At 37.3% G+C, this 288,358-nt stretch overlaps 1 protein-coding gene across 4 annotated transcripts; it reads right to left on the reverse strand.

Annotated features, from left to right (window-relative positions):
- Window positions 1–8,162: 8,162 nt before the first annotated feature.
- Window positions 8,163–205,568, reverse strand: unc5a (unc-5 netrin receptor A). 4 transcript variants are annotated; one of them, XM_089135013.1, is made up of 17 exons: window positions 169,944–170,024; window positions 169,638–169,828; window positions 99,942–100,163; window positions 72,859–73,002; window positions 68,513–68,616; window positions 67,023–67,203; window positions 62,225–62,392; window positions 51,004–51,168; window positions 38,128–38,349; window positions 37,118–37,417; window positions 35,157–35,244; window positions 34,478–34,646; window positions 30,402–30,635; window positions 18,853–19,002; window positions 15,413–15,577; window positions 14,418–14,596; window positions 8,163–12,216 (listed from the first exon to the last, which is right to left on the reverse strand). In XM_089135013.1, exons 2-17 carry the CDS (start codon window positions 169,768–169,770, stop codon window positions 12,051–12,053), a joined length of 2,790 nt encoding a protein of 929 aa, XP_088991139.1. In that variant the 5' UTR covers window positions 169,771–169,828; window positions 169,944–170,024; the 3' UTR covers window positions 8,163–12,050. The 4 variants fall into 4 exon arrangements, with proteins under 4 accessions (XP_088991139.1, XP_039504852.1, XP_088991140.1 ...); XM_039648918.2 differs by lacking the exons at window positions 169,638–169,828; window positions 169,944–170,024 and adding an exon at window positions 205,040–205,568; XM_089135014.1 differs by lacking the exon at window positions 169,638–169,828 and having other exon boundaries at window positions 169,944–170,038.
- Between the last annotated feature and the right edge of the window lie 82,790 nt (window positions 205,569–288,358).

The following is a 288,358-nucleotide window of genomic DNA, read 5'->3' on the forward strand; positions in this document are numbered from 1 at the left end:
TTTTTTTTCATTTTTGGGCGAAAAATTAAGTTTCTCCAATCTTCTCAAAACTCTGGATTATGATAGAGGGCTGTGAGACTTTGACCTGAGTGCAAAAATGGAGGCTCTAGACCCTTCCAGAGCTGAGATATCGAAATTCAAAATTTCGACCCGAAAAAAAAAACGACAGTGTTACCCCTTTCGTTTTTTTTCATTTTTGGGCGAAAAATTAAGTTTCTCCAATCTTCTCAAAACTCTGGATTATGATAGAGGGCTGTGAGACTTTGACCTGAGTGCAAAAATGGAGGCTCTAGACCCTTCCAGAGCTGAGATATCGAAATTCAAAATTTCGACCCGAAAAAAAAACGACAGTGTTACCCCTTCCGTTTTTTTTCATTTTTTGGGCGAAAAATTAAGTTTCTCCAATCTTCTCAAAACTCTGGATTATGATAGAGGGCTGTGAGACTTTGACCTGAGTGCAAAAATGGAGGCTCTAGACCCTTCCAGAGCTGAGATATCGAAATTCAAAATTTCGACCCGAAAAAAAAAACGACATTGTTACCCCTTTCGTTTTTTTTTTCATTTTTGGGCGAAAAATTAAGTTTCTCCAATCTTCTCAAAACTCTGGATTATGATAAAGGGCTGTGAGACTTTGACCTGAGTGCAAAAATGGAGGCTCTAGACCCTTCCAGAGCTGAGATATCGAAATTCAAAATTTCGACCCAAAAAAAAAACGACAGTGTTACCCCTTTCGTTTTTTTTTTCATTTTTGGGCGAAAAATTAAGTTTCTCCAATCTTCTCAAAACTCTGGATTATGATAGAGGGCTGTGAGACTTTGACCTGAGTGCAAAAATGGAGGCTCTAGACCCTTCCAGAGCTGAGATATCGAAATTAAAAATTTCGACCCCAAAAAAAAAAAACGACAGTGTTACCCCTTTCGTTTTTTTTTTCATTTTTGGGCGAAAAATTAAGTTTCTCCAATCTTCTCAAAACTGTGGATTATGATAGAGGGCTGTGAGACTTTGACCTGAGTGCAAAAATTGAGGCTCTAGACCCTTCCAGAGCTGAGATATCGAAATTCAAAATTTCGACCCGAAAAAAAAACGACAGTGTTACTACCCCTTTCTTTTTTTTAATTTTTGGGCGAAAAATTAAGTTTCTCCAATCTTCTCAAAACTCTGGATTATGATAGAGGGCTGTGAGACTTTGACCTGAGTGCAAAAATGGAGGCTCTAGACCCTTCTAGAGCTGAGATATCGAAATTCAAAATTTCGACCCGAAAAAAAACGACAGTGTTACCCCTTTCGTTTTTTTTTCATTTTTGGGTGAAAAATTAAGTTTCTCCAATCTTCTCAAAACTCTGGATTATGATAGAGGGCTGTGAGACTTTGACCTGAGTGCAAAAATGGAGGCTCTAGACCCTTCCAGAGCTGAGATATCGAAATTCAAAATTTCGAACCGAGAAAAAAACGACAGTGTTACCCCTTTCGTTTTTTTTCATTTTTGGGCGAAAAATTAAGTTTCTCCAATCTTCTCAAAACTCTGGATTATGATAGAGGGCTGTGAGACTTTGACCTGAGTGCAAAAATGGAGGCTCTAGACCCTTCCAGAGCTGAGATATCGAAATTAAAAATTTCGACCCGAAAAAAAAAAACGACAGTGTTACCCCTTTCGTTTTTTTTTTCATTTTTTGGCGAAAAATTTAGTTTCTTCAATCTTCTCAAAACTCTGGATTATGATAGAGGGCTGTGAGACTTTGACCTGAGTGCAAAAATGGAGGCTCTAGACCCTTCCAGAGCTGAGATATCGAAATTAAAAATTTCGACCCGAAAAAAAAACGACAGTGTTACCCCTTTCGTTTTTTTTTTTCATTTTTGGGCGAAAAATTAAGTTTCTCCAATCTTCTCAAAACTCTGGATTATGATAGAGGGCTGTGAGACTTTGACCTGAGTGCAAAAATGGAGGCTCTTGACCCTTCCAGAGCTGAGATATCGAAATTCAAAATTTCGACCCGAAAAAAAAAACGACAGTGTTACCCCTTTCGTTTTTTTTTTTTTCATTTTTGGGCGAAAAATTAAGATTCTCCAATCTTCTCAAAACTCTGGATTATGATAGAGGGCTGTGAGACTTTGACCTGAGTGCAAAAATGGAGGCTCTAGACCCTTCCAGAGCTGAGATATCGAAATTCTAAATTTCGACCCGAAAAAAAAACGACAGTGTTACCCCTTTCGTTTTTTTTTTCATTTTTGGGCGAAAAATTTAGTTTCTCCAATCTTCTCAAAACTCTGGATTATGATAGAGGGCTGTGAGACTTTGACCTGAGTGCAAAAATGGAGGCTCTAGACCCTTCCAGAGCTGAGATATCGAAATTCAAAATTTCGACCCGAGAAAAAAGCGACAGTGTTACCCCTTTCGTTTTTTTTCATTTTTGGGCGAAAAATTTAGTTTCTCAAATCTTCTCAAAACTCTGGATTATGATAGAGGGCTGTGAGACTTTGACCTGAGTGCAAAAATGGAGGCTCTAGACCCTTCCAGAGCTGAGATATCGAAATTCAAAATTTCGACCCGAAAAAAAAACGACAGTGTTACCGCTTTCGTTTTTTTTCATTTTTGGGCGAAAAATTAAGTTTCTCCAATCTTCTCAAAACTCTGGATTATGATAGAGGGCTGTGAGACTTTGACCCGAGTGCAAAAATGGAGGCTCCAGACCCTTCCAGAGCTGAGATATCGAAATTCAAAATTTCGACCCGAAAAAAAAACGACAGTGTTACCCCTTTCGTTTTTTTTTTTTCATTTTTGGGCGAAAAATTAAGTTTCTCCAATCTTCTCAAAACTCTGGATTATGATAGAGGGCTGTGAGACTTTGACCCGAGTGCAAAAATGGAGGCTCTAGACCCTTCCAGAGCTGAGATATCGAAATTCAAAATTTCGACCCGAAAAAAAAAACGACAGTGTTACCCCTTTCGTTTTTTTTTTTCATTTTTGGGCGAAAAATGAAGTTTCTCCAATCTTCTCAAAACTCTGGATTATGATAGAGGGCTGTGAGACTTTGACCCGAGTGCAAAAATGGAGGCTCTAGACCCTTCCAGAGCTGAGATATCGAAATTCAAAATTTCGACCCGAAAAAAAAACGACAGTGTTACCCCTTTCGTTTTTTTTCATTTTTGGGCAAAAAATAAGTTTGTCCAATCTTCTCAAAACTCTGGATTATGATAGAGGGCTGTGAGACTTCGACCTGAGTGCAAAAATGGAGGCTCTAGACCCTTCCAGAGCTGAGATATCGAAATTCAAAATTTCGACCCGAAAAAAAAGACAGTGTTACCCCTTTCGTTTTTTTTTCATTTTTGGGCGAAAAATTTAGTTTCTCCAATCTTCTCAAAACTCTGGATTATGATAGAGGGCTGTGGGACTTTGACCTGAGTGCAAAAATGGAGGCTCTAGACCCTTCCAGAGCTGAGATATCGAAATTCAAAATTTCGACCCGAAAAAAAAACGACAGTGTTACCCCTTTCGGTTTTTTTTTTCATTTTTGGGCGAAAAATTAAGTTTCTCCAATCTTCTCAAAACTCTGGATTATGATAGAGGGCTGTGAGACTTTGACCCGAGTGCAAAAATGGAGGCTCTAGACCCTTCCAGAGCTGAGATATCGAAATTCAAAATTTCGGCCCGAAAAAAAAAACGACAGTGTTACCCCTTTCGTTTTTTTTCATTTTTGGGCGAAAAATTAAGTTTCTCCAATCTTCTCAAAACTCTGGATTATGATAGAGGGCTGTGAGACTTTGACCCGAGTGCAAAAATGGAGGCTCTAGACCCTTCCAGAGCTGAGATATCGAAATTAAAAATTTCGACCCGAAAAAAAAAACGACAGTGTTACCCCTTTCGTTTTTTTTTTTTTCATTTTTGGGCGAAAAATTAAGTTTCTCCAATCTTCTCAAAACTCTGGATTATGATAGAGGGCTGTGAGACTTTGACCTGAGTGCAAAAATGGATGATCTAGACCCTTCCAGAGCTGAGATATCGAAATTCAAAATTTCGACCCGAAAAAAAAACGACAGTGTTACCCCTTTCGTTTTTTTTTTCATTTTTGGGCGAAAAATTAAGTTTCTCCAATCTTCTCAAAACTCTGGATTATGATAGAGGGCTGTGAGACTTTGACCTGAGTGAAAAAATGGAGGCTCTAGACCCTTCCAGAGCTGAGATATCGAAATTCAAAATTTCGACCCGAAAAAAAAACGACAGTGTTACCCCTTTCGTTTTTTTTCGTTTTCGGGCGAGAAATTAAGTTTCTCCAATTTTCTCAAAACTCTGGATTCTGATAGAGGGCCATGAGACTTACACCTGAGTGCAAAAATGGAGGCTGTAGACCCTTCCAGAGCTGAGATATCGGAACTCAAAAATTTGACCCGAAAAAAAAAAAACGACAGTGGTACCCCTTTCGTTTTTTTTTTTTCCGGGTGAAAAATTAAGTTTCTCCACTCTTCTCAAAACTCTGGATTCTGATAGAAGGCAGTGAGACTTAGACCTGAGTGCAAAAATTGAGGCTCTAGTCCCTTCCAGAGCTAAGATATCGAAACTCAAAATTTCGACTCGAAAAAAACCCCACAATGGTACAGTTTTCGTTTGTTTTTTTTTCGGCGAAAAATTAAGTTTCTCCAATCTTCTCAAAACTCTGGATTCTGATAGAGGGCCATGAGACTTAGACCTGAGTGCACCCATGTAGCATTTATGCCAATCTCTGCTCTCTGCCTTTTCCACTAAAGTTCATGCTGCGAAATCTTCATACTTCCACAACAAGATCAACAGCCCCTCTAACACACATTCACTGTTCAAGACATTCAACACTCTCCTCTGTCCACCTCCACCACCACCCACCTCCTCGCTAACTGCTGATGACTTTGCTAACTTCTTCTAACTTCTAGCAGTCAGTTCTCAGCGTTACACACACAGGAACCCAGACTACCCTCTCCCCCAGCAAACAACCCTCTCTTCTCCTTCTCCTTCACACCACTAACCGAGGAACAAGAATCTAAGCTCCTCCTCTCCAGTCTTCCTACCACCTGCCCTCTTGATCCCATCCCATCCCATCTGCTCCAGGCACATCAACTGACCACAGGAGTTCCCCAGGGTTCAGTGCTTGGTCCACACCTCTTCTCCGTTAACACCACATCACTGGGACCCATCATACAGGCACATGGTTTCTCTTACCATTGCTATGCCGATGACACCCAACTCTACTTCTCATTTAAGAGCTCTAGAACTATTAATGGATTTAAGAAAATATATAAGTTAAATATTATAGAAAAATATAGAACACTTGAATGAAGAACATGAGAAAAGTAAGCGAAAGTGGATGTATGATATAATTTTGATTGTTGAGGATTAACTTTTCGTGCCTACATGTTATTATTTTTGGGGTATTTTTTGGTATAAGAGAAACTGTATAATTGTGTCATCTTTGGACAGTGTTTTTGTTGTAAAAGGGGTTAGGCAAAATAAGTGTTGATTTCAGCCTTAACCCCTTCGTTCTTTAAAAAAAAAATAAAAAAAAATCCTCATGTTTTTATTTTTCTGATGTATTTCAATCATCTTTTCCTTTTCTATTTTGTTTAATTGTTTTTTATGTGTTTGTTTTTTTATGCATTGTATTGTGCAGGATTTTTTTTGCATCACATATGATCTATGACATATGATCTCTAAATGACTGACTGAAGAAATAAATGGTAAATGGTAAATGGACTGCATTTATATAGCGCCTTTATAGACCTAATGGCCACCAAAGCGCTTTACATTTGCCTCACATTCACCCATTCATACACTCATTCACACACCGACGGCGGTGTCAGCCATGCAAGGCGCCATCCAGCTCGTCGGGCATAAATACAAATACAAAATAAATACAAAAAAGTTGTGAAAACTGTAAATGTTAATTTACGGAACTTTAAACAGATTCGTACATCATTAAGAGATTCAACAGCGATCACGTTCTTGCACTCTATGATTTTGGCTCATATTGAGTACTGTATCACAAGTTGGTCTTATACGAGTTATGCTGCTATAGGACCAATTGAAGTATGCTACAAAAGAGCATTGAAAATATTAGATAAGAAACCTTCATCATATCATCATTGTAATATTCTAGATAAATATAGGTTTTTAAATTTAGCGAATTTCAAATTTTTAAAATCAGCCTGTCTAATCTATAAGGTTATACATAGTCTGGCGCCTCCACCATTAAGTGATTTTATCAAACAAAAGTCTATCAGTGCTGTCGGGTCTCGAGTAACTAGAGCCACTATGAGAGCGGACTGTGACTTGCCGTTTAGGCGAACCGCCCTTTTCACAGAACGCTCTATCATACCAGGGGATGAGCTCCTGGAATAGTATTCCTCAGTCATTGAGGGAAAGCACAAGTTTTCCTATTTTTAGGAGTTGTTTAAAAGTATGGTTGAGGGACACACAAATATGTGAGCATGTTTAGTAATCTGTAGTCTACATATCTGATGTAAAATAGAGTTAGTGTTTTACAAAACTAAAGAGGATAGAATTATTAGTGTGAAATGGGTTGTGTAATAGGAGTTAGGATAGCATGGGTGGTGTAAAAGGGGTCAGTGCAATATGGCCTGTCCTAATATGTTGTGATCACTGTTATTGTCCTTGCTTCTATAGCCTGTGCATAGTGTGTCTGTATGTATTTGTGTAACATCTACCTGCTTGAGGGTCTGCAGATGGAATTTAGCCTATGGCTATAATCTGGCATATTTACATTTGTGAAAAATGTTCATTAATATGTATTGTCCCTTTTGTCTTTTTCTACAAATAAATAAATAAATAAATAAATACAATACAATACAAATTAATACAATTTCAACCAGATGATCCCACAGTACCTGCACGAATCTCAAACTGTCTAGCTGATATCTCGGCATGGATGAAGGAACATCACCTGCAGCTCAACCTGGCTAAAACGGAGCTTCTCGTCCTCCCTGCCAATCCGTCTCTACAGCACAACTTCACTATCCAGCTAGATTCTTCCTCAATCACCTCATCAAGGTCAGTCAGAAATCTTGGAGTAATCTTTGATGATCGGCTGACCTTCACAGACAGATCGAGCTGTTCCAAAGACAGCTCGATCATGCAGGTTTGCTATGCACAACATCAGGCCTTTTCCTAACTTCCATCATGCACTATTACACCTCTACAAATGATCCAGAATGCTGCAGCTCATCTGGTCTTCAACGAGCCCAAAAAGAACCCACGTCACTCCTCTGTTCATCTCTCTGCACTGGCTACCACTTGCTGCTCGCATCAAGTTCAAAGCATTGACACTTGTGTACAGATCAGCCACAGGATCAGCTCCCTCCTACTTCCACTCACTACTACAAGTCTACATCCCTTGCAGAAGACCACGATCAGTCAATGAGCGACGGCTCGTTGGATAAAAGCGTCTGCTAAATGACTAAATGTAAATGTTGAGATGTGCCGACTTACTCGTATAAATGGTAGTGACATTGGGTTTTATGCATGTATTTAAATTTTCTAAAGGGGTAGCCCTCAAACCATATTTACTTTATACCTTAATCCTGTAATTGTGGACAAATGTGGGCACAAAGGACGCAGGTGTGATCCTAATTTTTATTTATTATAAATGTTATTTCACTGTCTTCGATAAAGTTTTGTCTATCCATTTATGGTGTTTTTTTTTTATTTTGGGGGTATTTTTGAATTCATTTACTTCAAAAATACCATATTTTTTATGTAAATTATGCTTATTCTTATGTTATATTTAAAAAAATAAATAAAAAAAAACTACATTAAAATATCATTCCAATAAGGTCTTAGAGCTAAAACCTAAAGATGAAGTGACTTTGCTGTCTTATTTTAGCTTATTTTAGAATGCTCTAAATTACAGTTTTCCCCATTCATTTCTATGGGTGACCATTTTTGACCAAAATACAAGATTAAGGAGGTTTTTTTTTCACCCAATTAAGATTGTAGAATTGAGTCAAAAAAATTGTGTGTTCAGGTGGCAAACTTAGGAAAAGTAGCCAAGTCTTGTACCGCTCAGATCAAGGGAAGTATTTTTTTTTTTAAATAAATCAAAACTATTTTGCCCACATTTGTCCCGAATACGGTTTTAGGGTTAAACTGAAGAGGGTGCCTAGCAGAAATCACTCGACTCAACTTTAACAATATATAATTTATTTACATCCATTTTAGATTCAATTACTATACATACCTTTTCTGAAATTTCATAGAGAGAGATATATACATAAGGCCAAGTAAATACTTGAAAGCACTTAGAAACGAATTTCCGAAATTCTACCCACAAATCCATATGTCCAAAAAGTACAGGAAACCTTCTGTAGACGAGGGTTTCCCATTACCACAAAATCATCGACGACAATTTACATCGACAAGAAAAAATGAAACGGAACTTTACCAAAAAAAAAAAAAAAAGAAAAATAATAATAGAAAAGAATTGTACAATTGCATAAGCGCTGTGGCATGTAATAAATACAGCATTCTGACTTGCAGAAAGGCAAGGAACATTGAATTAAGAAATCGAATTGAAGAACATTCACAGGTACACAATTCTACGTTTCTCAGTTCAAAAAGAAACTCAGTGGAAAGAAATAGCACACACACATTCATTTACACAGAAAAAGCTATGAATGAGGCTGACAAAATGTACAGTCATGAAAAGAGATCGGTGGTTCTTTTAGTGAATATCACGGCATCGGCTTTATTCAGTGTTAGTAGAGGACTTCTGCTTTGTGAATGCTGGAATGATTTTTGTCATTGAGAAGTATCGACATCAATGAGAAACTCATTTTGTTGCGCACTCTGTAAAGGATGCTTAGAAATGCTCAACATGCCCGTTCAACTGAACTTTTTGTAAACCTGAGCGTTAGGAATCTGACCATTTTTACACCAAATCCTTGTCTAAATAATCTGACAGAAGTATAATTTTCCGTATTTTCTCATGACGTAGAGTTCGTAGGAATCTAAGAATCGATTACCCATAAACCAACAGCCTCAGGATGAAACAAAACAGCGGTGAACAAACTCATGGCGAAAACAGTCTAAACCTCAAACACTGCAGAAAGAATGAACTCAGTGCTATATAACCAATGAACAGTAGGCAAACACTTCACAGGTTATACTTTGACAAATGTTACGTCAGTTGTCTTGTCTTTTTTGGCATGTTATTAAAATATCATTTACAATTACTTTACAAAGTGCTGTATTAAATATTTAAATTGTTTTACCAGTGAAATGCTCAAAAATGAAAAGTTAGCATGAGATATCGAAAGAAAAATAGGTAAGTGTGTTGAAAATAGGAATGTATGGAAGCTTGTTTCCGCCACTGAATAAAACAATTTTTTTTTTAAATAATTGCGACTTTTTATCTCACAATTGCGAGATATGAAGTCAGAATTGTGAGAAATAAAGTCAGAATTGCGAGATATAGTCGCAATTGCGTGTTATAAAGTCAGAATTGCGAGATATAAAGTCAGAATTGCGTGATATAAAGTCGCAATTCTGAGAAAAAGACAGAAGTGTGACTTTTTCTCTCACAATTCTGACTTTTTTTCTCACAAATGGAAGTTTACATCTCGCAAATCTGACTTTATAAAACATAATTGTGAGTTTATATGTCGAAATTCTGACATCTTTTCTCAGAATTGTGAGATATAAACTTGGAATTAATTGCGACTTATCAGGCCAATTCTAAGGGGGAAAAAAGACTAACTTTTTCCCTCTCAGAATAGTTTAAATCTCACAATTCTGACACGCAATTGCAACGTTATATCTACAGTAGCAATTCTTACTTTATATCTCACAATTCTGACTTTATAATTGCGACTTTATATCTCGCAATTCTGACTATATCACGCAATTCTGACTTTATATCTCGTAATTCTGACTTTATAACACAATTGCCACTTTATATCATGCAATTGCGACTTTACTGTATATCTCACAATTGTGACTTTATCATGCAATTCTGACTTTATATCTCACAATTGTGACTTTATATCACGCAATTCTGACTTTATATCTCGTAATTCTAACTTTATAACACGCAATTGTGACGTTATATAACGCAATTGTGACTTTATAACACGCAATTCTGACTTTATACCTCGCAATTCTGACTTTATATCTCGCAATTCTGACTTTACATCTCGTAATTGTGAGAAATAAAGACAGAATTGCGAGATGTAAACACGCAATTGTGAGAAAAAAAGTCAGAATTGTGAGATAAAAAGTCACAATTACTTTTTTTTTATTTTCCATTCTGTGGCGGAAACAAGCTTCCATAGGAATGTTACTTGTACTCAGAGAAAAAAAAAAAAAAACACAGTCGGCATAGATATGAAAGAAATGCCCAGATGGCTCTTACACTTTGGTTGCGCAGAGATGCGTCATATGAAAAGTACTTATATACAAGACTTTCATAGATTTTAAAAAAGGGAAAGAGAGAGAAATAGCTGACTGGTTAATTGATTTACGAAAAACCGCCAAGGGAAAACATGAAACAAAAACCCATAATTTGCACAATATGGCATTTAACTTGAGTTCTGTTAGCTGAGTGAAACAGGCCTTGTTGTGGAGAGAATGTGCCGGGCTCCTCCAATCATCTCTTCAGACGTGGCCGTTATTACTGCTCAAAAAGAAAGCCGACAATTTGTGATCCAGAGTTTCTCACAAATCCTCCATTTGGAATGAAATACTCACATTCAAAAAAATAATAATAATCGGACAATCTTCAAACTGTGTAATGCACATTCATGGCGCCAAACGCGGGGCTGAGACGTGTTGCCGTTCGACAGGAATTTAGAAAAGAGTGTTCTTGGATGGAACACTTGCTTTTTAGGGGTTGATGAAAATATTCTTTCTCCTACGAATAAGAATTTTCCCGGAAGCCAACATGGCTTTCAGAGAAACATAGACTCATTAAATATGAAGGAGAATAGCAAATGAAACATTTGGTTAGTATTGCATTTTTCTGTTTATAAAAGAAGAAAACCTTTTCAACTGGGAACTTTTGTTCTTCCTCCTTTATAAACGGCGAATATAAATTCAAAAGATTCCATCATTCTAGACTTGAAGGGCTTTCATTGACATGAAAAAATGCTTTGCAGACGATCTGATCTCAAAAGTCTGTTGAAAACGACAACAAACGTGAACTTTTTCAAAACCGTTGTGAACGTTTGAGGTCCCTGATCACCCATCCCGGATGTCTTTTCTTCAGCAGCTAAACATCCACAGCATCCTGTGCTTATGTACGGATTATCCACCCGGATCAGAACATACATATCGTTTCATTGAGGTGAATTTTGGACTTTATGGCTTCATGAAGTCGAACAGACATGTTAAGTGCACATGGGCAGAGGAACAAGTGATGGCTCTTACCAAAAACGTTTCGCTTTGTTGATGTTTTTAACCTGAAATTTAGCAAACGCTCAATTTTTAAATGCTTTGTGAGGTAAGAAACGAGTCGGCCAAAGGAAATTGTCTTCGATATGTGTGCTTGCATATTGCTAAATGGTACACATTTACAAAATGCATGTCACAAATCTGAACAAGTCCGCAAAATATTCACCTTGCCTATATTTTCCACTTGATATCTTTCAAAACGATTCGTTTTAGTTCCCAGTCTGATATCAATATATCAATCTGCCTAACACAAATGTGGTTAGAAAGTACATATTGGTCAGTGATTGAGGGCAGGACCAGAATCATAGTATCTGGGAGTTTCTATACACCATTATTTTCAAAACAAATGGATTTTTGTTCTGAGAAAGGGGCATTTGTCTCAGTCACAGTACATCTAAAAAGCCCTGCCAGGTTCCTCCAGAGCCTGGTCTTATTTTGTTTTGTTTTATGTTATGTTATTTTTTTTTATTATTTGATTCCCTATTCACTGGGGAAGTGGCCTCATATAGTTGGGTAAACCCTGTTCTTTGATTTGTTTCTCATCTCGGGTGGGGCGGGCAGAGGGTCGCGTCCTTCCCCCCACCCCATCACTCAGAGACGGCTGCTCGGCTCCAGTTTTAATGTGTCAGCACTCCCCGTCTGACACCAGGAATATCATGGCCTCCTGCTTGCCAATCTCAGCCATCACAGCAGCAAGCTGATTGAGATTTCCGCTGTGGAAGTGTTGGGTCTCCCATAAGTCCAGAATCACTGAGGTGGGGCTCACTTTAGATGCAAGGAAACTCATGTGCCTGGGGGAGGAAAACAGAGCAAAGGAAATGTCAGAATCTTACTGCAGTGATAGGTGTTGTATAAAACGTGTTGCAGTTCATTTTCGACTTCCATGTTTTAATGACTCGTAAATGTAAGTACACATTGATGGCCTAAGACAAGAAACGAGCAGTTTGTGTGAGAAAACGAACAGTATTTATATCGTTTTTACCTCTTGTAACCACAGCCACGAAGATCACTTGGCCGTGGCTGTGGTTACAAGAGATAAAAACGTTATAAATACTGTTCATTTTCTCACACAAACTCCTCGTTTTGTGTCTTAGGCCATCAATGTGTACTTACATTTACATTTAAATCATGTTTAATTTGGACTTCTCTGTGCACGCTCTTTGAGGTGGTGACCATAGACCTGCATTATATGACTGACAGATAAGAACGGTTTGACCTAAAAAAATCAAAATTGAAAATACTGTGGAAACAAAGACACCTACATCTTGGATGCCCTTGAGGTAAGCTAAAACATATCAAAAATTAATTTCAAAGTGAACTATCCCTATAAGCATTTAGCATACTTATACCAACCAATAATTGGGGGAAAAGGTAACACTTCACAATAAGGTTCCATTAGTTAACATTAGTTAATTGCATTAGTTAACATGACCTAACAATGAAAATTCTTCTAAAGCAGTAATTAATATTGCTTAGTGTTAATTTTAACATTTAATAATACATTATTCAATTCAAATGTATATGGTAATATTATTCTATAGACATGTTGAACAATTGTATTTATATTCACTAATTTTAACAGATTAATAAACACTATAACAAATGTATTGCTCATTGTTAATTCATGTTAGTTCATGCATTAAAAAAACTCATTGCAATGGAGCAAAATAAATCAATAAATATTAATATTATTTAAACTGTAAAGTACAACTGTAAGCAGGATAGCATTTGTTGTACTAAACTGAATATCCAAATTAAACGCACACAATGAAAAACATTGTTATTAATAGGCTGTGTATTCTAAACTGTAACTCTATGTTCTATCCCCATCACTACAGAAAACTTTCCACACTTTCGAAAAAACATCACTTAATATGATTTATGAAGAGTTTTCCCTTATAGGGACCTTTTGTCAAAACCCGAAACACACCCACAATAATTAATTATGTGACCTGGACATTTCTTTGTGGGATTCACTCAGCTAGCCCTCTATTTTGCCTTTATAACGAGATATAATAGAAACTAAATTAGAAATGCAGTGCAGATCAGGATTTCAGGGGAGTCATTAGTTATTATTCCCTGAAATAACACAAAAAGCTTCTCTTGCTTTGTAAACTAATATATCAGCCTCATTGTCACTCCAAGCGAGAGTAGAACGTCTATGTGCACTGGTCCAGGAAGACACATGAGCAGGACATAGCAATTCCACAGAGGAATATAAAACAATATTTTCCTCCCCTCTCCATTCAGATATACTAAACCAATGAGCAAATGCTCGGTTCATCAGAACACATGCTTTGTTAACTCCTGAACTGAAGCAGGCCAGCATTTTCATTTGATGAATTATCCTCTGTGAGTCTCAGTCCTCTAAAAGGGTAAAACCCAGGTTGCATGTGACCTTTTCCATTGACCAGGCTGAACCTTTCGGATCAAAGCTAATCAATAAGAACAAAGCAACCCCTTTTTGCAGCGTATTAGATGTTGCGAGATGCATCTCCCGAAGGAAGCTGGAGTGGGTTGTTCGATCTAACGGCCTTTTTCTGGACCTCAAATGCCTGGGGCTTTAAGTGTTGTTTTCTGTATGCGGTCTGTTCTCAGCGAGAAAAGGTTTACAGTCGGGGGGTTGCATTCACTAGTAGTGATGCTTTCAAGTCCTGAAACATTTTCTGAGGACAGGGTCTTGAGTAAAACAACAACATTACGAACATTTCAGCCTGCGTGGATTCTGCGCTTTTCCTTAACTAAGTAAATGAAAATTGATCGTTTTTAGCTAGTGTGCTAATTAAACACACCACAACACTTCAAATTGTAATTAATTGGAGCAAGTAAACATTATTGGACAAATGAAGTCTGCCCATTATGTTCCATTACCTGGAGGAAGTTCAATTGGACACTAATTAAATCACAGCCTTGCAATTTCCTGTGAATCCTAAGATTTTGTTAAACAGCATCCGTTCCCGATCTTAGAGATGCTAAGAGGTCCTACATGTACCTGTCAAGCTTCAGTCTCTGGGCCAGTAGTCTCCAGTCTGCTCCGTTGGGACAGGGGGTGTCCAGACTGCTGCAGATCTTCTGTCGGATAAGGTAAGGGATCTGGAATGCGCTCGGACCAGCCAGGGCAGGGGTGGAGTTGTCCATTAACAGGAAATCAGAGTCCAGTGGTCTGATGTCCTGGAGTCAAGAACAGTTTAACCTCACGTGTTACTCTTTCTAACTGTACAGGGATTTTTATCTGAAGATATATGGTCTTTTACAGGAGAATCGTTTAATAAAATCAGATGTTTAAAAAGGGGTTTGAGACATGGTTAAAATATGCATGTGTGTAGACTACAGCTCAAGATTACACTTTATTTGAATGTTCGTCTTTAGACATTTGAATTATATTATATTATTCTATATTTATTTATCCAAAGCGACTTACAATTGATATATATGTCAGAGGTCGCACGCCTCTGGAGCAACTAGGGGTTAAGTGTCTTGCTCAGGGACACATTGGTGTCTCACAGTGGATTCGAACGCGGGTCTCTCACACCAAAGGCATGTGTCTTATCCACTGTGCCATCACCACCCCATACATTCATTTATACATTCTGTTGACTAAAGGATAGGTTGCACCTACATGTCAACTAACTACTTGGCTCCTCAGTTCCCTGGTTTGAAATGAAAGTTGATTTCATTTCTAATCAATTCAATTCTAAATGCACTACAGTAGTGGCCAAAAGTTTGAATTAACCATCAAAACTTTATGAAAAAAAAAAAAGTATTCTTTTTTTTAAATATGAGGGAACAACAAAACATTAAGGTATTTATCTGACAAAATGTTTTTGCAAAAAAAAAAAAAAAAAAAAAAAAAAATATCGCCAGAATTCACTTTTGGCCACTATGGTAGTTGGTGTCCACATAATACAGTGCCAATTAATTTATAATCTCATATAGCAGCTTTATAGTGTGGTAATAGTGCAGTCTGTACTGCTATATCAGTGTTACCTTTGAGATGTTGAAGTCCAGTGTAAAGCTCTGCCCCTCTCCTTCGACCTGCCACACACACAGCGTGCAGGTGAGATCACAGGTGTTCAGGCTCTGTCTCTCCAGTGTGAAGGTGCAGTGCAGGGTCCGCTGAGACCCGCTCCAGATGTGGTAGAATGGGATCTCCTAAAGGGAAAAAAAGCATATTGCCCATAATAACTTATCCTTTCTGAAATCTACTCCCAGTATCGTCAAAACTGTCAAAATAATTTAAAAAAAGCATTCAAATCTAACAATAATGGTATCATCAATTTTTATTATTTAGCTCAAATTATTTAAAAAAAAAATGTGTTTTAGTGTACTCCTCTCTCTCTCTTTTTTCTGTCTGTCTGTCTGTCTTTCTGTCTGTCAGTTTGCTACAGGGGTGTAAACATGTAGCCACTGGTGGTCTTTGGATACATGAGAGGTACATATCAGATGAAACAACAACAATTCCAAAGCACTCACATGGTTAGGCATAAAAAGCCTTTAATAAACTGGCCAAATCATTCAAATTTGCATGTGCATCATTGCTGACGATATATATGTATATATATATATATATATATAATAGCTAAAAAAAGTATTTATTTATATAACACATATAAAATATTTATATATAAAAAGCCTTTAATAAACTGGCCAAATCATTCAAATTTGCATGTGCATCATTGCTGACGATATATATGTATATATATATATATAATAGCTAAAAAAAGTATTTATTTATATAACACATATAAAATATTTATATATATATTTTTTTTTAATTATTTTTTTTTCCCCAAAAAATAAACAGACGATATAAAACCAGCAGTTATAGAGTTTCAAATGATGAAATTAAAATGAATAGCTTATTATGCACTGCTTCATTTCAGTTCCGTAGTAAGATGCCATTCGATTTTCGCAACACAAGTAGTATGGAAAAGTTCCCTGATTTTGGCAACCTTTGGCAAACTTTGCATCAGACATTATTAAACTTACAAGAACAATTCTGTCACTCGGTAGATAATACACAGCATCCGCTTCATTAAAAGTTCTGTACTCGCAAACAATAGATCCAGCTGAATTTGACGGTCAGTAAAAGACAGACAAAAGAAAAAAGCACCTGGTGATTTACGATGCAGTGGCTGCCGGTGTGAGTCTATGAAAGCTTTTCTAAATCTATTGTAGTCAACATTTTCAAACAGAGCAGAAAACATTGTTTTTTTTTGTCTCTGACAACGTCCTTAAAAGTGAATTGTTCACAACAGGGGATTTGGATTTAATTTAGGAACGAGCACAATTTAGTAGATAGAGCAGATATCCACAGTCAAATAAAATAAGATTATGTATTATAACAATACATTGCCTGTCAAATAAAGCACATTCAGAGTGTCTGATTTAACTAAATATTTAGCTTTATAATACGCTCTTTGTCTCACATTGTCTTATTAGTAGTGCAGAGCGACACAAAAACAAAGATAAGCACATGCTATTTAAGACTGCACATCAATCATGAACCAATCAAACAGCAAATCAATAAAAACCAGTGTTATCAGAGAATATGCAGTACCTCAGTTTATTCTAATGGGGGAGCTGTTACACAGACTGAAACGTGTGTGGAGAAACCAAGCCGAGCAAAGCACTCGTTTAAAAAAAAAATAGGGGATGTTCAGGTGAGAAAATGTTTCCTCTATGCACATTTGTGCTGTAACACTGTTAGCTGGCATCTTTAAATCCTCGGAGGAGCTTTTTACGCCAAGATTCCTCCAGAATGCAGAGACGCTCCTCCGAGGCCCATGCATACATGGATCCAGGAAGGGAAACACAAGACAAATCAGGTGCTGCAGCCTTGAGCATTTACATATTGGTCTATATTTAATTTCCTCCACTGGGAAAGAGTCCTGAGATGGGCAGAGTGTTGAGGAAGACATATGAGAAAACTGCACCGCTCTCGATCCTTCTTTACCCAGGAAGCCGTTAACTCGTAGCCAAGGCCGTGCATGTTATTAAGAGCAGACGTTCTAAGGTCCCTGCTCGCCAATTCACCCTTTAATGGGCTTCTTTAGCATCCCCGCACGTTCAGAAATACTCTAATGAGGCGAAACCAAAGAAATTTCCAATTACAGCAATCCAGAGGACATACCAGATCACACACACTGTTAGAAAGCTCAGAGCGGCCACAGAGCACACAAGCCCTTACAATTTGCCCCCAAGAAAAATAACTTGGCTAACTAACTCTGATTCTAAGTTTGAAAAGACAGCAGAGAAAAAAACAAACAAACAATAACAGTTGCAGTACATGTTAAAGATGCAAACAGATACAAATAGAGGGAAAACTCTGCTCATAATGCCAGAACAATTGGGGTGGTTGCTACGTGGTTTCTTAAATGTTCTGCATGGATGTAGGTTGCTGGGACTAGGACTGATTGATTCTTAAATATGTATGCAATTTATTTGCCTGTTTATCATGTTCAAGGCATTTTCTTTTATATTTAATATTTAATTTATAGGGTTTTGATAAAACCCTAACCCCAACTAGGAGCAATAACAATAAATACACTCACGCCATCAAAAATTCTCTCATCATTTACTCACCCTCATGTTGTTCAAAATCCATAAGTCCTTCGAAACACAAATTCAAATATTTTTAATGAAACCTGAAAGGTTTCTGTCCCTCCACTAAAAGTCCAGGTACACCTGGTCTTAAGATGTGTTTTGGTCGATAAGATCACAAGTAGACGAGGGAAACACATTCCTGTTTACAACTGGTGCTTTACTCTCTTTTTTTGCCCACTTTCGACCCACTTTCGATTTCTCGCGTAAATGTAAGGGCTTTTTTTTATCTAATGGACGAAATAAGCTTGTGCAATTTACATATGAACGTGACTGGAGATGAAGGAAAAACATACAGAGCAGCAGCTCATGCCCAAACGGCATGAGTGTATGTTACAAATCAGGAATGGCTAGAGAACATTGTGCTTGGTACGTTTTTCGTCTTCAAATTTGGGTCTACAGCCGACAAAGTTTAAATCCCGTCTGGCTAGAGCGCTTCCAATAATATTACATTAGGTCAGTAGGCAGAGAGTAGACGTCTCTTATGGCTGTTTGAACACATTTGACCACATGAGCGTCTACACTTTGAAAGCAATACAGTCAAATGTTTTCGACTCTGGAAGTGGTCGAAAGTGGACAAGCTCAAAACGTTTTAGACCCTATTTACACCTGTATTTAGCGTTCGCCCACTTGTGATCCGATCAATCACAACGCATCCAATACCAGGTGTATACAAAACCCTTTTTAGTTCTATGTTTTGATTGTACCTGGACTTCCGAATAGACAGACAGGAACCTATCAGGTTTCATTAAATATATCTTTATTTGCATTTTGAAATTTGACCAAAGTCTTTGAGTAACCGATAACAGATTTTAGAAACCCACCTGATAGCCGGCGAGTAGTTTGCTCCTCCAGTGCGCCTGTGGCATGTCGTGAATCGAGAGGCGGAGGTTGTGGTAGCTGTCTTTGAAGAGCAGGACGTGAGGCTCGTCAATCAGCCGACCTCCCAGCTGTCTTTCCATCTGCATCACCTCCTGTGGAGCAACACGGCACAGTCGGTCAGGCTACGGCCCTCATAACCCCGTTACTTTCCCACTACGCTCCTTTAATGTCATGCCAAGGTCAAGGCAACTCTGGCAAATGCACTACAAATCCAAGGGTGCTGCAGTAATGAAGGTCTGGGCTGAGCAATTCGTCAAGCGCTCATTGTTCGTGCATCAAAGATTCGCTTAATTTCATTTCTGCGGCTGTGCCAAGAGAAATTTGTACTCGCACGTCTAATGTTTTCGTCTCAGTGGGGTTGGTACGGCAAGGCCATTTGTTGCCATCAGAATAGCCATCTGGAATTAGGTAATAATATCCGCGCACATCCTGGCTGATCTATCAATTCTTTTTCAGGGCACATCTCTCATGCTAAAACAGTGCGCAGAGCAGAAGAGGTCTCTGAAAGCCGAAAGACTCCCATCAAAGACCTCTGCTTGCACAGAGGAAACGCAGCGCGAACAATATGATGAATTGGGCGCCGAGGTTAGAGGACTGGCAGACCTTCCCAATCAGGATAGTGATCTTTCATAACACTCATACTTGCTAACAAAACAGCACAAATGGAAGGACTAAAGGAAAACGAAACAGGTGAAGTGTTCCTGAGACGCGAGCTGCGGTGTCAATAAAAGAAAGGTACTTGAACGAACAGACAACAAATGAAGGAGAGAGATGGGGGGTGAGGTAATTACCATATGTTTGATTCTTTTCTGTGTGAATGTGGATGCACATGAATTGTGTTTGAGAGCGCTTCTAATTAAGATGGAGAATCTCAGTGATTTTTATCTGCACATGAACGATTCAATTTTCTGCACTCTTTACCAAGTATCGGCAGGCCCAGTTTCAATTAAAATTGAATAGAACCTGTTAATTATTCATTTGCAAGACTTGCTGTACAAGTAGCATATTATCTGCTTACTATCTATCTATCAAATTTCACTCACCTTGTTGAGTTTGTCACAATTCAGCTTTAGAATTTGTCCAGAACAAAAGTATCTTTCTGATTTTAGTTAGCTAAAACTAAAAATTCTAGACACAAGCTTTATCCCCTGTCCCAGTGCAAACCACCATTTTATCTTTTACAGAACACAAGTGGGAGATGTGAAAGTAGTTTAAACCATTTATTAGAGCCAGAAAGTTAAGCTACAGTCTCTTTCGATAAGCAAAGTAAAGATAGAGACGTTGTCATCTTTCATGTGAATTTTAACCGAAAAGGTTAGAGGTCAATGTTTATCTCATTCCATTAGGTCGGTCAATGGCCCTAAGTGCACTAGAATCTGAAGAGGAATCTCCTTCACGACAAAAGACACTTTATTTAGACTACAAGCATCTAATTTTATGTTCTATCTTTAAAAACACAAAAATTAGCATTGCAAATTACCACTTGCAGACATTGATCCTGATTCTGACCTATCAGCACATCTACTGTCGCTGCCTCGTACTGGGAGACATAGAAGAGCTTGCCAATTATCCCATTATGAAGAACTAAGAGCATGCATACCAATGCAGACACAGTCCAGCCTGTCCACCCTACGTATATTAACAAGGCCAGCTCAAAATGATGAGCAGAAACATGTCAGTCTTGGCCCGCCGCTGCCGCATCCCAGCCAAGAACTGAGCTTGCCATTTGTGTGTTTGCTTTCAACATATGTCTCAGGCTGAGGGAATACTGGCCTTGTTTACGCCCCATTGTCTTGATAATAAATTGTCACAGAATTTAATTAAAACAATAAAAAAAAATCTTTGTCATTGCAAAAACCACACAGAAGGTAAGCAGACCCTTATAAAAACATACTCAGAGACAAGAATACACCATAGATCCTGTATTTGTACGGAAGTACTGTAAAAAAGTGGTGACAAAAAGTCATTCAGATAAGAGATGATAATAATAATAATACTATATTTATACACACACTCACCTAAAGGATTATTAGGAACACCATACTAATACTGTGTTTGATCCCCTTTCGCCTTCAGAACTGCCTTAAATCTACGTGGCATTGAGTCAACAAGGTGCTGAAAGCATTCTTTAGAAATGTTGGTCCATATTGATAGGATAGCATCTTGCAGTTGATGGAGATTTGTGGGGTGCACATCCAGGGAATGAAGCTCCAGTTCCACCACATCCCAAAGATGCTCTATTGGGTTGAGATCTGGTGACTGTGTACAGTGAACTTATTGTCATGTTCAAGAAACCAATTTGAAATGATACAATGCCCAATTGGCACTAAGGGGCCTAAAGTGTGCCAAGTAAACATCCCCCACACCATTACACCACCACCACCAGCCTGCACAGTGGTAACAAGACATGATGGATCCATGTTCTCATTCAGTTAACGCCAAATTCTGATTCTACCATCTGAATGTCTCAACAGAAATCGAGACTCATCAGACCAGGCAACATTTTTCCAGTCTTCAACTGTCCAATTTTGGTGAGCTCTTGCAAATTGTAGCCTCTTTTTCCTATTTGTAGTGGAGATGAGTGGTGGGTAGGGTCTTCTGCTGTTGTAGCCTATCCGCCTCAAGGTTGTGTGTATTGTGGCTTCACAAATGCTTTACTACATAGCTCGGTTGTAACGAGTAGTTATTTCAGTCAAAGTTGCTCTTCTATCAGCTTGAATCAGTCGGCCCATTCTCCTCTGACCTCTAGCATCAGCAAGGCATTTTGGCCCACAGGAGGACTGCAGCATACTGGATGTTTTTCCCTTTTCACACCATTCTTTGTAAACCCTAGAATTGGTTGTACGTGAAAATCCCAGTAACTGAGCAGATTGTGAAATACTCAGACCGGCCCGTCTGGCACCAAAAACCATGCCACGCTCAAAATTACTTAAATCCCCTTTCTTTCCCATTCTGACATTCAGCTTGGAGTTCAGGAGATTGTCTTGACCAGGACCAAACCCCTAAATGCACTGAAGCAACTGCCATGTGATTGGTTGATTTGAAGTGCATTAATGAGAAATTGAAAAAGTGTTCCTAATAATCCTTTAGGTGAGTGATTGAGATATATATATATATATATATATATATATATATATATATATATATATATATATATAAAAACACAAAAATAATTACAAAATTGTTTTTTGATACTAAACTGAATAAATGGATTTATTTTCCACCAATATAGCCAGAAAAGCCACATGTTCTCCTTCAAAAAATAAATAAATAAATACAAACAAACAAATACATAAGTTTAGGACATTCCTTTTTGGTCACCATAGTAGTTTTTAGTAAAGAGACTTTTAAAGTGAAGTTCTCATGGATGAAGAAAAGATGGTGATGACTTAGCCATATAAAAAAAATACTTCACTAACATTTTTTTGACAGTGACTTTAGGTGAAAAAAAAAAGTAGGACGAAGACCACTCTCTGACTTTTTCTTGCTTCCTAGAAAACTAAGAGCCGGAACAAGAGAGGGTGAAAAAGAGTGCGAGGGAGCCATATAATACAAAAAAAGGAATGGAGAGGAGACAGAGGCAGCTTAACACTGGTGTCTTCGGGTCAGAAGAGTGGTAAGCTTTAGAGAGACAGATAACAGGATTACGGGAAGCATGGTCACAGTCCTCACGAGCCCACAAACCCTTCATCCTCGTAGGCCTGGACAGCTCCTGTGGTGTGCTGAGCCGGGCTCTGACGGACTAGTGCTGCACTCCATTTGGGAATACAAGAGACTCTTATATAGTTTATCTCCCCTCGCCGTCTTTGACAGAAGGAGGTTAGATGCTCAGCCACAACTCACATTTTACAAACGCTCCTCCGCCAAACGCACAAACAGAACATTTAAAAGCAATTCGGGGAAAAGGGCAATGTGTTTACAAAGTTAACGGTAACCCAAACTTCCATTAAGATAAATCACTTAATGCAGCTCTCAGAAGACTGAACCATAGTGGTCAAAAGTTCAATTTGTATATTTTTTTGGAGAGTTGCTAAGACGTTGCTCTATGGTTGCTAGGATGAGTTGCTGTTGCTATACTGTTCTGGGTTTTTGCTAGAATGTTGCAATGGTGAAAGTTTTTTCTATGGTGATTTGTGTGGCTGAAAAGGTGAATGTGCGGTTAAAAAATATGTTACTGTACATATGCGAGTTTACCATTTACAGGTTTGTACGGGTCGTTGCTGATAGGGGTCGTTATGAGCATAGTAATAATGATGCTAGAAGTAAATCTGTCACAGAGCTATTAAAATAAAAAGATATTAAACATGAATGCCGAGTGTGAGTGTGGTCTATCCATTTTGTCCCCATTGGCTTGCCAGTAATAGGGTACAAGAAATAACCATCATACCATATAAAATTAAAATGAGCATGCCATAAATTAACAACCACTGAGACAGTTTGTTTCGCAACATCTTAAATCAGTGAACTAAATAAAAAGGTTTTGATATTAATGACAGTATAGATCCGTTGTAAATGTAATTGAAGATTTCTTTCATCCTTTAACAACTTAATCTCAACCGTCTCACGGAGCATAAAAATATAATAGCTTAACAAAGTGACTGTCATTGACTAATTTCAGCCTGGTGTCTTCCACGTCTTCTCAGCCGTGAGAAAACAGACCTTGCACTTTTTGAGCTGATGAGCAAGTCAGAAAACTCAGAACAGAGATCTGAGTGATGGAGGGAAACATTTCACAGATGTAAATCATCCAGACATATGTCTGAGTTTTCTCCAGCTGGTGATGAGGTTATTTTTCTCTCTTTCTCTCTCCAACCCAACACCTCAAACATTTCCTCCCTTGCCTCCTCTCTGATTAAAAACTAAAAATGCGAGCGATGTGCGAGCTGCTTTCCAAACTAGCATGAGAATCGAATCAGAGCAACAGTAACACAGAGGCTTTCTTTTGTCGTCTCCTCTCGCATTGTCAAGTAATGAAGCCAACCGTCTTGTTAAATGTTACGCCGGTGATCAAAGCCGTGCACCATTTTTGGTTTCTCCCCTGTAGCATGAACGCAAGCACATTATGTCCAGACGTTAGACGAAAGGTCAAAGATGAGAACGGTTGCCCTCCCTCTCTCTCTATTTGTTTCTAGCCCAGTCAGCAGATAGAAAACCCCAGACGTGGCTCCTCAGACATTTGGCTACTTGTCTGGAAGGTCTGGGGGGAGAAGAGAATATCACACTGGTCTTGATTAAATGTGAACAACATTTGGAAAGAGGCATCAAAGGTCATTGCTCATCCATCTCTGAAACGAGAGGATATTTTACAATCCACTGCCCGGTGACAAGTCAGATAAACCAATGAACCCCAAATGTTCATCTTCTGGTGCTTCAAACTTGCTTCGGAACATGTTGATGCTATAATCTGGATCTTTATGCTCTTTCTGCAGTGGTTGCATACACTGCCAATGGTGATTTGTTGAAAGGTCAAGTCCTATGGTGGCATAATAAGGTCAGGTTTACAGTTGGAGGTCAATAACTAACCACATTAAAGGAGTAGTTCACTTTAAAAAAAATAAAATAAAAAAAATAAAAAACTTTTGCTGATAATTTACCCACCCCCATGCCATCCAAGATGTCCATGTATTTCTTTCTTCAGTCGAAAAGAAATTAAGGTTTTTGATGAAAACGTTCCAGGATTTTTCTCCATATAATGCACTTTACTGGGCACCAAACGGTCCAAAAGACAGTTTAACTGTTCAAAGGGCTTTAAACGATTCCAGACGATGAATACGGGTCTTATCAAGTGAAACGATCGCTCATTTAAAAAATAAAAAACAAAGTTTAAGTTTTATAAGCACAAATGCTCACCTTGTTCTGTTCTGTGATGCGCGTTCGTGACTCTCCTGTCAAAATGAACAAATCTCGAGTCAATTCGTTCATTTCGTTCGTTGAATGAACCAAATGACTCGAAAAAAGATTTCTTCAGGAGTTCGAACAGGAGAGTCACGAACGCGCATCACAGAACAGAGCAAGGCGAGCATTTGAGCTTATAAAACTTAAACTTAGTTATTTATTTTTTAAATGAGCGATCATTTTGCTTGATACTCCTTTAAAGGAAGTGTCTCTAACAGGTCCTCTAGCAGAGCTTTAGGAAGGTTATGACATGTCCAGCTACAGTAAATCCAGCAGTGGAGGCACTTCTGTAACCGACCGTTGTACATTAAATATTTATCTAATTGGCCCCATAAGACTCACAAACACATTGAACGCATCTCTGCTGAAATGTCACTGACTCCCAAATGTCATACTTGTGATTAAAGACAATGACATTATTTTAATGTGGTTTAATTGGGAGATTAAAGATTGATGTTGATTTAGGCACAAGCAAAACTCATGACTGAGAAAGAAAGAACAGAAAAGTGTTAGAGAAAGGAAAAAGTATTTGTTGCTCAATGGAAGCGTGACAACCATCGAAAATAGCGGTATCTTATTCATTGGTGGCTGTTACGGCTGGTGCCGTTTTGTGTTGTCTTTTGCTTGGATTTAGTGAGTATAGTTTATTTTAGGGTCTCTTTGGATACTGAAGATTTTCTTCTTTTTCTTTTTAGTACTGGTTTATGAGTTATAGGGTTATGTTTTGATATTTTATTTTATTTGATTGCCGCCCAATTCGCTTCTTCTTTTCCCCTGCCTGGGTATCTTTTTGTTCTTTGCAAGTTGTTTTAGTTTATGTATTTTACCACTATTTCATTGTAAATAAACACTTGTCGATTTGATTTAGAGCTTCCATCCCATTGTCTTGCATTGACATCGGTTCGAAGTCAAACTCCGACAGTTAATGTTATTCCCTATTCCCCTTAATAACTGCAGGGTACGTAACAGTGGGGCATTACTGTGTTTCAAAAGTAATGTAGTAGATCAGCGTCAATCAAAATGCAATTAATATTCACCCAAGATGACGGTGGAAAAAGAGACACACACACACACACACACACAACAACAATTCATCTTTGTCATGAACAACTCTTCTAATACTATGCTAATTCCGAAATCCTCTTCTGTTTATCAGCAACGATTAGCATAATAATTCCATCACAATAAATCAGTCTCACATCTTTGAAGGAAAGTCAATCATGGACTCAGATGTAGTTCTCAGGGGGTGAAGCACCTGTTAGACCACAAACACACTCTACACATGACTTCACAAATGCTTGGCCAATGCATTGCAAGATTGCAAACACATTCATTTACATGCATTCTTTCAGCAACGTGGTGAACGAAAACAGTAATAAAAGCAGTTGATGTGAAAGAGAAAACTGGCCGTAGACTTTTTATGCTAAATTTTATGCTTGTTTAAAACATTTTACAATAAAATGACATTAAACTGCTGACCTAGAAAGACTTTCTGCACATTTGTTCCCAAACGTTTTGACCCTCAATTTTTTCTTGTACCCTGTTAGTGATTCCTGTATGAGGAGGTTAAGAAATAAGTTTGTTGTGATTTGCCTATAACTATATGCAAGAAACATATCTAGCCAATTAAACATTTAAAAGCAAAGTAAAACAAGAAAAATGGTTTGACATTAATTCATTTAGCAAAGCAAAGAAATTTGGTTCAAGAGTGCTGCAATTACAGTACACACTGCAGGCATTTTAACTAAATGTAAAAATCGATATGTCAAGGTTTAGCATGAAGCGTTTCCATTCACATACTTTCATAGTTTGCATGGCCTTAGGAACAAAAATCATCTCTCTTTTCATACTGACAAAGATCAGCAAACAATCCAATCATCTCTCTGCTAAACCACCCTGCAAAAAAAAAAAAAAAAAACCTCCCTGTCCTACCAGGATACTGTGGCTTACCACAACGGTCTGTGCATTTGAGGGGAGTGAAAATGCAAATGGGGGGGCGCTTCATGGAAAGCAGCTCTACACGAGAGCACTGCATGACTGAGTCTGTCCACGCATGAAGGTTCCCCTGGAGCAGGCCCACTCCTGATCAAAGGCAAGGTTAGTATGAAAGGAGGTCATCATGGGTTGAAAAAGCATCTATATTAGCAGCTCAACACCCTGGCTATGGATAAAAGCATATCACACAACCACACCTGCAATCATTAAAGAACAGCAACTGGTGTGAAATAAAAAAAACAAAACAAATTGTTTGTGTGAGTGTGTTTGGGTGGGGGACAACAAATCACCACTTCAACACTTCACAACAGTCAGCGTTCTCACGAACCCTTCGGAGAGAATCGGAGAGGAGGTGCTCACATCCATCATAGGCTGGAGCACTTCTCGTCTCTGCATGGCTAAGAGCTCATTTTAAACAAACTGGGCAAATTCCTGGCATCTCTTTCCCCTGTCAGCCCACCCTACCGGGGCCCAGCGGGCAGCTTTGGGTAAGGCAGGTCATTCTTTCTGGCAGGCTCTCAGAGACTGGAGTGGGCAGAGCAGGGAACGGGCCCTCTTACTTTGACAGTGAGAGCCGAGCGGAGCTCAGGGGCCACGGCCAGAGTGTCTCTCCTTTTCATTTGCTAATTAAGCATGCAAATGAAATCTTAACAGTCTGCTCAGACGTGCTCCTCGAGGGAGGCTGCTTTGGCATTAGCTCTTGATTATTCCTGATCTGTTAGGAGGGGAGCAAGAAGGAAAGAAAAAAGAGTGAGAAGGAACTGAAAAACAGTTGAATGCGCTGATGGAAAGAAAAATAAATATGGATATTTTTTATACTACTGAATAGGGGTGGCACGGTACATGAAAAAACACCCGAACCGTTCGGTTCGCTTGTCTCGGTTCGGAGCGCGTGTGCGTCTCACGGTTCGACGCATGCGCAATGTAACCTCGTGCCCGTATGTGACGTGTGTTTTCTTTTCGCGCGACATAAACTTGTTCGACTTGGACCGGCGCTGCACAGAGCGATCGGTGAATAACATCAATCTAGCGCGAGTCGGCTCCGTATGCATTTATCACTTTCGCGGTATTTGATGTCATTACCGATCGCTCTGTGCAGCGCCGGTTCAAGTTAATAAACAAGCCAGTAAAAGTGGAGTATGGAGCGCTGCAGGTCACGGCACGCGGAGAAATGGCAAGTGGGAGAGATGAGGGAGTTGGAGGATGCGCCAGCGTCGTATAAGTCTATGGTATAAGTCCGGTGTGTGGGAACATTTTGGATTTCATGTTATGATATTTTAATTTAACTACAGTGGCACTTTATGTATAGATAAGAGCTTCAGTCATACGTTTCCAAACCCTGCACTTTAATTTTAAGTGGAAAAAAGTACCCTCACATTTTGGGAATAGAAGCATTGTTGATACTGTTTTTGTGTTGAGGTTGAATTTCAATTTCACTTTATGTTTATGGACTTTGCTATTGCTATAGCTTAATTATCTATAGGCAATGAGGTTTCATGTATATTGACATTTAAAAGACAGTGTTTTAAGAGTTCCTCTCTTTTTCTTTTAAAAGATAGAATTTTGGTAAGAGCTACAAAAGTTAGCAGTTGATACATGAAAGTTAATTTCTTTGTGTAAATAAGATTTATGTGATAAAAATGCACAAGTTCTTGTATGATAGTGATACACATTCTCCTTTTTTTGCCAAATAAACAAAAAGCATGTCAATTTCTTCTCTCTTGCTGTATCTAAATCTCACCTAGCTTTCCTCTGAGATAGTGCCAAAATGTGCTTAAAGTCAAAGAGTCAAATTCAGTTTGTGCATGATTGCATGAATATAATATATATATTTTTAATACTGTATCCTAAAGTGTGTATAATTAAGCTATATATCACATGCTGAAGTACATTTCTGGAGTGTTAAAGATTAAAAGAAAAAATAACAAGAACCGTACAGAACCGAAAACCGTGACCCTAAAACCGTGATACAAACCGAACCGTGGGTTTTGTGAACCGTGCCACCCCTACTACTGAATATATATGGTCAAAAGTGTACATACACTTTGGAGAATCTGCAAAATGTTAATGATCATGAGCAGTTAAACTGCCTAACGTTCTTCAGAAAAATCCTCCAGGTCACGCAAATTCATTGGTTTTCCAGCATCTTTTGCATAATTGAACCTTTTCCGGCAGTGACTGTGATTTGGAGATCCATCCTTTCACTCTGAGGACAACTGAGGGACTCATTACAAAAGGTTCAAACATTCACTGGTGCTCCAGAAGAAAACACGATGCATTTAGAGCATTTAGGGTTTAAACCTCTTGAATTTTGAAGATCGTACTTGATTTGTACTTGATTGTACTTGATTTGTCTTCTAGTATCTTCTGAAACTTCCGAAGGGCAGTACTACTAAATGGAAAAAATCTGATCTTTTGTACACATGCACATGATCCTTAAATCGGCATTGAATCATTGATTCATTGAATCATCCCAATCATTGATGGCATTGATTCAATGCCAATTCTTAAATTGGCATTGAATCATCCTCTAATTTTATTTTTTCCACGTTCCACAAAACAACAATGAGGGTGGGTAAATTAGGTACTAATTAAGTATTCCTACAACACAGTTGGTCCTTTCGGCAGGGTAAAAGGGGACTGCGATTAAGAGACAGAAGACAAATTTGGGCAAACTATTGAAGTGGAAAATCTGGAATTCCTTGTCTCTTCAGCATATCTCTATATCCTTCAGTGATTTGATGAGTGATTTACATAAATGGTTGACAATCAAGATGTTAATGAATGATCAATATTTTTTCCTTCTAAATATCAAACGAGTTGAATGACATCTCTAAGCTCATGAGATTTTGCTTCGTTATACAAGTTACCAGTGTGATTACTGAAATGTTCTTTATGTATTCTCAAATAAAATATTTTATATCAAATGTATTAAATAAACCCAGCTTCCAGAAATGAATTATGGACTTCTTTACCATGTCAGTACATCCATCTGCTTTTCTAGGGTACTCTGACAGCTATGGTCACAGGGGTCATGGAAGTTTAAGGGACCCTTTCTTTGTTAAAGCCTTACTTTCCAATTAGACTAAAGTGAGAGAAGTCTGAGAGAAAGAACATATTTTGATGTTTTGAGAATACTCTCCTGTTTATAGTTAAAGCATGGCCAAATCCAACCCCGAAGACACCCAGCAACCCAAATTTGCGACCTGGAAGGTCACGACGTGCCTAACTTCAGGGTCAGAGTGTCAACTGCCTAATCGATGGAGATATGCTTTAGTCTATTTGTATATGTGGGGAAAATTACTATGTTTATCTATTTCTTAGCCAATCAGAAACTGCAACCTGAAGCAAGGGCGTAGCTTAGACCTTGGTGTCGGGTAAAATTGCTGTGATCTTTGTAACTGTAAGTGGGGTGGCCTACGAATTCCTTGTGAGTATTGAAGGTGACTTCTGCTGATGAAAATGCAAACTATTTTCAATAAAAAAAATTCTTCCATGTTTTATAATTCTGACTCCGGGACATCATTCATCGTATCTAGTTCTTGGTAACTGTTAATCCCCTTACACTATTGGCACAATTACAAGTACATTTAGAATTCACCTTTAGTAGGTCCTGTGTGTCATCCATGCAGTAGACACGGATGTTGTACTCCAGCGTGGAGCAGTAGGCGGGACCAAACAGCAGCAGTTTTAGGCGTTTAGCGGCAGCCATGCTGAGGGACTCCCCGACCAGAGCAAAGCGGCCCAGCTGCTCAGTGAACACCCGGCACGTCTCCGCCTCCAGTTGGCAGTAGTACGGATCTGACACCACTTCCTCACCCAGCTGAAGTACATCCTGAGGAGCCAATGAGAAAATGACAGGGATCAGAGGGGAGGGCAGAGAGCCACTGTGTCAGCGAACTTATTGGAGAGATGGCCAACTCCTGCCCTGAGGATGTTCGGTGTCAGATTGTAGATCCAATGAAGTGACTTGGGGTGAGAGGAAACTGAAAGCTCTGCATAATGAACTGTGTTCTGTCCTCTAATGAGACACTAATAGCAGGAGTTCATCCTGAAACTTCACACATGGTAGTGCCTACTAAGAGATCAGAGCTTCCCTTTCTATTCCTTACAAGCAGGGGGAAGAAAAAATGTACAGCTCAGATTCTCATGTGAGGGAAAAAAGTTAAAGGAGCAATTAAATATATATATAAAAACAACAAAAAGGATGCATTCATCACATTCATCAATCAAATCAATCATCATCAAATGTTATATTACTTTACCAAAGCCAAAACCAATCCTACTTAAATAGTGATAGTTCACTTTGAAATTAATTTTTGATATGTTTTAGCTTTCCTCAGGGGCATCCAAGATGTAGGTGTCTTTGTTTCCACAGTATTTTCAATTTTGATATTTTTAGGTCAAACTGTTCTTGTCTGGAGGTTTATGGTCACCACCTCAAAGAGCATGCACAGAAAAGTCCAAGTTAAACATGATTTAATGACTCGTAAATGTAAGTACACATTGATGGCCTAAGACACGAAACGAGCGGTTTGTGTGAGAAAACGAACGTTTTTACCTCTGGTAACCACAGCCATGTCCAAGTGATCTGAGGGCACGGGCGCTTCGGTCTGCGCAAGCGCCAAAAAGCACCGGAAATTATCTCTTGCGCGGTTGCGAAAAAAAATCTAAGTTGTCTGTTGATATATCGAAATCATCTTCCATTGCAATTTCCTGTACATCTAAATATATTTAGATCTTCACAGTGAAGGATAACACTTCTGAAATCGCTCGTCTCGTGTCTTAGGCCATCAATGTGTACTTACATTTACGATTGATTAAATCATGTTTAATTTGGACTTCTCTGTGCATGCTCTTAGAAGTGGTGACCATAGACCTCCATTATATGACTGACAGACAAGAACGGTTTGACCTAAAAATATCAAAATTGAAACTACTGCGGAAACAAAGACACCTACATCTTGGATGCCCTTGAGGTAAGCTAAAACATATCAACAATTAATTTCAAAGTGAACTATCCCTTTAATTTTGCACCCCATTGTTGTGTGTTAATCAGCTAGCGACTGACAGTCTGAGGTGCTTCTCTACTAATAACCAGCAGAATCAACAAATTAACAGGTTGCCATGTGCAATATGGAGCTTGTCAAGGCATGGCAAGATAATTCCTTTAATTGGATGTTCGAATCCCGACTGACATTAGAGATGTTTTTAAGTGTGCCTTCAGTGTATTAAAATCACAAGAAAAGGCTTTCTTGTCAGAAAACGTGACTCTAGCAAAGGCCAACACTATTGTGGAGGTAACATTCTGCTTTCCTCACAGTCTCCGGTCAGATACAATCACATAATGGCTCCCCAGAGTGTCTTTAATTAGGAAAAAGGCAAGTGGGATATGTGGCGACAGAACCTTCTGCAGGAAGCTCATCAGAAAGATTCCTCACACACCGTCTCTCTCTTTTTCTCTCACTCACACCATTATCTAATCAAATACAGAGAGGCGGCCCTACTGTCCTGCACTTCGGGATCCGGGCCAGGAAATTACATCAGGCAATCAATAAAATAAACCACTATCTTCATCAGTGAAATTAGTATTGGCACAAGCCGTTTTCTATTTGACCACAATGAAGTCAATTTTTTTTCCCCTATTATAATTATAATTTTTTTTTTCAGATGACTCAAAAAAATCATCTTGCGGTTCGATAACGACACAGACTATATTTCATTCTCCTCTGCTCGCGTTTTGCTGATCTGTGTCCTCTGGAGAAATTAATTGCTACGAGTCTGTCTGCCAAGGCTCCTTCCAGGACAAAGTTCCCTGTGTTTTTTTCCTCTTTTGTCTGCTGTACCTGGCCAAGAACGGCGACCTGCCGCCGATGGGCTATATTTGGGGCAGGGGATGATTAAAAGTGCTGCTCTACCCTCTGTCTAAGACAGGCCTATTCATTCTACTGCCGCCCCATTGCTGCCACACCAAGGAGCCTGAATAATTTATGCACAGTATCAAACATGAAAGAAGACCTTCACTCTCTTCCTCCGCCCTTCCTTCCTGGGTTCCTCCTCTTCCATGTCTCCGTGCCTGATGTAACTCGCAACGACCCGGCGCGGTTCAGTGCAGATTTGGAAAAGCCATCAGCCATAATGAAGGACTCACCCGGCTTAGTTTAAAGGTGGGTGCTGATGACCATGGGATGGGATGAGGTGGAGATCCATACAATTAAATGGAGATTAAATGTGAAGGTATGAGAGATAGGTGAAATGAGGAGTACGCTGATGGAGACACTTCAGGGCTTTATTGTCTGAGAGGCTATTTGAAATGATTATGACGATACAGCCCATTTGCCTCCATAAGATATTCAATTCAGTAGCGGGATGATGAGAGAGAAAGAGATGGGAAAGGGCAAGAAAGGTGAACGTAAAGCACAAGTTCCTCCTACATACAGTTCAACACTATCGTATTTATCTATCTCCTGGAGCTGACGGAATTTGTTCCTGTAACTTCACATGGTGTCACCATGTAGGGTTGGTTTCACGGGGTGTGTATAAGACTGACATGACACCTTCATAACCATGACATGACATATGTCTTGAATTTGAAGTAGGGTTTATGCATGTTTCTTGTGTCATTTGCTCAATAATGATGTTTTGAATACAAATATGACATTGTTTAAGATGTCTTTGTTATGACATCTTGACATAAACCATAACATCATAACCTGTCAGTGTCTTTGTCATGAGAACTTGACATTAAATTAAGTTACACTGTCATGTGGTTGGCTTTGACATTGGCTGCCATGAGACATTATAACTGTCATGAATATTTTTCGTGACCTCAACTACAGTGGTACACATTAAATTTGTCATTAAAAGGTTATAATGGCTTCATGACAGCCAATGTCAAAGCCAATCACATGACAGTTTAATGTAATGTTAACCATTAAAGCTTAAGTGGTTTCTTAAGTTTGATACTAAACCTGCTATGCCTGTTAGTAATGTCAAGTTCTCATGACAAAGACACTGACATCTCAAACAATGTCATATTTGCATTAAAAATGTCTTAACAGAGTGAATGACACTTAATGACAGTTGTCATAAAACATACATAAAACCTCCTTCATATTCATTACATGCCATGTCATGATTATGAAGGTGTCATGTATGCACACCCCTTCAACTGTTACCAAAATTTGACGAAAGCGGGTAAATCTGCACAAATATAGTTATCAGCACCCACTGCATGTTAAAATAAATGAAACTATATTTTGCATAAAGTTGCTTTATTCCCAAGTACATTTTCTTTCCCAAACTACACATCTCAATAGTCTACTGTATAGAAAAGTCATTAATGCAATGCAAAATAAATATTTGTGAATATTTATACATTAAGAGATCGATTAATTGCATTGATTATTAAATATTTGAATATAAATTGAATCATTTAATGAATTAATTAAATTATAAAAGGATATATTACATACAAATTATGAGTTTTTTCTCACATTATAGAAATAGCAATTGAGATGGGGAATTCGATTTTTCCTATGATAAAACCTGCAGGGTTCAAAAACCTGCATCCTTTCAGTTAATATTGCATTATTAACTGATTGACTATTAATATTGACTATTAATATTGCATATATTTACCACTAAAGCTAAACATAAATGCAAACAAACACTGACCTCCCACGTTCCCTCGTATGACTGCTTCTTGAGACGGATGGCCCAGTTCTCCAGGCACGCATCAGAGCAATGGTCCATACTGAGGATGACCGGCCGGGTGAGCACCACACCGGGTGGTCCGCAGCTCACCACAGGGCTCAGCAATGTCTGACACCCAGCCAGGGGCAATCTGGAGGGAGGCAGAAGAGAACATGGTCAGGGATTCAACTGAAAGGGACAGGATGGATGGCCAACGTCAAGCAAAGAGCAGACCCTTTAACAAGACGAGCTTCCACTATTAATCAGGGCTCTGGTGCTCTGATCTGACTTTTCACACTCTGCATTCAAGCACAGTAGGGAGCTGGTCTTGAACACCGCATGAATGCATGAGCAAAAAATAGCCAGACCGTTACCTGGTGCTTCACTCCGACAGGAAAATCTAAAACAGGAGAACATTTCCCTCGCTGCGGCCATTTGCATATAACAGACGAGGCACACAACACATACACACAAGCTTTTGATATCTCAAGCTAGCATTAGTCATAAATCTGAGCAAACGGCTCAATCACACACACACACACACACAAGGAGATTAACTTCAATTATATTTGACGCTCTGTGCCGGGGCTTTTAAAATCTGATTCAAACTGTGCATTCTTTCTTTGTGAGGCAGATCCTCAGACGGGTTCCAGGGACCTACCTCATGTCTTCCTTCGTCTGAATGGTGAGATAAATCTCATAAATCTTCCCTCTGGGAATGGCCTCTGGCGGGATGAGCAGGCTGATTCCTAATGTAAATAGGAACAAAAGAGACTAAGTAGGATCATTTGTTCAATCTGAAAGTCGCTTTTGTCACAGCTCACAGTGGGCCTTTATGTGACAAAAGAAAATGTGGTTAACACTTGTCCACGGTCAAGGTCAAAGATGTCGTCTACCAGGTGTACCTTGAAAAACTCCTAGAGATCAGAACAGAGACAGGAAGTGCCCACAGTCTTGTCCTGACATAATAACTTCTGTATATGAAATGAAATGCATTACATGTGCTTTTAGAAAAGGTCTCGTACATTTCACATTGGCAGCAAAATGACTTTAGTAAGAAATAGTAAACCCTAAATAGTCAAACGTCTGTATTTTTCTAGTAAAAAAAATCTCAAATAATGAATTTAGCCCTCAAACGGGTCATGGGATCTATACGACCCCAATCGACTTTTACTTAAAAAAAAAAAAAAAAAAAAAAAAAAGTTTACTCTTCTGGTCTTCGGGGTCAATATGACCCCACATTGAAATGAATGGAAATGTGAAAAAAACTAAATATATTTTCTTCATGTGTCAAAAAAAAAAAAAAAAAAAAAATCGGCATAAATCTGAAAATTTTTAGACAAAAAATGAAGGCGAAGGCCTAGAACTAGAGCATAAATGCAATGTATCATAAAAAATAATATTTCATACGCAAGCTAATGGTGTAGTTGAGGAATTGTGTGGTATATGGATACAAAAGTACTTTATATCTCCAAAAACACACCATTAATGAATAGATGAGAAGTAAACAAAAAATGATGTATTATTTGTATGATTAAAAATGTATATTGTTTGTACAATTACTCAATCAAGTGTTGGGGTCGTATAGACCCAGAAGCCCAGAAGTGTAAACGTGTAGGAAACGAAGACCATTTGAAGGTTAAATGTAATTTGGATGGATGAATGGATGGATGGTCCACTCTGGAAATTTGTATAAAACAATTTTAGACTATATTATTATATATTTTATTATAAATCCCCCTGCATCCAAACTAGATGATTATCTAAAAAAATATTACCGTTTCTCATAATTTAGGTTAGTGATTTGAACAAACCCTAAACACTAAAAAGTAAACTATAGTGTGTACCCCATATAAAATAAAATAAAAATGTATGAAAAAAAACCTAAACCCCCCCCCCCCTAAAAAGTTGCTTACTGCTGCTATACTTATTATTACTTCAGTTAAGAAGAGAAACTGTTTGGTGACGAATACAGGTCTCTAAATTTGGGCATTATATTTTGAAGGACAATGTTCTTAGCCGAGGGAGCCCTGGTTATTTCATTTCCACTGCCTCGTGAGCTGTCCCTTTGACCGAGAGTGATTCATAATGTGACAGCCTGATGAACCCTCTGTCTGTGATTAAGGAGACTAATTGGTTTGAATATACTCTAGTGGTGTCCTTGGAGTGGATAGAGTTGCAGGCACTATGAACGTGCAAGCTGCCTATCGGCTTACAGTGGCACGGCTGATAACTAAGCCACTGGTTCGGCAGAAGATGCAGTGAGGTGTACTTCGAAAAAAGAAAGGGAAAATAAAAAAGACGCTCCCCCAATTACAGCTATTTCCGTCGAAAAAAGAAAACGGTTGTCATCGTCATAACACAATCATTAGTGTATAAATGGAAGCACTTCTTTGCCCCCTCTGCCTCGTTCCTCAAAAAAAACGCCTTTAGAAGATGTTCGCATTCGCTCGTTCCCCAATTTACATAAAACTGCTTGGATTACCATGTAATTGGATCACTTCACCCTTCCATTTTGGGCCATGTCAGTATAATAACATTGCAGTTAACAAAGCTCAGGAGTTCTTTCACAGCGGTCCTGACTAAACACACAAAACATTTCGCACAGTCGTATAATCTTACCAGTGTTGGGGAGGGTTAGGCGGCCACCCAGGAAATTGAAAGTGCCGTAGGAGGTGTTGACGTTGTCTCTCGGTAGCGTTTTGAAATACGTCTGAGAGGAAAGGCGGTTCATGAATTCGTTGGGGTCGCTCGGCAGTTTGCCGTTGTGCAGCGTGTGGGAGCCGTTGGGAAGGGGCTCCAGGAGGGGGCCGTTACTCATGGAGAACTTCCCGGTGACTTCGTGCCGAGAACGGAGAGTTCCCTGGTAGCTAGTGGTGGTGGTGGTCAAATCAGGCTGGATGGTGAGCAAATGAGAGTTTTCTGTAGAAACAAAGAGAGTGAAAAACCCTTCGAAAGGTCACGCTGGCTGAAAGTACACAGCACAAATTGAAATTCAGTGCAAACGCACAAATCCATGGATGTAGCCAGGCCTTCGCGCTGAGAGAGACTCACTCGTAAATAAATCAATGCCTCCTCCTCCTCCTCCTCCTCTTTAGCAGCCACAATCAATTCCATACAGCGTTTAAAGAAAGCCTGGCAGCCACGCTTTAAATTTCTTACACTTTAAATAAAGCTTACAGTGTGGCTTGCTTCATTCAGGTTCAAATCCCCAAAATCCAACTCCATATTTCACGATATCACAGCCGCTCTCATGTTTTTCCACATTAAACACTTTACATGTGTAAACATAAAAGTGCACAGCAGTAGGCAGATTTGTTTCGTGGGAGGATCAATGGAAATCAGCTTAATGCTACTATTACCAAATCACTTCCCACGGTAGCAGGCGAACGAGTGAAGGTCTCCTCTCGCACGCAGCTTTCAAAGAGGATTCAAGTAAAACCAAAAATCACAATCATTTGCAACTGTGAAGATGACACACAAAACTATGACTACCGCGGTTTAACGCACACACACGAGGACTGTGGGCCGCTACGGCCACAGGTGGCAAGGGAACACGGGCACTGATGAAAGGATGAGCGTGAAACAACACCGTGACGAGGAGTGGATAGTGTAGAGAAACAATAGCCTACTGCTGCGGGCTGCCCTGCGCGGTGCCCACACACCTGGCTTGGTGGGCTTGATGCCCATGGGCTGGAAGCCAGTGGTGAGAATGGAGGAGTCCGCCACATCTGCATCGAGACCTTCTTTCTTCCTGCGGTACACCAGCACCAGTATGATCAACAGAAGAGTCAGACACAGAGCCACCACCACGATCCCCACGTACAGAGCCACGTCTTCAGCACCCGACGCCGCTGCAGAGACAGAAACACACATTACGATGCATCACAAAATGTTGTCTATGTTCACATGTATTCAAATGTCACAATCATTTGTTAACAAACAAGTATTCATTACTGCCTTAAATGATTACATTGTTTAAATGAATACATTTTTAGCTTACTGTGATTTTGTATATGTACAATTCAGAAATGCTCAACTTCTGATAACAGATCACTCTAAATTGTAATGCGGACTCTGTAAAGTTGGTTTGAAACGATGCATATTGTGAAAAGCACTATGCAAATAAATTTGAATTTATTTATTAGTCAACAATGAGTGGATTAGGCTGATATTAGCTGTTACTAAAATGTTTTGATGCCTCATTTTACTTGAAAAATGTCAGCTGCATACAAAAGACCATAGTTTCAGCAAGTATACTAGTTAAAGCAGAAATGTAAAAAAGCTAGATTTCCTCTGTAACACTTTAAAATATATATTTTTAAATTAATAACATTAACATGATTGTGTTAGACAACACTAAATAAATTATTACATATTCATTCAAACATTAAAAAAAAAAAACACAGACCACAAAGAGCTGAAAACTACACTACCATTCAAGTTTGGAGTCAGTTACCCTGTCATGAATGACACAGAACACGTCATGAATGTGAAGGAAGTTTTATGCATGTTTATGACAGCTGTCATTAAGTGTCATTCGCTCAATTCTGAAAATTTTAATACAAATATGACATTGTTTGAGACGTCTTTGTGGACATAAACCAATACACCATAACCAGCCAGTAACTTTGTCATGACAACTTGACATTACTAAGACAACACAACCTGTTATAAATATGTCAAACTTGACATAGCAGATTAATTATGAAACTTAAAAAAACCCACTAAGCTTTATGGGTTAACATTACATAAAAATGTCATGTGGTTGGTTTTGACATTGGCTATCATGAAGCCATTATAACCATTATAACATTATAATTATAAGCCATTATAACATTGAGTTCAAGAAAACTATTCATGACAGTTATAATGGCCTCATGACAATGTCAAAGCCAACCACATGACAGTTTAATGTAATGCTAACCCAAAAAGCTAACGTTTCTTACGTTTAATAATTAATCTGTTATGTCTGGTTTATGTCATGATATAATTTATGTTGTCATGGTAATGTCATGTTGTCATTACCAAGATGACGTATTGGTTTATGTCAAGTTGTCATAGCAAACTTGTCAAACAATGTCATATTTGCATTAAAAATGAATGATAAAATGAAATCATAATTTAGCAATGACACAGTTGTCATAAACATACATAAAACCTCCTTTATATTTATGACATGTGTCGTGTCATATGCACACCCATTCAAGTACAGTGTTACCCAGTAACATTATTACAATTTTAAAATAACTTTTATTCAGCTATTAACTTTTGTTCAGCATCATTACTCCAGTCTTCAGTGTCACATGATCCATCAGAAATCATTTTAATATGCTGATTTGGATTTCAAGAAACATTTGAGTTTCTTTTTCAACAGTTGTGCTGCCCGAAAACAAAAGTTTTATTTGGAATATATATATATATATATATATAAAATTAAAAAAAAACTCTTTTAAATTTGAAAAAAATCTTATGTAAATGTCACATTTGATCAACGTAATCTTGCAGAATAGAAGTTGTGTATAATGCAAAAATTCTATATGCATGTATGAAACCACTGAATGACCTATTGCAATTGTGTGTAGTAAACAAGAGAACTTGGCATAGAGCAAAACACAATGCATGCAGTGCGTATCCCATTCCAAACATAGCTGGTTAAAAACTAGTTAAAATGACAATCAATGTCAATTTTTAAAATGAAATACCTGTTCTTCACACGTATTACTTTGTAATCTGACGTTAACCAAATTTTGCCAGATTGCAGTTTTTTTAAGCATAAAATTATTAGCCAGCAGAATTACCTAAAACTGACTTGGCTTTCATTGCGCGTAAGGGAATTAAACGCTGGGAAAACATTCCAGTAGTTGTGCAGCTTCCCCACTGCCGCCTCCTTAAAAAGGTAATCATATCTGTGCTTCAGTGGGCTGTTCTGCAGTTGGAGAGATGGGAGTGTTTGCTGGCAGCTTGCTACATCAGCATTCTTCCAGCTGCTGGATTTATGGGCATGATTTTGAAAGACACTTCCTTCCAGAGAGAGAGAGAGAGAGAGAGAGAGAGAGAGAGAGAGAGGCAGTGTGTGTGTTTGTATGCGTCTGTGCGCGTTTCCGACACAAAGCAGATTTTCTTATGAATCCACATAATTTCATGTGCCCTCTCTTGTTGTGGCCTGCAGCTTTATGGCTGCGTACCCAGAGACAATCACATCCAAAATTATTCTAATCAATTGTGTCGGTGGGTAATGGGATTCGAGAAGGTTGTCTCTGTGGCGTGCTGATTTTTGGGTGGTAGAGGTGTCTGCGCTCACTGCTGGGAGAGACCCAGTGGCTCTACATTGTGAAGAGAGACTGCAGAGGCGTATTCAGGACTACTTAGACGCTACGTGGACTGACAGCTAAAAGCTATGCTATGAGGAATGGCTCAGCCAAAGCTACTCAAAGCAGTGCATATGGGCCATATCATTGAGCATAACACACTGACCTGCATCACAATCCACTCATGTACACACAAAGTGGGGTCAACAGAAGGGCAATTAAAAAATAAAGGTGCATGTTTTTAACAAACTCAAGTGAAGAAATTGCTGATATATTTATGATCATCCAGAAATCATTTTAATATGCTAATTTGCATCTTAAGAAACATTTATTATCATCAATTATGAAAACTGTTTTTTTTTTTCTTTTTTTTTTTGATGAATAGAAAATTAAAAAGGAACAGCATTGGTCCGAAATAGAAAGCTTTTGTAACATTATAGACCGTTCAAAAGTTTGGGGTCAGTTTATGTTCACTGTAAAAAAAAATATTTTCATGATTTGTAATCACAACATTTTTTCTTTTGTCAAATCAACTTAAATAATTTAGTTCAGATAACATAATATTTTGAGTTTCTGATGATTAAATCAATCTCCTTCGTTGTATTAACTACATTTTTCCATTTCAATGAATTTAAAATTAAGGCAACTACGTTACGTTAAACCAACAATATTTTTTACAGTGTGTATATATATATATATTTATATATATTTAAACAAAATAAAGAATTTAAAACTTTTAGTCTCCAAGCTTGCATTAAATTGATCAAATGTGACAGTAAAGACATTTAAAATGTTAGAAAAGATTAATATTAAAAAAATACTGTTTTTTTTTACTTTCTATTCAACAAAGAATCCTGAAAAAAATGTACAGAACTGTGTTTAACATTGATGATAATAATAATAATAATAATTTCATGTGACACTAACACTTCAGCTTTGCCATCATTGGAATAAATTGAAATCATATTTTTTTTTTCTAAATTGTAATGATATTACATACTATTACTGTTTGTGTTTATATTTATGTCAACGCATTGAAAAAAGATGGAACTTAGGTAAAGAACATAGGCAAGTTAATAACAAATTTATGTTAAGGTTTGAGGAGTATAGTTCACTTTTTTTAACTGAAGAAAGAAAGACATGGACATCTTGGATGACGTGGGGGTGAGTAAAGAACTACTCTAGTTCATAATATGATTATTGTGTGAATTGTTGCATTTAAATTTTGTCAATTTACTTCTGAAGCATTTTTTTCTTTGCCTTTGTTTCACAGTTCATGGTTGTTGCTGTTGTTATTATATTATTATTATTAGTCCAGGAGATTTGACTCTCCTCGACTCAATCATGATCACACTCAAATCCTCACACTCTCTGCTTGGTTTTATTTGGTCTAAACAAGAGTGAGATTGCCAAAGGAAATTATTCAATTAGAATCATCCCCAAGCCTAAAATCACACAGACAATTAAAACAGGGCTGTCTATTATCATTATGTCAGCCTGCGTCAGTCTAATTAAGCTGTCTTCCAATTGTTCATCACACTCTTAATCACCAAAGTTGCAATAAACACCCTTATTGCTATCAGCGGAGATGTTAATGAAGACAATCTACACTTCTCAGGCCTACAGGTGCGTGGACCAGTTAATTTCATCCAAATATATCTCCATTATTCGGATGTGACTTTAGAGTACTGCTAATGTCGCTCAGGAGTCATCGGCAACATGTCTTGACATGTTTTGTGTGAACGCTCCTGACTGATGACTCTGTCAATATGACATGATACGGCGCAAACAGGAGGGTGGCCGAGATGCAGGAAGCCGCATTTCATCAGGGTTTGTTTTATGACAGCTGGTCAATCGTGAATGACCGAGAGCATGCAAACAGGAATCGCTCCTGCGTCTTGGTATCGATGATGCATTAAGTATGTCTACGGGAAGTGACTTTGTCATGGTTAAAAGGGACTTATGATATCATAAACTGAAAGTCGTCGCACAGACAGATGATGGGGGCTGGGTTTGTGCCTGTAGTATGTGAAAACAGCACAAAAAAATAATAATAAAATAAATAAATAAATAAATAAAAGACAGAATTGTCTGTAAATCTGTAAAACTCCAGAGTTTACTCTACTGAATTATGAAACAGTTTCTATGAGGAAAAAAAGTAAAAAAAAAAAAGTAACATAAATGTTTTTATAATTTTTTTATTATATTATTTATAATTATTATAAAATAAAATAATAATTAATATAATCAATTAATAATAACTTAATTTAACCATGCATGGCATGTAACAAAAGGGAAAATTATAACAGTAATATTAATAATAATAGCTGAAAATAAATAAAAATAAAATATAAATAATTAAAAAAAAATAAATAAAATTAAGCTATTAAGTAAAAATGGATCAATTGATGTTTCATATCAATTAATATAACCAAAGATACATATGCTTTTCATTGTTTTCAGTTAGAGTAATACAAAAAAACTTCTTTAAATTAAAATTATTGCCCAGAATGCATTGTTTTAATGAAAAACAGCATGTTACTGTCAGAATTAGTCTTTTTTACAGTGATAAGATACTGTTATATTTAAAGCAATATGCTTACAAAGTATATTATTATTTTATAGCCTACTGTATTATATGTGCCAACCACGGTCCACGGCTCCAACAAAATGCAGGATGTTTCTCTCCCCTGCTCATCCACCCACAGAGGCTATCAGAGCAACTTTTTATCATGTCTAACAGATGTATTGAAGAGCCAATCACTGAAGTTGCCTATATACTGAGCTAGCGTTCCCTCTGCCTTGCTCAGTAAATGAACAGACATCCATCACACTTTAATTGACACAGTTAATCAGCTTCTTATAATTGAATGGATTCTGCCTGATTCCACGCAGCAGTTTTCTCGTCTCTTCCTCCCTTCGAGCGCTCTCTCTCGCCTTGACACGGAGGCGGCGGGGAGAGAGGCAGTCGATCTGCTTTCGGCATCAGATTCCCACACCCATGCTCCTGATTTGCTGTAATCAACACAAAACAGAGCGAGCGATGTTCCTGCTGTTCCTGAGGCTGATGTAAGGTGTGTCGAAACACAGGTTTCTGGAGGTGTAACAGAGTGGGCACTGAACATCTTGTGCTGTCTAACAGTGGGGTGTCAGGCCTGGCCTGAAGGGACCAGACTCCGCCTGTGGGTAAATCTCAGAGAGTGCCTTCCCCTCCTCTCATGATGTGATACAACCTACAACCTGCAATTCTCCTATCATGGCTGACAGGTTGACATTCACGGAGACAGTAGCGATTCTGTCAGGAAGATTGAGAGTTTAAGTTTATGCTAGGTCTGTGGCATTGTTTACACCTGATATTAATGCCTTGTTCACAGAATGCATCGGAAATCACCGGCGAGATGGATCGCAAACGATTAAACATGTCAATTTAGCGTCAGATGATTCCACCACGCACTTTATTTACTCTTATAATAACACTATAGTCGTTTAAATTAAGAAATGGTATAATAAATAGCTTTCCGATCAGAAAAGACATATTTCGAGGAAGGGATGTTATAATCATCATGTTTATTCAAAGTTAAGAGCAGCTGTGCTGATTGTCAGTTGTTGTCATGGAGAAATCGGCAGAGCCATTGCCGACGACTGATGACGTATCGGGTTCATGAAGGGTTCCATTTCGTAGGGGAAATTTTCAACCCCTTGGCCCTTGTAACTCTGTTTTAAGGGCCAAGGGGTACACTCGAAAACAAGGGGTAGGGCCAAGGGGTGAATTGGGATTCAGCCTTATTATATACCTGAGGATTCAGTATAGTGCAATATAGCAAACAGAAGGTGATGGACATTTTGGGGGGAAAGAAGTGCTGCATTTTATCATTTAATACTTCATACTTTATCATTAATAATTCAACATTAATCCATGATTGCTGCCACCATATGACGTCATAATATGCAAATTAGATGGGAAAATATAATCCTTACATAAACTTTGGATCATCCTTAATATTTCTCTAATTCACAGAAAGTCTCTATCCTTTATCACTTTTTAAGATATAGTCTTTTGAAATGAAGATGTCAAAATCGAACCTTTAAAGAAAAAACCTCTGGCGCCTAAAGGTTTAATCGGTCACTTTCAATCGTTTCTGTCCTGATTTCTTTGGGGAGAAGGCCTATAGGCGGGTCAATATATGTTTTTTTTTTTTTTTGCTTTCGATCTAATAGACAATATAGAGTAAGCTCAAGCAATTTACATATGAACGTGACTGGAGACGGAAAAAACATGAAGAGCATCAGCTGTCGTTTCTGTTCTGACAGCCGCAAGACCACGCCGAACGAGTGTGTGTTCGAATCAGGAATGGTGAGAGAACATTGTGCTTTTTTATCTCCAAACCAAACTTGGGTCTTCAGCCGACAAAGTTTAAATCCCGTCAGGCTAGAGCGTTTCCAGTGATGTTTACGCATTAGGTCAGTAGGCGAAGAGGCGGTCACCTGTGGCTGTTCGAACACATTATATGTATTTTGCGTAATCCACTTGCGATCCGATCGAACAAAACGCATCATAATACCAGGTGTAAACAAGGCCTGTGTTGAACATGTATTGATAAAACATTAGCATGTTATCGGGAAGCATTTATAACCCAAAGGTGAACATTTGTAACGGCAGTAATTTGTTGTTATTTATGAGAATATAAGTAATGTGGAGGTCTTAAATGGTTACTTTACCTAAAGAGTCTGTAATAATATTACTTATTATATGTGAATATAAGCCTAAATTAAATGAATTTAAAGCGATCATGTCTCTTCAGAAGTCTTGGATTTTACATAAATTCATATGGGTTTATTTTACAATCTTTTGGTGTATGTTTTGAAGTATCAGAGACTTGATTTAATAGACTTTCAATGGAGGGACAGAAATCTCTGATTTCATTAAAATATCTTCATTTGTGTAAGATGAACAAAAGTCTTATAGTTAGTGGCAGCATAAGGGTGAGTAACTGATGACAGAATTTAAATTTTTGGGTGTACCGTCCCTTTAAGGTCATCAACAAGTCTACTATTGAATCGTCTGCATCTTGCAACACTTAAAAAACAAAACAAAATGGGAATACTTCATCATTCTTGCTGTAGGTATTACTAACTGAGTCCCTCAGCATGAAAGACTTTGCTTTTAAAGGTTACAATGTTATTTTCATTATTGCTAAATGGCTAAAAAAACATGGTGCTTGATTTACTCTATCCACAAATTAACCTGATTATCAGTGCAGGCTGCATTAATTCAGCAACATGACTTTTCCTTCCCATCATCACTTTTTACCCAGCAACACCTGGGTGTAATTTCACCAGGTGGTGATGCGCCAAAGTGTTAATTATCGTGACTAGATGAATGAAGGTTACGAGGCGTTATGCAGCCACACTATAGTTTTCCACTGATTTGTGAAAATCAAACAATAGACACCTGCAATAAAATACTGTTTGGTGACTATAATTTTGGATCAACAGACTTGTCCATCCTGGAACAATATCCCTATCAACCAATCAGCTGTAAGCTCAATGATATGCTTTAGATACATAAAATAGATGAATAATGCATCCGACTTTATTTATTTTAACTGAAAACACTTGCTATAGATAGTTGTATTGATAAAGCATGGTTTAAAAATGACTTAATGCAACCTTGCAGCCTTGCAATTGTATTTTTTCAATTGTGACATAGTACATTGTAGTAAAATCTAACATTGTTCTTACTAATTTTTTTTTTTAACTTTACTTAATGTCCAATAATTTGTTGAACTTACTTAAAATTTCTTAGTAATCTGTACTGTTTGCATGCTATGCCTTCGTTACTCAGAAAAAACTTTTAAACATTACTTGACTGGTTTGAGTACCATCACCACCATTTAATTAATTGACCGGTACATTTTTTTTTTTTTTTGTGGTCTCTTGTAAGTATAACCCCTATAACGATAGGAAATAAAATTGTAATGGTAAAATAAAGCCAAAATAGGAAAACAAAGCAATTAATTTATTCTTGCAGAAATGCACTCTGGGAGTACACGTCCTCAGATCACAGACAAAATTAAGTTGACAAAACTTAAATGGATTAAGTAAGATGCAATTAAGTTATGCTTAGCCTACTTAATGAAATTAAGCCAACGAGTTTGCATAGTGAAATTAAGTAAACTGAACAAATTGGTTTTTACAGTGTATGAATAACTCGTTATATTTTGTATTTTAAATATGATTACATAAACATATAATAAAGTCAGTACTGCTATAACTGTGCAAACATTCAAAATGTATCAAAAATCTAAATATAAAAAATATATAAAATTATATAGGCTATATGATATAAAAATATAACAATATTTTTTTTTTACAATTTAACATATATATTTTTTAAATATAGCAAACCAAAAAGATAGTTACATAATGAATATTCTTATAAAGTCATTATAATATGCCTATATATACTGTAGGCTAATATAATATAATATGAAAAAAGTCAGGATCAGCAGGATTTGGTGTAATGGTCAGAAGTTAATTATATGTATGGAAAGATGTATAATTAAAAACTGAATTTTGCAAATTCCATCCAAATCAGTACATGAAATCACAGATAATTATTACATTCATAAGGAGAACTCAAGCATTTTTTGGAAAGCTAATCCCATCTAGCAGTGCTTTGGATGTAAATGTCAATTTAGGACCAACTTTACAAAAAAAAAAAAAAAAGCTTATTTGACATGCACGATGGAACCTTAACAGCGCTTCAACCTGTCTTTCTCGACCACATCCACTGTGCAGAGTGAACAGTCATTCTGATGCTCTTCATTTCACACAGCTGCTTTGGATTTACGTGAATTTCAACTTGCATAACCCATAGCAGGTGCTCTAAGGCTAATCTTCCCTTGAATTACGAGGACACTAAATGCAACTTATTTCAATGAGTTTCCTCTAACAACTAATTAAACCCCCTGAAGAAAAAAAACATTTCCTGTGCAGCAGAGTAGCCAAAGCAGGCAGGATTTTCTGCTCATTACGGTTTAAAACAGGTCTATTGTCTGGTGAGAGACATCTGCTGAGAACAGATTGGGACAAGAATGTTTCTGTGGCCTGCGTTCCAATTTTCAGGGATTTTTGCCTATTCACTGTGCCTGTATATGCGGGCTTAAGAGTTTGAGCTAGTACGTGAGTAAATGACGTGTGGGAGGGCTCAGATTAAAATCTGAAATGTGCAAAAGCTTAAAGAAAGAGGGCAAGGACTCCCAGACGCAAAAGTGTCCTGGAGGGGGACTAAGTTAACAGGACACTCACAACAAGATGCCAATCCCAACACTTTGATCCGAGAGAATGCGAATACTTGCCCATCTGCTTGGCCGGACCCCAGACTGAGCTAATTTTTTCCCGTGGCTGCCATCGTACCAGCTTCTGTGCTTTTAATTTGAGCAATACGGGCCAATTAATAACATCCCGACTGGAGCGCAACCTCCCATAACAGAGAAACGTAAACATCTAATGATGATAACCAGGCCTTGGGCTTGGCTGCAAGGTTGCATTATTCAGTATTTTCCTTCTTTCGTTGTTGCCGATTGGCGGTTTTTTGCACGTAAAATCTCAACGCTGCAATATATGCTGGAGTGGTTTGAGATGATGCTATGATTGGACATGTGTCCCTTAGTTGAAAAGCTATAAGGATTCTAGAACTGCTTCGACTCTCAGCATGAGGAATGCAAACTCTTTACTCTCGCCCTCTACTTCGGCACATACTAATGGGAGTGTTTGCTCACATTCTGCCTCCCTTTATCTCTGCTGAAGATTCGTATCAGCAACAGCCGTGGCCGTAGCGAGATCAAAGGGGATCGCATGTAAAGACGAGTCCCAGATTTCTTCTGCAAGTGAAACAGCCCCAACTTAACTGTTAATAAACAACAAATGTTCGGCTCACCACACTTCATGTTAACCATTGGGTAAATTACAGGGCGAGACATTAAAAGAGCAGCTTGTTTCTGTTGTTCTGCTGTCTCTGTGGGGTTCTTCACAGCCGATGTCACACAAAGAGCTTTGAAAGACAGACGGGGTGAAACTGACATGAACAAAACAAGCTAATAATTCAGTGCAAGCACTTCAAGTCACTTAAAGGGGTGGTTCAGGATTTTGGACATCGGGCCTCATTTCCAAGTTAGCCTAAGTGTTATTTATCAGTGGAGACAGTTTGCAAACATTTTCATCCGGTCGTTCCAGTTGCATAGTTCGCCAGTGCTAGGCTAGCACAAGTCAACGGTAACTGCTAGCCTGCCATTAAAAACAGTTCTACCAACTCCACAGTACACCAAAAGCAAATACAGTACATTATAATGCCAGACTATCAATGTAAATGTCTATTAAGAGAATGATGTTAAAAAAAATTATAATGGGAAAGTTAATAATAATGATAGTCTGGTGGATTTTGTTGGCATGTTAAGACTGGATTTAGATTTTTTTAAATGTACCAATCATTTATGTTTAATAAAAATATAAAGTATAAAAATAGCAAATGCATGAATATTTACATCTTTTACATTTCGCATGTGGTTTAATGTCCAATAAATATTCATATTTTTATGTTTTAAGAGCTATTACAAAAAATAGCTTTTAAAACATAAAAATATGAAAAAATGTACGGAAAAAAATCATAAAAAAATTAAAATATGAAATGTTCATATATATTAAAATATTAAAATATAAGAAAAAAATTGTGAGTTTATAATGTTATACATTTTTCATAATGTAAAAATTGTTATTACATTATGAGCTCAAGATTATATTATGTTTTGAGAAAATTATTACGTTATGAAAATTTTTTTACAATAATAATGTAAACGTATTACATTATGTGCTCAGTTTTTACATTATGAGTTTCTTTCTTAGCATAAAAACAAGCCATATATAATTCTTTAAATATCTTAGAAAATAAGAACTTTATCTCCCAACAGTATGTCACTTATTTACATTTATTTATTTACATTTGAAAAATTGGTTTCAGTAAGAAAAAAAATACTGAAAAAAAATTATATATATATATATATATATATATATATAGCTAGAAATTTTCATTAAAAAAACAAATATCTTTTTTCAACATTAATAATAAGAAGAAATATTTCTTGAGCAACAAATCAGCATATTATAATGGTTTCTGAAAGATCATGCGACACTGAAGACTGGAGTGATGATGCTAAAAATTTAGTTTTACCATCACAGAAAAAAACCAAAAAACATTACAAAATATATTCAATTTGAAAATATATGTAATATTTCACATTATTATATTTTTCACTGAATTGTTGATAATGCGGTGAGCACAAAAGACTTACAAAAACAAAAATCTTACCAACCCTAAACTTTTGATTGGTGGTGTATTACAATTATAGTAAATTAATAAATCAATTCATTCCAATTTTAGCATTTAAATCACCAAAAAGAACAATTCATCATTTAAAAGTCATATTTCAAGCAGGATTTTTCTAGTCGCAAGCAACACTTCACTTTCTAGTATTCATTTAGCACAAAGATTTAAAGCACACAAATCCCTTTGCTCAAGAAGCTCTTCAACCCACATAACCACCCTGAAATCACACAAAGCATTAACTTCCCTCGGGCATTAGTTTCAACCAACCGTTTCTCACTGAAAGAGTTGATAACGGCCACCAGATGCTCTATTATCAAAACCAATCATCGGAATAACAGCTATATCGTTGCTGCTCCCGAGGACGCCAATGTCGATGCTGCTGTGGCGCTATGGCAACAGCGGCTGCAGGACTAAGAGGTTTAACGTCATTAAAACGACAGAAGAACAACAGGAACGGGAAAGGTTGTGTATGGGAAGAAGAGCTGGAAAAGAAAAACAGAGAACGGAAACCCAAGAGACCATCAAGACCGTGGACAACTCGAGATTCGCTGATCTGGAAAAGTGACCTTCCTGCAAAAAAAACACAACCCAACGATACACAAACCCTGCCTGCGCTACACTAAACACATGTGATAATGCAGCAGACCTCCAAGGTGCCCTTTCTTCTTCTTCTTCTTCTTCCCACAATGCGTAGCGCTAAACGGTCTCTCACTGATGCGCCCCAGGCTTCACATCACATTTAGTGTGATCAATAAAGGAAGTCTGTCATATAATCGATGGATTAATCAAGGGACTGAGGTGGTGGTACTCACTCTGGGGGCATTGCTCACTGGTACAGTTGAGGGACTGAAGATCCAGGCCCTGGCATTCCTTCCCACCGGTGCCAGGCGTAGGTTGGGTACATTCTCTACTCCTCCACATGCTGCAGTCGGCTCCGCATGGCGACCACTTGCTCCATTCACTCCAACCGCCATCCACTGAACACACACATGCGCACAGAACACCGAATTAGCAATCCATCACACAATATGGCAAAATGAATGTTTCTGAACTAAACTCAAACACTTATTAGTCAAAGTGGTGCATCAGCACAAAGTCCTGTTGTACATACAAAATGTGCAGTAACTAACTCACTACTCAAGAGGGTGATAGAGTTGACATTTAGGGTATAGTTAGCTATAAATATCTCTAAATTAGCTTACTCGCTCATCTCAGCAACACCCATTTGCTCTATCATGCATGCACAAACTCCATATTTCTGCCCTATGCTCATGTCAATCACACACACACAGCTTTTGACATTGAGGAGTATTAAATAATGCGGCTTATGCAATATGCAACGCCTTTCTCTGTGATACACAACAACTTACAGATGTCTCTGAAGCTGTGAGAGCTATATGCACGCACATCAACCACCACATTTGAAAACACTATTCTTAGCTTTTTTAGCTATGCATTTTAACACGTTTGTAGCATTTAATTTTTTCCCCTGAAGTCATAATTCTGTTTTACATGACCATTCTCTACTCGCTCTCTAATTATAGATGTCTTAAAGGTACAGTCGCAAGCAAGCAAGCCTGCAAAATTAACTCCCGTTCACAAATTTGGGGTCAGTGAGATTTATTAATGTTGTTTTAAAATACAGTATGTTTTAAATACAGTTACAGAATTATTTTTAATTTAAAATAACTTTTTTTATTTGCTATATTTTAAAATGCAATTTATTTCTGTGATGGCAAAGCTGAATTATCAGCATCTCTCATGATCATCAATGTAGAACATAGTTGTGCTGCTTAAAGGGATAGTTCACCCAAAAATGAAAATTCTGTCAGTATTTACTCACCCTCATGTTGTTCCAACCCCATAAGACCTTCGTTCATCTTCGGAACATGAATTAAGATATTTTTGATGAAATCTGAGAGCTGGATCACTCCTCCATACTAGTCCATAGGCTTCTTGAGGGATTGAAACTTGCCGGCCTCGAAAAGTTATTAAAGACATTGTTAAAATAGTCCAAGTGACGAAAGTGGCTCAATCTTAACTTTATCAAATGACGAGAACACTTTTTGTGCGCAAAAAACAAACAAAAATAACAACATTATTTCAACTATTCAAGTCCTTCTCTCTGGGCCTCGAGTTCGGTTACTAGTTTAACAACGTATGATCGCATCGTACGACCAGTTTTGGCCAATAGTGAGCCTACGTGTGACGTAGCTCTACGCAATTACAATAAAGTTGTTATTTATGTTTGTTTTTGCGCACAAAAAGTATTCTCGTCGCTTGATAAAGTTAAAATTGAGCCACTGTCGTCACTTGGACTATTTTAACGATGTCTTTAATAACTTTTCGAGGCCGGCAAGTTTCAATCCCTCAAGAAGCCTATGGACTAGTATGGAGGAGTGATCCAGCTCTCAGATTTCATCAAAAATATCTTAATTCATGTTCCGAAGATGAACGCATGTCTTACGGGGTTGGAACAACATGAGGGTGAGTAAATACTGAGAAGAATTTTTATTTTTGGGTGAACTATCCCTTTAATATTCTATTATATTAACATTATAAAATGCCTTTACTGCCACTTTATCAATTTAATGCATCCTTCCTAAATCAAAAAGGTATTAATTTCTTTAAAAATAAATCTTAATCTGGGTTGGCTAAGTTACTGAATACTGAACGGTTGTATATCAATGTGGGCAGCAATGTAAACATTTTCTCATGCTTTGACTTCAAAACACATAACACCTATATGCATAACACATTTGTGCAATTCAACTTCCCTAAATGGCCTGGGTGGAATGAAAAATGAGCTTGCTATACACACTGTTGTATGTCTACAATAACCCGATTATAATTTCGAGTGTGAAAAGCCCATTCAAGGAAAAAAGGCAGGTGGAAAATTCAGTATGTGTTTGTGCCTAGTGAAACAACACTCAAATGGAAGCCATGGAAGACGTATTTTATTTCCATTTCTCATTCTCACAGGGCCGTGTTATTCGTCAGCTGGACCGGAGGCCATTTTGGAAGTCTTATTCGGGCTGAGGTTGTGCCAGGTTTGGGAAGGTTACTACAGGGCTAATGTGAGCAGCTCTGGTAATGAGCTCTCTAGGGACGCTGAGCTGTGCCCTCACAGGACCAAGAGCGGGGGGTGAATTATGGCACTTGGATACAGTTGGATACAGATACAGAGTTACTGATGACTCCATTTGACAGACCCAAGATCAGACACGCAGGGCTGTTCATTCACCCCTGGCTTTATAGCATATTCACGGTGCAGTTTTGTTCTGCTAACCTGACCCTGGGTCACCGCTTGGCCTAAGAACCAGCTAAACCTAATGTAAACTAATACCTTGGTGATAAGAAAGATGAAAAGTCAGCCATCATAAATGGCTGTGAATAAAGACGACAGTTAGTCGTAGCCTGCCAGACGAGAGTGGGTTTTGCATATGTACTGTAAATATGCAGAGAGATTAGTAAGCAATGGCAAATGATATTCATACCAACAAAGAACATGTGGAATGCATCTAAAAGAGATGCTGACAGCTTTTGATCAAACATTTGTCAAGGAGAGTGGCGAAGAAATAAAATAATTGTCCTTGTTTGCCATTGAGTGGACTCATTTGTTAGCGAGACAGGCTTATATCATCACACCAGCCTGGCTGAACAGGGAATTAATGCTAATGAATACATTACAATAAGAATCGTGTTCCTGTCTCTGATTCTGTGCATGAATTTTAAAAGACAGGTGATGAGAGATCAACAGCTAAGCGATGGAGCAAAGACTCTTTCCTCTCTCTGAAAAACTGCTCAAAGCGACAGAGGAACTCTCTTGACTTATTTGAGAAGAAATGAATTGCAGATAAAATACTAGCAGCAATATAGACAGAGTCAACATAAAACACCATTCTCAACCCATTTGACTTTGATAACGTTACATTTTGAAATAAAAAGGATTCGTAAAAGATAAGTGGGACCTCATTTAATCCCTTGGGAATTGATTGGATCATGAAAATTGGACATTCTGTACCATTTAATTCTGTATTCAATTGTGAAGGAATACTTCCACTTTTATGTTTGTGGCATAATTTCCTGTTTCACGATACTATCAAAGTGAATTTTGTCCAGTTTTATCCTGGCAAAGTTTTATGTTGTCTGCTTAACATTTGCTCACCTGTTTAATAAAGTACACGCAACACTCGCGTCTCTGTCAAGGCAAAGTTAGTCGCGGACGTGGAGCCCTCGGCATTTCGAAAGATGTTGATCTCTTGTCTCAAAGTCTGCTTGTCATGGTCCATAAAGTTTGAACAAAAGAACAGCTTGAGCGTCCTGCTAGGCATAACCGGCATAACCCAGTTGTCAACGTCTGTCGCCATGGTTACTATCGCAGTACGAGGTCAAACCTGGAGGAAACCGGAGGTAATGCGGATATGACGCCATTGACTGGCGACTCCTCGTCCCTGCTCACACGCCCCATTTCCTTGATTAAAATCACAATTTTCTCACGATTTACAAATAGTTGGAAACATTAAGTAAGTAATCAACTAAACAAAATATAACATTGTCCTAGTGGTTTTTGGATATTTTACTGCAAAAATCCTGCATATTATACCTTTAAATAAAACAAATTGTTTGAACAGCCATTCATATGGAGCTGCTCATGTGATACAAAAGTCAAAATGGATACATTTTGAGGTCATAACTAATTGCCCAAGGAACCATGCAGGAATAAAAGTTTGTTTGTAAAAGTTGTTTTACTGTCTCTAGTGTTCATTTTAGCTGGAAACTTAAGTCAATTCCATGTATATGTATGTTTGCAAAAACGTAGCTAGAGGCACACTTTTCCAACGAGCCTGTTTTTTTTAGGGTACTTCTGATCAAACATTTGGGGCAGAGAGAGTGGCGTTGAAGCTAAAGGTCAAAGTTCGCCTTTGAATATCTCAATCAAATATCTCATAATTTGCTATTGTTGCAGTGAACTTTATTGCATTGAACTGTAATAAATGGTCTTTCATTTTTGGGTAAACTAACCCTTTAAATTGTCGTGTAAACCTACAACAGTAGTCTTAAACAATGCTTAAACAGCTTTTTGGAAAGTAGTAAACGTTAACTTGCCTGCCATAAGGCACTCACATAAGGCACTGCAAGTTACTGATGACAAACATTTTTGGTAACACTTTATTTTGATGGTCCCTTTTGAACATTGTTGAATATAAGTAACTTTGCAACTACATGTCAACTACCTCTCATTTGTTCTAGTACTAGTAGACTGTCTACTTAATATCTGCCAACTCTTTATTGTAATGCTCTTCCAACAGACATTCTACTGACTAGAAGTAACTTTGCAACTACATGTCAACATATTCTATCCCTAACCCTACCAGTCTACTAATACTCTACTAACACTCCAGTGAGAGTTAGTAGAGATGTAGGTGCAATGTTACTTATAGTCAACTGAATATGTTAAATGGACCATCCAAATAAGTGAAACCCATTTTCCTTTCTTTGTAATAATATGCACTATTTGTGCAAAATAAGACAAGGAATGTGTATTAAGAAAGTAAATAGGGTCCATTTTTATTTCATGTTGATTTTAAACAAGTAATGAAGTGAGAGAACCAGAAAAATAGACAGTGATGGCCAATTTCCCCTTCAAAATATGCAAAAAACATATCTTCAACCTGCTTAACAGGTGAAGTATGCACTAATAAGGAACTGAGGCCAGACAAATAATTGTCTATTCCAGACTCCCTGCCATTAAGATATCATCTTTGATTTCCAATCATCTTGCTGTAGGGGTGAAGAAGTGTGTGTGTGTGTGTGTGTGTGTTGTGGCAGGGTGCCTGTAACACAATAACGCAGTGGCAGGTCTATTTGGACATCTTGTCAAGGGCACATCTATAAGGCATCAAAGTGCTCTTTAAAAGGCCTGCAGGAAGCCCCATTTCAACTCGCCGTTGCTCAAAATCACAATGGCCAATGCTGGACACCTCTAGCTGCCTCGTCCTTGAGCGGGGAGGAGGAACCGAGCGGGAGAGTCACACAATTACCTTTCAGATCAGCAGGGATGAGACCGAGTCAACAACACTCACATCTGTAATCTCACCTGGACCTAAACATTCCATGTTCAATAAAACGGAGACAACAAGATTACAGGTGATTCATGGGCTCTGAGGCAGAGTGGGCAGGGTCAGAGTGATGTCGTCATAATCTTAGATTTAAGTGCATCATGCAATACACACAAAACAAATTTAGGTCTTTGAATACCAGGTTCTTAAAGGGTTTTGGAATTCAGGAAAGCATGTTATTGAGAAGCTTACTTCTCAATAAAAAAAATTTAAAAAAAAAGGCTTAGGGTATTTTCACACAAAAAACAAGTTAAGTGAAACATCTTCAGAAAAAAATTAGCAGTCTTGAAGCTTTGTAAGAGCCTGGCTCAATATTTAAATGTCCTGGGTTTACAGCTTCACAACAAAAAAAAAATGCTAGGCAAACATCATGTTTTAGGACTGGGCAAAATATCAAAATTACTATATTTGATGCAACATGTAATCACAAAGAGTTCAGTGCACCTCATAAATACAGTATGGCCATTATGCTTCATAAAGACCTTCTAGGCTCACAGCTTACAACTTTGAGGGTGACTATTATAACCTTCTTGTTACTTCAATAACTTCCCAAATAAAGCCCAAGCCATCAATGGCATTGGAAGCTTAAAGTTCTACAAAAGTGCCTTGAAACACACAGCATTACTCAATGTGTTGACAATATCCAATAAAACATGAAGACAGGGCGGGACATATTGAACAGCTTAAAAAAAAAAAAGCCAATAGTGTTTAGTTTATCACAGCATGACAAGAGCGTTTGGGCTCGATAAAACTGCAGTTTCCTCCTAATCTCTAACTGTTACTCCTAATGTCTTCCATATCGCTTTAAAATATAGAATTCTGTGCAGAATTCAAATGGGCCCGATATGCTTTGTGGTCTGCACCGATTGGCTATCGTGTCTCTGGACCGGAGCAGACTGTGTGTGCGTGCCTCAATGGAAAGCATATTTACACTTTCTGAATCTTTCACCATCCTCTATATATATCTGCTATTCACCATGAACAAAATAGTAAATGTGTGAACAAGTGACTGGTTTTAGCTGCACCTTTAGCCTTTATTTATAATGCAGGGGCAGGACGCTTTAGATTTTAGAGAGCATTTTGATTGGACAGAAAATCTGTTGAGAAGATCTCATCAAAATCATTGACACATTTTGGTTGAAGTAAGAGACTAAGTTTTGAATGCTTATATCTTCTAAATACAAATTGTATCATTGTTTTGGAGCACACTAGCTTTTAGGTAACAATAAGCAAGGCTAACATATTCATACTTAAAGCCTTCACATTTTGATTTCATGGGGATATTCATTCTACAAAATGTTAACATATATAATGTTAAATATTTGTAACTTGATTTTTGGCCAAATTGAGAGTAAAGAAAAAGCTGCTTCTCCGCAAAACATGCATAAAATGCAAAAAATAAATAAATAAATAACTATAATGTATATTTTAAATGTAATCACAAAGCAGAAAAAAAAGATTATTTTTTACAAGATTTTAGTAAAACTTCTAGTTTTAAGCAGATTCAAGGCTAACATAAAAAGAGTGAAAAAGCAGAAAACGGACCAACAGGAGCAAAGACTAGCACATGAACGGGTGGGGGGAACGAGATTTTTATTTCCTGGCACTGAGCCTTCATCCAAACCCAATTCATATTTATATAGGCCAACATTTTATCTGTTAAAAAACTTCAAGAGGGAAGGAAATGCAAAGAGATAAAGTTCAGCAGAATATGCTAGGATCCAGGGAAGAGGAAAACATTTGCTCCGAGTACTGAAAACATACTGCAGTGTAAGCTGGAAGATCTGTTTGTTCTCCATCAGTTAAGACACTGCCATGGTTCCACGCTGAATGCATCAGACTAATGATAACGCATCAGTGAAAGATTGAAAAATGTTTTTTTTGTGATGTTAATTTTGTTTTGTTTCCCCTTTGTAATTCTTCAATTTCACATTAAAATCCAAATTAATCAGCACTTGCTCTGATCTTTAAAAGAACTTGAAAAGTTACTGAAAAGTGAAGATGTCTGAGGGACTGCATTCAATAAGGTAAAGCTCTCCTCAGAGACCATTCAGTACACGAGGCTCTCCAGTAATAGGTGAGGGTTGTCTTTGTGTGTGTGGTGATGTCGTATGACGTCTCTGACGTGTCGGGATTAGATGAAGCAGCCTCTTCACCGTGCTAAAGGTCTAACCAGCCAATGATTCAACAAGAGCCAGTACAAGAGGCTCATTAGGGTCAATTAGCCCTTTAAAGCCCACTTATTACATTAGACTCTTCACAGCTGAACTCATCCAGTTGATTGACCAATTGTGTTAAGTTACTGATTTGTTCCTTTTGAAAAGATTTGAAGGAAGAAAAAAAAACCCCAAGTACTATTGATTCTTGAGGCTATGGTAATAATTTTCCATGAGAGAAAGGAAGGGGAGAGAAAGGAAGAAATGGTAAGCCATCACATCATGCAGATTAGTCCTCAGGTTCAGAACTGGACTCTGGCTTGTACCATTTGGTTTTAGTGTGGAAATCTGAGTATATGTACAGATTTAAGCTGGAATAAATATTATAAATGAATAACATTTTCTATTTTTGCTGCTAAAATGTTAAAATCACAATCAAACATGCTGAATATGGTATGCGATATGAATATGGTATGTCCAATTCAGTCATGTTTTGCCCATGCTCTACTGCCAGTCTTTTTGATCTACATTAGTTTTGATAGAGCTCAGTCCACTTATTATTAAAAAAAAAAAAAAAAAAATTATAATTGTAATTCCGAACAACAACAGAATATATATATCTATATATATATACAGTATATACTGTATATATATACATATATGTATATGCACACAAATTTATATACATATATGTCAGGGGGGTAATAATCAGATTATTTTATTGGTTCGGCAGCCTTGTGACTCAGGATAGCATTTTGAGTGCCTTGGAAATATTATTCAACCTATTTGTATTACACAAAGAATTCAGCTTCATCAGCATTCACATGGCATGGCATGCTCGCCGCATTACACAAAGAATCTCGTCACGTCCTTTAAAGTCGCCCTGTCCTGAGGATCAGTAGAACAGCGGCGATGGACTGTGTTCACATACAGAGTCGTTTATCAAAGCTCTGCTGTTTCTCTTTCTGTCTCCTGCTGTCTGACTGTGCTCTGGGAACACCGTGCCTCTACCTGCAGCTAGTCAGTAAATGATGATTTATACCTCCTGCAGTCAGAAGTCACGTTTTGATAAATCGGGATGAAGTCTCAGATGTAATTTTTAGGGCCTGCAGTTGTCCGTGCGTGTCTTTGTATGGTGATAAATGGAACGGGATAGCCATTCTCTCTCCCTATTTTCTCTCGCTGACAGGATTTGGGGTCCTCTGGTGAGCATGCTAAAGCAGGCAAGTGCCCGTTTTTTGATTGGGAACATAACTAAGTCATTCTTGGCTAGGACACCATGGCTCCCTCGCCGCGACCTGTGTCAGGATTAAACGGTCGGAGTGCGAGAAACACGAGGGGAATAATGCCACCACAGGAACAACGTCCAACTCGCTCACTCTGCATGACCCTTTATCTAAAAAAACCTTGCAACAGCCACCACTGTGAGCCTCCTTTCTTGCTATTTTTTGTATTTATTTTCCCCTGATCTTTTCTTCCTCACTCTCCGCGACAAGTTTACAGCGACAAAAGTTTACAGCGACACACAAACACAAAATGTGACGCAACACAATCAGAGCCAATCCGAACATATTTGATGTATAATAATATACACCAATGGGAAGCAAACCAGGCTTCAATAACAGATACTTATTGTAATCAACCATATGTTCATTACTATTTACCATAAGTTCTCAAGTGTAATTTTAAAATGGCTTCAAATGTGGCTCATCCAATCAGAATATAGGTTCTGAACTACCCATATATAAGCCTCTATCTATATGAAGAGTTCAGATGCAAAAGCCTCTAAGTGCCATTTGAAATTTTCTTCTAGAATGATAATTTTTTATCAAGCTTGTATATTTAAGTTCAGTGATTTCACTTAAATGGCAATGATAATTACCTATTAATTGTTATTTAAGTGAAATTACTGAACTTAAATATACAAGTGTGATAAAAATCATTATTAAAGAAGAAAATTTCAAATGGCATTTAGAGGCTTTTGCATCTGAACTCTTCATATATTGTTTGTATGAAAATGTGAAATATCTGAATAATGAAAAAAATAATTGAGAGATGAATCCATTTTCCGAATAGCTGTCATACTCTCTACTTCTCAGCACTGTTTTCCCATAAAAAAACCCAATAATTCTACTTTCAGTGTTTCTCTTCAACGGCGCATGGTTTTATTTCCTTCTCTGTCTCTTGTCTTCCCCACAGAAATGTTATTTGGGTCGTAATCATGTGAAATCCATCCCTACAGAGCTCCGTCAGAAGCATTCCCACATGCTTTGTGTTTCTGCTCATCAAAACGCCATATTTTGAGAGCACGTTACTTACAGAGCAGCGTAAAGGTGGCGACTTATTAAATTTCACTGGTTGCTTTGTAATGAAACAGGAGATTGGTTTAAGTAGATAAACCCTCTCACAGGAGAAGTGGAGGAAGAGAGGGGCGAGCGAGGGAGACGAGCTGCAGCTGACAAAAGCTTCGATTTCCTCTCCTGTTTACCAGCCGTGGATATTTTCCGCTAGTCTGCAGCGCCTGCATAATGCCATTTCTGTCCCTGCTGAAATCCACTCACGGGCCTATCGCAGTAATCAAGAGAATCCCTGCCCCCATCTACCTGAGTCTAATGTCAGCCTGTAAATGAAGCGGCCTGACTTTCATTTCAAGCTGCAAGCGATCGATAAACACTGAGGAAAAGCAGCCGTGCTTCCTCTTCCTTTCAATCTGTTCACTCTCAACCCTCTAAAGTTGTACTAGCAATAGTGGAGGTCAGGGAAACTTCTCGAGCACTAAAGTAGCTCACTAGCATCAAATAATTCGCCGCAAATCCTTGTTTTTTTTTAGATGCGCAGAAGAGTAAATATCACACTCTGTGTAAAAGATGAGCCTTTTTAGTTTTCTTTCGTCTCTCCGAGCTTAGAACCAGGGTCTAAAATTAACACTCACAAATTAAAATGATTGAATTAGCAACCTCCCACTGGAAATTTGTTCGTAATATGTTAAAAAAAAAAATCAAAAAAGTCAATTTATTAAATATGATTAAATATATCATTATCTGTTACAATCCTCAGCATTTGTTTTTTTTAAATTGTATGATTATTTTTTTTTTTTGGAAGCAATTAATACTTTTATTCAGTGAGGATGCATACATTTACATAACATTGCTATGAACTCTCTACTCGAATGATTTCTGAAGGATCACGTGACACTGGAGACTGGATTAACGATCCTGAAAATTCTGGAATACATTTCATTTTAAATTGTATTAAAAACAAAGTTAAAATTCTGCATCCTTTTTTCTGCCTTCATTCAAATGTAGGAATTTAATTGGAATTTAAAAGGCTCACATTAAACTACCACATGTACATCACAATGTAAATATACAATACAAAGAGGAAAAAAGGCTAGGGACAAAATATATATTTTGAGTTATTTGTGGACCCTATTTAAACTCGAACAATAAAAAAGACCTCATGCAGCAAAAGCGAAAGCAGCACAGAGCACGAAAAAAAATCTGAAAGAAACATAATGGCCAGAATGGAGACACAAGCAATGCTTTAGCTATGAATAATTCAATGGATTTCAAAAGCGAAAAATAAAACATGAGAATGTTTTGCTTAAGCACAAAAAAGCTAATGCCAATCAAGCTATAGCCGTCCTACAGAGAGGGAGCTATTGGTGCCATTAGAGCAAGGGGACCGTGCAAGGGTCTGTGTGCTAATGCTAAACTAGCTCTACTCTGCAGTGAGCGACGCCCGGTGGACGTTACCTGGACAGGTGGCAGTGCAGGCACTTTTCTGGACGCTCTGGCCCTCGCAGGACGTCCCGCCGTTCAGGGGAGTGGGGTTGGTGCAACTCCGGCTCCTCTTCTGCCACCCCCGACCACAGACAGCACTGCAGGCCGACCATGTGGCCCACGTGGACCAGCCACCGTTCACTGCTCGTGCGCCCAGTGCAAAGGAGAGGGGGAAACGAACACAGCGAGTCAGGATTGCCCGACAAGCACGAGGATAAAAAACAGCCACAAACATGAGCTCTGAGCTTAAAGGCAGGCCACAGGGACAACGGCAACTAACGAAAGCTATATTAACGTCAACAGTTGTCAATGCTGCAATATACTGTTGATCTGAGGCAGTTGCCATCTCTGATTTTTTTTTTTATCCAATCTAAATTCGTGGTAATTTGATGTTTACACAGTTTGTGTTCATTGAACAGCACTATCAACAAGCAACTGATTCTGTAATATTGTTGACATTGAAGGTACGCCTAAATTCCCGAATTTGAATTGAAGCAGCAGACATGATGCAGAAATGGATCTATTGTTAATCTACTGTAATTGTAATTTCAACCACAGATGGCACCAGAGAGCCCAGAATACCATAGTGTAGTTTTAACATTTAACGTTTCCAAGTTGGTGGGTCATTTTTTCAATAAATAACATATATCTACTGCAGTTTGACTCGTTTAGGCTGATTTGATGACCAATAGAGTGCTGTAGGGATGACGTATTAGGATTTTAGCACTTCACTTCAGTTTGCCTACTAACAATGGGACTACAGTGGATATCAGGGACATGGAACAGGTAAACTCTTCTACTCACTAATATGCTTTCACAGGCTCGTTGTGTTTATAAATCGAACTCTTGAAAACTCCTCTAACTCAAACTTTCAGGGAAAATGTTTTTATATAAAATACGGAGAGAGCTGTTGAAAGCTTAATGCTAGTGGCGTTACTGCCGATAGTATATAGGCTTCCAAATTCAAAGTTCAGTTCATTTGTGAAGATTAAAGGAGTAGTTCACTTTTAAAAAAAACATTTACTGATAATTTACTCACCCCCATGTCATCCAAGATGTCCATGTCTTTCAGTCGAAAAGAAATTAAGGTTTTTGATGAAAACATTCCAGGATTTTCTCCATATAATGGACTTTAATGGGAACCAAATGGTTCAAGGTCTAAATGAGAGTTTCAGTGCAGCTTCAAAGGGCTTTAAACGACACCAGATGACGAATAAGGGTCTTATCTAGCGAAACAATTGGTCCTTTCAAAAATAAATGAAAAAGTTTAAGTTTCATAAGCACAAATGCTCACCTTGCTCTGTTCTGTGATGAGCGTTCGTGACTCTCAAACTCGTTCATCAAAATGAACAAATCTTTTTCCGAGTCATGACTCGAAGGGTCCTAGATAAGGCCCTTATGTCGTTTAAAGCCCTTTGAAGCTGCACTGAAACTCTCTATTGGACCTTGAACCGTTTGGTTCCCAATGAAGTCCATTATATGGAGAAAATCCTGGAATATTTTCATCAAAAACCTTAATTTCTTTTCGACTGAAGAAAGAAAGACGTGGACATCTTGTATGACATGGGGGTGAGTAAATTATCAGCAAAAGTTTTTTTTAAAAGTCAACTATTCCTTTAACATGATGGAACAAAGGTGTAAGAATAAATTTTTGTTAGCCACAGAGCTTATTTTCAGCAGTAATCCAAAAGCCAATGGAAAAAAATCGATTGGGTTTTTGGTCGAAGGAACCAGGGTGATGATAACTTACAAAAATACATCATCATCATCATCATCATCACACACGGTCGGCAGGCATTATCAAATTAAAAGTGACATAATAATCAGCCAATCACTGTGGAGTGACATTTTTGCCACCAAATGACAAAATTTTGACCATTTGGTCATTTCCCCGGCACGCTTTGGAGCTTAATGAAAGCCTGAAGAGGCACTTCATCTGCATTCCTGAAACGTCATGGGGTTACAGTACTGTATGTCACCTCCTGTTTTGAAGTATTTCTTTAAATTTTATACTGTCAAATATTTTCTCATCCAAATTTCTCTTCTTCTGAAAAAAATAAATAAATAAAATGTTTGCAAGTCTGAAAAGATGGCCACACCTGGATGAACCTTGTCAAGTCACAAAGCTATCACTCAATCTCTCTTAGAAGCTATATATTAACCGCTGTCAATTTTAAAGCTACGGAGCAAAACGCGGGATACATGGTGGGTGGGATGTTTTCTAGATTTCATCTCATGTGGGGTGTATATTGGTTTTCTGCTTTACACCGACACACAGCATGGTTTTTATGGCACCAATATCCAGGGCCGACGAAATGCATAATCCTGCAAGGATTCCGGGATGATTCCGAGTCCGAAGATCACGCGGGGTTTTTAATCAAGTTCCCAGCCTCCTCTCTCTTGGTGGGAGAATTCAGAGCAAATCAGATTTCTTCTTCCCCCCGGTAACTCGAGCGGTTTGTTGTCCAGAAGCCTCGATCACAGGTCAGACTCTATATTGTGCCTGGAGCCGCACCTAATTCTCCACGAAATGTTGCTCTGGTCCGACCGAATCAATTCTTTAGCCTCTCTGATTGCTCACCACGAAGAAGGAAATTGCGCAGCAACTCGGGTCCTGATTACCTCTTAGCACACCGTTGTGTCAAGTCCAGCCTTGTTAAAATTCATCTCGCTCTCTGTCCAAAAGCACTAATAACAGCTCTCACACCACCTATGGTTCAGCCAATAAGCAAGCCTGCAAGACTTCAAATTAGTAAACTGACATTTTAATGTGAAGCCATGGGGAAAGAAAAAAGAATGGCATAAAGGACCTTGCCTAATAGTTCTTTTGATCAAAAGGTATTCACAGGGAATTTTTCTTTAATTAATTTCTACAATGGTAGCAAATTGCTTGGGGAACATTGCACAATTTGAAACCGCTAAATTGTAAGGCACTGCGCACCTAGCATTCATGTGCCATTTCTCTTTTTTCCCTGTGTGAGGGCTTCATTGATTGACAGCATCAAAAGCAAACAATAGAGCGAAAATATTCTCTGCTCACAGAGCCTTCCATCAAAATGTCCCCAAATCACGCAATTCAAACAAAATTCAACAATTTATCTAATCTCCATTCATCTGAGAAATAATTGTCAGTTTAGCTGCACTTTTTCCCTATTAAATAAAACACACTGATTGCTCTGATTGACTTGCAGTCTGTCTCCGCATTAAAAATCACGTCCCAATTTAATGCAAATCATCACGCAGCTGTCCCTTGACTCATTCTCTTTATGCTTGATAATAAAACGGATACATTACCGTTTTGAAATAAGGCAAAGCCTTTCGATTTTCCATTGTTAACATGTCTGTCTGTGGTTTAAGAGTATTCTCAGTAGATCTGTCCCGCTACTGTACTATGTGTCGTGTGTGATTGACTAGGCTGGGATCAGTAGAGAGCGTGTACAGGGTTGTAATGCATGCTACCTTTAGAACGCTGCTTGTCCTGGGAACCCTCCGGGGTTAGCGATGCTCTGCTGCTGTGCATTTTAATAAAGGTCATCTAGCTTATAAACCCTATTCATTAGCCACTTTATGCCATTAATTCAACAAGCTCGACTACAGTGCGAGTGTTTGTCAGCTCTGCGGAGATTTCAGAGACACTGTCCGGCTGCTTTGCTCCCAAACTGATATGCAATCATTTACAGCATGCTAAAGCTAAAGCTAATTCCAAGTAAAAACAGAATATTCCAAATTGTAATGCTTAGGTTTAAGGTGGCTATAAGAAACACAGTGGCCTTTAGTATTTAAAACACTGTATGTAAATGTACATTACATAATGTAAATATATTTATATTTAATAAAATATATCCAAGCAATTAGCATTTATTTGAAATAAAATTACTCAAATGACAGGGTCTCTACAATTTCTGACTAGCTTTTGAGCATGTTTGGTAACACTTTAAAATAAGGTCTCATTTGTTAACATTATTAAACTATTAAATACTATGAACCAACAACGAGCAATATATTTGTTACAGTATTTATTCATCTTTGGTAATGCTATTTAATAGGCTACAAATACAGTTGTTCATTGTTTGTTCATGTTAACTTTTGATTTTAATAATGTATTAGTAAATGTTGAGATTAACTAAGATTAATAAAGAAGTATTGTTCAGTCTTAGTTCATGTCAGCTAGTAGTCAACTAATGTAACCTAATTGTTAAGTGTTTGTACACTAACATTGTAAACTGAAGAATTTCAAAAAAGTAAAAAAACACACTTTTTTCAATAATTTTCAAGATATATGTATCCAAATGTCAAGAAAATTCACCAAAAAAAACTCAACGTTGCTCTTAATGTACGATAAATACAACAAAATTCCCACTTTTCATACGATTTCATTCATTTCCATGACTTTTCAGGCATGAAAATAACACTTTTGAAATTCCCTGATTTTTCTAGGACGGTGGGAACTCTGATAAAAATGTATAATGTTAAAAATTAATTGGACCATAGAGCTGCAGGTAATATCATGAATGGAGACTACAGCTATAGCATTATTATTATTATAGTAAAACACTGATCAATTTTTTCAATAGGCAAAGCAAAGTAGTGAGTACATTTTGTTCTCAAAGTCTGATCAAAATAGAGTTGTCCATCAAAGCTAGCCTGACTCTCTCAGTAAATTACCCCTGACTCAGGGTCAGAACAATCCCAAACTTTTGTCAGACTCTTGAAAGGTGAAGTGCATTTATCAGTGATCTAAGAAAGGAACAAAGTATGAGAAGAAACACACCATAGACTATCACAGTAGCCGAGGAGCTCTTGCGTCGAGCCACAATGTTCTTGGCCACGCAGGTGTAGTTGCCCGTGTCGGCCAGACGGGCTTGTTTGATGATGAGATTATGGTCCACGGTGATGAAGAAATTGGGGTCAGTCTTGGGGTCGATCAGCTCGTCGTTTCTCTGCCACTCCACCTATAGGTATACACAAGAGAAAACATTTCACAGCTTCAATCTGGCTCAAATGGATGGAAAACGCTCGGTGTGCTCTCGGATCCAGCTGTCATTCTGGGCTGATCCCAAGGCTACAGCCAGGGCTGAGGATGTTAAAGTTTGGCACACACTGCATGGCAGCATGGGACAGTGGGAAAGCGGATTAGCATTTTTTTCCCCACAATTGTTTTTCTATTGTACACTGAAAAAAAAAAAAAAAAAAAAACACTTCTTGCTCACCTTATCAGAAATTTAACTTAAATTGCGAGTATGATAATATATGGTAAACAAAAGAAGAAAAAAAATTGTGATTACATTTTTGTGTTGTGCTATGTTTATTGTCGCCAAAAAAATATACATAATCATATTGTGAAGGAGTAGTTCTCTTAAAAAAAAAAAAACAACCTTTTGCTGATAATTTACTCATCCCCATGTCATCCAAGATGTCTATGTCTTTCTTTCTTCAACCGAAAAGAAATTAAGGTTTTTGATGAAAACATTCCAGGATTTTTCTCCATATAATGGACTTCAATGGGAACCAAACAGTTCAATGTCCAAAAGACAGTTTCGGTTTCAAACTGCAAACTGTTCAAAGGGGTTTAAACGATTCCAAACGATGAATAAGGGTCTTATCAAGCGTATTAAGTGAATACTCCTTCTGCGATGATCATTAGACAATCCTATAATGATTCAATATCTGTCTAACTATGAAAACAAAATAACTGTGAAAATGTTAAGTGCAGGTTTTCCAGACTTTGATTTTCCCAATTTAAAAACCTCTTTTTCTTAGGTTAGTTAACTTATCTTCACATTTCCCTCTTTCATTTGTTGAGGGCCACCTTGAGGAGCCATGAAGTAGCTACTCTGGGAGCAGGAAAATCCATTTAGAGAGCCTTATTTTATTCATTAAAAAATCGATATTTGGTGCCAGCATATTGATTCTCATATCGCAACAACATATTGCCATATCAAAATTTTGTCCCACCCCTAGACAGAATGAGCGTACTCAAATGTATCTGGCATTTCCTTTGTTAAGTTTGGATGGACATTTTGAGTTGAAACAGCTGGTCTAGTCCTGCACCAGTGCAACAATACTTCTATTATTGATGGGACTCCCAGAGCTGCCAAATCACTCTGAATGGTTCCTCATCCAAGTGCAGCTCATCGAACAGACACGATATGGTGGAAGACATCAGATCTCTGGCTCGATGGTATATTTGTACCAGTACATTAATGAGGGGGATAATTAGCAGAGCTGTTGGTTATTAGCATGTTTACTTGTTGCTCTCACCTCTGCAGGAGGAACACCTTCAGGAGGATGACAGCGCAGAAGGATTTCCTGATCAAGTGCCACTTCCTTACCCAGCGGTTCCTCCTCAAAGTTCTTCCTCAGATCTGTAGTGCAAAATCATTTTATTTATTAGTCACGGTGGACATATAGTATAACAATATATACATTATACTGTATCTATTCTGTGCAATGTGCAAACTAGACAGCTCTTATGCACAGTACGGCATATTTAATATTAAACATTTTAAAAAAATAGTGTAACATTAATTAGTGCAATGCCTGGTTCAGATTACACAATTTTTGTTTTGTTTGTTATGATAGTCACTGTGTCAGATTACCTGATTTTGACTCCAAAAATCTTGTGGACACGTGAAAATAAGTGCTTAATTTCTTGTCTTTAACGGCACGTGTGATGTTATCGAGAAGGCGAAACTAGTTGCGAGTGACTTCCGGAAACGAACGTAAACAAACAATCGATGAAACAGTATGGGCTGTCAATCCTCCAAAATATTGTTTTCTTATATATTTTGACTTTTACTTTTAATGTTAGCATAGCACCATCTCTTTCGTTTCGCCATTTTTGAAAGTTGTGTAGGGAACAGCTTCTGTGCTCCTATTGGTCAACCTCATACATGTGACAGAACCGTCGTGGACGACCGTTAAAAAAATTAAACATGCTAGTCTTTGTCGTGATGTTGTGAAGCATCGCAGACGCAAAGTAGGTTGTCGCCCACTATACGAGATGCGTATTGTGTATACGAATCCCCACGACACCCTACGTAAAACGGATCGTGCCAAAATCGAGCTAAAATCGTGTAATCTGAACTAGGCATAACTAAACTGGGTTAATATATTGGAAAATAGTGAGATAGTGATTTTCCATTTTTTCAACGGAAAATTGAAAACTTTATGCGTTTTTACAACGGTGTTTGTCAATGGCGTGACATCATGCACCTGAGTATTATGTGTTCAATCTATAGGTGTGTAGTGTTTATTTACAAAGTGACGTCGACCAACAACGTTTTTAGTTGTTTTCGTGTGAACTCTTGACAAAGTTGTCATCTACATAAAAAGAAAAAAACTTTTCCATTTTTAGTACATTGTTGTCTTGTAAATGTACACTTAAATGGATTGCCTGTTTGCTTTTTTCCTTTCCTATGGGCTCTCAAGCCAGGATATTGACTAAAATCCTCCGTTAGACACAAAGTGGATCAGAACCAGTACATGTATCACCAGGAAGGTAAACTGCCAAGCCATTTAATCCAGCATTATCCGTGTCATATTTAGCAAAGTGTTTTTGGGGTTCAGCACTCCTCCATATATATATATATATATATATATATATATATATATGCACCGTGTACGTTCAACGGGAGCCTCGAGCGGCCTTTCTCTCTTATAAGGATCCATATCACAGACTCGAGTGCTTATTAGACCCTGCTTGGTTGCTTCAGAGAAAGGCTGTCTGCAGCCCTAAGGCAAAGCATCAACAAAAAGGAATTGCATTATCATCCTCCTCTACTCGATACCGCACCGAGGCTGTGGTATCCACACGACCACCCACTTTCCCTAAAACCCCTGGGACAAGTGTTGATGCAAGTCGAATTGTATTTGCTTGTCAAAATTGCATTACTCTTGGTGGAGGGCTTTCATGCCCTCCTGACTATGGATGGCAAAATTTCAAAACAACATTTGCATAAACGTTTATAGCTGTTATGACACGAAAAAGCTTTTGGAAGGAGGTGTCCATTGAGACGGCGGACTTGTCTTCAGCTCCGATGCTGAGGAATAAAATCTCTCTCAATAGCAGCGACACTGCCAGTCATTTCATCTCCTCAAAACAGATGTCATGCCTGTCTTCACCAATCAGGCCTTGGCAAACATTAAGAGGTGAAGAGGGGTCTTTGATATTCAATTTAATTAAATAGGATTTAATGGGAATAGGAGAGGCACAGAGGATCAAGATGGCCATCAAGCCCTGAGATGACATTGTCGTGACTTTGAAGGGAAAACTCAAGTTTGTTAAAGGGAAAAGTTCACCCTAGCGCCATTACAATGAATGGGAACCGAGGCTTGCAAGCTTCAAAAACAACAGAAACACCATACAAACAACATAAAAGTGGTTCATTTGAATTGTGCCCAGAAGTAACATTGTACTTTGTGTGCAGGAACAGAAAGTTATGTAGCTCACAAAACAAATGTTAAAATGGTAAATGGACTGCATTTATATAGCACTTTAACAGACCCAATGGCCACCAAAGCACTTTACATTTGCCTCACATTCACTCATTCACTCACACATTCATACGCCGACGGAAGTGAACCACTCATATAGGCCCTTTTCAGAGCTCCCGCTCACTGTGTGCGTTCTCGGGTGAGAAAATTCCTTTAAAAGTCTTTTCATTATGCAGAAGTAGAATTTGAGGTGAATATACGTTGGGAAAGATAAAATATCCATTCAGAATATTTATAAGCACCACTCTGCGATAAATCCAAATCCGGTTAAATCGCACAATGCTTTTAATCCTTGTTTTAGAGAGACAAAAAATGACTATCATCTTCCTTTAAAAGAAAGATGTTTTGTGATGTTTGTTCAGAGTGAGGCGGTGCGGTGGTGCGGTTTCCGTGTGTTTAATCACACAGAGATATCAAAACCACCAGGCCTCTTGAGGCAATTACAAAGTGTTACACTGCAGATTAGCAGATTTCCTTGCCACGGGCTCTTCCTGATCAAACTTCCCAATCAAACATTAAATAAGTCATATAAAACCAGCTAAATCAATCAGCCTTGGGGAGAAAACGGAGCATAAGTGGTAAGATTGATCGCCTAAATGGAATTCTGAAATAACTTTTAATAGAAAGTAAATCACTATCAAAACACTTTATCATGGAGTGATTAAAAAAAGAGCAGCTACTGTAGGCCTACTGTGTTGTAGAGCACTTCAAAACATTAGGGATAAGTATTTGAAAGGTGTATTGAAATAAATATTCAAATAAACGATGTTAACATCTATGCAGGATCTATGGCATCTACGGCAGAACATCTATGAAACTACACTCTTAGAAGAAAAGATTCTATATAGAACCTTAAAAGGTTCTACCAGCGCTACGTATTTGGAACCCCTAAAAGGTTCTATACAGAGGCCTTTTTAAGGGTCCAATAATAAGAACCCTTTAGGGTTTTTTTGTAACCAGGAAAAAGGTTCTATATGGAACCTTTTGGTTTCATTCATTATCATTTGTTTTGTCCTTTCCGGATTAAATATTTCATATTATTGACAAACATCAAGACCCTAAAATGTATTTGTGAATGCATGTGAATGATCACAAAATTCAAGATATGGGGGTTAGAAAAGGTATATATTTATATCACTTTATGTAGTTAATCAATATCACACGAAGAGTGCCATTTCAGTTTTTCTCCTCTAAAAATCAGCATGATTAAAATGTGATATTAAGTTACTACAACAGTTTAATTAACAATAATTTAAATACAACTACAAAATGTTGCAGAATAATGTAATATTTGAATGAATAAAAGCCTATAAAGAACCTTTGTGTCAAAAGGGTTCTTTATTGTCATCATAGAACATTTTTTAGTACAAAGGTTCTTTGGAGTTGAGTAAATATGCTTCATATATAGAACCCCAATGAACCATTTTTTCTAAGAGTGTAGAGCACTAGAGCAAACATTAGGGATTAATTAATTTATATTTAAAAGCACAAAAAAGCATGTTTAACTAAAGTATATGGTATACTGTATTAACTAATAAACTGCCTAAACACAGTCTGCTAGATCTGTGGTTCTCAATTGGTTTTGCTTTGGGATCTAGATTTTACACTGGGGATCAAATGATGAGACAACCCAGTAGGAACAATTTTGCTATGAGACTAAAGACTGGACTAATGATGCTGAAAATTCAACGTTGCCATCACAGGAATAAATTACATTTTAAAATATATTTAAATATAAACCAGTTATTAATTATAATTTTAATAATATTTCACTATATTACTATTTTACCAGTCATTTGTCTTTAAAAATGCAGCCATGATGAGCTTAAAAATGACTAAACATTCAAAAACATTCACATATCTAATCTATAATAATTGCAATTAATCTATAATAAATGTATTTTGGTCCTGTAGCTAAACTGCCCCATTCTGCTGCATTGTTAGGGTTTGCATTCATTTTTTTTTCCAGATCAATACAGACTTTGTGACTCATTTCTGGGAGCGGCCCACCAGTTGAGAACCACTGAGCAAGACATTTTATCCCATGATCAGATTATAAGGTAGAATTTGGTCAAAATGTTTGCACTATAAGATAGCAGAGTTGAACTCACATGCGATGCGTACAAATGCCTTTTGGCTCTTTTGGGTTCCTGTAGTGCTCCAGGCCACACACTGACACCAGTAATCCTCCAGACCAAAGATCTTCTCCACCTGCTGTCTGGAGATGTCAATCTTCACCTGCATCACCGGCAGCCCTGAAACCAAACCAGACAAAGCAAACACGTTATATTAGCTCCAAACATATCCATTGCCATAGACAGAGACAGTCCTTCAGACCCCTGTCAAAGGTTTGCTTCCGTCAAACTTGTGGTTGATATATATGGTAAATTGGCTGGTAGAAATGGGCAGCACTTCACTGGCAGTGGTGGGTCAGAACTTTGGCAACGATGTGAAATCTATCACAGCTGTCAGACTTTCCACAGACGTGGCAAACAGTCCAATGTTTCCAAAGGTTTTCCGGTGGTTCATCACATCCATTGAAGAGCTGCCAACCATTTGCAATGAGGGAAAACAAATTGAGTTTTTTTTTTTGCAAACAAACATTTTTCATTGCATGCAATGTCACGATCATTGTTTAATAATTGCAGGACGTGTATGACATGTGAAACCACCTCAAAATAGAAAATCCCAAACTCTACTGTGCTTTCTTGGGGTGAATTAATAAACAAACAGATATTAATATTTATGTGAGCTTCTAGTGAGAGATATTTTTCCTGGTTACTCAATATGTGCGTTTTCATTCAGACATGAGTGGCTAGGATTATCCAACACTCAGAGGTCTTTTCTGAAAATAAAATGTAAAAGAGGACAAGGGAAAAAAAAGGGAATGAAGTGATAAATTGTCAACCACAGTCAGATGAATAATGTCTATAAAACTGGTGTGAAGTCATCCAACAAAATGACTAATTTTCAGCTGACAATTACAAATGAACATCATCAGAGTTAACCAACACCAACAACACAACATGTGTAATGCATAATAAAGCTCTCTTTGAGGATGAAGGGATCAGGTTAGACAAAGATCATTTTTCTTTTCATTATCTCTGGACCATCTCCTCACCCCCAATAAGCCTCTGATATTTTCCTCCATGGCTATCGCTCATCTCAACACGAAAGCATGACCTTGAAGATGTCCACATCCCCCTTCCTCTTAATTTCTCCCATAATCTCTCCATCAAACCTATTCTTCATTTTCCTCTTTCCCTTTCCCTTTTTCTTGTTTTGTTTTCTCCATTAGAACCTTTAGGGTTCAAAACCCAGGGGCATTTTGTGGCATTATATAGAAGAAAAAAAATTGAATTGCATGGGCATTTCAAATATTTTTCATTTTGCATTGAACTTACAGTTTGATTTGAAACGTTTGAATCGACTGTTGAGCATCATACGGTAGTTCAAATTGATTTGTGGGCATCGCATGAACATGATTTTGGGGCATGAAATGTTTAAATAGACGTTGGCGCATCATAGATAGATTCAAACACCCTTTTTGGGCATCATAAAAATGTTCAAATGAATTTTTTAAAGCTTGAATCGATTTCTGCATTTCAAATGTTGAATCTTTTTTGTGCTCCATAGGTAAATAAATAAAAAAAAGCCTCCCAACAATATTTCTGCATTATTTAATATATTACAGGATTCTTTCAAAGAACTGTTTTGGCATCGTTTGAATATCTTCAAATTTTCAACCTGATTTCTGGACATCATTTCACTGCGTAAATTGATTTTGATGGCATCAGTTTTGATGATATCATGCGTGCAAAGACTTAAATGGAACATTTGAACTCCCCTATTATGTCCAAATATGGTGTCGAGGTAGACCGCTCTGAAACTCATACTGCGCTGCATGAGCATTTCATGTCAATGGACCATAATAAGCAGCTAAACAACTCCAATAACCCCATTATTCTGCAATTAGCCACGGTGTGGTCAAAAATTCATCATCTCAAACCCTGCTGGTCAGTTGAGACCTTGTTCCAAACCTGTCTGTCACAAATCAATGTACATCACATCCATCACCACTTGGCAGAGAGTCACTAGGTGGAGAGAAATAGGGCAGCAGAGAGAGCTTGTGTCTCACTATCTTGGCAGACATTAGGAGCACATGCAATTACTGTTAGATTTAAACCACCCTCCAGTGTTACTCAGGGCGTAAACATCAAAATGGACCTCTCAGACAACCTTGCTCTCCTCGGACACGACGTCTGGACTTTAATCCTCGCTGGTGGCTCTCGACACTTTTGCGACAGGTCAAAAAATATGAGATGCAATGCACAAATCTCTGCAATCCAGACTCAAATAAGTGCATTGAAAAGAACACTTTCAATTAATTGCTCCACTCGCGCTGCATTTAATTCAAATTGCGTAACCAATTCAATAGGAGCAGCGGAAAGTTATGATATTACACCACTAATATCATGGTGATTTTTTTAAGAGGTGATTTTTCTTAGAGAATGTAATTATCGTTCGCATTAAAACGTAAAATACAATTAAGGGAAATAGGCGTAGTCCTGAAATAGTCAGAGGAAAAGCTATCTTAAACACTGATTGTTTTATTAATTGCTTTTTGTTTCTTTTAGTAGCAATTACCCAGATTTCTGACCTCACACTCCCTCTGCGCTCGGCGACGAAACCGCTGAGGCCGCCACATTCGCTTTCGTTCACTTTTGTGAATATGCCAAACGGCCTGCACCGCTACTCGGGCATGAAAATTCACTTTTCCTGCATGACAGATTTAGCTGCATGATAGGCCAGGATAATACTGTAATGCAGATTTGTATAATTAGTAATTAACCGAGTATGAAGTCTTTGACTAGGAACACCATTAAAATGTTCACCCCTGAGCCCTTGAGCGAGGTCGCTGTGGCAACCCTCCCTTCGGGATCCGAGAGGTCACACAGTTAAAGAATAATTGACTCTTAGACCGAGTGTCACGTGCGAACACACCCGCTTTCCAATACTGTTAAACCCCCACAGATAGAGGAAATTATTCTGAAATGAAGACACATTTATTAGACCCTGCAAGAAAAAAGGCCCTGCGGAGATTGAATCATAATTCTTAGTTATTGCTTTATGCTTTTGTCGTGTTGTGCGTCTGCATACTCAATACATGTGGCACACCTTCAAAATTAATTGTTAAAAATTCATAACCCGTCCCATTTTTCTACACCGACATCTAACAAATTATTAAATACAGACGTAAAATTCAGACAAAGAATAATAATGATGCCGCTTTCCATTCTGGGGTTAGCTGAACCCAGTGCATTTTTCATAACAGATCACAAGGTCAACTAGTTCCAAGGCATTTCCCAGAGTTCAATGCATCATAAGGAACGGTGTGAATGAAAAAGCACACAGAAATACGTTTGTTTTTTACCCTCCCAATGGTAAAGCATTTTAAACTTGAAAAAGTGTTTAAAAAAAAAAAACACACTGAGAGATGCTGAAAAAAAATGAGAAGTTTTATTTTTGGGTGAATTAACCCTTTAAAGCAGTGGTTCTCTAATGGGCCTCAGCAAAACTAAAGGGTAATTCAATTCATAAATTATTAATAAAAAAATAACCTTACATTAAAATGGTAATATACATATATATATATATATATATACACACTGTATATATATATGAAGAGTTCAGATGCAAAAGCCTCTAAATGCCATTTGAAATTTTCTTCTTTAATGATGATTTTTGTCAAACTTGTATATTTAAGTTCAGTAATTTCACTTAAATAACAATTAATATGTAATTATCATTGCCATTTAAGTGAAATTACTGAACTTAAATATACAAGCTTGATAAAAATTATCATTCTAGAAGAAAATTTCAAATGGCACTTAGAGGCTTTTGCATCTGAACTCTTCATATATATATATATATATATATATATATATATATATATATTTTTTTTTTTGTTGCTTTTTTCTTATTAAATAATAATTAAATAATAATACATTTTAAAAGTAAACTTTTTTTCTCAAAAGCTATGCTTTTATTATAAAATGTACTATTCTTTAAATAAACTGTGGTTAATTAGTGTAATATAGTTCCTAGTCTCTGTTTCAGATAATACAATACTCCTACAGTCCTCCAAGTTTCTGGTGATAAAAAAGGTTTGCAAACAAGCAGAAATCCCTATATCAGGAAGCCTTCCGATATTGTGTTAGGGGATCTTTCAGTCAAAAAGGTTGAGAACCACACACAAAAGACAAAATATCAAAATACTCAAATACTCAAAATATCTTCCTTTGTCATACAGGTTTGTAATGACATGACAGAATTTCCATCATTTCAGTTCAACTGTCCCACTTCAACTGTTGTCTTAGGTAAAAACCATGGATGAGATGTTTCCTCCAGGGAACTAGCAGGGTGTCCTGGTCGGATTCGACGGTGCATTTACAGTGGAATCCAGGGATATGATACCATCACGTTCCGACACACTACACCATAACTTCATCTGAGTCCCAGCGTGACTTTGCAGTGACTGCTCTACATATTATTGCAGCTGTAAACATCTGTTTGTGTCTGCACTAACAGCTCCCCAAAGGAGCAGCAAACACTGCAAGTGGAGTGACTAGGTGGAAAAGAGATTCATTATTCAATGATGTTATCCATCCAAATGTGTGAGTAATAGTTCTCATTACTGCCATAAAGGACTTTTATTGTGAAGACGATGTAGGCTGCTAAATCAAATAGCATGTGTGCGCCTTGAAATACAGACAGGACTGACGGACCCGCAATGACATCGCTGCCCTTATTCCCTTGTGAGTCGATACACAGGGCTTGTCTGGTGAAGAGACTTGATTTTATTTTCGCTCACTCTTGTTTTTGCTGCCGGTGACCTCAATTCCACGGGGGTCATTTGCTTATCAAAGGCGCAGACCGAAACTGGCAGGTTGGAGTAAGTTTTCATTGTGACTGAGGAAATTCAATTAAGCCACATCTAGGGCGTGAGGAGCTAAGATTCATCAATGGGAGCTGGGATTAAGAGGGAACTGACTTACACTAAGGACGATCAGTCAGAAGGTCAGCATGTGCTCATCACAAGGGACTTATTTCTTTTTTCATTGACTATACCCATTGAAGACAGCTGGAATAAAGCATCACTCTCCAATTCGTACTTCTGGCAGGCAAGAACGCCGTTCTACAGCAACGAAAGCCAGTACACTAGTCAAGGATCTTGCCAGGACGTCGCCAGTTTATATACAAAAGTTGGTGTTTCGAGGTATAAAAGACACGCCAGATAGTTGTTGTGCGATTGGTTGCACTAACCAGATGTGAGAAGCAACCTTTACAGTATATTGCTTCACAGTATAACCTTCACAGTATATATATGTAATTAATTGTGTCTTTAAGTTAACCTGTAGTTTCGTCAATCAACGCCACCAGCTGGTTTGGTGAGTCAGCTGTTTGTGTTATGAGGCTAATTGTACGTTCACACCGCAGCCGCGAGAGAGGCAAAATTCATTGACAAATTAATGACTTCTGGGCACTTTGACGCTCTCGCTGGTGGCGGTGTAAACGCAGCTGTCGTATTTTGCTAACAACAAGTGTGATAGGTTGTTTTGAGGTTTGTGATATCTATGGTTATTTATGGAGGATTTATTACTGCTCGATTATCTAAAAAAAAAAACATTGTCTGCTTTATACAATTTAACTACCTTCACCTTAGAGTTAATCCTAGTCCATAGTTATGCAGCTAGCTCACTAACAGACTTGACAGCTACTAGAAAGACCTGGAATTGCAGGACTCTACGTTGAAAATACGAGCCCGTTCTCATCCCAAGGTGTCATATACGACGCTTTTGCCAAAGCGTAGACATCCAACGTGCATGGCACCCTTTAGCGTCAAATGAGACGCAGATATATATGGGGCAGAAGGCGCCTCCTAGTGGTCTAACCCTACCCCAGACCTAAACCTACCCATAACCGAAGCGTTATATTGACGCTAATGTGCGTTGGATGTCTACGCTTTGGCAAAAGTGTCGTATATGATGCCTTGGGATGAGAATGTGTTGAAAATACCCATTTGTTGCCCGCCAGGCATCCATGGTAGTCACGTGACTGGAAAGTATGAATACGCTGAATCTTACAGATAAATGCTTCCATCACCTGTATAGCAGTGGCGAGTGGTGACTTGTTTAATCGGCTGTGCTTGGTGATGCGTTTTGAAACGGTTCTCTGTAAAAAGATCAAACCACATTTGCACCACCATTGATCTCAAATCTGACGAGGCATACGCATCTTTAATATAGTTTGTTGAAACAACGTAAACAGACAGACTTAGGCTAATGTATATGTTTCTGTCGATTAATACCAATTCTGGCTTCCCCTAAACTTTGTTCAGTGCGAGGGCCGTATGCTCGAACATGACCAGTCATTTATGCCGTCATAACCCGGGTGTTACCCGATAGCGAGCGAGCACATGTTGCTACTGTATCTGTGTTTAAACTAACCTTATTTAAGCCCTGACAATGTAAATATTCAAGTGCAAGAAGACGCGTAAGAGAACTTGGTGCACGGAAAGCTGCGTCTCAGACAGTTCGCAAATATTCAGATCTTGAAATCTTGAGCTTGAACAGACAAATTCACACAAAAATTATGTCAACATGCCCGTCTTGGCCAGTATCCTAGCAAACATAGTAGGTTACGACTTAAGTGAACATAAACATTCGACAAAGACAACACACGTGTATCAGTATCAGTCTACTGGATCCGTGCATTGAATTTTAAAGTGACAGCAGCCTAATATTTCTGCTGTCTGTGTTTTTAATGTTAGTCAAACAACAAAACACAAGGAAATCACACACTGCTCCTGACTGAATAGATTTTGTAACTTTAATAATGATTAATCCCAAACTACTTTATACAGTACATATTAAATGCACCGTTTTAAATTTGATAACTTTATTTAATTTGCATACTGTTAGACCTACCTGAAAACCCTGGAAAAAACTGTTTATTTTATTTGTATCTTTGCTCTATTGTATTTATTTGTGCTGTTGCTTTTAGTTAGATTTTTTGCTTTTATTTTCTTTATTTTTATTTGGCAGTACGATTTGAAGAAAATAACCTTTGTTTGGGAAATAATTAATTGACAGACAGTTGCATACATACTACCAACATTTTATCATTTCAGCTTTATGGTACACTTCAAACAACGCTATTTCAAGTGATTTTTAGTGTTACTATTAAATAGCAAGTCCGCGAATGGCTTGGGTATGCAGAGCATTTACAGCTTGTATGGACCGCACGGCCCTGCTGTATAGACACACTAGTGACAATAATGATGTTTATCATTAGTGTTGAATTAGAGAGGTAAATATGCATTTAAAACACATTAGTGTTTTGAATTGTGTTGAATAATGTAATGTTTACCATGCTATTTGACAAATATATCCCTCTAATTCATTGCATTATGCTCTTTTCATTACCCGTTATCGCTTCTGGATGTCTGAGCCCAGAAACAGCGGCCAAAGCTAGAGAGGTAAACAAACACATGAATAATCAGAGCAATTTGAAAACCGCCATTAAAACATTGACAAAATTCTGAGCTGTGTGCCGACACATTGAGCCATGATGCTTATGAGGTCAACGTGAGTTCAAATATGCCTCATCATTACATTTCATTCATTTTCCTTGGGCATCAATACAATTACTTGTATAAAGAAAACGATCAAACGTAAATAAATGTATGAAAAAAGACATTCTGCTAAACAATAATTAAAAGTTAAAATCTGACCAAAGCTAAATAAATAAAAAGAACAAAAGTAAACAGATCACATACATTTGAAGAGTTCAGATGCAAAAGCCTCTAAATGCCATTTGAAATTTTCTTCTAAAATGACCATTTTTATCAAGCTTGTATATTTAAGTTCAGTAATTTCACTTAAATGACAATTAATAGGCAATCTTCATTGCCATTTAAGTGAAATCACTGAACTTAAATATACAAGCTTGATAAAAATGATCATTTTAGAAGAAAATTTCAAATGGCACTTAGAGGCTTTTGCATCTGAACTCTTCATTTATTAAATTAATTAAATGAACAACTAAATATAAAATACTATAATATAAATATCAATTTTTTTTTTAAATAAGACCAAGTAAAGAAATAAATGAATGTACTTAAATATACTTAAAACAATTTATAAAAAAAACCCCTAAATAATAAAATAAAATATAAATAAAATAAAATAACACAGTACTCTTTTCTATTATTTCAAGACATGTTTCGGGTTCCTTCCTTTACTAAATCAATAGGATTTTTTCCCGGTTTTATCATCCAGCATGTTAACTTAGAAAACTACAAATGCACCTCTCCTCAACTAGCCACGTGATTTGAATGAATGACGAACATAAATGCCGTGTCATGTATTATCAGGGATTTCAACACACCTCATGGGTAGCACCACTAACAGTAAACAGTCCCAAATAATGCTCCACATGTAGACAAAGGATCAAAACTAGAATCCATCCCATCCCTGCAAAACCTCTCAAACTCCAAAAAAACATTAAAAACAAAGGAAACACAAAGTCTGTGTCCTCAGGTGCACTGAAGCCGAATGTGTGGCCCATGTGGACCAACAGAAAGGATGACTCATTGAATGGCTGTCTCTTCTCTTGCACTAATAAGATGCTGTAATCCTCGGCTCACTCCAGCGAGCAGCGAGTCTATGAAGAGGAGACACTGGACACTGTTCCAGGGTCCACATTAAATCTATAAGCCTCGGAGGTGCCACACAGGCACATCCAGTAACCCTAACCAGTCTGTCCAGCAGTTATTGTGGGTCAAGGCTTGGCTGAATGATTGTAGTTATTACAGGAATATTTTTGCTAGATGTAATTTGATTGAACTGTCCATTTGCGACTGTCAATGTGACGTTCAAGGCCTCCCGCTCGAGCCCGCCGTTCAATTATGGATTATTTAAGGCTGGTGACCCACCATGTGGCTGCGGCACCAATCAATCCTAGTCTAGTTCAGGCCAATGCCAGCTCAAGGTGAAATGACTTGCAGGTAGGTTAGAAAAACCACTGACACGCATGCTAATGTGTCAATCTGCAGATTGAAAAAGGGAAAAATACAGCAATTTTAAAGTCTACGGAGTCCTGAAATAGGCTGTGACATAGAAAGAGTTATTACAAGCGACATGAAAGTCAACAATATGATTTTGTCGACTTTTATGTGACTGATATTAAATTATATGCTAAGTGTCTGTAACCTGAGAAAGCCCTGGCAACAGTCAATACGTAGGTTTGTCTAGTAGACGATTTTGTAACAGAACAAGTAAACACACCAATCTTGCCTTAAAGGGATACTCCACTTTTATTTGGAAATAGGCTCATTTTACAACTCCCCCAGAGTTAAACAGTTGAGTTTTACCATTTTTAAATCCATTCAGCCAATTTTCTGATATTTAGAAGAATGTCAGTAACCAGACAGTTTCTGGTCTCATAGGAAGTCAATGAGCCTATGAGCCTATTTCAAGTCAATGAGTAAAATGAGACTATTTCCAAAAAAAGTGGAGTATCCCTTTAAAACAGTTTCTTTAATATACCGAGTTTCCTTTTATTTAAGACTTCTTTTTGTAAGGCTGCCAACTCTCACGCATTCAGCGTGAGACTCACGCAATTGACCCAATTCTCACACTCTCACGCCACAATCTCATGATTTCTCACGCTGAAGCGTCAACCCAGTTGTTCAAATGCCTGAAAGATGGGTTTATCTATAGATCTACCAGTATTTGACTAGTTGTACCGCAAATGAGTTAAAATATCCCATAATCTGGAGCAAGCGTGCATACGAGACAGATATTGTGCTCCAAACCACACAGGCTCACGGCACAGCTAGTGAAGGTTACTCAAGGTGTAATTTGTCATTCGGCTGCTGATTGATTTTTTATCTTATGGCATCAACACCCTGATCTCTGAGTAGCACCATATTGGCATGTCAGTGTTGATTGTGGTTTATTGGACGTTTGATGCTAAATTGCCTCTAGAGAGAGCCTATTTTACATGTAAGATCAGCATGCGATGAGCATGTATTGTGGCAGAAGGGGTCGGTTCTAACATGTATCTTCAGAGACGAGATGACAGGAATTCACAGATCTACAAAAGCTGATGAAATGCTAATTTGCTCCAGTATCTTTAGAAAGTTGAGTAAAAAAAAAAACCTGCTGTCAACACATACTAACAACATCATTTGCAAGTAACAACAATAGTATCAAAATGTATAATTTAAGCTGGTTTAAGAAAGTAATTAAAAGTCATTCAATTTAAATTACATTAAACTAGCTTAAAAATTATTTGAATCTTGTATAACTCAAAGTTGAAAGTTGCATTTCATATAATCATGACAGTATATGGAGGCAATCTATTCATGCTTATGTTTCCTAAGGGTCACAGGCAGGTGGGCTGCACTAAAACATCAAAGCAGGCTGTGTGCGTGTGTGTGTGTGTGTTCATTCCTCTTCCAGCAACATTTACTGGCCGCATGAGCCATGGTTGGGTGTAGCAGGCCAATACCCAAGTATAAATCCAAATTTGACAGAAGGTATTCCTCTGTTGACAATTTACACCTCAGGTAATAAATTATCAAAGCTAAAGATAAACACTGAGACTGTCCATCTGCTAGCTGATAGCAATGGATCTAACAAAAAGCGCATCAACCCCATTAAACTTCCATTTCTGTCCGACTTTAAGACCAGAAGGCATCTCTGTCAGGTTAAGGTAAACCAATTAAAGACTGTATGGCCAAAATATTCTGAATAGCTCCAAGGTAAAGACCTACCAACCTATTACAACCAGCTGGCATCACACTATCCTTTGGGTTTATATATTTTAAATATGTTGCCTAGCAACAGACGTTCGACAGCACTGCAAAATAAGAGATTTATTAACAAAATGACAAGACAACTAAACAAGTCTCCTGTGAGGACATGTGATTGGATTTTGGGATCACTTAACTCATCAGCATGGCACACCATATTGAAAAAGTAATTAAGCAAGTTTGAATATATATATATATATATATATATATATATATATATATATATATATATATATATATATATATGGTAACAATCAATCTTTGCCGACTATTTGTCAGCTATTAAGGAGAAAAGTATACATACAGAGCTTAACATTAACTTTTTCTGCTTATCAGCCAATGGTTTTCCAAATTTTATTTGATTTATTTTACTGTTGGGAATTTTATTTGAAGTGTGTCACAAAACAATAGACGATATTGGGTTCACGAGAAAAATAAAAATGTAACTGTTTTTTAAGAAATTTTCAATGAATACATATTTGACTGGAAAAACATGCAAACTCAGAGAGGATTTAAACTTTTATTTTGAAATCACGAATAATTCACATATTTAGAAACATATTGATGTTTTATCCCGTTTTGGTGTAGATTTATAAGTAATTTACTTCTGGTTAAATGTCACATGTTGCATTCCCAGATGAGCGTTATAAGCAACTCAATCTAACAGCATATGCATGGATGGAGTTTGTTAACTGAGCTGCTGAGATGTGCTCCACGCAAAATGATAACAGCGCAACACTTCGCTGTCAAACAGAAGTACGTTAGACTTTATGAAATCCCAACTGCATGTTATTAGGAAGTTTGTGTGGAGCAGCATCGCTCTGAGACGCTGGAAGAAACATGTCACGCATGTAAATAATAAAAGTGTCGCGCTTCACTCTGAAACCCACAGTGTGTCAATGGGGCCCCACTGGCAGAAGAAAGAAATTCAGAAAGGTTTGGAACAACTTGAGGGTGAGTAAATGACTTTTTTTCTTGACCTATTCCTTTAATAAGCATAAATAAATAAACACATCACAAAATTACAGTTTTTACAGTATTTTTGATCAAATAAAGCAGCATTGGTAAGCATAAGAGACTTCTTTCAAAAACATTAAAAATCCACACACATTCAAAAGGCCCAAATTGGATGTCAATACCAGATATAACTGTGCTAAAATGTATATTTAGATAACGTGATTGATGAACAAAAGATTTTTCTGAAAACATCAGCCTTCAGAGGACAGAAATTCAACAACAAACTGACTGCCACATGATTTCACAGCTGCTGTACCGAGTATGATTTGGCAATCCAGACCTACTCCAAATCCGTTCAGAAACCATTTCCTGTCCCAAATTACCTTCTGTCATACTCCTACGTGTGGAGCTGAAGTTGACAAAAAGAGGAGCCGTATGTTTTGATATTTGTTTGAGTGCTAAGTGGGTTTATACTGATTCTTTCCTAAGGGCTAGTGCACACAAAACCCAAACTGTCATCCACCCAGTTTCTCTGCCTATCAACAATCTTCACGGACTATTAAGCTGTCACGTCCCCTCCCTCCTCTCCCAGCGGCTGATCTATTTCTGAAGCAACGTGAGCTGAACAGGTGTTGATCTGCATCAAAAATCATCGTCCTTGATTGGTGACAGTTAAAAACTGCAACCGTCTTGGTGGATTGTTTATGTTTGGTAAGGCTTGAGTGACAAGCAGAACTCGTCACAAAACCATTTTTTTTTTTTGGATATCTGAATAAGTGCGTCAATGCCCATCTTCTTACACAAAATTCTGTATTACAGTATATATACACTGAATTTGACAAATAAATATTCCATCTCTAACCCACACAATCTTTGTAATGATAGGTATTAGGCATAGATGGCAGTTGAAAAGACAGAAAAAGAAAGTTTTTAACAATTTTATCTGCCAGCACATGGTAAGGAAACAAGCATTTCAATCAGAGAAAGAGGAAGGCGGTGGATAGCAACATATGTTAATCAAATTAGTCGCTGTTGCCCTTAGTTACAGTTGCCATCTCTGCCAAGCTTTTATAGTAGCACTCATTCTGCTTTAAGAAATATGAAGACAGAAGTCATTGGATTGAGTGAAATAAAAAAACAAAACAAAAAAAAAAACACTGTTAAAACTATATCTTAAAAACTAACAAGCAGTTTTCCAAAGGGTAATCAGTCTGACTTTTTAAATTCAAATTAGACCTAGATCTAATTTATGTACCGGTCTTAAAGAATCAAATTAGATTACAGACTTGTAAACATAATCAATGCAATTGCTCATGTTAAACTAAAAATAAAAAAATAAAAAATAAAATAAATAAATTAAAGGGATAGCTCAATCAAGAATTAACATTTTTTTGGGAACAATGTAGTTCCAAATCGAACACAAAAGAAGAAATTTTGAAGAATGATGGTAACCAGACGGTTGACGGTAACCATTGACTTCCATAGTATTTTTTTCCCCACAATGGAAGTGAATGGGTGCCGTCAACTGTTTGATACCAACATTCTTCATTCTGTTCAGCAGAAGAAAGAAACTCATACAAGTTTGGAACTAAAGGGTGAGTAAATGACTAAAACTTAAAACTGAAAATTAACACTCCATTAATTATCAATCAATTAATCAAAAACAACGTTTTAATAATTTATGTGTCTGCTGGTCAAAAAATGATTCTGTGTGATTCTTTGGACTTCGGATTTCTTTTTCCATAAAAATGTTTACATATACTGACTGAATGATGTGACATTTATGGGCTTTCTCATTATTGGTACATCACATGAACAAATAGTTAAACACATGAATCAATTCAATTTAAAGCATAAAATGTGAAAGCAAAAACTTCTTCCATCAATCATTGTGCTTTTGTTACAGCGCTAAAGAGCTACGACAAGCATCCATGACCTGTGCCACTGGAAACTCCCAATATATGACTATTTCCAACACCACCACATCCCATTTCATGAACATTTCCTGATCCTGAAATGCATTTCCTCTTTTTTGCTCCCATCACTGCCATATTAATTGTGAAGTAAACAGCTCTCCGGGGCACTTCGCAGCCTCACAGTGTCAATCTTCATTTCCTTCCACAAAAAGCAACACATCTTACAGTATTGATAATCCATTGGTCTCCTAGTGCACAGTGAGAAAAATAAATGCTAGAACCACTACCACAGGCATGTTGTTAGTCTAGATTGTATTCTGTGCAACAACAAGGGCATAGCTCTTGATCAAAAAGTAATTACTTGATGTAAGCTATGGGGTGAGCTGAAATGGATTGTGGGAGAGCAAGCCGTGTGTGTACTGAGACGAGCTGTTTTCTGTTATGCCACACATTTCTTCTCAATGCAGAAGATTTGGGGCACGTCAGGTCAGTGAATTTAAGACATAATCAGACCTGAATAACAACTCTGACATCAGACCATCTATGAATCAATTCAACAACACAAAGTTATGGAGAAAATGTGTAGGCTTCAAATACAGTAATTACATTTTCTTTATACAAATAATTCAAATTCTTAATGATAAGATGTAGAATAAAACCTATTAATTTCCAGAGTTTTACAGTAAATGAACATATTTACTTTTAAATAAGGAGAACTTTACTTTTTAACTAAATTTCTTTTAAACTAATTTAACAATATATACTGTACACTACAAGTAGGGTTGGTATGTTTCTTATGCTTACCAAGGCTGTGTTTCTTTGTTAGTTTAGGGTCCAATTCTCATGATTAACTAGTTGTTTATTGGCTGATATTGATAAGATATTGGCTGTTTATTAAAGGAGTAGTTCACTTTTTAAAAATAAAACTTTTGCTGATCATTTACTCACCCCCATGTCATCCAAGATGTCTTTCTTCAGTCGAAAAGAAATTAAGGTTTTTGATGAAAACATTGCAGGATTTTTCTCCATATAATGCACTTTACTGGTGACCAAACAGTTCAAGGTCCAAAAGACAGTTTCAGTGCAAACTGCAAATTGTTCAAAGGGCTTTAAACGATTCCAGACGATGAATAAGGGTCTTATCAAGCAAAACGATCGCTAATTTAAAAAAAAAAAAAATCAAAATGAACGAATGTTTTTTTCTTGTCATTTGTCATTTGGTTCATTCAACGAACGCAATGAACTAATTGACTCTGAAAAACTGACTCGGGATTTCGAGATCGCCCGAAATGTCTAAGATTGGGCTTTTGCGTTCTACAGTCGCCATTCATTATGTTTACTGTGGCGCGAGGCCGGTGGCGTGATTACCGATGAGCGACACCTGTGAGACGCACCGGTCTTGTATCTCTCACGGAGGAGCGGGAATTTTATTAGCAATGTTAAAACGCACATCAACCGATCACTTGTTTAGCGTTCATGTAAACACTACATTCAAATTCACCAATCGGACTGAATTCAGTTAGATTGAAACAAAAGCTTTGCATGTAAACAATGAATGGCGACTGCAGAAAGCAAAAGCTGAATCCCAGACATCGAAGGCGGGACATGTCCGGGAAAAAGAAGATGGTAACCCCTACTACTCAGCTTGCTAGCTTAGCTTCCAAAACAAGATGGCTGACAATATGTGTACATTCTGTGAGTGAGATCCACCCTATATGGGCGGGTTGAGAACATGCGGGACAGACCCTATTAATGATTGTAGTCTTTAGTCTCTGGACAAAAAAATCCTCCGATGACGCAAAATGACGATATTTGCTTCATCGGATGATTTTTTTTCAGACAAAACAATACATAAATCTCAGGGGAATATGAGGGTGGAAAGCGCGGTAATTTGAAAATACTACAGGTTTCCTACTAATACAAAGCTTAAAGCTAAATCCTTAAGTGTCCCTGTAATAGTGAGAGTCGGACCCTCATTTAAAGTGTAAACGAAAGTTCTAAAGAACCACATTTATTTGAAATTGAAATCTTTTGTAACAATGTAAAAGTCTTTATTGTCGTGTTTTGATCAATATAATAAACCTTGTTGAATAAAAGTATTAATTCACTGACCTCAACCCTTTTAATGGTAGTGTACAGTACATTTGCTTCCAAAAGTCTCAAGCTAAATTTTTAATGCAAGTCAAACTGTGTCAAAACCAGAAAGAATTGTTTAAAGGCATGCACTCAATTCCAGTACACTGGTAACTTGTAAACAGGCAGCAGGGCATGAAACTGCACACCCTGATTCCCTATAATTATAAAGAAGCCTGGAATCACATTTCAAATGTGAGAATTTTGTAAAAAGCTCTCACCATTTTAGTCAGCAATCTACATGACACTCATTGTAAGTGGTGTGTTTGTGGTCCGTGACATGATATCTGAACCTAAGATTAATTTAGGCCATTGTTAACAAGAACTGGTTCTCGCCGCAGACCTATATATATATATATATATATATATATATAAAAAAGCCTGGCCTTAAGGAAGCCTGATTTATATGCAGCAATATTACCTCTAGTTTAGACTGTTTGCCTGTGCTCCATTTCTAAACAGTCTCTTTTGCAGTAATGCAGATCCCCTGGCTGGTGCTGACCTGGCCAGGCCAGTTAATGGGGCTGTCTGCTTCTGGATTACTGGAGCTGTTGACCTTGCCATCTGCTCCTGATGCCTCAACGCCAAACACTCTCCCTGTCTACCATTCAGACAGGATGAAATACAATTCCCATTAAAGGGAAAGTTGCTAATAATGCCTTATCAATTAGCCCCATTGCTATTGATTGATGTCTAGCAGGTGGCACGGGGCGATTATGTTCATTTAGAGGTACACGGAATGTCCTCGCCTCCTACTCGTTCGTTTGATGCTCATTACAGCCCAGGCCATAGATACATCAGCTCCAAAGTCAGGCTTCTAATAGCCCATTAAATGTGGGTTTATCACTGTTAAGTCCATTTGCATTTCTACATTGTTACCAAGATGTTCTCGGATGTGTGATAATCTTCATTTGTTGTCTCTATGATATCTGCTCTAAAATATTGTATAATACATAATCATAACACTAACGTTCAAAGTTTGGGGTTGCTTTGTGAAACAATATTATTATTTGAAAGTTACATTATAAAGTAACTGTTTTCTATTTTTATATATTTTAAAATTAATTTAATAAATTTATTCCTTCAGAAAACAATCTGATTTGCTGATAAAGAAAAATGTCTTTACATATTATCAATGTCAAAAACAGTTGTGCTTGTTTGTGGAGAGTGATAATTTTATAATTTTAAAATAATTTTTATTCCCCCCCCCAGGATTCTTCTATTAATAAAAAAAAAAGTTCAAAAGAGCATGTGTGTAAAGATATTTTACAATAGTTTTTACTATTTTTACTAATCCCAAACCCTTGAATGAGGAATCATTATAAAATAAAGCATTTTCATATTCATGTTTGACAGCTCTGATATAGACAATTGTGTTTTATGTATAAATGATCAAATTTCTCTGTAATATCTGCACATCAACTCTATAAACACCTTTTGCAGGTAGTTTCAAAAATAACAATGAATAATAATGGGATTTCCCTGAATGGAAGCCTGTCTTTTTTTCTTATTATTTTTTTCTGTTATTTAGAAAATGTAGGAACAGGATGCCTGAGGTTTTAGAAAAAAATCTTAACATGCCAAAGATTGGGTTCATTTAATCAAAAACAGAGTTTGCATGAACTTCATTATGCTGTTCTGAGAGTATGTGCACAGGGTGGGAATAATTCTGACAGGTTTCCGAAAATTGCCCATAATTCATTTCACCTTAGGACATTCACTCACTCTCCTCTCCCACAAGTTAAACTACAGATGTATTTTTTATATGTTCCCCATACAATTCAAAAGGTAAAAAGACCCCAGAATTTCTCCTTTTCTACCTGAGATCTTGGCAGAATCCTGCCTCATCAATTAAAAGTGAATGTGCTAATCATAGTTTGTCTGTAGGAACCCATGAGCTTTACCAACAGTGTAAAAAAGCTCAAAACGTTAGCAAAGAGAAAAATCATACTTTGCAGTTAACAAAATGAATGAAGGGAATCAGTTCCAATTTACTTTCATTTGATTAAGAAAATATTAACAGAAATTCATGCAGCCAACTTGGTCGAATGTTAAACTCTATTAAAATGCATTGCATAATCAAAACCAGAATCTCTAAGAGGCCAATGGGAAAACACATCTCTACAAGTCAGTGAGATGTCTTATCAAAAGAACTATCTCTAAAGAAGCAAACACATTTTTTGACAATTATCCTCAAAGTGTTGTCACAAATGACCGTGTAAGTGGGAAATAAGATGATGTCAGGTATTGTGTGAGATAAGTTCAGAACCACATTGATCCTTATGAAAACCTTGTGCAGGCAACAAATCAAATATAATCACACAACACCGAAGCATTTGCAATCTCTCCCTACAGTGAATATTGCCATAATGGATCAGCCAGCATTCAGGTCTAGTCCATGCAAATCCACTGTCATCATTGATTTCTCTTTGAATGGATATGTCCTCATCTCTCCCCAGTCTTAGCTTAAATTCCTCAGACGAGAGGATGAGAAACTGTGTGTGTGTGTGTCTGTAAAAACAGAAGGGGAGAAGCTTTGAACTGGCCAGTGAAATACAATTGAGACAAGTTACTGGAGACAGGTAATGAGAACCAATAGACTCCCAGGAAAGAATCGATTGTGGACACTGATACACTGGAGAGGAAGGACAGATCGCTGCATTATTCTTCATTCGAGTAAGCGCTGCAGATATAAGGGAGACGTGCAGCAAGCAGACAGATACCAAATAGTTGTCGATAACTTGATATTTGCAAACTAAAACATCCTTCAATGAGATCAAACCGCCTCAAGGCACCGATGACTGAAGCCCTGATAAGAACGAAGAACTCTGAGCGGTCTGAGTCTTAATGGTGAGGGCAGAAACATGATGAAGGCTATGACATTTGAAGTATTGATCGCATATATAACATATTGATCTTGTGGGGCGATTCTCATTAAGAAATGTCCATGTAATTTTTCACCCAAAAACATTGAGACACTTTATTATCTCACACAATCACACGACCCTAATTCACATTACACTAATGTTAAACAATCTCTGCTCATTACTGTAGTAATTAATACACAATTATTTAGTCCAGACACAATGACTTCTTATTTAAAATCAACAATGAATGTTATACTATAAATACTACCATGATGGACAAATATTTTACAATTTAAATAAATATTAATAATTAATATCTAATGTACCATCTGGTGCTCTTTGGTCATTTTTAATAGCTACATTTTTTTTTTTTACTTTATCGGAATAGTACGAAACTTGGTAAAGCTTGACACTTTGACACGCGCACCACTGACATGATTCAGTCATATAATGCAGGTCTATGGTCACCACCTCAAAGAGCATGCCACAAAGCGCCCGTGCCCTTCAAGGACGTGGCTGTGGTTACAAGAGGTAAAAACTATATAAATACTGTTTTCTCACACAAACCACTCGTTTCGTGTCTTAGGCCATCAATGTGTGCTTACATTTACGGGTCATTAAATCACGTTTAATTTGGACTTCTCTGTGCATGCTCTTTGAGGTGGTGACCATAGACCTGCATTATATGACTGACAGACAAGAAAGCTTTGACCAAAATACAAAATACAACTGCAATGAATTCCAGAGAATATATATTTTATTTGATTAGTTGTACGTGTTTTTACTTAAATGGATATATATATATATATATATATATATATATATATGAAGAGTTCAGATGCAAAAGCCTCTAAATGCCATTTGAAATTTTCTTCTTTAATGATGATTTTTATCAAACTTGTATATTTAAGTTCAGTAATTTCACTTAAATGGCAATGATAATTACCTATTAATTGTTATTTAAGTGAAATTACTGAACTTAAATATACAAGTTTCATAAAAATCATCATTAAAGAAGAAAATTTCAAATGGCATTTAGAGGCTTTTGCATCTGAACTCTTCATATATATATATTAATCAAATTTATATATATATATATATATATATATATATATTAGTAAATAAAGCACTAATGAAAAGTGTACCTAAAAACAAAAACAGTGCTGGATTAGGAAAAGAAAGTAAAACTGTATAAAAATCAAGATATCCAGCAAGTCGTGAGCTTAGAATTATAAGGTTCTATCTCCACTTTTGGTCGAAATTGAGTTTGACATAATCTGATCCATTAGGTGTTTATTAATGCCTGTGTGGTGTTATTTTTGTATATATATATATATATATATATATATATATATATATATATATATAAGATTAATAGATAAAGCTATAATAGAAGATTATACTACATAACAGTTTTGCCAGCTGGGATGTAAAAACTTTGATGCTCAATATCTCTGAACTAAACGGAGATAGAACCTTATAATTCTAAGCTCACGAAGTGTAAATCTCTGTTGTTGTATTGCATTTCCTCAATTGTAAACCACTTTGGATAACAGCATTGATTACATATAAAAATGTAAATGCCATGACGACAAAAGACAAAAACATTTTCAGCACAATGACACCACCTAAGAGACAACATCAATACAACACAGATTTCTTTTGCACCTGAGCTGGTAAGACAAGTGTACGCTCCGATCCAATGAGCTGACACAAGTTTGAGTTGTTTTCCAAGTCAAAAGGAAAAGTCAGAAGTCTAGTTTACTTCCCAGCTCTAACTTTGAGCCAGACCTTATGAAACTACACAGGAGACGATGCCTCCCCGCTGCTCGCCTTTCAAAACACTGCTGACAGCACAATGTGGAAGTTGGAAGAGATCAATGTGGGTACCTTCGGAAACCTATACCATTGGACATCTGTTTGTCCTTCATCTCTGGCCAAACGCTGCCCATTCATCAGAACACAGAGGCAAGGGGAATGGGGTGTCATGTTGAGACCTTGTACTGTCTCACTGTTGACAACGCATTGTATTCAAACAGAATGACAGTAGCTGAAGTCAGGCAATGCTTCAGCTAACACACTGACAAATATTCTTCTTCAAAATTTCCAATGCTATCTCAAGACCAATTCGTACGAGTGAGTACGAGGTGGCTAATTCATACAAATTTGCCTAAACCCCAGTGATGGCTTTGAGCAGTTTGAGAAAAAAAGGATAATTTGCACAATTTGGCGTGATAATATGATAAGCGACTGTTAGATTTAATCAGCGCAATTTACTGTAATGTTTATTTTTCTCTTAGTTGGTCAGAACAAAAGTGAATGTTACTTGTTCAGATCACATTTTCCGGTGAAAATTCTTAATTCTCAAATATTCTTCAAAATTTCCAATGCTATCTCACAACCAATTCGTACGAGCGAGTACGAGGTGGCTAATTCATACAAATCTGTCTAAACCCCAGTCATGGCTTTGAGCAGTTTGAGAATGGTCAGAACAAAAGTGTTACATTTTCCGGAGAAAATGCTTATGTTGTGCATATGTTGGTCATATAAAAAGTAGAATCTGTGATTCTGAATGCCAGTATCCACACCGGCGCAGTGACTGACAGCCGCACACTGTCCTCAAAACATTGGATTCATCCGCGCTGTGCCGTGCCGAGGCACAACTCACGTAAAGTTGATAAATCCGCGAATAACTGCAATTGCAGATTTCGAACAGAGATGGCGACAAAGAGGAAAAACTACAGACTGCAGCCTTAAACGTATTAATAAATCTGGTTTTTGCCTCAAGTCAGCCAAGACAACCCCCTTTCCAATCACTAAAACGCTGACGCGCTTTGTCAGTTCATCGTGATCTCACAAAGTTCCGTTATAATCAATAAAGCTGCAAACAATGCACAATAAATCTCTTACATTGTGTCTACACTTTGTATGCTAATGAGAGATTTCGTGAGCCTGCATAACTCAGCACTGAATAACAAAACTCTGGTATTTTGAGTGGTGAGTGGATTCGGACTAACTCTAACACCTCCGATTAGCCATTGCGTTCCAGAGATAAACAACTATATCTGTGATTGCTCACTGCTGCAAAAATAGATACATTTGATGCTCTCCAGAGCGCAAACACAAATATGCACTAGAACATGTGTCAAATCTGTTTATAAGTTATTATTGTAGTATCAACTGAGGGTGGTCTTGTTTGTGTTTAAGGCCTGCAAATCCCTGACAGTAAACTGATACCCTCGTTCTATTTATGACGTATTTCAAGCACTCACGATACTTCATAGAAAGGGCAAATGGATTTGCAATTGTCACTGTCGCGTCCAGGCACGGCACGATGGTTTAGTGTCAATCTATAGGGTCTCACTACAAGCAAAAACTTAGTTTGGTCAAATGTGAGATTTTGGGCTGTGTTGGGCTATTTTCACACGTTATTGTAAGTGGAAAGAAAACATGCACAATTAACTTTATTTGTGTCTTTGGATTTCAATTAAAATTTCTTCAAAGGCTGTTTTCTCAAAATCTTTTTTCATATGCACTCAACCAGAAATCTGTAGCACTTCCATACACCATACTTTTACAGTTTTATATATTCTATCTAAAACATTTTACAGAGGGGTTTGTTTATAAGTTGGCTGATTTTAGAGTCTAAAAAATGCTGGGTTGTTTCATGTTTGGGTCAAATTTGGACAAACCCAAACATTGATTTAAATTAACCTAGGTTTCGATGGTTTGATATAACCAAACAGTTGGGTTTGGCAGTTAAAAGTATTGTCTGTATTTATGTAATGATAAAAACATATCAAAGATTTCTTCTGTAAAAACCTAAAATGAAACCTATGCAAATTAGTGCATATTTAATTAGATAATGCCTATTTTGCATATTTAAACAACAATTTCAGAAAACCTAATTTTTTTTTTTTTTTTTGTGTGTGCAATTCTTAATGTTATCAACCAAGTATCAAAATCAAAATAAATATATTTAATTCATTTAGTAATGTTTTTACCCTATTCACCTTGTGTGTCTTGTCTTATGTTTATATATATATATATATATATATATATATATATATATATATATATACAGAAAAAAAGATAATATTGTCGGCAGTACAGGATATATATATATATTTTTGCAGTATATATATATATATCTTTTTTTTTTACAGAAAAAATATAATATTGTCGGCACTACAGGGAAAAGCAGCATTGCAATGGACATTAAAATCTGACAAAACTCGATTTTAATATTTTGGGATCTCGTAAACATGGTCTGAAGTGTCAATCTTAGTTCCTTATATTAAAATATTATATTTATTTTATTATTATTATTATTTTTTTTTTTTTACAGAAAAACAACAAGATAATATGTTTGGCAGTACAGGGAAAAGAGACACCTGACAAAACTGTTTTTAATATGATCTTATAAACATGGTCTGAGGTGACACAAGCTTAGTTTCCAGTTGGCAAAACACACACTAGGTAAGTGATGTAGGTGACAGTCAAACAGACTAACCGACTGAATGAAGAATGTGCGTGCGCATTCGCAATGAGACTCACCGCTAAATAAATAAACACAATGTACTGTCTGACAAAAGAAACTGAATGCTAATAGTCTAGCGTGTGTGTGCATGTGTTATAGACAGATGACAGGAGTTTATGCCTGTCTGCTCTAATACCTAGCGCCACATCCTCCATCTTAAGAAATGCGACATTCCTCTGAAAATTGTTGCAGCTCCTCCGCAGCATGTCATCCTCACGTCAGCTCTCCCAATCAGCTGTCACGCTGTGAATTGGAGGTTTACTTACAGATCACTTCTGAATCCTAGCACACGCGTGACGTGCATCCCTATGCCCCTACGCTGCCTCTGCCAAGGAGCGTCAAACAAACACACAAACATCCTCCTCCTCTTCCTCTGAGAACCAGGGGAAGACGGCGAACAAGAGAGACAGAAAGCCCTTTATGAAATGCTTTTATTCTATTGACGCTAGAAACAATGCTGTAGGAAGCCGAGCTGAGTGCCCGTCAGCAGATCCTAATCAATCACGAGATAAGTAAAATAACAGAAAACTGTGTGTCCACAAAAGAACAGGTAAAACTGAACAAAACAAATCAGCCACATCTCCAGGTACATCGCTTAACCCGCTATCTGAGGGGAGAGTGTGATTAACCCTCTGTGGAATTACAAAATAAAACGCTCTTTAAGGACAAATAGCAAATAGAAACCAAGCTGGACTTGTTTGGGAGGAATTGGCACTTTCATTGCTTTATAACAATAAAACGGTTCACAGATTTCACATTTGAAGACATAAAACTGTTTTCGGACATGTGGCCACAGTTGGCTTATTGCTTTCATAAAATAGCCTCAGTCAGAAACAAATTAAAGCAATGTTCAATAAATAGTTACACTTATAAATAACAACAAACAATTTTTATGCCAAGTACTACAAGTCATTAGAACGACCACAGGGACTACTTATAGTTGCCAAGAAAAACAGAATATAAACATGAATATAGGCTGTCTCAATCCATCTGTAGTACAAAAGTAGTCTGTCATTTTTAGTTCTATCGTTAAAATAATTTAATGCACTGAAACACGTAGAAATTCCCAGAGTGCATCGTGAAAACAACAACGTGAGCGTCAAATGATCAAAATCTGCCTTCCTCAATGTCAGATCAAACGCCGTCAGCACTATGCTAAGCTATTAGCAACACACAAATGCAACTAAAAAAAAACCACACACACAAAGGAACCATTTCAGGAATACGTGAGGTTATATTTAATTCGAAATGCATGCATGTTTTTATTTCTAACAACAATTTCACGGTAGCTGTTAATAATTAATTAAAAGTTGTCTCAGCCAATGAAATAGCTTTGATTATATGACGAATCTTGCTTAATAACAAAACTGGTAAGAAATCTGGTAACGGCTGTTTCAGATCTAATTAGTGTTACCAGCATCAAACGTTTAAATTAATGTTACTTTTACAATTAAAGTAACAACCACAATATCACAACTTGCTGAAAGCTCTATTAGCATTGAAAAGAGCTAATCTCTATATGGTATTTGTAGTGATGTTTGATATGTTAATAGGCATGTTTCATATTTTTTCCTTTCACGTAAAGCACTTTGGTCAACCTCGGTTGTTTTTAACAGTGCCATAAATAAACAAGACAAGGCAAGCTTTCAATGCATTTATCAGGGGCGCAACCTTTTTATTAGAGTGACAATCCATTATTTAAGGCCAAATGTATTTATTTATAACATGACAGTAATCATTGTGTCCCATGGCAAGCCTAATTCTTATACATTAGTGTGCCAAGTTTATAGGATGAGCTTTGACCTCTATGTAGCTTGCAAACCAGCCTAAGGCTGATCTAAATGATTATTATAAATAAATACAACAGTCTTGTATAATGCTGCTATTTCTGTCATTTTATAAAACCCCTGACACGCTTGGCAAAAGATCTCCCACTACACACAAACATTTGCGGATTCAATGCATTTATTTACAGAGAGGCTGCACAGTTTGTCAAGTTTGTACCCAGCACTTTTTTAAAAAAGCACTTCCGAATGCGTCTTTGACCCCACCACATTTCCAGAGCTGGACAGTAATGGAGTACGTTTACTTGAGGACAGTACTTATTCTGGACAAATGTGGGCAAAATAGTTTTGATTTATTTTTAAAAAAATACTTCCCTTGATCTGAGCAGTATAAGACTTGGCTACTTTTCCTAAGTTTGGCTCCTGAACACACACGATTTTTTTTTTTTTTTTTTTTTTTTACCTAAATTCTACAATGTTAAGTGGGTGAAAAAAAAACTCCTTAATCTTGTATTTGGGTCAAAAATGGGCACCCATAGAAATGAATGGGAAAAAATGTAATTTACGGCATTCTAAAATAAGCCAAAATAAGACAGCAAAGTCACTTCATCTTTAGGTTTTATCTCTAAGAACTTATTGGAATGATGTAAAAAAAAATAAAAAAAAATAAAACTACATAGTAATTAATTTACATAGAAAAAATGTACATAGAAAATATTGTACTTTTTGAAGTAAATAAATTCAAAAATACCCCCAAAATAAAAAATAAAAAAACATCATAAATGGAGAGACAAAACTTTATCGAAGACAGTGATAACATTTATAATAAATAAAAATTAGGATCACACCTGAGTCCTCTGTGCCCACATTTGTTCACAATTACAGGATTAAGGGCTATAAAGTGAATACAGTTTGAGGGCTACGTAAAATTTTGAGGGATCTGTACTTTACTCGAGTATCATTTTTGGGGAGTACTCATGACTTTACTCAAGTACATTTGAGAGAGAAATATTGTACTCTTTACTCCACTACATTTCTATCCATAAGCATGAGTATCCGTTACATCTAAAAATAAAGAAAGAAAGAAAGAAAGAAAGAAAGAAAGAAAGAAAGAAAGAAAGAAAGAAGGAAAGAAAGAAAGAAAGAAAGAAAGAAAGAAAGAAAGAAAGAAAGAAAGAAAGAAAGAAAGAAAGAAAGAAAGAAAGAAAGAAAGAAAGAAAGAAAGAAAGAAAGAAAAAGAAAAACTCAGAAACCCTCAATTTGTTCCCTCTCAAACGTGATTGGATTGTGCAGGCGCCACTGATTGGGACAGCCTATCAGCAATCACGTTCAGCTTTCCATCAAAGTCAACTCCATGGTACTTTACTGGGCATCAAATGGTTCAAGGTCCAAAAGACACTTTCAGTGCAAACTGCAAACTGTTCAAAGGGTTTTAAACGATTCCACACGATGAATGAGTGTCTTATCAAGCGAAACGATCAGCCATTTAAAAAAAACAACAACAACAACAACAAAGTTTAAGTTTTATAAGCTCAAATGGTCTCCTTGCTCTGTTCTGTGTGACCCTCTTGTTCGAACTCGTTCATCAAAATGAATGAATCTTTTTCCGAGTCAATTCATTCATTTCGTTCATTGAATGAACCAAATGACTCGAAAAAAGATTTGTTTCAACATACTACGATTTGGGACGTATTAAATCTATTTTTGAATTCTATTTAGGATGGATAGTATGTGAATTAGGACGCAGCAAGAGTGAAAAAAAAAATGGAGACTTTGAAAAAGGGCATAATATGGACTCTTTAAAATATTCACTTCTGCTACAAAAGCTAAAAAGAAAAATCAAAGCTAAGCCAGCCATGCATGATGCATAGTGCACTTAAGCAAGAGACCAATCCCGGAGCAGAAAGCCAGTTCTGTTCATGATATGGGCAGAAGACATTTTCTAAATTGCCTTGAAGGAAGACCTTGTATTTTGGTACTATACTACAAAAAGAAGAAAAGGCATCAATCTAGAAAGCATCTTTTATAGGCACTCCTGTTCTCCAGTGTCATTTCGTAAATGCTGCGGGTCAGCCGGCTTTGTTGACCTCAAAAAGAGCGTTGAGAGGGTCTACCTGTGGCAGGGTCCACATCACGCTCGATCAAGTGCTGATCCTGGTGAACCCATTCCCCGTTGCACTTGAAGTAGATCTGAGTGGCAGGGGTCGAGCGGCAGGTGAGGGTCACGGGCTTGTTCTTCACGATATAAACATCATCGGGCTCCACCAGGAAGTGTGGCAGCAGGTCGGAAAAGGCCGCAGGAAGTGGATGCGTCACAGTGACCGCATGTTCTCCACCTGTGAAAGCAAGCCAGAGAGAACTTTAGAGACAGGTTGCGCTTGTTCAGATGCCTAAAACCTTTAGTAGTGCAAAGAGATAATGAGTGTAACTGATTTAAATTTCACACCCGAACCCCGTGAGCGGACAGATTGCTTTTGACACGCACCTGAGTGCAATGCTAATCCTGTGCCTACGTATTTAGTAGAATACACATATTCTGCCAAACATGGCTGACAAAACATCTCCACCACAGCGGGTCTGAGAAATAATGCTAATGACGTGGTCTTCTTGAGTGGCATAGGTTTGTATTTCAAGACAAAGTAGTTTTGAATGGACTGCTCATGTGGGTGGGCTGTGATGTCATGACATGGTGAAGAATTGACTCATGAATATTAATTGTTGCACTGACTGGCTAGGTTTGATAAATGTCATAAGCAACTTACATAGAATAACTGATCTGAAATTGTATTTCAATGATTCAACATCAAATTATGTGGAATGAATGCAACAAAAAAACAACAACATTGTCAATATTAAACTTACTCTAATTGAATTTACATAAATGCAAGCACAATATTGTCCATTGACACAGTGATTTGTGACTTCCTTTTCAATTGAGATTTCATGTCAATGGATTAACATTGCTTCCGTTTGCTTCAATTTGACTCGAGCAAAAACACACTGAATAGTATCAATAAAAATCATCATGTAAAAGATTACATTTAATCATAAATGACTTAAATTCAATGAATCAAAATGAAATAAAAATGCCTTGGCGTGAATATTTTTATATTTATACTATATATATATATATATATATATATAAATTTATAATAATTTAAATGAGAGATAAATATCAGTCACTTTCAAGACAACGTTTTTATGTAAAGAAAAAAAAAAAAAAAAAAACCTGAACATGGTATTATTCTATTATACTACAAATAAATAAATTAACAGCAAAATATACTGAGTCAATAAAACTAACAGAAAATTAGGATTGATGCTTGCTTCAGTTTGACAGAAAAAAAAAAACACGCTTAGAAAATATCCATAATATTCTCAGCATGTAAAAATTGATTCATTTCAATTCTTCAAAATATTATTAAAAAAAAAAAAAAAATATATATATATATATATATACACCTTTGCTTTGAGAAAATAAAATGGCATTGCAGTCTTAAATGAGAGTCCAAGTTCAATTTTCAGTTGCTATGGGCTAAAAAAGAGGTTCAAGAGCCCCGAAATAAAGTCTTATTTTTCTCTTAAAATAGACATATGCTATATTGCACCCCACACAGAAAAACAATGTGTTAGTGTGTAAGAGAGTGAGCCAGCTTGTTAAGAGGCTGAGTAGTATGGCCTTGTCAGGGTTTGCCTACAGCGCTGCTGAATCCCGTCTCTACTCTCTCTGCTGTTAATCACAGCCTTTTAAGATCAGAGCTGATGGACTGCAGGCCATAAATCCCTCTTGCTGAATGACCACGGCACTTCAAAACATGCTCGGCGGGCTCTGTATCCAGGGCTTTAACTCATCTCTTTATTATGCCCAGACTGAATGCAGTGACGTGAGTGCCAGCCATTGACTGACTGACGGCCGCCATTGCAAATAGGCCGCGTTAAACGTGATGCGAACTGGCTCTTTATTCCGACGGCCCTCGGTAGCGCGACAAGATCAGGTGAGGAGCACGTCCTGCTGTTTACGGATCAAAGATCTGCCTGCGTGCCTGACTTTGTGGGCGGAAATGTTTCTCCCCCGTGTGGATTTATGGAAGCAGCGCAGAGGCGGTTGGATTCGTAAATGTGTAGAGATATTCAATGAGAAATCATCATTAATCAGAGATTGACCCTGCGACGTGCGGGAGAATGATTCTTTTGCGCGGCGTGCGGAAATGGGAGCGCTACCCTATCAGTAATTTTGTTGATTCATTTGTTAGCTGCAATGTTTTTCTGGTCTTTGTAATTAAGAATGAATTGCTAATTTATCTTTTTCCGCCCACAATCCAGAGCAATCAAGCAGCCTCGGCTCGTGGGTTTATTCCCTTTTCATACTGGTGGTCCCACACCGATGTGCATCATACACAAACACACAAAACTACACTTTTGATAGCCTTCAGGTCTGAACTCAATTTTTAAAGTGATTACTTTTAATAATTAGTTATTCCCTTGGCATGTTTCTCTTTACAGTGTTTTGTTCTGTTTGTAGGCCCCATGGAAATGCTTGCTGAGTGCAAATAAATTGCTTGCATATAGATTAGATTCAAAACAAATACACAAAATCAACACAATTTTGATTTCATGGGGTAAGGGAGAAAAGAAAAGAAAACTATCAACCTTGGAATGCTTGCCCAGGAGCATATCAGCAGTAAAACTCCTTCCTTTTTGGAAAAGGGCTAAATTAGGGTGCGAATGACATTTAATTATATTAGATTGCAAGTTAAGAGCGTGTATTTTAACCTAACGCCACAAACAGAGTTAGCATCCGGGTGAGGTGGTAACTATAGCAATGACAGACTGCTTAAACGCTTGCGGTGAGGATTAGTATGGAGCGGCGCATCAATGTAGCACAATGTTACAGATTTACATTTCACAGGCAGGTTTTGTTTAAGCCTTTAGGAACGCTAATGTTTAAATAACTGTAGGATGCCAAAATTGAGTTGAGGGAGATAGCATTGTTTTGAGGGCATGCCCCCCGAACCCCCCTGGCAAATTCAATTTTAGGAGCTTTGTATAAAACCCTGCACACACACAAACAGTATTTTTTTAACCTACAGCATCTTTAGTTCATCTTCGGAAAACAAATTAAAATATTTCCATTTCTGTCCCTCAATTGACAGCCACGCTAACACAGTCTCATCCCAAAAAGTCATATAACTGACGTTTTGGGACGTATTTTGACCATACGTCAATATCCGCCTTTTTAGGCCCCCCTTAAACGTCGCTAGATGGCAATCCCGGGCCGTCATACAACTGACGCTTTACCTTTAACGTCAGGTAGGTGATGGGTTAGGTTTAGGGTTAGGTTTAGGTATGGGGTAGAGTTAGGATCCCATAACCTCATCTACCGACGTTTAAGGGGGCCCTAAAAAGGCGAATATTGACGTATGGTCAAAAGACGTCCCAAAACGTCAGTTATATGACGTCTTGGGATGAGACCGGGTTGGCCACGCAATCTATGAATTCTGAGGAGACTTGATCGCTTTATATGATGAACAGATTTAATTTAGGGTTTATTTCACATTTAAACATTGATCAGTGAATATAAACAGGAGTTTGTGTTGAAATGAAAGTAAATGACAAAATCATTTATTTTTGAGTGAACTATCCCTTTAAGCAACCATAAACCTCAGAAAAGAGGTCACAATCAATTAGTTGCTCAATTTGTTAGGTTAGCTTCTTCTTTACATGTATCAGTCAGCTCTGAAAACATCTTTTCTCTAAGGCCTATTCATAACTGTACGTAGCCTCAGTGAGTCCAAATTTTATAAGTAATTTGTACGCCGTTTGTTTTTATTGTGTTTCTGTGAAGCACCTTGGTCAGCAGTAATGCAGTTTTAATGTGCTATATAAATAAAAGTGACCTTGGCAACGTCACATTCAGATAATTAAGCACATTTTTGTGGCCCGTTTATAATTACAAAATAATTATCAATAGGCAGCTATGACATTTTCTTTCACAACGAGCCTGTGGCACTAAGAGCAGAAAGCACATCTCTACTAACGAAACACCAAGACTAAAGCCGACCTTTCCGGCACTTTCCTCATCTCCCCTGCTGAAAACCACAACCCGGGTCACGGCAGGTAGCATTATCCCAAGTAATAAACGTCAGCCTCCACACATAGACATTACCCAGCCTCGCCAAGCCTGGTGCAACACGTCATAATAATGCAGCTCTGCTCATTTCCTTTTGTCATTTTACGTGGTGTGCTGACTTGCTAATTCATCAGGGTGAAATACAGTGAAGAGCGAAGCTACGCTTCTTGAACCTACGCTAATGTATCGTGTACGTGTTAAACTCTTAATAAAAACTAAATGTTGTGTGTCCAATGAAGGACATACATCACTTTCCAGTTTCGCACCCCTCTGTTACGTTACATTTTGTGCTACGACAGACAAGTCATTTATCTTACAGGGACATTCATTTATTAAAAACATGCTCAAATGAATCGGGAATTCAAGCCGTTCTGTTGCGAGCAGAGGATGGTGCAATCAAGGCAATTACTGCAGGTCAAAATGGCTTTCTTTCTGCTGATGTAAGACCAGGCGCCCATGGGATGTGGTCCGTCTAATGAGCCTTAATTTGGCACCGTGATGATGGCCATTAGCTACTCATGGTGACCTTTTCAACAACATGAGAGCTTGGAAAACCAGCAGGCAGACCTGGCCGAATCTGTCCACTTGGGCTCTATGCAATGAGGTGAGATATATGGCTATCATAAATTAGGTGTCAAACTGTTCATGACCGTCTTTTTTTTTTCTTTTTTTCTTCATATTAGTTTCAAAAGGTTTTAGGCTGTTTTGGACAAAATAGAGATGTTTTTTTTTTTTTTTTTTCCAACATTTCAAAGTATTGCTATATTGTATCCTTACAATACTGAAATATTCTCACATCAAGAATCTTTTTCGTCATAATATATTTATTTATGTGTCTTGACTGCTAGCCAAAATGCACAGGTAAGGTCCATTTTTGGTTGTACTGCCTTTATTATGAGAGGACAGAGAGAGAGAGAGAGAGAGAGAGAGAGAGAGAGAGAGAGAGAGAGAGAGAGAGAGAGAGAGAGAGAGAGAGAGAGAGAGGAGAATGGCATCGAGAGATGACTAAGAGCAGGGACTCAAACTATTGCACCATATGTCAGAATCCTATTATTTTTACTCGAATGTGCCAATGCTCTATGCTATTTTGAAGGTATACATAAATTAAAGCAGGAAATTCAGCACAAGTTGCACAACCAGAAATTTAAGTAAATATGATAATATGATTATATTAATGCAATACGATTTTTTTTTTTTTTTATTGTAATACAGTGATCTCTCAAAACAACAGACTGGATAAAATAGCAAAAGAGAAACTGGTGGTGAGAAAAATATACTAAAAAGTAAAAACAAAGTAAAAAATCGACAATTTCCAACAGTTATATTCCCACATGCTGTATCGACATATGAAAAGCTGTTATTTATTTTATGTGTATTAATGCAACAGGATGTGTTTTATGTGGATGTGTCAAAATGCAAAACTGAATAAATGAACATGGTTGTAAATAATTCTACATAAACAAAAGTAATTGGTAACACTTTATAATAACTACACGCTAATAATCATTAGTTAAGCATGAGTAAACCATTAATTCATCATTCATAAAGCATTAATAGACATTAATAAGCAGTTCATAAATACAGCTATAAATGCTTTCTTCTTGATTTAAAAGCATATCTATAATTTGTTTAATAATTGTATTTTCATCCTTTATTAATGATCAATTTATCATTTCTAAATGAAGAATTGCATTTTTTATAAACCAGTTATTTAAGAGTTGTCCGTGGTTCATACGATTACTTAGAGCGAGTAAGTAAATGATTAATAAACTATTTAAATATACATTCATACATCTTATTATTTAGACATATAGTGATGGTTACTTAATGTGTTAATAAATGCTTTATTAACATGTATTAATGCTGTAATTAAGGATTAATTTGGGTAGTTATAAAGCATTTAGTAGTGGTCAGTTAACTATTTTTGTGACCTAATCTAAAGTGAGGACTAGTCATGCCTTGTAAAGCATTTTTAAAGGCTGTTAAATATTTCTATGTTCTGTATCACTGCGTTGTGTTTGTTACATTTTACTGTTTAGAAGATTGACGAGTCTTTAAATCGCCTTTATAAATGCTTTACAAAGCATGAATAGTCCTCACTTTAGATTAGCTCACAAAAATAGTTAACTGACCACTAATAAATGCTTTATAACTACCTGTATTTACTACATTTACTTACACTTTCTAAGTGGTCTTATAAATGACTGACAACTCTTAAACAACTGGTTTGCAAATAATGTTATACTTCATTTAGAAATTATTAATTGTTCATTAACAAAGTATGAAAATACAATCATTAAACGCATTATAGATATGCTTATAAATCAAGAAAAAAGCATGTATAGCTATATTTATAAACTGCATATTAATGTCTATTAATGTTTTATAAATGATGTATTAACTGTTTACTCATGCTTAACTAATGATTAATAGCGTGCAGTTATTATAAAGTGTTACCAAGTAAGGGATAGCAGGAGGTAAAACCGCCTTCTCCATAAGCTGGAAAATGAGCCTGTACCAATCCACACACTTGCTGTCTAGGCCACTTGAGATTGAGAACGTGTGCATGTGACAGGAAAATAAGTTTGTAAGACGGTCCCAGGTCTGAAAAATGCCAAAGCTCAGTGCCCTTAATGCACACTATATCCACACTATTTATAACATTCCGGAGCGGTATTTGAGGCTAAGTGTATCCCATCATTCATCATGTTCTGGGACTCGTGCGCCCTGAAAATTGCGAGAGTTTAGAAGAAAGCTTATGTAATTTGTTGGTAAACTGTAAAGTGTTGCACATTTTCCTTACACAGTGATGATGAGTGTGTGCATTTAATACAATTTTAAAATAGATACAACACAATTAGATTGTGTTGTTTGTTACACAGGGTCTACTAAACAGACGTTTAAAAGTTTATTTTAAATATGCAAAGTATTGAAAACAGAAACAAAGGTGTTTCTGTGAAAACACCTTTACTTGCATGTTGGCCGAAATATAGGGAAATATGTCAAGTCATCAAAGCGCAAAGACTGCAAATGTGGGTATTGGAACAGGCCAAATGTTTTTACTTATATCGGGGTCTTGACCCTCCAAGTTCAAGTATCCTCAAGGATTCGCCTGATCAAAAAATAAATAAAAAAATCTAAATTCAAGTCACTCCAATGACTATAATAATGGATCACAAAACTTATTTTTAGTATACAGTATTTAAACTGTATTAAAATTAAGTTCACAATTGAGAAAAAAAAAATGATGAGAACAGTCACAACTCGGAAATGCCTTTTACATTATAATTTGTAAAGCAAAAAAAAAAAAAAAATGGAATGAAAAAGTCCAGCTATAGAAAAAAAAAAAAATCGTTTTTTTTCAAGACAGTAAAATTACAGGTCATGTCAACTGCCCATGTGTGACCTACAAAGTTGTATTTTTAAACAGCTGGCTCGGAGGAGGGCACCTTTACATCTTAAACGGACAAAGCTGCGTGGGAAGATTTCCACGTCTGTTAACACGTTCCAGCTTATGACAAAGTTAAATCCTTTATTCATGAGAGCATATTCTAGCCATGCAAAGCTTCAAATTAAAGTCATTCTGTAAGGCTGATTGATGAGCTTCCCACGCTTATGTTGTTATAGAGTTTAATATATTCATCACTCTCTTTGCACTTATTTCATATTCATGAACACACACACACACACACACAAAGAAGAAAAACAACAACTGCCAGTCCATGCTTAACTGCCTCCTCATGGATCAATGCACAAATGAAGTAAACACTACATAATGGTTAACATTTGAATTTGAAATCTGATATTACACAACTAATATCTAATGGATACGATCTTGTGCGAAATCGGATAATGCTCTTTCTCATCCCTGAACATTATATCAGCAAAGAAACAAATTTATACGAGCGAGATATTTCTGTCACAGCCATAGAAGTGTCAGCTCAATGCAAAAAAATAAAACAAACACAACACTAAAATGACATTTTCTCATGCAAACGCCGACAGCGGTAGATGCAATTCATAACGTTTTCAGACCGTGAATAATGAATCTAACTGAACAAATTCATTTAAACATACTGCATGAAAAGCACAGTTGTTTGTTATGCATCTCTCAAAAATACTGCCATGCTGAGTAAATCAAACATTTGCAACAGCTGAACACTGACCAATCAAAGCGACACTGCAAACAGACCAATCAGAGCGCATCTGCAAGATGTGCGCCCAATAAACGCCACCCCTCCACCGTTACCCTTCTCTGATCTGATGTGCGACATGCTGGCATTTGACTTCACAGGCAAAATCTGCGGATAACTCGGACCAAACACGAAGACTCTATCAGCTAAATTGGAATAAAACAGTGTCAGACTGTAAATATGGTTGGGTCGTAGAGCACTGCACGCAACGGCAGAAAAGGACACGTAAGGTCTTCTCTTCATCGGCCACTCTTCCGTCGCCTGCCCTTTCCAAGCCAATTAAAGTCCTTTATCAGTCCTTTGTCCCTCGAGCAACGCGTCGTAGAGCAATCACCCGGCATAATTTAAAATCACACTGATGAACGGCAGCTGTAATGCATTTTATGATGTCATCAACCCCTTTACAATGTCATCAGAAATTAATTTTATTAAAATTACTATACAAATTAAGTCGTTTCATGTGCCAGTAACTTAACAACATAACCATGGCGACGGTGGCGGATACAAAGTGTTTATACGGGCCTACAGTACATTTTGAAGGAAATTAATTTCTCGACAGTGGGGCCACAAAACAGGCATCTCTTCCAGGTTCTTCAAGCGAGAAGCTTTCAGCAGCACTGCGTTTCTAATGATCTCTTAAGCATGATATTATGCAAAAAAACGTTAATTCATTTAGTGATCCATGGTTTAAAGTGAAGCTATGTCCTAGTGCATAGGCTTTAACCCTTTGACGCGTGGTTTAAAATATTCTAACTGCCCCCCCCCCCCCAGCGTGAGTTTTTCAAGGCGACTGTTATTTAGAACTTGTCACTTTAATGTTTCCATGGTGACGCGTCATTGCTTGTCACGTGACACAGCACAACCAGAACACAGCGCTGAATGAATGATGATCTGCTTTTATGTCATTTTTCCTTTTTTTCTCTCTCTCTCTGCTCGTTACGCCCTGTCAAGCACAGCAGTTTCTATTGTACATCACTTACCGATTAAAAAAGGCTTTGGCGGGACAAATATTTGATTTGTCGCCTGTCAAAAAGCGGACGATCTGATGGAGTTTAGAAGATTTAAAGGTGTAGTTCACTTTAAAAAAAAAACTTTTGCTGATAATTTACTCACCCCCATGTCATCCAAGATGTCCATGTCTTTCTTTCTTCAGTCGAAAAGAAATTAAGGTTTTTGATGAAAACATTCCAGGATTTTCTCTATTTAATGAACTTCAGAGCAGCTTCAAAGTGCACCTGACGATGAATAAGGGTCTTATCTAGCGAAACGATCGGTCATTTAAAAAAAAAAAAAAAAGTTTAAGTTTTAAAAGCTCAAATGCTCGCCTTGCTCTGTTCTGTGATGAGCGTTCGTGACTCTCCTGTTCAAACTCATTCATCAAAATGAACAAATCTTTTTTCCAGTCATGACTTGAAGGGTCCTCCTAGATAAGACCCTTATTCATCGTCTGCTACCGTTTAAAGCCCATTGAAGCTACACTGAATCTGTCATTTGGACCTTGAACCATTTGGTTCCCAATGAAGTCCATTATATGGAGAAAATCCTGGAATGTTTTCATCAAAAACATTAATTTCTTTTCGACTGAAGAAAGAATGACATGGACATCTTGGATGATATGGGAGTGAGTAAATTATCAGCAAAAGTTTTTTTTTTTAAAAGTGAACTACTCCTTTAAATGTAAATATCCTCTGCCAACAAAGTGGATTATTTACACTTGGTGTAAATAGACGGTCCATTATTTTATTAATTATTTTAGTTAAATTACACTTCATGACCCACTTATCTAGATCAAGCCCAAATCTTGGAAATGGAAATCAATGAATGTACCTCCTTGTAAATGTACTGCAATAATTTCACCTGAAAACGTCACATTCTGGTGAGTGAGAACCACGCTGTTTTTTTTTTGTTTTTTTTTAATGGTCCTAATGATTGATAACAGATATTGGTACATAGGCAGCACAGCCTAGACAGGGAATGGTGTTTTCCGAGGCTCTGACTGATGCCTGTTTACCACCAGACAACAAATATTTGCTCTCCCACGAGTCCAGGTTTAGTGGAAATATTTCCAGCCACAGCCTCTCTTCTCCCAAAAAAGAAAAACCTGCTTTCTCAGGTGAAATACATCTTGCCTATGTGTCACATTCAGACAATATCCTATTTTTGCATCATGCACAAGGTAGTGTTTGTGTCAAATTAAAATGTTAAATCTCAACATTTTAAGGGGTAAACTGTCACCTGTTTGGGATTGTACATGTTCTGATTGGATGCTTCAAATGATAAACCACAGATAAATGAGCTTCATATAGGCAATGCAAACTTCCAGTACCTTATCCAGGCTCAATAATAAAGGGCCCAGACCAGTATCTGAGCATTGTAGATCACTTTACAGAATTTTTACTTGTGCCAGTGTTACAATATCTTACATGTCACTAATGTATGCGCTTGTATGATTCAGAAAAAAAAAAAAAAAAAATCCCCATTAGAATGGGTAATGACAATAATATAGGTGTATAATTTTCAGCGAATACCATGGTTAATATTATTATTTATGTTTGTGGTAGTGGTGTCAAGGTAATTACATTGTGATGGATTAATTACATGGCAAAGCGTTCGGGAAGGGTTCAGGGATGACATACAAAAGAAAAACATCCACAAATGACCAGCTGTCTGCATGCAGGGCTGACTTAAAATAGCCAAGATATGCAAATTACAGGAGAACAAATGAAATCTAGTAATGAGTTTGCTTTTTTTGTACTTGCTGGGTCGGTCTCTCTTTCACTCTCTCTGAACTATAATGTATTGTAGAGGAATGGTTTTGATTTACCCATCAAAACTAATTCGCCCATTAAGCTCATTTGAATCTGTTAAAAGGTCCAATCTGCAATTATCAAAACAGCACTGTGGTAATTGGTCTGCTCAACATACAAATTAGCTATTAACCAATATTTGTAAACAATGGAAGAGGTCAGTATAACGTGCATCACATGTGTGTGTGAATGTAAATCGATGGCAGATGCTACTGCATTCATTGCATCCGATGGTCAGTGTTTCAGTAAAGCCTTTGCAAATCCTGCTTTACTTGTAAATATTCACACTCTTAGGCCCCGCCGTCCACACGGAAACGAGTTTAGCTGTATACATGGACATTTTTTGTCTTATTGGCGTTTCGTCCAGACGGATCCGGCATTTTGGGCAATCCGTATATTTTTTCAAATGATGATGTCATCACCCCACATGTCGACTAGTCAGACAGTCACGTAACAACAACAACAACAACTGCCGAACTGCTTGTATAATAATAATAATAATATAATATAAAGCAGCAGAAACTACTGAGCCTCTTGTATTCCTCTATTTATTATTTACTTGAATGTTTTTTTATTATTATTTATTTAGGCCTATATTTTCTTTCGTATGCTATGGTGCTGGTATGTTGTCTGATTAAGACATTTCGTATTTTGTAGGGAAGGGGATTTAAGGCAAAAATAATATTTGACGATCGATGGGAATTATTTGATTATTACGGCTATTCAAAAAACGCACCCGTGTTCCACTCCGACATTACATTTTTCTGTAGGTTATTGTAGGCGTACGTGTTATATCAATTAAATAAATGTATTTAGTGTAATATTTATGTTTAAATGTTAATTTTTTAATTGAATCTATGTTGATTATGAAAAGTGAACCGCGTACATATGTGTAATATATCGGGAGACCAAATTTTGATTAAGTTTTGTTTTGTATAAAGTCTTTCTTTAAAGTGAATTTAGTTTTTGTATAAATTGTATCTTAATTTTAATCAATGTTTCATCAACCAGTTACCTAGATTTAATAAATAAAAAGCAAATATAGGCTATAGAAGACAATATGATCAGGACATGGACGCGATATAATTTGCATTGCTCATGAACTGGAGCTCGTCTCATAAATGAACCAAAACTCAGAAATATATAGAAATCTTGAAATGTCTACGTTTAAACAACATCGACAAACAACAATTCAACAGATAACTCTCTTATAGCCTCCGTATGAAGTGCATTAGCCTACTCCATAGGCTAGGAGTAGGCTATCCCTAGCTTTCGTGTAGGGATGAACCGATATGACAATTTTGGCCGATACCGATAATTCTTTATATTTGAAAGCCAATAACCGATATATTGGCAGATAAATCTAAATCCAAATTTTTAGACAATTTTTGAGAGCATGATTATAAAAAAAGTCTCCTCATTAAAAGCCAAGATACAAACACAATTATGATGTTCTTATTTTAATGTTGTATAGCTGATATGACAGACTTGTGCTGCACATTTTGCACTTTAACTGGATTTTCCGTTTTTAAAGTGATTTAAACCCTAAATCAGGCAATTTAAAAGCATCATGTTGAAGCTGAAGGAAATAATTATTATTTATTGGCTTTTAGATATCGGCTAAATGTTCTTGTTGGGCCGATAACGATAACGTGGCCGATATATCGTGCATCCCTATTTTTGTGGGTATGCAGATATTTTGAGACGCCGCCGTGTTTACAGACATTTTTTTTAAGAATGAGGAAAAAAAAAAATCGGATAGGGGAAGCTCGGGCTTCGTGTGGACGTGGCCTTAAAGTCAGACTAGAACTATCTGAGATCTCATTAAAAAGTAAACTTCAGCCTTCCTATCATCGATGTGCAAATGTCCTCCCTCTTTCCAAACACAATAAACATTGCTGATGTGTAAATGTGGACAGTCCTGGCTGATATCAAGTTCAGTTTTTTTTTTTTTTTAAATGTACAAAATTTAGTTATGCAGTGTTTTCATAGCTCAATAAACACTTTTAAAGATTAAGGAAAAGTAGATTTTTTTTTTTATTACATGACCTATTTTTTTTAAAAAAGGTACTATTTAACAGTGATTCTTTGAGTCTATAAAAAGCCCCAACAAATCTCTTAAGTGTCCAATAAAAAGGAGTCTTCACACCTTTCAACTGTCACTTAAAGTACACGTTCACACCACATTTACACCAATTCACTCTGTGAAAAATTCAAAAATAACATCACACTCTTCATATAGTCTAATCTAATACCTCGAAAGAATGGTCAACTTAATCCCAAACCTTCAACTCTAAAGAACTGTAAATCTAAACTAACACATAAAACAGTCATGGCAGCAGTGATCTCGGCCTTAAGTGTATACGACAGTTCATTTGTTCACCAACTGTTGGAATGAGCGGCGCTGTAAACGTGTGAAGCCTTTAATGAGAATCCCTATGCTGTGAAACAGATGTCTCGAAATTTCAGACTTCATTTGTTTTTTATCATTTATCTCATTAACAGTCTCTTTCCTCAGCGAAAAGGCCAGCAAAGAGGTCACAAGGTGTCAAACAAATCCAGTCAAACAACCCTCTGTAACCTAAACTAGTTGACACTGCAGTCCTTGTTTCAGAAACACTGAAAGACAGTGATAAGTTCATAAGTTCAACACAAAGTTTTCTTTTCCGTTCGCTTACATTTTCTCATACATACATGATAAAAGAAGAAAAATGCACAAGAAATAGAATACACATTAAAGAAAGGATTTGTAAGCAACTATAAAAAGACTAGACTATCTCCTCTCCTTACACACGCAGACAGGAACCAATACTTTTTATCTAGTTTCTTGTCCAGATGTGTCTAATCAATATCAAGAGTCTCTCGAATGTTCCTTGAAAGGAATAAGGGCTTTTTTTCTATCGATTCAACGCCACATGCAAATCCTAAAAATGATCTAAACCCCAACTTTGAATGTGGTAATGGACGCCTGTTGCTAAAATGAAACTGATCATGATTGTTAGCTACCACTCTGGTAATTGCCACTTGTACAATATGCGCTTTGCAAGAAAAGTACATGCTGTGAATGCAAATGGTTCCCTTTCTTATGGTTGTCATAAGGAGCACAACTTTCCTTTAGAATAACTTTAAAAACTGAGACGGGGAAACAATACAGGGTCATTTGCCCAACAGAGAAGATAACAGGCTGCCCTCTAAAGGTACCACAAATGAACGACCAGCCTTGTGGTACTACTGAAGGAGCTGTTGAAAAGTGTGTGATACACAGGGCTAATAAAGCATGACATTTCATTTAACTTGGGTCTTTAAGTTCATACGAAACATCCCTTGAATGGAAATGTTTAATATAGGAAGTGTAGCATCTTAAGCTAGTCCATTATCCTGCCTACACACACACACACACACACACACACACACACACAAAACAAACAAGCAAACAAAAAAGCGCTATATAAATAAAGGTTGACAACTGGACAATTCATGAAATAAAAGTCAAAACAGACCATTTAAAAAAGCACTTAAAAATATTTTATATTAAAAAAAAAAAGTAAAAAGTCACTTGGGGGCTGATTTGAAAAGTTAGTAATACAATGAACAAAGTAGCATTACATTGCAAAATAATAGACCTGCCACTTTTTCTTTTACATTCCAAGACTTAATGCACAGATCATTTGACATATACAGTATCCAATTGTTTTGTTCTGTCCATTGGTTCTCACTGTCATTCGATTCAAATGCACATTTAAATGTGGTAGTCAATCCATAAACTTTGCAATGTGTGTGTAGGTAAAATATATATTATACAGTATGGAGAAAGCAAGCAAAGACTGCTGCCATCACTTCACTTTTGTATCCCATTAAAAATTTCCCATTATAATTATGGAAGCTGTCTACGCTGTACAATGGACCTATTATTGAGATTGTTTATACTGTTGAGAGCGTGAATACAGTGTTGTTTGTGATTGGCTAGTAAAGCTGGCAGGTATTGATATTGTCACATAAAAAAAAAAAAATGTTTTTTGGCGGCCACCAAAATATTTTCAATGCCGAAAAACTACAAAACCGACATTTTGATCAAAACTAGTTCCCAATGAGAGACAGCATATATTATATAGTTTAAACTATTTAGACATTTTAACACAAAACTGCGAACTTCATAAAACGAATATTGACCATAATATGGTATATGCATTATTTTTAAAGGGTAACTAAACCCCTGGTCAGAGCCTGACTCCACCCACTGGCAATATTTGATAAAATGCTGAAAAGTGGGCAGACCCCAGCGGAGATAGAGGGGACGGAATAGATGCTAAAACACTCTATCCTGATCGTTTTCAATACTCGCAATTCCAACTCCTGACTCGCTACAGTGGTTTTGACGAAACAAGCTGGTTTTTATACTGCCAAGGGCGTAGCTCGTACCAAGACTGTGGTGAGCTGAAACGTGCGTACGTCGCGAAGATCCGTTAACATCCAATAGTAAAATTCAACTGCAGTGGCCACCGTTCAACATGAGGAGGGCAGCACTAAGACGTTTTTACACCATATATTGTAGAAATAAAACACTTTAGTTACTCGAATCAATGACTGGTATTAAGAAAGATCCATTCTTACAGATCATTAACTAAAAAGAGTTGGTTTAGGGTTTAGTTACTCTTTAAAGAGTTTCAATCCATATTGTGTACCTCAAAATGACTACGGCACACGCAAATTTTGAAAAAAGGCAGTCCTTGAACCTTTTGGAATGGATGTGAAAGAGATGCCCTGTGGAAAAGTCATGAAACAATTTAGATTAACATTTTAATCCCTTATCTAATTACCCAGCTTCTCCAGAGATAAAAAAGGAATTTAGCCGAACTCGCACATCCAGTTTTTTTCCACCCAGTGCGTTTCTCAAATTCCAGCAGCAGAATGCCACAAAATGACACATTCATTTGCAGAAATGTTCTAAAAAAAAAAATCACAATCATTAATTCTAACTTTTGAATTTGTTTCTTTTGCAGCATATGTAAGTGTGCTTGAGTTAATGTGAGAAAACTATCACAATAATTAGCTAATTACGTCTAGAGAATGTTTTTTTTTTCATATTATGACTTCTTTGAGACTACACCAAACGAAAACCAGAGGGATCCTCTCGCGACTTGTCAACTTGTTCACCTGAAATCCGCATCCTCCTCCACACGCAGGCCTGGCTGAGATTTGAGGAGTCTGACTTCAGCAGTTTAATTAGCGTGACAAAGAAGCAAGGCAAGTACACCAGAGATTCCTTTTAAAAAGGCACATAATATAATACTTAACAAGAACAAGACAAAGGAGCACCTGAACACCTGCTCGGGCCTAATTATAGCCAAGCTATGTTAAGGCAAAACAATAGAGTGCCACAGTACTCGTTTTCCTTTGCTTGCACAGTGAATTAAAAAGGTAATTGAACTTTTTTATAAACCCCCCAAAAATATTAACCAATTCCGCATGACAATGCACATGAAGTTTTCTTTATCACAAGGGCTGGAGTCATTTTGGTCGCTGCAGTGATTTATTAAGGCTGAATTTCCATGATGTTCCATGCAAGTAAAAGCTATTCGATAGCATCTCTGTTTATCTCAAAGACTCTTTCTCAGCAGTAATAATATCAAGATGAATCCACTATTATTTCAGTATATGAGAGATGGAAAACGTGGCACTCTAAAACATCTGTAATGGTTCAATGATCACATTTGGTCATTAGGAAAACCATGAAAGGTGTTTGACTGCAATCTCAAGATTCGAGATAATTTCATGAAAAGATTTTCCAGCATGCCGCCACAGTATCATCCTGGAATATGGGAAGAGCGCTGAGGAAGAGTGTTTGAACCCTAGGGTGCACTTGATGGTGTTAAATGACCTCATATTATTGGCCGTTACAGGGCCGTACAGTAGGGCTGCACGATTATGACAAAAATCATAATTGTCGATTATTGCCTTGAAATTATAATTGCGATTATTAATTACGATTATCACAATTTACATTGAATGATGTTTTGAACAGCTTTATGCCATTGTTCGAAGTGACTGCATGCAAATTGTTATATCAAAATAAATCAGCTGAAAACTATGGTTTAAAGTAACACCAAGTAACTTTTCCTCTTCGGTCACCCTACTGGTTGGAAACGAAATTGTCCATTGCCGCTGTCGTAAATAATTTAGCATACCATCGCACGCACGCTCGCTGTTTATCCAGCTTTAGGCTTTAGAATGAACGATGTCCACAGACAAGGTAGAGTATGTTACATGATTTCATGAAAGGATGATGTATTGCGACATCAGAAACGAAGAAAAACGAAATAATGACTATAATAGTGCTTGATGTAAAGCAGTCGAATTTTGTAGTTCTTTTTGTGGTTGGGTTCCTACCCGAACCCCAAAGTTACATAGTGCCAGTCTGATACAGACCCCGTCAGGTGACGGGAGAAGTGCCTTTCATCCTGTTACGACTTGATGAACCACTGATAAGATTTTGGAAACACTATTTTAAGTAAACAATGTTAGATAGTGTTGCTTTAATGCTAATTATAATTATAATGTTACACTAAATAAAATTAAAACAATGGGGAAAAAACCCTTAAGATAAGCTGCAAAAAAAAAAACACACATTTTAAGCACAGAATAATGTAAGTGGACTTTTTATAATTGTGCCTTTGAACGATTACATAATTGTGACATCCGTAATTGTAATCGCGATTACAAATTCGATTAATTTTGCAGCCCTACCGTACAGTGCAATGATTGGACTTAATGACTCCCACGAGATGGCTTCCCATATCATTACAGGCAAAATGCAATGCATGGTTGGCAATATTGTGCATTTAAAGGGATAGTTCACCTGCAAATGAAAATCGTGTCATTATTTACTTGCCGTTCCAAACCTGTATGACCTTCTTCTGTGAAACACAAGAAGATATTTTTCGAAATACATTTTATTTGTGTTCCACAGATCAAAGAAAGTCATGTATGTTTGGAAGATAATTATTTTGGTGAACAATTCCATGCAAATGCGCACAAAAAGCCACTAAAACAGACTACGGAACACAACTTTGTGTGTTTAAATGCAGAGAAAATTTGGGGTTATGGGAATATATATATATAAATTCTGCCGTTAAATTGGCAGCATTTAAAAGCTGAGATATGAGTTTCATATCAAAAGCTTTGTCTTGTCACACGTTCTTGGTGTGAGTCTGAATTGCGTGAGTCTGAAAGTGTGAGAGCTGGCAGCGTGGTTGTTAAACTTTCCCACACTCTACCGGTTCGGCTTTATTGGCGGTTTGCACTCCGAACCGCCATAACTTCTTCTATTGGATTGCATTACAGTATGTTGCAACAGCTCCCCACTGGTCAAACTGTGTTATTGCAGGCTCTTAACAGAATTGTTTATACACTTTTGGTTCCTTTAATTTTCATCAGCTGTGGTGAATTATTCATTGTTGCTTTCAGTGTGAGTGTAAAAATCACACAAATTGAAATTAAAACTTATTTTAAATTACTTTAACATTAAACTAAGCACATAATCAGTACCTGAGGTTATAATTATCATACTTTTGTGTGTTTTTGCTCTAGCCGTAACGTTGCATAAATAGAATTGTCACGTACATGTATCGTCGTCACAGCTGGTTAGGACAAAACCTCTGATTAACATAGAAAATACACTTTTTATTGTGCGTCACATCACACCTGGTTAGAACATGGTATTAGACTGTATGTGAAAGCACCCATTGATTCAGACTCTTCCCGTTTACAGGTAAATAATAAGAAAATATTGAAATCAGTATGCCTGCAATTAAGGCACCAACTGCTCGGCTTGAGAAAACTCACATTTCTAAGTGTTAATTGACAGACTTCTGTTATAAATGACACATTTTTAATTGGCAGCACATCTAATGTGACTAACTTCGGAGATGCATTTGAAATGATGTATAGTTGTAATTTAGCTGGGTACAGTTAGGTGATTTAGTTTCCAAAAGAATCAATATTCAATCTCATATGTCCTAGACTGTCAAATATGCCTATTAGAGCCTTAATGTTTTCAGATTATGTGACATTAAAGCTCAAACCCCTAAACATTTTAATCTGGAGACGGAGTCCTGGGGAAAGAGAGAGACTGGATACTCGCATGAAAGTGAAATGCAAAACGGGACTTCATGTGATAAGAGTAAAGCCAGTCAAGAAATGAAAGACAAAGCAGGAAATCTGATCCGAGTTTTCCTCTGAGTCAAACAGAAAAGGATCAGACTTGCATGCGTGTTTAGGATATCAGCCCTCAGCAGCTGAGGAAACTCAAGCTCCCTTCAAATGCCGTTCTGATCAATTCTGTTCATTTCCCCAGCAAACTTCCAGACGGATTGCTCTGATTTCACAAGCGACAGACATATCGCGTCCTCTGACTCCAACCACGCATGAATACAAATGATGTAGAAAGCGCATCTTTTATGAGTGGAGACCACCTCTGGAGCATCCCGTCCAAAGCCAGAGATCAAAGATAAACCGTGTCGTATCCAGTGAAGCTGCTTTGTTACGACGTGAATAATCACATAAAGGAAATCCATGCGCATGAAAATGAACATCACATCTCTGATGGATGGGCTTCTGGTATTAATATGATTGTATTATCCAAGTATTTTCTTTGACATTATTACGCACCTACAAATTTCGTTCTCCGTTTGCAAGCACGTGTGACCTCTGGCAGTGTGGCGTGATTTATTTTTCACAATTATTAATGTGAAGTTATTGAAGGACAAGAGTTCCTTGTGGATAATGAATTGCAAGCCCATAAAGTCGATAAATTCTGGAAATTATTGCTGACATTTCATTGGCACATGAAACTCAAACGAACCAAAGAGTTACTTCACAAGTCATTCTTTTTCAAATGGTGTACTTAAAACTATTAAAGTGGTTCAGCAGACTTTCAAGCTGTGCTTGTGCCTGGTAACCACAAAAAAAGCGGTAACCATGTCAAACATAATGTCAACTTGTATTCATAAGGACGCCATTTAAAAGGGAACATTCATTATTAGACTTCTTAATAGACATTCTGGGAAGAAACAATCTATACCTGCTGCAAAAGTGGACAGATTTTCAAACTACCGCAGAACAAAAGATTTTAACAGTAAATGTGGTTGTAATAGTGAATGGCAAGATAATGGCAAAATACATACAGTACATGTGTGTGCGAGGTTGAACGAGTTAACTACACTTTGGGAACAAAATCCAGAAATTAGCTAAATCACTAAAAGCTTTCCATCCTCTAAAATGTCAAAATGATTCATGGGAATAACAGGCATTTACAGTAACAAACCTACATAGAGATATTATGATTTTAAATGATACATTAATAAAAATTACTGCATCATTACAATTGAAAACTGACCTTTTTAATCAGAGGTGGCACATGGTTAGAGAATATTTAAATCTATAATCCTCTTTTTTTTATTATTATTATTTTTTTACATTATATATTATATATCATTACAAGGCTGTATATTATTGTATCATGTTTGTTGAGATGTGAACATTAATAATAGGTGCAGCTATATATATACAGAATATTTGTATGTATTTGGTTATTTATTTATTTTATTTTTTCTTTATTTTATTCTTGTTATTTTATCACTTGAAATCTCTTATTGTCTCAGATAATGTTCCTTTTGTTATGTTCTGTGAAAAAATATAAATAAAAAGTAAAAAAAAAATGATACATTCATGACTTTTAGTATGTTTGAAGTAACCACATGTTTTTTAACAAAAAGTTTTTCAACTTTATTTAACGATGTTTAACACAGTTACATTAACTACACATAAACATTTAGAATGGAACAGGTTTCTGGTACATTGGTTCATAATTGTGTGACTTGGTTAAATTCAGTGCATCAATTCACTGGCTCATATTACTGACTAAAGATCAGGGCCTGTATTCATTAAGAATCTTAAGGCAAAGAGTAGCTCCTAGTGGCAAAATTCTAAGAAAATTCTTAGAAATGTGGGCGTTTACTCTTAAAATTAAAGAAAAAATCCTAGTAAAGTAAAAAGTAATTCAGAAAGAATCTTAACCCTTAAAAGAGGTCTTAATATTTTCTGTTTTCTCTGTAAACCTTAGAGATGGTTGTGCATGAAAATACCAATAGATCAGCAGTTCCTGACCAGCCCGTTTGGCACCAACAACAATGCCACATTCAAAGTCACTTAAATCACCTTTCTTTCCCATTCTGATGCTCAGTTCGAAAAAAAAAAAGAAAAAAAAAGAAAAAAAAGTTAAATCACATGCGTTGTAATAAGCAGTGTGTGTGTGTGTGTGAGAGAGAGGGAGAACTCATTTGCTTTCTGGGGTTGATGATTTTTTGACAGGCATCAGGATGGGGTGGGACAGTGTAGGCCATTATTAATGACACCACAAATTGCAGAGAGAGGACAAGCTCTGGCCGATAACAAGGGGACAGGTCTCTGAATGTCTTTGGATTTTTCTTAATCTTCCAATATTACCTCCATCACTCCCTCAGTCGGTCTCATGCCTTCTTCCTCTCTCTCCATCCCTCTCTCACACATTCACTCCCTTTGGGACAAGCTTATCTCTCTGCTCAGCACAGAAAGAGACGTTTCATAGTGCTGAAGCACAATTTATTTATTTATTTTTTTTTTTCACTGCACAGCTGTCATGTCAATAATGGATAATTTATGGCAACTGTGCAGGCTAATGCAAGCAATAAGATGATTTCTCACCAAAAATAAAATATTATTAATAACAGCTTCACCCTTTGGGGATATATGGGCAGCTAAGTGCAGCTGAAATGAGTGGTGGTTACGCTTTGGATTGTGGAATTAAGCCCATGCCTGAAGTGCAGAAAGTCTCAAGTCACAGTTATGTTTACTATGGTGTTTGAGCTCAGAGTCGGTCTCTTTAAAAAGGTTCACCCTAAATGTTTCGGATAAGGGGTCGATATCACTTTGTCTGTAATATTAATGAGCCAATAACAATGAATGATTGCAAATTTATTAGTCGATCCTAAAGTCGGTAGACAGTATGAGCAAAATCTAACACCAATGAATGAGTCATTTTAAAAACACACGGTGAAGGTATATCTCACAATGTATAATTCCATAGCCATAAAGTAATCCATAATTTTGACAATCCAGACAACAACGAACAGAAAGGTTATTTATATACATTTATGTAAAAAAATATATAGAAAAATACTGTTTATATGCATACACTTCTCCAATCCTAAATCTACAAACAAACAGCAAATCACTAAATAAGTCCCATGCTTTGGCAAGTGGGGTTGACAAACCATTCAAAAAATGTTTCATCAACTTATTAAATTATTCTCCAACTTATTCACCCTATGTTTTCCACATTTCATGTGAGTGTTGTGAAGTCTACGCTGCCAGTGTGACTAAAACCAGACCTCCTGTGGCTGTGCAGGCGAATACCCAGTGTCAACGCCTGCAGCACAGACTTCTTACTGCCATCCCGGACAGTAGGGGGCCTCGCACGTACTTACAGCTGTCCTCATTTCTTCCACATCTAAATTTTGCACTACATCCCAGATGACTGCTGCTTAGTACAATTTGTTCCCCGTGTATAATAATGTGCTTAAAATAACACATGGAAGAAAACCATCAATATGTAGCAGAGGAAGGAAGGAAGGAAGGAAGGAAGGAAGGAAGGAAGGAAGGAAGGAAGGAAGGAAGGAAGGAAGGAAGGAAGGGAGAGATGAAGGGAGGGAGGGAGGGAGGCAGGGAGGGAGAGGGAAGGTAAGGAAGGAAGGGAGAGAGGTAAGGAAGGAAGGAAGGAAGGAAGAAAGGAAGGGAGGGAAGGAGGAAGGAAGGAAGTAAGGAAGGAAGGAAGGAAGGAAGGATGGGAGGGAGGAAAGGATTGAAGAGAAGAAGGGAGGGAGGAAAGGAAGAAGGGAGGGAGGGAGGGAGAGAGAGGAAAGGAAGGAATGAAGGAAGGGAGGAAGGATGAAAGGAAGGATGGAAGGAGGGAAGGGAGAGAGGGAGGGAGGGAGGAAGGAAGGGAGGGAAGGAGGATGGAAGGAGGGATGGAGGGAGGGAGGAAGGATGGAAGGAGGGAGGATGGAAGGAGGGAGGAAGGGAGAAAGAATGGAAGGGATGGAAGGATGGGAGGGAAGGATGGAAGGGAGAGAGGGAGGGAGGGAGGAAGGATGGATGGATGGAAGGGAGAGAGGGAGGGAGGGATGAAGGATGGAAGGGAGGAAGGAAGGAAGGAAGGAGGGAGGAAGGAAGGAAGGAAGGAAGGAAGGAAGGAGGGAGGAAGGAAGGAAGGAAGGAGGGAGGAAGGAAGGAAGGAAGGGAGGGAGAGAGAGAGAGAAGGAAGGAAGGAAGGAAGGAAAGAAGGAAGGAAGGAAGGAAGGAAGGAAGGAAGGAAGGAAGGAGATTTTTTAACCGCTAGAGGGCAGAAGGATAGTATACCTTTAACTATACAATTCTCAAAAAAGAATATTTTTCAAATAAAAATTTTCTGAAACCTCTAGCAAAAAAAAAAAAAAAAAACTCGTCTCGTGGACTTCACATGCAAGTACACATAAAATGTTGCATGTAAACAGTGACTTGTAACCATTATCTTTACTCTCCAGCAATAACTGATGGTCTGGGTTGGGCAACATAAAAAACTAGAAAAACAGCAATTCATTGTTTCAAGGTAAAAGAGTGGTCCAAAAAGGCTAGGCAAACAAAAGAATTATAGTACACTGCCGAAGAACTGGTCAACAAAGTGTCTTAACAGCGACATAACACTGGGGTACTCCATTTAAATATTTGAAAAGCACTCTAAAACAATAGAGAAGAAACTCTGATTGTGGGTTGCCAGGGTTTGAGGCCTATGAGAGCACAAAAACGCAACTAACGCCTCAGCATAATCCCTAAACAGATTTGGTGGAGGGGAGCAGAGGACATGGGAAGAATACAAATAGTTTGTGTTGGCACACTGAACAAGGCTTGCTTACTGACTGAGGGAAAGCTTATTTTTAAAGTGCATCTGTCAAAAGTAAATGCTCAGCCTTTCTCATCGTTCAACGAATGTCTACCATTTGTTAGCCTCTGAGCTAATGGCAGCCCGGTAAAAGCAAAAGCAGTGGTCGTTTTCCTTTCAAACATAGATGGGTAGATCCATCACAGAGAGAGTGAAGGTCTGAGCTCTCACAAAGAATGGCTGGTGCCGGTGCTGAAATGTGCCACGGTGACAAATCTGGGTCCTTGAGGAGCCCGTGAACATATGAAGCTCCTAATGCTAGCATTGACAGCTATTTACAGTGCGCTATAGTGACAGCGACTCCCTGGGTGTTTACCACAGATCTCAGAGCACCTTTAATGCCCAAGTAAAGATTTTCCTAGAAACAGACCCACTTTTCTTTCAAATAAATTCAGAAATACTGTATATTTGCATAAATAAGCATGCATTAACACAGTGTAATATTAAGACATTACTTGTGAAATTAAATGCTTGTTTTGTTTTTTTGCCATTGTGTTAAAGGTAAAATATTTGTTAAAACATAACTCAAAATCCAAGTAGCTTTAAAAGGGGGAAATTATGCAACATGATTTGATCAAAGAATTTTCCTTTTCCAAAAAGGTTTAAAGGGGTGATGAACTGAGAAATCAAATTTTCCTTGAGCTTTTGACATCTAAGAGGTCATCATATTATAAGAATATCCTGTGAGTTTCAGAACTGAAAACGTCCTTGTTAGTCCAATAAAAGCTTTTATTGACACCAGACTCAGCAAACGTCTCATTTTTCACAGTGGGGAACTATGACGTCAAAGAGGATAAAACACCACCCCCGCCTACTTCAACACGGCCGTTAGCCCCGCCCACCGATTCACGCATTGCTAAATACGTGCACCGACGAGTGAGTTGAAACTCATTATAATATGCAAAACTGTTATCCACTCACAGCAGTGGGCGTGACGCCCATAAAAACAGAGCGTTTTTCAGCTAGGCTCAAAACTAGGCTAGAAAATAGCCAATTACTTAATCATTTTGATGTTTCTGAATGCAAAAACCAAGCGAACATCATAAGTTGACATCAGACAACAATATAATAAAATTTAAAAAGCCAGTTCATGACCCCTTAAAGTGAAACAACGAGATCCAAATCAATTGCCAAGGGGAATTAAATCACAAAAAGTTAAACATCCCCTTACATGAATTTATATACAATAAACATGCCCAGAATGATAATTCATTAGTATGTGCAAACCATCTCAGTACGTGAACCATAACAGACCTCCTGTTGGGAGGTTTACGATTCTCCAAGAACAACAGATTTAGACTATAGGTTCCGATTTCATAACTGTAATTAAATTCACATCTGTCCTGAATGCCACAATTATCCTTTCTAGAGATAATCACAAAATTGCATAATTTGGATTTTCAGGGCAACATTACAATGATTAATTTCCTTGTGCAGTTTGCCAGTATAATTCAGACCCTTCTGTGCACAACGGGCTAGAAAACCAGCAGCGAACCGAACGCCTTTTAAGTGTTTATTTCCTCATTATTATTTCTTTCAATCAATTCATTAGGGCAACAATGCAGAGCTTTTACACAGGCATGGTTTGTGAATCTTCCACATAGTGACGGGCTTTGTTTTTATTTATTTCATCAGCTATTTATTAGCCCGTTTATTGATTTATTCATCAAGTGATTTGCGTTTCGGGAGTCGGCCGGGCACATTCAGCATAATCGCGCGCCGCCTGCAAAAATGAAGATTTATACATCAGCGAGTGCTGCGCGAGCTTTTGTCGCAGATGCACAAACAGACTCGGAGCACAACTGCCGAGTCTGTTTATATATCAAAATCCACAAACTAAGCGGTCCACGGAGAGCGACTGAGTCTTACGGCTGCATGCGAAAGCTTTTGGAATGCCTATCATTTGGCAACGGGAAAGAAGCGTTTGAGAATAAGGGACTTCTTTATGGCTTTCTCCTCTCTCTCTCTCCCTCCATCATTCTTTGGCGAGATGGCCGATTTGTTTTACAGATGCCTTTGTCCGACACCTGGGTGAATAGTGCAGTGCAGAGTGCTCTCCTCTGCTGACGTATGGCCCTGCTGATGCGGTCTGACTGAACCTCGCTGATAACATCCAGCAGGCATTAGCTTCAACCGCGTGGCCTAATCAGTCTCCATACACCCCCAATATCCACTGACAGCCTGGGCATCAAGCTTTCCCCTGCCCTTTAAATGCATCTAGCTAGCATCACAAACTCACTGCAAGCCTAATTTGCTGCCTTATCTAAATTAAAGTAAAAGCAGTCAGTTAATTGAGTTGCACGACCCATCAGGAAAAGGTTGAGCCATTATACACTAATTACGATCCTTGGTAGATAACTAGATAGGTTCCTCCTGACAAATAGCATGGATCATTTTGCCAGCACACAGGCCACGGGTCGTTTACCAGAGGCGAATAATCCAAGCACGGACACATGTGACGTTTAATAACCGATGGGGGCATCGAGGTTAGCAGAAGATCATGAGGGTATTGCGTATTCCCCTCTGCGTGTCTGTGGCCAGTCAATGGAGGGGCGACGCTTTTCAAAAGTTTCTGCCTCTGCCCTGGGAAAAGGTCAAGGCATGGTCTTGCCTGGAGCAATGAATTCTGCTTTCATTCTTCATCTGTAATGTGCTGCAAATGATGTATGGAGTCATATTTATTATAGACCACCTGGCTGCTCTGTGGCAGCGGTGAAATTAAAGGAGCTGGTGTGGAGCCATAGCCTGCGTTTCTGCAGAGACCACGAATGTGAGGTTCAGCAGGATGGTGTTTCAGAACTGCAATGCATAATTGGCACATATTGGAGAGGTGCCGCGTCTACATCCTTATGATTTCTGCGATGAGGAAAACGTGGACTGAATCGTGGAATCGAGTCCTAAAAACGGAATTTACTGTGTAATGCGTAATGTCACGGCATTTTGGACGAATAAATGAAAAGTAGCACTGTACAATTAATCAAGTTGCAATATGAACTAGCGTCTGTGAATATTAAACCACTGCTGATTAAGCGGTTGCATTAATTGATTCCCATATATATATTTTTAAAAATTTGTATTAACAGAATCCATAAACGCAACAGAATTTCTTAAAAATAAATCATTTCACAGGGCCCAATTCTCGTTAATATTTTAATAAATAAACCATTATTAAAATTTCATGAATACAATTGATGCTATTTCATTATTAAAATTTAATTACAAGGAATGGAAATCAGAAAAAGTAAAAATGAAAACAGAATTTGGGGGGGAAAAAACAACTGGGGGGTGCATCTACTGTATGTCTGTTTCCTATAGGCCTGTTAGTCTGACAGACTTATATGATAACAACCTGCCGTTGTTTACTCTTGTATAGATTAATATGTGTAGCTGACGTCTGTTGAGATATTACTCACCAAGATCTAATGATATTATAAGATATTACTCACCAAGCCTGTTTATGTCATGAAATGATGCACTCCTAATCCATAAACTGAAAAAATCAAGCACAGCATCACTGAATTATGGTTTGTTTTTATTGACGGATTACAAAAATTGACTTTGTTATTGTGATTCAATTGCAAGACGACAAAAGCGTTGCTTAAGTGATGAGCATGTCAGACATTACAATATCAGTAGTGATTCCTGTATTCCTTACACACTGAATAATAACTATGGGGATTCACTTCTGCATTAAAAAGGGATTGTACCAAAGCATCATAGTGCCTGCGTCGCTGATGTGTCAGTCATTTTAGATTCTTTTTCTTGATTATATCCATGTAACTTGAGCTAAATCCCCCAGCTATGAACTGGGAGGTTGGATTAAAGTGCCATAACATGAAAGCCTTTATCTGGAAAACAGCCTCTCGGTCAATACTAAGTGGCATTTATACGGTCAAGTCAGATATAGCACGTCCAAAATGACATCATAACTGACATTCATTCTCAATCACATGCAATTAGTAATCAATAAGAGCCTAAATACATCCTGGATATCAGCACTCTGCAGTGAACGTTTGGGGCCATAACTGTCAATCAATAAAGAAAATATGTGTTAATTGAGAAAGCTAAACAAAATGAAATTATTATTCAGATACTGAAAAAGTGCAAGACTTGGGATTTAAAACATATTACCTTCTACCAAATCAGTATATAGATATATATAGATATAATAGATATAAATGATATAAATATATATATATATATATATATATATATATATATATATATATATATATATATATATACACATACAGTATACATATATACACACACACATATATATATATATGTATATACACACACACACACACACACACACACACACACATATACTGTATATATTATGAGAATACGTGTACGTGTGTGCAAATCTACTATAAACATGATGTGGGATGGGTCGATTCTTGCCCTAGGCAAAACAAGTCACTAGCATTTCCTCCCATATATGACATCAACTTAAGTCAATTTAAGCCCTGACTTGATCTAATCTTAAAACAGTCAATAACCGATACAACTAGCCTCACACCAATAATAGAAAAGGCAAATTTGACATTCACATGTATTAGTCAATCTTAATGAAGTTAGAAACACAGGTGAAAAAGGCAACAGTCTCATAACCTCTGTAAAGTCATAAATGTGCCTGAGATGTGTTTTTTTTTAACTTGCCACAATGAAAATATGTGGTTTTGTTTAATGTCTGAAAAGACTAAATTACACCACAAGGAAGCCTGTTTGTTTGACTAAGCTATTACCATGTGGGACAAATAAGCCCAGAATCATTTCTGCAAGAGGTGGTAACACAGATCCATTTGGACCTGAAAGAGATGACTCATTTATTCAATCTTTAGCAGAGTGCTATGTGGCATTCTGAGTGACCTATCTATACTTATTTCCAATAGCTGCTATTTGGAAAAAAAAACAAAAAAAAAAGAAACATGAAAATTTCAAGGCAAATTGGAGACAAAATAAAAGATGCTATGCGAAGAGTGCTTCAGTGTATTCAGCTCAGTTGCAGAGGGCTACGTGGTCACTATTTAACAAGCAAGCTACGGACAGAATTGGAAGATTGCTATGGTAAAATGCAAACAGATTTTTTACAACTCGCACAGTGATAACATTCGTCTGAAGCAGTGTGTAGGCGTCGAGATACTGATATCACAGCACTTTTAGCCTATACAAGCTTCTAAAAAGTAAAGTTAAATGCTGATAAGTCATCAACCCAGCTATCTAAATTGAATGCGTGAGCAAAGTCGAAATGAAAATGAAGGTGCAAGATGTGGAACATAACAGCTGTTTGGTTTTGCAGACCCCGTCTAAATACTCCCACAGATGCTGTAGTTCAAGGTGGCTTTGTTGAGTATTCTTGTGGTACCTGCTTGCATGTTTGTGTTTGGATGCCTATTGCAGTAAAGACGTCTTAAATGAACACCTCATAAATATTTTAACAATTGAAACACATCTGTGAACATGCTGAGATATCGGCCGTCCTGGGAATTAAGCATTCAAATGCAGCTTTTTTTTTTTCAAGTGGGCCCCAGACTGCATCTTTACACAGACTCCTTTGTGAGGTGATGATAGCCTTATGGAAATTATTTTCTGTGTTTCAGACAAAATGTCTCTAATGGCTTAAATGGCCGACACAACTCTATTCCAATTACGGAATAAATTTGGAAATAAATAAATACAATTGTGCCACAATTTTAGCACTCATGATGACTAGTGTGTGACGGGCACATCTGACACACGGTAAACTGTAGAATACTTCCATAGTCAAGCAAAAACACAGTTGCACTTTCTTGCCGACGTGCTGCGCGCGTGAGAGACAGCGAGGGCTCTTTGATCTCTGTTCCACTTTTACTTCATTCCCTCAAGTATTCGTTGTTATCTTTTTTTATTCCAGAGGAAAATAAGGAAAGTGCAAAGGGGGTGGAAAGCATAGAATGAGCAACCGACAGGTTTTTTTCCAACTGAATGTTCTCGTTTCATTCACAATACAGAGTTTATCGTCAAAGTCACTGTAAGTGAGATGGAAGCAAAAGCGACGAGTCTGTCTGTTTAAAGTCTAAGCCACCCAATCCGTAGCAAAAAAATCTCAACGTCAAAGTGTGGCAAGGGAATGGCATTTATTAAGTTAAGCGCTAGTTTAAGTTACAGAAAGTGTAAGTCCACATAACTACACTGTATAAAAATATTTTCAAGATTTGTTATCACAACATTTTTTCTTTTGTCAAATCAACTTAAATATTTAATTTAGTTCAGAGAACTGATTATTTTGAGTTTCTGATGATTAAATCAATCTCCTTAATTGTGTTAACTTACTTTTTCCAGTTCAATCAACAAGACATCAAGATCCAGCTTGACTGTACAGCAAATCCTTGTCTTGAAAAGCAACAGTCAAAGGACACCTCTAGTCTGCCAACATAAGTGTTCAGACCAAAAAACCAATAATAACTAGTAGAAGTGACCTTAATAGAGGCCTTATATTGACACTTGCAAGCACCAAATGAGAGAAACAAGTGGCTGGTAACATTCTTATGAATCCTGACAATGCAATGTTGTGAGAACATGAACTTGAACATACGTGAATGACAGTGAATGGGGCAGTGCTGCATCTGTCACGGAACGGATGGATTTAGGTGCGAGGACTCAAGTGCAAAACAATGGGTATATTTATTAAGTAAATAACACAAAACAAAACTACAACAAAAACTCCCTCGTGGGGGAAAACTAGACAGAATCAGGCAGGATACAGGAAACACTAGGAACATGGACAACGAACCAGCACAGGACTGCAAACACAGGGAGATTAAATAGGGGAACAAACATAAGAGGGTAACGAGGCAGTCAGGTGGGGGAAATAAAACAATAACGAGATAACAAGATGGGCGGGGTTAGACAATAGACAGGAGAGCACATGGCACAAGGAAATAACATGACAGCCATGTGCTCACAACCGACCAGACTAAACAAACACATGACAAACCAGGAGTGGCACAGCTCTGTCACTAAATCAAGAGAAACCCAGACAAGGGTGACAGAACTGTGACACTACCCCCCCTCAAAGGGACGCCACCTGGCGTTCCCAAGGAGGGACACCAAAAACAAGACAGGAACATCCAATGTGTTAGACCAAACAGCAGACAAGACAAGCAGATCAGAACACATACACAGAGAGGGGAGGGACGGGAGGGTTGAGCCAGGGAGGGACGGGCGGGTCTGCATTCCTGGCTGAGGACCAGGGTGGTGCCGGCGGGACGGACCAGGGAGACTCAGGCGGGTCTGGATTCCTCACTGAGAACCAGGGCGGAGCAGGCAGTTCAGGCGGCCATGGCGGAGCAGGCAGTTCAGGCAGCCAGGGTGAACCAGGCAGTTCAGGTGGCCAGGACGGATCAGGCAATTCTGGTGGCCAGGACGGACAAGGCAGTTCAGGTGGCCAGGGTGAATCAGGCAGTTCAGGTGGCCAAGGCGGACCAGGCAATTCTGGTGGCCAGGACGGACAAGGCAGTTCAGGTGGCCAGGGTGGACCAGGCAGTTCAGGCGCAGACACCAGTTCAGGTACAGAACCCGGATCAGGAAAAGACACCGGCTCAGAAACAGACATGGCCATATCGTCTGGAGACGTTGGTTCGGTAGCGACCATACTGTCCAAAGACCCCGGCTTGGCAGCGGCTACCTTGTTAGGAAACACTGGCATGGCTGACCTGGTGGGAGCGGTCTCTGGCTCGGCAGAACTGAGGTGAACAGTCTCTTGTATGGCAGGAACAACGTGAACAGATTCGGGCTTGAATTGTAACATGACCGGTGCCGGCAGGGCCAGGAGCTTGGGCGGCGCCGGCAGGGAGAAGCGCTTGGGTGGCGCCGGCAGAGCGAGGCGCTTGGGCGGCGCCGGCAGGGCGAGGCGCTTGGGCGCGGCTGCAGGCCTCCCTGGAGGCTTCGAGGGTTCAGCTGCAGGTTTCACTGGAAGCATCGGTGGTTCGACTGCAGACTTCACTGGAGGCTTCAGAGGTTCAACTGCAGGCTTTACTAGGGGCTTCGAGGAGTCGGCTGCAGGCTTCGGAAACATCTCCGGACCCTGTAGTTGGCCGGAAGCTCTCCTCCCCCGTCTACGTGAGCGTGTTGGTGCTACGAGCTTCTTGGCCACCTCTGAGAGCACTGCAGGGAGAGAGGACAGCTCTGGGACCACTGCAGTCGGATCCTTCTGGATCACCGGACTTGGGACCACTGAAGTCGGGTCCTCCTGGATCCCCGGGCTTGGGAGCGCCAAAGTCGGGTCCTTCTGGACTACTGGCCTTGAGACCGTCGAAGTTGGGTCCTCCTGGACCACCGGCCGAAGGGAAGCATCAGGAGCCCTCCTCCTCCTGCGCTGGCGGGGCGATGAGAAAGTAACTGCCTCTGGGGGTGCTGCAGCTCCTTCAGCCTCCACTGGATAGGAGGCTGATGGGTCACACCCTTTCTTCCTCCTCCCTCTCCCCAAAGGGGTCATCGGAGGACCGGGGACATGGCAGTTTGTGAGGTCAGTGGGAGGTGGCCCAAGTGGCGGAAGACCACCCTCCCAGTCTGCACTGGATCCGCGATGGTAAACGTACCCCACAAACTGCCAGAATGATAGTGTCCCCAGCATTCCCATCTCCCAGGCAGGAACAGGCTCCTTAAGGCTGGTGTTGAATCTATCCTTAAGCACTGTGTCACCAATGTTGAGCCCCTCCGCAAAATACAGGAACTTGAAGGCAAGCTCCTTCACACTGCTTTCCCCTTGCCGCAGTGAAAGGAGCTTGTCGAGTCTCTCCACCATCGGATAAGCGGAGGGGCAGGGAGATGGGAAAAGGAAAATACCCATGCTTGCTGAGTCCTCAGTTTGGCTGGTTCGTTCTGTCACGGATCGGATGGATTTAGGTGCGAGGACTCAAGTGCAAAACAATGGGTATATTTATTAAGTAAATAACACAAAACAAAACTACAACAAAAACTCCCTCATGGGGGAAAACTAGACAGAATCAGGCAGGATACAGGAAACACTAGGAACATGGACAACGAACCAGCACAGGACTGCAAACACAGGGAGATTAAATAGGGGAACAAACATAAGAGGGTAACGAGGCAGTCAGGTGGGGGAAATAAAACAATAACGAGATAACAAGATGGGCGGGGTTAGACAATAGACAGGAGAGCACATGGCACAAGGAAATAACATGACAGCCATGTGCTCACAACCGACCAGACTAAACAAACACATGACAAACCAGGAGTGGCACAGCTCTGTCACTAAATCAAGAGAAACCCAGACAAGGGTGACAGAACTGTGACAGCATCGTCAATTAAGTTTGAGCCTTGTCAATATATTCAAGAAGATGCAAAAGGGAACTCAATTCAATTGGTTTTGTGTGTGCACACATCTGAAGCGTGCAATCAGAAAGCCGCATCAGGGAACAAATACTGAATAGAGCTCGCTATATCACATCTTGCGCTTGAAAAGACATTCATAAAAAAAAAAAAATACATTTTAAAAATGCCCGTCTCTGCAAAAATAAGTAAACATATTTGGTTTTATTATTTTTGATTTTTACGTTATGTCTTAAAGTGCATTCCGGCTACTGTATGTGCTTTTAATATTAATTCAAAAGACAAAAAAAAAAAAAAAAACTCTCATTCAAAAGAATGGTGTGAAAAGGGAAAAACATCCAGTGTGCGGCAGTCCTGTGGGCGAAAATGCCTTGTTGATGCTAGATGTCAGGAGAATGGGTCAACTGATTCAAGCTGATAGAAGAGCAACTTTGACTGAAATAACCACTCGTTACAACCGAGGTATGCAGCAAAGCATTTGTGAAGCCACAACACACACAACCTTGAGGCGGATGGGCTACAACAGCAGAAGACCCCACCGGGTACCACTCATCTCCACTACAAAAGGAAAAAGAGGCTACAATTTGCAAGAGCTCACCAAAATTGGACAGTTGAAGACTGGAAAAATATTGCCTGGTCTGATGAGTCTCGATTTCTGTTGAGACATTCAGATGGTAGAGTCAGAATTTGGCGTAAACAGAATGAGAACAAGGATCCATCATAGTTACCACTGTGCAGGCTGGTGGTGGTGGTGTAATGGTGTGAGCGATGTTTTCATGGCACACTTTAGGCCCCTTAGTGCCAATTGGGCATTGTTTAAATGCCACGGCCTACCTGAGCATTGTTTCTGACCATGTCCATCCCTTTATGGCCACCATGTACCTACTTCCAGCAGGATAATGCACCATGTCACAAAGCTCAAATCATTTCAAATTGGTTTCTTGACATGACAATGAGTTCCCTGTACTAAAATGGCCCCCATAGTCACCAGACCTCAACCCAATAGAGCATCTTTGGGATGTGGTGGAACGGGAGTTTCGTGCCCTGGATGTGCATCCCACAAATATCCATCAAATGCAAGATGCTATCCTATCAATATGGGCCAACATTTCTAAAGAATTTCAGCACCTTGTTGAAATGCCACGTAGATTTAAGGCAGTTTGAAGGTGAAAGGGTATTAGTCAAACACAGTATTAGTATGGTGTTCCTAATAATCCTTTAGGTGAGTGTGTATACACAACAACATGGAAAAAAAAAAAACCTTGCAGATCTTGGCAAGTGTGCAGCTCTACTATTAAAACATAAGCCCAGACTAATACAATTTTCATGAAGTTAATTAAAAGCTTTCCCACAGCATAACAATATAATGAAATGTAGCTCCACAAACAAAAAAGCCATGTGGACATTCCTTTAGGCTGGGCCTTTCTGAGATTTCACACCTTGTTGAGTTAGCTTGCCCAAGGTAACTAGTTAACACGCTTGCAAGGAGCAGGGCCAAATTCTGTTTCGAGGATTTCAGAAACATCTGGCGTTTATCACTGCACATAAAGCTCTCACACAGCACTGGATCAATGTGATATGCAAATCTGAGCTTATTATGCAGGGCACCACCTCTCCGTTATAGAAGAAAAAGGACTGAATAAACATTGTTGCCCATGATTTGTGCAATTGTACAGAATCCTATTCTCAGTATCCCATGATTTCTTGCCTCATGTGTGGGAAGCCGCCTTCTTCAAAGTTCCTTAAGTGACAGTGATGAGCAGGAGGAGAAGAGACTCATCTCTTCATCAACTGGTTCAACTTGATCAGGAGGGGATTCATAGCTCCTTTTAACTGTCAAGACGGTAGGAGAACAGGAAAGGGTACTTAAACCCCTTCACACTATTTGTTACATGTCCAAAGCTAGACAACATGCGGCTGGGTGTAATTGCGGCCATACATCTCTGACCCTCAGACAACCAATCAAGATGGATCCCTTTCTCAGGCACAGGGCCGAGCAGTGGTGAATTTGGGTGAATTAGAGATGGGACATTATTTAACGCCCACCCCGAGTCCCATTTAGGTGCATTAGGCTCCATGGTGTTTAAAGTGTTTGTCACACTCTAAGGGCATCCATCTGTGAAATGCTGGGCTTCAATCAATAAGTAAGTAATCCACCACAATGAGAACAAGTGTGGTGCATTACTCACCCATTGCCGAAAAGAGGCAGCCACCCGGGGACATGGCAGCCGATGAGCAGCCTAGTTTGTCGCAGAGGACGCTTATCTATTACCTGCCCATGACGATATCGACAATGCAGGACTTCAGGCATGTTCTGTATTGAAACTGCAATCGCAGCTTTAAAAAACGGCAGACTTTCATTGGATTACACGGCACCTGGAAGCCATTTTCTTTCATTGCTGTTTGACACTCGATTCTGAACTTTAGCAATTTGCTCACTTTGAGGACAACCTCCAATGGTAAATGGAAGAGAGTCTAGTACATGCTCTTTGAACAATGGAAAAGAAAGAATGCTAGTACTTTAAGGTGATTAATAATTAGAAACATGCATGAACATTAAAAGGTACGTTGAACGATACAGCACAACTATCCAAAATGTAAGTAATCGCTCAGAGTTTTAACCGCATAAAGACGTTGATAAAACAGCTTATGAACAATGTCACTTATCCTCAGGAAAGTTATCCAAAGCTCACAGGTCATTAGATGGCTATAAAAAACACTAGATGAGCTTATTTACTGTATTATTATGTATGCATGTTTGAATAAATTTGACAAGCATTTTTGTGCAACAGAGCATTCATGTGGAAACGTTTTTATTTTAGTAAATAGGTGAACATAGCAGTTGAATATTATAGTGTTTTTTGTTATTGTTAATTTTAACCACTAATGCACCAAATGAGACTTTTCCCTGTATAGTTTACAGCATTAATTGGGTGTGATTTTTTACCTTGAGAAAGTCAAACTATCGTCATATATCATTCAGATATTAATTAGCTATCGGTGCATATCTAATTAAGTCTTTTTTTTTACTGTACATAATGCAAATTAAAGTTTATTCAGCGAGTTTTCAGATAGTTGAATGAAAAAAAAAATTTTATCAACCTGTATCAGTTTCTTTCTTCTGTTGAACTAAAAAAGAAATTTTGAAGAATGTTTGTAACAAAATCTTATTATTTTATGTTCAACAGGAGAAAGAAACCCATACAGGTATGGAACAAATGGGTGAGTAAAATGATGAAATGTTCATTTTTAGGTGAACTATTCCTTTAATAAAGATTCACCAGACTGATTCAAACCAGTAAGTCCAGTAAGTATTTTTTTTTTATCACAAAATATCTTTGCTTGTTGCACGTGAGGACAACTCAATAAAAATACATTCTTGCCATCCGTTTCATCTCATTCCATTAAATTTAGACTGCAAACATGCACAACAGAGGGAAAATATGATTTATACTAAACTGACAATTACAACCTCCCTCTGTGTAAAACTTACATATTTAACTCCTGATGTCTTGAACACCACAGCTAATGCAATAGCCTCTCAATTATTCATGACAATGGTTTATATCACTCGATGAAAAGGAAGACATTTCCTCCCCACGTTTAAAAAAAGAGAGTAATTCAAAAACTCTATTAAATTGACAGAAACGCTTCCATATCAGTGTGACATTGAGGAAACCCTGAACCAGTGTTTGTTTGCACAGCTCTTGTCTTTTACCACTTTTCATCATGCTCTCAAATATCTCCACATTCTGGAGTCATGGCCCTGGTAATCTACAGTCTACAGCTGACATTTTGAGTGAGGGCCAAATAACTCTAGGAAATACCAGTGAACATTCGGCCATGTCCTAACTCCATCTGCCACAATGAATGATAGTCCACCATTTCCTGTTAGTGTTCTTTTTTGATATTGTCCAATAAGACCATTTCTCTAGTCGATGTGCTCACAAACTGGCCCTTAATCCAACAGATGTCTATATAATTCTGTGGTAATCGGGGGTGAAGAGGTAAACAAACTAATTTAAAATCATTGACCTTATTTTTTTTTTCTTTTTATTTCAATTTTAGCTTAATATGCAATATTATATTGATATACAGTATACACTATCATTCAAACTACTAGGGTTGGTAAGATGTTCATGCTTTAAAAAAATAAATTCTCGGTTAAGCTGCATTTATTTAATAAAAAAATACAGTAATACAATTTAAATTAAATTACTGATTTCTATTGTAATATAATTTAGAATATAAAATTTATTCCAGTGATGCCAAAGCTGAATTTTCAGCATCATTACTCCAGTCTTCAGTGTCACATGATCCTTAAGAAAACATTCTAATATCTAAAAACAGCCGAATACCAAAAAAACCAAAAAAACAAAAAAACAAACAAATGCAATACATTCCTCTAGCTGAAAAAGTATAGATGCAGCTAATAATGCCCAAAGTCATGGGGTTGATTCCGAATAAACTGCTAATGTATTTGCTTTGCATTAAAAGCATCTGTGAAATTCATAAATGTAAATGTAAAACTGAACCACAACATACACGCCATTGAACACAAAAACACCATAACCCAATTGTTTTATTCTTTTTCATTATGGATTATCTTTATCTTTCTGGATAAACGGACAAAACACTTGTGTAAATGGCCTATCAGCTGGACAATGTCTTTAGCATCTTAGACGAGCAGAAAAAAAAAAAGAAAATAAATAAATAGACTGCCCTAAGTAAAGCTACGTTTGACAGTTTCAAATTGCTGTCTAGATTTGTTCTCTTCGTCGTCGTCCTCAATAGCTGAATATCATTCACCTGCTGACTGTGCCTATTGATTTGTAGTCACAAAACACTTAATAACAGTGATGTGCATTCACTTTTATGCTGTTGGCTGGTAAAGATTACCTCAATGAACATTTATCCAGCTATATTGGCTCTCTGGCTCAAATTTAGTAACTAAACCCAGGGGAGAAAAAAAATCTTAAAACAGTCTGGACTCCCAAATAAGAAAAAGGCTTAAATGAAACCATTTAAATATTTTTTTGTTAATTGAAATAAAGAAAAATATGTCAATTAACATTACATATAAAATAATAAAAACTAAAGTGAAAATCAGAAATGTTTACTATATATAAATACTTCTTTTTTTTCTATGAACGTGCACGTTTGTCTTAAAGCATGTTAAAACAGACATATAAGCAACATTAAAAGCTTGATTTTCACCACTTGCTTTAAGCGAACTTAAAACTTTGTTACCAACAGATCCGACACAAGGACATACCGAGTTCTACCGAGCGCTTTATGATTTCTTCATCTTCTAAAACAATGACACAAGCTATGAATTAAACGTTAGCGCGGCTCACGATTTCATCCATTGGAGAAATTCAATTACGCTCTCCTTTCCACTCCATTAATGAGAGACCACGCAGCACTCAGAACTAATGTGCCCAGAATGATGTGTGACAGAGCACAGGCCTCTCCGACAGCTCGATTATACTCGATTCGGTCAAAACGACTGGCTTTCAGACCACCTGCACGGACGCCAGCACAGAAAAATAGTGGCTGATTCCATTCTGCGGATAAACAGACATTTCTGAAAGCAAGATGATGTGCTAAACTAGTTCTGCCTTACGCTGATTGGATAAACCCAAGCGGAGAGTCGCTCACGTTCGTATTCATCATTAGGGCTCTTGATGTAGCATCTGCCGCAAACAAAGGTCTTTAAATAAGCTTGCAACCAGCTGATGGCTTTTCACGTCCAATCTATGAGTATTCATCATCTACAGATGGCGGTCACCCATATTAGCGATAGGATAACATTCATGTCCGATACTGTGAAATTGATGTTGTTTGTATTCCAAACCACCAGACTTTTTAATCGTTCTCATCAATGGGAGTTTTAAAGAGACACACTGCCATCAATAACCCCACACCGGTTTCCTGCACACTTTCTGAAATCATCCATTTCGTGCCCGTGCTTTTTAGCCGGGCATTTGAGAGCTAAAGCTAGAGGAAATCAACAGGATTATTTCTGGCAAGAAAAGACTCAATTCATACAGAATTAGTTGAATCCTCTCAGAAGATTATCTGGTGCACTGACAAATTAGTCAATTATTATTGAAGGAATTGCACATGCTAAGAAAAAGCTATTTCAAATTGCGTAACAAGGTAGAGCTCTTTGCTTTCCCCAACTGTATGTAGCGAAATCAAATTTGTGTCAAAATAAAACACAGTGGATCTTCGCAACACTCATTTGCAAATTTAATTCCACAGATGGACCCCAAAGCTGTTTACTCAAACGGGAGCAGTCTGGCAGTCGAGAGCCCAGAGGAAGCGTCTCTTTCTGTGTGAGAAGGTACGAGGGGCTCGAGCACATCGAGACAAAAGAAAGCTAGTGGCCTCTCCGATAGTTATAATCACATCTGAACACGAAAATAGGTCAGTACGATGGGCGTGAAGCCAGGGTGTGCTGGCTGTGCCAGCTTTTACAGTCCCTTTCTTCAACCCAATCGCAAACACTCAGTGATAATTGATGTGTGGTGGCTGCTAGGGTGGGAATCAAAATTTGCACACCCAAGCGTGGCCCCATTGGATAAATTGTAAACATTGGGTCTCATTGGTGGTTTAGAGTTTGCTGAATTGTGAAGCGAGTAACAGGCGAAACAACACATGTATAAGTGCATACCTGTGAGTGATAATAGCTATTAAAAACCGAGAGAAATAATTACAGCTTATGTTTCATAGCTTAAATGACAGAGAAATGTTAAAGCTTATAGTGATCTCAATGGGGTACAAATAACAACACAGTGCTTAAAATCACACCAAAGGTATAATCTGTTGTGAGCTCCTCAAACATACTCGCAAAAAAAAAAAAAGAGAGAGAGAGAGATTGGGAAGAGAAAAAGGTTAAATAAAACCACTTAAAGGCCAAGTTTGGTATTTTACAATTAAAGCCCTGTTTTAAGATGGTTTGATGGTTAAGATGCTGTCCTGAGAATTTTCAGTTTCTGTGGTAGCACACACACACACACACCTTTACAATGGTAGCATAGGTTCACAGGAACAATCCTTTATAAAACGCATAAAACTTTAGTTTACAAAGACGTGAAACTCCCCGAGTGATTCACTGATGTGTTTACACAAAAATGGCCACAAAAGATGCTTTCCAACAGGTGTTTTACCATTCGTTGTAAAATTGTAGACCTATTTTTCCGAACGCCTCACAACCGTACATTCTTCCGTTGAGAGCTTGAATAATAGACACTCCAGCCCAGTTGGTGGCGATAATGCACCTTTGCCAACTGCAAGCAAACCACCTGTATAGTGTAGCCTACGATACCGCGACTGCATAAGACTACAGAAAAAATAGAAACAACCCCATTTCAGTTTCCGGCGGCGGAGTAATATATTTACAATAGCACTGTGTTGAGATTTTATTTCTGATCGAAGATTCTAGTTCAAGATCTGTGTTTCTTCATTTCAGTAGACAGAAGCAGTACTTGTATGTCAATTGCCTAGAAAAGAGCTGCCTGGAGGTCTTGCCAAGATGGTTTCCAAGTGAACTGACTTGCCTCAAATAGGCTTTGGCTAGGCTCAATCTTTATAGAAGCCTTAAAAAAAAAAACAATCAAGTGCTTTGACAATATTTCCCAGAGACTAATGAAAGGAGTATGGGAAACAGCCAATAGAACTCCTCCTACCCTCCAAAGGAGAGGGCAAGAATCTGAACCTGGGTCACGCTGTAGGACTCTCCATTTTCACCCAGTCTGCCCTCATCCAGAACAGATGGATTTGGCAAGAACGCAAGAGGTCCTTCGAGAGTGAGTGAGTAGAGCGCAAGCAAATGATGAGAGAGGTGGTGTTGCTAAGAGATCAGGGACGTGCGATGGCGTTAGGGACCCCATGCTGGGCTCTGCGGAAGTCAGAACATGATGGGCCATAAAGAGACCTCTACAAAAGCCACGTTCAGTCACGTTTACAAGCTGGGAGCCCTCAAGATTCAACTGAGGTTCTAAATGCAGTCATTGTTCTTTATACATACAGTATATGATATGACTTAGGTTTTAATCTCAATCCATGCTATCATTAACTACTTAGTAGTCAGCGGTATGGTAAAATCTCATTGCACATGAATCTTTTGGTGAATCCTAAACTGTCTATTTTTCTATTTCGAATCAAATTATTTGCAGGACATTTGGTTAGGTTCAAATACTCTGACAGTGTTTCACCTCTCCAGTAGAATAAAAAAAAAAAAAAAAAAAAAAAAAACCTCTCCAGTAGAATAAAAACAAAGCTTGCAGTCTGAATTGAATACAAAGATGAAGGACTGTGGTATAAAAAGTAAACAATCAAAAAAAAAAAAATATCTGCAAGGGGGAAAAAAAATTGGTCTCAAAAGGGGATGTCACTGGATGTGTAAATATCTACATGATTTTATTCAAGCCAAAACGATTTAACATCAATAAAATCAACCTAAATACACTAGGTCACACCAACAAAACTAAGTTTAAGGTAACAATCGCAGGGTTCCATTAGTATTTTTGATTAGTTTGGATCAGTTATCGAGAGATTACTTTAAAATCCTAAAATGAAGTCACACAACCAGTTACGTTAAGCGAAACCGCAATCATTCAGTTCTTTATGATTCCCACTCCTACTTGCAGCATATTTTCTGCAAGAACAGTTTTCTTGATGCATGCTGGGGACAGTGGTTTGCCATAGGCACAGTGGTGCCATCAGCTCACCTCTATACCCACTCGACTTAAAAAGAGAAATGTCCTTTGTGAGAGTGGAACTTAAACTCAAAATGCATGCAGGGTTAAGCACCTCAGTCCTCTACGGTTCTGGTAGCTGCACTGATTGATGGAATAGAAGCTTATTCATTCAGTCACTTGGCATATAGCAGACGCTTTTCATCCAGAATGACCCAGGGCAAGGGCCTGGCTGAAGGGCACAAAGTTTATTGAGCAGGACTGCAATCTCAGTAGATCTCCAGTTCCTGGGTCACCTCTACTTGAGCATGCACCTTCAGGCTCACTTCATATACATGAGGTTAGCACGACTCCAATCTTAAATGATATTATTCAAGAAGCCTCGTTGGCAAAGTCTGCAATATTGATTATTTAGCTATTACAAAGAGTGAATTCTCTGAAAACATATGAAGAGTTCAGATGCAAAAGCCTCTAAATGCCATTTGAAATTTTCTTCTAAAATGACCATTTTTATCAAACATGTATATTTAAGTTCAGTAATTTCACTTAAATTACAATTAATATGTAATCTTCATTGCCATTTAAGTGAAATTACTGAACTTAAATATACAAGCTTGATAAAAATTATCATTTTAGAAGAAAATTTCAAATGGCACTTAGAGGCTTTTGCATCTGAACTCTTCATATATTATTTCCTTAAAAATGCAATAATTTCTACTTTCTCCAGGTTTATTGTGGTCCGTTGCTCGTGAACTGCAATTACAATGTATTTGATCGGCTTTCAAAAACACTTTTTAAGACACGATGACAGGGGACTAATGCGATCTCGCAACCGTTTGCGTTTTGATGCATGGGCGATTTTAACATGGCGCACGTTACTCTGGGACTGTCATCTTTCAGGTTCGAAATTATCCAATCGATGACGCTAAAAGCTCTAATCTGATTGTTAAAACAGCTGATTTGACAAAGCTGTTATCAAACAGATTTAAGCATCAATCAATATCACATTACGGGCCTCTTTTATCTCGATGAGCTGACGCAATTTTTCCAAGGACTCACTGGTCCTTACAGCTGACCTAATGCACACGCACACACACAAACACGTAGGCATGTTTGTGAGGCCAAGTGCAAATTAATTGGTCTGTTCATGTACAAGGCATGCATTAGCGAAATAAGACCGAGGTAATTTAATGGAAACACACAAAGGCTGCTGAAACCACAAGATCCCTGCATTCATTTCTGCATCGTTTACAGAATATTTGACTCGCTGTAGAAGCCTCATAACTGCAAAAGCGTTTTATTTTATTTACATGTTCCTGCAGTGGGAATTTGTTTTCTGCACTTTAACATTTTGCACTTCTGGTCCCAAAAAAAAAATAATAAAACGCACCGACCAAAAACACACTCAAACCCAGAACATTAACATCTAAATTAACTTCACAACAGCCTTCATTTCTTTGGCAGATGCTTTTAAGCAAGAGTGTCAAATCCTATTCCTGGAGATCAACCTGTCTGTAATTATCAAGTTCTGAAGTTCTTAATTTGCCTTCAGGTGCTATCGGGATTATCATAAATACAAGTTTCGGAATATCAGTTAGTTGATGACATGGCTAAAAGGTTTGTGAATATTTTTAATAAAAAAACAAATAAAAGCGGATCTGTCATACACCACTATTGTGGTGTCTCACATGACAAGTCGCAAATAAACGGCCACCTTAAACTCATGCTGGGGAGTCTAAAAGGCTATGTATTTATTACATATGAATGTAATAAAATGTATCTATTATATATAAATTTCAACTCATCAAAGTGGATATAGGAATATGTGTGGAATATGTGGCAGGAATATGTGGCAGGTGTTAATGTCAAACCCTGTATGCACATTTTCTATATGCATAGAAGACCCACATGACCTACTACATTTGACAAAATATGCTATATATCACATATACTGTTATTGCAGTGTGCTTATAGCATTTACTATATTCCATAAACCAATGTGCTCAACTTGACTTTGTATTACCATTGTGACCAATGAACCTGAAATACTACTGTGAATTTTACACTTTATTTTAAGATGTAATTTTTAGAGTGTAATTATATATTTAAGTACTGAGTAATATTAATTAACAACATGTACTTCCAATAGAGTGCCGAAGTTATGACGTCACTTTGTAGGACGACTCGGAAGTTAGTGTCGCATGGGTTCCCTCGATCGAAAAGCTATGCATTTTCCCCATAGACTTTTGGAAAATCGCAAAAAATAAGATTTGTGTTCAACAAAGCGTTGTGACCCTTTCACGTTTTGTCTATCAAGATAATCTTTACACGTTAATCCAAAATGTATACATTTTGAAGTCTATATTTTATATAAATTTAAAATAACACAAGCAGAAGTAGAAGCAGAAGTATATAAATTTAAAAAAACACAAGCAGACACAAAGTTTAAAAAAATAGATCAAAACATGAAAATATTTCGAGACTTTGTTCACCACAGACCTTATTTCAGGCGATTTAGCAAAAACCCATTCAAAAAACCCCTTAGACTTTAGAGCGATGGAACCAGAAAAACTCACTTCCGAGTCAACAGAGTGACGTCGTGACTTTGGCACTCTATAGGATTAGGGTTTAGTTGAGGGTTATTGCATGCAATTCTGCATAATTTACTGTAACAAGGACACTGTAAAACAAAATGTTACCTAAATCCTTTCTGGACTGCGAATTTTAGATTTGTTTTTCAAACAAAATTGAGAAATAACCAGACGTAAATGTTGGAATTACACAAGTAAAGGTTGAAGCCGCATAGTGCATGCAGTTTATATACACACTGTATAGTGTACATTACGCAATAATCCATTCCAAACATACAGTAGCCTATGTGTGGGCATTAAATACTTGACCTTGAGATTGCTAGCTCCACAAAACATATACAGTGAACTAGGAATGCACACGAGACAACAAACACACACAGGAATCAAAAAGTAAATTATACGATGTAGCAAAAATTAATGTATGACTTTAAATATTCTCTTTTTCTGTCTGGAAGAAGGACGTCTGGTGTTCTCACCTAGTCTTGTGCCCGGATCTCTCTGATGAGCAGTCCAGGGGCTGGGTGGCAATTAGGGGAACTGGGAGAGGCATCTCATTACCAGCAGCAGCCGGCTCTATTATAGAGCTCCTGAAGTCTACACCGCAGCCTTCAGATTCCAATAACGCTCATTAGAACCAGCCTTATTGTACCTGCATGTGAATCTAACTTCTATCAATCGCCCTTTTAAGTCATTAAAGGCTGAATAAGGAATATACCTCTTTGTGATGGTGGGTGAGGAATGTATTAAGCTGCCAAGAGAAAGTCTATAAACTAAGACTAATAATTGAATCTGAAGTAAATTTTCATTAATCCTGTCTGAATGCAAACAGTTCCAGAGCAGGAGACATCAAAATGTAGTTTTGAACCTCTGTACGTTTCTAAAGCATCGAATAAGGACCAATATACTCTGCTTCAATCTTATACAGAGACAAGTTCCTCCAGTACAGATAACCATACTCACTTTACTGCAGCAGGGCTCCTGAGATTTTGCTGACGCTGCCATTTTTCATCCACAGCCATACTAATTACAGGCACAGTCCACCCTGCAGCATTGTGGGACTGAATAACTTGCTCATGGGCACAGTTTAAAGAGCAGGACTGTGGCTTCAGTACATGTCCAGTTCTTGGAATTAAACCTACGACTATTGATATAGCATCATTACGCCAGCACCATCCACCACACAAAAAGTTAAAATCCAAAGTTAAAAGTAAAGTATAAAGTTAAAAAGTTAAAATACAATGTGAATGATAGCAAAGTCAGAAAATGTTTAGGAATAATTTGTTTTTGAAAGTCTTGCACATTGGTACCTAGTCGACCGTTCTCTGAGATTTCTTTTCATGATAATCGAATGCAAAGAGTTTTATCTCTAAAAACTGTTTAGCATATAACGCTAGTAATGGGGGCATTTAATAAGTAAAGAGAAATCGCTATTTTATACCACTAACAAGGCTCAAAATAGCCCCACACTAACACAGTAACATAATGAGGGTCCCTGCATGCAAAACGAAGCATTGAGATCTTTGTAAGTGTACGGACCGTTTAATAAGAAGATATTCTATAAAGACAGTCCACTTTGTGATACACACAGGAGCCATATTTGGAAAACAGTCTCGACTAGTCAAACCACGAACGATGTGCTAAGTGAACTGAACTGTATGAACGACTTCGTGGTTCCACTTGTCGAGACTGTTTTCCAAAATGGCTCCTGCCTGAAGATAAAATATCTTCTTATTAAACAGTCTGTACACTTACACAGTTCTCAATGCTTCGGTTTGCATGTAGGGTCCCCCATTATGTTACTGTGGGGCTATTTTGAGCCTTGTTAGTGTTCATTATTTGATGAATATAAAGTTTAAACTAATAGCAATTATTTGAAATAGAAAAATCTTCTCAATAACATTATACACGTCTTTACTTATCTGACTTGCTCTGAAACTAGTACTGTATACATTAGGGATAATATCTTAAACAAGCACATGATTAGAGGTATCATTTATGTCAACACAAATGGGTATGATGAGTTTTCCAAATGGTAACCAAATAGTTCAGGACTACTGTACATAAATGTGCATACACTATGCAGTTACATCTTTTAACATGCATTCAGTTCTAAATGTTTAATTTGACAGAACAATTGTTTTTTTTTCCATTTACAACAATTTTAAAAGAAAGGCAAGTTATTATAAGTAAAACTGCCCTTTGTGTGCATTGTGTACAGAAAGGTTTTGTAGATTATGAATTCTACATTGAATGGTGTACCCAGAAATCTTTGAGGTAATTCATTCCCATTTCATATATATGGAATCTAAAAAAGCATACTTCACTTGCAACAAAAATATCATTGCATTTCTGCAAAGCTGTGGTTAATAAACCACGTGGCGAGGTTGACAAACAGCACGTTACCCACGCAATGAATAGGTTTAGTTAAAACATGCAATAGTCCTTTAGGTACCCTGAATACTGAATACACAACATTGTTTTTCTCTGACAAAGTAAGTAACACCATCTGTTCTCCTCACTGAATTCATGGCAATCAATGTTACAAAGAGGAAATATGCACATTGCTGTTCTGAAAAAAAAACAAAAAAACAAACATTGCCAAGCAGAAAAGAAAAGCGAACGAAAAATAAGGGCGCATGCATGCATGTATCGCTAACCCTGTTTTGAATAAACACATCCACCGAATACTTTCAGCTTCCAGAGATGTTTGTCATGGCTAGAGGCACAGAAACAGGGGTGCTGCACTGAACCGTAGTGTAACGGAGGCATATCTTAAAGTATCAAGGGTTGCATTTTTTATTATTTTATTATTTTGTTAAACAGAGGCATGTGGGAACCATCGCAAAACACAGAGCATGAGAGCCAGGATAAATGCCAGTGAGAATCTATGCTCTCTCTACCAGAAGCAACATTTCCAGTATGTTCTGACGATAATTTACAATTGCAATCACAGGGAAAATGCTTACATCTAACCTTCCCAGAACACCACAAGTCAAACAGCAGTGCTTGAAAAATGACGAATCCCTGATTCATCACCTGACATTAAAACAATCTGAGGTTTGCCATCTTCCCTGCAACAAACAAACAAATGTTTGACAACTCCTAACAGAAGTCGTCTAAGGTCAAGTGCTTAGAAAATTTGTATAGAGATTGCTTTATAAATCCAAATGCCATGCCGAGATTTCTCCTTGAATTCTCATCTAAAAAAGGCAGATAATTGCGTTTCAGTTGCAGTGGAGAATGCCATTGCAAAACACCTTTCAGTTTTTGAAATACTGCACAAAAGAAAGAGTTTGGGCATTTCTTTTTCCCTTTTTACTCCCAATATTCTATCTAAATATTTAGGATTTCTAATTGCACATTTATACGAGTACACATTTCCGCTCAGTTCTTAATAGGAATTCATGCTCATCTGTGTAGCAATTCACCCAGATTTCTCAAGTATGAGCATAACATTCCACCAAATTTTGCATCTGGCAAATTAGATTATGCAAACATCTCAAAAGAAACAGGATGAGTTGGCCTTTTTTCAAAATGTCTCCCTCAATGAGTTGTTCCCTTAATATTCCCAAGTAAATTACATAAAAACTACTTTTAATAAACTAGGCATGCAAACAGCTCCCTGGGAAAAGAGAAGGTCTTAGATTTCCCCCAAGTGCGTCTATCACATTAAAAGAGTGTAAATGGCATAGCCTCTCATAAATCTAATCTGTTAGCGCTAATTTTACATGGCTTACACCTGCTCCACCCTCTGAGGAGAGTGCTTGAAGAAAGCCAGTGTAGATCAGATGTAAAAGAGACGAGCTCCATTCTGCTCATTAGTTGATTCAAGGTGATGTCGCTCAATCTTTGCCAAAAAAAAGCCCTGCCACTCTACCTCACCTTCAAATCCAACAACAACACCCGCCCAAAGGCAGGTGGCATGAAACCCTCGCCATATGGCATCTGCCGAAAAAACAACTGTGAGGAATTAGCCCGAAATGGCTCAGAGCACGCCGTAGATGGAGATCAATGATGGTTACTTATCACATCAGGACGCGAGTCGTGTGTTATTTATCTAACAAAAAGTGACTGCCGTGTGCCCTCTCTTGCCTCTCCCTTCAAACTAAGGTCGGGATGGTCAACCAGTCATCACGTCAGCTTGTTTGTCTAGACGTTTTCAGCTGTGAATATTTAAACACTACATTAAGAGACAACTTCTCAGGAGTGCTGACAGCGTGTTGTGCTTCAACATGCTGTTTGACTGAAACTCTCTCTGAGAAGTTGTGTCTTTACAACATCCCCAATAAAGCACTGCTGTTGGAGCCATTAAAAAAAATGTACCATCTAAAGGATTTTCAAGATAACTACTTTAAAACTTCAAATCACTTGCAGTGAATAGTGTTCATGTTAAGTTTAATCCACAAGTCAAAGAGGACTACGATAATTTTGTGCATCTATAAGTGACCAAGCGTGCCGCACAAAACCCACAAATATATATATATTGTTTTTTTTTTGTTTGTTTTTTTTGATGTTCATCAAATCAGAATATTAGAATGATTTCTGAAGTATCATGCGACATTGAAGACTGGAGCAATTCAGCTTTGCAACACAGGAAAAAAAAAAATGTTTTATAACAATATGGAGCTGTGCTTCGACCTTGTTGCTCTTAAACGGATACTCCACTTTTTTTGGAAATAGGCTCATTTTACAACTCCCTCAGAGTTAAATAGTTTGAGTTTTGCCGTTTTCGAATCCATTCAGCCGATTTTCTGATATTTATAAGAATATCAGTAACTAGACAGTTTCTGGTCTCATTGACTTCCATAGTATATATTTTTTTCCTACTATGGAAGTCAATGAGACCAGAAACTGTCTGGTTACTGATATTCTTATAAATATCAGAAAATCGGCTGAATGGATTCGAAAACGGCAAAACTCAAACTATTTAACTCTGAGGGAGTTGTAAAATGAGCCTATTTCCAAAAAAGTGGAGTATCCCTTTAAAATAAAAAAATAATAATTATATATGAAGAGTTCAGATGCAAAAGCCTCTAAATGCCATTTGAAATTTTCTTCTTTAATGATGATTTTTATCAAACTTGTATATTTAAGTTCAGTAATTTCACTTCAATAACAATTAATATGTAATTATCATTTCCATTTAAGTGAAATTACTGAACTTAAATATACAAGCTTCATAAAAATTATCATTATAGAAGAAAATTTCAAATGGCACTTAGAGGCTTTTGCATCTGAACTCTTCATATTATTAGGGCTGTGAAACGATTAATCGCGATTAATCACATCCAAAATAAAAGTTTGTGTTTACATAATAATAATATATGTGTGTGAACTGTGTATATAATTATCTTGTACATATAAATACACACAAATATATATTTAAGAAAAATGTGTTATTTATATATAAAATATTTATGTATAGTACAAATATATATATATATATACACACACACACACAATATATACACACACACACACACACACACACACACACACACACAATATTTCTTAAATATATACATGCGTGCTGAGTATTTATAATTATTGTGTATTTTTATTGTGTGTGTATTTATTAAATAATTATACACAGTTCATTTATTATGTAATCACAAACTTTTATTTTGGATGTGATTAATCACGATTAATCGTTTCACAGCCCTTATATATATATATATATATATATATATATATATATATACTGTATATATACTGTATATATATATATATGTAAGGGTTAATGCCCGACGAGGTGTCCATTGTCAGGTTTTAATGGACGACGGCGAGGCGTAAACCGGCCGACGCGCAGCGGAGGACGGTTGCCTCCGCCGAAGTCCATTAAAACCTGACAATGGACACCTCGGAGGGCATTAACCCGCTTATACCATGGTCACTTGCCAAATAAAACATTAGTTTATATTTTAATTAGGCTAAATCTAGTTTTTACAAATAATAACTTGACTGACTGTTTATCTAGCAACCGGAGATATTTATAGTCCGCTTAGCTCGTATCCCTTCAGGTTCACAAATGCATTTTTTTTTCATGAAACACAAAGGTAGGCATAGTTTTTTTTTTTATTACACATAAAACAATTAATCAAACAACAATAAAAAAACAATTAGCTCTGAGCTCCAGCGATTTGCGCTTAACGTTATAGAGGGCAAAAATTAATCAGATCAAAGAGAGGGTCATTTGCCTCAGGCTCCTTAGGCTTGAAACGCTGTAACGTTCAGCCTTCTCCTGCCTTGGTTGTCTGGACAGCTGCGTAAAACTCCCGCAGGGTCTCATTCAGGGGTGCGTTTCCCGAAAGCATCGTGTTATCCAACTATGGTCGCAAGTTACGTCGTTACCAATAGAGTTCAATGGAGCAGCGCAGCAGCGGTGTAATTTCCTCCGTTTTATTTACATTTTTTCTTTCTTCAGCAGCATACCAGTCGTCAAAGTTGCCATATTCTCCATAAATGTTAAAAGAAATAGCACAAAGTCGCTCATTGTTGTATTAGGCTATAATATCATAACGTTAGATGATTAGATAGAACGTTAGCATGTGACTGCCTGTTGCTATGGTTACTCACAGCCGTTGTAGGCAGCGCATTTATTTATTAATTTCGAATGGTAAACAGGCAGTTTCACCAGAACTACTTTACTAGGTGTCCTCTATCACTTTTTAACGGACACCCTGCAGCCAATCAGAATCGAGTATTCACCCAGACCATGGTATAAATATATATATATATATTACATATAAAATTAATAATTCAGACCCGACCACATTTCCATCGAGGGGCTTTGCATCTCTCTGCAGCCGACGAGGAGAGCACAGAAAAACTGTTAGGTACATCTCCCGTCCTGCTGAGAGAGGGGCAGTGTTGCCCCAACACTCCATCACGACGCTGACACGCCAACAGCGATCCATAATGAGCAGAGCCTATGAGGGACCGGGACCCGCGGGGGGGTGGTTTAGTGCGAAGTGAGGGAAAAGCAGAGGCAGAGAGACCCCATGGAGGAGTGTGGTTTCTTCTGCAGGAAATCAAATCAGGCCAGTTTATTAGGAGCATGGCTCCAGAGAACAGAGTTTACAAATAGAAGCCGGTGGGAGTGCTGGAGTAAGGAGGAGAGCGAGGAATCCGACATGAACGCCTCTGGAACACGCCCCCACATACTTACCCAACAACAGAGCAAGACTGCATGCATGGGTATAAACGTTTTTATGAATAATAATTGACAAAATACACTTATTTGCATTTATGACTTGCAAGTTGCAATGCATCTGTAAAGGTAGAAAGCAGCACTCATTCTAACTGCCAAAAGTAGTATCTTGACTTGTTTTCTAGTACACACATACAATCCTTAAAACCATGTTTTGGTAAGCCAAGTTGTGGAAGATATTTAGAGTACTTTTTTTGGTTTGTTTTAAAGGAGATTTAAATAAATAAAAGGTATTATTACATTTAATATATTATTTATTTCACATTGCAAGAACAAGTGGTACGCATAAACATACACATATCGACCATAAAACAAAACAAGACAACAATATAGGGAGGAGGAGAATTAAAAAAAAAAAAAAACAGAAATGGAACAACTATTTTTTATATAATTTTACACAATTTTTGCAACAAGTAAATTGATCTGGTTTAAAACGCATTTTAGATTTTTTTCTAACTGGAAAACAAGACAAAAATACTGTTTAAGAAGATACATGTTCTGTGAATAAACATTGAGAGGGCATTTTGTTTTGTTCTGGCGGTTGGTACCATTTATCTTTTGTTCAATGTTTAATTTTGTTTTCATCCTTTGAGTGGAAAAAAAGGATAATAGAGAGCGAGCGAAAAAAAAAATGACTAAAAGTCCAAATGTCGCCTGGATTGATCTGTTATTGAGGTGGGATGTGCTGTGTTTGTGAGAGTGACAGAGATAAGGGTGTTTAGAGTGAATGGGGTTCTTTTTGTTTGTCTCAAATGTAATGTAAATCCGTCTGTCAGTCAAAGCAATTTTGCATATTAGCACCACAAACATTCGAACACAGAGGATGCTAAACAATGCAACTGTCAAGCACTGGTAATTTCTCAGTCAAAGAAACATTAGGTAATAAACTATGTCATGGTTTGGGGTTTGTTTCTTGTTCTTGTCTGTCATGTGATCCCTGTTCTAGTCATGTGATTTTTTCCTTGTGTTCCCTTGTCTGTTGTGTCATGTTGCCATTGGTTGATTGTTTAAATGTTGTTCCTTGTCTCATCGTTAGTCCAGTCAGAGTATTTAACAGAGGTGGGAGACTTGACTCGAGTCGCAATTTTCTGGACTTGAGACTTACTTGACTAGATCTCTGAAAAGACTCGACTTGACTATAGATTTGCTCCATGTGACTTCAGACTTGACTCGGACTTGTGCCTATTTACTTGAAATGACTTGTGGAAAAAAATTCTCAATTATGGGATTTTTTTTTATGCATCAGAGGGAACGCGGGCGGTAATGCACCCTGTGTGTGCGGGTAATAAAGCGTTGTGCGATGTTGCCAATCACAGACGTTGTTTTCGGCCAATCAGAAGCATTTACGATAGACTTCCCTCACCGCTCAAAACTGACTTTTTGTTCAGTGCTGAATTCTGTATGCTGGCAAATCCTCTAATTACAACAAACAAAGTGTATATATATATATTATGAAAGGTTCATTGATAATAATAACAGATGTGTGAGATTGCGATAAAATGTCAGCTTTTTAGGAATTATTAAGGGAGCACACAGTCATGCCAAACCATGCACGCAGGAGCTGCTTGCTTTTATGTTATAACAATGGTTTGTGTGTTAATGCTTTAATAACAAATAATTTATCAGGAGCATTTATGCTAATGTGTATGGTGGCGACACGTAGGCTAACTTGAAAGTATTTGGAGGTACAGAAAAAAAAAAGTATTTCTGCGGGCACGTCAGTGTGAGCAGTGAGCACGTCAGTGACAACGACCCACGTATTAAAAAATAGCCGGGTTTAAATCATTTAAATGATTAGATTTGTTTTCTTAAAATTTCCATATAATATTTTGTGTTATGGGATTAAATCACCTGGATATTTAGAGTAAGAACATACAAACTTTGGCATATAGTACCAATTTAGAATGCAATATCTTTTTATTAATTAATTAATTATTATTATTTTATTTTTTTACAGGATGGGGAAAAGTTGTATTAATTCCTTTTAACTTGTTTTCATTTAATTTATTTTTATTTTAGAGCATTTAAAGTGCTTCTTAATGACATTTTATTTATTTAATGTATTACTTTTTGTAACCCATCAGCCCTCTGTGTCTAAATAAAGTAATAAAAATCCCAAAAAATGTGTTAAAAAATGTGTAAAACTAGCCTGTGGGCAACTTGGTATAACTTGATGACCAATTTGCGACTTGGACTTTTACAAAAGAATGAATTGACTTGACTTTGACTTGAGACTTGCATTAACTGACTTACTCCCACCACCTTTGTTAGTTCTTAATGTTGTTATGTTGAATGTCGATTATTCCATTCCAGATTCTTAGTCTGTCAAAGTTCTAGTCTTTATTTAATAAAAAACACTCCTGCACTTGGATCCTGCTTCATAACACTATTTGTGTCACATAGATCCTTGGTCATATTCTTTATTTTGACCAAGTTACATGTCTTAATAGGCAATTAGTGGCCTTCCTGTCACTTAAAAGCATTCTGAGAAAGCTTTCTCAAGAGCAAGTGCCGGTTACAATGAAAACATCTTTGAAATGTCCTAAAGATTCACACACAATTCAAAACAGTGCAAGCGACCTGCTGTATCGCCGTTTGTTGATTTGAATACCTCCAATATGTGAATGGATACAGCATGTGTGTGTTTGTGCATGTGTAGAGACAAGGCAAAAATAATCAAGCTGGAAGATGAAAAAAGGAGAAGCATCTTCAGGGTTGACGTCTACACCGCCGTACTGGCAAAACTCCAAGAGCAATCCACTCAAACAGCATGCAGATGGAAAAGGTAATTACACAACACCTCGAAGCTCCGGCACGAGGTTCAGCCCTTTCACGTTTGGAAGTCGGAGGGAAAAAAAACAAAGGAGATTGGCTAAACCTCACCTAGCAGAATGCTGTAAACTATCGCACCTTTTCTACCGTCTCCCCTGGGTGCGCCCAATTCAATTGTTCGGTTCCACATACAGATGTCGCAACCCGTCGCCCCAGCACAAGGGTGTCATTTGATGAGCAGCTGCACACTACATGCTCCGCCAATGCTTTACAAAGCAGGAAATGTTGCCCTGCCCCGTACTGTCTCCGCCATTTACATTTGATTTAGCAGCTTGATTGGGTCCACCTGGCCTATGCACCCGTCCTTACCTCCACGGCAGCCATCTGTGGAACAACAGATTGAGAGCCACTGACTGAAACTGGAAATGATGAACACGTCTACTGCCACTGTCTCTGCGCAGGCATTCATATTCCTACAAGGTTAGTGTGATGCTATTCAAAGGGGAAGAGTTCCAAATGGAATACTAGCCTACTGCATACTACACAGTATACTGCTTAGTGTTGTTAAAAGCAGTATGTGAAATGTAAACATTATGCAATAAAATACGTTTCAAACCATATATGCTACATTGATGACACATGATCGCATAGTATTACATATTGTTTTAGATCCAAAATAGGGATGCATCGATACCGCAATTCTGGCAGACAACAATAATCAAATTAATATTTTAATGTATTATTAGGTTCACGTTAAGACCGATAGACAATAAATTGCCCATATTTTATCCAAATTAATATATTTTTTTTTTTAAATATATAAAATTTAATTTTGGCATCACAACGCAAATCTTATAATTATTTTTTTTTTATAAAGATGACATTTGACAATGTAATTAAATTACTAATTGTTCTTATAGAATGTGTTTGGCTATAATCTGAAACTCAAAGCTAATCTTGTAAAAAAAAAAAAAAAAAAACAAGCATGCACAATTAAATATTCAATATTGACCAATAATAATAAGTTTAAATCTGATATTAAAAAACTGCATACTGATATATGCACTGTAAAATATTTTTAATCACAACATTTTTCTTTTGTAAAATCAACTTAAATAATTTATGTAGTTGAGATAACATAATATTTTGAGTTTCTGATGATTAAATCAATCTCCTTCATTGTATTACCGGTAACTAATTTCAATGAATTAAGGCAACCAGGTTACTTCATTTTTTTAAGTTAAACCAACAATATTTTTTACAGTGTAGTCAAAACTTTCCACAGTCCAATTATATAAAAAGAGTGAAAAGAAAAACAAAACATGTTGAAAGCTTTAGCTATTTTTTCTTCACTATGAAAAAGGAAGTGTGTGCATTGCATTGTGGGATACAACCCAGAGTGCTCTGTTGTATTCCGCAAAATGTATCCCATGCACACAGAAAATGTTCATATGCACACTATAAAATGTAGAAATAATGTGAATATGCTTTAAAAACAGCCAATGAAGCTGCACATTGCAGCATTTGCATAAATCCCCCAAAACAAAACTCCAAAACCAAATAAAAGTTATACTGTGAAGTTTGGGTCAAAATGTTTCACTGTCTTTAGCTACAAAACATGGCAAATGCATGCGAAAAGAAGGGGAAAAAAATAATTCTTGTGGGACAACTCTAGCAGATTACATAAAAAAAAATTGCTTGCATTATCTACCTCTCTATTCATGTTGCAAACAACCACTGAATCAAAGAAATAAGTGTGAGACAGCAAATGCTTTATATACAATTGTGTTATTTCATCACATTCTTTGAGAAGCTACATTATGCTCATGTTTAGATCGTATTTTCTGAATGGCCACCAATTTTTACTGCTGAACAACAAAGTGCGTCTCAATTAGAGGATTATATACTCTCCATCTGTCAACAATGCCTTATTACATGTGTCAGTTTGCCAGGCGGCAATTCCACCCACCGCCGCACTCATTTCAGACTAATGCTTTTCTGCTACTTCAAACTACTATCCTACGAGACTTACGAACTTATCTAAATGGTGGTAATCTATTAAATGAACTAAATCAGTGTCCCACACCAGTTAATCAGGAGATTTATCATTTCATTTGCAGCATACCTTATTTTTATGCCTTAATATTGTCAAATATACCATGCAAAAAAGTTATACGAAGCCAGAAGGTTAGCACTCCAAATCCTTGATTCATTTAAGCAACATTCATTGAGCATTCCCATCCATTACTGCCTCTGCTCATCACCGAATTATATTCTATTTGGAGAACAGCAGACGCCCAACAGATTGTCTTCCCACAGTCCTTTATCCAAGAACATTATCATTGGAAAAACAGACGCTCACTTCAAAAACGGACAACTGTTCTCATTTTGGCTCAATTTTAAGGCATGGGATAGCATAAGAGGACAGTTTCATATTGAGAAACATCTCAACCAATTTATCAACAACAAATTAGTGGCATATTGCTGTTTGTGAGAGTGACTACAGGCTGCAAAAAGCCCATGTGCATGCAGCTTTACCCTATGACACAACACTAGGAGTATTATCGCAAAGAAATAGCAGTCAGGGTGATGAAACAGCTCTGTTAAATTCCTCTCTGAAGGTTTTTCTGGCTAGGTCGTCCCTATAGCATTGCTGTTAATGTTGTTCCACTACTGCTGCTAGCAGATGGTAATGAAGAATGCTCCAGTGAAACAGAAATTCAACTAATGGTGCACAGTATTGTGCTGAAACACAAAGCTGCTGTCCAGACTCCAGCCTAGCTTATGTCTTGAGATGTTAATAGCACAATAACACATTTATTGAGGACAGAAACCTTGTCACCATCACCATATTTAGTTATTATTATTATTATTTTTTTTTTAAACCAATCATTACTATTGGTCATCATTTATGCCTCTGTGGGTACATCGCAAAACTTTAACCAATGAAAAGTATTTTAAAAAAGAGCTTGTGACTAAACATAGTAACACTGATGGATCTGTAAAACCTCATTACTCCACCCTGCCTCTATCATGAAAGAATTGCTGCATGCCGTTATCTTTGGAAGAGAAAATAAGTACAGTTTTCTTTAGTCAAAAAACACCCCTGGACGTGTATCTTAGGTTTTTCTTAGTTTTCACCATTTTTATTTATTGCAAAATCCTTCACTAGTTAATTTTAAATGGTCCTGCTGTGTGACAAATAGATTTTTTAATATGCAAATATTCCTTGTAGTCTTTTAAGAAATAAGCAGTCATAAAAGCTGCATGCATCATCATTGGTGAATTGAAAAATACTCTTTAAAATGTCATTTTAGATTGTCTATAGCATGTCACACCACATGACGTGTCAGTTTCCGGCTCCCTCCTCGCCACATTGTAGGACTGCACGTTGCGTGACCCCAATTCCCATGTTGAATCGCCCATATTAGAGTGTTTGCAGTTACCAATTACCCCTGCCAATGTTCAATATGATTAAATACAACAGCCATCACTGACTATTATTCATCAGAGGAAAATGACGAGTACAAGTCGGTAGATTAATTAAAGTGTCATATGCAACTCTCCGGTGGATAGTTTGAGCCGTAATTAAGTATCTTACATCATTAGTTAGCGGTTCGTTTCTCTCTGCCTGCTTAGAAAAGGTTAATTTCGCTTCACTTCTTTGACTGAAAGCTGCAACGCTCATTCTTCGTTGGGTCAGTATATGAATATCACTTTATGAATTAAGTGCGAGCCGTCAGAGCTGAAAGATGGGCGTGAAATATTGTTCAACAAGATTTGTTTTTTTTTAACAAGATTGCTTTACACCATGATGGTAATGCATATTGTTTTCCATACTAAAGCTGCCAAATCTTAGACGGGTCACGTATGCTTGTAGAAAGCAGCCAGAACACCTCTATGCAGGGTACAGAATCAACACTTGACAAGCTGTTAAAATTTGCTTTAGTGAAACATTAGCAGGAAACTGCATTACGAACATTAACAATACATGGTTTGAGTTGAATAAATAATCCTGCTATGTAATATTAGCAAATGAAAACTGAAGACACACAAACATCTACAAAAGAAAACATGCCACAATTGCATGTCTTCTAAAGATATTACAGTATTAAAAGGAACAAAGACCAAATTGTGCATCAGAGTAACACAGTGGTCTGCACGGTTTGTCCCAGATGTGCAAAACCTATTTGATGTGATGTGAATTTTGATGTGAATTGTGATAAAGGCAAACATATTTAAATTTAATTTATATTTCCAAAAAAAAAAAAAAGAGAGAGAGAAAAAAGCATTACAGTTTAATGGCTGGTAAGAAATGTCTATTGTCAACAATTTCACTCCTGTCAAAAATTTCACAAGTACTATATGCTGTTATTCTAAATTAAATGTTTAATTGAGAGTGTTACAGGTACAATATGCAGGATTTTTGCAGTAAAATATCCAAACAACACTAGGCCAATATTATATATTTTGTTTAGTTGATTACTTACAATATCCTAAAATGTTTCCAACTATTTGTAAATCGTGAGAAAATTGTGATTTTAACCAAGGAAACGGGGCGTGTGAGCAGGGGTGAGGAGTCGCCAGTCAATGGCGTCATATCCGTGTTACCTCCGGTTTCCGCCATGTTTGCGCTTTCACTGCAATAGTAACCATGGCGACAGATGTTGACAACTGGGTTATGCCGTTTATGCCTAGAAGGACGCTCAGGCTGTTTTTTTTTTTTTTTTTTTTTTTCAACTGTATGCACCATGGCAAGCAGACTGAGAAAAAAAGAGGACTAGAACGAAGATCAACATCTTTGGAGATGCTGATGCTCCACGTCCGCGACTAACTTCAACTTGACAGAGACGCGAGTGTTGCATGTACTTTTTTAGACAGGTGAGCAAATGTACATAAAACAAATCAATGTTATGTAATTCAACATGATGAATATGATCTGTATGTTATTCGACTGTTGATCTAGCTTACTGTCTCATACAGCCAACACACAACCAAACTAACAACATCCAACCGACAAATGCTGTTTAGTGTGATAGTGTAACTGTTAGAGAAAGTGAAACACCGCTGCGTTGCCTCAGGTTTCATTCGCCTGATAAACTGACCTGTGTGAGTATTAATTCAGCACTTGCATGTAGTTCGGTAGAATGAAATGTCCTTATTCCTTTTATATCCGCGAAACTCGCGTTGCGTGTTGCGTATACGTTTAGCGTTGCGTATACGTTTAGCAATCGCGCCCTGCTTCATACCACAGTCATGTTAAAAACATCAATGTACTCACTCATCCATAAAAGATCCATCAGCTTGACGACAAGATCCATACGCTTAATGCGAAATATACGTCATCCTTATACGCTTTTGTTATTGTAAGAGGTTAGCGACCCCTGGTGGCGAAAAATCTTGTATATACCTTTAATTAATTTTGCTGTTGTTCTAACTTCATTACAGAACATGTGGAAATTTGTCTAGTTTAAATCGAATTTAAAACATTTCACACGACATTGCAAGTGTTGACCGACGTTCCATTGGTCAATCTTGGATAACGGACCAAATTGTTGGCATATGGGAACTGTTTAACTGGTGTATTTCACTCAGGAAGAGCAAAGAAAAGGCACATCCAGATAACGTAAATAATGTGTCAAGGAGCTCACCAATTCAAAACATCTGTGGTTATTCGTTCCCCTGGCCTCTCAGTGCTGGCATAGAGCCCTGCAGAAAACCACTATCTGACCGCATCTGACCTCACTAGTCTCCTGTAACTAAAAGTAGCTTCCTGAGAAAAATATTAATCAAGAAATCTCAGGAGCAACTATAACATTAAGCTCCGAATCCGTGAACTCATTCCAGTAGCCTGTGGGGCAGCGCCAGCAAGGGTCCGCGATCTGAGAGCCTCCGCTGTTCTGACAGGTGAGCGGTTGGGTTGGAGAACCTGGGTAAATGTTTGTCTTCGCAAGAGCAGAGAGGCCGAGCTCCAGCCTGACCCGCCTCCGTTAGGAAAGCACTGATTTACGACGATGCATTTGCTACCTATTGAGTGCAATTACACAGAGCAAGAGCGTGTACAAACAAAGCCTCAAAAAGAGGCCATACCACATTCACGAGGTGCAGGGGGGTGAGAAAAAGAGGGCGTCCCTGAACGGAAAGCTGGGAAGAGAGATTTATCACTCCCACTGGCTCTAAATCTAATCTATCTGCGATTCGGTTCGCGCACCACAGGAAATATACACCATCTAGAGAGGAGATTGCGTAATCATAAGGTAGGCAAAATGTTCAACGCGACTGCTCCTCTCTCTTTCGCTCCATTGTTCACACAACTCTTTTAATGTCTGAAGGATCTCCACAGTTCAAAACAGCAGACTGACTATATGGATATGGGTTAATTTCCTCTATCTGCATTACGCAGCGAGAGACAGCGAGAGAAATGTGTGCCATACTGTACATAGGCTGACAGATTACCTCAGTCGTTTGTTAGTCTGAATAAATGTTGAGTTTTATTTTAGGGCTGAGTCTTTATCCACTCACTGGCTTTGCATGCAGCCGACAATGAAGAGTAACAACAGGGAAAAGCACAAAAACATCTTAGCCAGAACAGATGCTCGACACAAACACATTTTGTCCTCACTACTGTAGCTCTATTGACTCATGATTTGCTGCGAAAGTAAACGTAGGACTGTGAAGCTTTTGTTATTAAATGTGAAGAGCACTTTTTTGAGCCAATACCTACACCACATGGAATTACAAAAATAACTACATAACTTTTGATACATATTGCAATGTGATTTTCTAAGAACTTTTCGGTGGTTGCTAGTGGCTACTTATGGGTCAAAGAAGCCCAACCGTACCTAGATATAGACTTGGGTCTCTCCATCAATGTCGGTCTATATTTTCTCCGACGCCATCTTGCAACCAATTTGTACGAGTGATTTACATTTACTCATTTAGCTGACTCTTTAATCCAAAGCGACTTACGCATGCCTCTGGAGCAACTAGGGGTTAAGTGTCTTGCTCAGGGACACATTGGTGTCTCAGAGTGGATTCGAACCTGGGTCTCTCACACCAAAGGCATGTGTCTTATCCACTGTGCCATCACCACCCCTCTGATTAAAAAGTGGCTAATTCGTACGACCTCACTCATACAATTTGTCTAAACCCATGTGATGGGTAGGTTTAAGGGCGGGGTCAGGGGTATGTCATTCGTAACAATTCATACGAATTGGGCAACTCGTAAAATATGTACGATTTAGCAAAAATTTTACTAATTCGTACGAGTGAGGTTGTACGAATTGTTACGAATTAGCCACCTTGTAAAATTCGTACAAATTGTCGTGAGATTGGGTTGATTTTCTCCCACCAATTATTGTTCTCCAAATGAAATCAAATACAAGGGTTCTGCAAAATTCAGAATATAAGCTTTGGGTATAATTTAGAAGAACCCTTGTATTTGAATTCATTTCATTTTGAAAATATGATTAAAAAAAACAAAAAATATCCATCTACCTACCATCCCATCAGTCTTAGCAAGAATTTTTCTTGGCAAACTTCGCTTTTATAGTTAGAATGAGAATTATGAATTTCAATTCCTTTTAATTCTACTTCCTTACATTTCAAATTTGGGAACTCAAATTGAATTCAAATTCAGGAATGAATAGGAATTTAAAAAGAATTCTCAATTCAAATCTGAATTACCAACCCATTCTCATCCTAATGCATTATGTAGTGACGCTTTTGACAATGCGTATACATCCAACGCAAATGGCACCCTTTAGCATCAATATAACACGCTTCGGTTATGGGTAGGTTTAGTTCTGGGGTAGTGTTAGGGTTAGACCACTAGGAGGCGCCTTCTGGCCCATATATATCTGCATCTCATATTGACACTAAAGGGTGCCATGTGCGTTGGATGTATATGCAGTGTCAAAAGCGTCAGTATATGACACCTTGGGATGAGAATGGGCTGGAATTACACACTGAACTCTCTCAAACACATTTTCTGGACATTTTTTTAGAAGCACCACCGATCATTTATTAACAGAAGGCAATCTCTGAATGTCTTATGCTCTTAGCACATGAAACTGTGAGAGTATTTAACAGCACAAAAGAAATTACACACTTCGCCTTTAAGTGTGACTAAGATGTGAGCCGAAGAGCATTAAAAAGAAGAAAAAATTAGGATATAATTTGTAGTAGGAGGAGGACCAGTTCTCAATCATTAATGACTATAATGTTCACCCATTAGTGACTATTCAAAATGTGTGAATCAATTTGCATTGTAAGGAGAAATAACCATTCTAGCCTTATTCATTTCTGAAAAAAAAGAAAGAAAAGAAAAGCCGGGCATCATTATCAAGCCAAGATGGAGTGCGAGAGCCATTCACACAGGAAACAGCACCAAGGTATGAGAATGGGTGGGTAGGAGGTGGTGGAGAATATGCTAAACGTGTACAGACTAACAAAGAAATGGTGCTCTGTGCTCAGAGTGGAAGATCAGCACAAGTCTACCTCATAAATTTTATATTATTGCCAGAGGAACTTAAAGCCTCGGAGTCCACTAAAGGCAATTAATATCTCCCACACAGATTTGACACAATCCTAAAATCCAACACATCATTATCTGCGTAAAAATGCCACGCATTAAATATTTCCTGCAAGCTCTTAACCTTCGTTTGTGAATAATTAGAAGATCTTTTTCATTGCATGCTTCATTGGAGAGAGGGGATGAGGTTACGGCCCTGTGGTAAGAAGAAAATTTGACGTCTTGGTAGATAAGACGATGAGTTTTTGTCTGGGATGGCGGATTTAAGACATTTTAGATCTCTTCAACATTTCTCGCTCTCCATTTCACTTTAAACTGGCACGGCCTTGATTCTGTAAGAGTGGAGGTAAAAAAAGTAGTAAGAGAAGCTTTTGATTTCCATAAAAATTGTGAACTGCCTGTCAAATCGTTCTTTGTATTTATAGAGACAGAGATGGAGAGAAAAAGAGTAGCGAAAGAGGGTTGTGGCATGATTTGTTAGAAACAGGAGTTGCATTTGACAGTTACACATCACCATTTTCTTCCCTTAACAGTTTTTGCACTAGCATATACTGTACCTCCCAGATTACAGCTTTTGAAAGGGTTTGTTTCTGCCAAAATAACTCAGAGCAATAATCAGACTTTACCCATTTCGTAATTTCCCAGTAAAAAGAAAATATTAGGGAAAAAAATCTCCTCAAAAAGCCACGATTTGCTCAAATCCCCAATGGTGTAAGCTACACGGCAATGTTCTAGAAGTTTAATGACTAAATAAAATTGAATTGAGAAGTAAGAGAGTTCGAGTAAACATATCAACAGAATAATTCATGTAATTTTGTTTGTGATATTTTCCACACATTTTGACATTTCATTTGAATTTTAAATAAGTTTCCAAGGTAAGAAATGCATTCACTAAGCACATGCTAACCTATATCTCACTTTCAGTTTGGTCACGAGACCTTAAGGGAGTCACTCCTGTTACAGAATGTGCTTGTCCAACCCGGTCTCATCCCAAATCGTCATATAACTGACGTTTTGGGACGTCTTTTGACCATACGTCAATATTCGCCTTTTTAGGGCCCCCTTAAACGTCGGTAGATGAGGTTATGGGATCCTAACTCTACCCCATACCTAAACTTAACCCTAAACCTAACCCGTCACCTAACTGACGTTAAAGGTAAAGCGTCAGTTGTATGACGGCCCGGGATCGCCATCTACCGACGTTTAAGGGGGTCCTAAAAAGGCGGATATTGACGTATGGTCAAAATACGTCCCAAAACGTCAGTTATATGACGATTTGGGATGAGACTGTGTTAGCTTGTCATCTTTTTCATAAGCAAAGAAAATGTTAATATTACACATTACTCCAATTAATGCATCCATTTACAAATGCAGTGCTCCATCATAGTATCGGCATGTAATCCAAGTTCAAAATACATCAGGAAAGCAACAAGAGACCAAACCGCAGACTGCACTCCTCCCTAAATGTCGAGATTTGTTTACCATTATCTTGTGGTCATTTTATACTCTGTTCTTTGATTAATTGGCCATTTAAAGTGAGTGGTAAAATGAGAAAACCCTTCACTCCTCCTCTGTCTTCCTCTCTCTCTCTCGCTCGTTCTATTTTAATTTGTTTAATGCAGTCACTTAAAGATATCTCAGTCAAGTCATCCAATCAGTCTTGATGGAGGGCTGCCGTATATAATCAGTCTGATAGTGGTCTGCAAGTGTGAGCTTTAGAGCGAGGGCATTTCAAGGTTAAATGTGAGCATTCAACGGACTCTTGTGCAAAATGGTGCCTAGTACTTCATGCGCTGATTAGAATATGGTAAACATGGAGGGATATGCAAGCTTTGGTTTGATCTCTATTTGAGCTCTTGTCTTCAGACGTTAGTCAAGGGAGGCAAAACAGATGTTTGGAATTTAATAACCTTGCAAAATATCCACGAAAGGCTTAGGAAACAGACAGTGAGTATCTGGAACCTAGCTGTTTACAGTTATTATAGCTGCATTTCAGGCAAAGATTCATGCACATGTCCATAAACAAATGTGTATACACATTTGGGCTGGGCGATATCCGATATGTCCGATATTTTCAATTAGACTGTCAACTGATTTGCAATTATAAAATGGTTTAGGCACGGTTTCTCATTTAAACTCCTAAAATGAATGAATAAATACATTTTAATTGGTTTATTTCCAAGAGTCATATCATTGATTGCCCATTTCAGTCCATTTTTAATGAAAAATTACATGTATGTTAATGTTGAGGTTTGTTGCTATGTGTATTGTTGTATTAATCAGTGCAAATAAAAATGGTAATTATTTTCTCTCGTGTTCTTTTGGTATACAATGGCGTGGAAAACATGCCTCGGTTATTTTTTTTTAACTAGATGTTTACTGTGTTTTAGCTCTTACACTCAACTTTTTGAATCTAATTGGCTCCAATGGCTTTTCGGTTGAAATCATTTGTAAAGAGATACTGAACAACGTTAAAAAAGAAAAACATACAAATGCTTCATGGCCGCCAAGCTCTTATGCACATAATACAGAAAATCCCAGACAAAACATGAACCGAGAAACACACAGAGACAATTAAAGAAATGCTTTCCAGACAGAAGGCTGATTGTTTATCTATGCTGTAGCGTAGAGAATTGAAATCTTCAGCGTCAGATAAGACATCAATCTCCCTCTGTGGTTTGCGTACATAAATCTGATTAGGAGCGGAATCATTTCCCCTTCAGGACTGTTTTATCTGTCCGTTCCATGCCTCGGCGGCAGATAACTCTGACGGAACTCACAGCCAGAGGTTGATGTTCTTTACTCACCACTGAGGCAGCACACCAATCCAAATGATGTTATATTTGCCAAACAGGAACACGTCCATCAACTGTGGGCGACTGCTGGTAAGCCGACACTCAGTTACAGGGAGAGGATGCTTTTGAAATGAGATTTACCAAATTATGCTCATTTGAATTTGGACAAAGGCGCAGTTCTGTGTGGCTCATTTCTTGGTTTGATTGCACTGAAAAAAAATCATTTTCTTAAATCACAGTTTTTCTAAAAAAAAAATAAAAAAAAAAAAAAATTAGCTATGACAATTTGACCGGAGGGGCATGACTGCATGAGAGAAATACTTTCAGGGAATATATTTCGAATTAATTGCAAACCCAATATTGAAAACATTTCCTAGATGATTTTGTGGGATTTGTCATATGATTTGCAATTATAGAACTGTTTAGATTGTGTTAAAGGGGGGGGGGGGGTGATTGCGATTTCACTTTTTTCATTTTAAATAGTGTGTAATGTTGCTGTTGGTGCATGAGCAGTATCTGCAAAGTTGCAGCGCTTAAAGTTCAGTGTAAGCAGAGGTATCGTCTTTTAAAAAAACAGGAAGTATTTTGCCTACAAAAACGACTCGATTGGGACTACAGCTGGGTTTTAGACGTCACTAACCCACACATTTGCATCAACCTTCCCTCCGGAATATGCAAAAAAAAGAACCGTAGCTCGTCGAGTGTGTTATGTTCACCCAGCTGTCAGGTCTTCTGTGTTCGGGCTTCCCACCGACGCTGTACTTCGTCAACAATGGATCTAATTTATGTTTGATTATGTTCCTGAAAATGGCGACCGTAATCTAGCTCTCTGTGCTGCGCATTTACGGAAGACATCTTCCAGAATCTCCACGAATTCAACACCGGATTCAACAAGAAACTGTTACTAAAACATGAAGCAGTTCCAACTTTAAAACCAGAGGCAGCAGTTGTTGGGCCACAAATGCCAGCGCTGGCTTTATAGCCACTAGGCTACTAGTAATGCTATTTTGTGTCTACGACAAACGCGTACAAACATTATGGACCTGAATTTTGTATAAATACTAATGTTTTAAACGTATTTCTCATGTATATATGCTTTATGACGTCATTTTCCATTTGATCAAGGACGTAAACTAATGCCAACGCTGTTTGTTTTTAACATTAGTAGCCAGTCAGTTGCTATTGTTGCCAGTCAGATGCTATTGTGTAAAACAAACGTGTATAAAGTCAAAAAATTTAGCAAGAGCTGTGTGTGGTGAGGTTCTGTTTGACTCTCTTCTGATTATGCCTGAAACTGATACTGCAGTTCGACACATATTTATTTACATCTGGACCAGAGCTCATGACATAAATGTTTCGCCCCGTAAAGGTAATGGGCGTTAACCTTCCGGACAACGTAAGCGACAGTTTAGCCAATCACAACACACCGGCCCAAACTAACCAATCTGAGCCCACTGCCTGTTTCTGAGGGAGTGGTTTCATAGACTAAGGAAGTCGACCGGTCGTTCGAGGACAGTGGAGAGCACGGCTGACAATAAAGGTGAAGTTTATGAAAAATAAGATTTTTTAATAAAGAAAAACCATGAATACATGTTATATTGCACCCCATAAACACAATCATGCAAAGAAAAAAGCAGTCAACCCCCCCTTTAATAACTATATCAATACTTTTTTTTTCTCAAATCAGTTCAAACTGTTTTCAAGTTTGATTCAAAAATGATCTTTGCATGGCATTTATCATTTATTAAGATTTTTTTGTTGTTGTTTTTTTGTATAAACATACATGTAGGTTAATGTTGAGGTACATTGCTCTATATTGTTTTATTAGTCCAAATCAAAGTGGAGCTTTGTGCCTACATGCAAAATGCACACCAAAACAGTGACAGACTAAGTTTTGAATGCTTAAATTTTCTACATTTTCTCACTTCCACCAATATGGGTCAATGATTCTCTGCACTTCAGCTTCTCATCGGATTTTCTATGGCACATAGTGCCCTATATAGGGGATAGGGCAAGATACAGACAGTGTAAATATGCTTTCCATTGTGGCGAATGAAGTCTGGTTTCACGCGAACCACCGCCACGCACACTCACACTCTGCTCCGTTTCAGAGACATGATAGCACAGAGCGGATCATATGTGCCAGTCGGTGCAGATCACAAAACCTATCGGACACATTTGAATTCCGCACAGTTTGCTATATTTTAAAGTGATATGGATGAGAAATGGTAAGAGATTAGGAGGAATTTACCAAGCTGTGATCTAAACTAAACATTGGCTATAAAAAAGGGGAGGAGGTGTTTGATATGTCCGGCCCCATGTGAAAATTGAGTCATCCCATTGAGTAATGCTGTGCTTCGGTGGGCCTTTAACATAATACATTTTTCATTAATTATGACTCTTAAGCAAATTCATATTTTTTCATATTAATAATGCGCAATGCAAAGAAAATACATTTTTGGAATAAAATTAGTGCCAGGTTGCAACAAAATGTCATGGAAAAACAACCGTTCTTGAAGATGCATGAGAAGATCTTGGAAGTCAAAAAAGCCATGTATGGGGAGGGAGGTTGGAGGAAAGTGGGAAATACCTGATTTATAAAAATAAAAATAGATTTGACAAGACTCCAGCAGAAAAAAAGGAAATCAAAGATAATGAAAATATGAGTAATGCCTCTGATCCGTGCAGATGGGGGTCCACTCTCATTGCCACTTACCTCCTCTACACTGGAAATAAATCACCTTGGTGAAGGACCACAAATAACTGCCGAAAGCAATACAACATAAAGTACTAGTTGGGCTTATCAGCAGCAAATATTCTTTGAAGTGATCAACAACAACTGTTCCTTTTAACTTGTACAGTATATTATGGGATGTCATATAGCATTAACATGATTAATACTATAAAGTCTTTAAAAAAGTAAATTCATACTGCTGGCGAAAAATTTACTCTGGTTCCTCTCTTTAATTAAATGTGCAATCTGTCAAAAAAATAAATAAATAAATAAATAAAATCAAACTCCATATTCCATACCAGATGGGGGCAGTATACCTCCACAAAGTGAGTTGTGCTGCACGCAATCTCACGTCTTCAAACACCACAAGCGAGCGTTGTTTTCCTCTCCCTCGCGCATTTTAATCAAATCAATTGACACGATAGTAAAAGGTTGGAAGACCGCAGTTTCACGTGGAGCATTTGGAGATTATTAGAGATTAGAGACTCAATGAACAACATCAACACTTAATTATAAAGGCGTCTCATAGACCCCTGTCTCAAATACAAGATATGGGAATTATTTTGAAGTTTACCAACCGGGCTATTATTTGAAGTTTTACGGTATTCGTTTTGTTCATATTACATTTTTATTGTTAGTTTGAATTAATTTGACAGACAGCATTCGCTGATGTTGACCAAGCTAGCGCCTTTCAGAGCTGCCAACTCTCAAGAGTTCACCGTGAGACACGCAATCGACACTTTTCACACTGTAACACCTACTTTCAAGAAAGCTTTTGATGCTACATCATAAAGTGAGGGACCAGAGACTTCACATTTCAATGAGCCATGTGTATTATACCATAAATCACCACACAGTCAGTAACCATACAAAATACATGAGGCATTCATTTACAAGTCAATACATCAGAATCATTCAGCCCTTCCAAATAATGTCTTTGGTAGTCAAGAGTTCAGTCTTTAGAGTCCCACAATAATAAGAAACAGTACTTAAGTGCAGAGCGGATGAGTTCACAATGGTCTGAATCCAAGTGTCGGTTGATATTAGTAACAAACTGTAGCTCAAGGCACGAACAGCAGATGAAAAAGGTGATGTTGATAAAACGCAGACAATTAATTCCATATTGGTCAAGGGTTTAGTTATAGTTTAGTTGCTGCCTCATGCCTGCATGATGAACCCTCTACATCAAACAAACAAACAAACAAACTGAGTGCCACCACAACACATTTACATCTCATTTGCAGACACATTATCTAACATTACACATACAAACAAAGTACAAACTGAACACTTACATTTGAGCATAAGAACCACAGGTTCCTCAAATCAGGGAAAACCACGACCACACTGGTAGGGAAGCTTCTCCATGTGCTTAACACTTCCTTCCGTCCTTACTCTTCTTCTTCTTTAAGAGTTTTATGGCGGTTGGCAAACCAGCTAAAAAGGTGCATTTACCGCCACCAATTGGACAGGAGTGTGAAGCGTCAACAGAGCTAAGCAACTTTATATATATATATATATATATATATATATAAATAAATAAATCTATTTAACTATATCCTGTCAACCAATCCTGTTTTCCTTAGATAGCTAAGCACTATACACCCTTTTCTCTTTCTGTGCATTATGAAATATGCTATCTACCCAGATAGCAAACTGACATTGAATCAACGTGGAAATATGACATCGAAACAACGTTGATCTGACATTGTTTTGCTCATCGAATTAACGTTGAACCAACGTCAGACGCGTCATTCTTTCAAAACAAACGGAAAATCAACTTGAAATCAACGCGTTGTTTCAACGTTATGAAAGCAAACCAATTTTCGATTTTCATTTAGCTTTGAAGAATGCCGCGTCTGACGTTGGTTCAACGTTAATTCGATGAGCAAAATCAACGTTGTTTCAATGTCATGAGAGACGTTGTTTCCACGTTGATTCAATGTCAGTTTGCTATCTGGGTAGGCTGCGTCCACATTAATCCGGATACATTTGAAAACGGGGTTTTCGTTTAAAAACGCTTTCCGTCCACACTAGCGTTTTCAGGCATTTTCCGACGTTTCAGTGTGGATGAGAAACTTCTAAATTCACTATACTGCGCATGCGTGAAACTTCACAAAAGCTCACTGAGATGATACAGATGGGAAAATAAATAATAACGTTATCGCACAATAACAGGATCATTTTATTTAGCAAAATATCTCACCATCACTGATGCGTCCAGGTCACATTCAGTCACCCTATGTTTGGTCTAAAACGCAAGGACAGCAGGTCTGTTTTGCCGCAGGATAGCAAATGTAAGTACATTATCTGTCATCTTTGTAGTGCTATGAAGAATAGCACATATTAAGTAACATAGAAAGTAACATATTTTAGCAACAGTGTAAAAATGAATAACATAACAGGCACAATACCGATAAACATGAATATCTATTGGTACTACATGGATCACATGACTAAACTTACGTCATCGTTTTGAAATACCTCCGGTTTCACTGTCCACACTTTAACGCGAAAACGGCATTTTCAAATTTAACCACTTTGGAGAGCGTTTTCCAAACGATACGTTTTTGTTGACTTAAAACGCTGTCTCAGTGTGGACGGAAGGCCAAAACGGAGAGAAAAATATACGTTTTCAAACGAAAACATATTAGTGTGGACATGGCCTTAATGTCAATGTATCAACACCTACGTATTCTAATGTTGCAATAAATTTGCTTCTTTCTCCTTCTTTACTCTACTTCTAACATTTTTATGCTACTAGGAACCCTCCTGACTAGAGCACCCCCTAGTGGTAGAACTGAATATTACACGGTACAGAGAGGTAATAAGACGAATGTAACTGCAAGCTGTTACAACACGCTCTCACGCCACACATCGAGTTTGTCACGCACAGAAAACAACTCAGAGACCGACAGACTAGACAGAGCAGGTTAGTTATGATGATTTAAAAAAAAATTAAATTATGATTTAAAAAAAATCTCAGCTCTCAGAATCTGTCAATTTTGTTACGCAAATCACATTGTATCAACCAATAATTTTTTGAACTCTTCCCTGAACTGAAATGTAGTAATGGGCTGTACTTTCCACACGATTGACATCAGGTTCAAGTACACCCACAAGCCGTGCGAGTTACTCGTGTATTGCAGTTTGTCTCGTTATGTTGCCCGCCCGCATACCGCCTCCCATGGCCGAAACTGGTATTATGACACCTGCCAGGCCGAGACTAGTAATTTAGCATGCTAATTCAGGTTAATATCTCTGCATCACTATAACTGGTCATTTTTAATGACATCATCAACCTTATTTCTTCTCATTCTTTTGATGCGTATAGCTCATTTCTTGGATATTTAACCTCAATTCTTACACATGGCACCTTTAAGTTTTTAGCAAATTGGGGGCAATCAATAAAACTTTCTCTGAGAATTACCTACTGCAACAGATAATTTATTTGTAAATTAAATCCACATTAACACAAGAACAGTCACTTAGAGAACCCATGAGTGAATACACAGTATTTTAAAAAACTGAAATCTTTCGAAGTACCACCTGGAGATTGCTTAAATACACCCTAGTGTATAGCCATCACTAGCTGGGAATCACCGCTCCAACTTTATTGACAATAAATAAAGCATTATAAGTCAGTACAGGCATACCAAAATAAGCCCTGCCATATTTATGCACATAATGGACATGGCCTTCAACAATCATCCATCATGTCTCTCCTTTAAAAGAGCATGCAAATTTCATAAATGGGAATGGACGGTTTTCCCAGTCAGACCAGATGCATCAGGTTATTTCCAGAGGACAATGACGTTCTGGCAGGAAGCGCAATGGATGAGCTAAAATAAGATGATTATGATGCATTGCTAACAGAGCTGCTGCCGCCAATTATATCGGCCAGTTAAAATGACAGACCACATTATGTGCATTTCTCTTCCGTAACGTTGGGGATGTACGGTTAGTTTACTGTAATTCTCTGCATGGGAGTACATCAAAACCACACTACATCAAGACATGCACCTTTATCTCCTGGGTTTAATTGTCTTGACATGATGAAAAGAAATAGACTTGATTATGATGCCAATAAAAGTCCTCTACACTTCCATGAGTGCATTTAATGATTGAGATGATGATATGGAGAGTATGAAGGCTATTTTCTACATATGCACTGCTTATTAGTGACATATGTTTCTATGATATATTGGTTTTGAATATGGTATACACTGGTTCTCTGTAAAGTACCGTATTAATAAAGTAATACTACCAACTAGTGGTGTCAAACGAATGCAATATTTGAATCGCGATTAATCACATTAATGTCATAGTTAACTCGCGATTAATCGCAATTAATCACAGCCTTTTATCTATTCTTAATGTCTCTTGATTTCCTTTTGACCCTTTTTTCTCATTTTAATATTCTTAACAACATGGAAAAGTGGATCGGCTTGCTTTGTGCAATTGTTGATGATAGCTCAGTTCACAACGACAAAACACACAGATCACTTTGGTCTTGTCAATGGAACCATTTGGCAACTTTTTAAAAGTAAACTTTCCATTCAGAATCTTATTGGCATCCATTTCGGCGTCTCGCTTTCGCCGTCCACTCAAAATGTAACGTTAACCTACTATTTGGCCAGCTTGCAAGCCCAAACAAGTGTGTGCGGCATCGTGCCTGTTGTTTTGTTTACGCTTTGGTCGACGATGCAACAAAACATCCTCGCGCGCATGCTGTGTCCTGTTGCAAAAGCATATGAAAAAAAAAAAACTACAACGTTTGCTAGGCCCAAAAGAGCGTTGAATAGCGTGATTAAAAAAATGGCCGCCGTTAAAATGGGTTTGCGTTAACGCAGTTAATAACACGTTTAACTGACAGCTCAAAAGCCTATTTATTCATTTTGATGTTTTTTAATGTAAAAACCAAGCGAATGTCATAAGTTGACCTCAGACAACAATATATTTTTTTTAAAAAGCCAGTTCATGACCCCTTTAAACAATCAGGACTTCAATGGTCGTGACTTACTGTAGTTTACAGTTTTGACAGCTTGTTTTAATACAGTCAGGTCTGTGGGCATTGCTTTTACGATGAGTGGTTCGCGGTGGATCGGTAATCTGCACATCTGGGTTTTGGTTCTTCACCATAGTTACCAGTCCTTTCACTTTTCCAGTCATAGATGCAGCTCTATCTGTGCAAATATCAGCCGCCATGTCATCAATGTGACGTTTAATTGTGTTGTCAGATGTTGTCAGTTTCTTTGACAGCGTCCTAACCCTTACGATTTTTTTGCAGGCTGGCAAAATGAGTGATTCAGCAATGTTAAGGGGCTTCTTTGATTTGGCGATGAGCTCCGCTACTAAGAAGCTTGCCTCCTGAGCTTTATCACACACGCACACGACATCATTTGTTGGTTCCGTTTAACATTTTGTGCTTTTAGTCGCTTGAAGCATTCTATGTCTTTGCTGGTTAAACCGTGGTGTTTCGTGTCTAAATGTCTCTTCAGCTTACTCGGTAGCATTGCTGCATTTGATAGCTTTTCCCTGCAGATAAAGCATTCAGGCATGGGACAGCAAGCATCTCCGATCCATGTAAAACCGTAAGCCAGGTAGCTTTCAGAGTACTGTCTAATTTTATTTTATTTATTTTTTTGGGTGGTGGTGGTCCCGGGTTGATGTCCGTCATCCTTCTGGGCTGTGACATTTCTGCTTTTCTTTTGTTTAAACTTAAAAATGTATCCATAATTGCCTTGTCCTGTCAATCTGTGTTAAGTATAAAATTGAGCGTGCAACATTACAAAGGGCGGAGCGAGCGGAACGATTCCCTCCCAAGAACAGTCCAATTAGTGGTAAATAAACATTTCTGATATTTTAACATCCTCTGTAAAAGGCTATTATGTGGTACGAATCGTAAAATCGTAAAAGTGGGTGCCGCAGAATCTCAGCTTTATTTTCCAATTTAAAATAAATAAATAAATAAAATAAAATAAAAAAAATAAAGTTGAAAATAAAGCTGAGATTCTGCGGCACCCACTTTGGGAACCACTGATTTAACTGATCTTCTATAACCTGACAATCCATCACGTTCTTTAAGGTCACACAATTCTGGGCTTCTGCTAGTATATCCAAGTTCACTAAAAGAGGGAGAGCATTTTGGCATTTGACTCCTAAACAACCTTCCTGATAATGTTCGAGCTCAGACTCAGTCTCCCAGTTTAAATATAGAATAAAGACAAATCTCTTTAGCCATTCACATAATGCATCTCATAACCTTGTAACCCGGTTATATCAGATCAAATGCACATAATTATCTTTGCATAATAATATGAACAGCAGCTACACTCATTATTTCCATTTGCGTTTCTGAGAGTACGTCAGCTCCAGTTTAGATCCAGCTTCTTATGAAGACTTCAGATGAACCAAAACCCTAGAAGAGATGGCTCCAACTCCTGTTAGCAAAACTCTCAACCAACATGCACTTATGCAATACATTTTCAATATATCCAAATCATTTGTTAACAACATGTTTTCATTACTAAAATTAATAGTGTTTAAATGAATACATTGTCAGCTAACTGTGATTTTATTTGTATATGCACATTTCTAAAATCAATTACTGGGAAACAGTAGCCTCTGATAACAGATCACTCTAAATTGTAATGTACGCACATGCATTTTCTGTAAAGCTGCTTTGCTTTTTTACTGATGTGCATTGTGATATATTCAAATGTAAATTCAATTGAAAATCTGATTGTGGTGAAAAACCAAATACAAACGAAATGAACATAAAACAATGTATGAGGAACAAGAGCCATAAAACCAGGTCATGGATGGGTCTTGCTGTGATTAATGAAGTTGGCTGGTTTTATTTATTTATTTATTTTGCAGTACCACCAGCAACAGATTAATTAAAGAGACATTCCAGCTTCAGATCAAGAGAAGCACAAACTGTGGCATAATTGACAAAAATTATTTCAACTTTTAGTTTTTTCACCCACATTATTTTACTACGCCAATCCAATATATTATAACCACAAGATGCCACACGATTTGTGAAAAATTCTTTTGTTAAATTTGACAAGATTAATGCCACAAACCCTAAAATGACTGTAGAAAACGATGATTTAAACAACTTTACGGCTCAAGTAACAGTTAGTTTGTTTTTTAACATTATCAGCTTTACATTTCTGCAATTAAATACCATAACCTCCATTTCCGCTTTTTAATTAATTCATTCCCAAATACTAAGATTAACTTGTACTGAAAACTATTGCTTTTAGAGCATCTCTAAAACAGAATAGCTGACTAATTGTTCAAGCAACCCAAAAGATTTGTTACCGATGTTAACTTTGATATCAATTAACATTCTCAAAAAATTAGCACTGCCCACACTAAGAAAGACAATCTTCATAAACCTAAAAAAATATGTCTCTGATACTGCAGCTCTACTGGGAAATACATAAATACATGGTATAAATTTGGCCAGCAGTTTCTAGATCACTGGCTAGATCACATGAAAGCCCAACAAAAGACAAAAGAATCCTTTAAAATGTTCTTTAACAAACTGGACAGCAGTCGACATGGGGAAAAGCGGCAAAGTGGATTATTTCCCGGTGCTGAAACTCATCTCGTCATTAGAACACAAAGTGAAAGGATGGATAAGAGAGGGGAAGGCGATAGAAAGAGAGAAGTGCAATGGAACTGATAGTGCATCATTTATCCTCACTGCAGCCTGGGCCTCTTGAAGTATGAAAACATAACGCTGATGAAAATCCTATTGATTCCAGTCGATTCTGCTTACATAAATTGCACTCTGCCTCCGAGCTCCAGGCTGTTAGAGGGGTAAAATTTGTTGCATCGCCTAGAAATAGCTTTACTGACAGTCAACAATGACAAGTGGCAATACTGAATGCAAACAGATGCGGTTTTACCACTCAACAAAAGGTCTGACCTTCAGGGCGTTACCAAACCATTCAGCTCGTCACATTAGCTCTTCCTATTTAATGACAGACCAACTTTTTATTTTTATCTAAGGACGGTGGAGTGCTGCTTTTATTGTAAGATTTATTATGGTTTTAATTAATTCATGTTCTTGCACAAAGCCCTTTGTTACAAAATGTAGGACACTGTTTGTCTCTTGCTTATTTTTGAAATAATCTATTCATGAACTAAACATATTATACAAAATTCAGTTCTCTGTAAACGAATTTATGTGAAAAAGTTGCTTACTCTGATTAAATAAGCTAAACAACGTGAGCTCAACTGATTAAAAAATAATAATAATACTTTTAATTCCAACTTAAAGGGATAGGTCACCCAAAAATGTTAATCACCCTCATTATCTGTATGAATTTCTTTCTTCGGAAGAATACAAAAACAGACTGTTTTTGTAGTAAATGGGGTCCAAACTAAATTGAAATTACATTGAGTTGCAAAATATCTTCTTTTGTGTTCCATAGAAGAACAAAAGTCATGACATGTGGATGAGTAAATGTTGAAAATTTTCATTTTCAGGTGAACTATCCCTTTAACCCCTTAACGGTCACCGTCCCGTCCGTACCGGGACGCCTAACTTTACTTCACTATATTTCTATTAAATCTTAATCTAATTGTGACAAATTATATATTGTTGGAAAGGTCTAAGACTTCTAAATAAATATTCTACCCCTGTTTTGTGCTACAAATTATGTAGGAAGAGTAATTGATGAATTTATGACAAGAGTGCACCTCAAAAAATCTGCATCATAACAGGAGGTCTGACCTTTGTCACACCCACTTTTGACCTTTGTCACATGCACCCACTTTTAATCATTGAAACTTCTGTTTTTATGCTAAAAGTTCATAATAACACATAATCTAGAATTTTTCAATAAAAATACAAATATATAATATAATATTATCCTCTAAAAATTATAATATATTATACTCTAAAATGTAATATAATTTTTATCGCCTTTTTTATTATATCACATATTTTAGTAGTTATCATAAATTAGGTATCATTTGAAAGCTTATAAACTCAGAATTCATCCTGTGAACACTGTTTTATACAGTGCGTTACCATAGAAACCGTACTTATTTTATCAGGCTCCTCCCCTTTTGGGCATCATTATATTTCATAATTTATTATCAAAACCTTTTCTAATCTTGACAAAACACATATTGTCAGAAAGGTCAGAGTCTCAAAGTTCCAAATATTGTGACAAAATTGATATTTGGACAGAAATTTATTAATTTGTTAAGGCAGAATATATGAAGAGTTCAGATGCAAAAGCCTCTAAGTGCCATTTGAAATTTTCTTCTAAAATGATAGAATGACCATTCTAGAAGAAAATTTCAAATGGCATTTAGAGGCTTTTGCATCTGAACTCTTCATATACAACTAAATTCAATGGAATTCAATGGCACCCGGTGGCTATTTTTGGTACTACGCCTAAACAACATCTCATGGGAACTTCAATTTTTGTGATATCAACTTCAAATTTGGAACATAAATTAGTTAGATTTATGGCTTTGATTTTATAGTAATTTTATAGTAAAAAATATTTTGTAAAATATATATTTTATATAAAATAAAAAATATATAATACAGTATATTTGATTTACTGTGAATTTAAACTTCCATAACTTTTTCATACTTTAATTTTTTAAAGTGTTTTCACTTCAGCAATAATCTGCTGAGTGTTTCCTTTAAAACAAGACCAAACTTGGGTATATATTCCAACGCATTCTTGAATTACAACCATTTAAGTGTGAATAGAGCATTTTAACCCCCATTCTCAAAAAAAGGGGGGGGGGGTGACAGTTAAGGGGTTAATATGCTGAAACTATTAATTAACCTATTGGAAGAGAAATTAGAAAGTTAATCTTTTGACTGAAAAAAAAAAAAAACACACACTTCACTTCCCTTCACCCTGATGCCAAAACATCAAAAGCTGAGTAGCCTCATAAATAAGTTCACTCCTGCCCTGAAAACAAGTTCTCGAAGCATCTCATGCTGATCCGGTTATCTTTTTTTCATGGTATTTCTAGTGTGTAGAGGAGTCCCAAGGTTGTGCTCCAATGCAAAATGAGTCTGCAAAGCAACAATTATGGCTCTCTTGGCTCTTCTCTTTATCTCTACAATGAGTAGAAGTCAATCAGATGGGAACAGCACAGAGGGGTTGGAAGTGAAAGGGAATTTCGACAAGACTGAGCAACATGTATGTTGAGACAAGACGAATGGTCAGTCCTGATATTCATCTCCCTCTCTTGCAGTCCTGCTGCATTTTTAAATTAAAGATGATGAGATAGCAGCAGTGGGAGAGTGTTTCGAAACCCTGTGATCGGGCCGAGTAATGAGAGATGGAGAGCGGGTTAGTATATCAGCCCATCTGGCCCCTATCATGGGGTCAAGGGTTCCTGCAATGCTCTTCCATTATTACCAGCGCTCAGCCTCATTTTATCCGCCTGCGTTTCCAGCAGCAGAATTACCGTTGCCAAGCTCTACGATTAACATCGATTACATTTAGATTGTTACTTCTGTCTTGGTGCACGGACCGTGAGTATTTAGGGGAATTCTTATTATCTAAAAGCACATCGTACGTAAAAAACAAACAAAAATGAACTTGCATTAGATTACATACAGATTTATAGCAAGATTGTTTTCTAATAACTACAATAAACATGAACAAGCAGAAGACCATCCTGCAGTATATGTACATGAATAGGAAGTTAATAGTGAGAATTGGACCCTAATCTAAAGAGTGTAGCAGATGTAGTGTAGTGATTAGGTGTGTTTTTTAATTTTTTTTATTTTGGGGGTATTTTTTAATTTATTTACTTCAAAACGTACCATATTTTCTATGTAAATGATGCTTATTTTTATATTTTTTTAATTTATTTTTTAACTACATTAAAATATCATTCCAATAAGTTCTTAGAGCTAAAACTTAAAGATGAAGTGACTTTGCTGTCTTATTTTGGCTTATTTTAGAATGCTCTAAATTACAGTTTTTCCCATTCATTTCTATGGGTGCCCATTTTTGACCCAAATACAAGATTAAGGAGTTTGTTTTTTTTCAACCACTTAACATTGTAGAATTGAGTCAAAAAAATCTGTATGTTCAGGTGGCAAACTTAGGAAAAGTAGCCAAGTCTTGTACCGCTCAGATCAAGGGAAGTATTTTTTAAAAATAAATCAAAACTATTTTGCCCACATTTGTCCAGAATATGGTTAAGGGGTCTTTAACAAACTCAAAAACCTAAAGAACATACAAGTGTCACATCAAGAACTTTAATCTCCAAAGTATCATATAGCTCAAGAACAATCACTCTTACTGATTTTGCTCTGTTTGATATGGTACAATTGCATAATTTGAGGTGGAATCCAAAAATCCAACACCAAAAGCACAGAGTACAATTCCCCTCATAGTATGGTGTTCACAAACAATACAAATGTGAAAAACGAGATTCACACACAGACATATGGAAGACAGGCACAAGGAGGAGAATGTGACCAACACTCTTCAGAAACATGTTGAAACACCACCGATCAAAGGCAGTCCAGACGCTGATACAGACATAGGAGCACAGCAGGACCACACTGGCTTGGAATAACACGATATGTTCCAGCTATTGAGGGTATTACTCGGATATTAAACATAAACCAGTACAATTGGGATAAACTGGCACATGTGCAGTCTCATGTAGCCAGACCTTTGACAAAACCAAAAAACAAAACATGCTCCACATTGAAGAATCCACTCCCTTAAAGCGACCACAGTTTTTGTTTTGTGTTTTAGCGACAGGGTTATCTGAAACCGATTATAGCACAAAAAACAGAACCTAGAAATATACATTTACTTTCTTAATATATATATATATATGTATTAAGAAAGCATAAAAAGGAATAAAAACGGATGACAAGTTATAAGTTAACAAGTTAAGAAGTTAGTAATATACTATATAATGTTATTAAAGAAAAACAATGGAGATACAAATACTGATCAATAATATATCAATAGTAACTCGTTAACTCAAACAAAACGAAACGATTTGATGCCACCAACCAGACAAAATTAAGTGATCATTTAATCCTCAAAAGTGTTTGTACCAATCTGATACCTTTTAAAGTACAAGGTTTTTCCTATTTAAAAGTTCACAAACTGGAAGTACAGGTATTGTGTCCAAAATGCATCAGATGGTCAGCAAATGGGCGGCTCCATGAAGGGTTGTGCAGAGATTCAGGTGCGTAGATGTAAGATGATAATTCCTTGCCTCGACTGTCCCGGCAGAACAGAGGCGACATACTTTGTGACTGTGACTTGGATGAGATGTGACACGAGTGGCAAAAGCTATAAGCGTATAACCGCAGAAAAGTGCTCACAATGCAAAGCTTATGTGCTGCCGTTCGACACTTGACAATCTCAACACTCATCTAAAGGGCAGAACTCATGTCACTTCAGTAAAGCAGGTTTGAAGTTTAGGCCATCGCTAAACACACTTCCTTTCCATGCATACTCATTCATTCCATACAGAGTTCTTTACTTCTAAACCTGCTTTATGTTTCTAGCTTTCTTGGGATTAAACAAGATACAGAGAAGTCTAAATGGAATTTCTTATCTAGAGCGCTCATGCCTCAACTCACTCTGCACTTTAACTATGAAATGATGCAAAAGCTTTCGTACAGTATGAACTGTAAAAACGAACGGCACACAAAAAATTGGCAGTTGCATTAATTCAGAATACGTGATCATCTGCTAACAGTGTAAGTCGGTTATGAGAACTGAGAGCAGATTTCAAACACGAAACCAGTTGACTTCAGGCCTTTTTTATGAGATTGATAACATCCATGCATATCTTTGATGCTGACGGGTACAAATATATTCTGTCATCTTAATGTGTACTTTCATGACTAAAAAGCTGCCAGCAGTCGCAGTCAAATGCTGGCAAAAGTTGAGGATGATCAAATTCATACATTCTTTTTTTATAATACATTTACTAGGACTTCTGTAAATGGGATGTTTGGTATAATGTAATGAGGACAAGTATGAAAAAATTAAATGCCCATCCCACAACTTTTTTTCCAAATGTTTGAAGAATGCAATCACAAACTCCATTCATATTGACCAGACTTGTTTGCATTAGTATTAACTCTTCTGAAGTCTATATGAAAATTTTGCTCTCCTTGAATATCAGCCATGTAGACTACTAATATTATCATAGTATTTTCTAAAAAAAAAAAAAAACGTATACAGCATGAAGGTGAGTAATTACCGTAATAGTAAAATTCTTACAGTGGGGTGAACCATTTCTTTATCTAAATGAATAGAAATGCGAATGTCCTCTTAGGCATCACCATCCCATCAGCCACTCATGCTTCGTTATAAACGCTTCGTTTATAACTCATTTACAAACCTGCATTAATGTGACAATATTCAGAGCTCTCATTGTCATGCAGAAAGAATTGTCATGCGAAAAAGAAACAAAGGAGACAAGTTTATTCATTACTTTTGTGAGACTTCTTTTTTTATGCAATCATTCGAAAGCCAATTAGCAACAAACATTATGCCATTTCTCTGGATTCTCTCCAATCACCGTTAAACAGCGGCAGAAAACGTTTCTGAATGTTTTTTTCATAAAAGGACTGAGATTTTGTGGATCTATTTTGAGAATGGCAGACAGAAAAAAAGAGATAAGCAAGTCTTTAGACAATGCAGATGGTTTCAAAGCAGCTCAGTGATAATGGGAAATTAATGCAACTAAGATTGTTTTGTCAACTGCATGCAGCTCTAAAAAAAACAAAGTCACTATCCAGCTTAAGTAAGTTTTTGATTGATTTATTTCCATTGTAAAAATGGAACGTTATTAATGGTGCGTTCATGTGCTATGGTAATTATGCTAAATACCAAAAGCCGACGTGGAAAATGCACATGAACACCCTCTCATGTGCTATTTTCCACTGGGCAACAAGTAGAATATTTTGATGGACGAGTTGCCGAGATGAGATAACCTTTGACCATTTCAAAATGGCGGAGAGCACCACGAGAGTTGCGAATGTAAAAAATATATATACTATTCATGATCTAGAAAATATACAGCATATTATTTACCTTTCGAGTTTTGATAAATCATTTTCTTGCTGTTGAAGATGACTTAAGCAATCTAAAATAGTTTTAGCTAAATAACAGGTCTGGATCTCCATCTTTTTACCACATTACGACAACAAAAGCACTTGAACGCAACACACTGGTAAATACCAGTTCACAAGTGCGTTCATAATGACTTCGATGTCACGGCGACTGGCCCGCCTATATCAGATACACCAATGTGATTGGTGCAGCTCAGCTACAAGGGAATAGTTAATGAGCATCATTTCTCAATGCCAGAGTGACTCGCTGAGCAAAATCAAATTGTGCCTTCGCTAGAATACTGGATTTCCAGGGTAACCACCCAGTAGAGCATTACAATAATCTAGCCTTGAGGTCATGAACGCATGAAACAACTGTTTTTTTAATTTGTCAAGAGCATGTGTCACTTAGGTTCGGAAGATTGCTAGAAACGTGGCTTTCAAATGAAAGAGATCTATCAAAGGGCACACCAAGGTTCCTAATTGATGACGAAGACTTGACAGAGCAGCCATCAAGCCATTACGCATTGAGGTTTTTGGTCCAATAATTAGAATCTCAGTTCTCTAATGCTCTACAACCGCAAGTATTAGTCAACAGCATCATTCAGATCCAATGTGTGTTGGAATGTAATGGACCACATGTGCTCACACTAGACCATTTACCCAGCCATTAAGATTCATTATCCCAGTTGTAACAGACTAATACACTGATCCATTAATGTGCAAAGAACAGTAACGTGTTGAGCAAATGAGCTCATCTTTTCATCCAATTAGCACTGAGTGTGACATCTATTGTTGATCAACATAAAGGGTATCATTAAAAGAGTGGAGAGCAAGCATCACATGATTGTCCACTAGAGAGGCATAAAATGTTTACTATGTGAGACTGAAATTCAAATGACAGATGTTGAATGTCTCATTACCTAACGAAGACATGATTTTTTAAAAATAAAACCAGACGTGTGTGTGTCCTAGTAAACCCTATATAATGTGGACATTTGATCCCTATACAAAATAGTAATACCAGTCAATTCCCCACCCGCCGATTTTTACGCATTACCCGCATAGCTAAACATTGGCCTACCTCGTGATGACAAACCGGATCGAGCTACCGAGCAATACAAAATATTGTGCAGCGCCTGGTTGTGGAAGAAGACAGTCGCTGATCCTATAAAATTATTCAAAATTTTTATCCAGTTAAATATTTTTTAAAGAAATTTAGAAATGATATTGATACTTCCTGCTCTTTTTGTGAAACCTCCTCTGAAACTGTTGATCATTTGTTTTGGGAATGTTTTTTTCACTCGGTCTTTCTGGGACAATTTTAATGCTCTCATTGTCCAAAAGGTTTTTTGTAATTTTTCTTTATCTTATAAACACATTCTTTTTGGATTCTATGTCAAAGACAAAAATTTAATTAATGCATGTTATTGTATAAACCTTCTTTTATATATTGGAAAATTTCATATCCATAAAGCATAAAGCAGTAAACCCCACTTTAGTTTTTGCAAAGAAGAATTGAAGATGTATTTAAATACAATTTCAACATCTCTCAATAAGAAAGCAATGAAAACATCTAGAATTTGTACCATGTTTAATATTCTTCCTTAATGTTTTATTTTTTTTCTTGTGTGCCCTCATCTCTCTTCTCTCTTTTTTTTCTTTAAGACTAATGTAAAATAATGTTATTTCTTTTCATATCTCCTCTCTTAATGTATTTGATATCTTAATGTCTCCTTGTTTCGATAGTTTGTTTACTGCTTGTATGTCTTGTCTTGTCTGTTTATTAAAAAAAAAAAAAAAAAAGAAGACTTCCTCTGGATTCCAATGGGAATGATTAAACTTTATTTTTCATGACGATCCAGCTGATGTGGGTAAAACCGTCTGTTCGCTTCATTTTACTGAGGATTGTTTTGTAAACGACTGGATTTGCAGACCGATTAAGAGTAAAGAACTCAGTAAAGTAAAGGTGCTGTGTCATCTATATTGGATCTGACAGAAATGGTGCAACACACGAACATGTATGGGCGAATCATTCCGGTGGCCATTTTACAACATTGGACGTTTTCAAAACAATTTCCGCCACGTACACCGACGGCGGGTGAGTTGAAACTCATTATAATAAGCAAAACTGTTATCCACTCACAGCAGTGGGCGTTTACTTCCAAGTCTTTAATGCGAGACGCCCATAAAAACCGAGCGTTTTTGAGCTAGGCTCAACACTAGGGTAGAAAATAGCTTATTACTTATTCATTTTGATGTTTCTGAATGCAAAAACCAAGCGAACGTCATAAGTTGATCTCAGACAACAATATAATAAAATTTAAAAAGCCAGTTCGTGACCCTTTAAAATAAGGTAATTCCATTTAAATTTTTCTGTGAAAATGAATTTATAACAATAATACAATTCGCTTAGATCAGAAATGTATCACATATAGCTATGAATTAAGTTTAATGCATTCCAAATGCAGTTTCAACACCACTAGTGGCTCTAAATGGAATTGCAATCTGTTTAACTTAACAACATTGCCTCAACCAATGAATGAAACAAAAGTTTGGAGGCGTCTAAACAATTGAAAACAACAGGAACTGCATGGCCACTGAATAACTTACTTCATATAAAGTCTGATTTAGAGAAAACTCTTTGTGTTAAATGTTCTGATGCTTTTTCCCCCTTCTCCACACCCATGTTACACATGCTTGGCTACACCTGCATCTCTGCACTTGAGCCTTTAAAGACATTCAGCCTGTGAGCAAAATGCCATTTTAAATTAGAGCTTGAGCCCATCCTCCTCATTTTCTGCCCTTTCCTCTCTCGGTCACCGCCACGTCTCCATGTCTGAGGCCACACCTTTGTGTGTGAGCACAAACAAAGGCGGATGGTCTAATAGAGAGGATCTTTGTGATTTTGCCCCTGTAAATCCGCCCTTTGTTCCACACAACACTATTAGGAAATGCCATTAGTGCGGTGCCAGACATTGATGGGTACTGACAGCCAGCAACTTCTCTGGTCAAGAGAGCAGCCTGCAGCCATAAGTGTGTCACCAGCCTTCTCACATGTCACTGCCTCTGACTTTGGCTCGCAGGGATCACCTTTGTTCTAGCCCCTTCAAACAGGACAGCTAATTGTGTGACCAAGAGTTGAGGACAGAAGACGGATGAAGGAGGGAGGGGTTGCGGTCCAGACGACCCATAGTTTGCTTAATGGGCGAAATTAAAGACATGCACCCTTTCTCTGCATGGATAGGATTTTTATTTATTTATTTCTGTACACAGCCTTTGTCGGGAAAATTAAGGAACACATATGCAATTTTGTCCAGTGGCTGGCTAATATGATAAGACGGTTTCTACAAGGCCTGGTAAGAGGTGATAGCAAAGACTCAGCATATATCACACACCTTCGAGTTGATTAATGTTTTGTCAAATAACACTTTTTCACAGAGTGATCTGCAAGAATGAAAAATTCTAGGGTGAGGAAAAAATGGCATATCTCAGCATTTGAGGGATATCGCACCATAGACATGTTTTAGCAGCTCTTTAGGGGGAACGATTCACATTGACTCGTGCTGTCCTGAGATCTAAAGGGAAACGTGGGAGGAAATGGACTGGAATATGACTGGTTTTTGTTCAACCAGGCAGACAGGCATGACACGTGAATGGCAGAACAGTGCTATACTATTCTTTTGCCGTCTTAAGAGGTTTTCTTAGTATCAAGAGATCACAAATCTTGACTGATTGTGCCTCTGCCAAAAACAGCGGTCTCCAGGAACACTCACCATGCAATCAATTGATCATATTACACATCTCGACATAAAAATCACTGTTTAACTGAAGGAAAAAAAAAGGTATAATCAAATACTTTCTTATGAACACTAAAGCAGAACATTGGTTTTAATTAGATTGTGTTTGAAGATCTTCAACAAACTGCAGATCAAAATCTGTTATTGTATGAGCAGGCCCAGATGTGCTAATTTTTTGGTGAATTTCAACACAGTACCAAATTATACAAATCAAAATATGATGGTATTATCATCCGATAGCATCCCTAGCCTGAAACATGGCAAGAACAAAAATCTGATCAACATTAATCAGAGACTTACAAATCTAAACATTTTAACAAGTTACACAATCCTTAGAAATGTGACGATTAGCTCTATTTTTATATCTAGATAAAATTACCAGGCAGGAGATAACAGGACTGAAGACAGTCATGTTTATATTGGTGCCATCTGACACATTGAAACAGTTGGCTCTAATATAGTCTGAAATTGTACTGTTATTTTGTAGCCAAATCTTAATATTTGAACAAGATTATACAGTGATGCTGTTTATCTTTGATAAAATCACTGTCTACTTTCATTAAAAGAAGAAAGGTAATGAGAGCACAGTGGTTGTGAGTGGTTCAAGAAAAGAAAGATAAGGCAAACTATCCTCCATGCCTCTCCCACCATATGAGACACTGTCTCATCTAATGTGCAAGGACAGCTAATGTATGGCATTGATAAACTTAATAGAATCTGAAAGGTAAGATGTGCTTGTTAGACTAAAGTAAGAGAGAAGCCTATGGGAAATCTTAAGTCTTTTATAAAAATGACAGGGTTTGTTTCTCATTCCTGTTCGTTTCAGAGTCCAATTTTTAATTCCTTGTCCTTTTAAACCCAGAACAAAATCTCTCGTGTTTGGTTGAGACAAATCCTTTGCTACTTTCTAGTAAATCCGAGTAGGAGAGTTGTTGAGGGTACAAAGTGGCCCATGTAAATGACAAAAAAGAAGCAAAACTAAGCAGAACTCTGGTGCGGTTCGAATATGAACGCAACACGGACCAAAGACATCTTGAACCAAAAACGGTACATGTCACAAGATGCGGCTCTAAAAGGACAGAATGCTCAAGCATACCCGTTTTGTTTCTTGTCATAGTTCAGAACCGCGTCTCCTTCCAGCAGATTGTTTGTGTGTGTGACGGAGGGATTCCTGCTGTTGTTTTGACTCCTATACACATTTAATAAGCACTTCACAAGTTCTGAGCTGGTCAAAATACCATCATATGTAGGCTACGCACATATGAGTGTAATACAAAAGCAGACAAATCAGGTTGTAAACATATCCATATCCTTATAGGTTCATGGTTATAATGTCAATGTGAACGCCAGGCGGACCATGCCTAAATGTTTTTTTTTTTTTTTTTTTTTTTTTTGGTTCGGACCAAACCAACCAAGCAAACCGAACTACAAGTGAACACACCCTTGAAAAAACCTTGCTCTGAGTTCAATCCATGTCAATCATGTGTGCTCCACTGTAAAATTATTTTAGTGTGTTCATAATTAGTTGCCCAGTAGCCTAGGTGCAAATACAAAATGGGCTACTTGGGCTATAAGAAGAAAAAATACCACAGAAAACGTTGAATTTGGTAAACCTTCCACTAATTATGTAAATGAAACAAAGGTTTTATTTATACTACCAGTGCGTTTTAAACTTTTAAAATCAATTTCATATACAGATTATAATTTATCTACAGCTTGGTGATCGATGCATTTGATTAGAATGATATGATTTAAAATATTTCATAAAAATAATAGATGCATTATTATAGGTATTACAGACCTTTAGAATTTATTCATGTAAACAGAAAAATTTATTTGGTTTTCTGGACGGACGTTTTCTTTTTTTTCTCAAAGCTGTGTTTATGGCAATGATTGGGTTACTCAAGAGTAACGTTCAATGTGTTATTTCCCTCATACCACCCATCATTCATTTTTATGCACTAAGTATTTGGATTTTTAATCACTGTGTCTGATAACATTTCAAAATCTCCATCTTTCTTATGCTAATATTCAGCTACTTGAATGTACTTAACACGTGTTACAATCTTGTAACACGTGTAGTATGCTTATTTGTGGATTTAGAAAAAAAAATCTTATTTTTACTCAGTTTTGTAATCAAATGTGGTGCTTAATATTTTTGTGTAAAGGTGATTAATTTTTCAGTACGTTTTATTAATAGGTAGTTAAAAAACAGCCTTTATTTGAAATAGTGAAGACATTTATAATGTAACATGTTTTGTCACTTTTGATCATAATATAGCATCATTGCTGAATAAAAGTATTAATTTCTTTTTTTAAAAAATGAATGAATTTCTTTTAAAAAAAAGTTTAAATGGTATTGTAATGTAAATAATCATAAATATTTTAAACATAGGAAATTATATATATAAAAAAGCTTTAAAGACCTAAAACTACACTAAACATCCAAAAAAAAAAAATGCAGCACTTCTAAATGCAAGCAAATAAATTTCTAAATGCAGCACTCATTTTCTAGCCAATCAGAAACAGAGGTCTCTGCCAAACTCAACCAATGAATTTGGGCTGGGGCAACTGTCAATTGTGAAAAATAAAAATAAAAATCTTATGACAATGGTATTATACATTTAGCTTCTATTTAGCAGTCTATAAAAAAAAAAAAACTGGCCAGCTATTTAACCAACGCATTCTCACCCCAAGGCGTCACCTTTGACCATGCTTCAATATTTGACGTTTTAGGCGCCCTTTAGCGTCACTTACATGACGTGATCCTACGGCGTCATCTACCTGACGCTAAAGGAAAGCGTCAGTTAGAGGACGCGGTTAGGTTTAGGTGTGGGGTGGGGGTAGGGTACACGCGATCCTAGGGCGTCATCTAACTGACGCTAAAGGGCGCCTAAAGCGTCAGATATTGAAGCATGTCCAAATGCTTCCCAAGGCGTCAGTTCGGTTACGCCTTGGGAGTGAGAATGGGCTGATTTAACTGAAAGGTGGGACTTTCATTCATAGTTGCCACACTGAGTGTCAATATTTTTAGTACATGTAAAAGTAAAAAGTAGCCAAGAATGCTTTTGAAACGGTTACGCTTAAACCACATTAAAAACCTTACTACAATCTCTGAATAAGGCTGAATAAAGGCCTATGTCAAAATCAGCCAAACAGCTACAATAGAGTACATTTGTGAAGCACCAGTGAATCTCAAAGCTCTTTGTACTCAGGGTTAATTCATGAATGAGAGGCTGAGATTATCACCTGAGCTATACATAACCTGATTTGGCATCAAAACACCTATCCATAGTGTTTGACTATTTGGAGAAACGAATGTGAATGCATTTAACAGTGCGAGATGTGATATAATGATTCAGAGGCGTGAAGCGGCATGCTTTCGGCTGGGTAATTAGGTGGCCTGCGTTGAGACCGAGACAGTGCCAGGACACCACTACTTTTCCCAGCATGGAGAAGTCTTGAGTAACCACAGTGAGTCAGGGGAAGAAGAAAGGAGATGATTCATAGAGCTCTCAATGAAGACGCTTCTTCACACGATGCAAGACAGAAATGTTTCACCAGAAGCTGTGAATGTCTGAGGCTGAAACATGATTTCAAAATAGCAGCAAACCACAAACTAAAGGCTGCCTACATAGGTCATGGTGGACTCTACAGATATTTTTAGACATCTCAGAGAAAAGAGAGACGTATAAAGAAATTGCTCACCCAAAAATGAACATCCTGACATTATTTACAACAATCAAGAGGAGGCGTCGGTCAGCAGATCACGCCTTTTGCGGAATTTCTCAAATAACATTTATTTACCTAATAAAGAACAAAAACATGCGTGTCTGTGTTTATCTCCTACCGTTACAGCCGCGTCTCCGGCTACCGCCATTTTCAAAGATTACGACAACAACTCCTCTCTCGTGGAATCATGGGATGGTAAAGTGTCCATCGTATGCGCAATTCAGAATCTCGCCGGAAGTAGTAGGTCATCCGGGTACTCTTCGCCTACTGTTTTTCCAATTCTACCATTTCGTACATACTGCTCTGCTCGCGTACTGTTTTTCGCATACTATATAGTATGGAAGTATTCGATTTCGGACACAGCCATCGTCAAACTCAAAATCATCCTTAAGAAACCCAAAACTACGGAACACCCAAAAAGGACCTTTACAAAAATACAGGATTTCATGTGCTCACGCGAAAGTTTCTTGTGAGCACGAGAAAGTCAGTATATTTTTATTTTTGCAAAGGTCCCTTTAGGGGCTCCGTACATAAAAGTAGTCAATATGACTTTTGAGGTATGTGTTCCAAGGTGTCTGAAACCATTCAACAAATGAATATGAATATCAATTATTCACTAAAAACCATTACCTCTGTCACAGCTCTGAAGTGTTATTCTCATTTCAGGCTATGTTGAGAGAAAAACTTAAATTTCAGTGGGTTCCTGGCACAAATAAATGAATTAAAAAAAATCCCCAAACTAAATTGATAATTTAACAATTACTCTTGACTAAAGCATAATGTCAAAAACTCTGGTTGCCATGACAAACTCGTGGTAGAATCTCCAAAAAAAGAATTCCTTTTATCATCAAAATTACTTATCTTATTATTTATCTTATTAATTACATGGTGTGAGTACCAAAATCTAGAGTGAGGTTACTTAAAGTTTGAAGTTGAATTATTATTATTTTTTTTTTTTTTTTTTTTGTGGCTTGCCAAAAATAAAATTTGAGTTAAAATTTTGTTATTATGTTCTCGACACAAAAGTGAAGATAGGAGTACTGTCGGTACGAACCACTTTCAGAGTGCTTATATGCTTTTTGTTTGTTATTTTTGGTGTTTGACATGGTCACACTATTTTGCGTTACACAAAAAAAATAAATAAATAAATAAATAATGTTGGTTTGGAAAGACAATTTTAAAGATTGACCCTGCTAAGGGTTGTTGTAAATAGTTTCACAGACCTAAAAAAATATAAATAAATTCAAAGAATTGTCTTTTGTAAACCATCTGGCAATATCTTGTGTACAAACCATGACTGAAGTTGAAAGGAAACATTCAGGGTTAACTTCAACTTAATGTCTAAGGACAGCTTTTGTGGCACGCTGTCAATTACCAAAGCAATCATTTCAATGTAATGCACTTACTGGAAGCCTTACAGGCAAGCTGACAGCGGCACGAATAAACGATTAAAATAAACATTAAGTTGTAAATAACCAGGAATATTCCTTTAAGGCTTTGATATTATATAAAAAAGCAAAAAAATCCATTAACATTGGCAAACTCCATTTTCTCCAATATGCATTAATCATCAACACTGCATTGCTGCACTGCACTTAAATATTATAATTTAAAATGTGCTAAAGATGTATGACAATCACTTGTAAAGCAAGATGGCATGCTGTCCTCTAAGGAAAGGATGTGACATAATAAAGGAGTTATTGCGATGACATCATATCCAAGGGTTTCAGACATCTCACATAAAGCTTGAAAGAGGTTCACTTGTGCAGTGAGAGCAGAAATTAACAGAAGGCCTTGTTAATTTATATGATCCAGCTCTCAGATCCTTTTGCCCCAAGAGACTCTTGCTGAACATGCAGTATCACAGCAGGCCATTTCTGAAAATGTGTGCGATTAACACTGAAAATGTATCTGATATGTTTGGCTTTGTTTGGGAGAGGATGCAGCACTCAAATTACATTTAACCAGTCTCAAGAGTTGAATTTGTAAGAATCTCACCGTTTTCCTCTCAGTGCTAAAAGACGCATCCTTCACTACAGCTCATTCAAAATGCATGAGTACAAAACGCTAACCGTTCATTCTTTTTGGAAAATGAACCAGAAAACATGTTTATGGCTGAAATGATACAATCAAAGAAAGTCCTTTTAGACCAGACACACACACTCGTACAGTAAATACACAGAGGCACGAACAGTCAGGTCTCTAAAGAACGACTGTATGACTAATGAGCCTCCTGGGTTATTATAAACAAAGAGAAAGCGATGAGGACCTGGCCCACCTTTAAAGGTCTTTGAAACTTACTGAAATGAAAAAGCAAATGACACATTTACAGTATTCATTCAATTCCATAGGCAGTGCTAAGTTCCAGAATGAGCAATTCTGTCATAATTAATAATACAAGCATTGAGTCTTAGATCCATTTCAACGGCTTCACTGCGCCTAATGTCCTTGCCAAGACATGCAACTTCTTTGTCTTTCTGAAACCTGAAATCACATCCACTGCGACCACGTTTCGCACACAAACCAGGCTTGACGCGAGGGCTGGCATCATATTTTTCTCTGTTAAAGTAAAGGGAAGAAAATTAAATGTTTTACCCACACGTTTCTCAAGCTAGAGGCTGCTAATAAAATGGTTGCCAAAGGAAGTAGTGAGCATGCTACTTTTGCCAACTCTTAGTTTTCCAAATGAATATACTGTCATTACAAATGCTAGTGTGATGCTGACATCCACCCTGAGAAAAAAAAAATAAAAATACCATAGTAGCTTCTGCCAAAAATACCAGTTACTACTGTTATTTTTCTAATGATAAAACATAATAAAGCACTTGTAGTAATTTTTTGGACTACTGTACAATGCATGAAAGTCCCAGATATCACTAAAATATGTATCCTGAGAAGTCACATTTATTTCTGTGAAAGCCTTAAGCTTGGTAAACAGCATCTCAATGCAATATGAAACAATGAAATTAATACCTGGTTTCACAGACAAGGTTTAAGCCAAGCCCCAGACTAAAAGTCTTAAAGTCTTAACATATTTATAAAATTAACCTAAATGTCCTTATTTAACTAAAGGCCTTAATTTAAGCCCTTTCTGAAACTGAAATATAAAACTATTAAAACAAAATTATAAGTTAAGATTCAGTGAACACTTCAAATAACATACTGAAATGTTACATTTGTGACCGAATTCTTCCTTATGATGTACTTGATCTATATATATTTTTTTTTAAATATGAACCTTGTTTCCGTAATAAACACTTAATAAACAAGTTTTTATTTGTATTTTTTTACGTTATGAAAATTGTTTCCCCCACTTCTAGACATTTGTGAAAACAAACAGAGCCATGAGACTACTCGTTTTGGCTATTGCTTGTTGATTCTGGCAAACAGCTCGGTGAGCTGACGGGAAACAATGTGGCACTGATTGTCATGAAAACGACAAGCTTTAATTTTCTGCGACATTGCATTTTTACACAGTATCTGGAGCTGGCACAAAAGACACTTTGCAAGAAGCTTTTAGATTCTGTTTTATTTATATTCCATCATTTTATAATAAAAGTAGTATAATAGACAGTGGTTACCATATAGCAAGAGGTCCTCCAGAAAGGCTATTTCTTGAGAATGTTATCATTTTAAAACCACAACATGTCAATACTAAAATATAGAGTGGGGTTACAGAAGTCAGCAAAGTGTAAAAATCAAATATTCAGATTTCCTTGTCTCTGAAAAGGGTGAGCAGATGTTTTGAGTTCCCTTGATGAGTGAGGGCTGAGCTACGGCCAGTGTTGACTCGGTTAAAATTGCCAGCCTAAGGCGCAATTGCATGGAATATGAAAGTAATGAGCAAAGGTCAAAAGGCCACCCTGCCTGTCAACATCATCACTTCAGGACACGTTCCGGCCGCCTCTCAGCCAACCCGCCCTCAAATATCCTTGCCATTAGAGAGTTCATTCCACCTCCAGTCTGCCTGGGGTACTTTGTATTGACTTTAGACAGGCTCGAACAATCACACGCTAATGCTAAAACACATATAGTATGCGTAAGCCAACATACTGTTTATATTATGCATGTTACGCCACATGAAAGTCTTTCATACACAAAGAAATTAACTATTTTTTCTTAAAGGGATACTTCACCTCTGGAAAGATGAATGTGTATTTAAAATGGGTCATTTATTTAGAAGAAATGTGAAATTATGTATTACTTTCTAGACTGAGAAAAGCCAGAAAATGTATTTTTGGCTTATGTGGATGAAAGACAACAACTCCCAGAATGCATTTGCTTCGCTGCCCTAGGAGGCCACGCCTACCGGTAACAGAGCGCAGTAGTTAAACAACAAGTCTAGGCTACTAGTGAGTCTCCGTGATGAGTCTGCACAGGATTTCGATTTCGAGAGGATGAATGGTAACCCCTACTACTCAGCTTTCTCCTAACAGAAAAAGAGCCTGCTAGCTTAGCTTCCAAAAAAAGATGGCTGACACTGTGTGTTCATTCTGTGAGTGAGATCCACCCTCTATGGGCGGGTTGAGAAAATGCGGGACAGACCCTACTGACTGTAGTCTTTAGCCTTCAGATGATGCAAATGACGATTTTTATTCGCATCCTCTTCTGCAACTATTTGCATCCTTTGAAGGCAGCATTCAAAGGCCGATTGCATCACGACGATGGCTGATCCAATGGGCTCTATGCACGGCGGTATTTCCGGTGAAGCATTAGGGATGCTCGATAACTTCCGCCGATCGTAGAGAATTTACGTGCAATACCAATGCAATACCGAGAATTTATATTGAATTTTATACTCCATGGTTATACTAAAGAAACGTTAGTCACAAAAACAGATAAAACAGACACCCCTCGTTGTGTTTATGCTTCTTTTTTAAAATTATATTAAATAAATATAACTATATATAATATTACATCTAAACGTATGCATGTTTTATTTCAAAGACTGGAGGACATCAGTAAATTTTGATGACTCTGCCATAATCCCGTTTTCCTCGGTTTTCCTCCGCTTTAATCTCCACAACCGGAAATGGACGAGCATCCTTGCGTCAAATGCGGAATTTATGCGTGCATATAGCCCATTAGAAGGCTCCTTCAATGCGGCCTCCAAATGTATCCTTCGTATCCCGTGAAACCGCGCCAGTTATGACAGGATTTTTTGAGAATACACAAGTAATGGGTTAACGTAAAAATCTACGATACAATGTAGTGTAAAAAACGTAAATGTAAAAATGTAAAACGTAAAAAACGTAAATGTAAAAAAACTCAAATGTAAAAAACAACAAAAAAACCAATAAAAAACAAAAAACACCTTTTTATTAAATTCAGAAATGGAGATCATCTTCATGGTGAACATATTCAGACAGTTTGTGAACCCGGTTTTGTTTTCAGAGTTTAATATAACTTTCCAAAAAGTCCATAACAAATGTTGCTATTAGTGCTGTCAAACGGTTAAAATATTTAATCGCATTAATGTCAGTTAACTCGCGATTAATCGCAATTAATCGCACATTTTTATCTATTCTAAATGTCTTTTGATTTCTTTGTCCCTTTATTTTTTCTCATTTTAATGCTTTTATCAACATGGAAAAGTGGATTGGCTTGTTTTGTGCAAATTTTTATTGAAAACAACATATACAGTGTTCAATTTCACACTAACATTCTCACTTGGAGCAAATAATCTTTCAAACAATGCAACACTGTCCATCAACAAAAGGGTGAAAGAAATACTGACGAAGTCCTGATATTGACGAGGGGTAGAGCACTCACATCATCTGTGTGTGTGTGTGTGTGTGTGTCAATCATCAAGTGGCATTTCAGACTGGATGTGCTGCGATGATGATAGCTCAGTTCACAATGACAAAACGCACAGATCACTTTGGTCTTGTCAATGGAACCATTTGGCAACTTTTTAAAAGTAAACTTTCCATTCAGAATCTTATTTGCATCCATTTCGGCGTCTCACGCTCGTCATCCACTCAAAATGTAACGTTAACCCACTATTTGGCCAGCTCGCAAGCCCAAACAAGTGTGTGCGGCATCGTGCCTGTTTTGTTTTCGGTCTAGCTAGATCCGCTTGCGCTTTGGTCGACGAAGCGTCCTCGCACGGCACAAACTATTGAAATGAAGGGGTTTCAGAGCGCAGTGCCATGCATGCCACGTTCTGTTGCAGAAGCATGTGAAAAAAAATACAAAACGTGATTTACTCTATTTTGATCACTTCCCGAGCCAGTTTTTATATTCAAACTATAAACTTATCCAAGTTCCATCCAAGACTGGTGAAGCAGTTTCATACATGACAACTGCTCTCTCTGTGTCAGCGCCAGCACAGATTTGAATGTTTTTGTTGTGATCGTACTCGTTTAATGAACACAGGCGGATCGTTGTCATGCAAGAATAAGATTGTGTGGGTGTTTGAATCAACATGTAGAACTTTTAAAAGTTAATCATGCAGCTCTATCCATTACTCTGAGCAAAAAAAGTTCGAGTTAAGAGTTTAAACATTCTTGTATGCTCAACCTCCTCTACTTCCAAATGCAATAATCACAGTCCACAAAGAAACCTCAATTACCTCCAATATCAATATCTCTTAGTGCCCAAAATGTTTTTGCTTTAATACCAAGAGGTCTAATACATTGAATCCCAGAAAAGCATGTTTGCCATCATGATTAGGAGCATGTTTTGAAAGAAGGTTCAAGAGAGAAAGAGATGGCCAAGAGTACATTAAGCTGCACAAAACTCATCCAGATTAGCCGTATGTGTAAGAGACAGGCTGAACTCGAGAGTTTCATTAGCCTTGAAGTGTGCAAAATATCAATATGATGTGCTGTCATTTCTTTTGATGCTGGACCAGTTATGTAGTTCAAAAGAAAGCTCCACCCTTACATGTATTATGGGCTGGCGGAGGGTTCTATCTACATCACCGTAGTAGTCAAGACAACGCTCCCTCGTGGAAGCCCTCTGGAAGTCTCGTGCGCTGCTCCTGCATAACAAAGCTCTGGAAGCAATCGGGACAAACTTAAAGGCTACAAAAACGCCCCAGAGGACTTGCATAAAAGGCGTGGATTGAGCACCTCCGTGTTTAACTTTACTCTGTCGTTGATTGATGGCCAATTAAACATTTAGAGAGTTATTGATCACAGGAGAATGAAGAGCATCCCCAAACAACCTTAAATATGCTGGTTGATGAACCACAGATGGGCTGAGAGCAAGCGGAGCGCCACAGGAAATTTTTCATGTTTATGTCCGCCGTTGCCACTGAACAAACCCTATGGAGTAATAATAGTCGGAGAAAAAAAAAACACTCTCGCTTTTGTTGCATTACTATTGCGGGATGAGGCAAAGTGCTCGAGTCTATTGAGTATTCAAGCAGATGGTTCATCATTAAAGCGGACAGATCTTACTTAGAACTTGCAGTCTGCGAGTCAAGCCAAAAGCACCTTGGGAAATGCACTCTTATCTCTTTGGGGAGGGGCATTCACCCAAGGCTTTCATAGACTCTAGTGCTCACAATGTGCTGCGCATTAAAGGCATCTGCTCTCAAGGTCAACAGTACTCCAGCTTTCTCTGGCCACTGACAGCACCTCAGGGAAGAACACGATTAGTCTCTCTTGTGACAGCGCTGATCTTTGGTTCCTCCTGCTGACCGCATCCTTTCTGAAGGGCGTCGCAACGCTTGCAGGAAGGAGCAGGTGTTGGAGCCCAGGATGGGACCAAAGGGGTCTGGAGAAAGCATCCGTTGGCATTCACGTTCATTTCAAAAAGGGCCTTTTAACATTTCTGGGTTTCTCAGGAGCAGAAGTCATCATCGTTGAGAAAACTTCTATAATTGCTAACGGAAACTACAACAAGTCATTTTTGCATTCCCATTTGCTCCACCAGCAAAAAGAAAACATCCACAATAGAGTTTCTTTCCTATTTCTAGGGTGCTTTCACACTAGCATCCAGTTTTTATTGACGTCAGAATTCAGTTCCTTAGATTTGAATGTTGTTTTCAGAGCTCGGGTGCAAACCATACCTGTGTCTAGGGCTGTCAAACGAGTAATCGCATCCAAAATAAAAGTTTGTTTTTACATAATATATGTGGGTGCACTGTTAACTAATATATGTGGGTATTTTTATATATACAGTGTGTGTATATATATATATATATATATATATATATATATATATAAACAATACACAGATATTATGCATGTATATTTAAGAAAAAATATTATTTATATATATAATATTTATATTTATATATAATATAAATTATATATACATCTATATACAGTATATACATGAAAATATTTCTTAAATATACACAAGCATGTGTGTGTATTTATATATATATATATATATATATATAATAATTATACACAGTGCACCCACATATATCATGTAAACACAAACTTTTATTTTGGATGCGATTAATCGTGATTAAACGTTTGACGGCCCTACCCGTGTCTGAGTAAAAAATAAAAAAGGTGGTCTGAGGTATGAACTCCAGTATGGTTCATTCATGCTAATATAAATGACGTACAATTTGATAAAACTTGTTCATTTTTTGATTGTGTTCTCATTCGCTTTCCTGTGTGACTGAATGTGGCCTTTAGCAGAAATGGACTCCTGCATTCTTTAGAGCATTTGCAGTACTTCAGTGGCAGATATGTGCTGACACTTTGAAAATGAACCCAAAGGTTCAAAAACCAAAATATAAAACACGAGGTGAGCAACATTTTGTCGCCCTCTGTGTCATTGTTACCAAGCAACAAGCTGCTGCTGCTTTTATTATGCAAATGCACTGTGGTTTGGATCCAAATAATATAATGTGAACACAAACCAGGAGGAGGGGGATCAATCGGACACTGGTTCAGACCAGGCAATTGAATGTATGAAAGCACCCTAGAAACACTTGTGCAGCAGTGCTAACTAGTTTTCTTTAATTTAATGCAAAGGTAATACAACACAAACTATATTGGTATCAATGTGCGTGCATATATATTATAGGCTTTGGGTGCTTTAATAGTGCTTTGAAAGTGCCTTTCTCAAACAATTATTAATGCTAATATTGTGGTCAATAAAGCAAAATGCATTTCATTATAATTAACATGACAATGTGTACAAAACTAAATTAGCCAAAATTCATGTTTATATTTCTGTCAATCTGAGGTCGGTGTTGTTCCCACAACGCATTGCTAGGTTGCGTCAAGTTGTGTGTGTTTTGCTTTGGACGAGGGTCTAAATCTCCAGGCTGAGTAGTGTGTGTGGACAGCAGGCGTAACCGTAGCATAAGTTATGCGTTTTTAATAAATAAAAATAAATAAAACGTGTAAACGTGTATTCCACGATCTGCTCAGGAACCGATGCGCTCAGGCCAAATATGCACTGTAAAAAATATATATTGTTGGTTTAACTTAAAAAATTAAGTAACCTGGTTGCCTTTAAAAATTAAGTTCATTGAAATGGGAAAAATTGAGTTAATCCAATGAAGGAAATTGATTTAATCACCAGAAACTCAAAATATTATGTTATCTGAACTACATAAATTATTTAAGTTGATTTGACAAACGAAAAAACTGTTGTGATTACAAATCATGAAAATATTTTTTTACAGTGAACAATTGCGAATAGTGAACATTAGTGAATTTGCGAAAAATCTAACAAACATGCACAACATCAGACAAAAGTCAATATTGCACTTGGTCATATTCTTTACAAAATGAATCATGATCATGCACAGCAAGAAAATGTGATTTGAGATCTATTTTGCCTGCACGCCATAAACTTTTAGCTTCGAGCTGCACTTTTTCAGCAGGCCATTAGATGTAAAAATTCAAGGGCATGTAGTTATTTCAGTGAGTAAATGGCTCGATGGTAGGAAGGAATAAACCAAACTATTTTTAAACTTTTTTTTTCAATAATAAAATGGTAGTGAGTTGATTCAATTAAAAATCCACATACCACATTTGAAAAATATTTACAATTATTGATCATGTATAAAACGCCAACCAATCTTTATCAGGCACAAGTTCAAATTTCATTGGACAATGTGGTTAAAGGCACCCCCAAAAAACACCATGTCACCCAACAGAAGTCTACAAGTTATTAAGTGAAGCGAAAGGGCACATTTCCGAGATCTGATGCAGACTGATGGGAGAGCCAAAGGTTCGTGTCACACTTTCTCATGTTCCCTGCCTCGCCTTTCTTTCCCTATTTGCATTTGACACTTATGGAGAAGACATATATAGCACCGCGAGATAAGAAAAGACCACATTTGTCATCAAATGGAACATGCTCTTGGATTATGGAAAGCCAGCTGCTGTTGACTTACACTGTTTGCCTTTTCCTCATCTCGGTTACACCATTTCACGCATCTCCATTCATCAAAATCAAATACGGCTCAACATATATTATATACAATCTGTGTAGAAAGTGTGTGAATGGTAGAAAGATACCCTCTATTAAAAAACATAAAAAAATAGGGAAAGGCTGTTGTAAAAATTGCAATGTGGCCGGCAATGAGTGAAAAAAAAAAAATGGATTTAAATTACATTCTGCTTCGGAACGCTTGTTGCGACTCCAAAATAACACCGCTCTCAGACATTAATCTGTTCTAATCTTTCATTTTTCTCTGAAATGTTCTATTTTATTCATCATAGTCATTGGTTAGTATAACAGACCTCTCTCTTTACATGCATCATTTGACTTTACAGCTTACAAGTAGAAGGGCAAAAATATTATTCCTCATTTCTCTTTCCTTTTTAGAAATGCACATTACCATAAAAACAGTCCAAATACCGTATAGTGACACTCTGGTATGGTTTAGTTCAAGGCTTAACAACATTCAACTTTAAATATTTAAGTTGAATTGATTTAAAACTAACAAAAGACAAAACCACCAAAAATCTAGCTTCATCTCAATTGCAATAATTGAAATAATGAAGTCTGAGGGGTCTTTGAAAAGCTTCTTACCCACATAAGAAAGGCTCAGAGTTTACTGCACCCCAGCAGCCAACCCTTCCAGTGAACAACCAAGTACACACTCACACCAGTGCCAAAAATCTCCCACCACTAAATTCAACCACAAAAAAATCCACTTCCTCTTTCTCACACTCACAGAAAGAAAAAACAGCAAACCCATTACATCTCTCTTTTTCCAAAGACCTGGGAACACACATAAAACCATACTTTACTGAGAGTTGATGATTGCATGACTGGATTACAGTACTTTCGGGTTCTGCACTGAATTTGATGAAGCTGAAGTATGCTTTGTATGTAACATGAATACATTCCTGTATTTGCCATCCATGTCGTTGTGAAGTACAATTTAACCACACATAAACAACTTTAGGATTGGAGGTCTGTTCTGATAAAATTGGGGTTTTTGCCATCAGAGCAACAGTAACAGTGCTTAGTTAGGATAGCAAAATAAATGTGGGATTATCAAGATTTAAAATAAAGAAACCGTTTCCAATTCCATATCTTTTGTTGTTGAATTATTATTCTATTTTTTTTTTTTTTTTGGATTAAATGAATAGTTCAAGTGGTTTTAAACCTGTATGAATGTCTTTCTTCTGGAAAGGCGGCAGTGGCTCAGTGGTCCATGTAGGTTGTCTACAAACTGGAAGTTTGCTTCAATCCCCGGTTCCACCTGACCAAGTGTCGAGGTGTCCATGAGCAAGACACCTAACCCCAGCTGCTCCCGACGAGCTGGACGACACCTTAAATGGCTGACATCGCCATCGGTGTGAATGAGTGAGTGAATGGGTGAATGCAAGGCAATATGTATAGCGCTTTGGTGGCCACTTGGTCTGTGAAAGCGCTATATAAATGCAGTCTATTTACCATATTTTAAAGAATGCCAGTACCAAAAAATTGATTGACTCAATTTATTTTTAAGTGAACTATTCCTTTAATAATGATGCATATTAACAGTATGCATTTAAAAAAAAAAAAACAGTATTAGAAGAATATTTTGGTTCAAATATTGGTCAAATAAATAATTATTTTATTGATTCACCTTCCTACAATAAATAATTTTTCGGTCCCACTTTATAAGTGGCTTTAAGTACTATGTACTTACATTTAAAAATAAGTATAATGTACTTATTGTGCTCATGTTGTATAGTAAATCACTTTGGCTGCTATTGAGGTGTGATATGGGTAAGGTTAGGGACAGGTGTGGTGGTATGGGTAGGTTTAAGGGTGGGTTTAAGTGTAAGGGATGGGTCAGCTGTGTAATTACAGATGTAATTACATAAATTAATTACAGCTGGTATTACATGCTGGTATTTTTAAAATATAAGTACAATGTAAAAACATGTATGTACACAATAAGTCCATTGTATCAAATGATTCATTTCAATGTAAGTTCATGGTACTTAAAGCCATTTAATATAACGTGGGACCAATTTTTCTATTGTATTGGGTCAACATAAAATCCTGAAGCAAGACCAATAGAGCCACCAACACAGGCTAAAGTATAAAAACACACACACCAAACATAATGTGCTGATTCCTTTTGTCTACAGACTGATGAAAACCCTCCTGTCGGCTCAACGGTAGCTGATCTCCCTGAAGGCAGCACATTGTTCATGGAAGAGCTATGTTCGGTCTCTTGTGTTCTCTCTGATGAAGACTGACAGGGCGACCTTTATTTTTGACCGGATTATGTTTCAGGGGAAAGACAAGTTGGCTTTTTATATTTATATATATAGGAAAATGCACCGTCAGCATGTTTCTCCCTGGCGAGAGCACCTTGTGTGATCTTCGGACTAACAATGTCTGCGAGCACGCGTGCTTCCATTATTTCCCTCCATCCAATTTACATTTCCTCATCTTTACAAGTCTGGGGAATGAGGAAGTTCTTGTCTGATCTTCTTTCATTCGGATGCAAAGCTGGATAAGTGTCCTTGACAAATTAAACAGAGCACATGAAGATGGTGCAGGGCATTTTTCATGATGCCATGATGTAAAAAAAAAAATGCTCATGTGAAGGGACGTTATTTCTTTCTGTCTTTGTCACTTTACCTCTTAACTTGGTTTCCTCAAACAAGACTAAAAATACAACATTTAACAAGTTAGTCCTCGGTCCACAGCGGAGAGGGTGAAAAACAATATTAACCAAGTGAGAATTTGTTTTTACGGTGCTCTCAGGATAATCATCAGCGGTCCCCAGCTGGGCTATGGTGATGATTACTCTAAGACCTCCAGAAGCGCAACCCAACTTTCCCACAGTCATGTTTCCCACAGCCAAGACCTACCTTCCTTCTTTTACTCTCTTGACACAATGTAATACAAATCTGTGCAAGCCCAAACTGGTCAATGCAAATGTGTTGTTTGGGTAGACTAGGTCAGTGTTTCCCAATCTTTGGGAACACTATTTACTTTAATGGTCATCCTCCACACCAAATGCAGCCCAAAATGAGTTAATTTCAACTGATATTACACCGGACATAATTCATCATCATCACTAAAATGGTTATTAAAATCATGCGTACATCAAATCATTTATGCATTATTTTTAACCTATAACCATCCTTGAATTTCTATTTTATAAAGGAAAAATATGCACGCATCCCTGGTTTGGAAACACTGCACTAGACGACTGTGATTCTGTAACTGTAATTATGTCCAGGCATTGACAACAGGTTAATGTGCTATTTGATGTTATTATAATATGCAACGTTTTTTGTTTCATTCCCTTTTTCAGTATGAATGAGCACAAAAACAATGCCAACACAGTAAACAAGGGTTTGCAATCAATTTCCCCTAATAAAAAAAAAGATGCAACAAATTAATCTTTATATGCATATCCACACTGATTCGTATGTAAAAACACATAGGTATTTAAGAAATGCTCAGACTTATTTGTGTTGTGGGAGAAGTAACAAAGAGTGATTATTTGAGAACCTGACAATGTGGTATTTTGCTGGCTTGGCAAATAAATATAGGCTATAAAAACAAGTGTTCATTATAAACATTTAAAACGTTTCATAAGTATTAAAGCTTTAAACGTCAAGTAAAGATATACTTCTTCCTTTGTATGGCTACAATGGGTAGCTAGCCAAGACAAGTGCAAGATGTGTGATGGGAGGAGAGCACGATTATCACACGTTCTTTTCCACTGAGCTGACCACGACTGCATGATTCACCTCATTTTATTTATCTGCACACAACAAATATGCCCTGCACCGTTCAATGATCGCTCACTGTACTTCGCAAAGCTGTCAGAAACACTGCCAATGCAGCAGGAACGGATGAATGTCGCCGCGTGGAAATGTGCGCGCGTGTCTACTTCATTCAAGCTGACGCTCACGGAAATGTAACATGCAGGGTGCAATATTCAACCATATGTATTAGCTTAAAGCCTATGGCTTACATTTCTGTTCATTTTCAATTACACAAACCCTTGGTTTTTTTGTCGCCTTCATTTTTGCTGGAACAGTGTCTCGCTCGCGCAGTGATTCTCGTGCACGCAGAAACATGTCAATCAAACTTACTGCACGTTCAAGTTCTTAAATAGGTTTTTCACGTCTGTTTCTTTGCGGTCTGGTTATTAAAAGTAGGAATAATATCGCAACTTGGATCAAATGACATATTTCCCATACAAGTGTACACCGTGAAAATGTTTATTGTTGTTATTCTTGAAACCACATCACAAAGGAGCCGGCTGCTATGTGTAAAAGCAATTACGCCCTGCTTGCACATGGCTTTATCAGTCGCAACTGAAAAATACGTTTAAACATTAGCTAATTAAACTCACCAATGAAGGTAAATCCGGACGAAAACAAGCAGATCCATGCGAGTACAAGTCCGGATCTCCAGCGGACAAAGGGACCCAGGTGTAACGGCATGTTTATCACCTTCTTGTTCAAGTTTAAGTCAGTAAAATCAACTGAATGAGCTGCGAGGAGTATCTGCTTTATGGCTGGGTTTAGTTTTTGCAATATTACACCGTTCAGCGCATCTATAAGTCCTTTTTTCAACACGTATCCTCTTCCTGTACCTTGGCCATCAGTGCGTGTTCGTTGCTCAGAGACAGCAGCGCATCACAGGTGTGGTAAATAAAGACGCCACTATAATTTCTTCAACTCACTCACTCACTCACGCACATACACACTCCAGACGTGTGAAGCGAGAGAAAGCGCAAACGTCCTCACTCTTATTCGTCTTCTCACTCTCCACTGCAGAATGCTTGCTCCGGTAAAGAGAACGGTGTATATTGGCTTCAGCGCGCGAACATCTGCTGCTACAGCAATGCAGGAGTGAGGAGACGCGATGTATGGAGCAGTGAGGGAGCAAAACCCGGAGCGGAGTCCGCCCCCTTCACTGGAACGGAGTGGAGAGCCTTGGATACGACGCGCCATGTAAGTGAATAAGTGATTTAAACCGCCTATATTTCTTAAACAGACTAGAGGCAACTAAAAGATAAAGTAGCCGAATCTAAAAAAAAATAATAATAATGTTCATTAAACACGTTGACATTTGTGTTAAAGGGATGTTTCACTCAAAAATGAAAATTTAGGCTACTCACCCTCAAGTTGTTCCAAATCTGTATGAATTTCTTTCTTCTGCTAAAACCAAAATAATATAGTTTGAAGAATGTTGGTAACCAGACAGCTGATGGACCCCATTGACTTCCATAGGCTACTATACAAAACTAAATAATAATTTGTTGGCTATAGACGCAGCTCTATCATATTTAACCATTGTATAATTGTTGTAACATTTAAAAAAATGTTTGACATCAAACCTAATTACTGACATACAGCCCTTGTGATAACTTCCCTGTGTATATTTACAGTATTATTCCATCAAATGAACCATCATTGAATAAACATAACTCAAACATTTTTTTAGGCTATACACCAAGTGCATTATATGACATTTTAGATTTACAAATACGCAGTCTGTCTATTATTGCCCATGGCTAGTAGTTATTGTATATAGGCATAGTCAGATAAAGAAGGTTACATGTATTAATGTCCCTAGCCCCCCAATTCTATGTGTTTTGATTACACATCAAAAAAGAGCTTAGTGCTTTCCACCCAACCATTATCCTATTCCAGATCTGGATCATGAATTTGAGATATTTCTCCTGATTAAAATGACCATTGTAAGTGCATAATGTATCAATGTCATTAATGTAACAATGTCATTCAATGACAATGTCAGTAATGTAACAATGTCATTCTATTGCATATCATTATTAGATTGAGTCTTAACCAATAGCAGGGCTTGTTAAAGGGTTAGTTCACCTAAAAAATGACTTTTCAAACACCATCAGATATATTAAAAAATAAAAATAGAACAGACAAGTAATTGGCAGTCATTTTATAAAAACCTTGCGTTTTTGTGGGATCGTTTTCAAAAACTTGTACTTTGAAACTAATTTTCAGGCCACCAAAAAATTACGCCATTGTTGTGTGAATGAATGACCAAAACGCTTAAAAAGTTGTGTTGTAAATGGCCCCTTACTATCATCCCAATGCATCAGGATCAAGATCAATTTGTGTAAAATGAGAGACTTCAGAGCAAAATAGCTCATTATCAATAAGGGCCTCTGTTTTGTTTGCTAATCGATCTCATGATCATTGACTGAAATGAAAACAACACTTGGGTGTTAAGTTGGCAAACATGCAGCAAATACTGTACTTCTACATCTGGGACTTTTGAGATGAGTATGATTAAAGATTTAGAGACACCGCACCCTCATAATGAATCATACAGGCCGCAGAAGCTATATCCATTGATCAATAACAGCATTCAATGCTTTGCCAACAGCCTGTTCTTTAAGGTGTTTTGCATCCGTTCAGTCGAAGTTTGTATTAAAGTAAAAGTTACTTCAGCCTTGATGTACTTTTCAATATTTTTCAAGATAGACTTCTCTGTATTAGCATTATTTATCTGCTCCCCGAAGCAATTAGCTGTAAAGTACGAAGCGGTCAGCATGACTCTTTGTATTCAGTGACTGCAAATCCAATTTTCCCTGAACCTCTGCTTAAGATATTTCATGCCGGTAACTAGGGCAGCATTCGATAAACAAAATTACAAATTGCTGAAATATAATACACTATTTAATAGACATGCTATTGCTCACCCAATTAAATTGAAGAAACATCTAAAAATGTGTTGTTCTGACTTTGTTTCTTATATATATTCTTTCGTGCCAACATACACATTTATCAAATTATTCTGAGGGTCACAGAGAACAGGAAAAATATACATGCTAAACACAAATAATAAATACCATTAAATCGTGCATAATTAGGATAGCAAAACAAATAGGCTCATCAACTTTTCAAAAGAAAGAGAAAATATGTCTTTATTGGCACCAAAGGCTTGCATCTAATAAAACCATAAATCATAGCAAAAAAGACAAATAGACATTTTACTTGCTACAATATTTCTTCATCATCTTAAAATAAGTCAAAATCGACCCAAACTACATTACATTAAAAAAACAAAACATTTTCTCAGTGCATTTTTGATTGTCTTGGCACAAATAAAGAAGCTGTGTTTGTTTTCCACTCAGTACATTTGAAATATTGTTTTACAAATTGTTTAAAAAAAAAAAACACTTTGATTACACTAAGGCCCTGTTTACACGAAGGGAAAACGCAGATTTCCCTGCGGATTGGCCTCTTATTTACACAAAAACCCAGTTTTTATCACAGAAAACGATTATTTTTAAAAACTTTAAAAACGCCGGTTATGTGTTGTCGTGTCAACTTTAGGTTCTCTCTTGTTGATTCTGAGGATTCTGATTGGCTTGTATGGCTTTATCCTTCTCCCTACACTGCCGCCCAGGTTTGGCATAGATATGATGACACTTGACAGCGTATACGGGTGTGTGCACGATGTTATTATTGAAAACGGAGAGGGGGAAAATATTCGTTTCTCTAAATACCCGGCTTTGTGTAAACGTGGCCTGACTAAATCAGAGTCTATTTATATAGAGACATGCCACTTCGTAAATCCTCAGCAACTATATAGGGAAAACCCATAACGCCAAAGATGGCGGTTGTATGCACATGCCCCGCCCCTCCAGCTGGAAAGCCAATCGTCTGCTTTTAACAGTCAAGCCGTGAAGCATGGAAGCCTATCGTCTGGTTCCACCGACGCATGCGCACAGTTGATGTTTGCGACAGCGGAGACGAGAATCCTTGCGCATGCGTAGTAAAAGTATAACCTGTGCGGGAAAGGCCGTTTTAAACCTTATTTTGGGGCAAAGTCATCAAACTTTGTTTTTATCATATTTTTATCATATTTTACATGCAGTTTTATGTCCCAGGGACCAGTGAATTCATTTGGACAGGAGCCTGGTCTCGTTAGTCCGAAATAGCTGCCAAGATGGCGGCCGAGTGGCACGACTTGCCTAAAAGGACTTTGAATAAATAGACTACCTTACCAAGGTAAAGCACACACAGCTTTGGGCCCATGTAACATTTTTTTTTACTGTACAAATTCTATATTCTAACCCCTAAACATACTCATCATAGAAAATGTTCTACATTTTTAGATTCACTAAAACATCATTTAGAATGATTTATGAGCTGTTTTCCTCTTCTCGACCAAAAAAATGTCAGCAAATGTATTTAAAAATACATGGGGAAATTTAGTCCCCATAGGGTTTACCTGAAACACACACACACACACACACACACACACACACATACCTTTAAGCAAATTAGATGCATCATATCATCTTCCACTGAGCTCACAGCCTCTCAGTTTGAACTTGTGTTTTATCAAATTAGATTCCAGCGCCACGATGCAGCGGCTGAGAGACTGTGCGATTATAATAGCTAGTCAGTGGATTTCATATTGCATGAAAGTCACTTAACCAGACTGCAGGAAAATGATGGGTTTGAATTTGCATACTTCCCTTTTACTCTCGTTGTGTGCCATCCTCAAATTAGCATGGGTAATGTATAACTGCACATTAGCATAGCATGCGCAATGGCATATCAGTGTTAGATTAAATTACAAAAGACAAAAAAAACAACAACAAAAAAACGCAGCAGGGATGTGAATACAACCACCAGAAAGTGGATTTATACGCAGTCTGACACAGATTACTGCTGGATGGACATTAGCATTATTTGCATAGAGTCAGCCACATGCACAGATAGACGATGTTTTCGTTGAAATTCTACGCACATGGCACCCTTTAGCGTCAATATACTGTAACACGCAGACTGCAAGGCGTCATACAGGCGATTGGCATCGAAGATACAAGTTATCTTCAGTTGTTGTTTGTGGGTTCTTGTCTCACTATGTGGTTTCCTAAGCAGAATCAATACTAATATTTGACATTTTACATCACTTGAGATGCTCACAGGGTCCAGAATGTGGGACCACATCATAATTGCTGTGTTAAGTGTAAATTTACTGACCATAAAGAATGCCTACCCACCAATAAACTATGTTCTGTATTAATTGCAACTGCAATATACAACTCCAAGTATAGTAGTAAAAAAAATAAAAGATGTTTTCCTTATTCGTATGCCACTTATTGGCCTCTGACAATCTGTGCTCTCCTTGGGCTGAGGATCTTAACATGGAGATAGGGACTGAGACTTGGCAGTCGGTTCTGAAACGCCATCACACGTCATCTGCTATAGCATTTGCCATGGGGTTATACAATGTAAAATAATCCACAGACTAGTGCACTGGTCTAAAAGTAAATTAACCAATATTTACCCTGGCATTAAACATCATTAAACTAGGAAGAATTAAACACTCCCTTTGTGGTTCCAATAAAAAAAGAAATTCGAAAATGTGTTTATCCATTTTAGAGCATGTTTAATTAGCTGGATGCTGTCTCCATTGACTGAATGAATCCCCACACTGCACCATGTCTGTAGCACACAGCTGCATGCTGATGTTTAATCTTATGTTTTTGGGTCTCCTATGCTAGGGATACTTCAGGATTTATCATTAAAGGGTTAGTTCACCCAAAAATGAAAATTCTGTCAGTATTTACTCACCCTCATGTTGTTCCAACCCCGTAAGACCTTCGTTCATCTTCGGAACACAAATTAAGATATTTAAGATATTAAGATCGCTCCTGCATACAGTCCATATGCTTCTTGAGGGACTGGCTCTTGCTGTCCTCGAAAAGTAATTAAAGACATCGTTAAAATAGTCCAAGTGACTACAGGGGCTCAATCTTAAGTTTATCAAACGACGAGAACACTTTTGTGCGCAAAAAAACAACAAAAATAACGACTTTATTTCAACTATTCGTTTATTTCTCCCTCTGCGCCAGTCAGGTTACTAGTTTAATAGCGTAAGCTTCTGTTATTGTACGTCACACGCATCACACACACATGACCAGCGTCGGCCAATAGTGAGCCTACGTGTGACGTAGCTCTACGCAATCACACTACGTTAACTGACTTACAGGCTCATGGAGAAGGAAGTGATAGTTGAAATAAAGTCGTTATTTTTGTTGTTTTTTTGCGCACAAAAGTGTTCTCGTCGTTTGATAAACTTAAGATTGAGCCCCTGTAGTCACTTGGACTATTTTAACGATGTCTTTAATGACTTTTCGGGGACAGCAAGAGCCAGTACCTCAAGAAGCCTATGGACTGTATACAGGAGTGATCTTAATATCTTAAATATCTTAATTTGTGTTCCGAAGATGAACGAAGGTCTTACGGGGTTGAAACAACATGAGGGTGAGTAAATACTGACAGAATTTTCTTTTTTGGGTGAACTAACCCTTTAAGCTTTGTATTTGTAGGAAACATTTAGTGTTTTTCAAATTACTGTGCTTTCCACCCTCATATCCCCCTGAGACAAGAGATTTATGTATTTTGTTTCTGGAAAAAATCCTCTGATGACGCAAAAATCGTCATTTTGCGTCATCGGGGGATTTTTATGTCCAGAAGCTAAAGACTACAGTCAATAGGGTCTGTCCCGTATGTTCTCAACCCGCCCATAGAGGGTGGATCTCACTTACAGAATGAACACACAGTGTCAGCTATTTTGTTTTGGAAGCTAAGCTAGCAGGCTCTTGTTCTGTGGAAAAAGCTAAGTAACTTAGTAAGAGAAAGCCATAAGATACTGTATGTCAGGCCGTCAATGGTGTCGCTCATCGGTAATCACGCCACCGGCCTCGCACCGTTCTCCCGCGGCCCTCACTCGCCCTGCTCGCCACAGTAAACATAATGAATGGCGAATGTAGAATGCAAAAGCCGAATCCCGGACATTTTGGGTGATCTCGAAACACATTTTCGGGCAGACTCATCTAGTAGCCTAGACTTGGTGTTTAACTACTGCGCTCTGTTATTGGTAGGCGTGGCCCCCTAAGGCAGCTAAGCAAGTGCATTCTGGGAGTTGTAGTCTTTCATCCACATAAGCCAAAAGTGCAGTTAATTTGTATTATATTGCTTATTGTGCTCAACTTGTTATTCAGGTAGGGGTCTGTGAGTGATGTTGTTTGGCCTTTTTTGTGAAAATTTGGATTGTCCCTTTTGAACATTCCGTAAGTAACTTTGCACCTCCATGTAAACTAATAGACCTTTTTCACAAAAACCGGAAATACGTAATCGTTGTGGAAACGGAGTTCCCGTCAACTGTCGACACATTAGAAAAACCTACTCTGGGAGGAGAAAATTGATCAGAGAGTCTTCAAAACTTCGAAAAAATGTAAACTTGTCATGGTCCAGTTGTTGATGACTTTGTAAAATGCTGTGGTGATGCTTGTCTGCAGCTGATGTATCTAAGACCAAAGATATGACTATTGATTTCAGAACTGAAGCTCATTCTTCCCAATATACGTTCATTAAAGGTAAGAAGGTGGAGTGTGTGGAAAGTTATTCATATTTAGGGAGTATTATTTACAATAAACTGCATTTTGATGTGAATACCAGAAAGAAGTCTGTCAGTTTTATTCAACAGTTATCCTGAATTTTTTGCACTGCTGTTGCTATAGAACGATCAAAGATGAAGAAAAATTAGACAAATATTAATTTATCCCTTGTACACTCAGATTGTTAAATACTCAGAATGGTATATATTAATATTTTAAATTTATATGTAGCCCACTGTTGTGTGTTCTTATTTATCTTGTTTTATATTGTGGTGTATATTTTTATGTGCTTATTCCGCTGGATACACATATCTTAATAAAGTTGAACATGAACTAACGTTACTTCAAAAATACACAAAACATAACCCAGATAGCAAACTGACATTGAATCAACGTGGAAATATGACATCGAAACAACGTTGATCTGACATTGTTTTGCTCATCGAATTAACGTTGAACCAACGTCAGACGCGTCATTCTTTCAAAACTAACGGAAAATCAACTTGAAATCAACTCGTTGTTTCAACATTATGAAAGCAAACCAATTTTCGATTTTCATTTAGCTTTGAAGAATGCCGCGTCTGACGTTGGTTCAACGTTAATTCGATGAGCAAAATCAACGTTGTTTCAATGTCATGAGAGACGTTGTTTCCACGTTGATTCAATGTCAGTTTGCTATCTGGGAAAAAATAAACAAACAATAACGGCTTATTAGTGAATGGTGACATGAGAAGTACAGAAGATCACAGGATCAATAACATCCCGCCAGATTGCCTGAATCCAGTTCCTTCGAACTTCATCGACAGGGAACTGACGAGGGAAGGAATGAAAACGACAGGTATGGCTGCTTTTGGGAATAACCAAAAAGATCGGTACGCAACAACTCTCACTAGTTGCCTTCGGCGCTATCTGTTATGAATGGAGCGGAAGAAGATTACCACGACAATTGCGTATTTCCGGTCACAAATACGGAAGTTGACAAATGAGAAAGGTCTATTGTCGGTAATGTATAGACAGTCTGCTTAATATCTGCAAACTCTTTGTTGTGATGCTCCCCCAGCAGACATTCCTAACTTACTAACTTTGCAAGTACATGGCAGCTTATTTTAACCCTAATCTACCAATACTCTACTAACAATCTAATGACAGTTAGTCGACATGAAGGTGCAACTTCAACAGAATGTGATAATGGGACCATCAAAATAAAGTGAAACTGAAAATTGTATTTCAAAAACAATAAAAAAATAAAGATGTTTACTTGACAATCGCACATAATGATGAGTAATAAAAGCTTGTTATCCTTTGAAGTGAATGATCTTCATATCATTTTCAGAATCAATTTAGCACCCTAGGGTTTTAAATTCCATATATAAGTTATAATTAGATTCCATGGCTGCAAGGCCTAAAAAATAAACATAAAAATCAGCAATTTCAAGTTTTCTTTCATGCTTTAAACTCCTTCCTTAAATGCATTATTTTAAGAATCCTTTTCCCACTTTTAGAAAGCAGAGTTAGCAAGAAAGAAACATATTTCATAAGTACATTTGGTTGTATTTTTGTTTATAAAATGTTTCATAACATTTGTTTCCTAAACCATTGAACTATGAAATTCAATTTACAACCCTTATTAAATTGGTTCCACTTTATCTAATCTTCAGGCCATTGACCTTCAGAGAGTGTTTTGCCTGCCTGCTGTTTTAAGGGCCCAATGACATCAGTTCCTTGTTTTCAAGGAGTCAAAACATGAGACTACCCTCTTTTGCGACTCTTTCTTTCTTTCTTTTTAACAAACTCCATTCACATTATTTGAACAACGGGACAAACAATCCATTCAGCAAATGTTCATCCATCACAAAATGGATTTCTTTAATATTACACACTAGAGGGTTGTTTTAGAAGATATGCTGATTTAATTTTCTTCCAGTCTGCAGTATTGTAAATAAATTTGCATGCAAGAAGAATGAAGGACCAATACCTCTGAATTTATCAACTTAGCCGTAGTTCAGCAAGAGGTTACCACATCAGGGGGCTCATGATGTTCCTATAGCCCTACTTCCCAGCTCTAACATATCCGATAGTACATAAGTGATCAAGTAATGACGTTAGAAACGAGTGCAGAGACAGAACAAAGAGATTAACACAGTGTTTTTTCAAGCTTTTTGTGTGTTGATGAAGACTAGAGGGACACAAAACCAGAAATGTGCACACTGATTATTTATATACTGTGCATAATCATTAATATTATTACAATGATTTCCTTTAAATACTAGCAAGAAAACTCAATGGTTGTGCAGACATGTGAGTATACATACAGTTTATAAAATATAAATAAGATTAAATCAAATTTGAAAAAGGCAGCATTTCTTATTTCCATTTACACAACTACATAGACAAACATTTATGACAGAAAGGCATGTTATACATGTTTCATCTTATATATTTGGCAACAGTTCTTCTTCTCTAACCCTAATTGATGGAGTGTGTAGCTTTTCATTTCTTAACAAAACATGTAGGAAGACATATCATGGACATATTCCAGGAATGTCAAGATTCATCAGGCTCAAATTGGGAAAGAATGGTTGGGAGGGAGCATGAAGAATCATTTTCACACATGAATATTGGCACCTCTGAGGTCAGACCTTGAATTCATTGAAAGTCTTTGAGATCTCGACTCTTGCGTTGTTGCATTGCATTGCACGCTTGATGGAAATATAATGTTGTGGTGCTATTTCGATCAAGAGGTGCATCAATTTCTGGTCAAAATCTCATCCTGGAATATATCCATGGTGTGTTTGTTTAAGAAATAAAAAGCTACACACTCCATCGCTGTTGCCAAACACATAACATGCATGAAATGTAATAATAATCCAATCATAGACTCTTAAGCATTTGCCTATTTAAATCCAAATAGCGACTTGGCAGTGTTTGTCAATGACACTAAAGTATTGTGATGCACACACATAAACTTTTATTAGACATTTTACAAAATATGAACTACATGCATTACAGCGTTAACAATAAAAATCACCAAATTAATTGAAATCATTTACAGCCCTACTTTTTTTTTTTACTGTTTTATAGGTTTAACCAAGTGAAACTGATAAGTACCCCATGGATTCTGTGTAAGTACCCCTGGGGTACACGTGCCTGCTTGAGAATCACTCGATTAATCAGATTTTCAATTATGGGGCAGAATACGGAAAAATCCGCCTCCATTTATTTATTTATTTTTCCTCCACATTAGGATCATTTTTTTTTCTTTCCTGCAGTTGCAGACGGGAGCATGTGAACGGCAGGGAGGATGTGATCATAAAAAAAGATGCCTTTCTCAGAAACACTTGTGCTCATTTGTGACAGTAACTTCTGAGAAAGACGGAATAAAAACGTGAAGTGCTCAAGACATGTTGCCTGCAAGAACTTCATTGGGATCTTTTCTACTCCAAGCGGTGACATCAAAACGCATAGAAAATGTAACACAAGTGTCAACGCTTAAGCAGGAACAGCATCTTGTGACAGTTCTTTGCCTGAATCAGTGAGTAAAGACACACACGTGTATCTGTGTGAGCAGTCGCTGTGCTTCATAGAGTTGCAGATTACAGTAATGACACACAGGGTTAACGATCTGAAACAGGGCAAGTAACTTTGTTGGCGGGTCTTAGGCACTGTTGCTATTTTAACAGCGGGATAAATGACTCTTGCGCCCGACGCAAGTTTAAAAGGGGTTGGTCTGAAGTAGCTTCAATATTCATAGGTGTGGTTTGGGCGTAACGGAAACAAACCAATAAGAGCGTCATATCACATTCTCTTTAAGAGCCTGATGAACGACATGCACTTGTTCCATGGTGCAATTATATTATACCAGGCGCACTTCACAATCGGTTCACAGCCGAGGAGATTGATGTTCTCGTCAGGGCCGTAAAAGAAAGAGAAGTGACATTGGGGATGGGATAAATCCACCCAAATTAGCTTCGGTTAAACATGCATATAATAATTTGGGTAAATGTTTATAAGCTTTATGCCTATTTTTGCCATCGTCATGGACACAACAATGATTTCCCTCGTGTTTAAATGTTTTTCCTTATAATAATGTATCATTTACAAAAAGTAAAATACATCTGTGTAGATGAGAGAATTATCTACAGTGTATGCCGTTGTTACACGTTGTATTATTATGACCAAGCATGTGCGCTTAAAATATCATCTGAATGTACAAACAACGCACTAGGGAATGTTTGCGCCAAAACACGCCTCCTTTTTACGCCAACCCGCCCAGGTGAAGAGAAAAGCCCACTTTGCGCAGGTGCAAAATAGGAATGATAAATGCGTCAATGTACATGCCAGGTGCAAGATATGGCCCACATTGTTTTTTGGAGAATGACATAAACAACTTTATGAGTTGATAGTGAATTTACGTTTTTTTTTTTTGCTTCAACCTCCCTGAGCTAGACCATCCTCACCTATCATACAGTTCTCACTTCTTAGTATTTTAGTATTCATGATGAACATTTTAGTATTCATCATGTGTTTCTGGATAGGCCGAGGTATTGGACATATTCTAGAAGGATATACAAGCAGTAGTCAAATTCTTGAGCATAGAACTAAAAAAAAAATAGCAGAGGCGTATTTTATTTTTAGAGGTTCTTCAAACAACTGAATATGCTTTAATAAGCAAAACTTCACTGAAGACTGTTGTGTTTCAGTTTCCTTTTGGAAATTTCCAGTGGAAAAAAAAGCTTATGGTTTGTTTCTTTCTGTATTCGATTCTCTCTCACCAGTTGAAAAATATGTATTTCCTGCTGTATACTTCCTAAGACGGCGTTTCTTTGTTTTTCTAAACAATCCTATTGTGTAAGTGCGGGCATAGACCTTGAATGATGTTGAATGTTTTATGAGTTTGCTTCATTCACATCCACTGACTGGGGAAGGAAGGGCTTTAGGAACCGGTGTGATAAAGTGTGTTGAAAGACAGAAAACGAAACAAAAGAAACTTATAAAGTCATGTGCGAATGCTTTTAGTTTATGTATAATCATTGGCACACGGGTGAGTTTGTTTATTTCGTCCTTGGCGCTGATGTCTTGGTTATGTGAGCTTGTGCAAAAACAGTTAGAAGTCTCTGCCAGCTTTGTGAAAGAGGGACTCGTGTTCGGGTTTACCAGCCAGCCATAATGGTCTAAAGGCATTGGTGTAAAGAATACAGTGCTGTTGTCCTGAATAAGCAAATTCACAGCACTGTTGCTGTCAGATCGATTCCACGGTGGCGGTCGGAATTCTAGGGATGACTCAGAAAGTTGAAGAAAAGAATGATGCTTCATCACTTTTTAATGCCTTCTCGAATCCTAGTTCTCTTGCTTGAATTGTGATCTTAAAGGCATAGTTCACTCAAAAATGAAACATCCTGTCATCCTTTTATGTCGTTCCAATATGACAGTCTTTCTTCTGTGGAACACAAACGGAGAGTTTTGACATAATGGCTATTTTGTTCCATACAATACAATGAATGGGAATCGCTGCATTCAAGCTTAAAAAAAGGATACAAATCACTATAAAAGAGAGAAAAAGTGGCCCATACTACTCATACAATATAGTTCAAGTCTTTTGAAGCCATACGATAGCTTTGAGGGAGGAACATAAGAAAATGTATGTTGTTATTCACTTATGATCTTTCTCTCCTGCTGCTAACGGATCATCAGTGAGTGATGACTCTTCTCAAAAATCCGAAGAGTCAGATTCATAAATAAAATATTCAACCCAGGGACATTTTAAATGGTTCACTGAACAGATCCAACTCAAAAGAATGATTCATTCAAGAATCGGGCATCACTGCATCTGTCAGTACTTTGATTCTCTCATAATTCTGTATATATTTTCAGAGAATAATGACTTGACAGAAGACTTGAAATATTGTTTACAAGTTGTGTGGACTGGTTTTACTTACTTTATATGTTACAAGATGTTAATAAAACATTCTTTTTTGTGTTCCACAGAAAGTCAGAATAAAGGATGACAGAATACTCTTTTTGGATGAACTATATCTCAAATAAAGCCCTATTAGGTTGGGACTAAGTTTCCAGAGGGTCGTTAGGGAAATTCTTGTTTCACAGACATACTTTGCAATTTTAATCCCATCCGAATCTGCCAAGTCTGTTTTTCTCAGACAACCTCTGTAAAAATTCTGGAGCAAATTAACTACTTTTTTTCCGGCCAACTCAACGGTCCTCTGAGAAATGTAATCCCCCGTCCGAATGTGAATGATTGCTGATGTTGTATAATGTGTTTTGACCTACCTGAGCTACGGTTTGCTCAACAATGATATCTCAAAATGGATGATATCCACCGGAAAAATAACATATACAATTAATAAATTGAGCCAAATCGCTGAAACTGCGAAGATTGCACATTACAGGTAAGTGTAAGATAAGTTCCTAGATAAGTCTAGATTTCTCTGCGCACTTTTATTATAATCAGCCACTGCTATATAAACTTCGTGAGCTTAGAATTATAAGATCTCCACTTTTGGTCGAAATTGAGTTTTTGACATAATCTGATCCATTAGGTGTTTATTAATGCCTAAACAGAGATAGAACCTTATAATTCTAAGCTCACGACTTGTTAAGTTTACTTAAATTATTATTTTTTATAATAAATTTAAAATCATATCAACAAATAATAAAAGAAAAGACATATACATGACGCTCGCACAGCATAGATCCATCTGTAACGGAACACACACTCCCACTTCCGTAATAAACACGCAGATGTTAGTCCCGTCCGAATCGGTACATGAAATGACAGACGGTGAGTGATAAGAACTGTAACTCAAACATTGTATAGAAAACTAGTCCCATCCAAATAATTTTAGATTTCGATATTATTTTTAGAAAATAATAAAGATTTCGAAATTGTGCCAGTGTGTATGTGGAGCAAAAAGCTTGTCAAGGTAACCGCTAATTAAAAACTCAAAGATTCTGTCATATCCACTCAAAGCTTGTCACATCAACACTTCCTAATGAAAACAGACATGTCATAAAAACACAAAGAACGCTTCCCAGGCTAAATCAAACTGTTTTACTGTCAACAGATCTCCAAAATTGTGTACGAATATGGCAAGCCAATGATCTCCTAACTAAAGGGAATAATTATTAACAGTTTATTAAAAGCAATTCAATAAGCCAAATCAGTGCTAGACCAAAAGGAAGGTGCCTTCTGTACATTGCTATCTTTCTCTCTCTACTTTGGTTTGATCTCTTTTTTTGCAGTTTTCATCTTTTTTTTCTTCTTTTTTTGGACCCTGTCCATTTATCTGACCACATTTCCAGAGACATGTCAGATGGATATCGACAGACAGCCCAATCTAGTGGCAAGTGCAGATATTGTACGCTCCACACATCCTGCTCATTCAATTCTGAGAAATTGGTCTCTTTGAAAAAAGCCTGTCATTATTTTGTCACGCCTTGTCCCAAGTGACATTTACAGCAAATAAGTCTACCAGCCAAACGGCAAGAAAAAAAAGACTACTGCGAAGTCATGGCAGTTTTGTTGTTCTTCTTTTGTTTAGAGAAAAAAAAAATGTATTGGCGGACATCTCTAATCTCAGTTGTGTATGTACTATAATAAATAGAGAGATCATAATTCTTTCTTGCTTCTTTGTTTTATGTTATGGCTCCATTTAGATTTGAATCATATCTCAGACACAGAGTTAGTTATTTTCAAACTTCCTTATCGTTGTCATTGTCTTAAATCAAAACTCATGAGACCGTGCTGTTGGACAGGAAGGTTTTATTGGCCTGTCTGGTTGGACTCATGGGCTGACTATATTTACCCAGAATCATCATACAGTTCGTATCCTCTGTGTGTGAATGGTTGGACGCTCTAACTCTGTTTGTCCTCTAAATAATTCTGTTTGCTTTGAATCTTTATTAGATTTATGTTCAATTAATACTTGGAGAAAGCTATTTATTCCCACACATCTCAGTGGTGGTGCTGTTGCATCTCGTCAATGAAATTACTTACAAATCTGTTTGTTAACAAATGTGCTTTCTTGCATTATGATGAACATTGTAATATTTTAGTTTAAACAATTATTGTCAAAAACATCACAAAACACAGCAAGAAATGATTTAAAAAGATAAATCAAAGAAAATATTAGAAATCATGGTAAGACTTTACAATAAGGTCTCATTAGTTAATGCAACATGAACTAACAATTGAATTAACAATATATTTTTACAGCATTTACAGTATTAACCTTTGTTAATGTTCATTTTCATTGAATTATCATTTTAACTGAAATAGCTAATGTTGATAAATGGGAGGGTGGGTGTGCCAAGCAGGATGGGCTGAGAGAATGACATCGTATCTCTCTCATGAAGGAGCTTTGGAAGCAAAAAGGAGGAGCGACAACAGTGAAGGATGAGAGAGGACCAGGCCTGGACTTTACGTTGTTTATGTGTGTGTGTGTGCAGCTGTCGTCCATGAGGGGCTGCCGCTTTACTTTCGTTTTGTGTTTAATTTATATGTTAAAGTGTTAAACGTGACCTGCGTCCATCTTCACAGTGGGATCTTATGCTTTTAAAGCTACACTCTTAGAAAAAAGGGTTCATTGGGGTTCTATATATGAAGCATGGGGTTCTTTACTCAACTCTAAAAAAGGTTCTATAATGACAAGAAAGAACCCTTTTGCCACAAAGGTTCTTTAGGCTATTATTCATTCATATATTACATTAATCTGCAACATTATGTAGTTGTATTTAAATTATTGTTTATTAAACTGTTGTAGTAACTTAATATCACATTTTAACCATGCTGATTTTTGGAGGAGAAAAACTGAAATGGCACTCTTCGTGTGATATTGATTGTGGCGGTGTCAATATTAGTTTGCTAACGCTAGTGCCATTGTCCTCTTCTAAACCCTTCAAGGCAACCATTATAAAGTCTATTACTCTTTTTCATCATTTGAAGTCATCCAAATCCAGATAAACAAGAGTATGGCATGCCACAGGGAGTCACTATCCAGATGCCTGTCACATAAATCAAAAGCCGGTCTTTAATGAACATGCTGGGTAAATCTTAAAAAGGAGATGCATTACAACAGTTGTTGAGAGAGGAAATAAAAGGTGGCTGAGCTCCCTAAAACCTTAGAGCGTGCTTTCACTGTTACGGCAGTCACAGGTGCTGAACAGTAAATAGTAAATTATAATGACTCCGATAATAAGTTTAAAGACATAAAGAGGCCCCAAGTGGTGCCGTTTCAGCAGTTATGTTATTACATTTCAGTAATGCAGTTTATTTCCTTTGGCTCTCTTTCACTCCTAAAAAGATTTTTGTGCATTTCCTTAACATTTGCGTTGGTTTTATATGGTACAGTAGAAGCTGCAGTATCACACAGTAATCGGATTCAAACCTTGACAACAGACGGGGGAAACTGCATCCCCCAGCATTTTTTTTAAAAAGAGCATTCATCCTCAAGTTGTTCTTTTTTGCTGCTATTGTTGAAAACAAGTCTGTAAAAATAGTTCAAGGAGCCATTGCCGTGGTACTCAGAGGTTCCTTTCATCTTTCATCTTCTGATGCTCTCCATCAGCAAAACATCCGTCATCTGTCTTCACTGCAGAAAATGAGGCCCTGAAATACATTAACCATTGGACGGAACAATTGCCCACAACCGTGCAATTATAATATCACGGCAATCACTTTGAACCTATAGCTCAAATCTCTAGTGGAGTATACGAATGAGTGAACAACCCCCAAAACTTCCGTTTGATACTTGGAGGACAGTGAAAAGGTGAAATTAAAAGGAAATGGGATCGGAAAATGACTTGGAATTTAACACAGACTTTCAACATAAAAAAATAAAACAATGAAAAATAAGTCTTTTGAAACCTTGCAACACATTTAACTTTCATATTTCATAGTAAATCAGGAAATATTAACAGGAAGAAATGTAGGGCGGAAAATACATTTTCCTGTGACTCCTGTGCTATCCTGTAATATTTATAAGATTTTGCACATCCCCCCCCAAAAAAATATGGATTCTTTATAGCAAACTTTGGTCAACATGAAATCAAAAGTGATCTTAATTTGTTTTTCTTACAAAGTTTTGCTACAATTTAAATTATAAAGAATATTCATTATATACAATGTATATACAGGCACACAATTTGGGTTTTGGGTCAGTAAGATTTTTTTGTATTAATATTTTTATTTAGCAAGGTGCATTAAAACTATCATAAGTTTTAAACATTTTTACAAAATATTTCTATTTAAATTTTTTTTTTTTTACTTTTTATCCTGAAAAAAAATATCAAGGTTTCTTCAAATATATATATTACGCAGCACAACTGTTTTCAACATTGATAATACATTGTTCTTGTGCACCAAATCAGCATATAAAAAAATGATTTCTGAAGGATGATGGTGAAAATTCAGCTTTGCCATCACAGGAATAATTTAAAATATATTGCATGAAAAAAAAATATTGATTTTAAACAAATCTAAAACTATTTCACAAAATAATTTTTTTTCTATATTTGAATGTGCTGTTTTGGTGAGCATGAAAAAAGTTTTAATTTTGAATTCACTTTGAAAAATATCAGATATTGGTGGTTACGAAAGTTGAAAGGTTGGAGTTTTTTTATTCTTTTATTTTATTCGTATGGTCACTTATTTTGAAAGTGTGGAGTGTCTTCAACTACTTTGATTGTTCACTTGTGTTTTGTCTTTGAGGTGAATGAGAATGTTACAGCCTTCTATGTATATCATTGTCATTTTTGTCAAATGTTTTAAATGTAACTATTGCAGTAACAGCAATTCGCGTTTCGCTTTTGTTCAGGCTCTTGTCATGAAAATTATCTATGGATCATCTTGTAAATAAAACTACACTCAGATTCACAAGACCTGCATTACAACCATAGAGAAATAGTGCTGAGAAACTGATGTATTTCAGAGCTGACTTGCACGACTGAGCTGAATGTCAAGCATCCATCAAGTTCACCGGTATTCAGATTCCACGTACGGAATAGTGAAGTTGATTAATGGTGTATCTAGAAAAGATCTGCTCAGATTTGACTGGGAGAAGGCATCAGATAGATTCTGTGGGAATCAAATATCAACAGGAAACAGCAATACACTCACAAGCGCGAAGGTTGAGTGTGTCAGAGAAACTTTATACAGCTTCCTGACGGAGTTCATTTTTCTCCCCTCTGTGTCCTTTTATAGTATTTAGTGAAGATGCTGCAAAACAAATTAGACCCGTGGCCTCTCGTGACCCGCCGCTGCATCGCTTTAAAGATTGATACGTATCGATGGAGTATGGATATCAAGACAGCAGCTTTCTCGAGTTACCCTCAGTTTGAGTGACTTGACTTGAACGCCTGCCCAGACAAAATCTATACGGAATATATTCAAACACGGTTTATGCCACCGCAAATATAAAACAAAAACTGAATAATATCACACTCTCCAATGAAATAAAATCTTTACAATAGATATTGAATGACTCTCACCTTGAAAAAAAAAAACAATCAGACATTGCTTTGTTTTCAGTCATAGTCCTCGTTCTTTTAAACGTAGAAGCCATGTGTGCAGAGATCTATACATAGCTAGCTGAACGCTGCCTTTTATGAACACTATATTAAGTATGAAATGAACACGCCGACTTTTTGGGACTTTAGCTTATTCACTGTATCCCCCAGAGTTAGATAAATCCATACATACCTTTTTCATATCTGTGCGTGCTGTAACTCTGTCTGACGCACCCACCGTTAGCCTAGCTTAGCACAGAGACTGGATGTAAATGGATACAGCTAGCATTCTAATCCCAATAAGTGACAAAATAACACAAACATTTTACTATTTACATGTTGTGATTTGTATGATGTTTCATAGAATTTCAGTCTTTGTGCTAAGCTAGGCTAGCGGTGGGAGCGTCAGACAGTTACGGCACTAACAGAGATGAAAAAGGTATGGACTTATCGAACTCTGGGGGATATGGTGAATAAGCTAAAGTCCCAAAAAGTCGGCGTGTTCCTTTAATACTCCAAAAGTCAGCGTTCAGCTAGTTTAGTAAGGATCGACTAAAGTAAGCTAAAGTCCCAAAAAGTCACCGAAAGTTCAAAAGTTCCAAAAGTTCCTTTAAAGGAATACTCCACTTTTTTGGGGGAAATTGGCTCGTTTTACAACTCCTCCAGAGTTAAACAGTCGAGTTTTACCGTTTTCGAATCCATTCAGACGATTTTCTGATATTTACAGTAGAAGAATATCAGTAACCAGACAGTTTCTGGTCTCATTGACTACCTTAGTATATATTTTTTCCTACTACGGAAGTCAATGAGAATACTGTTTGGTTACTGATATTCTTCTAAATATCAGAGAATCGGCTGAATGGATTCGAAAACGGTAAAACTCAACTGTTTAACTCTGGAGGAGTTGTAAAATGAGCCTATTTCCAAAAAAAAGTGGAGTATCCCTTTAAGTAAAAGAACGACATACAGTGTTCGATTCATAGCTGTGATTGTAGAGCGATATGAAGACAGCACTCCTAAAGACATAGTGCAGCAGGAAGGTTATAAAAATTGTATAAAAACACCATCCGCCGCTGTCAGAAAAGCAGCACCTGAGACTCCAGCAAAACAACAGTGCCTTTTAAACGAGAAACTCAACTCCAAAGGACAGTTCTCAGTCTATTACAGCTAATACGGTCCACTTAGCTCTTAATTTACAGTCCATCTGTGAAACATTTGCTTTGTCACCTTTCCAGGCCATAATAAATCACAGTGTTAGTTCTAGATACACCTTTAAATTGTAAACCCTTCTAACATTTACACAACTGTGTCACTGACCACCAAGAAAATCTTGGGAAAGACCTGAAGAGACACTTTTGTAGGCAAATTAAACCAGAAAAGAGACATATTGAAGGTCACTAGTGTGAGGTCTGTGGCTGCCAGGTGCATCATCATCATGGGCTCACAATAGAGTTGCTGCTTATGCAGAGCGTTTCAAATCTAATCAGTGACTTGTGAGGTTTCATGTTGGTTAGGATGCTGTCTTTGAAGTAGGGCTGGGTATTGAGACAAATTTCACAATTCGATTCGATTTCGATTCACAAGCTTGCAATTCGATTCGATTTCGATTACAATTCGATTCGATATCGATTATTTAGGATATCAGTTACAATAAATGGCAATTTTTCTCAAGGGAATCAAATCTCTTAAATGCTGTAAACTATGGGAGTCTATAGTTGTAGCCTACAAGGCTTCATTAGCCTAATATGAAGGTAATAATGAACTGTTTTGTAGCTATACAAACACTTAAATTACACTTTTATTTATTTTATAATAAGAAGATTATATGAAATATAAACATTTAAATGGTGGCTGTCATAAAAACTTGCCATATTTATTCAAATATGCATTAAATATTGAAGAACATTAAGATTATAATGCATATGTAATATGGTGTATATATTTAGCAAAATGCTCCTCTCTGGAGTTATTTTTTTCTAGCTGACTAACGAGTTTATGTGGGTTTTCTGAGGTAAATATGACGATAGATGACATTGATTACAAGCTGTTTAACTGACGTCTTTCCACGGTTGAAACAATGATTGAGCGAATCAATGTGACATGATACGGATTTCGATAAGTTGTACTATATCTTTTAACACACTTTCAGATGCTCATTCATGTTTATTTCGCGCTGTGACTGGTATTATTAACCCGGAAGAGAGTTCAGCCCTGCTGCTTCTCTTGAGCTTTGCCAGAGCGATCTCACGCCACAGCGCCAAAACGTTATTTATGTTTTTTTAATTTCTAAAGAAAATAGACGTAATTTGAAAATTGAGACTTTGATTCATATCAATAGTAACAAAGGACAAAGATTATTGCGATATTTTGGATGCGCGCAGCCGCGATACAATGTCCCATTCATTCAAACGAAACAGGATGACTAATCGATTCTTGAGATTTAAGAATCGATATCGGTTCGGAAAAATGAGAATCGATTAATATCGAGAAATCGATATTTATTACCCAGCCCTACTTTGAAGGTAGCTGCCTATGTAGACAGCAAAGGAGCTCACTGCTAGGTTTTTTAAACCAAGCTTATTTCCCTGCTCTGTACTTCTACAGACTATGCAATATTTATTGTCATGACAACTGTTCTCCGACACAAATTTTAATTTGTTGTCTTAAATTCACAAACAAATAAAACACAATATTCCCTTTTTATATTTACAGAACAACAAGCATTTCCAGTGTTATGAGGTGAACTTATTCCTCTGTAAAACACAGTGGAATTAAATCTCTCAATAAAACATGCACTTCAATCCTCTTCCCTGTTATTCACACCTTCTAACAGTCGCGGAGGAACTCGCGTCAGACAGGTGGTAAGGGAAATGGTGTTTATTTACAGGATTGCAGAAGCAGATGGAGATATGGTCTCAGACAGTTGATTGTTAGATGGGTATAACTGAAGGATAACTATCTCTGAGTCTCTGTTTCAGATGCAGATGGAGAGTCACTTGGAAGGGTTAAAACAGATGACTTAAGACTGGAGAAGGCATACAATGACAAGGGTGATGAAGGAAGTCCAATGGATATCAGGTAGCAGGTTGGTAGTATGGGTGAGTCTGTGTGTCATGTAGAGACGAGACCAGACAATGAGTGTGTGAAGGAGAGTGAAATATAAATGAGGTGAAATGCAGTGGTGGAGGAAGTACTGAATCTCAGTACTTAAGTAAAAGTACAAATACCCAGATAAATATTTACTTTAGTAAAAGTAGAAGTAACACAATGACAACCATACTTAAGTAAAAAGTAAAAAGTACTTTATTTTAAATGTAATTTAAGTATTAAAAGTAAAAGTACTTGCATAACAATTGATTCTCTTAATGTCTATTTTCTAATGATTAATAAAACATTTAATTCTAACTCATTCAACCTAATAGCCTACTCCTATAATGATGTTCAATAATGATGGAAAAAAAATGTCACCATTTCTGAAACAAGCTTGCAATTAGGCAATATACACATCATGCTTATCCTTACTATATGTTAATAACTATGTTTGGCAGTAGACGCGATTCATTTATGGTGTAATTCTGAACCTCTTGGCTTGCCATAATCCTAACCAAATGTATATTACACAGGGTGTGTTTCCTATGCACGTAAAAACAAATTTTCGCGTATGAGTTGCACGATAAACACACTGTGTGCGAGACGCATTTAGTTGATGTATCTATGGCAACCAAACGTCACTGGTGAGACAAACGTGCAACGAACGGACGGTCAGATTACGTTTTGGCAGGGGAAAAACTGATCAGAAAATGTAACGAAAATGTAACAGAAGTTGTAGAAATGTAGTGGAGTAGAAAGTAGAATAATTGCTGCAAAATGTAACGAAGTAAAAGTAAAAAGTATGCACTATTTATTCTACTTAAGTAAAGTAAAGATACGTGAAAAATGTACTTAAGTAAAGTAACGAAGTATTTGTACTTCGTTACATTCCACCACTGGTGAAATGATGAGGTGCATGTGATGGGGATCACAACTAATTCTACCCAAACGTATAATACACACACACCCCACCCCACACCTAAACCTCTAAGCAACCAATGCTTATCATATGCACGTAAAAACTCACTTTAGTGGATAAATTACACGGCAATACACATGCGTGCTATAAAGACACATTTAGTGTGATAGGGTGATAGGGATAGCTGTTGAAATCCTGACAATAACAGTCTCCCAGGGTGTTTTCCAGCCCGTTCTCATCCCAAGGCGTCATCTAACTGACGATTTTGATCATGCGTCATCTAACTGACTCTTTAGGCACCCTTTAGCGTCAGTTAGATGACGCTTTCCTAGTGGTCTAACCCAGACCTAAAGCCACGTCATCTGACGCTAAAGATAAAGCGTCAGTTAGATGACGCCCTAGGATAGCGTCACCTAACTGACGCTAAAGGGTGCCTAAAGCGTCGGATGTTGAAGCATGGTCAAAATTGTCAGTTAGATGACGCCTCGGGATGTTGTGTTTTCTGTTGAAATGCAAGTTAACCTGCTCTCATGCAACTTTAAAACACACCCTATATTGCCTTTTTCAGCTCTGTAAATGCTGGGGAAACCACTGGGCTCTGCATACAAACCATTTACCCCGATAAAGAGGGATTAAAAATAAATATGAATGCAGGTAAAATCCCCTCAACTGCTTTAACTCTGTCCACAGAGTGTCTGCTTCAAAAGAAAAGCTGAAATGAAGCATGGAGCTAACAAACGGCTTGAACACGCTATCTTACCGTACAGATTCTGCATTTTACGAAATGCTCAATTTTATAAGTGCAAATATATGCTAAACAGTATTGTAAAAGGCAATTTTAAAGACATAAACTGGGTGCAACCAAATAGGCCTACTTTAAGCTTTTGTTAATATTTATTTGTACAGAGAAAGACAAAGAAACCACTATGTGCATAAATGGGCTTTATTATGCGTCTTATTTACCATCTACTTTAAACAGTTTCCACCTATTTTAACTTAAAAACTTAAGCTCAGATGCTGCCTTAAATGTTTAAGGATAATCAAATTGTCTGCAATTATATACTGACTTGAATCTTAACTTCAAAAGAGTTGAAATTGCTTAAATTACTTTGATGACATAAATTCTTATAAGCTATTTATCAGAAGTTTAAGAAGACAGCTAAATATTTTGAGTAATATTGACTCCTCTCTCTCAAAGAACTAAATGAATATACTTTTTTACTTTATGAGATATTTTATTTGCAGCTCTCGTTGCTCTTTTTAGATGAGAACAGTGTGAAAAACACAAAAAGAGGGATTTAAAAAACAAATACAGTATAATTAGGAGTTATATAATTAAGAATGAATATGGTTAGATTTGGATCCTTAGATTTTCCTTGAGATGCTGAAAGCCTATGTTACTTTTTTAGTGAAGTGAGATCACTTTTTAATGAACAAGTGGCAGTGAACAACGCATTCTCACCCCAAGGCGTCACCTTTGACCATGCTTCAATATTTGACGTTTTAGGCGCCCTTTAGCGTCACTTACATGACGCGATCCTACGGCGTCATCTAACTGACGCTAAAGGAAAGCGTCTGTTAGAGGACGCGGTTAGGTTTAGGTGTGGGGTGGGGGTAGGGTACACGCGATCCTAGGGCGTCATCTAACTGACGCTAAAGGGCGCCTAAAGCGTCAGATATTGAAGCATGTCCAAATGCTTCCCAAGGCGTCAGTTAAGTGACGCCTTGGGGGTGAGAATGGGCTGCAGTGAAAGACTTTTAAAGTTATTTTAGAGACATCTGAGAGCTAATGACTTTAGAGTCCATGGGCTGGAAGTACACTAACTTATCTCTACCCCTCACATAATCTCTTTCTGGCAGTTTTCTTTCTCCTTTTGACCATTTTAGACCTAAATTTATCTATCGACTTGGTAAATTTCTACAGACACAAACAATACTTCAAAACATGTGTGCTGTTACTTTTCTAAGTTATCAAACTTAAATTTTTTGCTGTATAGCTGTAGCTCAAACAGTAGAACATGCAATTATCGCAATGTCAAGGTCATAGTTTAAATTTCCAGGGAATTTCCAGGTAAGTCACTTTGGATAAAAGCCACAGCCAAATGCAAATATAAACGTTTTGCCTGGTAGACAATTATAAAGGTTGAAAAATCCCACAGGCCTGCAAAGGAGTAGTCAAATATAGACACAAGATTTTCAAAGGAATTTGTTGATTTTGCAACCAATAAAACATCCTAGCAACCACATATCAATGCCATGGAAACCCCTCACATTATCCTAGCAGCACAGATTCTCTAAGAAAAAAAAAACTTTAACGTATATAACTGAACTGAAAAGTATTGAAGAGCAATTACAAAGAGTGCATCTTTTATTTTTTGGAGATCTCCGTTAAAAACGGCCCTTAATCTTCTGATATGAGACGCTCCACCTGGCTCCACCAATGAGAGCCACTGGTGGCAATTCAAATTATTATTATTTTTTTCATTACAATGTTGGGAAGAGTATTGTAAATTACATCACTGCAAGGCATAGTGTCTTTGTTATAAATATATATGCTATATCTAGAAGATAAATAAATAAACAGTGTTCAGTAAAAACAAACATCCCCAGTAGCTACGGGTATGCTGTGCTGTATTTGGCAGCAGTGTAAGCTTAGGAACAGCTTGTGAAGGATGCGCTCTGCACTTCCCATCGGCACTACAATCTGGCTGAGTGTGTCCCAGCGGACACCATCCACAGCACCACAACCAAATCGGTTCACACCTATACGCTTACGTGTGCAAACTTCCCTGCTGTGCTTGACCTTAAAAACAAATGCACGCACACACATACACCTGCAGAGAAACATATCCTCATCAGGCTCTGTAATTTCATCTTAATGAACAGAAAAAGACCAATATTAAGACCTAGTGGCTGTCAATCATGAATTTCATAAGCAAGAGCTTATGTTTAGCTTAGCAGGATTAAAAGAATGAATCTGCACCCAATGCTTATTTGAATCATTTGAGAGACAGTGCTAAAAAAAAAAAAAAAAAAAAACATGCATGCTTTTTATTGACAAACTTAGTTTGGTGGTTTTTCATTCAATGGAAAACTTCTTAAAATGGTTTCCTTTGTTTTTTGGGGTTTTTTTTGTCTCCTGGAATAAAAATCTGAGGTTACACTATTCTGATAGTCTACTTTATTCTTTATACTAACAATAAGTAACTATTACTCAACTACTGTACATGCCGCTCACTCTCATTAATTTTCATCTACAAGTTTCTACTTGCAAAGTTACTTATTGTCAGTAGAATGTCTTTTGGACGACCATCAAAATAAAATGTTAACAGAGTCGACAAATGGTATTTGACCTGTACTTGCTAAATTATAGTTAGTAGAATACCTAAAGTGGACTATCAAAAAATAAATAAAAATTGTTTGTGACAGTGGAGTTTCAAAGGGCTTTAAACGACACCAGACGATGAATAAGGGTCTTATATAGGACCCTTCGAGTCATGACTCGAACAAATATTTGTTCATTTTGATGAACGAGTTTGAACAGGAGAGTCACGAACGCTCATCAAAGAACACAGCAAGGCGAGCATTTGTGCTTATAAAACTTAAGCTTTTTTATTTATTTTTTGAAATGACCGATCGTTTCGCTAGATAAGACCCTTAATCATCGTCTGGTGTCGTTTAAAGCGCTTTGAAGCTGCACTGAAACTCTCATTTGGACCTTGAACCGTTTGGTTCCCATTGAACCCCTTGAGAAAATCCTGGAATGTTTTCATCAAAAACCTTAATTTCTTTTTGACTGAAGAAAGAAAGACATGGACATCTTGGATGACATGGGGGTGAGTAAATTATCAGCAAAAGTTATTTTTAAAAGTGAACTAATCCTTTAATATGTAGCGAAAAAAACACGCAATCTGAGTGGCAATGCCGCACCGCGGCCACCGTCAACAAAGCAGTGAGCGAGGAGGCGTCGTATTTAAACGGGTTTTATGACGAGGTCGGTGAGGATGGGAAAATTACATTTCTGTGCAAACTTTGCCTGTCGATAAAATAATTGTTGTCTGTGGTTGCTGCTGAATAATTAAAAAAAAATAATAATTAAAAAAAAAACAATAATTAAAAAAGGGAGCTCACAACATATGGAAAACATGAACTGAACTTTGAACTAGTTCATGTAGAAAGTTAACTTTCCCAACACTGGTTTTAATATTTCAACACTGATGAAATGTAAAGTATTTAAAGTAAAAGTAATTTCATTCATCCCAATTTATAATAAATTTTCATAATAATTTTGAAAAAAAAATCATAAAAGGAGAAAGAAAAGTGACCCTTAAAGAAACATTATCTCTAATCTCTAAAAAGTATACATGAAAACTGCCTACAAGATATGTACTGCGACACTTGGATCTATGTCAAGTCACTGACACGTCCAATTCTTGTTGGATGGTTGTGTGCTTAGGCTTGGTTAGAAAACAACTAATAGGAACAGATCGCAGAGAGCACACTTCCCCTCCTCTAAGTTTGTTTGAGGCAAGAACAGCTGTTGAGGACTCAAGAGGCACTGGGACTGAATCGTAATGAACCAGTCCTGTAGTTCGTCAAACAGTGCTGTCAGACGCAAAACAAAAGAAGACTTGCAACCCCACTGTAACGCAAAACGTCACAGAGTCAATGATCAAAGAAGAGGGAAGCTTTTAAAAGACCTCAAATGCCCAATCAAAAGCCTAAAACTCATTTGATACACTGAAAAATGTGATGTTTGAACAGCAATATGTGCTCTGCGGCTCATTCCTCTTATGCAGTACCTTTTGATGTCTGTAACTTGAAGGAATATGCTTCTGTTGTAAATTATGTTGAATTTAGAGCAGACTTTCAGAAAGATGCACTGGTCAGACTCAAGCACTTAAATGACAAGAAAATCAACCGGATGGAAATAAAGAACTGACGTTATTTCTTTAAGAAGGGATTGACAATTAGTTTGCAGTGATGTCAAATAAATTTTTACAGTTGCTGTCCCTCCAAAATGATTTCAGTAAGGAAATGACGTTTGTTAAAGAGATAGTTCACTTTGAAATTAATTTGTTGGTATGTTTTAGCTTACCTCAAGGGCATTCAAGATCTAGGTCTCTTTGTTTCCACAGTGTTTTCAATTTTGACATTTTTAGGTCAAACCGTTCTTGTCTATCAGTCTTATAATGCAGGTCTATGGTCACCACCTCAAAGAAGTCCAAATTAAACATAATTTAATGACTCGTATATGTAAGTACACATTGATGGTCTAAGACACGAAACGAGCGGTTTGTGTGAGAAAACGAACAGTATTTATATCGTTTTTACCTCAGCCTTACACAGACAGGTTACAAGATGGTTACAAGAGGTAAAACGATATAATACTGTTCGTTTTCTCACACAAACCGCTCGTTTTGTGTCTTAGGCCATCAATGTGTACTAACTTATACGAGTCATTAAATTATGTTTCATTTGGACTTCTTTGAGGTGGTGACCATAGACCTGCATTATAAGACTGACAGACAAGAACGGTTTGACCTAAAAATATCAAAATTGAAAATACTGTGGAAACAAAGACCCCTCTTGGACGCCCTTGAGGTAAGCTAAAACATATCAATAATTAATTTCAAAGCGAACTATCCCTTTAAAAAAAAAAAAAACATGAACAGAATGGACAGTGCTATTGAGGATGCAAGAAAGCTATAACCAGTCCTAAAAAAGACAATGAGGAAAATGGTTTGAACATTTCCTAATTTAAAACTGAGCTCACTTAACTCTGATAGTGAAAACATAAGACTGTGATTGCCATCTCTAAAAAGTGTGAGTTCTTCCATTTTATCCATATTGAAACGGGAACATGATTAAACAGGAATATGATAATGTACTGCATTATGACCCATGCACTAGATTTGTATCCAAAATAGTCTATCATCATCCTGAATAAATGATGTGTTTTCTTTCTAAACAGCCTCCGCTCACCCTAAAAACATCAGAAATCATCTAACTTTGGATTGAAAAACGAAATAAGTAACACAAGTGTGTCAGTGAATTAATTGCTAGAGACGGGATCATGTGGGAATTGTGCTGTCTCCGGCATGATCTTCCACTATTTTTTCTCTCTTCTCAAGGAACATGATAAGAGGCAGTTATCAAGGGAATTTCCAGGTATATTCAGGCAAGTGCTCGCCCTTAAAAAACGAGAAGTCCCACTGAATCTTGAATCTGAGAGCCTGCACCTAAGCCTCATTAAAACACTGCACCTCAATGGAATCAACATTCCTGTGCACTGCAATACATACGTGGGGAGTTTGTTCTTCTCTTTCAAAGTGAAATTACAGGACTTGAGCCCAAATGAGGATATACTACACTTATTGCTGGACTGTACCAATTGACATTTAACATCCACATGGAATCAGAATCGACCCTAATTACTTTCTTAATGCAAGGTCCGGCTCATTGTAAACAATCATTCTGTGTACTTTATTGCAAATAAAGGAAAAAATGTGTCCAATATGGTATGATAAATGTAGTCATAATATTGTTGTCATAAAATGTGATCACTACCAGAATTCTGCACCATTCAGAGTTTAATAATGAATGCCCTTTAAAAGGGACCCATTGCCTTTTCAACTTTCATTAGTGTATAATGCTGCTGTTTGAGCATGAAAAGGGTCTGCAAAGTTACAAAGCACAGTCCAATCCAAGGGGAGTTATCAGTTCAATGTAAAATATGTTAAAAATAATGTGTTTTTTGAATATTCACGCATTAAAACAGTCTATGTCATCCAGACTTTGAAAAGGGGATACTAGGTCCCCTTTAAATTCCGATTAAATTCCTGAATTTGAACTGAGAAAACAGAAAACAGGACACAAATTGTCTTTGACTGAATTAAAAGTAAAATTCAAAGAAATGTAACTTAAAAAAAAAAACAAGCAAAGTTTGTCTATACACTTTAAAAAATATACTTTTTTCTACATCAAAATTTCACATTTAATTAATTGAACTTGCTGTTTTGAAACAGTCTAAGAAATGTACTACATTTCTGAATTATAGTTTGTACACTGTACAAACAATTTTTGTGGAAAATGGTGAAAGCACTCTTAATTTCAGAATGCAATACATGTATTCGGTTTCTTTAAAGTTCAATTCAGTATATTTCCATTCTTAAATTCACACTTGTGGCTGAAAGAAGCCAGTTGTTTAATTTTGAATATTGCCAACCCCGGACAATGTATTACCACATGTATATGTGCTGACTGAACATTTAATTTCGAAATTATTTGCATTAATCGCTTCCTTTGCTGCCATGAAAATGTCCACTAGTCTGTGGAGGTGTTTACTAAGCATCTTATAAACATGTAGTATGCATCACATGAAGAACGTAACATGAGTTGTGAAAAAGCCAGTGACTCCCACTATATTTTAAATGACACCAACTACCCAACTAAAGCACACACTGATCACCATAATGGTGACTACATAAAAAATAGTGATTTTGTCCTTCGGAGATTCTGCTAGTTAACATCAGGTGTCGTCAATCCTCACTCAATCACTTAATGGAGTTTGTGCTGTGTTCCTTTTAGGAGAACATTCTGGGAACCAAAATAAAACTACCTGGAGAAAACATTGTTAGAACTTCATGGTAATGTTCCCAGAACGTTTTTAGAACAAAACATTTCTAGCTGGGTAACTGAGGGCTCGTTGTATTTTGAGTCACTGAGCTCATCATCTCAAAATTCAATAAAAGTGCATTAAATGTCAACGTGATCGCTTCCATTGGAAAGGAGAAACGGCAGAGCAGGAAAGCTATCTATGAAAAATTTCAATCATCGAAACAGGTTATTGCCCGATTCCGCATCTGTTGGTATGCAATTACGTACGTTTCAACTCGGATGCGCTCTGGGACAGGAATCAATAATGACCAATTAAAAGTATTCATCAGGGAAAAGAGCGAGGCATTTAACAACCCGGAATAACAAGTACTGGATTGCATCATGTTGGACGCGCAGAAAAGGAGAACACAAATAAATAATAATCCTCCATCCTGAAGTTTATCTCTTCCCTTCCACGAAAGCCAACAATCTGTTTCTTTGTGTGTGTGCATGCCAAGCTCTTCATAAATGACATAATCTTCAGCAGCGAGCGTATTGGGTCATTTGCAAACATCAGCGGCCAGAGACAGCGGTCTGTACCCAGATTACTGCGGCATGCTGGAAACAAACACTCACTTCACATGCTTTGATATGTCACAGCACATTCGCACACTGATCACAGCAGAGCGTGTGCACAAGCAAGCTGGGTGCTTGACATGCCAGAACCAATTTGTAAGAAGATTACAGATTTCTTCAAATGGTATAGTTTCTCAAGTGAAAAGAACAGATACAACAGAATATTTCCAGACATTAAATGCTTTCTAAAAACGACACGCAAAATGTGGTAAAGTGTTCTAATGTCAGCCTCATTACAGCTCAAAATAGACTAAGTTGCACTCAATGCTGAAAGAATATTTGACTAGTTTTTACACTATCAAAAGCAGTACTAAAGAGTGCCAGTACTCCTAAAATTCTAATATAAGTCTTTCCTTGGTGGAATAAACTGATACCTTAAAGAAAAGAAAAAAATGAGAGCAACTTGTAATTAGTTTCCATTTGATTTTTTTCTCAAGTAGCTGGGAAGTAGGCAGGACATGTCCCATTAAAGTAAAAATGTCGCACACTGGAGAGAAAAATTCATAGATCTGTGCCGCTCAAACACTTTCCCCACCATCTGTAACTGACAGCTGTGAAGATGTGCAAATGAAGCCCAGCAGTCTTCCGAACAGACTGAGAAGATTTGATAAGCTGAATGATTTATCTGGTTTACTGAACTTATCATTTACATATACATACATAAAATGGTGGTGTCCAAAAGCCTGAAAAGAGGAGTGCAAGTGCTTCTGTTTGAATGCAAAATGTCACTAATAACAACAAATTAAAGGAGTAGTAGGAGTAGATAATTTACGTCATCCAAGATATCCATGTCATTCTTTCATCAGTTGAAAAGAAATTAAGGTTTTTGATGAAAACATTCCAGGATTTTTCTCCATATAATGGATTTCAATGGGAACCAAACGGTTCAAGGTCCAAAAGACAGTTTCAGTGCAAACTGCAATGCGCGCAAAAAATTTTGTTGGTGCCAGTCTGAGTATTTCACAGTCTGCTCAGTTATGGGATTTTCCACAAACAACCATTTCTAGGGTTTACAAAGAATGCTGTGAAAAGGTAAAAACATCCAGTGTGCGGCAGTCCTGTGGGCCAAAATGCCTTGTTGATGCTAGAGGTCAGAGGAGAATGGGCCGACTGATTCAAGCTGACAGAAGAGCAACTTTGACTGAAATAACCACTCGTTACAACCGAGGTATGCAGCAAAGCATTTGTGAAGCCACAACATGCACAACCTTGAGGTTGCTACCACTCATCTCCACTACAAATGAAAAATAACAAAATTGGACAGTTGAAGACTGGAAAAATGTTGCCTGGTCTGATGAGTCTCGATTTCTGTTGAGACATTCAGATGGTAGAGTCAGAATTTGGCGTAAACAGAATGAGAACATGGATTCATCATGCCTCGTTACCACTGTGCAGGCTGGTGGTGGTGGTGGTGTAATGGTGTAATGGTGTAAGGGATGCCCCTTAGTGCCAATTGGGCATCGTTTAATATCAGTATAATATGCTGTTCCTAATAATCCTTTAGGTGAATGTATATAATACATCAGTTTCAGAATCAGAATTCAAATCCATGATTTTCTATGTGGTCTCAGACCTCACTGTATAATTTATGCAGATGTTTAGTGTTGTTTATGCTTCAGAGATGTGGGAAATAAATGTCTTAGCCTCTCGTCTTTTTTTCTCGCCTTAAACAACTTGCTAAACGCATACCATCTCATCTGAGAATCAATCACTCTCTCTGAATTTCATATTTTACTCCCGCTAGCATTCCCGCTCTCTTACCACATTAGTATGGGACCACTAAAGGAGTGCATTAATGCAATCTGAGAAATAAAATGTATGGTACATCTTTGACTTGCATTTTGTGGAGGCAGGCAATCAATAAGAACAGAATTACAGTGCAGTGGAGTGAGAGATTTTAATCTGGGACTAAATATCATGCAGTGGATTAGTTTTAGACGTTTTCATACCCCCAGTGTTCTTCATGAAATATGGATAAGACAGGGAGAGGATTATGAAAAATAAAGGCATTTTCCCAAACCTGCCTCCATAAGACGGAGATCAAAAATGGGAGATAATGGGCGGCTAAAGGATTTCTCCACGCTGTTCGCCTCGGCCCCCGTTTTGGGTTCTAGATTAATGAGAAGCCCCCTGGTACGATACCTTTCAGCAGTGACAGGGCACTTGCTCAAGAGACTCTGCCTTCCTCTCTCTAGGGCATATCTCATGGTCACTCCTGCTATGATGAGCTAAGAAGCTTTTATAGAAAGGGGGGGAAAAAAAACACAAAAAAAATGCAAATGCGCAAGCATCATTTACATACAGAAAGATTATAAAGGTGACATTGATACAGCACTGATACGCTGTAATCCTTCCCAAGTCCTTGGACAAGCTGTTTCCTATGTGCTTGATTCAAGGAGGCATTTCAACCTTCTTTGCTGAAGACGAGGATGTAATTAGGGCCCCCTTTTTCCCTGTGTGATCTAATAATGGGAAATCTGTGTTAGTTCCTTGCAGCTTGTGGACTGTAACTGCTTCATAGTATTACATGAAAGAGGATGATGCATATTAATATTTATGAGGATGCCAACAAAATCGTTTATTTTTGGAATGTATACGGCATTTCTGCCCTTGTCACCTACACACGTGTCTTGCCCCGGGTGAAACAAGCAACCTTTTGCCTGGTGTGTGTGATTTGTTTTTGTGGAAAGGCCTGTGTGTGAGCGCGCATGTAAAGTTAGTATATGACTACCACTGTTACGAAAGCTAGTTTGAAACTAGCACTTGCCATGCTACAAGCTACTCGTAGTAGTAAGTTAAACTAGTCAAGCCATCCTTTAGAAGTAGTTAGCTACACTACTAAGTAACATCTTCAGGTCAATTTCTTAATAAATAGCAATATATTTAATATGAACTGTCTTCTTCTGGATGGATGGATGGATGGATGGATGCATGGAAGGAAGGATGGAAGGAAGGAAGGAAGGAAGACAGTTAATAACGATGCTACTTATTTAACCCCCTGGGGACCAAAAACACGTTTTAAATACGGAAAATTTCATATTTGTTTTGTGGCCTTATTTCAGAAACTTTTATTTTTAGTTTTTTTTCAATAACCACACATAAACAATATTCTCTCAAAAATACAAACATGTACATACATGTTGCTCACATATTATGGTAGCCCTGTTTGTGCTAAATATAGTGTAATTTCACCTGTGCTATTAATATGTTTATAAGCAACTGAAAAAAGCACAAACCTCACAGCATGTCAAAACCCGAATACACCTTGGTCCCCAGGGTATTAATGACTTCTTACCTCAGAAAATCAGGGAAAGAATTGTGATCAGAGAAAATGCGTCAAAAAAGAAATCCAAATGGTCCAAGAGTCAAACTCTCAGACAAAATGTTCTCAAATTAAGATTAAGCACATGAAACAGAATTTGACTTATGGGAAGTCCCTCAGAGATAATTAGCTTTGGCTAAAAATTCTCTATTCTCTTGCAAGATGAATTAAAAGCGAGGAATCAATGAACATCTCTGTCTGTTAATGCCCTTTAGTAGCACAGATAAGAAACAGTGATTACAATTAGATAGTGTAATTGTCTTTGGCAAAATACATCTGGCGACAGAGATCGATGGGGAGGGTTTTGGAGGGACGCGTGACAGGGAGAAAAGATAATAACAGTAATCAGTCTGTCATTATACAGATAATTCTGATTTTACAAAGAACCCCAATGTATTTTATGTGCATCTTTAAGTTAATATGTTTTCTTGAAATTGCAGCCAAGGTCATTTGATTGAATGCCTCAAGGAATACAAGGAATACAATACCGTAAACAAGCTTGCTGGGTGGTTGCCACTTCCCAACTGGGTACAAAATATTTTAGCACATACTCTCGGATGCATATGCTACATTCGTTGAGCCTTCTGCGGGAGACAGCTTATCTTCGCAAGGTAAATTAGCTCAGACGGTGCCAAGAACAGTTAAGTTGAGCCCAACTACGTAGCATATCACCTCATCTTCTCCCAACGTAGGTCAAACCACGTCGTCCCAGTGATAAAGTGGCCGGTGCTTCACGGTCACCCCTAAATCTGTGATTTACCAGCTGAGAACAAGTCTTCTGTTCTCCTGGCCGTCCCCATCAGTGCATCTGTTTAATTGTTTCCGCACATTTCAAATATATCAACTGACTGCACTACTGAAACAAGCCAAATTGCCGGTCACCCTGCAGTGATTTCATACGACCAAATTGCATTATCCATTCTCCGTTGATGGCAATGGAAAACTATGAAGGGAAAGTCTGAAATGATGCATTCAGATCTGGAGTTTGTTACTGTTGTTACAATTAGTCATCTAAACAGCTTACCATTCAAGAGCAGCAGCAAAACAACAAGAACTCCCTCCAAATGGACTGTGCACCATTATTTTCACCTCATTACTATGTATACTCCTATTTTCAAGATATACTCAGTTAACTCTACTGTAATGGATCTCACTTAGGCAGTTCTACAGGAGTCTGCTGTTCAGTTCTGAGTCACACTCTATACTGTGACTTCTATTCTCCATACATACCAGTATAACAGCTGCCTGCCAATCAATAGCCTGGATCAATGACACCCTGAAAGTCAACAGTGGTACGCATCGAGACAGACCTGGCTTCTTCAGGACTGCAACATGCTTGCAAATGCATGTCACGTGCTGGAGGTGTTTTAAAAAAAAAAACAATATTTATCTTACCAAATTATTACCATGGTAACATGAGAAGAAATTACTCAAGACTCAGAAGATATGGTTAACGAGCCAACACAATGATTATAGTTTCATCTTTATTTTTAAGTCAAGCATGTTTGGGTATAGTATTTAACTTAAGGGAAGACACCCACACACTTCAAGATAATCGGGCCACCTGATTATCTTGATGGTTCGACAGATTATCTTCTCAGATTTTCCTAGAGTGACTGAATCTGCTCCAACATGTTGAATATTTAGGTCTCACACAATCTGTGAGATTTATTAAACATCTTTTAGTGTGAGACAGCCTTAAGCTTGAGACATTATATCTTCTTCTTTTTTAAAGAAAGTAATACTTTTATTACAGCAAGGATGCAATCAATTTACCAAAAGTGACAGTAATGACTTTTACATTGTTAAAATATATATATTTCAAAGAAATGTTTTCAAAGAAAATTTTAAATTTTAATTCTATTTCACAACATCCATTTTTTACTGTATTTTTGATCAAATAAATGCTGACCATAAGAGACTTAACATAAAAAAAAACTAACCGACCCCAACATTTTGAACAGAAGTGTACTTACATTGAAAGCAGGAGTCAACTTATATCTAGAGACCAAACAATTTTAAAGATGGTGGACACTTTGACTTCAGTCAATAAGTGTGTTAAAACCATATAACCACATGCCCTACAAAAACTGACTAAATCGAATCAGTGAATCATTTTGTGAATTGTCCAAACAAATTGATTGACTCTCAAATGTTGAATATTAGCAACCAATATAGAAGCCCACTCAGAACACCCAGAAAGCCCAAGTGTGAGGACCAAAATCCACAACACTAATACATAAGGATTACCTTTATGGAGTATTCTCCTGGTCAAGGGGATTTTTTGACAAAGTTACCAATCAAAAAGTCATCGCAGAATATCCAGTAGACATACATATCACAATGTATTTCTAATTTATTAAAAGTGTATGGAGAACAATGAACAGACTGAACATTATAAATGGGAAGTTACGCCATAGACAGCGGTGTAACCAATCTCCTCTGACAGAGCTGGAGCGCTAGAACGGAATTGCTATAGTTGATGTAAAGGTGTGAATCACACAGTATAGACTACATGACTCTGCGCTAAACGCTAACAGTGAGGAGCTCAGCAGAATCAAAGTGCTGATAGATTGAGAGCTTTAGCAAAGAAAAAGGGGTCATCAGAGACTGAAATGAGATGTGCATGCATAAACAGCACTGCTGGCCTCAGTTTAGTCACTGCTGTCGGTCAGTTAGCACAAGGAAACATCTTAAAGCAAGTCCAAATTAAACATGATTTAATGACTCGTAAATGTAAGTACACATTGATGGCCTAAGACACAAAATGAGCGGTTTGTGTGAGAAAACGAACAGTATATATCGTCTTTTCACAGTCACGTCCAAGTGATCTGAAGGCACGGGCGCTTCGGTTTTTATATGTTTATCTAAATATGTTTAGATCTTCACAGTGAAAGGGTAACACTTCTGAAATGCAAACAATGAGTGATGTACCCGCGTGAGAGATCACTTTCGGCGCTTTCTGGCACTTGCACAGACCGAAGCGAGTACTTGGACGTGGGCTGTGGTTACAAGAGGTAAAAACGATATAAATACTGTTCGTTTTCTCACACAAACCGCTCGTTTCGTGTCTTAGGCCATCAATGTGTACTTACATTTACGAGTCATTAAATCATGTTTAATTTGGACTTCTCTGTGCATGCTCTTTGAGGTGGTGACCATAGACCTCCATTATATGACTGACAGACACGGTTTGACCTAAAAATATCAAAATTGAAACTACTGTGGAAACGAAGACACCTACATCTTGGATGCCCTTGAGGTAAGCTAAAACATAGCAAAAATTAATTTCAAAGTCAACTATCCCTTTAAATGAGATGTGCGCTCTGATGCACCAGACTCATAAACCCACTAAAACTATATTTAAACGCATATGGATTTAATTTACGACAATATATCTTAACTCACATCTTGTCTCAAAGAGGTGGAAAGAGAATGATCTTGCTTGATGACCAGCAGTAAAGAAAGATTATGGCCATGCATGGATGCACGCTCTCTCCTGTTTGTCATGTACTGCCTTACTCGTCCTCTTTTTCCCATTCTGAATCACTCTCACTTTCTTCTTGAAGGCATTAGAATTCCTTTGAACACTCTAATGCCCCATCAAGGATAAATGTTAATTAGATTTGTTTGTGAACTGGAACACTTCTAGCTCACTATTTAGGAGGATTAAAAGCATGTTTCTTTGGCCTGTTGAATATTAACGATTGTTTCTTTGCACTGAAAAGTCCCTCAGAAGACCTTTTTGGGCAATTCTCACAAAACAAATTGGTATTTTGCATAGAAATTAAGCATATTTTAGGCTGCGATATTATTTAAATTACATTTGTGCACATTTTCCAACTAAATTCTCATTATCCTAAAGCATATAGATGTTTGCTTGACTGTAATTACCATTAGCAAAATGCAGTATTAAAGTACAATATTTAAAACAATACTTTCATTTAAATCAGCATGATTAATACAACATATGCTTCAATGATTCATAAATACTTTTACATTTAAACATTATTTTATTTTTACATTAAACTAATGAGAAGGAGATTTTTGTACCTCCATTATGGCAAGGGACTTGGATTTGGGGTGTGTTTAATTGTTAAGAAAATAATCTTAACGGTCCTACAAATAGGCTTCATTAAGTTTTAATGAGATTCACCCTTATACGAGTTTGGAAACTGAAATCATTTGTCATCAGAGAGCAGGAGAAGGAGAGAGAGCGAAGCAAAATAAAGAAAGGTCAGGATCAGATTTTAACATGAGACACACACACACAAATGTTTTTTTTTTTTGTTTTTCGCTTACAAGCCACATTTAAACTCTCCCACATTTCAGCTTCCTAATGTGATCAAAATAAAACAAAATCCATCCATAACCCCTTCAATATACCGGATCCTTCATACTGCCCTTCGGAAATAAATAATGGCAAAACCAAAAACCCTTTAAGCTTGGTGGATTCAATAAAAAAAAAAAAAAAAAAAAAACATGTTAAATATAAACTGTATGAGAAATGAGAAGCGAGGAGAAGAGAAGCTTTCTAAGGTAGGAGGTAAATTTCATGGATCAACATTCCTGAATTCCTGTTAACTAATCAGATCATTTCAGGTTTAGGTTTCAACTTATCTTTACCCCCTGGATTTAGATCTATTGAACGGATACACTGTTTGTCTGACAGAATCCCCCCAAAAATAGTTGATCCAGCACCATTTATTGTGTTTCAGTACCACGGACAGCTCATTTCTACAAGAGCCTTGCCAAAATAACAGTTCAAATCAGCCCATAATTTGTTTATGAATATCACAAGCTCACAGGAAACTTGACCAAAATATAGCTTATTCCAATCACACTTGGTCTGACAGTAGGTATGGAAGCGTTCGCCAAATCTACAGCTGGCAAATCCCTCAAAAGACTTCACAAACTCCGTAAGCTGGAGCTTCTGTGGATGAGGAGCTGAGTGGCAGCACACATTTACTGATTACACGCCTGACAAATCTTCAGGGCAGATGTTTTCACTGCCTCCCCTAGATAGGTTCAGCTGCTTCGCCACATTGCAAAAATTAATTAAAAGGAAAAAAAAAAAAACAGACGTAGATTTTGGATGTTTCCCAGAGTGAGTCAGCTGGAGCGCACTCTTTGTTCTGATGAGTTTGAATGACAGGTGTCCAGACAATATGTGCAACCTGCTTGAGTGCGGAAACAACTGGATGGAGTTACAAAGATATGTTATGTGGACCACTAACTCAGGTTAGTTTATTGCAACCACACCAACCAGCTTATGAATCATAATATTGAAACACAACAATAAAAAGTTACAAGATAATTGAGGTAACAAACAAGATGCAATTTTCTTTTTCATATTTGAATTTTTATTGGTGCCTTATTTATTGTATATATACTTCTTTATATTTAATAAATGCATGGACCATTTCCAAAATACTGCAAATAATCAGATGCATATGAACATGTTTTTTGAGAGCGTAGAGACAGACTCGATTACGTCACTAAGGTTGAATCACATTGGCTTGTGTCTTTGACAGAGGCACATACCAACAATTAACAACCTCAGAGATCATGCTAGGTCTGTCTTGAAAGGTTTATATTTCAGCACTAAAATCAATTTCTCTATGGAGACAATGAAAGGGATTTTTACTGCTGGAACCCTGCTGTTGCACTCTATAAGAGAAATATGATCAGATCTGCCAATAGCTCTCTACTGACGGAAATACATTTTTTTTTTTTTTTTTAAATATAATGTTTGAAGGGTACTTGTTTCACCCATTAAAGCTAAATATCCAAACTATAATATAAAAATATTATATTTTTGAATATATACAGTATTTACGAATGGTTTGTTTGATTCTTTTTTGCCAATTGCACATATGCTAATTTTTTTTTTCAAGATATTGATTTCAGAAAAGAAGATGAAATAACAAGCAAGTTTTGAATGCTACATTTACATGACATCTCATGTAAGAAGCTTAGAAATTATGATCGCATTGCATTCATATGAATGATCTAAACCGCACACAAACACAGACAGAACCTTGAAAACACAACCACAATGGGACTTCACATATTTTTTTTTTTAATAAAATAAAAGAGCAAATCTTTCTCTCAAGGCAACATCTACAGAAAAAAAAAAAAACGTTTTATGTTAGAGTTTGTTTCTATTTCTGCCTCCCTGGACTTTCATGGCCTTGCCAAGGTCAGTTTTTCATAACAGTTTTGGCAATTTATTTATTTGGGGGTTCATTTGCTCTGAATCGTAGTGTGTTTACAGATATTCATTAATAACTTGCTCTTTCTCATGAATTATTGCATGCACAGACTGTGAGCAACTGTCTACCCATATCACAAATGAAACAGTGCAGTTTGCCGAAATTCCCTCTGATTTATGTGCACTTATGTAAGTTTTATTTTTTTTTGTCATAAATCCAAGTCAATTCTCAAATTCTTTTTGGTAATAGCCTCATTTGTTTTTTCAGCTGGCAAGGAAGGGATGCGCACCTAAAAAATGTATTCATTGGACAACTTTTAGGCAAGTGTTTTTTTTTTCCTCCTGTAAATGTCACTCGATAAAAACATCCTCTTTGATTTCCCTATAGTAAATTAACAGGTAACTATGGTAACAGGTCGATGGCATCACATTGAAGCCACTGTATGAACGCATCATTTCGCAAGGAGTGCTCAGAAATCTTTTTTATATTTATAGAAGACTCTATTCTCTTTGTGTAGCTGGACTGCGTTGTTCAAGAGTTCGAAATAATCCAATTAAGTCTATTTATTTCCAACTGGAGTGTCCATCTCTGCTCTCAAACTCAAAAAGCACACAAATATATAAATGAATGAAAAGGTAACATAGGTTCAGAAGATTTGGAAAATTGCACAAGAGTAGTGTGGTGGGGTTTTTTGTGTGAGCTTGAGACGGCTGAAAGAAGATTCTTTAAATGTTGAGTTCTGTTGAAAAATAAAAGCATTCAGGTTTGACATTGATTATATTAGGATGAGTAAATAATGACAAAAACCTTTTTTTAGGGCTGTGCAAATATTAATCGCGATTAATCGCATCCAAAATAAAAGTGAGTGTTTACAAAATGTGTGTGCTGTGTATAATTATTGTGTATATATTAATACATATGCATACATGTATATATTTAAGAATTATTAACATGTAAATACTGTATATATATTTAAATATATATAAATTAGGGCTGTCAAATGATTAATCGCGATTAATCGCATCCAAAATAAAGGTTTGTGTTTACATAATATATGTGGGTGCACTGTGTATAATTATTTTATATATATAAATACACACACATGCTTGTATATATTTAAGAAAAATTTTCATGTATATAGATTTATAAATTATTGATATTATATATAAATCTAAATATTTTATATATAAATATAATTTTTTTCTTAAAATATACATGCATGTGTGTGTATTTATATATACACAAAATAATTATACACAGTGCACACACATATATTATGTAAAAACAAACTTTTGTTTTGGATGCGATTAATCGCGAATAATCGTTTGACAGCCCTAATATTAACATTTATATATGAATAACACATTTTCTTAAATATACATGCATGTGCGTGTATTTATATATACAAACTAATTATACACAGCACACACATATATATTATGTAAACACAAACTTTTATTTTGGATGTGATTAATCGCAATTAATCTTTGCACAGCCCTACATTTTTTTTTTAAGTAAAACCAAAATGACAGAATATTGTAAGTGCTCAAAACTGAAAGGATTCAAAAGAGAATTACAATTGATAAAGGTTTTCACTTTTTGTTTTATTTGTCCTTTACTTACTGAAAGGCTGAAATCAAGTCCTATTTTTTCTTTTCCTTTTTTTTAAAATCAGTAATCTGTAGTGGAAAGTTCAGAAATTCCCCATCCTTTTTTTTTTCATTAGGTCCAGGACAGCCCTATAGATATAGGACTTTCTTTGTTGAAGTACATGTACATATGAAAATCACATTTAAAATGCAGATTACACAGAAATGTAAATTTCTCTTCCAGGTGCACAGCTTTTATTACAGTCCTGCCTGTCAAGAAGACAAATGACATGATTTAGCTCTCAGTCAAACCAGTTCTGAGGTGGTCAAAAGGGTTGAAGCATGTGAAGCTTCAACCCCCTGAAACTGCCTCGCTAAAAGTGCAGCAGAAACTTGAATTCCAGCACAAACACTAGTTATTAGTAGTTTTCTACACTGAACTATTCCCCTCTAGCAACTTTAATGATCAAGTTTTACCCTGCTAACATTCATTTAACATATCTCATGTTAATAGGTCTCACAATAAAAACATGGAATTTGTGAGTCTAATGCTTTTAAAACAGTCACGGGACACCAAAGTCCAGTATATCTGTGGAAAGTGCCAGTGGCTGTTTATTTCCTGTCAAAATAAAGCGCACATCTCTGCATGTTTGTTCAGCTCATTACTGTGTTTGTTTGTACAGTTTAACAAGCACTAATTGCCGTTTACTTATTTGAACAGCGCTGTAACCACATAGGCTATCTGCTTTTGATAACAGAGAAACAAATGACAAGAATGGTTTACCAATTATTCAAATTAATTTGATTATAGTGTAACATAAGAGATACTGCATGCAGGGGCTTACCCCAGGGCTGTCGATCTATTAAAATGTTTTAAATCAGAATAATTATATGGTATTCTGATGAATTGATCAAATGAATCAACATTAAAAGTGCCCCCTATTATGCTATTTTGAAGATTCCTAATTTTGTTTTCTTACATGAAAGGTAATATAAAAAGAAAAAAGCATAAAAGGGGCACTTTAATCACATACATCAATATTTACAGAGAAAAGCCTCAGATAGATTCTAAGACAATTATATTAGTTTGGTGCATGAAAACATTGAATAGACATAACTAGGGCTGTCAAACGATTAATCGTGATTAATCGCATCCAAAATAAAAGTTTGTGTTTACATAATATATATGGGTGCACTGTGTATAATTATTTTGTATATATATATATAAATACTAACACATGCATGTATATTTAAGAAAAATATATATTTATATATAATATAAATTATATATAAATCTATATACAGTAAATACATGAAAATATTCCTTAAATATATACAAGCATGTGTGTGTATTTATATATATATATATATATATATATATAATAGTTATACACAGTGACCAACAAATATTATGTAAACACAAACTTTTATTTTGGATGCGATTAATCGTTTGACAGCCCTAGACATAACATAACAAAGTGTGTTCTTTTTATTATTATATTTTTGTTTTGGGCAAGAAACATTGCCTAAGGTCAGAAAGAGGCATGATTAAATGGATTCATTTTTTTAATTGGCTACTTTAGTACTAAATTAACATGTTAAATTGACAGTAGTTGTTTCACAGAGTCTACAGTTGCTGTTCACCCACACAGGCCAGATTTGAGCGCCAACAAGTGTTGTCACACACTAGTTACCTAAACTGCAATCACATGCAACTTTAACGGAATATTGCAGGATGTTGCATGAACAGTTATGTTGCACATAACAAGCTGGCGTGACATGGCATTTGAGGATCTGCAAAGCAGGAAGCCTGACAGTTTTGTCTCCGTCTCGTACATTCTGTCAGCCAGGTTTCGGGATTGAAGCTCTTTAATGATATACCAGAGCAACTGACTATGGGACGGCAGCCACTCGGTTGCTCATATTTAATTGGATCCACAGAATTGAAATGCTTCCCTCATTTTCAAAGTGTAACAAGTTCCCTGCCCACCCCAGGATATCAATTTTATATTACACATATTGTTGACAACAGTATTGCATTATTAAAAAAAGTTTTAAAAAGGATGTTTAAAAAAAAAAAAAAAAACGAGCTAAGAAAGAAGTTTGTTGAATCACCTGAGAACAAAACACAAGACGGGAAAAAATGCATATTGAACGCAATCTCTGCGGGCAACTAACTTGTTACGCTTAATTAATTTCACCAATATTTGTCATGTGCACCCAGCCTGAAGAGTTATGAACTCATCATTTAGATACTGAGAAATCATTGATCAGAACAACTGCATTGATTCGTGCCATTTATATTTGCGTTGCGACACCCACGCTCATTGACAGCAGAATCAGTCATGTCAAAGATGACTTCATTAGCGCTAGAACCATTTGCATGCTGAAGAACGAGCCATAATGATATGAAATATGAGCCAACAGAACCAACATTACAATGCACCACTGATTTCTACCCCTTGCGGTAAAAACAGAGGACATTTACGAAACAACAATGTGGATGTACTCTATTTTTTTGCGACTGAGGACCACAAGAAAAAGCCTGTTGAACCTCCACGTCAGTCCATGAACTCTAATCCCACATGCTCCTGATCGGGGTGTACAAACGACCTTTGGAAAAGGCCATGTCAATTTACAAGGACAACCCATACTATCCTGCTAGACAAAGGAACAATGGCTGTCTTGGCTCATGAAGACACAAAGATTGGTATGGATTTTCTTTTAAAGGTAGTACAACTCTCAGGGGGCCGCCGCAGCTCAGTTTGAATTTAGAGACACAAACGGTGATAATTGAAAGCGACAGCAGGTTGAGTACAATGACTGAATTGATAACAACAATCATAACCCCGTAATCATCTCAGCGAGGGACGCTCAACTTCATAGGTAAACAAAATTACCAGACTGACACCCACCATCTTGTTTCTTTGCCTCTTTTGGCCATTGATCGTGATTCACACACCAAAGTCCGCAAACCAACCGCGCCGAGAACAGTTTGTCCTATATTCGTGCGACAGAGGGAACGCCATTCGTTGATGCCTCACTCCGCGACCTCAGGGAAGACAAAAGGCCAGTATGGACACCCACTGCCCCACTTTCCCTCCTCACTGATGTTCTCCACGGTGTGCAGGTTTGTGTGATTGTACGACTAAGCGGTATGATAGTTTCCACACGGCTATCAGTGGACAGGAGTGCCTTACACCTTACAAGAAACACATTACAAGAAAATACAACAAAGAAAATAGATAAATATGATAATATAGAGTGTGAAGTAATACTGTTTTGAGTTTTAAATAATGCAACATCATAAATACGATAAGAAATTGGTTTTGGTTTGTGTGCATGCAGCATTCATCTTGCAAACTTTTAACTATCCTCAATATCTAAAAAGGTTTCTGGTACCGTATTTTTCAATTCACAACCTTAGGCATTCTGCACAATATTTTTATAGTCAAAAAAGCAATAGGACAGAGAGCATTTATGTTTAAGGCTCCTTCAGACTGGACTAAATTACCTTTAAATATACGATCTTTAACATCATTTCACATATTTAAAAATAGTTTGTCTTCTTATTTTGAACTAAATTGTTCATGTTTCAGATGATACTACAGACATGTATAATACAGTATGTGCATATATATATAAGCCTTCATTTTTTTTGATCCAAGAAAAAACTGTAATATTGTGACTATTATTATTATTATTATTTTAACAACTATTTTCTATTTTAATATATTTTAAGATGCAATTTAAAAGTTTTGGGTAAAAAATAAATAATAAAGTGAAATGCTTTATTGTGTGTGATTTGCATGTTTAATTTATTTTAAGACATGTAAGCTGAAGATCTAAAATAAGTTAAAATGGTTGGTTCAACTGATTTAATTGTCTTATTTTTATATATAAATGAGCTTAAATGTTAAGTGAACAGAACTAAGATTTGTTTTGATCTCACATGGCCTGCACTGTGTTGGATTTACTTAAAAGATATATGCACCATTTTTGCGTCATACTTTTTAAGTAATCCGTAATCATTTAATTAAGTAAATTTTTAACTTGGAATAATTTTACATAAAATAAACTTAAATATTTTAGTTCACGTGACATTCTTTACTTAAAAATATATGTAACGCGATGCATACATTTTTAAGTAAAGAATGTTGCGTGAACTCAAATAATTAAGTACATATAACAAAGATTTTCTTGTTAATTTTAAGTAAAATTATTCCAAGTTGGGATTACTTAAAAAGTATGATGCAAAAATGGTGCATATATATTTTAAGTAAATCCAACACATCATTTTTTAGAGTGTATATATATATATATATATATATATATAAGTAAATCTATTCTTTGCTTTTGCTGGCAACTAATTGTTCACAGCCTCTGTGTGGCTATCTAGTGGTTGTATTTATCTAAATACTTAACTTTTTGTGTGTGTGTGTGTGTGTTTGTGGTAGTGTGTTGCTTATGGTACTGTTTACGTCTTATTATTGTAATGTGTTTGATTTGTCCTTTGTTTTGTATTGTATTGTATATAGGACCCCCTCGAAAACAAGATGAGCCATCTCAAGGGGTTTATCCTATTCAATAAACTTATATCAATCAAACAAAATTACTGGTGAAAACATTTTTTTTAATGTCAACAATAAGACATTGAAAAAAAAACCCTGATAATAATAACGATAATTAAATGATTTTAAAGGGGACCTATTATGCACTTTTGCAGTTTTGATTTTGCTTTTGGGGGTCTACGAAATAGGTTTTCATGCTTTAATGTTTTAAAACATTATTTTTCACCAACATATTTTTGCAGCAACTCTTTTCACAGTCTCTGTCAGTAACGCTCTGAGGTGTGTTTCCCGCTCAAGAACTTGCTGCTTAGAAACTAAGTTAGTCACAACTGGTTCACAAAAACGGGTCGACCTAGTTTGAACTCACATGAGTTTAATAATATAGGACTACTGTTAATGACATCACATGCAGGTGGTGGAGTAATAACTTCTATTATTCAATTCAAGATTGTAATTAATGCATTTAATATGATTATAGTTCAATTATATAAACAACAGAAAGCCGTTAATTATTTAATCACACAGTATTTACTCCCGTGTCCATGCTTTCATTCACTCAGCAGCTTTCTCCGCAACATATTTTTTTTTAATGACATGTTGCTGGAACAAACTAATGAGTACTTCTTTTTCATTTATTTTTGTAATTTTGCTTTTATTTGATGTTTTGGCACTCTAAAATATATAGATTAAAATGTATGTATATATGTATTGATATATTATATGTATATACATATATCAATTGCCTATATATATTTGCCTAGGATTAAAAATATAGCTTATTGTTTCCAAGAGCACTATCTATTTAAGTCCACGTCATTTTTAACAAGAAACTAGGCTTCTAACCACGTCTTGAGAGCTGTAGTTCTAACCATACAAGTTTGCAATGCTGTTTGAGAATGTTAGTTGGAACTATGTTTCCAACTAACCAAATCGTTCAAATCACAATGTGCAGCGTGATTGGTCAGCTGGAACAGCCTGTTGCAATTGATCAACCGCTTTGACCATATTTACCATATCCATGATTTTTAACACAATGATAGCGTAACTCAACCAGGCCCTATCCTCTTTTTGGGTATGCTTTGGGTGGGGAATATTTTGACGTGTCCAGCGACGGTGCTTACTGATACAGAGAATAACTCCCTTTGGAGCGACATTATTCACTAAAGAAACTGAAAATGTATAATTACTCAATAAATAAATAAATATTGGTCCTCTTTAATTAAACATAGCCTATTTGATGAAAATCTGAAACAATACCACAAGATGAAGCACTTTCCTATGGTGTTGATTAACTCATTCAAATGCATCATATATGAGATTAATAAGACACAATATGAACATAATATTACAACATATATCTGTACAAGTGAACTTAAAGTTAAACGCTATTCAGCATTTGCAAGTCACATTATGATTACACTCTTCATAATATGCAAACTACAATGACAACTGTAGGAGAAAAAATTTGAACTGAATTTTTACCATTACAACTCAAGAATGTATATGTATCATTCAAGTACATACTTATGCATCCACCAAGCATTAGCTTTTTTATGTAGCCTAGTATGGTCTGGTCTTAAGTATAAACACTTCTGTTCAATATAAAATGCTTCTGAATAACAGCCTTTCATCTTATGTGACTGCCATTGTGTTTCTGTACTCTGCTGCTGAGTGATTTTCTGTCTTGAAAAGAACAGATGTTCTGCAAATCCTGTTATGATCATAAAACTAGGTAAGTGAAAATTATTTTTCAACCACCAGGTTGCTTAAAATGATCTATCAAGAAGACATATCAAACGGAGTTTTCCACCCACTGTCAACTGCTTTTTTTATGAAGTTTAAAAGATAATAGTCCAATCTCTAATCTATCATTTAAAGGGATAATTCACTTTTTTGGGGGAAATAGGCTCATTTTACAACTCCCCCAGAGTTGAACAGTTGGGTTTTACTGTTTTCGAATCCATTCAGCCGATTTTCTGATATTTAGATACTGTGTATATTTCTTTCCTACTATGGAAGTCAATGGGACCAGAAACTGGCTGAATGGATTTGAAAATGGTAAAACTCAACTGTTTAACTGTAAAATGAGCCTATTTCCAAAAAAAAAAAAAAAAAAAAGTGCAGTATCCCTTTAAAACTGTATACAGTGCAAGAAATAATCACCTCGAATGCAATGCAAGGTTAAAGGTGATATTGTCAATTACAAAGTAATTACTTTCCCCTTCATCTCAACAATATTTCAATGTCACACTTTTGAAAACATCTATTATACTATAAAAATGACAATTTACATGTTCCTTGCAAGAATTTCGAAGGATGGATTTGATCGACAGTTAATTAAATACACTCTGTTGGAGCACAATGGTGTTTTTGCAAAACAATATCTGTTTTAAATACTGGAAGAACAAACCAATGCCATTGGGTGAGTCAGTTTTGCTATTTTCGTCTGACCAAGATGCTCAAACAAACAGATCAATGTTTTAATAACGCCACAGAGTCAGTGTTTACATGTTTCAGAGAAATCGACCCACAAATGGCTCGCTTACAGTTCTGCATATTAACGTGAGCTTAAGCACTGAAAACATTACACACTTCACCTATACACCTCTAACAGCTTCTATACAAGTTAATGAGTTCTTATGCGCAAAATTCGCATGACTCATATAGATAAACGTCTGGACTCGACGAGAGAAAACATCGCTGTAGGAACTATAAAAGATATTCTTGAACAAAGCTACTCTAAATGTGACCTATCTTTTCAGTCTCCTGTATCCTGAGAAGATGTCTGTATGCGCAGTGTTGACTCAAGCAACAGGGAAAAGGAATTACAGGTTCACATCCCCTGGCAGTGTACCTTGGCCCTGTTAAGAAAGAACATGCTCCACTCCGCTTCCCAGAACATCAGATCTAGGCTGCACTGCTTTTACAGGATGTTTACTCCTCAGGGGCTCAGTTTCATCCTCTTTGGGTTCAAGTCACCTCTCTTTTTTGCTGTTTCTCTCACTCCCTCTGTCCTAACACCATGCATTACCAACTCGAAGATGGGATTCCATCAACAAGTACATGGGTACTTTAATGAATTGCAAGGCCCTCAGTTGATTAATGCATAAGAGGGGCTTGGCTTTTCACTGGGGTTAAATTAATCTTAAAACAGAGTGTCGACTAACATACAAGCTACACTTGGTGCACTTGGTCTTGTGGAACGGCAAACATAAAAGCTCAAAATTGGCTCTTTCCCAAGAATTAAAACTTTTTTTTTTTTTTGCAGTGGCCATTTGCACTAGCGATAGATGCTATTTACGCTAAGTTAAAATAGCATTTTTCTTGGTGATTTAAAGTGCAAGTAGCAATTTATTCGATTTATACTAAGCGAATATAATAGCATTTTCGTAGCGATATGCTATTTAGACTAAGCGAAAATAGCAATGACGTTAAAATAGCGTAAAAATAGACGTTAAAATAGCAATTTTTTCCTGGTGATTTAAACTAAGTGCAAGTAGCAATTTATTCTATTTACACTAAGTAAAATTAACAGTATTTTCTTTGCGATATGCCATTTAGACTAAGCGAAATTAGCAATGACGTTAAAATAGCATAAAAAATAGACGTTGAAATAGCGTGACGTTAAAATAGCATTTTTTCTCTGTGATTTAAACTAAGCGCATGTAGCAATTTATTCATTTTACACTAAGCGAAAATAACAGCATTTTCTTAGCGATATGCTATTTAGACTAAGCGAAAATAGAAATGACGTTAAAATAGCATAAAAATAGACGTTAAAATAGCGTTACATTAAAATAGCATTTTTTCTTGGTGATTTAGTGATTTTCACTATTTAGACTAAGCAAAAATAGCAATTGATCCTATTGAAAAATACGAGTACTTAGATGTTATTTACTTATAAATAAAAGGAGATATTTGCACCACAGTGTTGTTGTACATTAAATTTTATGCAATAATAACACAGTGTACATGATTACATTATAAATCATATAATTGTAAATTATTAAATGGATACCACCTTATTGGGAAAATATAGCCTTCTCTACATCTAATTAAACACACGTTAGACACTTTATTTCCACTTTTTGAATATTTTTTTTAATTTGGTGTAGCCTGCAATAAGCACACTTTTTCTCCCCGAAAAAAGTAAAAGTTCAGTGGAGTCTAAACTGGGACCACATTGAAAGTCACTTGATCTGCATCATGATAAAGAGCATACTCAAGGTGGCCTACTGTAAGTTACTCTGTAAGTGCACGCAATATGCACAAAGTAATGAGTGTAATCTTGGCACTTTGGTGAAGACCCTAGATGTGTCCTCCTATCTTGGCAGGCACACCCGCCTGCTATTGTGACATCTTTACAGGGACTCAGTTGGGGGCAAATGCCACAGACATGTTTCACACCGCAGCTTGTATAGGCCACATGGACACATGCCAAAACTGCTCAGGAGACACCTAAAGATGAAACATGTGGCTCATGGGAGAAAAGCACTTTTTAAAGGGTGTTTAAACAAGGTCTCCTTAACATCTGATGCAAAATAAGCAAAAGTGAGAAAATGACTAAGAATTTGAAAAATACAACTGCTATAACATTATTAAACACTCTTAATACTAAAAATAATTCCATTATTTATATCATTAAAATTATAGTGGCCGTGGGTTTTGCCATTGTGCCATTGTTTTATCTCAAGATGCACACCAGTAATGTTTTCTTCTATGGCACATTTATAAAAGCCACTTAAATGTCCTAATTGAACTATGGCCTAATCCTGGCTTAATATAAGCTCTGTCTATAAAACAAGGCCTTAATGTTTAAATACAGTAAACTGTTTCTGTAATTTCTACAGTTATTTACTTTAAATCGCCCAGTATAATACTGCTATTTCTCTTTACAGTAAATAACTGCGATTCCCATTGCATCATGGTAATTTTCTTTGACGTTAAACACCACATACAGAGACTTACTGTATTTTTTACATTTTGCGGTATACTACTGTATTTGACGTAACGCTCTCTCTGCTGGCACCATTCCATCATTCTTTTTATTTCCTAATTTTTGTCTTGACCATTAATGCAAAATGCAAACCTGTTTGTCCCTTGCCAGAAATAGCACGAGCGCTTGGGCTCGGAGTACCATACGTCAGAAAAATAACAGCGCATAACTATACACTGTCTGTCTGCAACAGTGTTGCCAGCAAGTTACTCTAAAAAAAAAAAAACCTTGAAAAGTCTAACAGAGTACATTCTCTTAACCCAGTTTATTGTTCATTGAATACTACTGTATAAGAATTCTATTCATAGCCTATCTCCCACAAAAGCGTAAACATTAGCCTCCAGGGACAATCAAAACATTGAGAGTGGTCCAGATCTGTCAATAACTTTCCAGTTCAACCTATAGCGTGCGTTTGGGGCATGGCAGCTGTAGCAGGTGGCGCCAGAGGGTGTATAGTGGAGGAAAAGTGCACTGCATTTAGACCTTCAAAGTTTAAACAGGTCAAAGCGAACAAAGTATTGCGATGCAACACGCTACATTGGACACTTCTATACCATACAACATCATGCACACCCCATAATATTTGAATGTTATTTGAAAATATGCTTTATAACATACAGCACGTCACCTTTAAGGTCATCAGGAGGAGTATACTTTAAAACAACAGCCAATTGTGTCTTAGTAGGATTGGAACTGATCTCTGGTAGCCCTCCAGGGGCAGGGTTGGCCTTGACTATGGTCTATACTGTACATATTGTAGTGAAATCCTACAAATTGCAGTTTCATCGTCAATATATGCCTGTACATTTAATTAAATATATCTTCAAAACTGACCAAAAGGCCCTGTATATAAGACTCTGGATGTTCCAGAGTGGACACTGTGGTTTGTGTTGGTAAGCACAATGTGCAAGCCCTGCCAATAAATTGCTCAGAATTGCAAGATAGATGCTTCAGAAACGCCAGTGATCACTCTCCAATCAGTCTGCCCAACTCTCGGATTAGAGCCGGGCTCAGAGGAAGAAAAGAGATGAATCCTGCAGTTCGAAGACCAAATACACATCATTACCACCCAGAAAATCTCCTTCTGTCCATCCCAGCCTCCCTTTCTTCTGTCAAAATGCATCTCCATTGAAAACATTCTGTTGTTATTGACAGTCAGGGGAATCAATTAAAGCCTCGGCAGTTTATTCTCCATCCCAGTGAGGGCCGTCTACGGGCGGCTCTCCAATGAGGAAGAACAGTTAACATTATAACTCATTTCCTGTGGAGCCACAAAGGGCCTCCTGGTGACACAATGACTTCTGAGTGCTGTCTAGAGCTCTCTGAAAGAAACAGGAAACATGTTAAAAGGACATAATAGGTGCCATACAGCAGGATGATGGGCAGACCCTTGTACAAGAAACTATTTGGCTTTATTCAGATATGCCTTAGTTGAAGTTCCGGTTGGGTGAAGGAATAGTTCACCCAAAAATGAAAATCATTAGGATCACTTATTCACCCTCACCCTTATATGTCTGACTTTCTTCCGTGGAATACAAAAGAATCTGACACAAATGCTATCTGTTCCTTACACAAATCTAAGGCATCAGAAGACTGCAAATAGCCGTGAGCATGGACCACTCACATGTGGTTAAATGATGTTCAGTCATAGGTATTAAATTAATCTATGCTAAAACTCCAAATAGTCAAATCAAATAATGAATCAAAACAAAAATTATTTAGGGAAAAACGTGAATGATTACAAAATTTGAAATCAGCATGTGCACATGCTACACTATTTTTTTTTATGTTTTTAAAAGAAGTCTCTTATGCTCACCAAGGCTGCATTTATTTTATAGAAATTATTATAAATGTTAAAGGGACACTCCACCCATTTGCATTAAGATTTCTGTTGTTAGAAACCCAATCATACTATTGAATGGCCGTGCAACACTCTCCCATTTTCCCTGGAGACGAGAGAAATCCTTCCTCCTACAAAAATCGTCATTCCGTTTCAAGGGAAATTCGAGCTGCGTCGAACGCTGTGGGAACACCCCTGCGTTGTGCGTCATGAAGCATGTATGGAATCAGTATGGAATCTAATGGAGAGGCGGAATGTCATAGGTGGGTGACATCATCGACCAGGAAACTATAAAGCACCCCCAAAACACAAGCGCATCAGCTTCTTAACCACTTAAAGGGTTAGTTCACCCAAAAATGAAAATTAAGTAATTAATTACTCACCCCCATGCTGTACCAACCCCGTAAGACCTTCGTTCGTCTTCAAAACACAAATAAAGATATTTTTGATTGAATCTGAGAGCTAGATCAGTCCTACATAGACTGCCAAAGAGACTGGCTCTTGACAGCCCATAAAGTCATTAAAAAAAAGGTTTAAATATTCCATGTGCCTACAGCGGCTCAATTATAAGTTTATCAAGCGACGAGAATATTTTTTGTGCGAAAAAAACATAAATAACGACTTTATTCCACTATTCCATTACTTCCTTATGGGCGCATGCGCGAGAACTGAGACAAGGACGATCTCATTCGTCTACTTCTTGTTACCGGCTGCTCACCGCTTAGGAGTTTTACCGCCCCCTACCGTATAAAATGATGTGCTGATATAACTGGAAGCGCAAAACTTTCTGTTTACAAGCAGAGGAAGATGCGCGCTGTACATACGCTTTTCAATTTGCGTATTTTCCGCACTATAAGGTGCATTAAAAGCCTTTAATCTTCTCAAAAAACGACAGTGTTCCTTATAATCCGGAGCGCCTTATATATGGATCATCATTTTATACGGTAGGTGGCGGTAAAACTCCTAAGCAGTGAGCAGCCGGTAACAAAAAGTAGACGAATGAGAATGTCCTCGTCTCAGTTCTCGCGCATGCGCCCATAAGAGAGTAATGGAATAGTGGAATAAAGTCGGTATTTATGTTTTTTTCGCACAAAAATTATTCTCGTCGCTTGATAAACTTATAATTGAGCCGCTGTAGGCACATGGAATATTTAAACCTTTTCTTTAATGACTTTATGGGCCGTCAAGAGCCAGTCCCTTAGGCAGTCTATCTAGGACTGATCTAGCTCTCAGATTCAATCAAAAATATCTTTATTTGTGTTCCGAAGATGAACGAAGGTCTTACGGGGTTGGAACAGCATGGGGGTGAGTAATTAATGACTTAATTTTCATTTTTGGGTGAACTAACCCTTTAACTTTGGCTGCATTTCACATGTAAAATTATGTGTGAGCATAAAGAGACTTCTTTTAAAAACATAAAAAAATTTAAAAAAAATCTTAAAGGGATACTCCACTTTTTTTGGAAATAGGCTCATTTTACAACTCCCCAAGAGTTAAACAGTTGAGTTTTACTATTTTCTAATCCATTCAGCCGATTTTCTGATATTTAGAAGAATATCAGTAACCAGACAGTTTCTGGTCTCATTGACTTCCATTGTAGGAAAAAAATATCCAATGGAAGTCAATGAGACCACAAACTGTTTGGTTACTGATACTCTTCTAAATATCAAAAAATCGTCTGAATACATTCGAAAACGGTAATACCCAACTGTTTAACTCTGGGGGAGTGGTAAAATGAGCCTATTTCCAAAAAAAGTGGAATATCCCTTTAAGATTCCAAAACTTTTGAATGGCAGTGTATATTTATTCACTTATTTATAGCAAGAAAAAAAAAAGTATCATGAAAAAGTATCAACTAACATATTGGAAAGCCTAAAATATGCAATGTTCTACTCATACAGCTGCCTTAAATCTGCTGAGGGCTTTATGATTAGTATTATCTACAAAATGTCCATTTAGATAACCTAAAGGGACTAACTAACATTGACTTTAACACTTTGAGATCAGCGATCTCATTATTTCTCACTCGAAAAATAAATACTTGCTTGCATCTTTGCAAAATTGAAAAGAGAGAAAGGGGAAAAAAAGAGAAGAAAAGCGTGCTGCAAATGGATATTGGTGATGGATTCACTTTCACGCTCTGTATTAGGCGGTAAATTGTTGCGCGGCTTCTAAAGTGCGTGGCTTTATCGGCAGGCATGCAGGTCTGCTGAATTTGAATCTGCTATTTGTAGGCCTGTGCTGTGATGCTGGATGTCAGGCCTGTGTTAATTGACTTTCTGCAGGTGGTTTCCCACATATCCAGCCTACAGAACCCAACTTTCACAGTCTCCATCTGGGCTGATGGGTTTGGATTTTTCACACTGTTCTGCTCAGACTGACTTCAGTGGGAGAAACTCCAGACGCCGCTTTGCTCAGGCTGTTTTTAAAGGCCACCTGCACATCAGCGGCACGGAAGAATATACCACACATATCGCATTAACTCTCCCCCACACGCGCATGTGTGTACTGCTTACCCTTCTTATTCTCAGCCAATACTTCAAACTCACAACTTATATAATTCACTATGTGCTTGAATGACTCAATATGATATCGCAAAGGGGATATTTGAACAGACATCTTGACAAACAATGTATATGTCGACGAGAGAGATACAATTGTTCGGCAAACATGCATTTCAGATAGATGAAGTTGACTTGGGCAGATATTCAGCAAAAGATAAGCCTATTGCTTTGTGCTGTGTAATTGAAAAAAGTTTCTTTTTGGTGCTGTGTTAGGAATGGAGTACTGTTATGAATACTAAATAAAGTCAAATTCTGGTTGACGTAGGTCATTCTTTGCGTATAGAAAAATATTGTACCCATTCAGAATGGAATTATGGTTACGACATACAGTACTGAGTATATACTTCTACTATTTTTAAGTGAAACAGTAGACACAATGCTAAAACATGTCAAACAGTAGTAGAGTATGCAACGTTGTTGTGATGTCTAGATATCACCTTGGAAAAGACATGGTTATATATATATATATATATGAAGAGTTCAGATGCAAAAGCCTCTAAATGCGATTTGAAATTTTCTTCTTTAATGATGATTTTTATCAAACTTGTATATTTAAGTTCAGTAATTTCACTTAAATAACAATTAATAGGTAATTATCATTGCCATTTAAGTGAAATGACTGAACTTAAATATACAAGCTTGATAAAAATTATCATTCTAGAAGAAAATTTCAAATGGCATTTAGAGGCTTTTGCATCTGAACTCTTCATATATGTATTTATAAATATATATAACCATGTCACATAACCATGGTATATAAGATGTTACCATTTGTGTTACTTCCAGTTCATTGGATACACTGAAAATGGAAGGGCAAGTTGTGCAAACTGCATTGTGGGATATAGTATTCCAGTTTGGTGCTTAGTAAAGGCACATTTTGACAAAAGAAGTAGGTCACCTGTTCCAAGCATTCAAAATAATGTGTGCAGTTGCAGTATACATACTATATATGAGTAGTATGGTAGCTTGCTATTTCGAACATTCAAAATTGAATACTAGCTCACTTACCATTAGGCAATGTACAATATATACTCAGTAAGTAGTATTTAGTATGTAGAATTAAACATGCCGTGATGCTTGTTTTAAATGCTAGTTTTCTACATTTTGTCATGTTGAATGTTTAATTCATTATTTCAGGAAATTATCTATTTTGAAAGTTACTTGGGATGTTTAATCCTGTTTTAAAATTTCAATGCGTCAAGAATATGAATACTGCTCAGATTGACACATGTAGTTGCTCAGTCTATGCTTATAACATATGTACCATATGCATACTATAATTCTCTGGAGAAATGGCAAAAGTAGTATGCTTATCACAAAGTGCATAATCTTTGTATTTCAAAAGCCTTAAAAAATTGAGCTATTTGAGATTTTGGGAGCATCAGCTCGCTGTCGGGGTCGGATAAACACCCTGCAGTTAGACTACGCCACTGCAACCTCTGTCTGAGTGCTCTTGCCTGTTTCAGAGAGCTGTTTCCTTGGCAATTCTCATTGGATGATGATGAGGAAAGCTATCATAAAATCTGTGAGTTTTCACATATAGAGTGCAGCTCATCGAATGCAACATGAATGTAATCTTCAGTGAAGATCCTCAATTTACTGTATTGGAATTCGATTTCACAGGTAAAAGACATTCTGAAATTAGCATCTGTGCTCTTCAGACATGTGAGAGCTCGACCTTGATGAGCTTTTAAAAAAAAACAACAAAAAAAACAAATGAAATAGAGAGACTATAAATCTAGCGTTTCACCCCATCAGAGTTTCATGATACAATCAGAGGAGAGAGAGATGCCCAGAAACCCACTCAGCGGTGATATCTGCTGGCTGTGGAACCTGACCAGAACACTGTGGTATAATGTAGCTGATCAGTAAAACTGACAGACTCTGGGGGTGTGAGAGTAGAGTGAGACAGCTGGAAAGGTCACGGGATACAAAGTAGCTATACCTCTTATTGTAGAATGAATCAGCTTAGTGAAGCTGCCCTTTCCTCTCTGTCATCCCAATAGAATCCAGATGGGCTGTGATGGAAAGCCCGTCCACAACCGAGGCCGTGGGATCAGGGTGTACTTCAACAGACATTTAAAAATGATCATGAATCGTCACAATAAAACAGAGTCCGCATTCAGATTTGATGGAGGCATTTTCAAAACCATAGTTCCATGCTGATAAACGCACACTACTGACTGCACATCATATAAATGCTCAAGCTGCTACGCTGATTTGCAGACAGCTGACAGACTAATGAATGTTATTGCATGGATCTCAGGGATATTTGATTCTGATTCTGGTCAATTACAGCATTCAAACCTTTGTTTTCTATCAGTGTTCTGTCTCTCCACAGTCAAGTATAGTAATTAAATAATTCAAACCAACATTTCATGTCCAAATTTGTATTTATACTTCAAGTAGGCTAGTTAATAGTAATAGTTCAAGTAATAGTTCAAGTAGTAAATATTCAGTCAGACATTCATTATTGAAAAAGAAAAACACTGAACGGTTGATCGGGACATCAATATTTCATGTCTGCATTTCATCACAAAATAATCATAATATTAATAATTGTAATGTGTACAGCAACTAAAATGTACATAATTCAAATTTGGTGTATCTTATTATATTGCTGTTGCCGTCATTTAATACTAGAAGTAATTAATATTAACCATTTAATAAATAAATAACCAAAAATGAACAGGCTTCTGAAGAAAATAAATCATGAAACCAATGAAATTCAAAATGCATTTAGAAAACACATTATGCATGTTGTATATCATTGGTCCTATGCAGCTCACAATAATACATTAAATTATTGTTTTTATTATTTTGCTGCTGCGTGCATTTTATAGTAGTAGGAAGCTACTCAATGCCATGCTGTTGTCACGGAGCGCTCTACAACACCTCCTCCTGACATCATCAGATCACTCTGCCCTGAATATTAGGACAACACTTCCCATCACCCCCTTCACCATCTGATCACCATCCATCCCTGCCTCATCATCATCACTGCCACCCGTCCACACTACTGCGTTGTCGTTTAAAAACGGAGACCTTTTGCTACGTTTGCACCTCCCGTCCAGACTAAGGCCACATTTACACAAAGCCGGGCATTTAGAGAAAGAAATATTTTCCCCCTCTCTGTTTTCAATAATAACATCGTGCACACACCCGCATAAATACGCTGTCGAGCGCCATCATATCTATGCCAAGCCTATGGGTGGCAGTGTAGGGAGAAGGATAAAGCCATGCAAGCCAATCGGCATCGACAAGAGAGAATCTAAAACGGCGTTTCTCCCAGTTGACACGACAACACATAACCGGCGTTTTCAGAAATCTCCACTTTGGCCGGAGTTTTTAGAAATAATCGTTTTCTGTGATAAAAACGAAGTTTTCGTGTAAATGAGAGGCCAAACCGCTGGGAAATATCTGCGTTTTCCCTTCGTGTAAACAGGGCCTAAAATGGAAAAAAACGAAGACCTAAAACGGAGAAGTTTAGAAATGCTGCAGCTCAGTTTTACGTTTTGAATCTCCTGAGGGTGTTTTAGTGAAGACGGAACAAAAGAGAGGAGTTTAGAAACGATGATGCAGAGTCTGATGCTCGGCTCTATGATTGGGTGTCATCAGTCATGATGTATCCTTCCCTGATTCGTCAGCCACTGTTTACACCGGCACGCGCATGCCCACTGTTGGTGAATGGTCACATGATCCGCGTTTTCAGTCGTTTTAATGTAGACGGAGATCAATTCTAATACGCAGATAAAACACTGGTGTGGACGGAGATCGTATTCGTTTTAATTCTCCGTTTTAAAACGAAAACGCAATAGTGTGGACGGGGCCTCAGACTCCGGACTCCTTTATCTGGCCCCTTCTCCCCATGTTCATTGTCAAGTCTTGTTTTGCCCTGCAGACAGTTCCAAGCGTTCCTGAGCGTTTTCTAGTATCCCTGGTTTTCCAGGTTCCCTGATCTTTGCTTGTTCTCTGGGATATGAGTACGAAGGTTTGCTGCCTGCCTCGACCTCAGCCTGTTTATGACCACGAGTTTTGGACTGTCCCTATATTTCATTGTCTGCTTTTTTTTTTGTCTTCTGGTGTGTTTAAATAAAGTGCTGCAAATGGATCTGAACGCATCTGACTCTTCATTACAGCTGTGTAGTGATTTTACCACGACTAGTGTGATTTTAGGAACTCCAACTCACATGATGCCACAGGCTCAAAGAAACCTGGGTCATGGATGCTGACCGTTTGATACTGATTCCAACCATGCAAAAGTCTAAGACTTTTAAAGGATACTTTAGGTTTTTTATTTATTTATTTATTTTAACAGAAAAGGCACAAGTTAATATATCTGCTTAATAAATGCACCCATTATAAAATCACTATATAATCTCCTCTCTAGGCTTATTGCTTAATTTGAATGTAGATGAGATAGTAGAGTCAAAGTCACCCATTTTGTTCAGCTAAAATCCGAGACATTGTCAGGATAATTAGACTGCATTTGTATTTGAGTGCAGGCAGGAACTCACACCCAAAAATTCTTGAATTTTCTTCCCTCAAGGAATGCTACAGTACATATGGAGGACACCGTCACATCTGAGCCTCCACAGATCAGAGCATTTACCAGCCCGAGCAACAACACCATCAATAAAATCGGCCGAGAATTTTACATGCTGTGTGCTTAACAATTATCGAACCGCAGGCAGGAAGGAAAGAGAAGGAAAACGAAAGAGAGCAAATGCAAAAAAAAGGGGAAATGAGCTTTAATTGGTTATTTAAACCTGCTGGACATCAACAAAGCACAGCCAGCTGCGATACCTGCATTATTATACACAAGAAACGTTCACTAATTTTATCCTAAAATCATGGCCCTGCTGGTCAGCTTCGAGCGCACAAGGCTTCTTTCCTTCTTATAATCACAAAGCTAATCCACACTTCCACATGTATAAGACTCAAATCGCAGGATTTCACATCATGCCTTTGATTCAGCGTCCATTTGCTCGCCGCATGTTAAATTGTTTTAGAAAATGACTGCGGATGTATTTAACCTGCGTGTGTCCTGCTGCAATCAGCATTTCCAGGGCAACAACTCTTGCCAAACACGACTCCAAAATGAAACTAGGATGTGAAAAAAGCCATCAATACTAAGACTGTAAAAGTGCAGATTATGTGTCTTTTTTCTTGAGCTAGTTTGGCATTAGTCATGGCTGTAAGGGCAGAAGAAAGTGGAGGGATGTCAACTCCATTACTTTGCTACCTGAAATGGACAGGTGACCTTTCTAAAATCAGATCAGATCTGTATGTCACATTCTACTCCATGCAGTGCTAGAAAATCATAATATCTCTAAATGGGATGACATTCGGGGGCTGCAATGATATTCCCGGTGATATGTGCGAATTAAGAATTCTCGATGCAGGCAGAAGCTCAGCTTGAATCGAAGTTTTTGCACAGTGGGAGCTTTCCCTCTAGGCCAAGGTTTTAGAAAGCGATATAGCATGATTTTAGTTTTTCCACTTGAAGTTAAGATGCAGTCAATATACAGAAACTAGCTTTATTGCAAACTAAATGACTGTTTTTACATTATTCTTGATCTTAGTGTGGTTTTTCTGATGTATGTATCACCAAAATAAACATTATATATGAAGGGAGACTATCAGATAATGATCAAATTCTCAATGTAAATGTAGCCATACCTAGATGTATTGCACTTTTCACTTCAGGCTATTAGCTACCGTCGACAGCTGAACGTCACCCGGGCAATAATTAATGAGAACACTTTGTTTCTTCTACCCTTGACTTCTTGGAAAAAACAATTGTATCACCACTTTGGCATTAAGGTTAATTTAATGAACATGTTATAAAAGCAAGGCTTTAAATAGCAGTCCGGTTGGAGCCAGAGGAGTGTGCAGTGAATGAAAAAGCAAGTCTTTTCGGGATCAATGCAGTAGGTTAACCTATACTGTTGTATCAGTGTAGTCGATGTGGACACATCAAAGGAATATGTCAATGAGGAGAGTTAAAAGAAGTTAAAGGGCAACCCTGTGGGATGGAGATCAAATTTGGGTCAAGAAAACATTCCGATTGGGTCAAAAGATGGTGTGCCAGTGGTTGAAACAACCCTTCAGACTTACATGAGTCAAAAAGACACCTTGTCTACCTCTAAACAAACCCTTAACCCCAAGATTCAAAGAGGACCAATATGCTTTTTTACATTTTCTACTTTCTTTAGGCCGTGTGTCCACCAAAGCGTTTTCCCACACGCCTGGCGCATGTTTTCAATTGTTTTCAATGGGAGCGCCGAGTTTTTTAAATGCCGTGAGCGGAACGGGGCGCTGAGCGTTTTTTTCACTCTAAAGCGCGGCGCACCCAGCGTTTTTTACAGGTCGCCGAGAGTTGAAAAATGTTCAACTTTGCATAAACGCAGCGCTTATCACCGTCACTTTTTACCCAGCCGTCCAATCACAATGGAGGAGGGGCGGGACTAAACCACACTGACCAACTGTCACAACATTCTTTCTGTACAACGACATCAACCAACAGAGCTAAACGAGCAAAATGGATGAAAAATACATTTTTGGTATGAAACAAATTATCTGCGAAATCAGTTACAAGTATACTGTGCTGCGGATATTCTGTATCATGGCAACGATACTTCTCAACAGAAAAAATGCTGCGCTGCCAAAACACTCACAAGCGCCCGAAGCACGGAATCTTCTTCATCGGCATCGTCTATAAATGCTTTGGTGGACACACGGCCTCAGTGTGTTGCTGAGCATGAAAAAGATGATGGTCAGTGTTGACATTGGTCAGTGTTAACGGATTACAAGTAATGCGAGTAACGTAATCAGATTACTCTTTCCAACTAGTAAAGTAGCGTATTACTTTAAAATTTACAACAAAATATAAGCTACTTTTTCAAATAAGAAAGGGAAGTTATGTTTTCCCATTTATTGACTCACACCTCACCTATCCCTATGTTGAGAGAAATCGGGAGTAAAGGCAGAGGGCGTTGTGTGCACTAGGAGGGCAACTTCAGGTTGACATTTATGTGATTACAGTCGAGTCGACGTCGACTAGTCGCTGATGATGTCATTGATGAACAAACAAGCCAGAACCTCGAGCCTAGACTCGAACATGGGTTGCCTTGTGCACAGCTACATATGACAGCGCTGCCAAGGCTAGCTTATTTAGATCAGTTCTTTAATCTTTGGGTTATTAAATTTCTCAGATTTCTGCTCGTTCTAAATCAGATCCATATAAAGTACAACCGTAAAGACAATGCATTCTCATCCTAGGGCGTCATCTAACTGACACTTTTGACCATGCGTCTAAATCCGACGCACATGGCAACCTTTAGCATCAGTTAGATGACGCGGGTAGGTTTAGGTCTGGGGTAGGGTTAGCATTAGACCACTAAGAGGTGCGTCTCAGACGCTAAAGGGTGCCATGTGCGTCGGATGTTGACGCATGGTCAAAAGCGTCAGTTAGATGACGCCTTGGGATGAGAACAGGCTGGTAAAGATTACATTTATATGAATTTCTTGATGAGAAAGCGATTGAGTGTGAATTAAGCTATTTAGTGTGAATTTAAGCTATTTTATTGATAAATCACATAAGTGTTGACAATGCATTTCTGCGCAACTGAATGTCTCTGTGGCAACAGTCTGCAAGTGATGTGTGAGCTACTGTCTATATGTGTGTGTTACAATGCAGCAGCGCATTAGTATACATCCGAGATTAACTTACGTGTACAATAAGCTAATTAAAAAGTGTGTTCACCCGATCAATTTTAAGCATCCAGATGGTATAATCAAACATATCTTGTGGAGCGCTCTCAGAGGATGCATTTATTTGTCATTTTAACAATGAACAATTTGTCAACAATAAAAAAAAAGACTTTCATAGACTTTCATTGACAGTGACGCCATATCTTTAGACGACAATATAGCCTATTTAGTCGTGGACCAGTAAACGACACCCTCGCACCCATAGTGTAAAAGCAATTAAAAACACAATATGTTTTCCATGAACAAACGTGTTCATAATAAACCTGTGAAAAGTTATCATAGAAAGCATATTGCATTTTCAAATGCTTTTTTTAATAGATTAATGGAGGTAATGAGGCATTGCTCCAGTTCCTAATGAAACGGAATGGCTCCTCCAGCCATATGAGGTCCCCGTCCACAGTTTTCATCGCATTCAGCATTTTTTTTTTTACAACAACCCAAGTGTAAATTAATCCACTCAGCTAAACAGGCATCTGAACATTTGAAAATACCAAAAAAAAAAAAAAAAAATGTGCTGGAGGAGGCAAGTTAACAGTCCATGCTAGTAGAGAGTTGTTAAAGCTTTATGGTGCTTCCTTATTTTTTATTGCTGTTACTCATGTCTGAATAGAGAGTATTTTTCTCTCCTCTGTCAGATAGTCGATATCAGCTGAAGTTTGTTCAGGTTGTAGCCTTCCGAGGTTTGGTTTACGCTTCCCCTCCTGGAATACAAGTAGATGCTCAATGTTTGGTTGCAACGACAACTAGAACTGGCATTCTTGAAAGGAATAAGACTTTAGTATAACATAAAATGTGCACAAATGACAAAATAAGACAAGTTCTTTCTAGCTGAAAATGACAATGCATTTGACATCTAAAGCTCCTCTTGTCAAGGCCATTACTGTATACATCATATAATCGTGGAAGAAACAATACTGCCTGTATAAATCAATGAGATATGATAGTTCATTTTCAACACATCTTGTCAAACAATAAGTCTGTTGCTCAACAAGCCATGAAGGTCAGTGGATCTCAACTGTGGGCCATATCTCATGTTAGCAATACTAAATGCAAAGATTAAAACACAGTAATCATGCATTAATAAATACACTTTACTATGGAAGCTTGTTTCCGCCACTGAATAAAATAAAATAAATAATTGTCACTTTTTATCTCGCAATTCTGACTTTATTTTTCAGAATTGGAAGATAAAAAGTCAGAATTGCGAGATATAAAGTCAGAATTGTGAGATATAAAGTCAGAATGGGGTGATAAAGTTGCAATTCTGAGAAAAAAGCCAGAAGTGCGACTTTTTATCTCACAATTCTGACTTTTTTTCTCACAATTGCGAGTATATATCTCAAAATTCTGACATCTTTTCTCAGAATTGTGAGATATAAACTTGCAATTGCGACTTATCAGGCCAATTCTAAGGGGAAAAAAAGACTAACTTTTTTCCCCGCTCAGAATAGTTTAAATCTCACAATTCTGACTTTATATCATGCATTTCTGACTTTATAACGCAATTGCGACTTTATATCACGCAATTCTGAATTTATATCTTACAATTCTGACTTTATATCTCGCACTTGCGACTTTATATCACGCAATTCTGAATTTATATCTCGCAATTGCGACTTTATATCACACCAATTCTGACTTTATATCTCGCAATTCTGACTTTCCATCTCGCAATTTTGAGAAATAAAGTCAGAATTGCGAGAAGTAAACTTGCAATTGTGAGAAAAAAAGTCAGAATTGTGAGATAAAAAGTCGCAATTACCTTTTATATTTTTCATTCTATGGCGGAAACAAGCTTCCATAGTTTTCAACTATTAAAAAGGAGAAAATTCAGAAACCACTCCAATTAAAACACTAAATTCATCATATTTTTGGTTTTACAATTCATTATAGATTAACATTTTATTGATAATAGCACTAAAAAAATAATAATAACAGTAAAATTAATATTATTGTTACAAATAATTTCATTTTTGTTGATGTATAAAGTAAGCCCTAAAGAAAAAACAGTTATTCCACTCGTATAGCTTGATGCTTTGTAAATGTAACTTGCATGAAAGCAATATCACACTCTCAGCCCTGCAGTTGTAGCTATTGAACACCACCAGTTTAATTGAACTTTAGACACAAAGAAACAGTATATGTAAGCAGTCTTGCTCGTGTGATATAAAGGAAAAAGACTATACAATTTCTTTAAATATATATATATATAAAAAAAGTGGTTACTGAAAGAAAATGAAACAAAAGTAAAAAGAAATGAAAAAAAAAGACAAGTAAAAATAGCACCCTTGTTTGGCAGACAAGGCTATGGGTTAGTGAGTTCAGGGCTCAAAGTGAATGTCAGAGGGATCATCACGGATCTATACAGCAACGAACGGAAGCTGCCGAGCACTGGTCCAACCTCCATGGCAACCACATGCTCGGATAAAGACGGTGAGAATCGCACAGTAATAAAGATGCCGCACATACACTGTGATTTCAATAAAGCAGAGAGAAAACTGACATGTCTGACATGCAGGACAGAAGTCGATTCCTTCAACCTTCTGGGGATTCAGCATGTGCACTGAGGCATGCTGCTATTCAGCTCTCATGATCTATGAGAGTCACCATTCATGCTCATAAAGAGAGATCGTATAAGATGCACAACCCTGTCAACCCAGTTGGCAACTATTACATTCTTCAAGTGAACATATTGAAGTATTGAAGGTTGAGGAACTATATTAAATTGTAGTAGAAGTATGTACACATGCATTTTATCGATTCTTTTTGTCTTTTTTCTTTTCTTGCTCAAGCATGTACATCTGAGGTCAATTAGCCAATCGTGGTCCAGATCCGGACCTTGAATTGGTTCCATCCGGACTGTGAATTCATAAATTAAATAAACATATGAGGAAAGAAAATTAGAGAACATATCAACACTGGAAGCTAGTGGCACACTAGCTGTGAGAAAACTAGACTGCTCTCATTATAATCAAGAGTTGTTTACACATTACATTTAGCAGACGCTTGCGACACACAAATGAGAAACATCACAAGCAATTTGTCACAACTGCAAATTCTGATGTACATTTTGTCACTTAGTAGGCCACTACTAACTTTGCAATTATTTTTCGACTTTAAAGGGAATTTTGAATACCACTGAAAAAATAAAAAGGCAGATAGAGACAATTATGCACCCATAAAGCTCCTTAAAGCTCGTAGATTCTTGCAGTAGGGGTCTTCACCAGGGGGGTCCGCCAATTATCTCTTGATCTCAAACTGATTTTTGCGTTAAACAAAATACAATAACAAAAGCTAAAGTTTGAACAGCTTTACAATGCAGGCATAAAGTATGTAAACACATTAATATAATACTACAATAAATCCAACAAATCAAAAACTGATGTAGACATATGTACCCTTATGTAGCTAAGGATCTCTTTTTTGAAGACCCTTGAGGGACAGAAATCGCTCAGATTTCATAGAAAATATCTCCATTTGAGTTTTGAAGATAAACGAAAGTCTAACGGGTTTGGGACGACATGATGGTAAATTAGTAAATTATGACGATTTTCATTTTTGAGTGAACTAACCTTTTAAAATAAGCTTGGAATGTGCATACACTCAATCTATTCTTATCTTATCTTATCGCAAACAATTTGTCCAAGCACACTTTTCGTGTTTAGAACAATATTTTTGACTGATTAACCCCATGAAAGGACAGATTTCTTTCTGGTATTCTATCTGGTCCTGAAATGCAATGTCGAGGGAAGAGAAGTTCATCGTAGCGGTCAGTAAATTTCTTATAATTTATAATCCATATCTCTGTGTACATACAGTAGCACACGCCATGCTGACTTTGAGTCTGCTCATGCGAATGCTAAACGCTTTCGTGAACCCACATAGACTTTCGCAGAAGATAAATGGCAAAGAGCACTTGGTGTTTCTCGTTCATCTTTAATCTTCAGCATCTCATGTACTGATTCCATTTACATTTGGTCTTTTCCTTCCAAAAGGTTTGTTTGTAGAGGCAAGAAAACTGATTACAACATGGAGAACAGTACATCCGTGAATGTCATTCATAAACATAACTTGGCAAACAGTAGTGGGAACACCCCCTAGAGACCTCACACCGCCAGCCACTGGCGACATGTGATTCTGGACTTGAGAAAAATCTCAACACAAATTATAGTTAAATGTATGTGATCACCCTCTTCAAATGAAAAGTTTTGGCTATTTGATAACACTTTACATAAAGCCATATATATTGCATTATATAATGCATTAAAATAAAATGCATTTTAATGCATTATTTATTCATGGTAATGCACCTTATAATGTATTATATTGTCTCGTGAATAATTGAAACCACATTTATAATACATTTCTATATTAATCTAATCACTGAACACACTTTCAGAAAGCATAATGCATTAAAACACATGACTAACAACTAATTTTAGATGTAACAAGGAATCTGCAAATATTATAATCCATTTTAACTTTGGTTACAATTATTTATAAAAATATATAATGCATTATAATGAAAAGCTTTAGTATGCATTATACATGCATTATACATAAAGACTTTAAGTGAGGCCTAATCCTAATGCTGTATTGTAATCAGTCCACCGAGGGCGAGTTGAATGCAAACCCATGTGCTGCCTAAACAACCATTAAAAAAAGCAACAAAAAATAAACTTGACAATAAATAAAACATTACCATAACGGTGAAAATAAACTTGATGTACTTGACTGCAAACTACAGTGGTTACAGACAAGATATAATGGTAACATGAGGGCTATTTAAAACTAAAACGAATGACTTTACAAGAAACACCTGAACACAATGAAAAAACAGAACTGATGAAGCAAGAAGAACATTACACATGAGACTAGAGAAGCACAAGACATGGGCAGTGTCTGAAATCACATACTCTCCTGAGAAGGTACTAGTGCTGGGTGGTTTGACCAAACATTTATCACATTTTTTTTTATTTATTTTTTTTATCAAAATTAAGCCGTTTTAAGTTTATGGCGGTTTTTTTTTTATTATTTTTTTTATGCAAAATCAGATGTTCAAAGCATTTTCTACTAGTTGAGAGAGGAGTTACTGCAATAAATTGACTTAGGATGGTCTATTTTATTGTCATTAGTTAATATTGTAGAATAGAATAGCGCCCAGTATAACCTAAAATTGTTATTTCTTAACGTTCTAATAACATTCTTATACAAGCAAGGTCTTTTTTAGGTATACAACGTCTAAAAGAACTGGACGTTTTGAATGTTCCTAGAACATTCAGAAATAACATTTTTATAACGTGATGGGAACGTTATGAAAACGTTCTTACAACCTAAAATTGTTAGCAGGGGAAGAGGAGAGATTCGCCATTGCACTGAACACGTTTTAAATGCAGGATTCTCTGAGCGAGCCCAGAGAAAACAGACCTAAACTGCGTCCGAAATCACGTACCATGTGAGTAGGTACTAAATAAGAATGTACTTCACGACCATTAAAAAAGTCTGGACATACTACATGCGCCATGTTGTTGTCACGTGACATACGCTGTCACAACAGTGCGAACATTTAAAGAACCCATTCCAGTGACTGCACCAACTTTGCGCTGTTTTTAGTTCTACTTTTCTGCTTTCATCTGTGTTTTTTATGTCGTCCGAGCCGACAATCAAGAGGAGACGTCAGTTAGCTACTCGCAGATCACCCCTTTTGCGGAATTTCTCAAATAACATTTATTTACCTAATAAATTTTTCCTCATAAAACACACACACACACGACCCCTATGAACAATGACAGAGATATAGATTTTTCATTTTTTTAATCAATAGAGATTCGCATGTGTGTCTGTGTTTATCTCCTAAAGATAAGCGGGTCGCGGTTTCCACCATTTTCAAATATAACGACAACAACTCCTCTCCCATGACATCATGGTATAGTAAAGTGTCCATCGTATGCGACTATGCGCGCTTCAGAATCTCGTCGGAAGTAGTAGGTAATCCGGGTACTTTTCACCAACTGTTTTTCCAATTCTACGCCCTCGCGCATTATATTAATTTACTTTCGCACTACAATAGTGCTCTCTCGACATTTGACAGGAAAACGCGCAGCGTAACGTTGTGTGATGAAATACATCGGTATGGCGGTGCATTAAAAATTAACATCATAACAAACATATACACGGTTTTCGGTATGAACCGGTATACCGGCCAGCACTAGCAGGTACTTTTATTGAATAAGTAATTACTTCACGGTCACTAAATAAGTACCTTCTATAGTATGATTGTGTGTAGTGTGAATGTCATCTGGACGCACTACATTCGCCATGTTGTCATTATCATGTGACCTAGTGTCACTTATGTCGCTTCACTGCCATTCATAAATCCTCTCCCTTGGCCTCAAAGTAAAGTGTCCATGCACACTTCAGAATCTCGCTAGTAGTAGGTCATCTGGGAACATTTTGGCTACTCGTTTATAAGTACTGTGAATTCGGACATACTACTTTTGTTACCTACTGTTTTGTTGCGTACTGTATAGTAGGGAAGCATGCGATTTCGGATAGCCTTGAGTGGAAAGGATGTCACATGACAAGAAACCAGGAACAAAGCTTCAAAATTAAAACCATGAACATGAAACAAAACCCAAAACAGACGTGACATACACCATATAAACACCTTCTAAAGAGTAGTGTGCTTACAGCTTTGTGGGAACGAATGGATCTTTTTTAACACTAGAAGTGCCAGAATTCCAAAACTACTAGAACGGCCACGAACGGTCATTTTGACCGTTAGATTCAAAACAGTGTTTATTTAATTGACGAATAATTTTCATAATTTTATTTTCGTCAACCACATTTTTTCAAAGACGAAAACGAGACGATAACTAAATAAAAACTAGGTTTGAATGACAAAAACTATGACGAAAATGTTAGTGACGATATGCGAAGCGGTCAAAAGGCTAATAATAATAATAGGACTCGCAGAACTAGTGAACAGCCCATGCAGCAACAGCGCAGGACAGGGCAGCAGAGCTCACCAGGATCATCCGACATGAATGGATCATCTGGATCCGCCGTGTCTGATGATAGCAGCCGTCTCTTTTTCCTCGATGTGGACTCTGACTCTGAATCACTCTCTAATGATATATAGCCTATAGATAACCTAAGTATTATAGATAACTGTAGTCTGGTTTTATTTGCTTATTTCTGATCAACAACTAATGTAGAAATTATTATATACCAAACACTGCTCCAGAGGTGACCGGACGGACCTTTCTGTTGACAGTTGAGAGAGAACAAGATCAATTGCGGGATATTTAACAAAAAAAATATCGCGAAATTCAGTGCGGTAAATATGACCGTCTATGGCCGAAATAGGTAAATATGTTCATTTTTTTTGTTTTGCCTTACGTTTACGTAACTTAATTTATATGAAAAGCATTTTAAATGAAAATACAGACAATTTTAGGAAAAGTCAGGTACCAACAGGATTTTATTATTTTTTTCAACAAAGTTATTGTAGATATAAAATTCAAAACGGTCAAAATGACCGTTGTGGCCGTTGTAGTGTTAAGAAGGCAATGATCCTGTTCACAAATTCATTCAGAAAGACCATAAATAAAAGGTTTGCTAACTCTGATGTGGAAGAACTTGACTGACTTGCACACCTTTGGGATGAATTACGACGCTAACTGTAAGTCAAGCCCTATTGCTCAATGTCTAGTGGAAAGCATTCCCAGAAGCATGGAAGCAGGTGGGACCAACTCCCATTAAATGCCAATGATTTTGAAATGAAATGTTCAGTGTGCACACTTTTGGCCATATATTGCATTTTCCAGAGTTTTCTTTTCAAAATATCCCCGGTGATTTAAGCACTGGTAATGCAAAATGATTTCAGCATTTGAAGATAGGTCATTTCCCTTTAACCAAAGTGGACTGAGACATACAACAGAACCTCGGAATAGAAGCATTTTACAGATCAGGCATGTGGAAATCCTGCGGGGCGGTTCTTATGGCTCTTGATTGATGTTTAGTTGTCCTCAGATTTGGATTTCAAAGCTTCTCCTCTCTTTCACAGTCTTTACTCCCGAGGCCGCCTATGAATATCTCACATTTCTCAAAGCATTAAATCCGTCCCCCGTCACTATGGTTACAGACAGCTTACGTACGAAAGACCTCCCAGAAAGCCTTAGGAGGTCTTCAATGTCTTCCTTCCCCATTAACAATACATGAAACTCATAACTGGTCCCCTATATTAGTCAGCAGGTTTCCATCTGACTAATGATAAAATCAAGGAAGCCATGCTGAAGACATGATGTCTTCAATACATCGAGAACGAAGAAAATCATTTCTGAGCATGAGCCTCCTTACGGTCTCATTAGATTTACTTGTGATGAATGACTACTTAGATTTCCATAAGCAGTTGAGAGGTTATCATTCAATGGAGATATTAAAATATTGGTCTCGCATATGAAGATATTAAACGAAAGCTTTAAATTATGTTTTTAATCAACAAACCTAATCACCAATATCCTGCGCTAGAGATATTCAAAGGCACGTTAGCAATCACTAATGAATCTTCCAACGTCACATGACAGATCTTGGACCTGGTGAACAATACATCAAGCTGCTTAGGATTCAAAGAAAGTGGTTACAGTAGTTTATCTGCTGGAAATAAATGTGGATTGAAAGATGATACAAATATTCCCAACTAATACTTTTTGCTACTGTATGTGGTTTACACAGTATTGCCCTCAAGGAGAACATTTTTTAAAATAACCTGGTTAAAAAAATCATTGCGCATATTTTGTAAATAAAATGCATTGCCCAAACTACAGACTAATATTTTCTGGTTGCACAGAGTATGATTTAGCATCATAAAGCATTAATTTATCCATCCGATCTGATAAGAATTCAGATATATGCACTGAAATAAACAAAATATATGTATTGATGTCATATATAAAAAATATCTAATGTACGTATTTTTAAAAAAAAATACATTGAATGCACAGCTATAAAAACGTAAAATATTTAGATCTTTTATAATATAAAAATATTTAGGTACATTTTACAACAATATAGATATTTTTAGCTCCTATCTCCTACCTTAAACTTAACAATGTAAAAAAAAATGAAATGTAATAGGTTGATAAATGTCTATTCACCATAATGGTTACAACTTATTTTCATCTTTAGACATTATACTAACGATGAGTAACTTTGCAACTACATATTGAGGACACAATATGTAAGGTTTTTGGATTAAAATATGTATATAAAAAAAAAACATTAAAACAATGTGTAATTATCCCAACAATGTTAAAATTTTAGATGCTTTAGTTTAACATTTTTAGATGTTTAATTGTAGATGCTGTCAGTATGTTCATAATGCATGTCTGTGCAAAGATATGAAAATGTATGGGTGCTAAAACTGTACTTTAAAAACCTGTGATTTATCATGTACAGTAGTTAGGTAATTTGGGGATGGAAGGTGGGTATCTGTACCAATCAATCCTTTATGAAGCTGTGTTCAGAGGCAAAGATGACAGTATGCAGATTAAGTCTCCTGCACCCATCAAGCAACCTACATTGTGATTAACGGGAATGCTAACGGATAGTTTTCTTCAAGTGTTCTACATCTCCTTGATGTGGCAGGTGGAGACAATAATATCCCCTGTTCTCATCTAAATGGGCAAAAAATATCCAAAAAAAAAAATTCAGAATAGGAAACTAAGGCTCATTCTGACATGGTGTATGAAATTATTCACACGGGTGATTCAACATTAATTTCCCTCTTTATGCTTGGCAGAGATGAGGCTCTTGAGAGCTTCATTTTGTGTTAAATAAATGTATTGACACAGGATTTTGCATAAGGACGTGAAGCTATTAATAATACAGTTATCCTCCTCGTCCAGCTCCAAACTTTAAAACGGCAATCCAGCTTCCAGGGGCCCATATCTCACTTTTATAATCCTGAGAGAACAAAAGCAACTTCAGGCAGCTGCACATTAATTTTGCCATATAGACTTTATTTTAGGGCTGTGCGAAGATTAATTGTGATTAATCGCATCCAAAATCAAAGTTTCTGTTTACATAATATATGTGTGTACATAATTATTTTATAGATAAATACATAATATTATATATACATTTAAATATTTTATACATGAATAACACATTTTATTAAATATATACATGCATGTGTGTGTATTTATGTATACAAAATAATTATACACAGCACACACACACACATATATAATATGTAAACACAAACGTTTATTTTGGTTGCGATTAATCACAATTAATCTTTGCACAGCCCAACTTTATATTATGCTTGGGTATTCACAATTTCAGAGATTTCTGGTGTCATTAACTATTTAAAACTAACAAGGTCTTTCTCAGAGGAATTCATTAGCCACTGTGTATTTTGCAATAGAGGAGCTAAGAGAGGCTAAAATAATAGAAGACACAAATATACTACATTTTAAGGTCTTGTTATGGGAATTTGAATCATTAGTGAAGATTACTAGGTAGTCTGAGTCATGTGTTTCCATTGAACCTATTCCATGAGTAAAATATAGATGTGTAGTGTGTGACGTTTCAGGAACATATGGGACAGGACCTCTGATATTAGGGATGGCCAGTTTATTTCAGTATCCTTAAGTAGAGACTAAACAGCAGTAAGGGCCTTATCTGGGTGGGTGAAAGGTACAGCGGGTGAAGAGGAACCTTGAAAAGACTATAAGATCTGTCTCATGTCTCCCCAAAGGCGTCTCATTCACTCGTATAACTGCTGTATTGACGACTGGGCCTATTCTTGCAAGAATAAATACTTCTCTTTCTTCATTAATTTGACTTTATTGAATGTCTCTTACGCGGTGATGATGTTTGACAGGATTTTGGCCACAGCAGTCTTCTGAATATGCAATCCCATTGAGTTTAATATGCTGTCATGCAAAAGTAGTGCTCTCAATTCACAGCAAATTTCAATTATAATTATGAATAATCAATTCACAAATATTAACATTTGCCAAGAAAACTCCCTAAATGACGACAATTCAATGAAATTACATTATTTAGGTTGCAACTTAAATTTAAGATGTTAAGTAAACATTCAAAATTAAGTTAACATTGACAACATGTCTTGTCTTCTGACACCAATTCCTTACTTTTCACTTATAACATAAGATCCAATCAATTCCTGATGGATACAAAAAAAAAATGGGTCTTTATAATAAATAATCAGAATTCGAGAAAACTCAAAACCTTGAAGCAACCAGCTTATACTGAGAATACTGAAAAAAAATATGTTGTATCAACTTAACTTAAATTAGTCTGTGCTTTTATTACACATAATATGTCAAACTCAGAACGAATGCCTTTACACGTAAATCGACTCAAGTTCAATAAGCTTGCATATTAAGTTAAGCTGCTGAGCTCTAACATTATTTATTCAGAATGTAGTTTGCTGTTTCAGTTTGTTTATTAACAACAGGGTTGTTTCACTCAAACCTTCAAGAGGACTATATTAGTGGGGTGATGAAGGGAATAGTAAACAAGGGTATAGGCGGCGATTTCGGACACAGCTCAAGGAAGCAAAAACTAAACAGAACAGGGAAACGGGAACTAAAGAAAATTGAACAAAAATATCAAAATAAGAGTCAATAACCATAACACTGACTAAAAAAAAGTTTTTTGCAGTGTACATTTTTCACTGTATATCTTGTTTCACATCAAAAAACACTCAAACAAACAAAGGGTTTTGAATGTATTCGAGTTTTACAAGCTTGGATTGCCTAACATAAACTTTATCCTTCTCTCATTTCTTGCAGTTTGTTACCCAATAGGTTAAGACCTGTCAAGGTTTGTGTAAAAGTGTGTGTGTGTGTGTGTACATTTTTTTTTTTTTTTTTGGCACAGCACAGGTGACGTGTCGGCATTGTCAGACTCAGAATTGTTTTTGTCGAGTGTAGCACTTGGCACCCCATAAATTTAGCTCTGCTGATAAATTACTGTCACTGTGGCTTTCCATCAGTGACTGTTGGTGACACAGTAGCTTCTCTCCAAAGTGCTTACTGTACTATTGTTGTATTAAAATAAACAAGAGCCTGGAGGTAAATAGATGCATGCCAATGAGACAAGTATGCTCTCATGCAAATCAGGCAGAGACAGATGAAAGAGCAGAGGAGAGTAACTATGATAGATACGCCAGGAACATTAATGAACAATGCGTTTTGAAAGACGTGGCTAAATTACATCTCAACAACAGGGTTGTGTTGACATGTATAATTGAATAGAGAATGACTTTAAAATTCTATCATTTGAATTGACAGCAAACAGGAAGTAGAAGGAAATAACTTGGTAATCAACAGTCAATTTGAGAGAGTGGGACGCTTTTTTTTTTGTTACGTAACGCTTCTAGGAAAGTTTTTGCTATGTTGGGTTTTGGGTCTATGTAATCATAAATTCCTGGCTTATTGTTTTACAGGCAGAAATGCTCAGATTTCTGCATTAAAGATGCAGCCTAATAAAATATTAAGATCCTTTCCAGAAGCCATGAAGTCTGAATGCAATGAGAGAGAAAAGAGCTTTTTCTTTCCTATGGGCACATCCACACGGGATAAGCTTTATGCTGACTTCACATGCTGGGAACTTTAGAGATAATTTTGTTACCTCATGTTACCAATTTGGGATGACCCATAACCTTTCAACATGGTGGAGAAGAGGACAATTTCAATAGCAAATAGTAGGTAATTATTCTTTTTTTTTTTTTTTCAAAATTCAAATGTATCTTGCTAGCTTTTGCAGTTTTGATGATATATTTTTATGCGTATCTACATCTATATACAGTTCTACAATTCTATATGTACCCTTTTACATAGATTTAACCAAGTACACAAGAATGATCCTGTCTTCCTCCATGGTTTATATTCTCTCCAACCCCAAAGAAACTTCAGAAGTGGAAAGAAGGATGTTCCAGCACATGAAAGCGGGATAACACCAGAGACCAATCCTTTTAAAAGATTCATTTATCAAAATTGGTGTAGAGAGCATATTAAAACCCAAATCACTGATCAGACAAAATTATAATTTCTCCAACAACATAAAAATTAATTGCGACACCAATGCAAGTTAACGATCAAAAAAGATAATTAACTTATATAATCCCACCATGTGCACATTTCAACAGCCTGTTCTTCATCTGAACTTTGACCTTTGACACTACATTTTGTATTTTCAAAATACAAGCCTGACATTGACAACACCTGACATCAAATAAAGGCAAAATTGGTATATCAATTACATGTGTCAATGTATAATTCTTTTTTTTACGAGTGTTGAGTGGAAGCATGATGTGCGATCACTTGCTTGATATTCAGTTTTATAAAAAAAAAAATCATTTTTAAAGGTACCTTTGTACACCTGTAACCTTTTAGACCCGATGAAAGCTTGTGCACCGAGATGCGTTGGCAAACTAAAAACTTTTTGTTTGTTCTGACCACTTGACGTCACAAGTGTTGCTGGTATTGTTCAAAAATAGCTAATCTATATATAGCCCATCATGTGCACAATTTCATATAATTTACAATGTCTTAAGGGGTTTCTGTCGAGGGACATGTTTGCTTCCAAATGTGAATGACCTAAAACTGAACTCATTGTGGACAGCAAGCTGAAATGAATTGCATGCACACACATACTCAAACAAACAATCCCAGCAACATGTTGACATTACAAGATTGGCAGGTGGATGCATTAGCACAATCCCCTTGTAGGTGACAGAATGATTCGCCCTATTTCACTCAACCAGACAGTTGGGACAGATACGGGTAGATAAGCTGAATTCAAATCACTCACGCATCGTGGAGAAGCCCGCAGCGCATTCACTTGATCTCTAAACCCTTCAACAAAGAGAGGACGCATCCCCTTGATCCCGTGACAGGCTTGATACGTAACAAAGAAACCCATTGTGGCAAACTGATCTTCAAACCATATTTGTTTTTTCTTAAATATGAAATATTGCCATTTTTGTTTGCTACAGTGCTCTGTTAACGAAACCAGGTATAGTGAATCATCTAGTGCTTTAGAAAGCACTTGATATTCTAAGTCTCTTCCCAGACAGATAAGATCTTGTGTCCAGGAGCAGCGCGGGTCAGGCTGAATGACTGCGATTGCCCTGTGTGACTGATCTACAGCCTCTGAATCAGCCCGTATCCCTCAGCCACGGCCTGTAGAACCTCACTAATAAATGACACTGGAGGACAATGTCCTATTTCTACAATGGACTTATCTGTCATAGCATGGTGTGAACAGCCCAGAAACACAACTTAAACTGCTAACAGATGACAAACATTACCAGGCTAAAGTAATATTTATCAATGTCTGTCTCATAATGTTCATAATCACAGGCAAAGGTTTGAGACAGGCCGCCAGACCATTTTCTTAAGCTCCAATCTGATTGGCTGCCTGTATACAATTTGCGGGAGTCAGGGTTCACAGGTTTTTAATCAGTCTGTCAGGTAGTTACAAGACTATCAAACGTGCACCAAGGAAAGAAAGTCAAATTGAACTGGTTAAAGGCATGTGGCATAGAATCTTGAAAAGATATTCAATTCAGTGCTTTAATAGCTAAACAATGTACTTGAGCACTACTTACTACTGTATTTTCCAGTGTGATTTCTATGTAAGAACCTTTTTAACTAAAACTGAGAGTCTAAAATAAGAAATCACTTAAAACAAATGAAATTCTGTCATCATTTACTCACCCTCAAGCTGTTCCGAACCTGTATGAATTTCTTTCTTCTGCTGAAGACAAATGAAGGTATTTTGAAGAATGTCGGTAACCAAATATTTGATGGACCCCATTGACTTCCATGGTATTTTCTTTCTTACTATGGAAGTCAATGGGGCACATCAACTGTCCCACATTCTTCAAAATATCTTCATTTGCGTTGTCTTCTGCAGCAGAAGAAAGAAATTCATACAGGAGGGTGAGTGAATGATGACAGAATTGATTTTTTTTTTTTTAAGTAAACTATTCCTTTAAGTCAAACTGTGAGATATAAAGTCACATCATGAGATATCGAGTCATAATGTGAGATTGTGATAGTCACGTGAGATATAAAGTCAAATTTAGGATATAGTGAGATTAAAGTCAAAACATGAGATATGAAGGCAAAATGTGAGACATAAAATACCACAGCGAAATACAAAGACATTTTGTGAGATATAAAGTCAAATTACGGGATATAATGCCAAATTTTGAGACATAAAATACCACTGTGAAATATAAAGACGTATTGTGAGATATAAGTCAAATGACGAGATATAGAAAATATAGTGCCTTGCACACCTGAATCATTTGTAAGGGTGTTGAATAAAAAAGTCCAATATAAACCCCCAAAAAATGTTATAAATCCTGCACAGTACTCAAGCTTTTATCGTCACAAAAATTTTATTTGACAAGGCTGAATTCCTTTACGCTGCAAACGTAACATAGACTATCAGTCCAATGTCCAGCTATGTAAGACTACTAAAACCATCAAGATTTCAGCCGCTATCCTCATTATATCCATGCTACACAGGCACTACATCTAATTTGGTGTATTAACTGCTTAATTAGCCTTCGGATTGTATTAACGGAGTGCCAAGAAAGACATCTTGAGATTTAATATCAATTTGTAGGTTAATCAGGTCAGCATGCGTCACCTGCCAAAACTCACAGAGCCTTTGAAACACTGTTTTAATTACCAAAAATCCTGCAACCTGCTCTTTGTATCATTTACCGGCAAACTTTATTAGACTTTATTAGAATGTTCTCAATATAGCTTTTTTTTCTGACAGTTGTTTTAATAATCTCTCAGAGTCTGTGGAAAAGTTTAATGAGCTGGATTTAAATTACAGTAATGTGATTTTTATTGAGGCTGCATTAGTAGATTAAATGGGTGTAATAATTCATATTTTCCAGTTCCTCGGGGGGTGAAACCCTGGTGAATAAGTTCTCAACATTTTTTATTTATTTTTTTTGCATCCAGATGACATTGACAAACTTTATTAATATTAAAATGCAAAATTAACTCGGGGTTACACTGGAAACCTGAAGCCCAAGGGAAGATTACAAGATTTGATTTCACCTTACTATAAATTACAGCTGAAGTCAAAGAATATAAACCTAGGGAAATATGAAGTATGTATTTTCTAGAGAAAAATGTATAGCTGTGAAGTAACGGGTGTCACATACTTAGGGGTAAGCTGTGCCAGTGGCTCAAATAATAGTTTGATAATAGCTTTGTACTCAAATGAAACACTATTAGATATATAAATGCTGAAAATTGTTTCACTAAAACATTCTGAATGTGAAACATTCTTCTGAATGGTTACTGCAATGTTAATATGCAGCAACATAAGACTTGAAATTGGAATAGTGCATTAGTTAAAAAAAATACACATAATTTTACATATATTACACAATTATTCAACTTACCCCTTGACATGACTCAGATTATCCCTAATGTGAGCCTTAGTTTTCTAAAAAAAAGTCCTCTTTCTAATGTCTAATTTCATTTCAACACTCAAAAATATAATTTGGCATATTAGTTTTAGGCTTATTAGTTCTTGGCTCATCATCCATAACTCTATCAAGGTCAGCCAGGAATCTTGGGGTTGTAATTGATGATCAATTGAACTTCACAGACCCGCCCGCTCGTAGATTTGCCTTGCACAACATTAAAGGAGTAGTTCACTTTAAAAAAAAAAAAAAAAAAAAACTTTTGCTGATAATTGATAATTTACTCCAAGATATCCATGTCATTCTTTCTTCAGTCGAAAAGAAATTAAATTAATTCCAGGATTTTTCTCCATATAATGGACTTTAATGGAAACCAAATGGTTCAAGATCCAAAAGACAGTTCCAGTGCAAACTGCAAACTGTTCAAAGGGCTTTAAACGATTTCAGACGGTGAACAAGGTTCTTATAAAGCGAAACAATCGCTCATTTAAAAAAAAATGTTTTATAAGCTCAAATGCTCGCCTTGCTCTGTTCTGTGATGCGCGTTCGTGACTCTCCTGTTCGAACTCGTTTATAAAAAATGAAATCTTTTTCCGTGTCATTTGGTTCATTCAACGAACGAAATGAACGAGTTGACTCTGGAAAAGATTTGTTCATTTTGACGAACGAGTTCGAACAGGAGAGTTACGAACGAGCATCACAGAACAGAGCAAGGCGAGCATTTGAGCTTAAAAAACGTAAACTTTTTTATTTAAAAAAAAAATTAGCAACCGTTTCGCTTGAAAAGAGCCTTATTCATCGTCTGAAATCGTTTAAAGCCCTTTGAACAGTTTGTAGTTTGCACTGAAACTCTCATTTGGACCTTGAACCATTTGGTTCCCACTGAAGTCCATTATATGGAGAAAAATCCTGGAACGTTTTCATCAAAAACCTTCATTTCTTTTCGACTGAAGAAAGAATGACATGGACATCTTGGATGGCATGGGGGTGAGTAAATTATCAACTACAGTACTCCTTTAAGAGGATCAAACCCTTCCTAACAGAGCATGCTACACAGCTCCTTGTCCAAGCACTGGACTATTGTAATGCTCTCCTGGCTGGTCTTCCACGTTGCACTGTCAAACCTCAGCAACTGATCCAGAATGCAGCAGCCAAAGTGGGTTTTAACAAGCCGAAGAGAGCACACGTCACTCCTCTCCTCACAAAAATGCACTGGTTGCCAATTGAATTCAAGTCACTGAATTTTGCCTACAGAACAACCACTGGCTCTGCTCCCTTTTACCTAAACTCATTACTTCAGACTCACATGCCATCCAGAAACTCGCGCTCTGCAAGCGAATTTCGTCTTGCGGTACTCTCAAATCTCTTTCTCGGACCTTTACCATGACGGTTCCCTGCTGGTGGAATGATCTGCTCAACTCAACCAGAGCTGTGGAGCGAATAACCGCTTTCAAGAAACAGCTGCACTTGATCCAGTTCTATTCTATTAAAAAAATGCATTGTCCTACCGTTAGTTTAACTGCTTCTATTGTTCTCATTTGGATAAAAGCGTCTTCTAAATGAATAAATGCAAATGTAAATGTAGTTTTACCTCCACTTGCCTAGAGGACAAAGTACAAAGCGCCACAGCTTCAATATCAATACACACCGGTGCGAACTCTCTCAACGGTTTCTCTCATTTGCACAATCAAAAATTAACACAAAACAAAAACATTGCTCATTTTCAACATCAAAAATAGAACCAGCAGTGTGATACTTCTCACCTGGCTTTCTTCAATCCCCCCACCCCTCTTCTTTCTCTCACGCAAACACCCCTTTTCTTCTCTCTCTCAATACCTGTTTCTCTGGTGAAAAATGTTATTTACATGGTGAGAGGAAGCGTTGAGAATGCTTAGAGTGAGGCACCTGGTCGTTCACAGGCAGAGACAGAGTGCCTGCAGATAGAAATCTAACAGCACAATCTATCTGGGTTATTAAACCTGCCCCTCAGGATTCTTCTGAACAGAGGACTGGCTATTATGTAGGCCAGAGAGAGACAACACAGGAAAGGCCACGTCGCCACGACTACGCCTACGTTGTGCACACACGACTCCAGCGGTAGCAAAGCGTCGCTGATCGCCGTTTCACAGTCCATCAAAGCGAAAGTCGCGAAATGACAGCTAAATAAATAATGCGAGAGATCCCAGAAGCGAGGAGAAAGAAACAATTATGCAATGCCAGGATAAAATATGCACTAGTGCATTTACCATAAATAATTGTTTTGTTCTACAGGGAAGCAATTTCGACACAGGGAAGGGAATGAAGCAGGAAAGCGTGATATTGCAAATTCCGCTGTAAATATTAGCACATGAGAACGTTGTTTGCCAGACTCCAGAGACGACAAAGCGAGGCAGGAGGCGAAGAGGATGGAGTAATTGATCAGGCTGCAGCCCTTGTACTCCCTGTTTTGAATGTTCAAAGAAACGCTGCTCTGGCTGATAAATTAAATGCAATGGAGGATGCGTTTCGGGGGGGGAAAGTGCACCGACGCCTATTCCGTCTTCCCCAGGTGGGAAGGAGGAGCGCAGACACTGAGCAAATTTTAGTTGCTCTCCAGCCATTCAAATACTTCTTGTTGTTTACATTAGTTATTAAATTAGCAGAATAAATTTCTCATTATGTAACTGCTCACACTTAGGTCCCCGCGTTCGTTGCCTTGCAATGGAAGTGACTCAAAGCAATACGAGAAGACAACTTGTCTTAAATGCAATAACAGATGTGTGGGTTAATGCAATAAGGTGGAGATTACAGTATAATGTGTGTGCGTGTGTGTGAGAGAGCATCGCAGCCTCATTTTTTTTCTTACACACACACACCTGCAAAGCAACTCACAAACAGTCAAGTCATCAAGGCCGATGTTAGTCCGTAGCATTTAATTAAAGCTTAAAAATGAGGTCAGCTTCAGAAGGACAAACATACTCTACACTGTCAGAAAAAAAGGTACGAAAGCTGTCACTGGGGCGGTACCTTTTCAAAAAGGTACACTTTTGTACCAAAAGGGTGCATATTGTACCATGAAGGTACCAATATGCACCCTTTAGGTACAAAAGTGTACCATGAAGGTACCAATGTGCACCCTTTAGGTA

Source organism: Pimephales promelas, chromosome 9, assembly GCF_988280905.1.
Source record: "Pimephales promelas chromosome 9, fPimPro1.hap1.1, whole genome shotgun sequence".
NCBI lineage: Eukaryota > Metazoa > Chordata > Actinopteri > Cypriniformes > Leuciscidae > Pimephales > Pimephales promelas.

What these genes read in the sequence shown, in the direction of transcription:
- unc5a (XM_089135013.1), bottom strand. Translation starts at nt 169,770, where the DNA reads ATGGAATTAATTGTCTGCGTTTTATCAACATCACCTTTTTCATCTGCT. An exon ending in ACACACAGGACCTACTAAAG is followed by an intron (nt 19,003 to 30,401) that starts GTGAATTCTAAA and finishes GTTGCTCCACAG; the next exon opens with GAGGTGATGCAGATGGAAAG. An exon ending in TGGACTTCAACATCTCAAAG is followed by an intron (nt 14,597 to 15,412) that starts GTAACACTGATA and finishes TCTTGACTCCAG; the next exon opens with GACATCAGACCACTGGACTC.